At 37.5% G+C, this 248,725-nt stretch overlaps 1 protein-coding gene and 1 long non-coding RNA gene across 40 annotated transcripts; both read left to right on the plus strand.

Annotated features, from left to right (window-relative positions):
• The first annotated feature begins 418 nt into the window (after positions 1 to 418).
• On the plus strand, positions 419 to 238,114 carry NCOA1 (nuclear receptor coactivator 1). Of its 39 annotated transcripts, none has more exons than XM_082745013.1 (25): positions 419 to 816; positions 56,289 to 56,423; positions 98,998 to 99,180; positions 112,351 to 112,416; positions 133,759 to 133,913; positions 147,395 to 147,500; positions 153,390 to 153,556; positions 159,376 to 159,473; positions 168,804 to 168,981; positions 171,263 to 171,442; positions 172,390 to 172,485; positions 177,088 to 177,228; positions 184,531 to 184,678; positions 186,049 to 187,369; positions 190,446 to 190,626; positions 202,013 to 202,130; positions 203,575 to 203,743; positions 204,791 to 205,105; positions 211,977 to 212,078; positions 214,024 to 214,426; positions 221,883 to 222,057; positions 227,459 to 227,642; positions 231,745 to 231,834; positions 235,566 to 235,622; positions 235,708 to 238,114. In XM_082745013.1, exons 6-24 carry the CDS (start codon positions 147,412 to 147,414, stop codon positions 235,608 to 235,610), a joined length of 4,200 nt encoding a protein of 1,399 aa, XP_082601139.1. In that variant the 5' UTR covers positions 419 to 816; positions 56,289 to 56,423; positions 98,998 to 99,180; positions 112,351 to 112,416; positions 133,759 to 133,913; positions 147,395 to 147,411; the 3' UTR covers positions 235,611 to 235,622; positions 235,708 to 238,114. The 39 variants fall into 39 exon arrangements, with proteins under 39 accessions (XP_082601139.1, XP_082601151.1, XP_082601137.1 ...); XM_082745017.1 differs by lacking the exon at positions 419 to 816 and adding an exon at positions 32,638 to 32,791; XM_082745025.1 differs by lacking the exon at positions 112,351 to 112,416 and having other exon boundaries at positions 235,711 to 238,114.
• On the plus strand, positions 60,580 to 64,212 carry LOC309870699. Its single transcript, XR_014314749.1, has 2 exons — positions 60,580 to 61,779; positions 62,010 to 64,212. It is a non-coding gene; the product is annotated as an uncharacterized lncRNA (long non-coding RNA).
• Positions 238,115 to 248,725: the final 10,611 nt, after the last annotated feature.

Genomic DNA, 248,725 nt, shown 5'->3' on the forward strand with positions numbered 1-248,725 from the left:
CACCTTCTCCGCGAGATAAGCGCGGCGGGAGGCTGCAGGCCGGGCGGCCTAGCTGAGAGCACCCTGGGGCTCCAGGCGGCTTCCCGGCAGCAGTCGGAGGAACGCCCCGAGGGGAGGGGAAGAGTTGGGGCCTCCTTTCCCACACTTCGTTAGGACGCGGGCCGGGGCGGGACCCGGCTGCCCTCCCTGGGGCTGGCGGCCGGCAGAGGGCGCGGGGTGACTCTTCCCTCCGCGGCCGGGCGGGGAGCGCGCTGCCCGGGCGCGCCGTCGGAGGTTGTGGGTGCAGGGTCGCCGCGGCCCGGCGGGACCCGAGAGCGCAGGGGCAGCGCGGCGGGCGGGGCGGCGGGGAGCTAGGGAGTGGGGCGGGGCGGGGTGGGGCGGGGCGGGGGCGGGGCCGCGAGCGGGGGGCGGTGGCGGCGGCGGCGGCGGCGGCGGCGGCAGCGGCGGCGGCGGCGGCCGAGGAGGAGGAGAACATGGCGGCCGCGGAGAGCGGCTGAAATGCCTGTTCTTCAGGCCAGGCGAGCGGGAGTCTGACGCGATCCGCCGAGCCCTCCCCTCAGACGGCTGCACCGCGGCCTCGAGCGCCTCGGCCGTCCGGTTCCCTGCTGCTTCCTCAAGCGGAGCCTGCGCCCGGTTCTTTCTGCATCCCCCTGCGGGGGGACCCCTGCTCCGGAGGAGGGGGCCGGAGAGCCGCGGCAGCGGCGGCGGCGGCGGCGGGCTCCCGGCCCGGGGAGCGGCGGAGGCCGCGGCGGCGCCGCCTCGGTCCCGGCGAGCGCGGCGCCCGTCAGCGCGGCCCAGAGGCGGCGGCGACGGCAGGTGAGTGGCGGGCGGCGGGCGCCGAGCCTCCCGGTGGGTGCAGCTGTCACGAGCCGCGCGGCCGCCGAGGCCCTAGGGGGCGGGGAGCAGCTGGCGCCCCTCCGCCCCCCACTCTCCTTTCTCTCCGTTCCGTCCCCCTCCCACTTTCCCCGAGTTCTCCCTCGGCCTCGCACGGCTGGAGGGGGCGGAGGTCGCAGCTGTCACGGGCGCCAGCTGGGGGCTGCGCCCGCGAAGGAAATTGCTGCAGCAGCGACTTCGCGGCCCCTTTTCCCAGTTGCCCTAGTTAGCGCCGACTGGGCGAGCATCCGCGGAGGGTGCGCGAGGCTCGCGGCCGCCGGCCCGGCGTGGGGAGCGGCGCCCCCAGCCCGCCGGCGCTCCCCGCCGCCGCCGCTGCCGAGAGGGGGAGCCGGAAGTCGGCGCGGGCGCCCCTCGGCCCCGGCGCGCGCGGTGACCTTGGCAAGCCGGGCAACCTCTCCGAGTCTCGCTTGCCCGGACTGCGAAATGGGGATGACCATGGCGTGCCTTCCCGTAAGCGCAGCCTTCGACGGCGCTTCTGTTTACTCCGGGGCACTTGCGTTTTCCTTCTCCCGTCGAGGGCTTTCGGAGGTAGAAAGGGGATGGATCAGTGAGATTTTGCTGTGGGGCTAGGGTTTGGTCCCCTTCTTAGGAGTCGCTGGAAGGACCTAGGAGGGGAAGCCGGCGTGTTGACTGGACGACCGGGAGGTGGGACTGGTTAATGGTCAGCGGCAGAACTCGAGCCGCCCTCTGGTCTCTCGGAAGAGAAACGGAGAAACCGGACACCAGGGTCCCTAGTCCTAACTACCCAGCTGTGGGTTTGTTTTGTTTTGTTTTGTTCGTTCGTTTTGCTTCTTTTTAAAGCAGCCAACTCCCCACCCCCCATGGTCTAGACACTGACGATGTTAGAGGGAGATGGAAGGTTTGACAGTAAAGCCTGTGTGTGTGACAAGGACAGTCCACGGTGCTGTGGCTGCAGAGTTTGTTGGGGAGGAAAACTTTAAGCTGGAGGATCTTTTAGCCTTTCATGCTTGGTTCTCCTCGTTCACTGTAGAGACGTTGAAGAGGCAGGTGTCCTTGTGGAGAAGGTGACTTTTTTTTTTTTTTTTTCCTTTTGAGAGGGCGAATTTTTAATGTCGAGTATGGTGATGGTGAATGAAGGGTTCTTGAGTGAATTGCAGTCCCAGCACCCTCTGTTGATGCCAAGAATAATCTCTGTGGCGATGATTTGTGAGGGCTGAGGCTTACACTTCAGTGATTAAGAAATCTTCAAGTGTCTGTGTCAAACATTGCTGTGGTGGAGCTTGCTGTACTGCTGAAGGGATGGATATCAAGGGTTAAATTTGTTTGAGGTTTGTCTCTTCTGGAATTGGTTGGAGGTTAGGCTCCAAAAAAAAAAAAAAAAAAAAAAAAAAGTTGGCCAAAGGGGCCTCTCAGCTTGTTTCACAGAAGCTATGATGTAGTAGGAAGGGGGTCAGATTTCTTCATGTTGAGAATAATGTGAAAAGAAAGTATTTGCTTGGGTCTTTTGGCTCTTGAACGAGAAATAGTTTTGGGTGAAAGGTAGCAGTGGGGTTTGATTCAGCTTAATAAGTGGTCATTCCTTGAACTATTTGTCATAAACTAGATACCATTTGAGTGTGTTTCTATTTTGCCTCCTGTACTTTGTGGAAAGGTCTAATTTGGTTTTGGCCAAATTAGCCTCTGAAATGTTTTCCCTCCATTTCTTATTCAGACTTCTTGCTTTGGGAACAGTGGATCAAAAAGGGGGCCTGAATAGGGAAATACATGGTTTGGAGAGAAAATGGAGGGGTGTTGCTTATAAGAACAGGTGTTTGGTTTGGTTTTTGTAGACATTTTGCACTGCTTATTTATTACATTTATTTAACTCTCAAGGAAGTTTGAGTTTGAAGGTGCAAAACTTGAATTTGACATATTTGTAGTTAATCTCTTCCCCATTTCTGAGAAAATCTGTAGGATTGTGTCTATTAAATTGCTTTTTGTGTGGTTTAAGCCAAGGGAGTATTTTAGATCTGCATTTTTGGGTAAGTGGTTTTATTGAAAAAAAGTGCTTGATGGAACTAATGGTGATTGTTCCTCTTAAACTGGGATTATATAGACAATGCATTTTCCTCCCTCTTTCTGCCAACATTTGTTTTTCTTTCTCCCTCAATTCTAGGGTTTCATTTCTAGAAATCTGGGCTGGAAACAGAAGCAGCAGTTTGTATAATCCCAAGAATTTGCTTATGCCAGGAAGCTGTAAGGGTAGCATGAAGTGGGTGTGATATAAAGATACTGCTACTACTTAAGACATTTAACTGTTGAGGGAGTCTAGGGTCAAATTTAATTTTTGTTGAATATCCTGTTTTGTGTGTATGTGTTAATCTTTTGGTGGGCAGAGGATTGGGTTGCTATGGTGCTGACTGGTATATATTGTGAAAGTGTTGGCAACATTTCATGCTTTTACTCTATAGGGAAGGGTGGTAAACAGCCTAAATAATTTAAAGATGTTCTCAGGGTGGAATGTTCTCTCCATGTACTCTTGATCCTGCTAATCCAATGACTGGTCTTCACCAGGACTAAATGTTAAGTGATAAGGATGGTGTGGAGGTGCTGAAAGGTAGAGTGTGGGAGAGAGGATATTGGACATTCCATGAAAATCTTTCCTCTGTTGGATTACGTATCACAGTGTGATTTCTAATTGTTTTTCAAAGACTTTTAGCCCTCCTTTCTTTGTTGTCATCAATTTTATATACCTAATCTTAGAGAAATAACTACCTCTGTTCCTTACTTTAGTTTCTTTCTCTTTCTCTTTTTTTTTTTTTCTTCATCCTCCAAAGGTTCCACATTGTTTGAATGTTACGTGGCATATCTTTTGGAGTTAGTTGGCCTTAAACCCTATGGCCTAACATAGGTTTCATTTTAGGACAAGTACGGGAGGTCAGTATAAGCACATACTACCCGTGAGTCTTGGGGCGCAGGAGGAGAGCCCCAGGATGCTCATTATTATCTTAGTCATGTCTTTTGCCTTCTACATAGGACAATCACAAGAATTCCCAGAGGACGAGCAACCGCTTTCCTGGCAGAGGTTCATAACCACGTGGTGGGCTCCTTTCTAGCTTACCTGCAAATGTCAGGCACAGATGGAAGTGTGGGACTGGGTGAGAAAATTATGCCATCCAGGAATTGAACTGGGTCTGGGCTTCAGAGCTGCACAGATTTCTTCCTATGGTATACAGACTAGACTGTAGGAACTTTGTTGCTTCTTTCCTCAGTTAACCACTAGGTTAGGCTTTGGTCATTGGTCACTGAGAATGGGCCCTGTGGCCTCTGACCTTTTTTCTTACTATTTGAGATGAGGTCTAATCATTTCAAGCCTTTCCTTCTTCTCCCTTCTTTATAGTTTAGCCAGACTGTACTTTTCTCTCAACATGTGGGGTTAGAGGTCATAAAATGCCCTAGTGCCAACTGGGTACCATACTTGGTTGCTTAGTTTAAAGAGGTGCAGGAATTTTCCTATAGTTCTGGACAATGTTTCACAGGCGTCAGTATTTAGATTATAGGTAGTTGGAATATGGGAAAATTGATATTTTATATTTCCACAGGATATGTGGTTGAAGAAGAGAAATCATTACAAAACACTGACATCAACATATAAATCCAATTCGGAGGCGCAAGTGGAGTGGGTTGTTGTATCCATGCTTCCTCCCCCATACCCCCATCTGCAGCACAGTATTTTTGAGGCTCCTTGAAGTGACAGGCTTTTAGAAAAGCTTAGCATAGTTATCATATTTTCGAAGATAAATAGCTTATGCCGAAACAGAAGCTATAGTCACTTGAGTTTTGTAAGACTTGAAATTAATCACCCTCCAGTCACCCTCAATTTATATATATTTTGATCTAATCTCTCCCCATGGATGTTTTAGTGTGGAGAGCCGGGAAGTTTAGCTTTACTGAGACATCCTGGACCCGAGCATTGGGAACAGGCAGATGAGACTGATAACGGTAGGTGCAGGCATAGAGGCAAAATACACCTGTAAACAGGACCAGAATTCTAATAATACTGCGGTGTCCGCCGTTTCCAGAGTGATACTTTAACTTAGCTCTTCTAGCTTATACTTTTGAGGCAAGTTTTAGGTTTCTTTTGGAAATGGAGGTTTGACTTCAGAAAGGGATGATGTCCTGGCCCTTCCAGACACTTAGTAGAAGTAACCTTGGGCTAGTTATGTAACCACGCTAAACCCCAGGTTTTCATGTGTAAAATCGGAATAATGTACTTACCCTCACATTGTTATGATGTTCAAATTATTAAATAACAAAATAGATCATGCATAATGATTGGCACAAAGTAAGACTTTAATAATGTTTTCCTACACTAACAATCTAAACACATCACTATCTAATCCATCACTAAATTCGATTCTTTTCTCTGCCATTTGGATTGTCCCCTTTATTTCTGGTTCTTCAATCTGGTCCTCCTGTCATTTTGCACATGGAGTGAAGAGAGTCAATCGTTTCTGGGGGCCCGCCTTTCTTTATCATTAGATCAGCATATTGGACTGATTTCATATTTTTTCTTTCTATGATTTGTAGGTTTATAGCTGTTTTTGCCTACAAAGAAATGCTTAAAAATTCCTTTCCAAGATGGTTTTTCGTGTTATTGTTTGTAGCAGAGACTTTCTGTGCACAAATTTATCAAATGTAAATAATTTAAACAGTTCTTGTATCTCTTATTCCAGAAAATTTGCTGCAGATGGCATGTGCAGAAATGCTTTGTAAACTGTAAAGTACTACACAAGTGAAGAAGGTGTTATATCACCTGTTGATACCTTGCTCTGATTTTATATGTTTCATTTTCTTTATTTAAATTATTTCCTTTTCCTTTACCTCTTGACCTTCCAAAAACAGGGTCAAAGTTGGTGTGTTCTCTAGAAAGCTTGATTTTTATCACTCCCTCAGCATCGGCTGCTCAGTTTTTCAATATAATAGATTTTTTATTTCTTTTTTTCTTTTTCTTTCTTCTGGAAAGAAATCCTTTTTAAAAATTGTACATTGAATTGTTTTTCCTAATTGGGTTGGAACAGTCCTTGAGATGACGCGAACCACACCGTTTTTTAAAAAAAAATTTGCTTATAAATTTTTTAAAATTTAGATTCAAATGGAGTTAACATATACTGTATTATTAGTTTCAGGGATAGAATTTAGTGATTCATCAGTTCATCTTACACCCAGTGCTCATTATATCAAGTGCTCTTCTTAATGACCATCACCCAATTAGAACCAAACCATTCAGAGTGAAGGGGCCATAATGGTAATTTCGCACAGCCTCCTTAATATTACAGATGATAAGACTAAGGCCAGGCAAATACAGTAATTTTCACGAGTCACGTACTTAGTGGCATTACTTAGGCAGAAATCCAGGAATTTGTCTTCCAGGTTTCGTTTTGTTTCAGTATTTTAAAGTTATTACAAAGATTTTAAATCTTAAGAATTTTAGTAAGCTTTTAAGTAATGTGTAAGCGAGGAGGAGAGGAAATTTTTATTTTTTGGCCAAAATTGACTGTTAAATATTGCAGTAAATTAGTAAGCAGGGATTACTTAGGGCTGTTCTCTCAAAAACTACAAAAGTGCCTGGAGAGAAATGTCTGCTTTTCTTGTATGGCCCTCATTCAGAGTCGGCAAATATTTATTGAGCGCTGTCTCTGAGACACACTGTACTCAGGTACTGTGCTTATTCTGCATGTTACATTTTATAAACGAGGAAACAAGGCTCAGGGTGGTTAAGTGGTTGGTGTAAGATTGCACAGCTTGTAGGTATTAGGGATGCCATTTGAGTCCAGGGTCTTTACCTGAAATCACAGGCATCCCTTAATTTTATTTATTGAGAAGTATTTTAAATTAATTAGTTAGTTAATTAATTAATGTATAGCATGTGCATGGTTGGGTGTGGGGAGGAGGGGCAGGAAGACAGAGAATCTGAAACGGGCTGCTGAGTCTCGTGACCCTGAGATCACAATCTGAGCAGAAATCAAGAGTCTGAGGCTTGATCAATTTCGCCAGTCAGGTGTCCCTTCACAGGCATGCCTTTAAACCGACTTTTCTCCAGTTGTGTTTGCCACAGTTGGCCGCTTGTAGCACTTCTTTTTGGGCTTTCTCTCGTCCTTACATGTGCAGTGGAGACTCCTCTAATCTCCTTGCTTTCTGAGGATCCAGGAGCCCATATATATCAGTTTCTTAATGATAGTGTCACTTTAAGATTTTCCGTGCTGTTTCTGAACTCACCTTTGTACTTTAGTAATGTTGATTCTTTGGTGCTTCTGTCTAGGTAAGCTTATCTTAGAATGGTTGGTTTTGGATTCTTAGCAATAAAATTCTGCCTCTCAGGTTTCGTTAGCATTTAAATAGCTAAAGCTCAGGTGTTGTTTTTTTTTCCCCCAGCTGGAATAAATTGCTTGGTCATTCTCTGTGTTTCCACTTGTACTTTTTTTTTTTTTTTTTTTTAAATGTAGGCTACCCCCGCTGGGCGTGGAGCCCAGTGTGGGGCTTGAACTCACGCCCTGAGATCAAGATCTTAGGTGAGATCAAGAGTCAGACACTTACCTGACTGAACACCTCCACTTGTACTTTGAATGGTTGATCTCATTCTGATAGCTTTAATACGTTACATCTTAAATTTTTAGTTTGCCTATATGGTTAAAATATTTACATGCTTTCATTATCAAGCATAGATTTGATTGTTTAATGGAAGATATTCTGTGTGAGTGTACATAAAGATATCATACGGTATTTGACCAGATAGTTGAAGGATGAAATGTCCTTGCTTTTTGAAAGCACCTGTGTGTATAATACTGGCTTTACTTTGGTGAGTTTGTTTGGAGGAAACTGGGGGAAGAGTTGCTTGTTGTGCAAAGTCTCATACCTCCCTCTCTATTCCAGGTGGTACAGGAAGTCTGTAATTGAATTTCTAAGTAGCCGCTCAATCATTCATTCAAGACATAGTTATATAAGTACCTACTTTGTTCAAGGTGCTGTGTTGTTAAAAGATAGGGGAGTTAAAAGATAAGATACAGATCCTGTTCTTAAGGAGATTATGACCTAAGAGAGGTGATAAGACAAACACACAAATACCTGTAATACTGATTGAATGTGATGAGTGCTGTGAGAGAGGTATGAAAGAGTACTTTGAGGAGTCAGGAGCGGGGAGTATTACTCTCATTGGAGAGTGATCAGGGCGGGTTTCATGCAGGGCCTGGGGTGGACCAGAACACTGAAGGCAGGGGATGGTTTGTATGAGTGAGGGTGAGGGGAGCAGTATATTAAGGAAGATGAAATTCCAGAGATAAAAGGACAGAAAAGCTTGGGATTATTTAGGAGTAATGAAAGGGGAGAGTGCAAGGAGGAGGGTGGCACCAGCTGAAGGAGGAGGAGGGAACCAGATGCTGTGGGTGCAATGGCAAGACATTGCAGGATTTTAATGGAGGGAGGTGGTGGGGAACAGTGAAGTATGCAGATCTGGATGAGATCTATGAGAAATGTCAGTTTTCCAAATTTACATAGATTTTTTTTGGCAGGTTTTACACCCCAAATTTTATATTTTCATAGTTTTTGAAATGATTCCATATGTAAGGCTTACCACACTAGGAACTTATTCACTCATTTTTATGTATATTCGAGAACAGATTATGTGCTTTTTTTTTTTTTTTCTTGATAGGAGTTAGTACAAAATCTTTTTCACTGGCTTATACTTTTTTTTTCTTTTTTTTAAACAGTAGCTGTTTTTTTTTTTTTAAACAGCGTATTGTCATTTGGCATTTATGTAGCGGACTTGTTTTTTAAGTGTAAAAATGTCATCTCCTTGTATAAATATAAGTATTTCTCTGTATAAGTGAGGTTGGTCATGTAAGTTGAAAGTCCCTGGCTCTCAATATAGTTCATGATTTATTTTACTGATTTATTTATGCCCTGCCATGTTCCAAAAAGGATTTAAGGCAGGATATGTCATGAAGAGTCTTGGACCTTGTTCTAGCCCTATCTATTATTTGACTGAACTGCTAGCCAACATTACACTGAGGGAACAGTGTTAAAGACAACTGGTGTCACAGAATGTGCTGCAGTTGTGTCTTTTGCCAAACTGGTAGTAATTCAGAGATGCAGACAATATAATTAGAGTACCTTTAAAGATAACTCCTTTAAACTTTGCTAGCACGCGAGGGAAGTTGGTGGGAGGGTAACGAGAGATCGCTTTGACCCTTCAGGTCCCAGGCACAGTTAGAACCATGGTGTCCACAGTACAGTTTACTTTAAATTATCTGGGAAATGGGAGAAATATTAAATGGGAGAAATATTAGAGGTCTCTAAGGAAGTTGGTTTTTTTTTTTGTTTTTAAGTCTCTTGTGATGAGTTACAGTTTATAGGGGCCTGGGTAACTGGATTTTCAAGTTTGTTGGAATAGTCGACTCTTAACATACTTCGTCTTACAGTAGGAAGTCTCTCTGCAGATCTTTTGTGTAATACTTCACGGAAGTAAACTGGTCATCTTAAGGCAAAGGACTGAAAAATTGTCTAACTTAAAGGTGACTTACTCATTTTTCTTTCATGAAAACACAGATGTTCCAAATTTGCTGACATTTTCTGTGACAAGTGGCTGTGAGTAATGTGCTACCTAGCAGATAATTATGAAAAATAAACACACTTACTTTATCTGCCTCTTTGGGATGATGGTAAGTTCTTAACAGTGACTCAAAAAGTAACTACTTTTCAGAACAAAATCAAATTCAGTGTTATAGACAGAGGTTATTAAAAATGAGTATTTGGAACTGTTTCCATCATTATTGGATTTTATTGCTGAAAATGATGTATGTAACTTTGAGAATGTTTTTATACATACCTTTGAACCTGGAAACAAAATGTTCTATAAAAACCTTATAAAAATTAGTTGTTTTAATGATTTTGCACCTACCTGCCTAAGTTATAAGAAAGCAATACCTTTTGTTTCATTAGGAAGAACAACTGGTTGTCATCAAGAAATACGGAAAAGTGCTAACTGAACTTTAGCAAAAACATTTGCATAAATGGTCAGTGGGATTGAAAATTGAATAGAATATCATGTTTTATACAGTGCAGCAAATGATGCCGTTCTTTGATTTGGTTTTACCCATCTTGGTGAAATATATTTTTTGGCTGTGATAGCCGTTAAAACCAAATAAAATAGTTACTTACTATAAAAATGAACTGAAATTGAGAACCAGACCTCAAGTTGACATTTTACAAAATACAAAAGCAAAGTTGAAAAATAATAAACCGTATTCAATCACATTATTTTCACTAAAATAGGGGTGTTAATAATAGTGTTGGGAAAAGCACAAAACTGTGTCATCAGTAAGTAAGATAAATGCTTTAAAATTGTTTGTTTTATTATAAGAAATGGCATTCTGTTAAATTTCCATTTTTGTGTGTGCTTTACAAGGCACATAATTTATTGGTCTGGTGTACACTGTATATAAATTATAAATAAATATAAATATATGACTTCCTGTTCAAAACTTTTTAACTGTGAGGTATATAATGATAAATAGTTATCAGTGTTTTTTAGCAAGGGTTCTTAACTGAAAACCCTTGGAATTCATAGACTAACAGTTTCTAGATAGTCCTTAGAGGGTCTGTGAATACTCTGAAATTATATGCAAAATATTGTGAGCATTTCTCTGGGAAGAGGGTCTATAGCTTTTAATTTACCAAATTCCCAAAAGGGCTCATGACCTCCCCAAAGGTTAAGAACCTCTGTTGTTAAGGACCGGGACCTCAATAACTCCATTCATCTACTCTTACCCTCTTGCCAAGATTAATGGATATATCTGATGTCATTACTCAAGCCCGCAGTATGACTGGATTTGCAGTCCATTTTTCCATTTTGCAATAGATGTGATTACACTGTCTTTGGCTTTTACAGATGTTTGAGTTCTATTTGTTGCACAACTACCTGGCCTTCCTCATCTGACTGCTCTTATATTTTATTTCCCACCTCTGTCCCCCTAAACCCTAATAAAAAAGAGTGGACCTTTTGTAGGAGTGTGGAGATGGGAATGCATATATGTATGGCAGAGCCCGGTATCAGTTCAAGTGTAGGGAGACCCTGTTGGGTAGACTGGAATTCACAGTTGCTGTGCTTTTAAACTCTTTCTTTCTAGCATTTGAATCTCAGCTTTCTAGAGTCCTTAGGGTCTGATTAGACATATGCTAGAAACACTTTCCAAGTTTGATCAGCTGCTTAGATCTGTTCCTTTTCCTCCTGTCATCGTTCTGATTTAGGCCCAATTATTGTGGTGGTGTCCACGGTGGTCTCACTGTCCCCAATGAGTTCCTTTTTAAGTCTGTCCTAAATTTTGTTTAGGGGTGATCATCCTGATTTTTATTTCATTGTATTATTTGCTTAAAAGCCTTCAACGGTTCTTCATTATTGTCAGGATAAAATTGTTACTTAGCCTGGCATTTAAAGCTTTCCTGTGTCTGGCACCAACCTGCATTTCTGGTCTCATTTCCTACCATTCTCCCCTAGTAAACTGTTCGAAATAAATTGTCTGTTTACTGTCCCTTAAACATCCCTTCAGCTTCTCTGTTTCTACTGCTTTATGTAGTCCTTTCTCTGGAATGTTCTCCCTTATCCTACTCTGTGCCTCTTGAAATCTTTATCCTTTAAAGCTCAGCTGAGAGTCCACCTTGATATTAATTGCTCAGAATATGAAATTTGAAAGTAATCTCTTCCTTCTATGAACTCTTTTAATATTTATTTTCCATATTATTCATTTGACACTTTACTGCTTGTATTGTGTGGAATTTTTTGTTTTCATGTGTCCTAGCTCCCAAATTATGGTATGAGAATGGCAAAAGGGGATTATGTTTTATATTTTGTCCTATATATTTTTGCTATGTTTCACACATATAGGAAAATATTTGACAAATCACATTGATTAAATCAGTGCTACTTATTAATGTACTTAGGGAAACAGACCTTTTTAAAAAAAAAAAAAATGTGTGCCTGGACTACTTGTATGTATTATCTAGGGCTTCTTTTTACTGGTTTCAGGGTATTTGGGAAATTGAATTGGAAATCAGATATTGCCTGAAGAGCAGGTAGTCCCTACAGGATAAGAAGTTGGCTGTCATGGGCTATTTCAAAAGTCTGGGGAAGCCTGGTGAGTCATTGTTCTCCAGTGGAAAGTTCTACCTGCCACGGATAACAGAAAAACTTGTGTTCTTCCTCTCTCTCCATTGCTATGCTGGAGACACAAATTTGTAATGTCTTGGGGATTCCTATATTTCTGTTTTAAATTCTCAGCCCATTCTTCTCAATAAAAGCTATATATTTATTGAATACTTATTGTTTGGATGGTGTTATAGGAAGCCAGGATGTTATTATATCTTAAGGTTCCTACCCTTTAAAGAGATTGTAATCTCCATAAAGAAAGCCCATTTGCTTTAAATCATACATGAATTAGAAAATTGTAGAAAAAATGTCATATGGGTATATATAGTTACTTGCTAACTGAGATAGGTGGAAAGTCCTGTAGCACTTACTATTTTTAGTACTCAAAATTTATTTATTACCATGTATACTTATTTCTGTTTTTACATGTGTCCTGTTGCAGCAACCGCATTGTAAATTATAGAGGGTAGAACATTTGTTGTACTGCTTATATCTCAGTATCGCAGTGCTTTCACAGTGCTTTACCCGTTGTATACATACGTAGTGCTTTAATGATGATGCTGGGAGGCTGGCCTGGTCTGGGTAGCTGGGTAGGCTTCCTTGAGGAAGTGGAATTTGAATTAGATTTGTAGAATCCGGTATATTAACTGTACATAGTCTCCTGGAACATAAAAAAAGGGTTCTGTAGTTAAAATAATAATGTATGTTTGGTTCACTATCTGGAACATGGAACCTCTTTGATTACTGTGCCTTTGGCCCTGAAGTGACCCTCATCACTTCCTCTTACGTGATGCATTGGTCAGTAGTAGTCATGGAGCAACTACTTACAGGGCTAGGAAATGTGGGCAAGAAATACTGGGTGAGCAATAAATGTCTTACCATAGTAGAATTGGCTTTATTTAGAGAGGTGATTGAATGCCAGAATTGGTAGGACTTGCTTAAGAGGCACTGAAGTAAAGAGGAATTGTTTTGTGTTTCAGTCTAACTGGGATTTTTTGTTTGTTTTTGTAAGAAGAACTTGTAATGTTGAGTGGTAGACCTTGGGACTATTAAAATAGAAATTTTAACTATATCTCTACTTTAGGGGTAGGTAATATACATTGTTTTAGTTTAGATGGTTTGCTGCCATATTTACAGTATATATTTGAAACAGGTAGAAAGTGATTATTTGGTTTCAGTAAAACTGATCCTAAGCTTTTCTATATATGCTGTTTGGCTGGTGACATTGTAGGATGGGAAAAATGAGAGAGGGCATAAAGGGCTTTCTGACACTCCTGGAGACCTTTTGCTGTTTGAGGATTTCATAATATTTCTCCTTAGAGTCCTTGGAGGTCTTTTCCTTCCCTCTTATCAACATAATGCTAAGTAATTAAAATCTCTTCTCTCTGTTTTTCATATGTCTTTTATGCTTGGTTCAATAAGGATTATTGGATGGTTGTTAAAATGTTGGCCAATTATGCAGGACTAGGAAGCCCAGTTTCTTATTTATACATGACGCTTATGTTCCTCCTAGTTTTATTCTTAAAGTCATCAACCCTGAACTTTTTATTTTTATCTTTAAAAAAAAATATTTTATTTATTTATTTGACAGAGAGACACAGTGAGAGAGGGAACACAAGTGGGGGGGGGCAGTGGGAGAGGGAGAAGCAGGGTTCTGCTGAGCAGGGAGCCTGATGTGGGGATTGATCCATGATGCTGGGATAGTGCCCTGCTGAAGGCAGATGCTTAATGACTGAGCCACCCAGGCACCCCAACCCTGAACTTTTTACACCTTCGGCTTTCTTTATGACTACATCCCAATAGCATTCTCTTTTAAATGAAAAAATAAACCACATGTGTAAATCATGACTATATTCAAACAACAAATTCAAAGAAATGAAAATATAAAGTGAAAGTCTCTGTATATAATATATATACAGTATATAAAGTGAAAGTCTCTGTAGTGAATTACATGGCAGCTATTAATTTAGGTTCCCCTCTTCCCCCCATTTCAGGTCACAGTATCTTTCCTGGTGGCCAAGGGATGGACATGTGACCTAGGCTGGATATGTATGTATGTATGTATTTAAATTTTATTAAAAAAAAAAATAAGGCCCACACTCATTGTGGGACTTGAACTCATAACCCTGAGATCAAGACTGCTGTGCACTATTGACTGAGCCAGCCAGGTGCCCTGTCATAGTGTCTTTGGACACGGTGATTGCTGCAGAATAGCTCTGTGACAATACAGATTCAGAGCCTTGCCTTGAGATTGAAAAATAGATGTTGGACAAGGACAGGCTCATTCCATTGGAGTTACTAAACTGAGATGGAGTGCGCCTGGCCACATGGAGAAAGCCTGTCTGCCGTAGGAAAGAGTGAGACCAGCATACGGGTGAAGTGGAGTTGACTGAGAGAGACCGTCTCTCTCACACTCAGAAATGCACAATCACACACATTCTCACACTCTGTGAGCTTGGGGAGTCACTGGAGCCCCTGGATCCACTTTAACCTTAAATTAGATCCACCCTATAGTTTCCAGTTAAATGAGCTAATCAGTTGCCTGACTTGCTTGTGCTAGTTTGAATCAGGTTTTTGTCTCTTGGAACTGAAAGTTCTGACTAATTCAGACCCCTTTTGGCATCTACCCCTCCTTTCTTTCCTATCCTCCCCACCCCACCATAGGATCATATTTTTTGAACTGTTACAGACTTTCAAAACTTAATGTCATGGGAATTTTTTTTTTTTTTTACCTCAGAATATGAAGGAGCCATTTTATCTTTGCATAAAATGCTGTATAACATTACATTAGATGTATATTCTGTAATTTAGCTGTCTTTCTCCCTTTTGATGGGCATTTAGGTAGGGAGTTTTTTGTTTTTTTTGTTTTTTTTTTTTTTTTTCTGTTGTAAGCTATGTTTTGGGAGACATCCTAGTTTGTATTTTTGTGCGTATGTATGAGAACATACTTATGGAATTAATGGTTGTATGCACATCTGAAAAACTGATGTCCTTTCAAAATGTTACCCCCAAAGCTTTATCAGTTTACTCTTCTACCAACAGTATATGATAGTTGCTGCCATCCTCTACCTTTATCAACTCTGGGTATTATCAGTCATTTCTATTTGAGCCCTATTTGGCAGGTGAAAATGGTATAACAGCATTATTGTAAATTGTAGTTCCCTGACTATTGATAAAGTTGTTCATCTTATTAGATGTTTATTGTATGTTGGATTTTTTTCCCCCTTAAGGTTTTTTGATTCATATTGTTAACTTTCTTTTGGGGATGTTTGTCTTTTTATTTTTTTAATTGTTCTTACCCATAATGTGCTTATGATGTAGTTGTATTTACATTAATTAGGAATGGCCTTGTTAGGCAGCTGACCCTGCTACCTAGTTATTTCAGAAGGAAGAATTTGAGATATCTAGTTCAAAACCCACATCATTAGTTCAAAACCCACATCATATGTATATTTTACAGATGTCCCTGGACATTTAACTGGTTTATATCTAATGACTTTATATAACTGCCCAATTCATTTAGTTAGCTCAGGGATATATATATCTTAATTGGATGGATGTTCCATGGGTGCTTAATTGAGGTTAATTTTATGGTTGAGGTGAATGTTCGGAGACTCTTGTTAAAGAAATTTTCAAGTTCAAAATCATTGACAGTACAGTAGATGGTATAGAGCTTTCTGACTCAACAGACTGGTTTGTCCATTGGTGCAGAATCAGAACCACTTTCAGAGGAAAATTTTGGCCCTATAAGAAAATACTTTCTTGGCTCACCTCCATGGAGAGGTGGTTTGGCTGCTAGGTATCTTTAGTGGTTAGGCTCCTTAATTTTCATAAGAGGATATTAACCTGACTCTGGACTTGAGCATGAAAGTATTTAGTCCACCTGTAATTGGCAGTGTAGAATAGCTTCTCTCTAGCAAATATGTATCCACTTACTTTGCTGCCCAATTCTTATAAAAAAACCTACAAGTCAGAAACAGCACTCTCTGAGAATTGCTTAAATATATTCAATCCACCACTCTAGAAGCAGTTTTTATTTGGATCAAGCCAGAATACCAGAAAGCTAACTTTATAGATGCATTGTTTTAGACTGGGGTAGAATTACTTCACAGCATTGTTATTTGGTATAATGTAATCAACCTTTATTGAGGGCCATTAAAATAAACAGCTTATAAAATTTAGTATTCCTCTTATTATACTCTTATTATAGAATTCTTGTGAACCTTTTATCTCCTTTATCTTAGTGCCCTTATCGATGTTGTTAGCTCTGCTACTGCTATTACTATTAGCAGCTGTCCAGAAGACTAAGACTGAACACAGATGAGCTGTTTGGTGAATCCTCTTGCCCAGAAGGAGACACCATTCTGGTTGATGTAAGAGTATGGGCTCTTATATCTGGGTTATGTAAGAGTATGGGCTCTGGAGCCAGATTCCCCAGACTGGAAGCCTGGCTCTGCTGCTTCCTAGTTGTGTGCTGCTTAACCTCTTGGTGCTTTAGTTTTCTCATCTGTGAAGTAGGGTAATAATTGTACCTGCCTGCACAAGGTTGTCATGAGAATTACGTGAGTTTATAGGGGTAGGGAGTAGGAAGCTGGGGAATTGGATGAAGGTGGCCCAAGGTACAAACTTCTGGTTATAAGTACAAGTGATGTAATGTAATGTACAACATGATGGCTATAGTTAACACTGCTGTAAGATATATTTGAAAGTAAGAGAGTAGATCCTGAGTTCTCATCAGAAATGAAAGAAAAATCCCCCCCCCCTTTTTTTTGGTATCTATATGACATGATGGATGTTAATGGAACTTACTATGGTCATCACTTCACAGTATATGTAAGTTACATGGTTATATTGTATACCTTAAACTTACATAGTGCTGTTTGTCATGTCTCAATTAAACTGGGGGAAAAATTGGGGTGCCTGGGTGGCTCATTGGGTTAAAGCCTCTGCTTTCGGCTCAGGTCATGATCCCAGGGTTCTGAGATTGAGCCCCACATCGGGCTCTTTGCTCTCCTCCTCTCTCTCTGCCTGCTTCTCTGCCTGCTTGTGATCTCTGTCTGTCTGTCAAATGAATAAATAAAATCTTAAAAAAAAAACTGGGGGAAAAATTGAACTAAAATAAATATACAAGAGAAGAAGAAGAAGAAGAAAATTCTGTGAGTTTAGACATGTAAAATGCTTGGAACATGCTCAGCCCAGCACACATGCAATGAAAGAGAGCTGCTGCTGTTCCTCCCAGCTTTTTTTTTTTTTTTTTTTTTTTTTTTTGGTATAGTAAAATACAAATAATATACAATTTACCATCTTCACCATTTTTAAGTGTATAGTTCAAGCTGCTACATCACCATTATTTTTTGAACCCATGAAGTCACTTTTCGCCCAGGTCTTGGTACCAGGAAAAGCTGCCTTTCCCTTGACCAGCTGGTCTGCTTGTATTACATAGTCACAACTGCTGTGGCCCATGGTGTTTCCATGCAGGAGAGCTCAGTCAAATGGGCAGTCCTTCCCTTGCAGCTTTATAGAACCTTGTGGCATTTAGGTTTTGTGGTGAGCTACCCCTCACTTCATCTTATTTTCCTCCCTCACTTTCTCCTTGCCCCAGTGTCTCCACTTCCTTCTTTTTAATTCTAATGCTCCCTGTGAGCTCTCTCCATCTCTTTTAGAATACCAGGGACAGAAACAAGTAATCTGCATTACAGCAGTTGCCCATGTTGAAATTTCAGATTAATTTTCATTCAGTTTACCTTAACTGCCTGCTTCTTGATGACAGGGAGGTGCTGTAATTTTCATTAAGATATCTCAGATCTCATCATAGGATGGCTTACTTCGGGGAAGGTTCCTGTTGACAGCTAATCCTGTTCATGCTGTGGGTTTTCTTTTAAGCTTCAGTTACAAAAGTGTTCCTTCCTGACTTTTCTTGTTTGTTTTTTCCCTTGACCTTTGATCCAGCCATCTCTTGTAGATTGAGGGAGGAGTTTGGGGAGGATAATTTTAAGAACATATAAACTTGTAGTTTTGAAAAAATACACTTCAGAATAAAACTTTTACCATAATATAGCTCAGAAAGAGTAAAAGCTATGTGTATTGTTATTGCTTTTCTTTAAAAAACTAGAATGTTGATTTGTTGATTTACAAGGGGTAAAAAGAAATGTCCCAAAGCCTAAAATATTCCTGCATATTTCTGGTTATGTCTCTAGGGTTTTCTCCAGATAATACATGGGGCTGATGCTATGCCTTTTTGGTTGGGGGAAGAATCAAAGTTTTTTTGATATCAGGATTAATTGAAATATCTTTTAAGCCCTTTTTAATTTTGTAGGTTCCTTATTTCCTTTTTTCCCCCCCTTGAATTTATATGTTGAAGAACCTGGGTGATTTGTTCTTTAGAAGTTGTTACAGTCTAGATTTCTGTTTAGATTAGCATATTTCTCTACCCTCTATGTATCCTGTAAATTGGTAGTTTGACATAGAAGCTTGATTAAGGTTTAATTTTGTGTATGTGGGGGCAACACAACTTTATAGGTAGTATTATGAGACACATATAATGTCTGGTTGTCTTTTGGTGATGTTAGCAGCTGTTGGTATTGCTATTGGTTTTTGCTTCTTAAAATCCTAACGTGATCGCCATGGTGTCTAGATGAGAACAGGAAGTCATTGCCTGCAAATGGCAAAGTCTATGCTGTACAGTAGGACTCCCGGTTGACCATTTGAGAATGAAGCTGTGTGCTGTGCAATCAAAAAAGACCTAAGTTTCAGACTTGGCTCCCGTGTTTAAGAACTGTTTGATCTTGCCTAATTAACAGCAAGAGTAGTAGCAGCTACCATTTCTTTAGTGTTTATTTTACACCAGGCTCTGTACTAAGCGCTTTCTATATGTTGTGCAATCTAATCCTCATAACTATGCTGTGAGGCAGGCATTATCATCTTTATTTTGCAGTACACATTGCTGAGTAGTGAAGCAGGGATTCAAGCCCTGCTTCACTCCAATCTTGTGCTCTTAATAGCTCTGTTCTTCCATGTCTGCAAAAGAGGGGGTATAAATAGAGCTGCCTTATCTATCTTGTGGGGTTAATGAGATACCGTGTGTGAAAGTGCCTTGAAAAATATTATAGATGTTAAAATGAGAAGTGTGCTGTGCTGGCAATACACAGGAAGGGTGAAAGTGGAGGCCTTTGCCTTTGGCTAAGTGATAGTGAAAAGTGTGGGTGGAAAGAACCCTCTGGTCACTTTCTAACTTCTGTTTCCATTAGTACTGCTGTTGACATGTGGGAGAGTTTCCTTCTCTTGTTAAAATTGACAGTGATAGAGATTTTGTGTGTGGTGAATGTCATATGTCAGAGGTCGCTTAAGACTCCCTAGGTGAGTATTGATGTCTTGGTTTTACTCCATGAGCCACATACGTAGGCTCACTGTCGATATTTTTAACTGAGAGAGCAAGAGTGTAGTCAACAGTTCTTTTTCTAAAAGGATAAATATTTATTAAAAGTAGAGGAAGTGTTAACTGAATTTGTAATGTAATATTGCTTTAGCCAGATAGTGGGTATATCTGTTAAAATTATTTTCAATATTTTCTTCTGTGTCTGAAATAATATATAGTTAATAAAACTATTATTTAAAGTACTAACCACAATATTTGCATGTGTACCAGACAAGAGAAATGGGCATGAAGTTAGGACCTTCAGGTCTAACCTTCAGCAATTTGTTACCCATAATGATCATTAGATAACGAGTGCTTTGACAACGGTGTTGAGATCTGTTTTCAGCTCCAGCTCCAAGGTAGAGGGTATTGTGATGGATAAATCTCTCTGCCTGAGGCAGACATGCAGAGTATAGGAAAATGTGCTTTGTTTTTGCTAAATGTTGGTAATGTGTTTATCAGAAATCCCTGGGGCTTGACCTGGACACCTTTACTTGGTACTGTGCTTATTGTAGTTCTTTTGTTACTCTGGGAACCATACTGTCATTCTTGATTTACTATAGTGAAATATTTAGGGTTTGATTGTGATAGTCCCAAGAAAGATTTCCATTTATATATGTATGTATGTATGTATGCGCGTGTGGAGCGCAGTGTGGGGCTTGAACTCACAACCCTGAGTTAAGACTTGAGCTAAGATATGAGTTGGACACTTAACTGACTGAGCCACCCACGCACCCCTTCCTATTTATTTTTATTACTACTTTTTGAGATCTAATTCACATATCATAAAATTACCCTTTTATATTTTAAAGATTTTATTTATTTATTTGAGAGAGAGAGAGTGAGAGAGAGAGAAAGACAGCATGGGGCGGGGGGGGGGGGCTTCCGAGGAAGAAACAGATTCCCTGCTGAGCAAGGAACCTTGATCCCAGGACTCTGGGATCATGACCTGAGCTGAAAGCAATCACTTAACCTACTGAGCCACCCAGGCACTCCTAAAATTACCCTTTTAAAGTAGCTTTTAGTATACTCACAAAGTTATATAAGTGTTATGCTAAAATCAGACTATATCATCATCCCCAGAAGAAATCCCATGGAACCATACAGTATTTGATCTTTTGTGTCTCAATTCTTTTCACTTTGTATAATGTTTTCAAGGTTCATTCAGATTGTAGCATGTATCAGCTTTTCATTCCATCTTATGGCCAAAAAATAGTCCATTGTATGGATAGGCCACATTTTATTTATCTGTTCAACTATTGATGGACATTTGAGTTATTTCTATTCTTTTACTACTAGGAATAATGCTGCTGTCAACTTTCATGTCCAAGTTTTTACATGGACATGTGTTTCCTTTCTTTTATTAATACACTTAGGAGTGGAATTGCTGGGTCATATGGTAACTCTGTGTTTAACATTTTGAGGAATACAAACTTTTCCAAAGTGGCTGTACCATTTTACATTCCCACCAGCAGTGTATGAAGTTTCTGATTCTTCTACCTCCTGTTACATGACTCTGATTCCAGCCATCCTAGAAAGTGTAAAGAGGCATTGTAATTTGTACTTCCCTAATGACTAGGATGTGGAAGATGTGGAACATCTTTTCATATGCTTATTGTCCATGCATACATCTTTTTGAGAGAAATGTCTACTCAGATATTTTGCCTGTTTTAAAGTTTGGTTATTTGCCTTTTTATTATTGAATATTAAGTGTTCTTTATAGATTTTCGATATGAGTCCCATATCAAATACATGATTTGCAAGTACACCCTCCCATCATGTGGATAGTGTTTTCACTTTCTTGATGGTGTCCTCTGAGGCACAAAAGTTTTCAATTTTGATGAAGTCCAATTTATCTTTTGTTTTTTCCTTGTGCCTTTGGTGTCATAACTAAGAAACTCTCACCTAATCCAAGGTGATGAAAATTTATGCCTGTGTCTTTTTCTAAGAGTTTTATAGTTTTAGCACTTAATATAAGTCTTTGATATGAGATAAAGCTCATTATTTTTTAAATTTGCATGTCAGCAAGACCCTCTGATTCACCTCACTTGATAATATTTTAATCAGAATATGATTTCCTGCCACTTCATTAGTTCACCTCTGACTCCTTACTAATGAGTATTTTGTTGGTCTTAAGTGGAGTTTCTTTACCAAAGCCATGTTCACCTTTACACTTAAAAAAATGTGAGAATTAGGAGGAAGTTTATTGATCACACAGTCCAGCCTCTTACCAGAGTGGAAGCTTCAGCATCTGTTGCAGAAAAGCTTTCAACTTCTTTTTGGACACTTTCAGAGATGGTTAGCTCAATGCATTGTATTGCACTATAATGCAATAGTTACATTAAGAACTCTTACCTAGTCAAAAATCACATTATAAATAAGAAATGTTTCAGAGTGAAATGGTAGTTATTGAGCTTAGTAGTTTATCACAGGTTTAATTTTATTTTTCCTGTAGCGATATAAGTTAAAAGGAATTGGTTATTAATATCATGTCATGGATGGAAAGTTTGTATCACCCCCAAATTCATGTGTTGAAGCCCTAACCCCCCCTACCCCCAGTGTGCTGTTATCAGAAGGTGGGGCCTTTTGGTAGTAATTAGGGTTAGATGAGGTCATGAGGGTGGAGTCGTCACAGTGGGATTAATGTCCTCATAAGAGAATACCAAGCTTGCCCCCCCCAACCCCCCCCCCCATGGCTCCCTAGCCTGTGAGGATACTGCAAGAAGGCAGAGATTATCTATACACCAGGAAGAGGGCCCTTGCGAGGCAACAACTGTTGGCACCTTGATCTTGAACTTCCCAGGCTTCAGAACTGTGAGAAATAAATGGGTGTTGTCTAAGTCCAGTCTATGGTATTTTGATTAACTCCAGTCTATGATATTTTGTTACAATGGCTAGAACTGACCAAGACATATCATAATCCACAGTGTTTTATAATTAAATGAGAACATTATATCCACCAGCACAGTAGGAAAAATGCTTATATTCCTAGAGCAATTCAGCTCATTTTGAAAAAAGCCAATGGTTAGAACATCTATTCTTTTTTTCAGCTGGAATATTGCTGGTAACAAACTCTCCATTTTGTGAATGTCCTCTTAAAACTTGGCGTCTTCAAGTCAGTACTTCACGTATGCCCATAGTACAAAGTATGATTGGCTGATAGTTTTTGTTTGTTCTGTTTCTTTTTATATAACCTAGAATTAAGCTGTTTTTAGTAGCCATATCTTTGGAGCTCATATTGAACTTATAATCAAATGAAACCCCCTTTTCACCATGTACCGAACTGTGTGTCCCATTACTTTGAAACTCCTTTGAGTTGCTATGAATGTTGCTTTACCCCTACAAATTGTCTGGGCTCTTCTCTTGCTAATCAGCTGTATGACCTGAGCCAAGATACCAGATTTCTTTGACCTCATTTACCTGTGAGATAGGAATAATACGTCCATTTTCACACTGTTGTTGGGATTTAATTAGATGATTTGTGCCTATGTGTACATATGTCTCTAGCACTCCAAATGGAAATAGTTCTTGTGAAAACAGTCTTCTCTCACAGGTGCTTCTTTGCTGGCTTTACTTAGTCTTTGTCAGATATTATTTGTTAAATAGAATCCACCCAGTTCAGATCTCTGTATATCTTGAATTGATAGGAAATATTTCAAATATGCAGAAAAGAATAAACAGTAGTAGAAAAATGATTCCATGTACATTCCACCTAACTTAATTGGATCTTCACATTTTGCTGTATTTGCTTCAGATCTTTTTAAAAGATTTTATTGATTTATTAGAGAAATCGCGTGCAAGCAGGGGAGTGGCAGAGAAAGCGTGTGCAAGCAGGGGAGCGGCAGATAGAGGGAGAGGGAGAAGCAGACTACTTGCTGAGTGGGGGAGTGATGTCATGCTTCATCCTAGGACCCTGTGATCATGACCTGAGCCCAAGGCAGATCCTTCACCGACTGAGCCACCTAGGTCCCCCTGCTTCAAATTTTGTTTAAAAGAAGTGAAGCACTGTGGAGTTGAACCTTCTATGCACCATTCTCTCACTTTTCCTTCCTACCCATTTCCTAGAGGTAAACACTATCCTGAATGTATGTTTCCTTAAATAATCTAGCTGTTTTGCATGTTTTTAAAGTATAGGTATATACTATAATGCAATGTGCTCTTGAAATGTACATTTTCTTCCTCAACATTTTTCTATTGCGTGGTTACCATAATTTATTTACTCATTTGCCTTTCAGTCATTTTAGGTAGTTTCTAATTTTTTATTATTAGGTAATGTTGCAGTGACCATTCCTGAACATGCTTTTTATGAATGTATGTGAATTTCTGTAGAGAACATGTAGGGATATGTGTGTGTGTGTAGGATTGGAATCACTGGTTGAGGAGTATATGCCTCTTCAGTTTTGGAGAATAATTTGACATTACTTAATAAAAAGTACACCAATTTAGACAATTTTTGCCAGAGTGTGAGAGTTTTACTTTACCTACGTTTCCTCTACCAGGTTTTAGCATTATCTAAAATAATGACTTCATCAGGTTCTAGAAGGTGAGCAGTTACTACATTTAGCAGTTTCTCTGGCCAACTTTAGAAGCCCTTGGCGTGTATAAGGAAACATTTATACTATCAAATGAACAGGCTCCTGGAACTGTGTGGCTCCAGGTTTGTGTCTAACTTATTCTGGTATAACGCATAATTCGTTTGAGAAGTTTAGTTGAAAAATAGCAACTTTTAACTTCTGTTAGCTTTTAACTTTTTAACTTTTAACTTGTGGCAATAACACAATGCTATAAGCATTAGTAAAGTCTTCATTGCCCATATTTTATTTGGTTATGTTCTATGTAGAGCAAGTAAAGTAAGATTTTAGTTTCTAGCAATTGCGACTTAAATAGTATTAGCCAAGCAATAAAATTGGTATAGGATATACTTGGGTGATAAAATGTAAACCTAAATAGAAAGCTTAATTTTTATGGTTTAAGACTTTGACATTGAAAGACATTTGTGATCATTTATACAAAGTAAATATGGTTAAGTATAGTATAATTAGTGTTAGATGAATCTGTAGTATGGTTATGTTCTGATATATACTGACAGTTCGGAGACAAAGACCGTGTGTGTTTATTGGATTAAGAAGCAAATGTGTGAGCCAGAAATAAAGCTGCTTATCACATCTTGACCCTTGCTCAAACTCTAGGCATCAGAATAAGTTATAGCTGTTAAATCTAGTTTAGCATTAAGAAAGAGCTTATCTTTAATTTTTAAAAAATAGTATTAAAAACATATTTCTTCTGAAGTTCCTAAATTATTAAATGAGCATTTAGGAATAATTTATTTTGGGGACATTTACTTTGGCATCCATGTTAAACTTATTTCTCCTTTGGTATTTTGGAAGATTAAAGTTCATTCATGTTATATTACTTGGTTGAAAGCTGTCTTGCTGCGTTGCTTGCTTGCTTGTTTTTGACCCCCTTGTAAGGAAAAGAAAAATGCAGTATTGTGGAATATAGGGAAAAATATTTAAAAATAGAATAGAGCAAAACTTAGAGTGTAATTAGCCACATGTAGTCCTATCCCTAGACAAAAGCTGTTAATATTTTGGTGGATTTCTGAAAGTTACAGTATGGATTTATAATTTTATTCAGAATTTTTACTTTTCTTTTCCCCCCCAAAGCAAATAACTGTTCTTTAATTTTTTGGATCAGGAGTTGAAAACAAACAAAAACAAGAAACAGGAACCTTCAGTGAATTTCCTTCAAGAAAGAAGGTATTCTTAGTCTGTTAGGGAGGAACAGCCATAGCGGCTCTGCAGCAGTAGTCAGTCAACTCTGAGCTGCCTGAATGTGACCTCCTACGTGTGGGCTGCCTGCTGGTAAACAGGCTGAACTTTGCTCTGCAGACTATAATGGCACAAATGACATGGACCCTGACCTACAAAATATATTTTTTCTCTTTATGAATATGAATAGGTTTTTTCCTTTTTGAATTGAGGAGGAGCAAAGACAAAAGTTCACTAAGCTGTAAATGCAAATAACTATGTTATTGTTGATAAGTGAGCCTAATTAATGGCCACCTTTATGAAATGTTAGTAAGAATCTTATTAGTACAGTTTACATTTAAAAAAAATTTTGGCCTAACCCCCTTTAATTCTCAGTCTGGTATCTGGCCTTTTAGTTTCTTCTCCCATCTGTTAGGGCCATCTTTCTCCCTCTCTGGTACTCTCTCTGTTTCACCTCTTGATTTAAAAGTGTCTCTCTGGGACACATGGGTGGCTCAGTGGGTTAAATAAGCCTCTGCCTTTGGCTCAGTTCATGGTCTCAGGGTCCTGGGGTAGAGCCCTCCATCGGGCTCTCTCCTCAGCAGGGAGCCTGCTTCCCTCTCTCTCTCTCTCTGCCTATGTGTCATCTCTCTCTGTCAAATAAATAAATCAAATCTTTAAAAGAAAAAAAACTGCCTCTCTAGCTTTTTCTACAATGTACTCTACTCTCTATCCTGCTTTTTCCCATTTTGGATGTATCTTTAATATGTTAATATGCCAGTGTTTTTTCTCCACACACCCTGTAACCACATATGCACACTATTTTGTTTGTTCTGCACAGTGTTTAATATCTGTTGAATTTGGTGCTTTAGGGATATATTCTGTTCAGTCAGATATAGTCCACACACTTCTTCCTGTTGGGTTAAAGTTGCCCCATTTATACACTTTGTTACTTTGGCAATTGTAGGGATTTGAATTTATACTTTTTTTTTTTTTTTTTTTACTATATTATATTTTACATTCTCTGTTAAACTACAGGAATAGATCCATACACATATGTGAAATTGATTTTTGACAAAGGTACCAAAGCAGTTCAGTGGCAAAAGGGCACTCTTCAGCAAATGGTGCTGAAACAGTTGGATATCTACATGCAAAAAAATGGACTTTGATCCGTATTTTGTACTATAGTAAAAGAAAAAAATTAACTCCAAATGGATCATAGAACTAAATATAAAACCTAAAACTTTTTAGAAAAAGAATAGTATAAATCCTTTGTGACCATTGGTTAGGCAGAGATTTCTTAGGTTCAGCACAGAAGATGTGATCTAGAAAAGGAACTGATAAATTGGATATCATCAAGATTGAGAATTTCAGACCTTCGAAAGATATCATTAAGAGTGTGGGAAAAAATAGCCATTAGAGAAATGTAAACCAAAGCAGAAAGAGATACCACTTCACATCTAAAAAAGTAGATGATAACAAGTATTTATGAGAATGTGGAGAAATCAGAATCTTCAAACACTGGTGGGACTATAAAGTGGTGCAGTTACTTTGGAAAACATTCTGGCAGTTTCTTGGATGTACTGCTAAACTCCACAAGCCTTTGTTCAAATCTTGAGTCAAGGAGGGCTACTCAATACCATCCTGTTTAGTGTTATAATTTTCCCGTTTCCTTCCTCTTCATTCACAATCCCTTTCCCTGCTTTTTTTTTTTTTAAACCCCTTAATATATATCACTATATATATATTTTAATGTCATCTTACAAAGTACTGTATAATTTACTTATTTAATTGTGTTTATTGTTTGCCTCTTCACATTGGGATATAAATTCTGTGAGGCCAGGATAGAAAAGTGCCTGACTTAAAGTGGTTGCTCATTAAATGTTTGTTGAATGAATGCGTGAAACCTGGGCCTAACTCCAGATCTTGCGCCCTCAATCACAATGATACACACCCTCTCTAACAAAGATTACTGAGTCTTCATAATGACTTTATTTTTATAATGATTCAGTAACTATGTAATACTTCATCTAGTTGAGCTATGATTTATCAAGCTATTTCTTGTCACGTAGTTTATTTCTGAAGGATAGAGTCATCCATTCAGCATTTAGAAGGCTTTAGCATCAGGTTTGTGTGCCAGCCTCATAAAGATGAGGAAAACGTGCGCCTTGTTCTCCAGGACCTGTCAGACTATAGTGGAGGCACATACCGCAGCAGTTATTATAATGGTGCCTGAAGGGGAGACGGAGTAGAGGTGTTTTGAAGCTACAAAGAGATTATACCAGATTGGTGCCCAACTCTGTAGGAACTAGATGTTGGGTCCTGATTTGGGGTGGGGTAGAAATGGGAGGAGGAAGGACAGCTGAGCAAAAGGATGCAGTAATCAAAAAATGCATTGAGGGCTGTTTTGGCCAGATATTAAAATAGACAGGAAGAGGACTGACGATTGTGAAGGATGAAAAAAGTGAAGTTCAACTTTAATCATTAGCAATATCGTGTTTTCTAATAATTTGTAGTGTAACACATCATTGTAACCTGAGGAAGGTTCTTCCAAAAGCCTGAAAGAGGTAATACATTTAGTTTGTATTTATCTTAAATATGTGTTATTCATCACTTTTAGGAAAGAATAGGATTGAGTACTTAGAATTATTTAAACTATAAACAACAGGTGCTATAAACTAATAGTTATAGAAGTGAACACTTTTTGAGACTTTATTACATACCAGGCACTGTTCTAAACATTTTATGCATATAAATTCAGAATAATATATTTTACAGGGGCGCCTGGGTGGCTCAGTCAGTTAAGCATCCAACTCTTGTATTCGGCTCAGGTCATGATGTCAGGGTTGTGGGATTGTGGGTTCTAGCCTCAGTGGGCTCTGCACCCAGCGGGAGTCTGAGATTCTCTCTCTGCCCCTCCCTCCTACTCACATACTCTCTCTCTAAAACAAGTCAATCTTAAAATTAAAAAAAAAGAATACTATATTTTATGTTCAGTCAAGTCATGTTTATCTTTAGGTAGATTATTTATTTGTATTTGGATTGTCCATTCATTTCAATGTTGACTGTGTCCTTCTACCTTTCCCTCAGTATTCTCCCAGTTGGTTTTATTACACCTAACCAGCTCCCCCGACATCATCATTTATACCTATATTTAAAGCTGATAAATAGATTGTTTTTGTCTAACACATTTTTTGATGCTTTTGGGGGGAGCAGATGTCATGTAAGCCTAAGAAAAGTGTATAGACTCATTTTCCTCATTCTTAGAATTTTCCCAACTTATTAATGTTTTATTTATCCATTCAGGGTTTTTCTCTAATTACAGTTCATTTACATAAGTACCAATGGAAGCCATTTTTTCCCAGTCCTATTTATTATCAGACTCCCTCTGCCCATAACTCAGGGATACAGTTCTTTTTTTTAAATTAATTTTTTAAAAAAGATCTTATTTATTTATTTGTTTGACACGCAGAGAGAGAAATCACAAGTAGGCAGAGAGGCAGGCATAGAGAGAGGGGGAACCAGGCTCTCCGCTGAGCAGAGAGCCCGATGTGGGACTCGATCCCAGGACCCTGAGATCATGACCTGAGCCGAAGGTAGAGGCTTAACCCACTGAGCCACCCAAGCACCCCAGGGATACAGTTCTTAAAAACCATATACTTTTAGAGAAGTTGAAGGCTCAGAATTAGAGGAAAGGGAAAAGTTATGAAACAGAATTCACTTTTAGGAACTGATTTCAGACAGGCTTATGATGGACTTTACATAAAAATATCCTCACTGCCATGATGATTTCTTAAATTTTACTTTGTTATGTTGCTTGAAATTCTATTAAATGTTGATTTGGGTAGACAAATACCTGCTCCTAAGATACCTCTGGTTAAGGTAAGGGTTTATAATCTGTTCCAGTCAGATTGCCTCTCTACCCCTAGTTGTGATTAGAAGTGAGAAATGTAATATTGGAGTTTCTGTTTTTTTTTTTTTTTTTTTTTTTAAGATTTTACTTATTTATTCATGAGAGACAGGCAGAGGCAGAGGGAGAAGTAGGCTTTCCACAGAGCAGGGAGCCCAATGGGGGACTCAACCTGGGATCATGACCTGAGCTGAAGACACTTAACCAACTGAGCCACGGAGGCAACCGGAGATCGGGGTATCACGGTAAGTTGGGGCTGCCAGAGTAAGGTCAGAGTAGGGCCAGAGTAGGGCCAGAGTAGGGTTCTAAAGTGTAGGGGAATTTGAGGGTACTGAGATTAGGGAAGAAGGGCATGGAGAGTGCTGTGCAGAAATGTGGGATTCACAAAAGAAAAATTACTTTAGTAAAAAATTAATAGAGATGACACTTTAGGGAGAAATCACTTTAAGGGAAAAAGGACATTTTTTTTCCTTTAAGTCTGTCTTGTTCTGATGACCTCCTGCTCACATGCTCAGGACTTAGATTGGTTCTTCAATGTAGTTTCATTTTCCATGTTTGGGAGACTAGTATAGAGGTGAAGGTTAGGTTGAATTTGGGAAAGATAAAAGCAAATAAAATGTGACTCCACTCTAGTTAATATTATAGTACAGCTTTGTAAAATAAGTGTTTGTGGACTAGCCTGCCAATTGGACCATTATTTGTGACATTTCTTTCATAAGAATATGCATATAACACAATTTGTTTTAGAGAACAAAAACTTCATTTTAAAGATAAAGATTAGGGAAAAAGAATGCGAGATTTGTAAGGAACCTTTTGTTTTTTAAATTGAGGTATAATTGACATATTATTGATATTATATTAGTTTCAGTATACAGTATAATGATCTGATGTTTGTATACACTGAAATTATCAAATAATTCTAATTACCATCTGTCATCATGCAGAATTAAATTTTTTTTTGTTTTTCTGGTGATGAGAACTTTTAGGATTTATTTTCGCAGCAAGTTTCAAATATGCGCTACAATAATACTAACTGTAGTCACTGTGCTGCATGTTACATCCTCATGACTTACTTATTTTATAGCTGGAAGTTTGTATCTTTTGACCCCCTGGGACCTTTGTTTTTTTTAGTCCATCTCTCTTCTGTTTAACTTTAGTAATGATTGTGAGGCTGACTTTGCATTATCTACTTACTGGTCCTGGTTATACTCTCTGAAGTCATATAGAACACATCTCTGTCCATTTTGATATGTCGAGAGTTCAGATATTCGATGATGATTTCAATGTCTCTTTATGATGATAGCTATTCTGTCTTCCCATATGCTTCTCTTTTTCAGGCTAATTTCCATAGCCTATTGTTTCTTCTATGCCGTTGTTTTCAGACTTGGAAATCTTTCTTAGATAATCTCTAAGTTTAAGTCCTTTAAATCATGATATTCAAAGACCTCATCTAATGGTTTAAATGTGATCATGATCGACTGAGATTAGAAAGGGTCTATTTTGTCAGTGTGATCAAGATAGTCCAAGTTTGCTTTTTTTGGGGGGGGGTCTTTTAAATGACTATATCCTACATTTTGTTTCCATTAACTGCTTTGGTCATGTAAACCTATAGATGATTTTGTTTATGTATTTAACTATTTATATACCTGTGTATTTATTTTCATAATTGGCTATTAAGCCAGGTTTTCTTGTCATCATTTTAACCTTGGAGAAGAGAATGGTGTAGGAAATCAAGCCATGGATGTTAAGGGCAAAAAGATTTGGGTTTTGCCATTTATTAATAAAGTATCCTTGGATTGTTGATTTAGTTTTTGTTTTTATTTTTTATTTTTAAAAGATTTTATTTTTAAGTGACCTCTATACTCAGCATGGGGCTTGAACTTAAAACTCAGAGATCAAGAGGCACATGCTCTACTGACCAAGCAAGCCAGGTCTCTCTTGTTTTTGTTTTTAAATGAAATGAGGACAATAATGCCTCATTACTGCGATTGTTATGAGAAGTACATGAAATAACCTAGGGAAAGGACTTTATCTTAAAAGATTTTATTTATTGATTTGAGAGAGAGAGAGCGAGAGAACGAGAGAGCATGCAGGGGGAGGGGCAGAGGGAGAAGCAGATTTCCCACTGAGCAGGGAGCCTGCAGGGGGCTTGATCCCAAGGCCCCCCGAGATCATGATCTGAGCTAAAGGTAGACGCTTAACGGAATGAGACACCCAGGCATCCTGGGAAAGAACTTTCATATGCTTTATTCTAGTGATTTATAACATAAATGTTTGCTGTATAGTATTCTTTATTGGCTACATATTTTTTACATACTTTTTTCATCTATTAAATGTTTACAAAGAACATTTAAAAAATTAATAGCAAGTATATCACCTTTAATTTAGTTCTTCTTTGTTTTTAACGCAGTGGTCTATCCTTTAGATAATTTACCATTTAAAATTTTCATTTATTGCATTGTCTAGCCTATTCAGTGTTATGTTTTTAAGAGATCCAATGAATAGATTTTTGATTCTTGGAGCAAGTCATTGAAAAAAATATTTAACAGGGCAGCCTGAGGCTGAGCACTGAGGCCGGCCACCACAGGCTGCTCATGGTGGATATTGAGTGGTTAGTTAGCATTTTATAGGGCCAAGGTTTATGGACAGCTTTTCTGCCTGGAAGTGTCCTAACCACTTCCTTTCTACCATTTATTTCTCTGGGAGGATATCTGAGAGATCCGTGTACCATTTGTGTATTCTTTTTAGTATTGTCCTCATTTATCCACCTGATATTTTCTTCTGATGGTTATGCTGTAAAAACTGCTAATTTTATGACAAAATCAGCCACATTTAGCATAATGACATAACTTAAGCTCTTAGATAATTTAGCTACTGGTAAAATACACATATTTTTTAGTCATACATAGCATATTGCAGATTTTTAAAAATTAAATTTCTCAGATTATTTAAGTTCTCAGTGTAACATTCCCCAGGAACTAAGAAATTCTCAACCAATATTGGTTTCTCACTAAAAACTGCAAAGGACATGAGAGTTGCAACCAAAGATTTCCACTTTTAGAATTAACAATAACAAAAAATAACATTTTTTGTGCCATTTTTAATGGTCATTAGAATATTTGAAGAAGTGTAGAAATGTTTTCAATACAGTTTTGATTTAAACAACAAAACAAAAAAAGATCAGTTTGTTTATCATTAAAAGAGATGAATCCCTGTTTTAATAATTACATTCACTTTGCCATTTATTTATGTTATGACATTTTAGTGAGAGAATTTTTATTATGACTAACACTATGAAATTTCTGGGTAATCGGGTATTTATTTTGGGAAATAAAGACACATCTGTTTCTTATACTTTACTTTTGTAGTGGTATGGCCCTGGGTCTGTGTTTCAGATTTGGCTTTTGTTCTCTCAGGGGGCTTATTGATTTTTTTTGTTCCTAGTGAGGCCCAATATTCTTAATCTCGCTTTTGCTTTCGTATGGTTATTTCCCCTTAGTTTATCATGCCTATGCAGATTAAATATAATAACAGTCAAGGCATTGCCGTCTGTCTGTCTCAAGCTAAGTTAGTTTGCATTTTCCTTTTACTTTGTTCAGTACTTCCTTTAAAATGGCAAAGTCCAGAGTCCACATGTGTTCGGACTTGGATGTGTAGGACCTCTGCAGACCTCTTCTGTGCTGGTAAGGAGAGGAGGGACTGAGAAATGTCTTGAGATTGAAATGTAAGGTAAAGGAAATGTACTTATGAATATTTTAGATAGAAGATATCTCTTAAAAGAGGTTGATTGCTTTGGAGACAAAGTTTTGTGGGGATTTTTTTTATACTATCAGATTTCTTTATAGCCTCATCTTAGCAGCATTAAAGCCTCCTAACAAAAAATGATCTTACAGCTTCTCTAGTGTTGTACAGTAGCCATGATGGACTGCTCAGTTGACAGCTATGCTAACTTTTTGTTTCTAGGATGGGGTAAGGGAACAGCCCATTACCACAAGCAAACTGACAAAACCCCCTTTCTTTCCTTGTAAGCCCACAACTGTACAGGTGTGGGAAATTGATCTTACTTTGAATGTTAAGAGATGATTTTTTGTGTTTGTTGGCTTGTTTGCTTTTTAGGATGTCTGACAAAATTACAGAATAGATCCACAGAAAGCAAATCTTGTATCTGTGTTTGGTATTTGGTCACCTGGTAAAATCAGATCTATGGCATGAATGAATGCTTTTTAACCTTTCCTTCCCCAGTTTGAGCATGAGTAGCTGCCTCCAAGAGAAGTCTCATTCGAAGGCAAACCATGGCCAAATGTTGATAGACTAAAATTAGGTGATGATATACGTTGGGAAAACTTTCATTTTCAAGCAGTATTCAGCTGCTAAGGTGGTATTATCCTTCCCAAGCCTCATATGACACCAACTGTAGTAGGATAAGTCAGTAAAGTTGAATGAGCTTTGTAAAGGGAATTAGAAAATAGGGATTCGAATCCATGTTCTGTTCGGTGTTCTGAGCTTGAGCACATCATTTTACCTCCCTCTCTGGGATGCAGTTCTTTAATCTGTAACCTGAGGGCTTGCATGTGCTAATCTCTTAAAATCTTTTCCAATTTAAAACCATTGCGTAATTGTTACATTTTCCTCACTACCTCTAAATGTCTGTGTATACTTTCCCTTTTCTTTTTTCTTGGGGGAAAAGTTAAATGACTTTCCAAGATAAGTTTGTATGATTGTGAAACTGCCCATTGCTAATTCTCCCAGTTTTGTTGTTTATTCATTTATCCAGCAAACATTTATGATACATGTGCAGAATTTCAGGTTCTTTTGGGCTCTAGGAAGATCAAGAAGACATAGAACTCTGTCCTCAAGGAGATTATAGGTTGGTAGGGGAAGAAAAACATTTAATACAGTAGGACAAAAAAAGGGGTGTAACACGGCAGTGTGGTGGCACGAAGAGGAAGTAAAACTTTTTTGGCTAGTCAAGTAAGGGTTTACAGAGCGGGGTGCCCCTGACCAGACTTCTAAAATGAAAAAAACTTACTTTCTCCCTCAAAAAAAATAGTAGATTCTTTTTTCTTTTTAAAGATTTTATTTACTTGAGAGAAAGAAAGAGAGCAGGAGGAAGAGGGAGAGATAGTCCGAAGCAGACTATGCTGAGTGCCAAGCTCCACGCAGAGCTCAGTCCCATGACCTAAGGTCACCACCTGGCCCAAAACCAAGCGTGGGATGCTTAACTGACTGAACTGCTCAGGTGCCCCCAAAGTAGTAGATTCTTTTTTTTTTTTTTTTTTTTTTTTAAAGATTTTATTTATTTATTTGACAGAGAGAGATCACAAGTAGGCATAGAGGCAGGCAGAGAGAGAGAGAGAGAGAGGAGGAAGCAGGCTCCCTGCTGAGCAGAGAGCCCGATGCGGGACTCGATCCCAGGACCCTGAGATCATGACCTGAGCCGAAGGCAGTGGCTTAACCCACTGAGCCACCCAGGCGCCCAGTAGTAGATTCTTAATGTGAACAAAAAACTAGGAAATATGGATAAGCAAAACTTAGGAAAACAACCACTCCTAATACCTTGATAGGCATTTCTTCCTACCCTTTTGAAGCTGGGTTTTAAAGGATGCCTAGACAACTAAAAAGAGGCTGGAGGAGGAAGCATTAACGACAAAAGAAATGAGAAATACTAAGGTATGAAGGCCTTCAGGCATGAAAAAAAAGCATGTTGTATATGGCCAACTCTGAGTAGTTAGGTATGACTGGCCAAACCGCGTGAGGGGTATTGCATGGGGAATGGGAAGATGTTTGGAGTCATCTGCCATACTGTGGAGGACTTTGAATGTGATACTAAGGCATTTAGAATCTATCTGTAGAAGTTGAGAGCCCATAAAGGGTTTTAAGATAGGAAAGGGATAGACTTATGATGTGACAGCTTTTTTTGGGGGGGGGGGTCACAGTTTCAAGAAGACAGACTAAACACTTATACCTGTTTGCTTTCCTTCACCAAATCTGTAAAAATAACAGAAAAATGTATATGTAGTCATCTATAAAAATAAGAAGGGGAAATCTTTGTAAATCAGAAACTGTGAAGAATTTCTGAAAATAGGAGGTCCAGTGGGTAACACTCATATCCAGAGATGGGGGAAACTGGGAGCATGAAGGGTACTAGAGTGGTCAGTAAGGTGGTTACTGTAACATAAGCAGCTCCAACCTATGTATATTTTAACATCAATTTGGACCAAGTGAAAGGTCTGTTTCCATGCAAGAACTGTACGGAGGAGCCTGGGTCTGTGAGATGGTGAAGCACCATGGGTAACTGGCTGTACTCACATGTGGAAGACCAGGCCCTGAGACATCCTGTCTGCTCTTCCTCTGTTCTTCCTGAAAACAATATGAAAAGAGTATTGCTTCCTGAATAAGCAGTACCAACAGGAGCCAGCAGAATGTAACAGAATCCCAAATACAAGGATAAGAATCCCCAAATGTTTCAGGAAAGCAAATACTGTGCAAGAGAATCCACAAACAGAAGAACTCAGAGTCAAGTAAAAAGTCACTAGAACAGAGTTCTAAAATAAGTTTAGCTAATAATATTAAATAAGGAATTTATTATATTTTTAACAAAAGCAAGTGATTATAAAACAAGAGTAGGCATTTACTGGGAAGAGTCAGTTAGAGATCTGAGGAATGAGACATATGGTTGTTGAAATGTAACAATATTTGGTGCCAGGGGAGAATGGATTAGAACAGCGCATGATTGGTAGCAGAGAGAACTGGCTCTTGCTGGTGATCCAGTGATACAATGAGATCCTGAATGAAGATAGTAGTGGTAGAGATAGAGCTGAGGAAACAAATATAAGAGATGTTGTTAAAAATACAGAGTTAATAAGGCCCTTGGGTGTGGGAATGAGAGAAGAAGGAATCTTGAAAATTCCTAGGTTTCTTGATTGGTTAAGTGGAGAAGTAACATTGCCAGAAGCCAAACTAGCAAATTCAGGAGTAAAAGCAGTTTTTTGGGGGGTAGTGTTCTCTCACTTGGACATGTTGAGATTGAGGTGCCTGTGAGACAACTGGGTGAAGTGTTGTCTCTTAAACTAGTGGATATGTGGATTCAGAACTCCAGTGTTCAAGCTTAAGTGAGTTTTGGAAGTCCTATATTGGTGATAGTGGTGTGGGTTGTCATGCTCGTAGGTGAGTTTGCTCAGGAGCCATGCAGACTTTGAGACAGAAAGAGTGCTTCCATTTGAGAGGTCTGTGGATGAAGAAGAGCCAGCACATGCAGGGGAGGGTTGGAAGAGTAAGAGGTACACGAAGAGTAACGTCTTGGAAACCAGAGAAGTAAGGGAGTGGTCAACAATGTCAGATTACCAGAGGGTAAATGAAGGCTGAGTGGTGATTAGGCAGTTCAGGGAAGGTGGGGAGCAGCTTCTGTGGAGTGATGGGGCTAAAACCAGATTGAAGTGAGTTCAAGAATGTACGTTGGGGGCGCTTGGGTAGCTCAGTGTGTTAATTGTCTGCCTTCTGCTCAGGACATTATCTTGGGGTCCTGGGATCAAGCCTGGTGTCCGTGCCACGTGGGCCCTTCTCCACCAGTGCTCAGAGGAGAGTCTGCCTGTCCCTCTTCCTTTGCCCCCCAGCCCCCATCTTTATCTCAAATACATAAAATCTTAAAAGAGAAGAATGCATGGGAGGTAAGGTGGTAGAGGCTGTGAAAACAGATTCTGCAGACTTAGGTTTTCTAGAGGAACAAGGTCTGTGGGAGCAGGGAATAGAGGTGGGTGCAGGGTTGGAGGAGGGATGTTCTTCTGTTAGTCCTTTTTTCTTCTCCAGCTTCTCTTCTCTGCTAGTTTCTGACCTGTTTCTTAACAACCATTGTCAGGGGTGTTCTCTCATTCTCTCCTTTGACCTTCTCCCATTCCACCCTTGAAATTTTCTTCTAGCTCCACATTTCTGTGGCACTTATTTTTTTTCTTTTCTTTGTCTGGAAAGATTTATATATCTTTCCTTTTTTGTTCATTTATTTTTATGTTCTCTCTCCTCAGCTACTTGATACCACAAGTCTTTCAAGGTCTGTTTGTGTCTTTAACTTGAAAATTGAATTGAAGATGTTCAATTAAGAGTCATTGTAGAATCAATTGCATTCAGTTTCAAAACCCCATTTTGGAGTAGTTCTGGCCAAAAAAGTACATTTTATTTTATTTTTTAATTATTATTATTTTTAAGTAGGCTCCATGCTGGATGTAGAGCCCATTGTGGTGTTTGAATTTATGACTGCAAGATCAAGACCTGACCTGGGATCAAGAGTCAGATGCTTAACTTTCTGAGCCACTCAGGTGCCCCCAAGAAGCACATTTTAGATAATCAGAATTTTGATATGACTTTTGGGGAAATTTGGGCAACCTTAAAATATATTAATTGGGGTATTATGTTTTGATTACAGGAAGAGTTAAGTATCCTGCCCTGGTGAAATACATGTAACATCTGTTGTTTGACTTCATATCTAGAGGGATGTTGGTAGGGGCACCTGAGTGGCTCTAGTCTGTTCAGTGTCTGCCTTCAGCTCAGGTCATGATCCGAGGGTCCTGGAATCGAGTCCTGCATTGGGCTCCCTGCTGAATAGGAAGTCTGCTTCTCCCTCTCCCTCTCTCCCTCTACCCCCCCCACTCATGCTTTCTCTTTCTCTTACTCTCTCTCTCAGTCAAATAAATAATAAATAAAATCTTAAAAAGGGGAGAGAGAGAGGTGTTGGCAAACTAGAATCTTATTCTGGAGAGAGAGAAAAACGTTGGGATTGAGTGCTGGTTGCCAACCTAGTGTCTGTCCTCTCTTTCATTTTTAGTAACATTACTACTATAGTATGTACACATTATTAAGCCTAACTATAAAATATTTCCCAGCAGCTGTAAACAAAAGTCTTAGGGTAGCACTTCTAGGAAAGCTCTTTTAAAAGAGATGGTGTCATCTGGGAAGCCTCAGAAGGAGCTGTCGCCACTTCCTTCTTTCTTCTGTCTGGGACATGGATGTGATTTCTGGAGATGCCATGATCATTTTTTGACCATTAGATGACTTTGAGCATAGATGCCATGGGGTAAGGCAGAGCAAAAAGATAGAACAGGAGGGAATCGGTGGTGACTACTGAGCTGTCAGTGTATCGTGATGTTCCTACCTCCAGATGTCTTATGTAAGAGAAAAATAAACCTCTGTTCTGTCAGCCGTGGGTATTTGTTTGTGTGCACCTGAACCTCATCTGGACAAACACAGAGGGCCAGTCCACTAACTGCATTGAGGTTATTACTAAGGCCAGCCTTAGTAGTCAGAGAGCTTGTGGCCCCAGCTGGTTTTTGGGTTTCCAGACTTGACCTAAAGGGAAGATTTTCTGAAAAAGATTTTAACACTGATCTAAGTAATTCTTAAGAGAGCTTTTCTTACCTTGATTCTGAAAATATGTGGCCATCCTTGTAGGTATGAACAAACAGAAAAACATAGGAGACAAGATGGCAGTTCAAAAGAAGGAATTAAATTAATTAAATTAATTTTCATAGCAGATAACTCTCTGCAATGTAGTTAGGGCTCTGTGCCAGATGTTAAAAATCCGAATTCTTAGACTCAGCGAAATTTAAGAGGGGATTGTCATGAACAACGGGCATTCAGAAAACAGGAAAAAGTTTTTGGAAGACAAAATCATTAATTTTGAACTAAAATAAGTAATAATAGCGAAAAGTAATCGCATAACCAGGAAATCATATTAGCCGATTAGAACATTAGTTCAAATAATGTTCCAGAGTGGATCGTGACAAAAAAGAATAATAGACATAGTAGATAGATCCGAAAGATATGATATACAAAAATTGAGTGTTCTAGAAGGAAGAGACAGAGATGATGTATAAATAATCAAGAAATACTCAAGAGTATGTGTTGAAAATATTGCTAAACTGATGACTTGTATTTTAAAAGAACTCACCAAATGGCAAAGAAGCGTGATTATGCTAGTCACATTTCTGATGTTCAAGGATGAGAGAGAATTCCACAAGTATTCTTGGAGGAAAGCAAAATAATTTTCAAGGAAAAGATAACCAGATTGGAATCTAGTCTTATATTTAATGAAAATGCCAAACCAGAGAATTCTAGACCTTTGGATTTATGGGCCAATAAAATGCTGATAGAAAATTGAGTGATTAACATAAATTTTCAAACATTTTTTGACTAAATAAGGACATAAAGTATAAAGCAAACAATGGAATAATTTTTGTTTTAGTGTGAGCAACACTCACTTTTATTGATTTTGCTGAGTTGGGGAATAGTGAAAATTTCATCACCAAATAGTATTAGTTCTTGGTTTGGAGTTTGGTAACTACTGCAGTATTTAGACTGTGAGGGAAAAGGGTATGAACCCAGAGTTTCATAATTTACCATACTGTCATTTACATATAAAGGCAAATAGAGATTTCCAGACAGTTTTCAGAAATAATACTGGTTTTGTATCTTTTTTGAAAAAAAGTATCAATAATACAATTAGTAAACTTGATTTAACAGATTAATAATAAACTGTGTACCTTACAGAAGATATTTAATTCTTGTGAAAGAGTCATTACTTGTGAAAGAGTCATTAAAGCTAAGGCACAGAAATAGCAAAAACAGAAACTCAAGTATTTATTTTAAGCATTTATTGTGTTCCTACTCTGTACTAGGCAGAGAGCTAGGCTCTGAGGATACAGTAGACTCAACAAGGTCATATGAATTTTGCCCTGATGGAGCTTAGAGTCTAGCGAGTGATACAAGAACCGGGTAGGTACAGTGTAGTACAGTGGATGCTACAGTGGGTAGCCTGCAGGGTGGAACGTGAGCATAGACAGAGCAGAAGCTGGCTTTCTGAAGAAGAAATGTCTGTTTTGAAACAAGAAGACAGGAGAGAGAAGTTGAAAAGATTTCGGATTAGTAGATTGCATCAAGATTACAAAGTAGGAGAAAGGAACAGAAGACATCAGAGAGGTAATGAGGGACAGTATCGTGCAGAACCTTGAAAACAATGTTGAGGCCCTTGGGCATTATCTTGGGAGGAATGGGGAATTATTAAAAGATTTTAGTCATGAAAAAGTGATGTGATTTGGTTTGTTTTTAGGAAGATGACTCAAGCTATAGTGGGGAGAATATCAGATTAGAGCCCAGTAAAATTGAGGGTAGTAAGATCATTCAGAGCATTGTCTTACTTGTTTGTTCTAACAAATACTTCTGAGTCAGAGGTGATCCTGGGCTGCCTATGGTAGGATCATGGCATGGTGAGTAGTAGGTGGATTTGAGAAAGATTAGGCTTTCGTTGATATTGGGTAGATGTAGAGGGAAGACGACAGATCCGATCTTAGATTTTTGGCTTGTGAATAGGTACGTGATGGTGATGCCATTCATAGGGGAACCCCAGAGAAGATTAGAGAAGGATGATAAGTTCAGTTTGAGGTGCCATTCCAGAAGATGGATAAGTGGATTTGAAGTTTAGGAGAGGGATCTGGGCTAGAGATACTGATTTGGAAGGTAGCTGAAGTCATGGATTTGAAAGATCACCTGTGTAGAATGTGTAAAGAGGGAAGAGATGATTTAGGTGAAAGACCTTAGGAACATTTACTTAAAATGAGGATTCTTCTAATAAGACTTTCAGAAGGAATGACAAAATAGTAAGACAAAAATTCGGAAGAGTGTGGGCTAACAATTCTGAAACCATTGTATGTGTATACTGGTATTAAACAAACAAATAAATGAATGGTTGGTAAACTGTGGGAGCCAGGTTTCTCACTTTTGGAGAGTGAGATTACAGATAACCATGTGGTATTGGATTAGAGACATCAATACGAATTCTTGTTTAGCTCTCTTTTTTTTTTTTTTTTTTTTTTTAACATTTTATTAGGGTGCCTTGGTGGCTCATTTGTTAAGCATCTGCCTTTGGCACAGGTCATGATCCCAGGGTTTTGGGATTGAGCCCCGCATCAGGCTCCCTGCTCGGCAAGCCTGCTTCTCCTTCTCCCTCTGCCTGCTGCCCCCGGCCCCTGCTTTGCGCGCGCTCTCTCTCTCTCTGTCAAATAAATCTTTTTTTTTTTTTTAAAGATTTTATTTATCTGTTTGAGAGAGAGTCCACAAGCAGGGGAGAGGGACAGAGGGGGAGGGAGAAGCAGGTTCTGCGCTGAGCAGGGAGCCCGACACAGGTCTCAAACCCAGGACCCTGGCATCGTGACTTGAGCTGAAGGCAGATGCTTAACTGACTGAGCCACGCAGGCACCAGTCATGTTTAGCTTAATAGAAATAGAGAAATGATTATAGATATGTGTGTATAAATGGCATAGTATACGCATATATATTTCTTTGCTCTGTCTACTGAGAGGGCCTGAAAGCATTGGCACCCTGGTGCACACCCAGGATCCAGATCTAGGTCTCTAATACCATTCTCCAATAAAAAGAATTAGGCTACTTGGAAAATGGCTGATTCTAGGAGTGGGGCAGGAATATGCAACATATGCCTTGAACATTTTGTAGTGCTGAAAGTAAGAATATATTCAAAATCCCAAAATGTAGGGGCTTGGCAAAAAGATACAGGAACCAGCCAGAAAGAGTTTCCAGTGGCCTTAGCAGGAACAATGTGAACAACAAAATAAAGAACATAGTATTGGATTATAACCCAAAGTATAAATAAATATCCCTAAGTCCATACTGATTAAAAGAAGTGACTGAATATATGAGTGCCCCACTTATTTATTTATCCTGTACAGAAGAATTCAAAGTAATTTATGCAGATACTTCCCTTCTTTAAGGAGGTGGAACCTAATTCCCCATTCCTTGAGTGTGGGCTGCACTTAGTGACTAAAAGGGAATGCTTATTTGTGTGGAGGATGTTTAAGATTAAATAAGGCAGGGACCAAGGAATTTGGTGCAGGGGTGCAGCATTAAAGAAATTGGTGATCTCAGTGGGACCAGTTCTAGGGGGAAGGTAGATTGTTTTGGCTCTTAATGTATACTTCTCTAACTTTAACTAGTCTTATAGAGTATTTATTCTGTATGTTCTTACTGGAAGATTTAATCACAAACTGACAGCTACTGAGTGTCTATCAAAAACTCACTTAAATATCAAATCTGGGAAGATAGTATAATGAATATCTTAATGATGTATTCATCTGGTTTCTTGTATTAAGTTTTCATAGAACAAAAGTATCAGGACCATGTCATCTCATTTTTCCCAATACAAAAATGCCTGTACTGAATTCTGATTTAATGATATGCTCTTTGTCTGTATAGAATCGATCTGAAAGAAATATCATTTGAATGATGCACATCTTCTAAAATTATATTTGAAACTGTAGTCTGCTTGGTTCGTTATTCTTTATAGGAGTGCGTATGATTCAGGTACAAAATTTATGTTTTCTTCTTAATTAAAAATTAAAAACTTACAACCTGGAAAACATAGACCTAAATCCGATACTCAGTGTTTATATGCTGCTGATATCGTGAGCTAGATAGTGTCTGTTCAGTTGCCTACTGCCATATAACAAATTACTCCCAAAATTAGTGTCTTAAAACAATGTTGATTTGTTATTTTGACAGTTCTGTGGATCAGGAATTTGGGCAGTGCGAGGCTAGGGGATTCTTCTGTCTTATGTGACTTTCAGCTAGGATCTCTCACTCAGTTGGTGGCTGAGCAGGGCTGGATAGTCTAAGAAGGTTCTGTCACATGTCTGGCACTTAGACCTGTCTCCACATGGCTTCTCCATAGTATCATAGTTTCAGGGTAGTTGGATCTCTTATGTGGCTTCTAGCTTCTCAGGGAGAGAAAAGGGAAACTGCCAATTCTTATAGTTTCTAGAGCTTGAAAACATCACTTTTGCTACATCCTGTTGGTCAAAGCAAGTTACTAGGCCAACCAAGATTTAAGGAGCTGGGACATAAGCCCTGTCTCTCTAAGTTTTTTTTATTTAAGTAGTCTCTACACCCAACATGGGGCTTGCACTCACGACCCTGACTGAGACTAAAAGTCACCTGCTCTTCCGACTGATCGAGCCAGGCACGCCTGCCCTCCATGCCCTGTTCTTCGTCCCAATTCTTTTTTTTTTTTTTTAAGATTTTATTTATTTATTTTGACAGAGAGAGAGACAGCAAGAGAGGGAACACAAGCAGAGGGAATAGGAGAAGGAAAAGCAGATTTCCTGCTGAGCGGGGAGCCCGATGTGGGGCTTGATCCCAGGACTCCGGGATCATGACCTGAGCCAAAGGCAGATGCTTAACAACTGAGCCACCCAGGCGCCCCCAGCCCCAGCTCTTGATGGGTGACATGTGCATAAGGGGTGAGAAGGAATCAATGGCAGCCATTTTTTAGATGGTAGTCGGTGCCCATACCAACTGCTGCAGTGTCTAATGTTTCTATAGTTTTATTTATTTATTTACTTATTTTAAGATTTTATTTATTCATTTGACAGACAGAGATCACAAGTAGGCAGAGAGGCAGGCAGAGAGAGAGAGAGAGGAGGAAGCAGGCTCCCTGCCGAGCAGAGAGCCCGATGTGGGGCTCCATTCAAGGATCCTGGGATCATGACCTGAGCTGAAGGCAGAGGCTTTAACCCACTGAGCCACCCAGGTGCCCAGTTTTATTTATTTTTAAAAATTTATTTATATAGTTTTATTGTGATTAATCCTCTTTACCTTGTATTTTAACTTGTAACCAATCCAAGAAATTAGACAGGTTATAAATTTTAAATAAAAAGTATTACCTTGGGGTGCCTGGGTGGCTCAGTGGGTTGAAGCCTCTGCTTTCGGCCCAGGTCATGATCCCGGGAAATGATCTGTCAAATAAATAAAGTCTTAAAAAAAAAAAAAGTATTACCTTAATTTAATAGAAAATAGGGGGACCATGCTGGGCCTCACAGTTTTCATCGTGACTCAGTATATAAATTTATCTTGGATTAATAAGATACTCTTTTTAAAAAAAAATTTAAAAAATATTTTAGAAAGAGTATCTTGATTTTATTATTATTGTAAAGATTTTATTTATTTATTTGATAGGGATCACAAGTAGGCGGAGGGGCAGGCAGAGAGAGAGGAGGATGTGGGGCTCTATCCCAGGACCTTGGGATCATGACCTGAGCCAAAGGCAGAGGCTTAACCCACTGAGCCACCCAGGTTCTCCAAGTATCTTGATTTTAAATTACAACAGCCTCTGCTAGACTGTGCTCCACAAAGTTTACCGGGGCTTAAATGTAATATATATGGAAATATATCAGTAAATATTCCAGATCAGGGGAACTAAAATAAAACAGAAAATTCTCATAATACAGCCCTAAAGAAAGATGTTTTGAAGACCTTTAACTCTTAATAAGCCAAGATACTTATTAATCCAAGGTTGTGACTTGTCTTTATACTTTCATTACACTTTTGAAGAGCAGAATGTAAAGATTTGTTTTATTGTGATATATCAGTTTTTTCCTTTATGGTTTGTGCTTTTTGTGTCATACCTGAAAACTATTTACCTAACTTGGGTTGGCAAACTATACCTGATTCAGCCCACTGCTTGTTTTTGTAAATAAAGTGTTGTTGGAAAAGGACCATGCCCATTTATTTACCTGCTGTCTATGGCTGCTTTCATACTATAGTGACAGAGTTGAATATTTGTAATAGAGACTGAATAGCCCATAAAATTTAAAATATTGACTGTATAGTCTTTTGCGGAAAAAGTTTGACAGCCCCTGGGCTAACCTAGTGTTCCCAAATTTTCTCCTGTATTTTCCTCTAGAAGTTTTATAGGTTTGCATTTTTAAATATTTAGGTCTATTAATTTTTGTATAAGATGTGAGATATGAGTTGAGTTTCTTCTTTTCTTCCCCATATGGATTGTCGGTTGTCCCAGCAGCATTTGTTACAAAGGCAATTCTTTTTTTTTTTTTTTTAAAGATTTTATTTATTTATTAGACAGAGATCACAAGTAGGCAGAGAGGCAGGCAGAGAGAGAGGAGGAAGCAGGCTCCCTGCAGAGCAGAAAGCCCGATGCGGGGCTCGATTCCAGGACCCTGGGATCATGACCTGAGCCGAAGGCAGAGGCTTTAACCCACTGAGCCACCCAGGCACCCCAACAAAGGCAATTCTTTTTGCATTGAATTACCCTGGCACTTTTGTTGACCATCAGTTGACTGTGAATTTGTAGATATGTTTCTGGATTGTCTCTTTTGTTCCCTTGGTTTGTATGTTTATTTTTATGCCAGAATTCCAGTGTCTTGATAACTATCACTTTATAGAAAGTCTTGAAAACAGGTAGTGTAAGTTTTCTAACTTTGTTCTTTTTTGTTTTTCCAAAATTGTTTTGAATATTCTAGGTTCTTAGCATTTCCATGTAAATTTTAGACTCAGCTTATCAGTTTTTACAAAAAAAACCTGCTGGGATTTTAATTGGGACTTAAATCTATAAATTGCTATTTTAACAATATTGGTGGAGCTGTTCTTTGAAAACAGTATTTCTTCATTTATTGAGGTCTTTGATTTTTCACTCAGAGTTTTATATTTCTTATATAAATATTCCATTTATTTTGTTATATTTATTCTATTTTTTGATGTTAATATAATCGCTACTGTTTTGTTCATTTGTAATTATTCATTTCTGCCATATAGAAATATAGTTGAATTTTGTGTGTTGACTTTGTATTCTGCAATTTTGCTAAATTATTTCATTAGTTTTAGTAGTGGATTCTTTGGATTCTCTGTATAAACAATTCTGTCATTTGTGAAAAAGCATTTTGATTCTGTTTTTTTTTTTTTTTTCATCTCTAGGCTTTTATTTATTTTTTCTTATATTATTGTACTGGCAGTACAGTACAGTGAATAAGAGTGGTGAGAGCTGATGTTCTTGCCTTATTCCTGATCCTAGAGGGAAATAATTTAGTTTTTCATGATTATGTATATCAGCTGTAGGTTTATTGTAGATTCATGTCATACCTAGGCTGAGGACATTTCCTTCTGTTCCTAGTTTTCTGAGAGTTTTGAATCATGAATGACTGGGCTTTTTCTAATACTTTTTTTTCATCTATTAAGATGATCATTTATGTTTTAGTCCATTGTTAGGGTAAATTTCATTGATGGGTTTTTTCATATATTGAACTATTATTTATATTAAATTCCTGGGTTGAATTTTATTTGGTCATGATATATATCCCTTTTTATATATTGCTGGATTCATTTTTATAATATTTGGTTAAGATATTTTGTGTCTGTTGGGGCACTTGGGTGGCTCAGTCATTAGGTGTCTGCCTTCGGCTCTGGTCATGTTCCCGGGATCCTGGGATTGAGCCTCACATCAGGCTCCCTGATCATTGGGAAGCCTGCTTCTGCCTCTCCCACTCCCCCTGCTTGTGTTCCCACTCTCACTCTCTCTCTCTCTGTCAAATAAATAAACAAAATCTTAAAAAAAAAAAGGTATTTTGTGTCTGTTTATGAAAGGATGTTGTCTATAGTTTACTTTTCTTAAGATTTTTTTTTCTTTTGTCTGATTTTTATATCAGAGTCACGCTAAAATTTACGAGTAGTGCTTATAAAATGAATTGGGAAGTGTTTTCTTCTTACATATTTCTAGAAGAGCTTATGTAATATGGTATAACTTTCTTAGATGTTTGGCAGAATACACCAAAGTAGTCACTTGTCCTGGAGCTTTCTTCATGGGAAAGTTTTTTTTTAAAGCTTTTTTTTTTTTTTTTTTTAAGGCTTTATTTATTTCACACAGAGAGAGAGAGATCACAAGTAGGCAGAGAGGCAGGCAGAGAGAGAGGCAGAAGCAGGCTCCCCGCCCAGCAGATAGCCCGATGTGGGGCTCAATCCCAGGACCCGGAGATCATGACCTGAGCCGAAGACACAGGATTAACCCACTGAGCCACCCAGGCTCCCCCATGGGAAAGTTTTAAATTATGAATTAAATGTCCGTAGTATATTAAGAGCTATTCTTATTATCTAATTTCTTCATTTAGTGAACTTGGTAGTTTGTCTTCAAACTTTCAAGAAATTGGTACATTTTATGGAAGTTATAAAATTTATTGCCGTAAATTCTTCATAATATTCTCTTGTTATCCTTTTAATATCTATAAGCTCTCTAGTGGTATTCTCTTTTCATTCCTGATACACGTAATTTGTGGCTTCTCTCTTTTTGTCTTGATCATCCGGAAGTTTATTCAACTTTATCTAATGTTTCAAAGAACTAGGTTTCAGTTTCATAGATTTTCTCTATTTTTTTTTTCAATTTCATTTCTTCCTTCTAAATGCTTTGTGCTTAATTTACTCTTCATTTCCTGTTTCTCTAAAATGAAGGCCTATAGGATTGATTCATGCTTGTTCTCTAATATAAACATTCACTGCTCCAAGTTTCTAAGAAATGCTTTAGTGTTATCCTACAAATTTTGGTATGTTCTAATTTTCATTCAATTAAAAATATTTAAAAATTTCTCTTATTCTTTTACCCTTGGATATTTAGAAGTATGTTGTTTAATTTCTAACCCTTGGTGATTCTTTATCTTTCAGTTACTGATTCTGATTTAATTCTGTTTTTGCCAGAGAAAATATATTATTTGACTTTAATTCTTTTAAATATCTTGAGGTTCATTTTGTAGCTCAGAATATGGTCTTTCTTGGTGAATGTTCCATGTGCCCTTGAAAAGAATATGTATTCTGCTCTCATTGTGTAAAATGTTCTATAAATGTCCAATTAGGTCAAGTCAGTTGATAGTGTTTTTAAGTCTTCTTGACGTTAGTGATTTTCTTTTTCTTCTGTCAATTAATAACAGGGGAGTAGTAAGGTCTATAACTGTAATTGTGGATTTATCTAATCTCCTGTTTTATTAGTTTTTGTTTCATTTATTTTAAAGCTGTGTTATTAAGGGAAAACACATTTAGGATTGCTATGTCTTTGGTGAATTGATCCTTTATCCTTATGTAGTGTAAGTGTCTTGTGGATATAATTGGATCTTGTTTTTAAAATTTGATCTGATAATCTCCATCTTTTAATTGGGTGTTTAGGTAATTTTTATTTAATATAATCATTAATAAATCTGTCATCTTGCTAGCTTTCTATTTTTTTATGTTTTAAAAATTTTTTGAGTCCTTTTTTTTTTTTTTTTTCTAAGAGAGAAAGATTGATGGAGTGTGAGTGGCGAGGTGCAGGGAGGGACAGAGGGAGAGGGAGAATCCTAAGCAGGCTTCATGCCCAGTGCAGAGTTTGATGTGGGACCTGATCTCATGACCTTAAAATTATGACCTGAGCTAAAATCAAGAGTTAGACATTTAACCGACTGAGCTACCCTGGTACCCCAGCTAGTTTTCTATTTTTGGATATTTTAAATTTATTTTTTTCCTCTTTTACTGCCTCCTGTTGAATTAATCCCTTTTTCATAATTCCATTTTATATAATACTCTTGGCTAATTCTATATGTCTAGATACACATGTATATGTATACACACATATATACATGTATAATCATATACACATACATATGTATGTTTATATACCTATATGTGTGTGTATATACATATATATTTTAGCAGTTGCTCTAAGTCTTGGTTTCTCAAGCTTGGCACTGTTGGTATTTTCAGTTGGATAATTCTTTGTTATTGAGGACTGGAGGGGATATCCTATATGCAGTGTAGGATTTTCAGTAGCATCTCTGGTCTCTGTTGACTAGATGTTAGTAGCAGCCACTCCCCACCCCCACTGTGACAACCAAAAATGTTTCCAAGGGTACCTGGGTGGCTCAGCAGTTAAGTGGTGGACTCTTGGTTTCAGTTTAGGTCATAATCTCAGGATTATGAGATTGAGTCCTGTCTGGGGCTCCATGCTGGGTATGGAGCCTGCTTAATACTCTCTCTCTCCTTCTCCCTTTGCTCCCTACCCCATTGCTTATGCATATGTGCCCTGTCTCTCAAAAAAAAAAAAGTTTCTGGGCTTTGCTACATGTCACTGAGGGAGTATGAGAATCATTACTCTAGAGTTTAAAAAATCTAACTTTAACTTATGACAGTCTTTAATTACTTACTTATTTATTTTTAAAATGATTTTATTTATCTGAGAGAGGAGAGAGAGAGAGTGCGTGCACACATGGCAGGGAGGGGGAGAGGGAGAAGCCGACTCCCCACTGAGCAGAGAAACCAGAGAAACCTCCATCCCAAGACTTGGGGATCATGACCTGAGCTGAAGTCATTCGGCTCAGGTCATGATCCCCAAGTCCTGGGATCATGACCTGAGCTGAAGGCAGACATTTAGCCGACTGAGCCACCCAGGTGCTCCGACAATCTTTATTTAAATAACATTATACTATTTCATGTATCACATGATCACTTTTGACCATATACTTTAATTTCTACCTTCTCTATGTTGTTATGATTTTACCTGTATATATGTTATTAACCCCACAAGGCAGTACATTATTATTTTTTGTATTCTGGTATAATCTTCTAAAATGAATAAAAATATGAAAATAAAAAAACAGTCTTGGGATGCCTGGGTGGCTCAGTCAGTTAAGTGTCTGCCTTCGGCTCAGGTCATGATCCCAGGGTCCTAGGATTGAGTCCCCCCCCCCCCCATCGGGCTCCTTCCTCAGTGGGGAGCCTGCTTCTTCCTCTGCCTGCCACTCGCCTGTGCTTGTGCGTGTTCTCTCTGACAAATAAATAAGATCTTCCAAAAAAAGAAAGAAAACAAGAAAGAAACAGTCTTTTATATTTACCTTCTCTTTATAATCCTCATCATTTCTTTTTATAGATCTACATTTTCACCTGGTAATTTTCAGTCCTGCCTAAAGAACTTCCTTAAACATTTTTGGTGTCTGCAGGCAGTGCATTCTGTCAGGTTTTATTCGTCCAAAAATTCTTTTTTTATTCATTTTTGAAGAAATATTTTTCTGGTTATTGAATTCTGTGTGCTGCTTTTATCTTTCTACTCTATTGTCTTTTTGCTTGTATAATTTCCCAAAGAAAAGGAAATCTTGATCTTTGTTCTTTGTATGTAATTTTTTTCCCCCTCTGCCTTTGAGATTTTTATTTTTGTTTTTCTGCATTTTGGCTATGATGTATCCATGTATATTCGTTTGTGTGTGTACATTTTGGTATTTATCACAATTGGGATTCTGTAGGATTTTTTGCTCGCTGGTTTGTTGTCTTGGATTCAGTAGAGAAAATTCTTAGCCATCATCTCTTTACATATTTCTTGTATCTCATTTTGTTTGTTTGTTTCCTTTTCTTGGGGCTTCAATTGAATGGAATTTGAAGACATTTTGGTACAGTTCCACGATTCTTGGGTACCCTGACATGTATTTTTCCCTCACTTCTTTTTACACCATGGTTTCATTTTGAATTATTTCTATTTTCTTGTCTTTAAGTTCACTCATTCTTTCCTCCTCTGTGTCCTCCTCTGTGTTATTTCTATCTTTTATATTTTCCTTCCTTTGAAGTTTCCATCTCAGTGCTGAAAATGTCCATCTGTTTGTGCATGTTGTCCGTCATTCCTACTAGACCATTTAACATATTTGTAGTTATTTTTAAATGTCTGATAGTTTCAGTAGCAGAATAATTGCTGATTCTGTTGCTTGCTTTATCTTTTGACAAAGGGTTTTTTTTTCTTGCTTTTGTGTAATTTTTTATTTAATGCTCATCATTATGTACGAAAGAGTAGGAGAGATTGAAATGATTTTCTTCTTTCATTAGACTGTTTGTATTGGAAATTGAGTCAATCTAATCACAAATCCAGCTAGGTTTGGATTCTTTTGCCTTTATTACCTTGATTGTACCACACGCTTCAAATTTCTCCAACAGTGGCTGCTGTTTCCTTGTGTTTAAAGTGTGGTATGTAGTACTACATGGTTTTTCCGTGTTTCTATACCACCCTCATCTTTCAACAGTATTTGGATATCTGCATTGGAGAGATTTCTCTTTATGTTACTGTCCCTCTCCCAGTAATTATTGTTGCTTTATTACCCAGTGCTTTGCTTAAGGGGCAGGTTGAGGTTCTTTTGTTCTAGTCCAGACCCAATCCTGGTCAGGCCCTAAGTTTCTGAGTGTTGGTGAGATGGGGCTTTCTTAGCTTTTCTGCTCTTTCTCCTTTATGGCAGCCGACTTCTTTCATATATTTATAGTTGGTTATTGCCAGGAATATCCTTTCCCTCCTCTGTGGTAGTTGATCTCTTTTGGTATTGGTGTAGGATCCTTTGCCCAAGACTTTTTCCTGTTCCCCCTCCCCAGTAGTGGCAGAATTAATTTTTTTCTCTGCCTTTTTTCTAGCATCAGTGTATCTTTGCCGGTGCCTGGGGACTTGACACTATTTTCTCCCCCTCTGCCAGAGGCAGAGGCATTTTGCTTCTGTTCTCTGAAGCAGTGGATTTTTGCCTGGACCTTAGAGTGAGAGGGCTTTCTTTCCTTCCCCTAGTGGCTCTAGGCTTTTGCTCTGTGTTTAAAGAAAGGTTGGGGAATTAGGGCTTCAATCCAGTTCTTGTCACCTCCTGCACACTTGCCCCATTGATGAAGGGCTCTCTCTGATTTACCTTTAATTTTTCTTGTGAGCACCTGGTTGAGGCCTGTAGAAGAACTTACAATTGAATGTAAGCTCCCCTTGTGTCAGGGATCCCCAGCCATTCCTAAATGTTACACGAGTCTACACTTGGTCTTTAAGAATTTGTTAAAATCTTAGTTGATTTTTTTGGGGCGCCTGGGTGGTTCAGTTGGTTAAGCATCTGCCTTCAGTTCAGGTCATGATTCCAGGGTCCTGCATCAAGCCTGGCATTGGGCTCTTTGCTCAGCTCTGCTCTTCCCCCTGTTTGTGCTGTCTCTCTCTCTCAAATGAATAAAGTCTTAAAAAAAAAAAATCTTAGCTGATTTTTTTCTTACACACCTTTATGGTGGCCCCTTCTTTTTCTGTGACCTGCCAAAGGTAAAACAGATTATGTGTATGGTCTCTCCTTGGAGGAACTTGTCCCTCTTTGGAATTAAATTTACTTGATTGCCTTGTGACCTCAACTCTTTGTTAGGCTCAAGATAAGTTTTGATTTGATAGATCTTGCTTTTTCTTATGAGGGTGGTATTGACATTACTCAGGCTTTCTACATTCTAAGTGGAGTGGAACTAGAGTTCTTGACAAGGTATGCTATTTCAAACAGCTCTTTATTCTGATGCCTCCTTAATGCTTTCTCTTGCCTTCTTGTGCCCCTTGTGCATTTCTGCCACCTCTAGAGCATTTCTTCTTTTAGGATTGAACCTAAGGGACTGTGTCTGTTCCTCTGTGAAACCTCTCCTGGTTCCACTAAGTAGAGTGGAACATTTATTTGTACAACTGTCTTGACTCTTGTATAGCTGTATTTCATTTTTGCAGGCTCACTGAAGCTTAGTGAGGTTGGGCAGCTTTTAGAATCTGAGGCTTCTCGCTCTGAGAACTATCCTTTTTTTTTTTTAAAAAGATTTTATTTATTTATTTGACACAGAAAGCGAGCACACAAGCAGGCAGAGCTTCAGGCAGAGGGAGAGGGAGAAGCAGACTCCACACTGAGCAGGGAGCCTGATGCAGGGCTCAATTCCAGGACCCCAAGATCATGACCTGAGTCAAAGGCAGATGCTTAACCAACTGAGCCATCAAGTCGCCCCTAAGAACTATCCTCTACTTTCAGAGTTTATGACTAGAACAGTTGATAGATTTTAGATAGGCTCATGGAGTAAACTTGAGAGAAAAGGTAAAATGATATACAAGAGAACTTACATTTATCGGTAAAATATAAATTTGTGAAATTACACCGCATAGTCTATGCTGTTTGGTTTGTACAGTTGCTTCTCTTGAATTCTAAATTACTTTCAGAAATAAGACTTAAGTTTGCGGAATCTAATTTCTTAAAACTGTGGGCTTGGTTATACAAACTAGTATGATTCACGTAATAAAATGCCATAGAGCTTTAGAAACAATGAAGAAATACATCCTAACATGGAAAATCTTCAGGATGTTCTGAGTGAAAAAAAATAAGGTGCAAAACTGGACATTTTATTTAAGAAGATAGGAGGAATAAGACTATTTTCAGTTAAGTGTACTTGTGTAAAGAATTGCTGGAAGGATATAGAAGAGACTAATAAAAGTGGTGACCAGTAGCAATCAAGGGCATTGTAAGCGGCAGTTAGATGACATAGAAATGAGACTGTTTAATTACATGTTCCTTTTAACATCATTTTCAATTTTGATAAAATATTTTCAAGTCAATGTAGCATGTAAAAAATGTTAGCTAAAGGTGTGCTTGGGTAGATCAGTTGGTTAAACGTCTGCCATCAGCTCAGGTCATGATCTCAGGGTCCTGGAATTGTGCCCCTTGTTGGGCTCTGTGCTCAGTGGGGAGTTTGCTTCTCCCTTTCCCTCTGACCTTCTCCCTGTTTCTATGCGGGCACTTTCTCTTTCTCAAAAAAATAAATAAAACCTCTAAAAAAATGTAAACTAAAAATAATAAGCATAACTTTGTGGATCTTAAAAGATAGTAGGAAGATCTGAAAAATACTTCAGAGCTGATAAAAAATGTTGGCCTATGAAATAAAAATTGTGTGTGAGATACCTTTATTTTATGCAAATCGGATTTTACAAATGAAAAGATAAATGCAAAACATGGAAAATTACAAAGAATGAGGTTTAATGAAATGTGGCACCAGGTGAATAAATATATAAAAGTGCGGTTTTCTAGCATGATTAGAAAGGTTTTAATTCTAGACTCAGTAGTGGAATGCATGAGCCCTTAAAACAGAAAGGAGCAGTGTGTGTAGGCAACAACCATAACAGAAATACACAGTACTCAGAGTAGACTGGGTCACCATTTCTTACTCATGAAATCCCTTGGCATGTCCTCCGAAACAAATAAAATGTATCTAACTGTTGTCGGGAAGAAGAGAAGATGAGAATACCAAAGAATATTTTTATCACAAAGTAAAACATAAGGAAACATTACTTCCACAGAAATCAACCTTTTGTAGAAAAACAAATGAAATATGTGAAAAGAAAGCTTATTTAAAAAAAGAAACTTTATAAACCAAAGGATGGTGAGAATTAATTAGATGTTAGGAAAACTGGGCAATTCAGAAACAGTTTACAGTCAGATTTCATTCCATACATCTTTTGGAATGAAATATTGGAACAATTGGCCCACAGAAAGGCAAATATTAAGAATATTTATCTGCTATTATTGAAGGGGGAGAAATTTCTAAGCAGAGAAATAGTAAAAGAAATGGAGAAGGCAGTGATGGACAAATCTGGCTACCTGAATATAATGAATTTTTATATTAAAAGCCAGCAATTGAGAAAATGTTCCAAGTAAATGGAAGAAATAGTGTTTTCACAATATAAATAACCTGCACAACCAGTAAAGGAGAACATGAAGGAATCCCTCTCCCCACCCACCCCCTGGAGGACTGGAAGCGGAAGTGTGGCTCAAGTTTGAAAAGAAAGGCACTGTGTGTCATGGGGGAAGGAAGGACCTGATTAATGACATATAAAAGGCTCACTGGATAACATTGTAACTAACTGGAGAGATGAGACTAGATGGAGTGCATCTAAGGGATTAAATCCGGACCTAAGTTACAAAAGGTAGATGGGGTATTGCATGGCAAAGAGAAGAGAGCAGGATAGCCAGATGGCCTGAGCCTGAGCAAAGGAGTGGGTTTGCTTGTGACTTGGGGTCTAGAAATATCACTGTGAAGAAGGTTGATCCCTACTGCCTTAGCCTTCACTTTAGAGGGTTCTTCTCAAGAGACTGATTTAGCCCAGGGATTGAAAGAACTATTCATTGATAGGTTGAGGATGTGGAAGTGATTTGTTTCACTATGGTAAAAGAGGTTTCCAGAGGTTCCCCAGGGAAAAGGTTGGAAGGAAGGACAACAGTGGGGAAAAACATGGGGTGGATGAGAAAGCACAGAGAGCATTGTGGGCATGAAAATAGGGGAGAGGGTAGCTGGCCAGATAGGTTTGTATTTTGAGTAAAGCCCAAGGGTGATGGGTGGAAGCCATAGAATTGACTAGTAAGATTCCTGAATCGACCTGTGATAATAATGATTTCTCTGGACCTAATGCACTGTGTCTTTGTGATCTAAAGGCAATATTACATTTAATAAAAAGCTTAACCCTGGGTGGTAAAGCCTAAATTAATTAGGCTTTAAGTAATGAAAGCCAGTAGGTTTCACATTTCTTAAGCATTCTCTGCTGTCTGCCTAGTCCCCCCATTGTTAGGAGTTTTAATTTATTTAACTATTTATTTATTTATATTTTTTATTTTATTGTTAGAGAGAGAGAGAGAGAGCAGGAGAGCAAATGAGTGAGCACGAGCTGGGGGAGGGGTAGAGGGAGAGGGAAGCGGACTCTGATGAGCTCAATCCCAGGACCCCGGGATCATGATCTGAGCTGAAGGCAGACACTTAACCGTCTGAGCCACCCAGGGACCCCTAGGAGTTAGCTTTGAGATAAAAGTGGGAAAAGAATACGACCATTAGTTTTAAAAAAGTTTGACCTATCGCACTGTCAATGACCCAGTAATGAATGCTAGCCATTACACTGGGGTGTCTTCTGCTAGGAATCCCATTTCCTCCTACTGTTCCACTTTACCTGAAACAGGTTACTGAGGCGCCTGCTGTTGGGGTGACCTCAGCAACTCTGATGATTAAGCTGATAGTTGAGGGTCCTGATCTCCTTGGAATACCAATGCAAAACCCAACTTGCTCTGTATAGCTGCATTGGGATATGAACCTTTTAAAGTGAGTAACTAATGATCTCTTATAAATTTAATTTTTTATTTAGCCATTAATCTTTAATTTCAACTTTTAAAGTCTGTAGTGGAACAAAAATGAGAATTGGCATTTCTTTTTTTTTTATTTTTTCTTTTTTAAAAATATTTTATTTATTTATTTGACAGAGAGAGACACAGCAAGAGAGAGAACACAAACAGGCAGTGGGAGAGGGAGAAGCAGTCCTCCCGCCAAGCAGGGAGCCTGACATGGTGCTTGATCCCAGGATCTGGGAATCATGACCTGAGTGGAAGGCAGATGCTTAATGACTGAGCCACCCAGGTGCCCCGAGAATTGTCATTTCTTGAAATAAAGCATCCATATAAGATTCTTTGCATGCTTACAGGGAAACAGTGATATGTAGTAGAATCTAAAGTCTGTAATGTTTTCAGTAGACTAAATGAATGTATCTTCTTTTTCTTACTTTAGATCTGTGCATATTAGTGGAAATGTAACTGGAACTGACTCTGATGATAAAATCAAGGACCATCAGCAAGAACATGCAATAGGAAATTTTGGTCCCAAATGAAGACATCAACATTTAGAATTTCTGCTTTCTCTGAGGTATTTGAAGCACAAATTTACTTTAATCTGACTCCTTGGAATTCATTTTATAATGTTGTTTTCTATATATAGATTTCATAAGTTTAAAAGTTTTTATGTTAGAATGGTTAGCTTTTATTTATTTTTTTAAAGATTTATTTATTTTAGAGAGAGCATGTGAGAGCTTGGTGGGGAGGGGCAGAGGGAGAGAGAGTCTTAAGCAGAGTGTGCGCTCAGCGTGGAGCGCGAGGCAGGGCTCAGTCTCATGACTCTGAGATCAGGACCTGAGCTGAAACCAAGAGTCAGTCAGGTGCTTAACTGACTGAGCCAATCAGCGGCCCCGAGAACAGTTAGCTTTTAGAGAAGAGTTCATTCAACCTTCCCTACCCACTTCCCCCTAAAACTAGTTGAGAAAAAAATCCAGATTTTAAAGGGAGATAGTCTTTATAATTAGTAAAGCGTGTTCAATTATAAGAAATCTACTGGGTGCAGATTAAGATTGAGTAAACTATGTTAGAAGAACTGGAATAAATAAGTGTCAATTTAGTAATTATTTTATGTCATGACCCTCTGGGATGAGCAGCTGAATTCAGCCCTGTAACCAAGTCAGCTCACATGATACATGAAATCTTAGCGATTGTCCTTTAGTTTGATTTGGAAACCTTTTGTTCCTCTTCTAAATTTATTATTAAGTGTTTTCTATTCACCAAGAAGTGTCACTTTTACTCCTCATAGACTGTTCATGTAAGACCTTTGGGATCTGTTGGGTTAGTTTCACTTGGACCAGACAGGGAGATAAGTAATTAAAGAACCAAGTGACACTTCCAAATCGTGGGATGGATCCCCACCTTAAAGACTACATACGACAGTTGAAAATAATCAAAGGAAATGTAGTGTCAACAGAAAACAAACATAGTACTCTATTTCTAAATACACATATATTCCAAATAGGATATATACTTGGTCAGGTGTTTATTTAAAAACAAATTATTTTTTCTTTTAATTATGTTTTTTCCAAATAAGAAAGAAGTATGGAAAATAATTATTTTTTAAAAGATTTTATTCATTTATTTGGCAGATATCACAAGTTGGCAGAGGCAGGCAGAGAGAGAGGGGGAAACGGGCTCCCTACTGAGCAGAGAGCCCGACTCGAGGCTCCATCCCAGGACCCTGGGATCATGACCTGCGACAAAGGCAGAGGCTTCAACCACTGAGCCACCAGGGGCCCCTGGAAAATAATTATTTTAAGGGGAAGGTCAAAGTTGGTTGGTTCTCTGTATTCATTGTAGAGGTTTGTAGATTAATCTTGCTAGAATGCAAAGAAGAAAACTGAGAATAATGTATCACTTACATTAATCACTTAATTATTAAATTAATAATTTAATAAATTATTAATTTATTAATTTCATTTTGTTCTGTTTTGGAAGAAGAATATATAAAGCAATAAATTCTAAGATAATAAATAATTCCATGATATTAGAAAATCTTTAGACTGCTTTAGTTATATGGCTGCCTTCTAAAGGGGTTGGTATAACTGAGCAATGTTTGTGAGAGAAAAGTTACCTTGAATCAAATAGCAGGTGAAAAAGAATTAGGTTGCTTTGATAATAAGTTTTAAAACTGTTCTTGGTGCCTAGTAGATATATTGTACTTCTCTAAAAATTTTGTGGTGTCATTTTGAATCAAAAAATAATGATAAATATATAAATGTCTTGTTATCAGAACCACTTTAAAGATACCTTTTTTTGTTTCTTTCCAATAATATTTAATAACATTCATTGACTGTCCAAGCTTTGCAAAGAACAATTCTAGATATGGGGAAGAATGTAAATGATTCTGTAACTTCATGTTTCTAGATATGGGGAAGAATAGAAATTATTCTATATCTTTATTATAAATGGAGTTGAAGAAATCTTTCACTTCAGATGTTTACTTTTGGGGCTAGGGAAGCTGAATACAGTCGTCTGAAAACCATTTAACAACAATCCTAAAACGAGCTCATAAGGTCAAAATTTGGAAGCTCTTTCTAAGTAATATAGTACTATGTTCAGATCTCAACAGAAGTTAAGATTAGGGAATAGGAAGTTCTGATCAATTTGCTGACTACTTGGTTTTGGCTGTTAACTATTTATGGTTCTACTTGTGAAAGTGCTATATAGGCTATATTTATTTGCTTAATTCCTTAAATGAGGATATCTCTAATTCATCAATTTCTTATATCTCCCCACTCATTTATAAGCATTTGCACATGATATCTTTCTTTAATATTTTTCATTTTCCCCTTTGAAAATGAAAAGAAGTGGAAATTTCACAAACATTTGCTCAGAAGTTATATATGATACATTTTGACAGTATTTTCTTATAATTTTTTTTGAGGGGACTTTAGATTTTGAGATTGTGAGATTTGGGGTTTTTTTGAGGAGGAGCCAAACAAAATAAAACCAGTACCTGAATTATGGCCGTAGAACATGTATAAGGTTCTATCTTAGATTACAGTTTACATTAAGTTAAAGTGGCACCTTAAAAAAATACTTTATTTGAACTCAAAACATTTGAAAACAAATGTCTACAGGGCATATTAAGGGAATCGTATTCCCTTGATACAGTTTTCTCTGTGGCATGATGGAAAGGGCACAAGCTCTGCTCTACTTCCATGCCACCCTGGGGAAATGAACTAGTATTTCTGTCTTAGAAATATTACTTTTTAGACTTGTGATGAAAAGTGAAATATGTATAAATTATATAAAATAATGCTTCTCAGTGTGAGATTAATGAATGTTGTTGCTAAAGACAGAGGAAAAGTATCATTCATGGTTATTCTTCTCATAGCAAAAAACAGGTCAACTCACACTACTAGTGAGAAGCTTGTAAAACCAGTTTCAAAGTTAATGGCAAATATTATGCTTGGAGAGAAAGTAAAATGAGCTTTTGGCAAAAATCCCTTATCAAAGGCATACCATCTGGAAAAGCAATTACTGTCATGTGTGCACGCTAGCAGAATTTTTGTTTTTCAGTTGGATGAAAGCACTGATGTTCAGAGAACATACCAGCACTTCATAGAGATGTGTTACTGTTTATCACTGAGAAAGCCTTACTGCAGCAGAGGAGTCTTTGTTGTTATTTTGTTTTGTTGTTTTTGTTGTTCGTGGTGTTTGGTGGCCTTTGTTTAAAGCCGGTGTTGCCTGAGGAAGTTGCATTGGCTCCTGTGATCAAAGCCTCACAAGGTTAGCTGCAGGAAGGGGTTCACTTAATCTGTGAGGAAAAGAAATTGTACCAGGTTATCAGTTCATGCCTGCTTTTTGCAGGGAGAATTATATTCAGTGATACGATTTTTTTTAAAGATTTTATTTATTTGTTTGTTTGTTTGTTTGTTTGCTTATTTATTTATTTAGAGAGGGCAGGAGCAAGGGGCAAAGGGAGGGGCAAAGGGAGAGGGATTTCTGTGTAAAGCCTGCTGTGGGGCTAGATCTTAGGCCCCTGAGATTATGACCAGAGTTGAAATCAAGAGTTGATGCCCAACCGAGTGAGCCACACAGGCACCCCTTCAATAATGTGATTTCTGATTGTGCTTTAATATCAAAATGGTAAAAAACTGTGGATGCAAGCAGTTCTTGACCACTAAAGCCATGTCTTTTCAGTGTTTTGTGAAGAAATGGTCAGGAAGTATAGGATCCTGCTTTTTCACAGTGATGCATGCTAGCTAGCTCTGTAGTGTGACAGAGCTTTAAATGTTTAATTAGTTTTTTAGTAAAATAAGATAAAAATTTCTTTAATACTGATAATGCCATTTCTATGATTTCAAGGGGACACAGCATAGTAAATATATTTGGTATTTTAAATAGAACTTATAAGTTCATATTTACAGTTATGAATTTTAAAGAGGAGGTATGAGGATTTTATAGAAGTCTAAATTATGGTACAAAATAATTCAGCCTTTAAGAGTTTGACCATTTCCCATACTTGATGATTTTATCAATTTATCAAAGAAAAAAACAGTGGATTTTTATTATGCATTTTTAAAAACCATCCCTGAATTTTGGAATAGAGCATGAAAAAACACTTTCCAGAGCCAAAATGACAGCAGAGAATAGATTAGGAATCTTTCTGTTCCAGTCTTTCAAATTGAAGCATTTAAAATCTAGTTTTGAGTGGTGTATGATGCCTTTTTTCTTTCTTTCTTTCTTTCTTTTTTTTTTTTTTTTTTTTTTTTTTTTGCATTCAGTGGAATGCTGAAAGTAGACTTCAGTGAAAAATAGTGTTAAAATTTCTGGGTCCATGTTCAGCTATAATATCCAGAGTATATAACACAGCTGATTTATCATTGAGAACTAGTGATTTTTAATTTAGTAAGAATACAGAATAAGAAAGAAACTACTTGAATATGGAAAGTGGCTTATGGCTAATGATGATTCCAGATATGGGGACTTGAAATCTTTGCAAGGTGGTTATCAAACACTAACAGCATGTGTCAAGACAACAGAGGTGCTTAATTGAATGGGGTCTGACTGGCCAAAGATGAGGCATTTTGAATATCAGTTAAGTATAACTGCAATATAATCAATAATATCAAATATATTTAAATCTATGAGTTCATAATGATAGTTAAAAAAAAAAAAATAGCTCTCATTAGGTTTCTTGGGAGTAGGCTAAAGAGTCGGCTGTACCTGAGTGTAACCAGTAGATGAAGAGAGGAAGTTTCTTTTCTGGGGAGTATTCTGGTTGATAAATGAAAAAGGAGTGATAAATAGAATGTTACCATTTTGTAGTGAATTCCTGGGCCTAAGTAAAGATTATTGGTGGCTGCTAACATCACACACACAGAGAAGACATTAGATGGCTCTCAATAAAAAGTCACAGTATAACCTAGTAAGTTGAACTTGATCTGAATCTCATCAAGCTGCTAGCTCCAACCACCAGTTTACAGGAAACCTAGAAATCAGGGAAACAAATAAAATGATACCATAGAGAAGCAGTTAGCAAAATCCTAGGCTTTGGGGAAGTCTTTGAGACACATAGCTGGTTTTTTTTAGCAAACAAATTGTAGGGAACAAAAAAAGAAAAATGAGAAGGAAACCTGAGATTAATAGCAATGATTGGACTTTATCTAGGTCCAGACTTTGATATGTAAATGTTTATGAAATAATCAGGGAAATTTTAACTGCATATTTGATACTAAGAAATTATTGGTAGTTTTTAGGTATAATCGTATGTAGTTATATTTAAAAATGAGTCATTACCTTTTAGAGCTATGTATTTAAATGATAGTAGATGCGAGGATATATCTGGGACCTATTTCATTATTATCCAGAGTAGAGGGGAAACTGGATGGGGATAAAACCAGATTTGGCTCAGTTGATGTGGTCATTGTTTAAAGTAGGCACTTTAGGGGCGCCTGGGTGGCTCAGTGGGTTAAGCCGCTGCCTTCGGCTCAGGTCATGATCTCAGGGTCCTGGGATCGAGTCCCGCATCGGGCTCTCTGCTCAGCAGGGAGCCTGCTTCCTCCTCTCTCTCTGCCTGCCTCTGCCTACTTGTGATCTCTGACTGTCAAATAAATAAATAAAATCTTTAACAACAACAACAAAAAATAACAAAAAAAAAATAAAGTAGGCACTTTAAAAAGCAGTTTCCCAAGGCTTACAATTTAAAAGAACAATATTTCTCAGCACTGTCATTGATGTTGATAGGATTTCAAAGTTATGCCCTTGATGAAAAGCAGCACCCTGTTTGTCCTTTTTAAAATCTCCCTTTGATCCTTTTTTTTATTTAAGAAGAGACCACTAAATTCAGATTCATGTCCCCAGATCGATCGATCGATCTCTCTCTCTCTCTCTCTCTCTCACACACACAGTAGGCACTTCTGGTATTGGGGGTGGTAGTGGTATAATTCTTGGTACTATTCTCTAAGATTTTTTGAACATTTCCATCAGAAAAAGGTCCAGAAATCTACTTCTCTGTTGGCTTATAAGAGAGCAATTGAATTATGTGTAGTTAGCAAGCTGCTGAATTCTTATTTCTGATCATTTCTTGAGTCTTGGGTTTCTGTATAGAAAATCATATTGCTTACAAAGGACAGTTTTACTATATAGTGCTTACTATTTACCAGGCTTTTATTCTAAGCACTACACATATTAACCCGTTTGATCCTTATAAGAGCTCTAATGAAGTAGTCGTTAACTTGTCCAACATTATGAGCTGAGATTCAAATCCAGACCTTCTACCCTAGAATCTGTGCTTTCCTAGGTTTTTGTATCTATCCATCTCTGCTCTAATCCTTATACCTTTTATTTTTGTTTGTTTTAGTGTGCTGGCTAGACTTTAACTTTTAAATAGCAGTTTTCACTTGTAATTTTGATTTTGGAAGTTGTCTTTATACTGAAGGAATTCAGAGTCCAATTGAGTTTTCTTCTTTACAAATATCAGGTACTCACTACTAGTCTTAAGAATTAGTGTGTAGCAAGAAACAGAATAAAGTGTATTGTAACTGCTTGTAGTGTTTTGTTTCTTTTTTAAAATTTACCTCCTGGTCTGTAAGCAGCCTATTCATGGCTTATTTTACTTTCAATTAATTGTTGATTTCATTGGTCCTATTTGCTGAATTTCTTGAATCTTAGATAAAATTATTCCTTCCATCTCCCAACCCTCACACCTGTTATATGATTACTTCCCACCTAACTTTACAAAATTACATAAGATAAACTTAGGCAAAGCACTTAGTATATGGTTTAGCATATAATATGTATCTAGTAAACGTATGCCTTCTGATTGAAAAGGTAACTTCTTTACAATTTTGTTTAAAAATTGTTTCTTTTCTTTAATCTTTAAAATGGGAAAGGGTGAATATGGCTTGGTTATTTTAAGACAAGTCCTAGGCCTGGGACAGGTGGCAAAAACTTGATAATGTGTTATGGTGGTTTAATGAGTAATCTCTGTGTTCTCTGTAAGGAACTTTTAAAATAATTGTTTCTGAGTTTGAGAAAGATTACTGAGAGTTGGTCGTCAAAAGAATACTTGCCTATTAGAGGTTGGGGTGGGAACAATTTAGGGTGAAATGTGACTTGTCCCAACTCCATGGGTTTTAGGATAGCTAAGTTTCATTTAAGGAGGCATATACTTTTCTTACTAGAAGGACTGTTTTTGGTTTCACCCTCAAGAAAAAGAGATGAATCACAGTTACAGCCTTTTCCTAAAAGTTATAGAAGGTAGCTATCCAAAGACCTGGTATAGCTAGTTAAAAGCTGTACTATTTTTCTGTACCACACTCCTTCTTCTAACTCAGGTGCACCCGTGATTTTGTATAGCAATCAACTTCAGCAACCTAATGTATCTTTAGTGGTATTTTTGAAAATGGTATTAAGCTATTTGGAAACTGAAGATGGTAAAGTACAAGATTCCATTTTTCAAATGAAAGCTATAATTATTGAGTGGCATAGCTATTGAAATTGAACAATCGGTCACTTGACTACTAAAGTAGAGATTTTGTTGTTATGGGTTATAGTTTACTGGTTAGAGACAAAAGATACTTTTTGAAGACTAAAATAAATAATGAATATGTATGATAGAAGCTCATTCTCTGGTCATGAAAGCTTTCAGTGGAAAGATGAAATACTTTCTAAACTACACTGGATACTTTGGAAACAAAAAGATAGTAGTTAAGCATAGTTGAGAGGTTACTCACTTTAGTATCTGTTTTCAGTTAGTTAATAAAGGCATTGAGATGTTTATTGTTCCATATATGATCTTAAATGAGGAGACATAGCTAATGTGGCCATTTACAGAGTTTGGGATTAGTAAATTAAAAAAAAAAAAGAAAGCTGACATGAGGAAAACAAAAATATAATAATAATAGTTAATATTTAATGTTCACCATGAGCCAGGCACTGTGACACTTTATATGTATTATTAGATTCTATCCCTGTAACTGTGAGATGTAAACTATTATTGCATCTATTTTATGTATAAGAAATGGAGTCTTAATAAGGTTTACTTTTCCATATTTTAAGTGGGCTCCAGGCCCAGTGGTGGGGCTTGAACTCATAATCCTGAGATCAAGAGTCATGTGTTCTACCAACTGAGCCATCCAGGCGTCTCAGTAAGGCTTACTTTAAAGTTAATTCGCAGTAGAGTCAGGATTCATCCATCTCTTTCTCTTGGAGGAAAACCAAAAGTTTGACTTTAGAAAATAACTATTTTTTTTTAAAGATTTTATTTATTTATTTGAGAGAGAGAGCAAGAACAGGGGAAGGGGCAGAAGGAGAAGCAGATCCCCTGCTGAGCAGGGAGCCCAATGCGTGACTCCATCCAGGGACTCCACGATCATGACCTGAGCTGAAGGCATTTGCTTAACCTACTGAGCCACCAGGGTACCCCCAGAAACTAACTTTTAATCAGGATTAGAAAAGAAAGTGTATTCTGGTTCAAACTGCAGAAGCATAGATTTTGCAAAACCAGTGATGTAGCTAGTTCAGTATAAATTTCTGATATGATAGAGCTCCTTAAAAGTTACTGTAATCAAAGATGTATTAGTTGGATTATAGTATCTTTGGGGTATAGTATCTTATACAAGAAAGATCATAATTCTAACTTGCTACTCACTAGTCAGATCACATTTTACCATTTTAGAGAAGAAGGAGGGATGATTTTTTTTTTTTCAGAAAATGGTGTTTGACATAGATGATGTACCAATATTTTATTACTTTAATTTCCTCAATTAAAGATGAATATGGAAGTGTTTAACATGGAAATGAATTTAAAAAGCTATTGAAACTTTCAAGAACTTTTAGACATTCGTTTAAGTTAGAAATTCCTTACATTAAACTCTTTTTATCTATTACGCATCTAGCAATGTAAACATTAAAATTAGGTTAGGTGCAAAACTGAGAACCTCTGTCCTTACTCTTAGTATATGGATGCATTTAATGCTAGTTAAAAGTAAAAGATTGACTGTAGTGCAAAACCTACATTGCTTTCATAATGGTGCTTATTTAGTCAATTCTAAAGCTTTTGCTTAAATTTGGCGTTAAGAATACTTTTCCAGTTGACCATGCAACAGCAACAATAAAATGACCCCCATAAATTTTAGGTTAAACCACAAAGGAAAAACCTCAGTAAATTACAGAAAAGCTGAGACTTTTTGTGTCCATTTTATTCCTACAACAGAAGTTTAAAATGTACTACTCCAACCACTTGGAAAAACCAGACAGAAACTGTTCTTAAATATTGAGTGAAAGAGGAGATCAAATATACAATAATTGATTATTCAGCTAGCTGAAATGAGACTTAGGCTAAGATTAATACCAACCTTAGAAGTAAACTGATTAAAAAAATAAATGAACTCAACTGTGGAATTCAGTATAACAAATAAAACCAACAAAATAAATGCTTAGGGGAAAGAAAGGGTATAAATAAGATAAAAGCAGAAACAGATACATTAAAAAACAGAAACTATAGACCTGAAAAATCTAAGAGCTGTTTCTTAGGATTAAAAAACAAATAAATCTAATCTTATCAAGGAAAATAGAAAACCAAAGTATGAAGGAATAAACAGAATATATATGGATAAGAGGGTTTTTTTTTTTGGAAAGATAGAAAAGAGACAGCTTTATTTAACTGTAAGCCAGTTGATTTGAAATCTCTTTGAAATGAATTGTTAAACACTCAAACTACGTTAAGGAGAAAATCTGGGTAAACCAAGAACTATGGAAGAAAGTTTAAGGAATTTCCTCTAGAAATTGGTTCTGGGGCCAGATCGTTTTGCCAGTGAGTTTTTTCTAACTTTCAAGGAACATACACTTCCTATGGTGAGAAACTATTCTAGAGATTATAAAAAGATGGAAATATGCCCAACTAATGTTATGAAATCTGTATGAATATCTTAATGGTTATTTCATGAGAGTGAGACTTTTTTTTTTTTTTCATGAGAATGAGATTCTTTTGGGGGAGTTACTTACATTTCTGCTGTAAGTAGAGATTTTTACTGAAATTAAGATAATTGGGAGAAAACAAGCCAGAAATTAAAAACCTAGACAAAGATGTCTTTTGTATGTATTAATATATTTACTATTACCAGTGCTCTTTATTCCTTCCTGTGGATCCAAGTTTTGACTTGATGCTCTTTTCCTTTTGCCTAGAGAGCATCTAAGTGCATTGCATATCTTGTAATGGATTTTTCTCAACCTTTGTCTGAAAACATTACCACTTTCATTTTGAAATATGTTTTAACCAGATACAGAATTTTACGTTGACAGTGTCTTTCTTCTAATACTTAGTACTGTTAAACCATTGACTTCTCATTTGCATAGGTTCTGATGAGAAGTGTTTGTTTTTCTGTACATAATCTGGCACCTTTTTTCATTTTTCCTTAATCACTGGTTTTCAGAAGTTTGATTATAAGTGTGTTTTGCTTTGTTTTTCCTTTTTGGATTTTATTGAGCCTCATGGATATGTGGGTTTATGGTTTGAAAAATGTTGCCCATCATTTCTCCAAATATTTTTTCTATCACCTTCTTCCCTCTAGTTTTAGGACCCCAATTACATGTACATTAAATTGTTTGATATATTACTATACATCATTTGTCTCTTTCTGTTTTTCCTTTATTATTCTCGGTATTTTTTTTCTCTTTGTGCTTCATTCTGGATATTTTTCTGTTGCTGTGTTTTGAAGTTAAGTGTCGAATCTGCTGTTAATCCCATCCCAGTGTATATTTTTCATTTCAGATACTCTATTTTTCATTTCTAGAATTTCCATTTCAGGCTTAAAAAAATCTTTCACTTATCCCTCAACACTTCCATGTGTTTCTCTACCTTCTTGAGCATATTGAGCATATTTATAGTAGCTCTTTTAACATCTTTGTCTGCCAAGTTCTGTGTCTCTGTCAGTTCTGCATCTGTTTCTATTGATTTGTCATTCTCCTGGTTATAGGTCATATTTCCCTTTTAATTTATATGCCTGGTAATTTTTCATTGGACGCCATACATTGTGAATTTTATGTTGCTGGGTGCTGGATTTTGTTGTATTCCTTTCAATGATGTTAGTTTAAGTTTTGGCATGCAGTTGAATTTTTTGAAATCTCTTTGATGCTTTTTTGAGACTTGCTTTGTTTTGAGGAATATTTGTTAGGGTGGGTCTAGAGGATCCTGTTTTCCTAGAACTAATTTAGAGTTGACACCTTCTGAAGACTTAATGTCTCATGTATTATGAGGTCTTTTCATTCAACTTCTTGGGAATACTAACTATTCTTAATCTTGTATGAGTTTTAAGAATTCTTTGGCCTATTTATTTTTCAGTGGTCCTTTCACCAACCTTAAGTAGTTTCCTCTCATACAGGACAGGTCACTACCTGTCAAAGCCTTGAAGGGGATGCCTCTGCAGATCTCTGGAGCTCTGTCTTTCTGTGCAGTCCCTTTTCTCTGGTATGCTTTTCCACAAATTCTGGGTGCCTTGGCCTCCCTGAGTATCATTCTCTGTCTCCTCAACCCTCTGAGATTTCCAGGCTCATTGAAATACACACTATGCTGCATCCTAGAAACTGCTTCAAGGGTGTGAGGTGGGGCATTTATAGGATTCACCTCATTGTCCTTTCCCACTTTCTCAAGAATCCCACTCCTGCTCTGACTGTTGTTCAATATCTGAAAATTTTTGTTTTATTAAACCATTTTATCAAGTTTTCTGGTTATATAAGGCAAGAGGATTAATTGGATTCCTGTTAGTCCATCATGGCTGTTTGTGGAAATAGTTGCTGGATTATTTTTTCCTTCTTCCTTTCTATGGGTTAATATGTGGGCCTGTGGGGGCGCCTGGGTGCCTCAGTGGGTTAAAGCCTCTGCCTTCTATTTAACCCACTGAGCCACCCAGGACCCTGGGATCCAACCCGGCATCAGGCTCTCTGCTCAGCAGGGAGCCTGCTTTCCTTCCTCTCTCTCTCTGTCTGCCTTTCTACCTACCTGTGATCTCTCTGTCTCTGTCAAATAAATAAATAAAAATCTTTAAATTTAATCCCCACCTCTTTACAAGTAAAAGGGGGTAGGGAGGATAGGGGAATGGATGTTGGGGGAGGACTGTTGTAACTAGAAAAGTCAGAGAAGGCTTCTCTGAGGAGATATTTGTGCTGAGGTCACCCAGGTCTGGGTGAACTGAGGAAGTGAGACACAGAGAAATCTGGAGAATGAATCCTGGTAGAAGGAATGACAGAAGCAAAAGTCTGAGATGGGAGCAAAGTTGGTATGTTCAGAAAACAAAAAAGAGGGTGCCTGGTGGCTCAGTGGGTTAAAGTCTCTGCCTTTGGCTCAGGTCATGATCCTAGGGTCCTGGGATCAAGCCCCGCATTGGACTCTCTGCTCAGCGGGGAGCCTGCTTTCCTTCCTCTCTGTGCCTGCCTCTCAGCCTACTTGTGATCTCTGTTTGTCAAATAAATAAAATATTTAAAAAAAAAAAAGATGTGGACCTATGTATAAAAGAAGCCAAAAAACCCAGTTGGCTTGTTCTCAGTGTTCCATGTGTTAGACTGACCTGTAACTGAGGTGGAAGATTCCCTAGTTGCTTGTTGTCCAAACCCTTGAATAAATAGGCAGTTTTGCCTGGTGCATCCTTTCTCATTTTCACTCTCTGGAACCTTCTGCGGTGGTAGGGTGGTTGATCAAGAATTATGGTATTTGAGGAATGTTGAAAAAGAAAACCAAAGTTGGCGGCATCACAATTCCAGACTTCAAGCTCTATTACAAAGCTGTAATCATTAAGACAGTATGGTACTGGCACAAAAACAGGCACATATTTCAAGGGAACAGAATAGAGAGCCCAGAAATGGACCTTCAACTCTATGGTCAACTAATCTTCGACAAAGTAGGAAAGAATGTACAATGGAAATAAGACAGTCTCTTCCACAAATGGTGTAGGGAAAATTGGACAGCCACATGCAGAAGAAGGAAACTGGACCATTTCCTTATGCCACATACAAAAATAGACTCAAAATGGATGAAAGACCTCAATGTGAGACCAGAATCCATCAAAATCCTTGAGGAGAACACAGGCAGCAACCTCTTTGACTTCAGCCGCACAACTTCTTCCCAGAAATATTGCCAAAAACAAGGGAAGCAAGGGCAAAAATGAACTATGGGACTTCATCAAGATCAAAAGCTTTTGCACAGCAAAGGAAACAGACAACAAAACCAAAAGACAACTGACAGAATGGGAGAAGGTATTTGCAAATGACATAGCAATAAAGGGCTAGTATTCAAAATCTATAAAGAATGTACCAAACCCAACACCTAAAGAACAAATAATCCAATCACGAAATGGGCAGAAGACATGAACAGATATTTCTGCAAAGAAGACATCGAAATGGCCAATAGACACATGAAAAGTGCTCCACATCACTCAGCATCAGGGAAATACAAATCAAAACCACAGTGAGATACCACCTCACACTAGTCAGGCTAAAATTAAGAAGTCAGGAAACGACAGATGTTGGCAGGGTTGTGGAAAGAGGGGAACCCTCCTACTCTTTTGGCAGGAATGCAAGCTGGTGCAGCCACTCTGGAAAACAGCATGGAGGTTTCTCAAAAAGTTGAAAATAGAGCTACCCTATGACCCAGCAGTTGCACTACTGGGTATTTACCCTAAAGATACAAATGTAGTGATCCGAAGGGACATGTGCACCTGAAAGTTTATAGCAGCAGTGTCCACAATAGCCAAACTGTGGAGAGAACCTGGATGTTCATCAACAGATGAATGGATAAAGAAGAGGTGATATATATATATATGATTGAATATTATGCAGCCATCAAAAAAGGGAAATCCTGCCATTTGCAATGCTGGTTGGAACTAGACGGTATTATGCTGAGTGAAATAAGTTAATAGAGAAGGACAATTATCATAGGATCTTTTTGATATGAAGAATTGGAGAGGCAGGACAGGGGGTCATAGAGGATAGGGAGGGAAAAAATGAAACAAGATGGGACAGGGAAGGAGACAAACCATAAGAGACTCTTAATCTCAGGAAACAAACTGATGGTTGTTTGGGGATGGGGACATAGAGATAGGGTGGCTGGGTGATGGACATTGGGGAAGGTATGCGCTATGGTGAGTGCTGTGATTTATGTAAGAATGATAATTCACAGACTTGTGCCCCAGAAGCAAGTAATACATTATATGTTAATAATAATAATAATAAAAAGAATTATGGTATCCTAGGGCTGTCTAGGTAGCTCAGTCAGTAAAGCATCTGCCTTCAGCTCAAGTCACGACCCCAGGGTCCTGGGATGGAGCCCCACATCCAGTTCTCTGCTCAGTGGGGAGCCTGCTTCTCCCTGTCCCTCTGCCTGCTACTCCCTCGTGCTTGTGCTCTCTCTCTGTGTCAAATAAATGAATAAAATCTTTAAGAAAAAGTATTCTGGTAGTCTATCATGATGTTCTATATGTTCTATATGTTGGCTAATTGAATTTAAATAAAAATTTAAAAAAGGAATTATGGTATTCTGAATATTGTTCAGATACCACATAGCTTTAATAAGTTCTTAATACTCTAAGCTGAATTAAGACCCATTTCTATTTACTTTTTCTCAACTGTTTCTGTTTGCTATTACTTACCTTTAATTTTATCAGATTTTTTTGGTTGTTGTTAGCTAGTTATCTACCTGGTTGTCATTTTCCCCCTGGGTTGTGTTTACTTCAGTCATCAAGTATTTTTCTGCATCACAGTAACCATTAAGAGCTTGAAAGGGTTTGATCTTTAATGCATTTTATCTTTAGTGTTGTTCCTACTTCTCTGTTCTTGCCCTTCCCTACTCAGAAATGAATGAGCAAATAATAGATTTAGAGAAATATATGCATGTGTACATATACACAGTGCATTTTCAACATTCTAAGACTATTAATTGTTATATATAGTATTGATTTAATAAATTTCAAGGAAAAAACATTAAATTTATTTTTTTAAATTCTTAGAAATTAACTGACAGAAGCATACATTTATCCATATAATTTCTGTACCATCTTTTTTGGAATCATAAAATCAAATCTAACCCTTTTTCACAGTCTGACATGCTGATTTTCCTTACCTGTGCTTGCTTTTTTTCTTCACACATTATGATGGTATAGTTTTGAGTCATATAGGAAATGTTTCGATTTAACTGCTTTTCTTTTTTGGCTAAACTCATAGTTTCGGTTTTTCTACAGCTAAACTGTGAATTAAATAACTTCCTTTTTGATATACCTGGAAACTTTTGACAGATGAATATCTAGCTGTTGGGTGTTAGTACCTTGTAAAATGTAAATTGGTCACACCAGTGTCTCTCTTCCAACTCTGATAACTCGGTGATCTATTTTGAGAGATTGGGCAATTTCTGCTGGCTTTAATTGGCTTTACTTGTGCTGCAGTGGACAACTTTTATCCCATAGTAGCTTTTTATTGCAGAGCTTCATCATAGTTCAGTCTTTCTGAAAATATTTTCAAGCAGCAGTTGGGCTTTCAGATTTAACTTAAAGTTCAACTGTGTATGAGTTAACCTATGCAGTTAACTCAGCTGTGGTCGTAGTTGAATAAACAGATATCTTCTTAGAAAAGGTTATTCCCCCTAGATTTACACATGGGTGAGCAGTGACATACAGCTTACTCATTTGCTTGGCTAGTGATAGGTTTTTGGACATTAATTCTGATACTTCCTATAGTTTCAGAAACCTAAAAATACTATTTTTTAAGAAAAACGAATATCTTTAGTATTGAAAAAGTATGATTTAGAAATTTAATATACAGTGAGCAAGTATAACATCCGTCAAGTGGTAGAATTATTGAATAAATTTTGCGGTGAACAAATAGAAGTTAGAAAAATTAGTGTTGAACATGTCTGTATGCAAATGTATAGTTAACTTTTATGAAATTGAAAAGCTATTAAACTGCAAAGAATAAGAAGGTTAAAAAATTGATCATAGGGCGCCTGGGTGGCTCAGTGGGTTAAGCCGCTGCCTTCGGCTCAGGTCATGATCTCAGAGTCCTGGGATCGAGTCCCGCATCGGGCTCTCTGCTCAGCAGAGAGCCTGCTTCCCTCTCTCTCTCTCTCTGCCTGCCTCTCCATCTACTTGTGATTTCTCTCTGTCAAATAAATAAATGAAATCTTAAAAAAAAAATTGATCATAAAACATTGAGCACATCTATATAAATAAAACTAACACAAAATTAAAAAGAAAAAGAAAATATTTACAACTGAGATCTTAAATATTATCTAACATACTATGAATATTAAAAAAAATATTTACAGTAATAAGATCAAGCAAGTTATGTCCATTAGATCATAAGGGGACATTGAGTAAACAAAAATAAGGAGAAGAGTCTGACTTCCTGGGAATTCAAACAGTACTGAATAACCTTTCATACTTATTGAGTAAGTATAATAAAGTCATCCACAGGCAATCCAGTACTTATGCACTGCTTTTGGAATTGGTACACTTTATTTAGATAATAGTATGGTAGTATATATCATAAAAGCCATAAACATATCTGTGACCATTGATTCAGTAATTCTACTCGTGGGAATTAACCCTGAGTAAATAATTAAAGGAATAAAAGAACTGTGTGAGAGCTATAGTTAACAATAATATTACTTATAATAGTAAAAACTGAGGACAACGTTGTTGGCCAACAGTGGGAAATTTGATGTATTATGATCAATTAGTATCCAAATACTTCATATCCACTGCATATAAGTGTATAAGGGTAAGCACCATGACAACAAGCACTGTATCACTTTTGTTCTTAGTGTAACAGCAGTGCCTAGAATAGCTTCTCTTGTAAGTACTTAAAAATTGTTATTATTGAAATGAACAAATCAGTGGAATAATGTTAAATTAAATTGAAATAAACACATACAGAACCTGTTTGTAGGTACCTTAGTGAGGAAGGGAGATGGGGAACATGTTGGCTGTTGAGGAATTTTTTGGATAAGTTTGAACTGGAGTGTGAAAGTTCAGTAAGATATGGATCTCTCTTGTGAGCCAGGAGTTGGGGAAGGTGCTCCAGAAGAGGGCCAGTCTGAGGAAAGGCCTGATGGTAGCAATTGACTAGAAGATTAGGAAGTACCTGGGGGCATAGGTTAAGGCAGTGTTCTGAGTGCACTTGTAGGGAAATAAAGCTAACTAGATGAGACTTTATTCTGTAGTATGGGAAGTCATTGATGATTTTTCAACAGAAGTTGACTTTAGAAGAGTTATTTAATTCAAGAAGTTTAATCTGGCATGAGTATCCAGGACAGGTGCAGGCAGGGAGATCAGTTTAAACTCTGTTGGAAATGCAGTGAAGCTTCATGTGAAAAGTCCAGTTACAGTAATTGTAAAGCTATTTTGTTTTTCATCTTGAACTATGGATAGGAATGATTGTTCCTTTGTGCTAATGTTATTTTTATTAATTTTAAGGGTTAAACTTGGTTCTGTAAAAGGACAGTGCTATTAGAAGAATAAATAAAAACTTAAATATACAGGAATTTTTTTTTTTACTGAAATCTTAACATTTAAAATGATTCAAAAAATGCTCAGAGTCAAAATAACACTGTCTTAGGAAGCCTCCATTGAACCGTGCCACACAAATATGTAATTCTTTCAGCTTTACTTTCATTTTTGTATCTCTCTCCTTCTTCCTTGAAGATGGAAGAAAACTGTGTCAACTCTCATTGTTCTGTCAAAAATATTGCTAGAACTTTTAAAAAATTATAATCTAGTGAAGGATCAGACTTTAAAAATTATGAATTGAAGGCCTACTTTGCCATCTAGGGCTTTATGAAAAAGTAGATTCCTCCCCACCTAATTTTTAACATTTTAGTGATACTGGGGTAGCGAAAATTGACATTTATGAAGTAGTTCATTGTGCTGAATATTAGGGTCATGAAATTTATTTGGAATAAACTAAGAAGAGATCTTTAAAGAAAAACCAGTGTGTTTCCAGTAGTTGTGCAACACTAAAATCTGCATTGTTTACAAAATAGAGAAATGTCTTAAATTAAATTATCTTAGATAAACATGTGCAGATTCTTAAAAAAAAAAAAATAGCAAGCATTTTATCAAGCCATTGGCCAGTATTTTTGTGTGTTAATGTTTAACATTCAGAATTGAAAATGTAAATGAAAGCTTTAGATGACCATCTGATGAATTTTTAATTGAATTGACAATTCAGTTGAATTAATTGAGTAGTGGGTTAGAGGAATATACCCATGTGCATAATTAAATAATTTTATATTTTTAGGGTTAGAGATTGAGTTGGAAAAGGACTTTGCCGAGTAGGTGATGTTTTACCTGAATCTTATGATTGTTTATTGAGTATGTACTCTCTGCTCTGCACGCCAGATACTGGGTTTTCTACATATGCACAATACATGATTCCTTCTTTAATGGGCTAACAATTGTTTATAAACTGTAACAAATATTGAGATAAGGGTGGTAATGATGTGCTGTGGGAACACAGGGATTAATCTGGAGAAGGGACAGGAGTAGAGGAGACTTAGAGCTTTACAGAGAAGGTGGCATGAGTTGGGACTTGAATAATAGACCCACGCACCCTGGAGAAGAGGGAAAGGTATGTTCTTAGATGTAGGGCGTGTAGCATGAAGGGATGTATTCTTTCTTCTCACTAAATATAAATAAGCATTTAGATCCTTTAATTGGTGGCTATAGAAAAAAGTTCTGTTAACATGTCAAACCATTTGTCATAGAATTCATTTAGGATACCTTTATTAAAGTAAAAATTGTCTGGACTGCAAAGAGTTATAAAGATACATTTTGGGGGAGCGGAAGTGTTCTGAATCTTGATTGTGGTAGTTCTTTTGTTAAGACTTATTCCTCTGTCCATTTAAATTAGACATGTCTTATTGCATACATATTTTATCTCACTAATGTTGATAAAAAATTGCCTGTGAAATCACATTTTTTCCCAAATTTATGCCCCTTATTTAAATATTGCATTTCTAAAAAAGGTTTTCAGCTCTCCATTTTCAAACTAAATGTCCAGCACAAGAAACAAGCACATGAATCTTATAGCTTTGAGGGGAATAAAAGTCTGTGCTTTCATGGAACTTACATTTTAGTGAAGGAAGGAGAGATAATAAAGAAGAAAACAGAGAGCACACGGGGCACCTGGGTGGCTCCATGGGTTAAGCCTCTGCCTTTGGCTCAGGTCATGATCTCTGGGTCCTGGGATCCAGCCCCGCATCAGGCTCTCTGCTCAGTGGGGAGCCTGCTTCTCCCTCTCTCTGCCTGCCTCTCTGCCTCCTTGTGATCTCTCCCTCTCTGTCAAATAAATAAATAAAATCTTAAAAAAAAAAAAAAAACAGAGAGCACAGAATTAGTTTCAGGTGATAAGTGCTGTGACAAAAGTTAAATAGGGGAGTGGTGGGGAAGAGTTTTCATTTTAGGTAGAGGGCCAAATAAAACCGAAATGGGGAATCAGCCGTAGTTCTAGCTTATTGGTTTTATTCTTTAAATATGACAAACACTGAACTCACTTAAGATTAGAACTAAGACTGTGGATACCTGTGGAAATTGCATATGTAATTATAATGTGTAATTGATTATACAATTATAAGGTAGAATGTAAATGTTGAAACTTGAACAAAAAATAAATTGAGGTGTAGGAATTAGAGTTATGAGTATACTCTTTAAAATTTTTGTAGCAGAAATTCAGTAAATACTATTTAAAATTAAAATGTAAGGGAAAAGCATGCACCATATTGGCTCTTGATAATCTTTTATGGTAAAGGAATTCTTCTGACCGCTTCTGATGAGAAGCTCGTTGTCATCCTAATTTTGTTCTCCCATATGCAAATGCACTGTTTTTCCTCTGGCTGCTTGCAAAATTTTTTTCTTTGTGTTCAGTTTTCAGAAATGTTATTATGTACCTGTGTTTGGATGTCTTTATGTTCAACCTGTTTGCAGTTTGCTCTGCTTCTTAGATTTGTTAGTTCATGATTTTCACCACATTTGAAAAATAGCCGTGTATCTTCAAATAATTTTGCAGTGCACACTCTTTCTCTTTCTGGGATTTCGATGACATGAATGTTAAATCTTATGTAGTTGTTCCACAGGTCCCTGATGCTTCATTTATTTTTTTTCAACCTGTTAACTTTCTTTGTTCAGATGGATAAATTCTGTTGATCAATCTTTCTTCTGTTAGTCTACTATCAAGTCCATCCAGTGAGGTTAATTTTGGCTATTGTATTTTTCAGTTCTTAAATTTCCATTTTGTTCTTCTTTTCATCTTCTGTTTCTTTGCTGAAACTTTCTGTTTTTCCATTTGTTCCAGTACAGTTCATATTTGCTTATTGATTCATTCTACTGATAGCTGCTTTAAAATCCTTATTAGACAATTCTTTGTCATCTCAGTACTTGTGTCTATTAATTGTCTTTTTTTAAGTTGAAGTTTTTCATTTATTTATTTCTTTCAGAATGAGTATAATTATAAAAACATTAGGGGAATAAAGATAAAGAGGAAATGGAACCAATCTTGGCTGTATAAGCTCAATTTCTTTTTCTAGTAGAAATGAGAATGAGAATGTCTACCTTGTAGACTTTTGGGAAAGACTGCATGAGAACATATATGTAAAGTATCCAACACTGTCCCTGGCTTATAAAAAATGCTCAGAAATATTAGTTAACTTTGGTTAAGAATGAACTGAGGGTTGATGGAGGGATGTGAGAGGGGGTTGGGCTTGATAGGTGATGGGCTAGATAGGTGATGGGTATTAAAGAGGGCAATTGTGATGAGCCCTGAGTGTTGTATGTAAGTGATGAATCACTGAGTTTTACTCATGAAACCAATATTGCAATGTATGTTAACGAACTAAAATTTAAATATAAATTTAAAAAAGAAAATATTAGCTTGGAGCTGTTGCTGCTTCTTCTTTTTCTTCTTCTTCTTCTTTTTGATTATAGTATTTTGAAATCATTACTGTCAACTACATAACATTTTAAGGGAAGAGGCTCTTTAAAAGAAGTCTTAACTCCTCCCCCACCCACCAGTTCTTTAAATTGTGGTTACTTCATACGAAGATCAGCCTGTTTCTTAATACTGCCTTTTTTTTTTTTTTTTTTTTTTTGTTGGGGATAGACCTTTTTGTTGTTAAACTAGATGCGTTTCCTCCTTGTGCTAGGCCCTAGGAAGTTCATCCACTTGCTTCTCTTCCTTAGAGAATCTACTTTCTCCAGGACCTATTCAGGGCAGGAGTGAAATTATGTATTGTTGGCAGCTCCCCTCTTCTTGCCACCAGGATGACAAATACACTTTTCCTTATTTGCTTTTAGGATTTTACAGCTAATCATAGGGGAAAGGTAGAAGGAGGAAGAGGTGCAGAATGGATGGAAAACCACAGAGCTTAGGAAATCCAAATAGCTTTTAAGGCCATTGATAGTCCTTGATTCTTGCTGAATTTATAATTGGAAGCCCTTTTGAACTGGTATGTTTTGATTTTTTTCCTTTGGTCATGAAACCTCTTTGACCATCGTGATGGGAAGTTTTTTCTGAGAACGTGACATTTATGCCGGATTCTGAAGGATGAGTTAGAAGTAACTAGGTGGGAGAAGAGAATGTGCAGGCAGACAGAACCAGAATAATCTAAAGGTCTTTAAGGAAGGAGCATATAGCATATTGAAGGTACTCAAAGATGTCGGTGTGGAAATAAAGATGGTGTGATATAGTAAAGGGATAGACACATAGATCATTGGAACAGAAGCAGACAATCCAGAAATAGGACACATGCAAGTATGGCCAATTGATTTTTGACAAAGGTGGAAAAGCAATTCAGGAAAGAAAGCATAACTTTTTTTAATAAATGGCTTTGCGTTCATATGCAAAAAAACCCCGAACAAACAAAAAACCCTTGATTTATACTTTACATCTTATATAACAAATAACTCAAAATGCATTGCAGTGAGCGCCTAGGTGGCTCAGTCCTTAAGCATCTGCCTTCCCCTCCGGTCATGATACCCCGGTCCTGGTATTGAGCTCTGCTCTGGGTCTGGCTCCCTGCTCGGTGGGAAGCCTACTTCTCCCTTTCCCACGCCCCCTGCTTGTGTTCCCTCTCTCGCTGTGTCTCTTTCTGTCAAATAAATAAATAAATAAATAAATAAAATCTTTAAAAAAAATGCATTTCAGACCTAAATGTAAAATGAGAAATTATAAAGCTTTTGGAAAAGGCATAAGGGAAAATCTTGTGACTTGAGGTTAAGCAAAGAATTCTCAGAAATGATACCAAATGCATAATCCATTAAAGAAAAAAAATGATAAATTGTATTTAATAGAAATTAGAGGCTTTTGCTCTGTGAAAGCCACTGTTTGTTTGTTTGTTTGTTTGTTTATTATTAACATATAATGTGTTATTTTCCCAGGGTCTGTGAATCATCAGGCGTACATATTTCACAGCACTCACCATAGCACATACGCTTCCTGTGAAAGCCACTGTTAAAGAGATTAAGAATACAAGCCACAGACTGAGAGTATTTGCATATCACATATGCAATAAAAGGCTTATCTCAAGAATATATAAGGAACTATCAAAGCTCAACAGTGAGAAAGAAATGCCTCCATTTAAAAATGGGCAAAAGGCGGACATTTCATTAAAGAGGCTATAAGGTTGGTAAATAACTCATGAAAAGATTTCCAAAATCATTAGCCATTAGGGAAATGCAAATTAAAACCACAGGGAGAGAATCTGGAACTACTGTGCATTTCTAGGGACAATATAAAATGGTACATATGGGGCACCTGGGTGGCTCAGTGGTTAAAGCCTCTGCCTTCCGCTCAGGTCCTGATCTCAGGGTCCCCAGATTGAGTCCCGCATGGCATAGGGCTCTCTGCTCAGCAGGGAGCCTGCTTCATCCTGTCTCTCTGCCTGCTTCTCTGCCTACTTGTGATCTCTGTCTGTCAAATAAGTAAATAAAAAATCATTAGAAAAATGGTACATATTTTTCTTCAAAAAAAAAAACCCTTCGGAATGAATTTATAAAGATTTACAGAAAAAATTGCCAAGATAATACAGGATGCCCATGTACCTCAGTTTCCTATAATGTTAACACCTTATAAAAAACCATGGTTTATATTTTAAAACAGAGAAACCAACATGGGCATATTACTTTTAACTAAACTCTGGATTTTATTCATATTTTACCAGTCTTTCTGTTTCTAATGTAATCAGAATCCTGTATTTTATTTAACTATCATGTTTCCTTAATCTCCTCTGGTTTGTGACAGTTTGGTAGATTTTACTTCTTTTTGATAGCTTTGACATTTTCAGTAGTATTGGTCAGATATCTTGTGGAATGTCCCTCCATTGGGTTTGTCTGATCTTTTTCTCATGATTAGACTTAGTCTATGGTGTTTTGGGAAGAACAGTGCAGGAAATGAGGTTCCCATTTCTTTATATTGTATCACAGAGTACAGTTTCAACATGACTGTCAATGTTGAGGTTAACATTACTGATTTTTTTTTTTAAATACTCTGGAAACTAATTTGTTTTTTAATATAGTTAAACATATATTACCATATACCCAACAGTCATCCTCTGGGTGTTTACCTTAGAGGAGAAAAACTTAATTTGACATAAAAATCTGTATATAGATGTTTATAGCAACTTTATTCATAATCACCAAAAACTGGAAACAACTTGAATGTTATCCTGTTGGGTGAGTAGATTAAAAATGTGGTATATCCCTACAGTGGATTACTACTCAAGAATAAAAAGTAAATTAATACATGTAACAACTTGGATGAATGTGGAGACATTGTGTTAGGTGAAAAAGGCAAGTCTCAACAGATTATCTATTGTATAGTATGACATTTTACAGGACATTCTCTTATATGACAAGATGACAAAGTCATTCTGATTAGAACCAATTAGGGTTTAGGTGTGGTAGGAGGGTGTGACTGTCAGCATGAGGGAGGTGTTTTTTTTTTTGCAGGAAATGAGGCTCCGTCTTCCACTTGTGTGGGTGGTTGCATTATTCGATATATATGTTAAAATTCATAGACCTGTATACACAAAAAAGTCAATTTACTATACAATAGTTCACAAACTATAATTTTTAAAAAGTGAAGCTAAAGTTAAAAAAAAAAAAGACTGCACCACTAGGACACAGCGAGTACTAGCAAAAATGGTAAGAGGTATGAAGAAATAGAGAGGAACTGCATCATTTGGTCTTCATAGGACTTCATGGATTTTAAGTAGAGGAATGACCTGATTAAGTAATTTTTGAAGAGAGGTTTATGAAATGTTTTTAATCCTCAGTGTGGAGAATGAATTCATGGGGGATAGACTGAAGATCTAAGAGAAAGAGAAAGTAAGACCATTTCTTGCATCTTTCCCACAAATATTTGTAAAGTCCCACTTCCTGAAGTCTGTTTATGGGGTTAGGATTGTTGTGACGATAAGAATAATAATTACAAGTAGTCCTTTGTTCCTGTACTTTTGGCTTTTTTATACAGCCTGTATTTTTGCACATTATACTCTGCTTTTTTTTTAATGAATAAACAAGCTTTTGTAATCAACTAACATGATAATTGTCTAGTTCTGTCTGTCCAATATTTTTATTTCAAAAGTGTTGCCATCTTTAAAAAAATTATTTGGATAGTCCTTGGGATAAATACTTGTTCTTATTTGTAAAAATGAGTAGAAAATTAAAGAAATTCAGTTAATAGTGATAATTTTAAGTATGCTTATAAACTGAAAAGTTAAGACCAAGATTAAAATTACAAGTTTTTGGGGGCGCCTGGGTGGCTCAGCCTTCGGCTCAGGTCATGATCTCAGGGTCCTGGGATAGGGTCCCGCATCGAGCTCTCTGCTCAGCAGGGAGCTTGCTTCCCTCTCTCTCTCTCTCTCTGGCTGCCTCTCTGTCTACTTGTGATTTCTCTCTGTCAAATAAATAAAAATCTTTAAAAAAAAAAATTACAAGTTTTTGGCTTTAGTCAGATGCTTATCAGATGGAAAGTATGTTAATGCAATATTGTGTGTAAGTAAGAGGACAGAATTTGAAGAAAATGTAGAAATGCTGTAGTTATATTGTTGGTAACTGGTCTGGTGAAATTAGGGGCATACGTGGTTTTTAACCCTTTAACAGCAACTCATTTTATTTTTTTCACACATTTATCTTTCGTACAAGTTTTCGGGAATATGTTATATATATTCTATATTATAGAATTTCCTGCAATAATAGTATTGCTATTAGAAAAATCTCTTATGTCAAACCTCATGAAATTTTTAAAGGCAAAAAAAACTATAGAATATTGGCAGCTTTCACCTTTAAACCTAGTATTTTTTTTCCCCAGATTGATGCATTCTTGTCTGTAAGTTCTTTATTTTTATTATAGAGAAGAATATTTTGTATAGTTAATTTTCTACGAGATACATCTCAGTCCTGTTTCTGTACAGAAGTCAAAAAAAGATTCACTGATTTGCAAAGAGATAGCAATAGTGTGGATTAGTGTTCTGTTTTAAAAATAAATTATACCTACAGAACTAATTCTCATTTTTGAAACACTGGCAAGACAGATAAAACTGAAGCCCCTGAAGTCCATCGTGAGCATTCCTGCAGTCCTGGTTCTCTCTCATTCTCTTCATTAGTAACTGTTGTTAAACATTTGTTGTCTTATCTTTTCAAATATTTTTACTCCATTTATATTTATGTAGATACAAAAATATATACACATAAACTCTGATTTAAATACACCTATATATAGGGCGCCTGGGTGGCTCAGTGGGTTAAGCCGCTGCCTTCGGCTCAGGCCATGATCTCAGGGTCCTGGGATCGAGTCCCGCATCGGGCTCTCTGCTCAGCAGGGAGCCTGCTTCCTCCTCTCTCTCTCTCTGCCTGCCTCTATGCCTACTTGTGATCTCTCTCTGTCAAGTAAATAAATAAAATCTTTTACAAAATAAATAAATAAATACACCTATATATATACCCACATAGCTTAGGAAATATATGGTATTATGTGGATTATTTTTCATAAATGAAATATTTATATAGTTTGGCATTATGATTTTTGCAGTCTACAATATGTTTAGATCTGTGTTTTGTCATCTTTTTTTCAGTTTCTACATTATTTTTTGTATTATGGCTATATAGTAGTTTTATTTGGACCCTCAAGGTTTTTAGTGCAGATTGTTTATAGTTTTTTAAAACTACTAACAATGAAGACAGAACTATCCTTGTATATGCTTTCTCATGCGCCTACATGAGAGTTCCTTCAAGATAAAGAGAGTGGAATTGCTGAGTCATATGGTGTATGCATTTTTAAAATGTGTTATTTGGAAAATTTCAAACATATGCCAAAGTAGACAAATAGAATAATGAATTCCTACTCACTTTCAACAGTTATCAGTCCTTGACCTATCTTGTTTATCTGTACTCTTTAATCACTTTCTCCCCTCGTATTCTGAAAGAAATCTAGTTATCATGTCATTTGATCTATAAGTATTTCATATATTTCTGAAAAAGATAAGTGCTTCCTTTTTTAAAGAAAAACATAATCACAACACCATTATCATACTTCAGAATAATAATTCTTTGACATTAAATATTCAGTGTTCATTTTTCAAATGTCTTAATGTCAATAACATTTTGTTCTGTATTTTTATTGTTTTACCTGTTTGAATTAGGATTCGAATAAGGATCGCAATGATTAGTTGATATGTGATTATTTTTGTTAAAGTCTCTTTTAATGTTTGTTTTTTTCTTTTGCTCCCTCTCTCCATCTCTTTATCTTCTCCTTCTCCCCAACCCTCTTTTTTTTTCTCCTGTCCCCATTTTTTTTTTTCTCTGTTTTTAAAATTCTTGCAGTATATTGGTTGGAGTGACTGGGCTGTTTGTCTTGAAGATTTTTCCACACTCTGGCTCTTGCTTATTGCATCCCATGACACTGTTTAACTTGTTTTTTGTCCTCTGTATTTCCTATAAATTTTTAATTGGGTGTGGATGCTTGATGAGATTCAGATTTGATTTGTCAAGACTGTTTTATAGACAGTGTTGTCATCTACTGTAAGGAGGCACATAGTGATGATATATGCATTTTAACTTGGAAGATATGCCAGGTTATCTTCCAGAACTGTTGTTTCAATCTATACCTCCATCATTAATATGTAAAGCATTGTTTCACACTTGTGAACTGTTATTATCAGGCTTTCAGCATTTTTTGAATTGACTAGCAGAAAATGTCTTCTCAGTCTTTTTTTTTTTAAAGATTTTATTTATTTATTTGACAGAGAGAGATCACAAGTAGGCAGAGAGGCAGAGAGAGAGAGAGGAGGGAGCAGGCTCCCTGCTGAGCAGAGAGCCCGATGCGGGACTCGAGCCCGATGCGGGACTCGATCCCAGGACCCTGAGATCATGACCTGAGCCGAAGGCAGCAGCTTAACCCACTGAGCCACCCAGGCGCCCCTGTCTTCTCAGTCTTAAGTATTTCCCTAATAGTATTACTAGTGAGGTTGCTTGTTTTCTTTATTTTTTAGGATCATTTGTATTTTCTCTAATGGGAATTGCATGTTCAAAATATGCTTTGTCTTTTCCTGTTGGATGTTGAACATTTTTCTTACTGATTTGACTTTCTTTGGCTCTTTTAATTACTCATCCTCTTTTTCTGTTATATAATGCCAAATTTTTTCTTAGGTTATTGTTAATCTTTCATTTTGATTATATTGTCCTTTAATATACAAAAATTGTACAAAAAATTATCACATTTATCCATCTTTTCCTTTATGGTTTATGTGTACTTTTTAGTTTGAGAACTGTTTCTTTCCTCAGACATAAAATATTCACTTAACACTTTTTTAATTGTAAAAAACACATAACATAACATTTACATCTTAACTGTTTTTAAATGTACAGTTCAGTAGTGGTAAATATATTCTCATTGTTGTGCAACTAATCTCCAGAACTTTTTCATTTTGCCAAACTGAAACTTTTTTTAAAGATTTATTTAAATTCCAGTTAGTTAACACTCATTGTAATATTAGTTTCAAGTGTACACAAAACTGAAACTTTATATCCATTAAACAACCCCCCATTCTCCCCTCCCCTCAGCTTTTTTTCTAATAACTTGAGATTTAATTTTCACATTTAGCTATTTTATTTCTCTCTCTCTCCTTTTTTAACTTTTTGATGATATGGAATATACATCTTACTTTTATTTAAAAGTTATTTAAAAAGACTTTATTTAAATAGTTTGCCATTTGTCTTAGCAACAAGTATTGAATACTTAGTATTATACTTAGTATTGAATAGTCTGCCTTCCTGCTACTACCACATTTGTATATACTAATATCCCATATTTACAGGTGCTGTTTCTATAGTTTATATTGTTTCCTTGATCTATTTTTGTACTTATATGCCATTACTTCCAATTACTGTGTTGTTAAAAGTTTTTGATAACTAGTAGGACACGTAATACTGCTTTGTTCTTTTTCATAATGGTCTTTGTTATGTATATCTGTGTGTGTATGTGTGTCTTTTCTCTGTATTTTGAATCTGCTTCATAAGAGGCATGAAAAATTTTGCTAGCATATTATTTGGATTTATGTATCAATTTGGAGAAAATTAACGTTTCTAAAATGTATATTGACTGTTCTCTATGCTTGAAGGTTTTGTTCTTTTGGAACTGTTAGCTTTCTGCTTGAAGACCTTATACATATATCATAGTTTTTTTTATTCCTAGGTGATTTTTATTTTTGATTCTTCTGGAATAAGTGATTCTATTTTATTTTGTTTTTTTAATTGTAGTCTACCTGTTCCAGTTCTGATTTCCCCGTATCCTACTTTATATTACATTTTCATAGCATTTATCACTTTGTAACAGAGTTGATTATTTATTTTGTTTGTTGTTGTTACCTGTTTCCTTTACCCTCTCCCCAGACCTAGAATGTAATTTCTGCAATGCCAGGGATCCATCTTTTATTTTTTGACATCATGTTGAGCACTGTCATGAATTCCAGTAGTGATTCACCCTATTCTCTTTAAATTTTATAAGGGTAGGTATTCGTAGTTTATGCAGATAACAGTGTTTTTGGAGTCTTTTCCTTTCCAGAATGAATATATTTTGTTTTCTTTTTCTTGATTTATTGCATTAGCTAAGTCTTATAATACTGTGTTGAATAGTACATGTGATTTCCCTCATTATCTTGTTCTTAGCATCCATGAGAATACATCTATTATTTTATTCCTAAGTATAATGTTTACAGTTGGTTTCTAATAGGTTTTAACAAAGTGGGGGGTTGTTTTGTTGTTATTGTAACTAACTTTAACAAAGCTAGGGAAGTTTTTCTTTTGTTCTGAACTTGCTAAGGATTTTTATTTTAGGATTTTGAATTTTATCAATGGGAAAAAGAACATAAATTATCTCTAGAGGGGTTTTCACTATTTTGTAGATGACCCCACGGTGAGACAGGAAAGCTGAACATATAGTGGTTGCTAAGAAACTGAAATTAAGGAGCGCTTTTGGCAGTCTTAACATGGGTGGAGAGAGTTGGAGTTCAGGGTTACCAAGACATCTGTAACTTGAGTGACCAAGACCATGAAGAGAATATAAGCATAGGGAAGTGAGCCCAAAAGTCTAACCCATGTTGCCTCTAGAAATTTGTTGCAGATTAGTAAGCACAAGCTAATAGGCAGAAACATTGAGCAGAAAGCAGCTGCTAAGAGGTTGAGAAGCTAAGCAGAATTTTCAGCAGTCTAATGGTACTGTAGAGATAGAGGAGTCCTGGTAAATGCCCTCGGCTTTCAGATGAGATCTGTGAATAACTATATCCTAGCAATAAGGGGGAACTAGAGGAAATAGACAAGGTCTTAATGTGCTTGAAAACTAGCTTCAAGTTAGCTGATTGGATTGGCTCCTGTTGCCAATCAGAAACTAAAGAAAATCTTCTCTTGAGAAAGAGGAGCATTCACAGCCTCTACAGTTTTTATTACACAATATCTGACATTCAATCCCTAGATTCCAGGCATGCCAAGAGTCATGAACAAGAGAGAAACAGATATAGAAACACAGATGATCAGGTGTGGACTTCAGTGAAAAATGTTGTGCCACTTTCTTTATCTCTTCTTTGTTTCAGATGAGAAATCTATCATTTGAATTGTCTTTTCCTATAAAACATCATTTTTAGGTAAAGCATCATTTTTTTCTCTCTCACAGTTTTCATTACATTCTCTTTGTCTTTAGTTTTCAGAAGTTTAACTATGATGTGTCTTGTTTGTGTTTGCTTTGGGCTTATCCTATTCAGAATTCACTTAGCTTCTTAAATTCCTAAATTTATGTGTTTGGCCAAGCTTAGAAGTTATCAGCTTTTACTTTTCAAGAGTACTTTCAGCCCTGCCCTCTTTCTTCTTTTTGGGAGTCTGATGACATGAAAGATAAATCTTTTGTTATATTCCACAGGTCCCCAATGTTCTGTTAATTTGTTTTCATTATATTCTCCCTGTTGTTAAGATTGGGTAGGTTTTTTTTTTTTTTCTTTTTTTTTCTGTCTTCCAGTTCAGTGATTCTTCCCTCTGTCCTTTCCATTCTGTCATATTCATCCTGGATCTTTTTTAAGATTTTTTTTTTTTTAATTTATTTGACAGACAGCGATCACAAGCAGGCAGAGAGGCAGGCAGAGAGAGAGGAAGAGAAGCAGGCTCCCCGCTGAGCAGAGAGCCTGATGCGGGGCTCAATCCCAGGACCCTGGGATCATGACCTGAGCTGAAGGCAGAGGCTTAACCCACTGAGCTACCCAGGCGCCCCTCATCTTGGAATCTTTTATATCAATTACTGTATTTACTGTTCTGAAATTTTCATTTGGTTCTTCCTTATATTTTTCTTTCCTTGGTGAGATTTCTATTTTTTTCATTGTTTGTTTTAGGCATGCGTGTAACTTGAGACATTTTTGTGATTGCTGCTGAAAACCCTTTTCAGTTATCTTAACATCTCCGTCATCATGGTATTGACATCTGTGGGTCATCTTTTTGTATTCATTTTGAGATATTCCTGGTTCTTGGTATGATGAATGATGTTAATTTGATACCTGGACATTTTGAGTATTATGTTCTGAGACTCTGGATTTTATCTAAACAGTCTGGTTTAGATGGTTTCCTCTGGCACGGCTCCAGCATGAGTAGTGGCATGCTTTGCTGCGACATTACTGCCTGCTGCAGATAGAAGCCCAGGTAGCTCATTCTGCCTCCTTTAACTCTCAGTTTGTTAGGAAATTTGTCATTACTGTTGGTCAGGGATGGGAGTTTTGGCTTCCCCTGACTTTTCCCTGGTTAGGTGGGTCAGGAGTGCCTTAGTACTGCCTTCCACATGGCCTCCATGGGGAGGGCTAGTTTCTGTTGGGCAGTGGTGAAAGGCATGACTTCACTAGGCCTCTTTTGATACAAGCCTATTGTAGGGAGGGAGAGGGGCACCTTGTTAGGTGCCAGGTGAATGTCCAAGTTCTTCATGTGGTCTTGGCTGATACCAAGCCTCACAGCTGGCTTTTTGTGACATGACTATGGTTGATAGCGTGGGGTTCCCTGTTACAGCTTGGCAAGGGTGGAAGTCTAGGGTCCCCACTTGACCTTTGTTGGTCGGGGGTGGGTCCACAGCTTTTAAAATTTTTTTTTGTGATGTTTGTCTGGGTATAACAGCTTTTGTCTAGACTGTCCCTTTTCTGATCTTTTGCTAAGGAGAACAGGATTTTGTTTTATTTGTTTGTTTTGAGGAGTCTGCTTCCATTGGTATTTTCAGTTTGCCAGCTTCTTTAACTCCTAGATGAGATATTTAAGGCACAAAAGAAAACCTGTAGAACTTACTCCTATGTCATTTTCTTTGGACCCTGAGGTCTGTACCAGGTCTGCCTTCTCTCTCTCTACCTTTAGAGTGTTCTTTGTTTGTTACATATGATGTACAGGACTTTTATTTTTGTGAGAGGAATAGGGAAAAAAATGCATCTATTCTACTTCCCCAGAAGTGGAAATCTTCATGTACTTTTAATTCTTAATTGTTTAGTTTTCATTATAGTTAAAATTCCCTTTTAGTCTGTTTGCCATATGCTTGAGTGGGTAGAATTTTATCACTGTGGCTTACATTTAGGGCTTTAAAATTTTTTTTAATAAAAGTGGTTCATCATCTAGAAATGGAAGTTTTAGAATTAATCTCTTAGTCTTAGTTATTTTAGAGAAAATTATAATTTTTTATATCCCATTTTATTAAAAAATATACATAAAATCTCTAGTATTTGTTTGCTTCAGGAGAAATGTCTCTGTATGGTTTATGTATTAATTGTGCATCTCTCAATAAGTTAATTAAGATGCATAATTATCTTATTACATTTAAAATATATTAATTTACTGCCCCATTTTCTAAAGTAGCTTGCATTACTTTCATGTGATTGATTCACAGAGATATAACTGACTGTCATGTTTTCCTAACTTAAGGTTCTTCTTACAGCTACATCAGAATGAATTACCACACTAAGATATAAGGGCAATAGTTTGGTTCAGTCAGTTAAACATCTTACACTTGGTTTTCTGCTAAGGTCATGATCTCAGGGTCATGAGAATGAGCCCTGTGTTGGGTTCCATACTGAGCACAAAGTTTGCTTGAGGGTTTCTTCCTTCCCTTTGCCCCTTCTACCCCCCGACACTCTCTCTCAAAATGAATGAATGAATAAATAAATAAAATCTAAAAAATATGCTAAGAAATCACTAAATACTACTCTGAGGGCTTTAGAGATAAATAAAGTTAGGTTTAATACCATCTTAAATACAGCCTGGATTTTTATAGTGAATTCTTGATTTTAGGCCTAAAATGTGTCAGGTATCAAGCTGGACACTGGGAAGAATATCTTCACTTTGATTTTGACCTTTGCTTGTAGTGGTTTTCAATTTTCTTTTGGATCAGGAACCCACTGGAGGGTCTGCTTAAAGCTGTATGCAGTCCCTTTTCACAAACGTTTACACAGGTTCAATCAGGGTGTTTTAAGGATCTTCTAAAGTCCCCTAGAGTTCACAGATTTGGCCTCAGCCCTCTGCTCTGTAGTTTTGAAGATATTTTTACATGCTGTGATACTTTTTAAAATATCACAACAACAACTTTGAGCATTAGTGGTTTGTGTTCATATTTTATGATGAAGAAACTGCTGCTCAAAGTGGTGTGTGCCTTCCCTCGTATCACACAGCTGTCAAATGTTTGTCTAGAATTGAAGACACTCCTAACTTGTAGTAATTTGAGAGAGCATCAACATTTTCTAAGGTTCTTGCTCCTTAATGTCAAGTTACTGCCTAATAAGATCCTGTCACCTTTTCCTCACTGTCCACAAACGAGTATGCCTGTCGCTAGTGTTTGGTGAATTGATAGATGCACGATGATATTTGTTTCTTTGTATTTAGGGTCCTCTATCCACTTATCTCTGAGTCTTACAGATTTTTAGATCATTGTGTGTAAGTTTTTAATATGTTAAGAATATTTGTCATATTTTTTGCAAATACTTTTGATGAAGTTTTAGGACATTTGTAAGCCAAGGGAGACTCCTGTCTAGCAGGATTGTGAGCTCTGCAAGTTAACTATTTGCTTATTGTTCATGGCAGTCAGGGCTGCCTGAGGGATGCTACACTTATGGAGGGGAAAGGGTGAAGAGGGGGTGCAAGGCGCCAGCTTTTGCTTTGTCCTCAGCCAGCCTCCTGCTCCCTCATCACTTTTACCTTTTTATTTGCCTTTAATTTCGTGATTTATTTTTATGGATAGAAGTTTTGAAATAAGCATTCAGAGCTCCTCTAATAAGGATTTGAAGGATTTTGATTAGAATTGGATCAAGTTAAGGATATATTGGAGAAAAATTGGTATCGCTGTATTTTATCTTTATGGTCAGTCGGTTAGATCATTGTTCAGTCCCTCCAGCCTTCGCTATACTTCATGCTGCTTCTATATGTACATACCTTAGGGGAATCAGGAATCTTCTTTGTCCCTGTACTTTTGGGGACTTTCCTTATATTCTTTGGCTCCCAGGAGTTTTTTCCTGGCCTTCTCACTAGAAAGCTGAGGTTTCCTTCTTTGAGTCTTAGCGCTTCCCCTATATTGTTACACAGTTGTACCCCCTTGGGGCCCTCCTGGGTTGAAGTAGTAAGGGAAAAAGAGAAATACATCATGAGGATTTCCCCCATACTCTTCATTGTATCCTGGCTCCTTTTTCTCGTTCCTGAGGACAGATGGACAGGTTTTCTCTTAGTCTTTTAGGTGTCCTGTCTCTGATTTATAGCTTTGTGATTTGGGCTGGCTTCAGGGCAGAGAGAGAGAGAATAAAAAAAAAAGGAACTGGGAACTACCCCCAACCCAACATACATACACTTACCAGCTCACAGATGCCCCTTTTACTCTAGCTAGAAAGGGGGTTTCCCTTGGAGTTTTTGCTGTGTGTGCCTGTGGCATAATTCTGGGACTTTGCCCATCCTCGTGTCAAAGTGGTAGATGAAGGCTTTTTAAAAAAGAGTAAACTCATCACCATATCTATTGTTTGTTTAAGTTTTGACTTCCCTCCTCAGTGCTCCTGCCATTGTTTGCTTTTCAGAGTCTTGAGGTGGTTGGTTTTAGTTTGTTTCCAGAGCTTTTAGTTGTATTCAGTGGGAGAGACTGCTGTAGTGGGTGGGCTTACTCTTTCTTGGCCTTCACTGAAAGTTAAGCTATTTCATCTTGAAAATAATTTTTGTTTTTGTTTTCTAAAAATTCTTTCTTATTCTTTGATTACTGCATTTTATGAACAGATTTTTCTTGTTTTATGAATATATTCACTTCTTGAATCTCTCTAAAGAGAGCAGTCAAAATTAAGGACATTTTACTTCTCTTTGTTACCTTTCTTTCTTTGGGTCAGTGTGCCCTTGCTTTTCAACTTAGTGCCTCTCTTAGCTTTTATTAAATAGCTGCTAAGTCTTAGCTGTTCTTCTTTACAGTATTTTCAAATGAAGGTATGAATCAGTGGTTATCAACCTGAATATATATCATAGTCCCTTGGGGACCCAGTTTAAATACAAATTCCTGGCCTCAAAAACTCTGATTCAGTAAGTCTGGGAGGGGCACCTAAACCTTTACGTGATTCTGATGCTGTTAACATCTTGGTAATTGGTGTAATTCTAAAAAGGTCAGTATTCTCCTTTACAAAGCATTATCTTCTTCACCGAATATCATCACTGACCACAGGACTCTGCAGGTTGGCTTTCTATTGCTCTGGCGAATGGGTGGTGGAGTTCCTTTTTTCTTTATCAGGCACTTGCAGAGACAAGGCTAACAAGCTGGGACCTATCCCTGTCTCAGTTTCAGGTATAGGGAAAGAATTTATATGCAGATTAATTCTGAGTTGTGGTTCCACGCCCCCCCCCCCTAGAGATTGTCCATAGCCTATTACCTCCATCTCAAAGTTCACACTATTAGTCCTCTGACAAAGACTTTAGACTTTAGACCAGCGTTACTAACCATCAGAGTTGTACTGGTCATCTCTGGTGGTTTTTCACTCAGCTGTTCTGTGGTCTGCTTACACTTGCAGGCTCTCCTGACATGAGGTATTTAAGACAGGGAAGAGGTAGATAAATGGGCTCAGGCTGCCATCTTGAACCAGAACGCTACTGTTAGTTTTAAAGTGGTGTTGGTGTGTAATGTGTCAAGAGGTATTTTGAATCTCACATAAAATAAACGTCATAAAATCTGTAGCAGGATTGCTACTTCCTCATACTCAGGAGTGCAAAGAAAAATGTAGCTTCTTTATAACTCATCTTTTTCATTTTGATGGGCGTTGGTCACTGGGTAAGTAGAGGAAGAGTAACAGTCTTACTTCAGTCTGGTAAACTCAGTCTTATCCCGTAATTTAAATTAATCTCTTTGGATATTTCAGTCTCTGTTTGGATACGAGTCATTCAGATATCGTCTCTTATCTCATACCTTCCTGCAGTGGAATCTAGACTTGCAGGTTGTATGTCTATGACTTGTGTGACCTTGTAGTGGTAGAAGGGTGTCAAGGACCTGTGGTCCATGTGTTGTCTCCCCTGGTTACTCTCGTGTCCCCTTCAGTGTCAGTGGTTGTGCTATTCCCTGTAATTATGACTACTTTGGTGCTACCAGACCTATCCTTGGGTGTACTTCAGATGTCTGGCTGAAGTTTACAACTGATGTTACTTGAGGTCTGTTCTCTTGGTTCCCAGGATGCATTGGCCACCTTCCCAGGTATCACAGATAACCCGAGGTCGGCTTGCGCTTGCGTTGGCCCCCTACCCAGGTGGTCTCTTTTCCAGGCCTCTGCTGTGGCGTTACTTTGCTCCTAATCACAGTGACCTCTTCCAGTAAACTCACTGTCCAACATCTTTAATTACCTTTCCTGTACTACTTCAGAGCCCTCCGGAATTTCCCAGTGCCTTCCATGATGCATAGAAAAGGGAGACTCCAGAACTGATCTCATACTCTTCCTCAATCTGATCATGCTTCTCTGCATATTTTTTGATGGTAATCTCCAGCTTGTACAGAGTGTGTATAGAGGGGAGGTGAGACTTCAGTGGTATGTGTGGTGGAGGGATGCTCCCGGAAGGCAGACACTTGGCACAGTCTCAACAGGAAGGAGAGCAGAAGCCATTCTGACTCCCCGATTTCTTTATTACATCAAACATTTTTTCCTTTTGCAGCCTCTGCCTGCAGAGAGCAGTGGAAATATTGGTCTACTCACTTTCCTGTCTCTGTCTCAATTTTTTATGCTACAATCCTCTGGCCAGAATTAGGAATTTGAGGCCTTAATTCACACTTTCTTTAGGTTTGATCCTCCTTCTACCCTAGGTAACTAACAAGCCTTACCTTGTAGCCATCATGAGCAAAGGAATATCTGCTCTATAATGAAGATAAAACTATAATCTGAGTCTTTCAGTTTTGGTTAGAAGATACTAATGTCAATTTTTTTTTTCCTTTGGGAAAACTAGAATTTCAAGGCTTTTATTGTAAAATCCTTTTTAAAATTTTGGTGAATATTAACTATTTATTTCTTTTCATATTCCTAAATTTCTCCAACCACATGGATGCTATTATAGAATAGTAGGGAAGTCAGCAGAAGGAAATGCAAATGGGAAAAGTATTTTAATAACTGTTTTCATAATCGTTAGTATATATCTGCCCTCATTACTCTTCTTTAAAAATTTCTTTGTTTGTTCTTACACATTTATCCTCTTACCCTTTTAATTATAGTATAGATTCTTATGATGATGTTTCTGAAAAATATTTTTGTTTTTATTTGATTTGTATTAAACCTGTAATTTGTAGATCATTTTGTGTCTTCATAATAATTTTCCCAAACAGGAAAATAGTCTGTGTCTCTATTTCTTTTGTATCTTCTTTAAATATTTATCAGTAAGGTTTTATGAAATTTTGGAATGTGGCTTTAAAATATAGGTCTCATATTCTTTTTTCTATGGTTCTTTTTCTTTTTTGTTGTTGTATGTGTTTGTATGTGTTTCAAAGATCACGATTCAGCTTGCAGTTCAGTTCCTTCTGCCTTATGGCCCTATCCTATGTGTTTCCATAGTACCTTGTTTATTGGTCTTTTCTTGAATTCCTCATATTTATGTTTACTCGAGTGTGGTCAGCTTAAGGGCAAGGACTCAGGTACTGTTTGACTTGATTTGCCTTAGTGACTGATATATTCCTGCTCATAATAGGTCGGGGGGGAATCAGCAAACTCCTTCCTTGGTTTATTTTCTTCCATAGTACTTTCCATATATTTTAAAAAATATATATATTTATTTTATTTTAGAGATGGGGGAGGGGCAGAGAGAGAGAGAGAGTTCCAAGTAGATTCCACTCTGAGCATGGAGCCTGATGGGGACTCAGTCAATCCCACCACCCTGTGATCATTACCAGAACCAAAACCCAGAGTAGGACACCCAACCGACTGTGCCACCCTGGTGCCCCTTACCATATCCTAATGTACTATATTGTTTACTTCTTTGTTTTATGTGTTGTCTCTCTCCGCCCTGCTAAGTTCTAAGTGCCACAAAGATAGAGATTTTTAACTGTTTTATTTACTACTGTATTTCTAATACCTAGAAGAGTACCTGGCACAAAGCTGACCAGTGATTGTAGAATGATTAATTAATGAGTTGTTCAGATTTAGTTAATTGCCTAAATTATTCCATATGCTCTACCAAATATGATAGGTATAAACTGTCATGGAAAAAAAATTAGTAATATAGTCATAAAGGATAGAGTTTAAAAGCTAGGAATATCTTAATATCATCTCAGTAATTGTTGAGATGGAACAAGAATTTAGAATTCTTGAGTAAAACTTAATAACTAGAAGTGGCATCTGGATATGTGGTAGGAAGACTTTGTGATTGCAGTTAAGGAAAAGCATAGTTTCTGGAATCAGATGTAGGCACGTTACCTGATCTTTTGTACATCAGAGTCCTCCTCTGCGAACTAGGAATAATTGTACCCTTCTTAAGGATTGTTCTGGGACCCATATGAGACAAAGCACATTAACTCTTAACACACTGCCTGGCATTTAGTGGAGGCTCAGTAAAGGTACCTTCCATTACTACTATTTGGAATATTTTTCGTCTGCAGCTTGTGGATGTGAAAGGTTTTTTGTTTGTTTGTTTGTTTTTTTAAGATTTTATGTATTTTTTTCATGAGAGACTGGGAGAGAGAGAGAGAAAGAGGAAGAGAGACAGAGGGAGAAGCAGGCTCCCCAAGGAGCAGAGAGATCCCTGATGTGGGACTTGATCCCAGGACCCCAGGATCATGACCTGAGCTGAAGGCTGATGCCTAACCAAGTGAGCCACCAGGTGTCTTTGGATGTGAAAGATCTTTAGCTGGTGTTGAGGCTTTAATCTCTGTAGTGTGCCAGGCTCCCAGGTTCTCTCGATTAAGGTGTATCTTCTTCCTTCGACCCAGAGAACACTCTTCTCTGGCAGCTTTTACCTGTTTATTACCTCCTTATCTTTCAGGTCTCTTATATCTTGCATTTTTAAATTTCGATTTTGAGACTTTTAAGCATATATGAAAGTAGAGAGCATGAGGAATCCCTGTGCGTCCATTACCCAGCATCAATAGCTGTCAATGTTCAGTATGTTTATATATCAAAGAAGCTGTTCTTGAGACCCTAGTAAAAATGCTTTAGGTTTTTTTCCTTCATAGCACGGTTAACACAACTTTTCATCGTGTATCTAATGTTTCACTTCTCCATTAGACTGTAAACCCCACAAAGGCATGAGTTTTATCTATTTTCTTTATTGTGATGTACCCAGTATTTTTTACAGTGCCTGAAACATGGGTGGGATTGTATATGAATGAATTCTTAAATAACTGAGAAAGTTGCTAAGGGATTTCAAAAGAGGAACATTTGTTGGAAGCCTTTTGACTAGCAAAGATTGAGAAGCATTACTTGGGCAGCTTTATATGAAAACCATAGGTAGCTTCTTGGGCTCGGATTCATATACTTCTAAGCAACCTTGCCCTCTTTTTTTTTTTTTTCCCAAGTAAGCTTCTGCTGCAAGGCAAATTCAAGAATATCAGTTGAGGGGCGCCTGGGTGGCTCAGTGGGTTAAAGCCTCTGCTTTTGGCTCAGGTCATGATCCCGGGGTCCTGGGATCAAGCCCCACATCGGGCTCTCTGCTCAGCGGGGAGCCTGCTTCCTCCTCTCTCTCTGTCTGCCTCTCTGCCTACTTGTGATCTCTGTCTGTCAAATAAATAAATAAATCTTAAAAAAAAAAAGCATATCAGTTGAGTTTATACAGTATTATTCATTGTAAATGATGAAGTTGGCTTTTGGGGATCACCCTTGGGTAAGGTAAAATGACCCATTGAGGTTCTAGACCTGTAAGGCTGAGGGATCAAATACCTCAGCAGCTCTGTGGAGAGGTGAGAGTCTTGGGGCCCTTGCCCAGCCATCAGCCTGTCTCTCGTTATTATAGCTTCATTTGATGAAAATCAAGAAAACTGTTTTTCTCTTCAAATTGCTATCCCCTCCTACTTTTTTTGGTGCTGTTTTGAAGTAGTAACCATGGTTACTAGTAGAGGCTCTTTAGAGCTTTAAAAACCTCAGTTTCACAGCTGGAGGCAGAATGATCTAGATAAAAGCATAAGAATAAAGCTTACTGTGGTTCCTCCACCCGCCCCCCCTCTTAGAACTGAGTTCTTTCATTAGGGAGCACTTTGCATAAAGTGAAATGTTCTTTGTTCTCACTAGAGTAGACAACATTTTTATTTAAAATAACAGTAGCCCCTGGCTCCTTCTTAGAGTCACGAAAGAGAGGTAATCCCACCACTCCCTTGTCTTCCTGCCAGAATCTACCCTCTCTCTATCCTCTTCTTTCTGTTCTCTTTTTCTTTACCACCTTCCCTGGCCCAATAGTGAGTAATTAGTAATACTGAGATTTAAGGCTCAGATGGAAAAGATTGTGAAGTTGCAGGTTTAGGTTAATGGGGTGAAAAGGGAATGAAGGAGCGCTAAAACCTTGATACAATGGTACCAGGAGCATGTTTGCCAGGATCTAGAAGAATCAAGGACCAGCTTTTATCCAAGGTCCAGCATAAGTGATTTCTAGAAGGATGGCTAGGCAGCAAATACTATCTTGAGGAATGACACTGTTGAGAAGGGAGAGGAAATCTCTATTTATTAATCATCTAATAAGTATTTAATACCTGCATAGGTAGTTGCTACTCTATCATGCTCTAATACTAAGCTGAAGGGATTCTTTAAAATTTTAAAATGACTCTGGGGTGCCTGGGTGGCTCAGTGGGTTAAGCCGCTGCCTTCGGCTCAGGTCATGATCTCAGGGTCCTGGGATCGAGTCCCGCATTGGGCTCTCTGCTCAGCAGGGAGCCTGCTTCCCTCTCTCTCTCTCTCTGCCTGCCTCTCTGTCTACTTGTGATTTCTCTCTATCAAATAAATAAATAAAATCTTTTAAAAAAAACCTTATAAAATGACTCAGTTGTTTTCTTTGTAGTGATTTTCTATTCTGAAACTATGTCACCTTCACTTATAGCTGGTTTATACCATCTGGTTTCTTGATGTGATCTAGACCAGATGTTGGCAAACTACAGCCAGTGGGCTAAATCTGGCCTGCAGCCTGTTTTTTGTAAATAAAGTTTTATTAGAACACAGCCACCATACTCATTAGTTTGTATAGTCAGTGGCTGCATTTCTACTCTGAAGGCAAGTTGAGTAGTTGCTAGGGAGACCATATAGCCTGCAAAACCTAAAATATTTACTAACTGGCTCTTCACAGAGCAGTTTACCAACCCCTCTAGGTATCCATTCATCTTGGACCCGATGTGGGAATGGTCAAAATGGGAGGAAAGCACACTATTAGGTTATACTATTTGTGGATATTAGGATAGTGGCAGCATGAAAAGAGGCTTTGGGGGATTTGCATGAATGTGACTTTCTGGGCCCTTTTTAATCGTTAGCCCCAAACTAAACTTTGAAAGGAAACCTTAAGTGTGAATATTGTGGCCCTTTTCTTTTTTAATACACTTATTTGCCATTTTTTATTCCTACATATATACCTATGATCATAGTCTTGTATGGATTTATTCTAATTTTGTTATTCATTTGTATACTCACATAAATGTAGATTTACATAAGTATCTTAATTGGAAGTGGCCTTGAAGATCATCTGCTCTAACATACTTGTTTTACACATGGCAGAAACTGAGTTTCTGAGAAGTTGTCCTATATACCAGATGTCACAAAAGCAGGTTAGTGGCAAATCTGAGGGGTAAAACCCTGATGTTTTGACTAATTCCTGCTGTCATGCATTCACCCATGAAGCCTCCTCTGTAAGACCTTGCCCAGTGTATCTTTAAGGAGGACTTAAAAAACTAAAGCTGAAGAGGAGAGAAACATTAATTCTAGATTCTTATTTAATTCTGCTGCTGATTGATATCTTTGCAAATTTTTAGTAAGTATATCATTCTTTGATAGAAGTAAAAATCTAGAATGTAAATTAGGCTTATAAAGATGATTACAGACTAAGTTCTAGATATTTGCTTCATTTCCAGGTAAATGTGCAATTATTCAAGTAGACACAGCCACTATTTACAGTTCTCGAGTAATTTAATTTATAAGTGGAACATTGGAGAATCCAGAATCTGTGTTCTAAGTAGGTTACATAAATGTGTTTAGATGTTTTTCACTTGTGAACTGAATAAACTATATTTTGTAATTTGTAATAAAAAGACTTTATGGGGCTCCAGGGTGGCTCATTTGGTAAAGTGACTGCCTTCGGCTCAGGTCATGATTTCAGGGTCCTGGGATTGAGCCCCACATTAGGCTCCCTGCTTGTCTCCTTCTCCCTCTCCCTCTCTGTCTGCTCCTCCTCCTACTTGTGCTATCTCCGTCAAATAAATAAAAAAAATTTTAAAAGACTTAATTTATGATTTCATGACTTGATGAAAAGATCCCTTAAAAAGATATGCTTTATCTAAAAAGACAAAAGAAATATACCAGAAATTATAGCCATTTTATTTTTATATTCCTGATAGGGATATTCCCATCACAATTGGGGCAGAGTCATTATTTTCCTTAAAAAGCCTCTCCCTTTATTGCATCAGAAAATAATCATAGAATTTCTTCTTGCTGGTTCTCTGGGGACCTGTTTTAGATGAGAAGAATCCTAAGAGAAGCTCACACAAGGTCTACGTTGGAAACCGTACTAAAAGAGCAGATATTCGCATGCTTTTGGCATATTCTGAGGATGATTTAAAAAAAACCTCGACACCATTATTTGCCTATGTTTAATGAATCTCTGCAGAGTTGTGTAATTGCTCCTTTTTTCCTGTATGTGGTAAGTCAGGCCCCTCTACTTCCTTTCCTTTTACATTGAAAAGTGTTTAAAAATTTTTCCTTAACTTTCCTTTCTTTTGTAGTATAATGAACAAATTGATATAGCTCAATAAATTTAACAAAAAAAAATTTTTTTTAAGATTTCATGTATTTATTTGACAGAGAGAGAGATCACAAGTAGGCAGAGAGGCAGGCAGAGAGAGGGGAAAGCAGGCTCCCTGGCTGGGCTCCATCCCAGGATCCTGAGATCATGACCTGAGCCGAAGGCAGGGACTTAACCCACTGAGCCACCCAGGTGCCCCAAATTTAACCAATCTTAATTATAAATTAGTTATGTTCAACTTTTACAGTATACGATTGCTATGTAATCTTTCAGAAATTAAAGCCATTTTAACAAGTCAATATTTATATTTAGTTTTATATTTTTATTGAAGGCCTATGTCCGAATGGGTGTCTACAGAAAGAGAATCAAATGGAACATATGTTTGTTTAAATTTGGAATCCTAAATCAATGCTGTAATAAATTACACCTGGTTCATTGGAATTGAGACTGATATATAATCATAATGGTTTGGATATCACTTATCTGGAATTCTGATTTGCAAACATAGTTTAATGTTCTAAGCTAGTAGCTGGGAGTTCTTTGAAACCATGTTTCGCCTTGATAGTTACAAAAATAATTGATTACTCTTACTGTTGTTTGAAATTTAAAATTTAATTTGTTAATAAAAAAGAACCAGGTGCAAAGTGCTGCTTTGTTTTCAAACTTATTAACATGTCTCCAGTTTATTGAATTCTATTTAAATTTATAAGACATAAGTGTCTAACATGAGTTCCATGAACCCCTTCAGAGGATCATTAAACTCTACTGATATTTTATTAAAATTTTTTTTTTCCGTGTGGGAATTGTTTTGTGATGATTAGTGTCTGTAGCATTTTGGAAGGCAGCTATGCTCACCACTATACCACCAACGCACATTTTGTAGTCTCAAAGCTGTCCATCAACCAAACAAGGTTAAAAACCACTTTTATAGGACTTCTGAAGCATTGTACTCTCCAAAGGAATATTGAAGGTAAATTTGCTTTGCGTCCTAGAATTACTTAATCATAGAATTTTGGAGTGACCAACTTGAAGCCCCCAGAAGTTACCCAAGGATTAGCAGAGAAGGCGGTGGGGCTCTTGTGGTATCCTGATTGATAACTTAAGGCCTTTTCAGCCTTCGAGCCTCAGCACAGAGGGTGTGGAGCTTCAAATTGATAGCAAGGTATTTGTATTTGAATAGAAAGCTTTTGTGGGCCCAGTAGAAATCTTGAATAATTTGTTCCAGTAGTTTCATGAAGTATTAGAGTGATGCTAGTTTATGTAGTTTCTTAGAGGATGGATAAATGGAGGTCCCTGTAGTCTCAAAGGAGAATCTCTTAATCTTCACAAAAAAATTATACCTTTGTCAGTGTCCATGATGAATAAAATTTAGGCACATTACATTCATTCTGTTAGCAAATATTTATTGTGTGCCTACTATGTGGATGTAGGTTTCACCAGCTGATAAAGAGTAATTGTGGAAAATTAATGAGATTGTGTTAATTTAATAATATCTATCAGCAGTTTAATGTTGAAAAATGTTTTCTTTTTTTTTTTTAAGATTAATTTATTTTAAGAGAGAGAGAGCATGAGCAGGAGGGGTAGAGGGAAGGGAGAGAGAATCTCAAGCAGGCTCTGTGCTTACCCCACAGCCCTACGTGGGGCTCAGTCTCTGGACCCCGAGATTGCAACCTGAGCTGAAACTAAGAGTCAGACTCTTAATTTACTATGCCACCCACGTACCCTGGAAGATGTTTTTCTTTCCAGTCACAAGCCCAGAGAAGAAAATGTCATATAATAATACTGATAGGAGTTATTGTATGATAGTCTTTAGTATGCAGGTTGACAGAGTTATGAAATATTACAAATTCTCAGACTACTGGGAATTAAAGAAATTGCCTTATTTAAATAAGGACCAAAGCTAAAAATCCAAGATTTTCATTTTATTTATCACTCTTCACTATCTGATTGAGATTTAACTATTGTTCTTAAGTTAATGATCTTTTATTGTTTAAATTTGTGGTCACATTTCTCACTGGGAACATAGAACCTGAATTTTCATATTATTTGGTAATATTAGTAGCATAGTTACAAGTAGCTAAAGCTATAGCAAATTAATTTGAAGTAATCTTTTTAAAATTTATTTTAATTTTTTTATTTTAAAAAATATTTTATTTATTTATTTGATAGAGAGAGGGAGCATGAGCGGGGGGAGAAACAAGGAGAGAGGGAGAAGCAGACTCATTGCTGAGCAGGGAGCTCACTGTGGGATTTGATCCCAGGACCATAGGATCATGACCTGAGCTGAAGGCAGACACTTAACAGACTGAGCCACCCAGTTGCCCAATTTGAAGTATTCTTTTTTTTTAAAATTTGAAGTATTCTTTTTTTTTTTTTTTTTTTTTAAAGATTTTATTTTTTTATTTGACAGAGAGAGATCACAAGTAGGCAGAGAGGCAGGCAGAGAGAGAGAGGAGGAAGCAGGCTCCCTGTGGAGCAGAGAGCCTGATGTGGGACTCGATCCCAGGACCCTGAGATCATGACCTGAGCCGAAGGCAGTGGCTTAACCCACTGAGCCACCCAGGCGCCCCTAAAATTTGAAGTATTCTTAAATGAACATAGAGTCAAATGAATTTAAGATTACACATGATTGTAATCACTTTTCATATATGCTTAAGATGCTTTCAAAGTAAGGACTTTATGATTTAATATCTAATTACATTTCAAAGAATTAAAGACTAATCCCATTTTACAATATTCATTTTACATGGTATGCTCGAGATTTATGAACTGTGAGATTTTGTGCATATCTTTACAGTGCCAGTTAATCAGTTTGGCTTTTAAAACTGGAACAAGATTCTTCAACATTCTGACTCCTATTTTAAGATTCCTTACTCAGTTCAGCTTATTAAAAAAAAAAAAAAAAAAACTCCAATGACATACTAACAATGTCGTATTTCTGTTGTGTTTGTTTTCAACAAAACAAATTCTATATCTATATTCTATATCTATATTTCTATGTATCTATATATCATTCCATATCTTTTAAAATGTATTTATTTTAAAATTTAAACATGTAAGGTATATAATTGGTTTTCAGGGGTGAATTTATGATGAAGTATTTTGATTACAGGCAGTAAGATTCAATTGATGCAGGAACCTCAGTTGTGTCCTGCCCCTCCCTCCATTCTGTGCTCCCATGATTAGTATCCTGAGCTTATAACCTTATATTTATTATATTCTAATTTATTGCATATTTATTGTATTGTATCTTTCCTCAACTAAACTCCCCCTATTCCCAAGTCCTTGAGGACAAGGCTCTAGATCAACTCTGAATCTTCAGAATGTAGCACACAGCAGATACTCATATATTTCTTAAATGAATGGACTGATTGAGGGACATGAGGGACTTATCTTTGGGTTTTCTATACTCACCAAACAAGATTTTAAACTCTGGGGTACTCTATAATGGTTTTCCAGAGCCTATATGTCTCCAGAGAGATTGATTGATTGATTGATTGATTTTAATTGGTGTACATAATTGTAGGGGCTGGCAAATCTGAAATCTGCAGAACAGGCTGGCAGGCTGTACCCAGGAAAAGGTTGATGATGCAGCTCAAGTCTGAAGATGTCTACAGGCAGAATTACCTCTTCCTTGGGGAACTTCAGTCTTTTTTTCCTCTTAAGGTCTTCAACTGATTGGATGAAGCCCACCTATATTATGGAGAATAGTCTGCTTTATTCAGAATCTCCTGACTTAAATGTTAATTTATCTTCAACCAAATCCAGAGTCAGAATGTCTACAAGGGAAGAAGGAAGAACTATTGCAAAAAGTGAAAGAAGTTTAAGAGACATATATCCCAATGCTGAGGACTTCATTTGGATCCTGATTAGATCAAACCAGTTGTAAAAAAATGGATTTTGTTAGGCGAACAGAAAAAATTTAAAATGGAGTAGGTATTAGATGATAGGAAGGAGTTGTAATTGTACTGGATATAATAATTGGTATTGTTCCATTTTAAGAATGAGAAAAAAGAGAACTCTCTATAGACTGAAGTTTTTATGGGTCAAACAAATAGAATATCTGGGATGGCTTTAAAATACTCTTTCTCTCCATGCCTATAGTAGGTAGAACAAGATCAGCAGAACATTAGTAATTGCTAAAGTTGGGTAATGGTTATAAAGGGATTTATTGTATTATTTCTGTGTATAAAAGGTTCTATAAAATTTTTTTTAAATGAGTAATACTATAATAAAAACAGAGCTTGTCACATAGTAAAAAAAAAGGAAGTTGGGCACCTGGGTGGCTCAGTTGGTTAAGCGACTGCCTTCAGCTCAGGTCATGATGCCGGAATCCCAGGATCCAGTCCCGCATCAGGCTCCCAGCTCCAAGGGGAGTCTGCGTCTCTCTCTGACCTTCTCCTCACTCATGCTCTGTCTCATTGTTTCTCTCTCAAACAAATAAATAAAATCTTTAAAAAAAAAAAAAGAAGTTAATTCATCTTAAAAAAAAATAGCCTTCATATAAGCATCTGGATTGGTGTTTGACCATGTATCTGGGTACTGTGGCTTCACCAAGTTGACATGTAAAAGTAACCGTCATAGGTACCGAGTAAGTGATTAATTTCAGTGGGAAAAAGATTTCTAAGGGGCACCTGGGTGGCTCAGCTCAGGTCACAATCCCAGAGTCCTGTGATGGAGTCCCACATCGGGGCTCCCTACTCAGCAAGGAGTCTGCTTCCCCCTCTGCCTCTCCCCTCACTCTCTCACACTCTTTCACTCTCTCTCCCTCAAATAAATAAATAAATAAAAATATAAAAAAGAAGGGAAAAGATTCCTCAGCATTTTCATAAAGAAATCAGCTATGGAAAAATTGAAATTTGTATAAAGAATACTAGTAAGTTAAAAAAGAAACATGCATGAGTAGCTATGGCCAAGACTGTATTTATATATTAGAATCTTATTTTTGTTTTACTTTATTTTTTATATTAACATATAATGTATTATTTGCTTCAGGGGTACAGGTCTGTGAATCATCAGTCTTACACAATTCACAGCACTCACCATAGCACATACCCTCCCTAATGTGCGTATCCCGCTACACTGTCCCTCCCTCCACCTCTCACCACGCCAGCAACCCTCAGTTTGTTTCCTGAGATTAAAAGTCTCTTATGGTTTTGTCTCCCTCCTCATCCCTTCTTGTTTCATATCAGAATCTTATTGAAGTGCAACATAGGAAACAATTGAAGCATATGAACAAATACTACATACTGTATAAGTTAGGAAATTTTCGGGGATCAGTGATCAGAATGGGATAGATTTAAGAAAATATTTTTCAAAAATATGCATTTTGATCTGATTTTGCAGAATGTGTACATGCTATGTATACATATGTGGAGTTGGGAAATAATCTCAGTAAGTACGATACCAAAGGCCTTTGAGAGTCTCTGGGAGGGAAAGACGGGGGAAAACTGAAAGAGGGCCTTGAGTATACATTTTACATCTGTTAAGCTAGACAACTAAAACAACAACAACTTCTTGAAAGTTAATTAGGAGGGAAGTGATTAATTAAAACATTCCTTGCAGATACTGTCCTGCATATATAGTGGACTAGAGTGGTTTCTAAGCCCCCAACCACAGGAGATGAGAGCGTGGACAGAGATTTATAAATAGAAAGATAATCCAAGTCTCATAGAGGTTGCTGTAGAACTTTGTGATTTCATGTTACAGACAAAGACGAGAGAGGATGGATATACTAAGTTTGCCTAAACTGGCAGTCTGACACTTAAAAGAGTGATGTTAATTTTGATAGCGATGTGGAAATCGAGAGTGGGCAGGTAGAATACGGTGCATGATGTACTTGAATGACTTAGTAGATACTCCATGAGGTAAAACATATTGTAGTGTATTCTATTATTCCCAGCATTCCACTCTGAGGCATAAAATGCTCCTTTTAAGGGATTTAAAAAAAAAGGTTTATTTATGTATTTGAGAGAGTGAGAGCGCACAAAAGTACAGTGGGGAGAGGCAGAGGGAGAGGGCATCTCAAGCAAACTCTGTGCTGAGTGCCCAGCGCAGAGCCCGGAGCCCACGCAAGCCTCCGTCCCACCACCCTGAGATCATGACCTGAGCCAAAACCAAGAGACCAGTGCTTACCAAATTGTGCCACCCAGGCGCCCCTTAAGGAATTTTATCCTACTTGGTGAGGTCAGCAGACTTTGGTTACAAAATTTATAGTATAGAATCTAATATTTGAAGATATCAAACTACTGATAAATCATCTCTGTCAATTGTGTAGTTAGTATCTGCTGTGATGAAGACAAAAAAACTATAGAAGTTCAAAATGGGAGGGTATTTACCACTATTTTCTGGGAAGAATTTATGAAGGATGTCAGATTTAAGCTCTCATAAAATAGCATTTGGAGCATCTTACATAGTAGAGCTAATGGGGCAAGTGGAAAGCCTCACAAGTGGGAGGCTTAGCTATGACTGAAATATACTACATGTTTTAAAAGAAAGCTCTGTTAATTTGGATTATCTTTTAATTTATACAGAGCCCTTCTGCCTGCTTATTGTGTCTGGTGAGTCATTTTTATAGGCCTCAGCCTTAGCCCTACTGTTTACATGGAGCCCTGGCGACCTGAAACTGTAGCCTCAGTCAGTTATTTTTACCTTTTTCTCTCACTCCCCTTCTCTTTAGCCTGTCAGTCTCAAAAAATCATGAGTGTATCGGTCACTTCTTGAAAGTAACACTGAGATTATCTGTTATTTCCCACCTGTTGTTCTTTACTTTGTCATCACACTGTGTGTGCTTTTGTTTTCATTACTTTGCTTTGCCCATAGTCCTAACAGTGGGGATATTCCTTGGTCCGGTCACATAGTCCTACCATTGTCATTGTGCTGTGGCCTGCCTCCTCTTGCTTTCTTTCCAGATAGGAGCTTTTTTCAATGGTAGTATTTCTTTCTGTGCGTGCGTCTCAGGCCCAACTCTGATTTGTTTTCCAAACCTTTTTACCTCCTACTGTTTCAGTTCCATGGTAAATCTTTTCTTTGGATTACATTTATAGCAGTTTTTATGATATGCACAGAATTTGAATTACTGAAATAAAACTGCATTTATTTTCTGTATCCTAGTTAATATTCTTTGCCTCAGTTTTTATCAAGTCAACTGATTTCTTTCCAAGTAGTCTATATCTTCAAGGTTTCAGTACATATTATCATCTTGCAATAAAAAATAGTTGGTATTGTTGAGGCTTGTCACTTTTATAAGTTTAAAATATTAATGCAGTTTACATGGAAAACTTTCTACAATTCTGTAGCTTCAATATTATTTTTAAAATAATACTGTATACTTATAATCAGTGAAACTACATTTTTAACAGTCCTGGGAAAAGAGGATTTAAGAGCTCCTGAGCATTTAATCCCACTCCTTTCTGTGACAGTTTTATTAATTGGGATTCCTCTGGAGATTGTTCTTTGGAAAAAAAGCCCCACCTTCTTCCCACCTTTTTCCAAGAGGTTAGAATACAAGTATTCCTTTCCTCGCATGTACTTTAAACTTAGTTAGAATTATTATGTCTCCTCCCCTCCACCTTCATTGTTCATTTTTACTACTTCTGTAGTTTCAAAAAATACTCACTCTAATTAAAATTCAGGATGGCCACTGAGACTTCAATGTAGCTTTCATTTGTTATATTAGGTATAATTTGCTAAATGGTCGCGTGGTTGGGAAAGACTACCAACAAGTAATTGGATGGTCAGCTGGTAAACTATTTTTTTCATAAATGTTAAATTCTTTTAAACATCTATGTAATAACTGGTATTTTTCTTAAATATTTTTCTTTAGGTAATCAGTATATTTGTGTTAATAAATAAGAGCATAAGTAGAGCTATTTAAAATATTTATATTGTTAGTTGTCATAAAATACTATTCTATAATCTCCTTAATTTATTGAATAAAAAATTGTTGTCCTCCATCAAAAAGTATATTAGTGTGACCCAAGCAGTAGTATGTATACCCAACCTAAGAGATGACATTTTACCAGTACAATGGAAACTCCCTTTGTGTTTGTCTTAACTCATCCCTCTTCCTACCTCCCCACAAGTGTAAATACTATACTACATTTTGTGATTTTTAAAAAATTTTTAAAAGATTTTATTTATTTTAGAGTAGGGAAGGGGGAGAGTGCCAGTATGAGTGGGGAGAGGGGCAGAGGGAGAGAATCTTCAAGCTGACTCCCCACCGAGTATGCAGCCTGAGCCAGGGCTTGACCTTACTGAGCTCAGCAGTGTTCAACCCACTGGGCCAGCCACATGCCCTTTTAATTTTTATTCTTTTTAATTTTTAAAAAAATTACTAGAGTGAGCGAGCGAGCGAGCGAGAGAGAGAGCATAGTCAGGGGGAGGAGCAGAGGAAGAGGGAGAAACAGACTCGCCACTGAGCAGGGAGCTTGACGCCTGCTAGATCCTGGGACTCTGGGATCATGACCTGAGCTGAAGGCAGACGCTTAACGGACCGAGCCACACAGACACTCCTGCCACCTCTTTTAATTTTTTGAAAATAAGTCTTGCTGCATATATATCTATGCTAAACAGAATAGTATTGATTTATTTATTTCTGAACTTTATAATAAATGGCATATTGTGTGTTTCTTTTTAAGATCTTCTTGTAAGTCTCTAAGATTCATTTACATTGCTCTCTAGATTTTTCTCATGGCTAGTTGTAAATACGCAATAATATTATTTTATTGTTGATTGATACACTCGTTCTTGTTTTTTCTATTATTATTATGTGGTATTATGAACAATATCACAATGAGTATTCTCATACACATCTTGTGGTATACATGTGTAAACACACCTGTACCTAGGAATAGAATTGCTGGACCATATGGTATATGCATTTTTAGTTTCAGATAATAGTAAATTATTTTCCAGTTCAATTTGTGGCACAGAGTGGCTAGATGTACACTAAAAATTTCCTGTTCTTCCTGGGCACAGATTAGGTTGTCCTTTCCATCTTTTTTTGCATTAGGAATGTCTACTTAGATGAGATCTATTATGTAGAATATGAGTAGAAGTAATGTATGCCTCTTATAGGCTTGGCCCACAGAAATCTGCCATGTGTGATCATCCAGTTTCTTTTTTTCCATCATTTGGCCAAGTTGTGTTTCTCCCATACCAATTCTTGCATTTTTCCCTCCCCCTGTTAGGTACACTGTGCCAGTTATACCTGTATAGATAAAATAGAGGTGGTGGTCAGTGACTCTCTCTGCCTTATTTCTGTTTTTAAAGTCAATACTCCAAATAATTCACAATTATCTACAATATCTTCTATGTTCTCTTGATACCCTTTATTAAGTAAGGATATTCTCTTTAAGATTTTTCTAAAAATGTTACCAGGAATGTTGAATTTCATTAAATGTTTTACCAGTTACTATGGAAATGATCATTTGAGTTTTCTCCCTTGATCTATTAATTTTGTGAATAATATTTATATTTTTGTAATGTTAAATCACACTTGTATCCCTAGCATAAACTCATATGGACAAATCTTTTTCATCAGTACATGCAGTTTGCTAATACAAGTATCTTTCAGTAAGAACATTTTTTTAGATTCTTAGTTTGGATAGTAAGGGATGCTCTGTAAAGTGCCTGTTTCAGAAATTCCCAAACTTCCCCAGTTCATGGTGCCCTTAGAAAGACCAAACAAAAGAAATACCTAAAAGCTATATTTATTAAGCAGTTGGGTTCAAACGACTTCATATTTATGTCCTAATAGCTTAGTAGCTGTTTGAAAAAGTACATAGATAAATTCAAAGAAAAAGCTATATTTTCATTTTATTTTTAAATAACTGCAATTATAGTCAGCCTTGAACAATGCAGGGATTAGGAGCACTGATCCTCTGCACAATCAAAAAGCCTCCAAACTTAACTACTTAATAGTCTACTCTTGACTGGAAGCCTTACTGATAATACAAACAGTCAATTGATACATAGTTTGTATTTTTACAATGAAGTAAGCCAGAGAAAAAGAAATGCTTTTAAAATTATGAGGAAAAGAAAATAGAATATTGTACAGCACAGTTCAAACCCATGCTGTTGGAGTCAACTGTACTTACTAGTGGGATGTGTGTGCTTGAAATTATTGCATAACTTCTCAAATCTTGGAATGAGATTGGGCACTGCCACGCTCATTTCCTGTTCCATGTTGATTTTCACATGGTGATTGCTTTTTTATTGCAGCAACTACCATAAACTCAGATTCACAAAGAGGTCATCAAAAGGAATGCAGTGTGATTTAATGTTGAAACTATGAAAGAAAGCATGTGATATTTGACAGATGTTGTATATTGCTGTTTCCTTCAAATTGAAAACATCCCTTGATTCCACTGGTGGGTTCACGGTGGCACCTCAGGGTGACTTGGACCGTAGTTTGGAAGCTATAGAACTAGGTAGGTCCTGAGTTTTGGAGAAAGGATAGTGAATGACAATGTGGACATTAAAGAATACTGCATTTTCCCCCCATTTGATACACCTTATAAAGTATTGAGGTGATTGGAATAACAAAGGATATCAGCCCCACTTTTAATAAAATGTGCTTTATAAATTCATTTTTTGTGATGAGGCCTCGATTGTGAGGGATACCTGTATTTTATTTAGAGTTTCACACCTGTGTTTAAGAGTAAGATCGACATATTTCCTTTACTAATACTGTTTGGTTTTAGTATTAAAGTTATACTGGCCTCATAGGATAAATTGGGGAATATTTCCATTTCTGGGAAAGTTTTTGGTAAAATTCAACTGCTTTGTGAGAAGATTTTTTAAAAAATTGTTACGATTGGGTTTTCTTTTTTTTCATTTGCTTGTCTATATTTTCTTATTTTCTATAATGCCATGTAATATACCTTTAAGAACAAGCAGTCTTATATCAAGACACAAAAGAAAATCTGTATATGGAGTTAATTCTTAGTTTGATCACTCAGTTCAAATCCTGTACTGTTAAGGCTAATTGACTCATGATTTGGGAGAAAATTTTTTAAACTATTGATTTAGTTTTCTTGAGACCAGTAGGATTATTAAGTCTTTCTGTATCTTCCTGGTTAGTTAGCTTTTTTTTTTTTAAATTAAGGGAAACTTTTTTTTGAATAACTTTAGATTTATAGAAAAGTACAAAAATAGTATATTAAGTTCTAGTATGCCCTTCATCAACCCTACCCCATTCTTGACATCTTCCATTACCATGATACATATGTTAAAACTAGGACAGCGATGTTGACTAAACTTCAGACTTTATTAGGATTTGAATAGTTTTTATTTTATTTTATTTTATTTTATTTTTTAATTGATATCCTCTTTCTGTCTGGGGCCAACCCAGAGTATCCCTTTGTTTTTGGTGGTCATGTCTCTCCAATCTCCTAAGTCTATGACACTTTCTTAGTTTTTCCTTATTTTTTTTTTTTTTAAAGATTTTATTTATTTATTTGACAGAGAGAAATCACAAGTAGTCAGAGAGGCAGGCAGAGAGAGAGAGAGGGAAGCAGGCTCCCTGCTGAGCAGAGAGCCCGATGCGGGACTCGATCCCAGGACCCTGAGATCATGACCTGAGCCGAAGGCAGTGGCTTAACCCACTGAGCCACCCAGGCGCCCCTTCCTTATTTTTTTGACCTTGACTCTTGAGGTGTGCTAACCAGCTGTGCTATAGAATATCTCCCTATCTGGGTTTATCTCGTGTTTTTCTCATGGTCAGACTGAGGTTATGAGAAGAATACCACCAAAAGGAAGTGCTGTTCTCATCACATCATTTTAGGGGGTAGGTGATATCCACCACGTCACTGATGATGGTGAATTAACCTTCCTCACATGGCTGAGGTAGTGTTGGCAGGTTTTCCCATCATGAAGTTATTGCTCTTCTCTTTCCCCACTTAATTCTTTGGTAACGAGTTCCTAAACCACTAAGTCTAGAGATTAAGCACCATCTCTTAGAAGGAGGGGTAGGGCCATATATTTTTTGGAATTCTTCTCTTTACTTATTTGTTCCGTCATATGTTTATATTAGTGTGCCCTAGGTTAGTTTTAATGGGTTTTGTTTTAAGAAATTACCTATTTCATTTAAGTTTTCAAATCTGTTCGTGGAAATGTTTTCATAATATCCTATTTGTTTAATCTTTGGTTTATTTATAGTTAGGTTCTCCTTCATTTTTAATAATTAACTTGTATCTTTTTTTTCTTGACCTCATCAAGGGTATTTTGTTATTGATTTCAAAGAACCAGCTTTTGGTTTTATCATTCTCTTTATTGTGTTGTTTTCCATTTCATTGATTTATACTTTTATATTTCTTGCTCTTTATTTTTTTTAAGGTGAGGTTATTTGTTGAAATAACTTTATAGTTAGACATTTAGCCCATTAGTTTTCAACCATTCTTCTTTCCTAATATTAAAATAAAACTTTCAACCATTTCTTCTTTCCTAATATTTATGGGAATACATTCTCCTCTGAATGTTGCTTTTGCTGCATTTTATAGTTTTGAAATGTAGCATTTTCATTATTGTTTCGTTCTTAGTTTTACAGTTTTTTCTCTTAAGAAATAATTGTTTTCTGGTATTATTTCTTGAATTATGAATTATTTAGAGGTGGAGTTTTAAATTTCCAATTGCTTGGCAGTTTTGTGTTTAGTTTCTTTCTGACTTTTTTTTCATTGTGTTGTGATCAGAGAATATAGTCCTGGTGGTAGTGATTATTCTGTTCTTTCCTGCATGTTTCTTAACCTCTCTTTCATAATTTCCTTTCTAGTGACCGTGTAGGCTACTGTAAATTTGTCATAGCTGGAAATTTTTACGACAAATTTTTAAATTTTTACTGATATTTTATAATAGTGCTGTATTTACTTGTGTGTTTTGTGATTTTCTTCTTGAATTCTGAACTCCTTTTCTTTGGAATCCTGTGTAAGTATGAAAACTCTTTGGTTTAAGTTCAGGATATATTCTTCTAGAGTGGATTTTTATTTCCTTCTACTATATGCTTGGAGTTGGGGGGCTTGGTCTGTCAACCTGGATTTTAACTTAAAATTCTTACTCTTGGTTTTTTAGGAGCATCCACATGGTGTAGATGATTCAGGCATCAAATTCTCATGATGTGTTTGCTAAAACAAAGAGGTAAATTTTCATTGATGTTTGCCTTTGAGGTATTTTTGATGTTTGAGTTCATCCTTTTCCTGGGTTATTGTCCATTTGGGTCCCGGCTTTGTCTGATGGCATGAGACCTCAGGAGGCCTGAGCCTTTTTCCTTGATCTCTCTTACTCTTAGTTTATGCCCCCTGTGTTGCCTGGCAGCTTTGCTGCTTGCTTTTCCATCTTTTTTCTTGATTTGTTTCCATTGCTGATGTTGGTGGTTTTCCCTTGCATTCTTTATGGGGTATCCATCACTGAAAACGGTAATTTTTATATTTTATTGAGCAGTTTCAGATGCTATGTAGCAGAAATTTTTAAGACCTCTAGTATATTTCAGAGAATGGAAATCCTGTTGGAAATTCTTCAAAAGAATAATTTCTAGAAACCAGTCCAGACCCACAGACTAGAATCTGCAGAATGCAGGTCCTGTGGGTATTTTTAAAAACTTCTTAGATAATTTGGATACACTATAAGTTTTGATAACCACTGGCATAGAAAATGTTAAAGACTTTTTGTGTAAGCTTAAATAATTAAACATTCATAGCTAATGTTTACTGAAGGTAAGTTAACATACATAGTAGGCATGCAATAATCCTGGCTGTTAGTAGTAGTATTACATGCTGGGCTCTATTCTAAATCCTTCACACATCTTGTAATCTGTTCCTCACAACAGTGCTATAGCTACTACTCCTATTCTCATTTTATAAATGAGAAATTGAAGCACAGCAATATTAAAAACTTACTCAATAATACATAGCTAACAGATAGCACAATTGGTACTTGAATCCAGATAGTTAATATAATTCCAGAGCATATAAACTTAACCTCTAGTCCCTATGGTCTTCCAGATAACTAGCATCTTATTGATTCCCAGAGGGAATCTAACGTTGTAGAATATAGCAAGAAAAATATATTTGAATTATTATATATTCATGTCACTTCAGTATAGGTATAAGGGAAGCAGAATAGTATAGTAGAAACATCTTTGATTTACAGGAAGACAGGCATGAATCTTTTCCTCAATTGCTTACTGTATAGCTATGAGAAAGCAGTTTATCTTTTCTGAGTTTTTACTTTTCTTATTGGTAAAAGAGGATAATTATTTTTACTTCGTGGAGATTTTGAAGAAATAAATAGAACCTGTAATGTGTTGCTTAACCATATGCAAAGTGGAAGATCAGTATCAGGATTTATGGTATCCCCTAAGAAAACTGTGTTGATTCCCGTTCAGGAGATTATAATAAGCCTTAGTCTAGGAGCAGAGCAGTTGGATGGTACTGGATAATGGTGCTGGTGGGGGCCACATCGACTCTGTCGAGAATATATTTGGTGACACACACTGCCCTAGATTCTGGAGATACAGAAGTGAGTAAGACATAGCCTTCCTGTTCTCAACGAGTTGACAGTCTGCTTGCGCGCATCCAGACAGATATGTAGGCAAATACTTTGCTAGCTGCTACAGTGTGGTAAACACAGAGTGTTACGGGGACACATAGGAGAGATACTCAACCAAACCTTAGTGAATGAAGAATGGCTTCCCAGAAGGAGAATGATGATGTGGGGGATTAGAATCATAAATCTAGAGAGGAGGCAAAGCTAAGGCTGGTAGAAATTGTCATTGCACTAAAAGTGTCCCATTCACTAACAAAATCTTCCACATTAATGAAAATATCAGAGATGTTAAGAAAGTTTATCAGGGAAGGGCTTTACTAAAGCAGTTTTTAAAGGTAAAATAAAAGTAAAACATAATATTGAAATATCTATTAAAGAGATTTCTGAGGTATTGTGCTTTCTGAGGCCTATGTGCTTGTTATTCAGTACTAGTGTCATATGAAGTTATGCTTCTCGGGAGGAGAGAGGGAGAAACAATGATCCTGAGAGGATGGAATGATAATTTGAACTGGGGTGAATATCGCCAGGTACTGTTTACACATTTCCTTTTCTCTCATCCTTGTTCACATGCGATGAAAAAAATATTTGTTTCAGTGACTCATTTATAGTTCATAGTTTTAATTTGGTATAGTACATTGCTCTGGTATAGATTTCCTATTGATCAATAAAATTGTATGTATAGGAGTTGAGATTTCTTTTGATCTTTTTCTAGTGCCCCTTCCCAATAAAGTAACATACTAAAAATATGCAAGGGAAAGACCACTCCTTTGGCCAAACTGGGATATGAAAAAGGGAATGAATAAAGAAATTCTTAGAAGGGGAGGAAGGTGGGACTGGAAGAAAGAAGAGGATATTGAAATGGGCAGTTGTAATGGCTAGAATGGAATCCGTGATTATAGGAATAATGAGAGGTTGGTCTTTAAAAATAACCCCAGGGCAAGCAGTATCTCTGCATGTTCTGGCAGCCAGATGATTGTGACTTGATGTAAGAGTATACTTTGATCTGCAACTCAACTTGTATATCCATATGAGGCCCACCAAGTACTGTGGTGTTTTGCAAGAGTAGTCCCTGACTGAAGCTGGGGAAAGTGGAGCAATTGGAAAGTTTAGAACCCAGTTGTAGGAGGACTAAAGCCCTTAATCCTCAGGTTAAAGCAAAGGGTAGAAAGAGGAAGGGGAAAATGAAATCAAGTTTGTAAAAATTAATTCTGGAAAAGATATTTTGGAAAGCTTGTAAAATGAGTTTGAAATTGTAAACGTGTTTTCTATAATAATAAATCTTAGCACACTAGGAGTAGCCAAAATCTTGAAGGGAGAAAAACAATTTTAGGCCACCCCCCCCAAAAAAAAATTCTCTATAATGCTATACCACAAATTTACCTAGAATTCTTCCTTATTTGGACTTTTTATGGCATGAAGTTGGGTGAAGTTGACAGACACATTGAGCATAAAAGAGTGTAGGTTCGGTGCTTATGGTTGTATTAGGATATATTGAATTCCTAGTATCTTTGGGACATTTGTGTCTCATTGGGGTTTATTTTAGCAAGAACTCTTGACTCTGGGCACTTTTCTAAGAGTTTGTTGCGTTTTAAAGGATTGTGATTCTTTGGGAAGGTTGAAAATAATTCTTGAAACTGGGCATTACTGATCGCTGTGCCTTCAACTTCTGCTAGTTTTCCTCTTATCTTTATTCATTTTCTCTCTCTCTCTCTCTCTCTTTTTTTTTTTTTTTGTTTGCTCTTTCAGCTTTAACTGCTGCCCTGACCCCAAATATTGGGGTGTTTCCATAGTAATTCATTCTCCTCTCTCTACAGTTTTCCTTGGTCATCTCATGTACTCACTATCATCAATATGTCAGAGATTCCAGAACCTTTATATACCACTTGTTTGGAAGTCATCTGGATTTATCTGCTTGTATGTCATATTCATAATTAATGTAGACATAACTGAATTCATTAGCCTCTCCATCAAACATCTGTTATCTCCTGTAAACTCATTCTTGGCTTAGTGGCATTAATATATACCCAGTCTCCTGTGCCAGGAAACATGGTGTTTGTAGGAGCTTATTCAGAGAACATAATCCTGAATGTAAACAAAATTTTAGCCAGAAAGATGCCTTATCATAACATTGTGTTTTAATATTTTATTAATGTATTGATTTATTTTTTAAAGTAGGTTCCATGCCCAATGTGGGGCTTGAACTCATGACGCTGAGAAAAAGAGTCTCATGCTCTACCAACTGAGCCAGATAGATGCCCTGTAGTATTGTTTTTAATAGCAAAAAATTAGAACCAATCTCAAGTCCTGCACCACTGCTTTGATTAAAAACTGTGTCACAGAGAGAGCGAGGAGTGTTTCTCAGATAATACAAATCTTTTTAGAAGAATACTTAATAGCATGAGAAGTTATATACATAAATTTAGTGAAAAAAGATGCTTTGAAGCAAAATGTGCACTGTGAATCCATAATCATTAAAACAAAACCATATCTGGATCTATGTTTATAGAAGAGTAAATATACAGCTGTTTCCATTATTCTAGTTGGAACACTTACGGGTTATTTTTATATTTTATTCTTTTTACTTACCTGTATTTTCTGGATTTGAATAGTAAACCTGAACTATATTTATAATTCAGATGTGTGGACAATGTGACCTCTCTTGTTCACCCCCAACTCTTGTTAATTTAGTCCAGTGCCTCATTCACCTCATTTGCTGCCATCAGTCCAGTCGCTCATCACATTGGAATTAGATTGCTACAACAACCCTCTTGCCTCCATTGCTCAGCTACCAGAGCCGTCTTCCTAAAGATCTTAGCCAGTTGGGTTCATTCTTTGCTTAATCCCTCCAGTTTAAGTAGTTAAATGTTAAATCCCCAAAACCGTCAAGTAGAATACATTTTGCATATTTTCCCTTGTTACGATTTGGTCTGAAGACCTGCAGCCAACTGGAATTTGGCCAGCTCGAGACTTAATGTAGCATTTTCTCCTAACCCTAACAAAGTCACTTTTGACCAGATAGCTGTGGCAGGTTTGGGGGGTAGGGGACCAGAGGAAGAGAGGGAGAGAGAAAATATAAATAGAACTCAGGCTTTGCCAGATCTTTATTCTTTGTCCCTCTGCAACCCATCACATTTTGCCCTTGCTGGGTATTTGTTTGTTTCTATTCAAGGGACAATTTATTGGTTTTCTTGAGTGTTTAGTTAGTAAGAACAAATAGCCGAATAATGAAAATCCATCAGTTTTAGTGCCAATTATTATATCAGCAGATCCTATTAGGAGTATTTATTGAAGCATGTCATGCTAATAGTCCCAGAGTGTAATTATACTTGCAGATTTTTCTTGCTTTCAGGGAGTTTGTAACATGTTCCAGATGGTTAAATAGGAAAGAGTAGACATTTTGTACTGTCTTTTCAATTATGATTAAGAATTTGATGTTACATATTACTTATGTTATCATTCTTGCTTTTGTTAGATTTAAACATGAGAGGAATTTAAACAAAATGTGTTGGGTTTTTTTCTTTTCTTTTTTTAAAATTTCTTAACCATGGTCAACAATGAACAGGACCCTTCATAGACACTTTTCCCCTGTTAAGTTGTTTAATTGCTTTTAATTTAAGCATCATTAAAATCAGATAATTGCATTTTAAGGAGTAATTCTTTTATGAATGTAGTCCTTAATTTATTCTTGGAAAGTATTTACTTGGGTTTGTTTTAGACTTAAAATTACATGGTGAACCTTCTTGAAAATACTTACACAAGACTGAAATAGAATAATTTTCTAAACCGTTGATGGTTCTTTAACCTTTTTCCACAGAGTGGTGTGACCTTAGATTCAGCATTAGTGGGACATGCAATTTAAATTTGCCAGTGATAAGTGATGACTTTTCATTCATCTTTTCATGTTCTCCTGTCTACCCTTTACTGACCATCCAGCTACTTTCATTTGAAAGGATGTTTACCGAAGATTAGGCATATAACGTGTGAATGCAGAATAGAATAGTTTGTGGGTCATGGTTATCCAGACCCATAAACTGTGGCTTCTTATGACCTTGTATTAACCAGTTTGCTAACTGGTTAGTTGACTTGGAGAAATATGTTATTTTTCAATGAGCAATAGACTACTCTGTACTTCAATTTAACCACCTGTATATTTTTACAATGTAAATTTTGTGTGGTTGGGGGACAAATTGGTCTTGACCCTTTGACTACCATTCTCTGTCCTTGAAGCTCTCTTCAGGATTTCTTGCATACAAGAAAACAAGGGAAAAAATACAAAAATATAATGCCAAAGTTATATTTTTGGTTATGAATACTGTATAGACTATTCCTGAAAGATTTTGTAGGAATAAAGCGATGATGCATTCTGTATCATCCAGCAAGACTTACTTCCTGTAATTTGCCTTTAAATATCTTTGCTAGTTCTCAGATTTTCCTGTTCCTTACTAAGATGCCACCTTTCTACCTTTTCTTGACCTTTTCTCCCCCAAACACCCTGCCTTCTCAGCCTCTGCACACTCTTTCAGTCTTCCTCATGCCCACTCTACAAATTCTTTACAGTTTTTCCAGGTAAAATTCTTATCCTTTCTATAAAATTCTTTAAATTCCTTCCCAGCAAGATAGCCTAACTGAGTAGCCTAAACTGAGACTTAAGAAGAGCATGTCTTTGGGTAGATTCTGTTCATCTTGCTATAATAAACTGGTATTAAATTGGGATTTCTATTTTCATGGCTATTGCCAAGTTTTATATAGTTTGGTGTGTTTAGCATGTATGACAACTGTCATGATAAAGTTATTATTAACTGTCTGGGAATCTGGGAATATGGAAAGCAGTATGGGCATATTTGAATTCTTATTTGTGTGTTTATGTGTGTGCTTTAAAGGTTTATTTATATATTTGAGAGAGAGGGAACATGGGTGCGGGCATGGGGGAATGGGCAGAGGGAGAGAATCTTCAAGTAGACCCCTCGCTTAGTGGGGAGCACAGGTGAGGATCTGACTCGTGACCCATGAGATCATGGCCTGAGCTAAAACCAAGAGTCAGATGTTTAACTGACTGAGCCACCCATGCACCCCATGTGTGTTTTTAAAATGTTTTATATATTCACTGTCCCATATGTAAAACTTTGATTTTCTACAAAAGAGATGTTTAGGTAGGAATAATTTTTAGTATATGTGCTGCCGAAGCGAGCACAGTAGGAATAATTTTTAAAAGAATAATTTGGGAGCACCTGGGTGGCTCAGGCAGTTGAGCATCAGACTCTTGATTTTGGCTCAGGTCATGATCTCAGGGTCCTGAGATGGAGCTCTTTGCTCAGCAGGGAGTCTGCTTATAGTTTTTTTTCCTCTCTCTCTCCCTATGTCCCTTCTCCCCTCTGCTTGCATTCTCTCTCTCTCAACCAAATAAATCTTTAAAAAAATAATAAAAGAATGGTTCACAGTAGGATTTCATTGAATGAGATATTTTAGCTTTGCTATAAAGAATGAGATTTGATCTATGAATTTAGTATATGCAAGACCTTTCCAGGCATATCTATATGAGTTAGACGTATGTGATGAAATTTAGGCTAATTGGGGAAAATATCTCTCTTGCAAGTGGAAAGAGATGATAACAGGATATTTGAAAAGCAATTCTATTTTGAATTCCTGATACTGTCTTTCATCTGGTTAACTAAGCTAGGAATTTTCCTTACCTCTTCTTTGCAGTATCTCAGCCCCTATCACTTCTATCCACTGCACTTTCCTCATTAGGCGAAAGGGGGTTGTGACTGTAACTCCCATATTCATGAGGTCCCTGAGGGTTTACTTACCCATTAACCCCATGCCTAGAATATGACATTTGAAACATCCAGAAAATTGTAACAAGGGTACTTCAGTTCTCATCGTTCCTGAGGTTTCCTTTGTCCCCTAACTATGTATCTGATATATTTAAAATCACTTTACTTTTCTGTTTTCCCTTTGAATAATTTAACTACCATAGCCCTGAACGTGGGTCCTGTCTGGATTCAGATTTTATTTTTTGGTATGTGTTCAGGCAAGTTTCTAAGCAGAGCTCATGAATTTGCATTCCCCATGGGCCCAATTTGTTACAGATCTCTGTATTTATTCATGTATCCTAGGAGGCTCTGTTAGGAATTAGCACACACCTTTGTCTCATTCCCCCAGACCTAATGTTTGACCTTACTCTGTTTTCTGACTATCAAGTTCAGTTCACAGAATGATAGGCATGTGGTAGTACTTGTGACACCTCTAATCCCCATGTATTTTGACCCATTAACTGTGTGAGAGGAAGATGCTCAGCCATTTCTAGGAAGTCAGGCTGAATCAATTTATATGTAGGAGAAGGGGAGCCATATAGCAGTTGGACCTTTTAGTGCACATTATCCACACCTGCTAGTTACATAGCTAGTTAGTATACTAGAGTTTGACGTAAAGAAGACTTAATTTTCTTCCCTTCTGGGGAGGAGGTAGGGTAGCTAGAGTGGTAAAAAGTTCCTGAAGCCAGCCTTTCTAAGCCTCAGAACGATTGACATGTGGGTCATATAATTCTTTGTTGTGGGGTCTGATCTGTACATCATGGGATTTTCAGAAGCATCTCGGGGCTCTACCCACTAGATACCAGTAGCATTCCCTACTCCAAGTTGTGACAAGCAAAAATGTCTCCAAACGTTGCTAAATGTTCCCTGGAGGAAGCTGAAGGTCCCAGCTGAGAGTGGCTGCCCTACAATTAATGCACTTCTGATTATATGATGAAGACAAGTTCTTTGAAGGTGGATTGCTTTTTATGTACATTTTAATTATTTTGGTAATTCCAGAAAGGCAGTACCAATTTACATTCCTTTTTTTTATTTTTTTTTAAGATTTTATTTATTTATTTGAGAGAGAAAGAGAGAGCAAGCATGAGAGGAGGGCAGGGAAAAGGAGAAGCAGGCTCCTCGCTGAGCAGGGAGCCTGATGTGGGGCTCCATCCCAGGACCCCAGACCATGACCCGAGTTGAAAGCAGGTGCTTAACCCACTGAGCCATCCAAGCCCTCACCAATTTACATTCCTAATAATGATGTGGGACACTGCATAATTCCCTAGATCCTCACTAATGCTGGATTTTGTCAGTCTTTTAGCTTTACCAGCCTAGTAGATGAGAAATTACTTTTCCTTATTTTTAATTTAATCCAAACAGTTATTAATTAGGTTGGATATATTCTCATTTTTGTTGTCCAATTATATATCATCTAATGTGCATTACTTTTTTAATTCTTTGCCCATTTTTCTAGGATTAATTTAGTCCCTTGTGGGTTTATAAAATTATTTTCATTGTTAAGAATTTTTTGGTTTCTTGCTTAAATTTATAACTAGCTTTATGCACATATGTTTCTCAGTATTGAAGTTATTGAAATGTCATCCATAAGATACTTAATATATTTTTAAATTAAATTCAGTGTAGAAGAACACTGGTATTTATCTAAGGAAAGAGAGAATGTGCGCACGTGTGTGTTCATGTGTGAATGAATGTGTGTGTGTGTTCCTGTATGTTTACACTGGTATTGAAGAAAAGAGGGCTACAGACTGAGGACATTTACCAAACATTGGGAAGATATTGGGAACTGAGGTCAATCAGGAGAGTGTAGTTTCTTATGATGTGCCTGAATGCTCAAAAAGAATATTGACTTTAGGACAGACAGAAGGTTCACCTCAAATCTCCCTAACCAAATTCTGTAAGGTCAAATAAGTGATGATGGTTCAAAGGGTTAAAAGGAGTTAGAGGTGACGATTCAGAGAAGTGATATAGTAAGAAGGATATAGGAGGCTTGAACTTCAGAGTCTAAGTAACATGGGATTTGGGAAATCTAGATGTGGATTGGTGGGAGAGCCCATTTATATGGATTATCTATTGTACTTTATAATTTTTTCCATTTTTATTGGGAAATTTCTATTCTTTAGTATTCCTGGTTATCATTTTATTTTCCTTTCCCAGACTGCAGGTGGCCATCTTTTTCTTTGAACACACCTTTGCCCTCTTCCTTAAGAACAGTAAAAGAGATAGTAAGTATATACCTAGAGCCCAAATTCTCAAAATAAGATCTGCAGATTCCTGGGGGTCTGCATTAGTCTGCTTAGGCTGCCATAATAGAATACCACAGACTTGTTGGCTTAAACAACACAACGTATTTTCTCAATATTCTGGGCACCAGAAGTTTAATATTAAAGTGCTGGTAGTGTTGGTTTCTGGTGAAACCTTTCTGGTTTGCAAAGGACCACCTTTTCTCTGTGTCTTCCCATGGACTTTCCTCTGTGAGTATACTCCTAGTGTCTCTTCCTTTTCCCATAAGGACATTAATCCTGTTGGATTAAGACCCCGTCCTTACGATGTTAATTAACCTTAATTATCACCTTAAAGGCTCTATCTCTACATACAGTCACATTGGAGGGCTAGGGTGTCAACATACAAATTTTAGGGAGACAAAATTCAATCCATAACAGGGTCCCAAGATCTTTTCATGGGGTCTACAACATCTAAAAAAATTTTTTTTAAAGATTTTGTTTATTTATCAGAGAGAGAGCGAACGCACAAGCAGGGGGAGCAGCAGGCAGAGGGAGAAGCAGGTTTCCTGCTGAGCAAGTATCCTGATCCAAGATTCCATCCCAGGACCTTGGTATCATGACCTGAGCTGAAGGCAGATGCTTAATCAGCTGAGCCACCCAGGTGTCCCTACAACATCTAAATGGTTTTATGAATAATACTAAGATGTTACTTGCCTTTTCTAATGCGTAGACATTTTCATTGAGGGTACAGAAATAATGGAAAGTAAATCTGGTAGCTTACCACAAATCAGGGCAGTGATTTATATAACTATAACTATAACTATATTTGTGATCTTTACCTTCTTCAGTGCTACATATTTGCAGTAAAGAAAAAATAGGTTATTAAAGGGCTTAAATATTTTATTTATTGTATTATAAATTAAAACTAAGCAAATTTTAGAAAATTTGCTTAGAATTTAGAATATAATTTATAATTTATAAATACAATAAATACAATATTTATTGTAAAATACAAATAAAATAAATAAATATACATTTATTTATATAAATAAAATCGATTGGATTATAACCTATATAAATTAAATCTCTTTTCAGTCCTCTATAATTTTTTTTATTTCTTTTTCTTGTCTGATTGCTGTGACTAGGACTTCTAGGACGTATAGTACTAGGGCTTCTAGTCACTATGGACTAGGTGACTAGGACTTCTAGTACTATGTTGAATAAAAGTGGTGAGAGAGGACATCTTTGTCTTGTTCCTGATCTTAGGGGAAAAGCTGTCGGGTTTTCAGCATTGAGTATGATGTTAGCTATCGGCTTTTCATATATGGCCTATATTATGTTGAGGTATGTTTCCTCTAAACCTACCTTGTTGAGAGTTTTTATCATGAATGGATGTTGAACTTTGTCAGATGCTTTTCTGAATCTGTTGAGATGATCATGTGGTTTTTATCCTTTCTCTTGTTAATGTGTTGTATTGTGGTGAATTTTTTTTTAATGTATTGTTGAATTTGGTTTGGAGTCCTCAATAATTTTGAAAAATGTAAAGAGAGGTGACAATTCAGGGAAGTGACATAGTATATATATTTATATATATATATATATAGAGAGAGAGAGAGAGTATGGGGGGGAGGAGCAGAGGGAGAGGAACAAGTAGACTCCTTGCCAAGCACAGAGCCCAACTCAGGGCTTGATCCTCTGACCCTGAGATTTTGACCTGAGCTGAAATCAAGGGCTGGAATGATTAACTGACTGAGCCACCCAGGTGCTGCAGAGCAGAGGTTCTTTGTGCTGAGTTTTTCACACATACTATGACATCATTCATTTCTGAAATCATTTTGGGATGAAGTTTTTACTATGCGCAGTCTTGGCTCAAACATTACCCTCACATATAAACTGGCCTTAATCATTCTGTCTAATGTGTAAAAGTAGCTCCCCTAGTGACTACCTCAAATTACTCAGTTTTATTTACTGATCTTTTCCTCTCACTGGAGTGTGAGCTTTGAAGTGTGGGAACTTCATCTCTGGTTCACTGCCATACCCAAGCACCTGCTATAGTGCTTACCACACATTGAGCTCTTAAATATGAGAGGATTGAATCACTCTGCCTGTTACACAAGAAATGATGTGTACTGAGTAAAATAAATAATAAAAAGAAGATATTTTATAATCTGATTTTAAAATACCGTGTAATTATTACCTGTTTTGTTATTATCTGCCCCCCCATACCTGAAGACACTGTGCATGTCACCTTATGGAAAGTGAAAGTTAAATATAACTGTAGATTAGCACACCTCATTATGAGATATGGAATCACTTATTAAAACCTCTAAGCACGTGTGCAGGTCGTTTCTCTATTTTAAAAGGTAATCTGTAATTTAGAAATGTTACAAAAAGAAACAGAAATATCTAGATACAAGCATTTTTATCCATTAACTTTAGTGAGTATCTATTCTTTGCTACCCTTGAGAGGTACAGAGAGGTAGTAAGACTGTCTGTTGGTTGACCATGTGTGGAGTAAACTGAGCCTGTACATTGAAAAACGTGTAATGCAAACACTCATCTGATAAAGTATATGCCAATTTTAACTGTTACCTAAAGTGATCTAATCTGTATTTTGTAAAATACCATCTTAGTACAATGCCATCTTCTAACACATATAAAACCTGTATTGGGAATTAAAATCCTGTCTGAGCATCCCACCATAGTGTTTTGGAGATTTAGAACAGCTTAGTTTTGATAGTCCTCAACAGCTGCCTTCCGATTCAGTAAAGTTGCTCTTTAAGAAAGAACTAAACACTTGTAGTCTAGGTGTTATATTTCATTTTTAGCTCTTTGAATGTGGACTCTCTCCAACATCCTGGTGTTTTCTCTTGCCTTATAGCAAAAACAGAGAGATAAATTATATTGCAGAATGATGCCACAGAAATGGGCTTTCTCCAGTTAGTAAAGACTAACCCAGCAGGTTTACGGCTTTCAGCTTTCTCTTCTCCATGTGTTTTCACTGTCATACCTGTGCCTAATCCCTTCTATTAACAACGCACCCCCATGCCAGTGATACTTCTCTTAGATTTGTTTAGAAGGATGTAATGTCCTTTGACCAGTTTAATGATCCACGTTCTCTTTAAGTTTTTAACTGTGTTACCATTGTTGAATTGGAATAGGTTCAGTAGTAACATAATTTAACCTTTTAAAATGTTGCGTACCTACTCTGTGCAAGTCGAAAAACATTCCTCTAGGAGCTTAAAGTCTAATGAGAGCAATAGGCAATAAGCACATAATCACACAAATAGGTAAATATAAATTTTGAAAAATGCTGAGAAGGAGAAGTAGAAAATACTATTAAAGTATAAGAAAGAGCTGATTTAGATTACTATGGTAAGAGTAGCAGAGTTTTAGCTGAAGCTTGAATAGTGAATAGGAATTGGGCAGGTGAAGAAAATAAGAGATTATTTGCAACAGAGAGTATTATTATAGTGAAGGTCGTGGAGGGGTGAAGAAAGACGGGAATAGGTAGGAGCTCAGGAAGGACCATTGCTGCAAAAACATAGCATCGTATGGGAAAAGTGGCTATGTCATGAGTTTGGGATCTTATTATAAGTGAGATAAAACCTCATGGCAGGGGTTTAAACAGAAATAGGATATCAGATTTGTATGTATGTGGATGATGACTTATTTTTGCAATAGGTTAGATGGGGCTTGGTGAATGAGTACAATATAGGAAGTGACAGTGGAAAAGTTTTCAAAGGTGATATCTGGGTTTCTGTGGTAGCATTCGGGTGAGTGTGAAGGTACCTTCTTTTTTTTTTCTTTTTCTTTTTCTTTTTCTGGGTAGGGAATAGCCAAGGAACAGGAATATAGAGGAGTTTAGTTTGGAACTTCTAATAAATAGGCAGATACTTATAGGTGTGGAGCTTAAAATAGAGCATAAAAATAGTAGGAGCATTCTTTTGCAAATAACTTGTATCCAAAATAGAGGTGTTTATATGGCACCAGAATTAGTAGTTTTGAAATCCAGTAGTCTGGGCTTTTCAGTGTTTATCCCTTTAATGTAAATGTAATAGAGAATGTAAGAATCATTAATATTTTAGATTTAGTAGTTGATATGCAGGCAGTTAAACAGTTTTGGTTTTAAGGTTATAATCTGCCTTTTTTTAAAAAGAGGGGAACAAAAAATAGAAATCGTGACTCAACAAAGTACTTTGAATTGACGGTTTACTGTATTATTTAAATTCCATTTTATCTTTTTTTTTTTTTAAGATTATTTATTTATTTAATTGTCAGAGAGAGAGGAGGGGAGAGAGCACAAGCAGAGGGAGCAGCAGGCAGAGGGAGAAGCAGACTCCTTGCTGAGCAAAGGTCCTGATGCGGGACTTAGTCCCAGGACCCTGGGATCATGATCTGAGCTGAAGGCAGACACTCAACTGACTGAGCCACCCAAGTGTCCCTAAATTTCAAAACTTTGAATTTAAGCATCAGTATTTCCCTGGAAGCCAAATGAGAATTAAAAACAAAAAGCCATATGAAGGTACGTAAAATTTCCTGAATATATATTACTGAAACAAATAATTAAAGAAATGCATGATACCCAAGTCTGAAAAAACCAAGGGAAAATGTGATGGCTGCCATCATTTATGAGATAAGTGGCTGCTAAGCAGAAGAGATATTAAACTTAGTTGACTATGGTCTTTTAATCACTTTGCAGTGTTTACCATGTGCCAGGCATCATTTTTATTTACTCTCCTAACAACTTTGGAATAGGTACAAGTATTAGTCTGCTTTTTTAAACAGCAGGAAACTAAGGCATGTAGAGGTTAAGGTCAGAAAGTTAGTGATGATGGAGTTAAGCTCTGGAATCCATACTTGTAACCGTAATGCAATATGCCTCAGTTATAAGAAAGGAATATGGTCGCGTATAGGCAGATATGGATAGCTAAAGCTCAATTAATTTCACTGGTGTGAGGTTTTATTCTATTGGTATGCTAGAGTTTGCTAATCTGTTCTATTATTTATGAGCATTTGGGTTCTTACCATTTTTTACTTTCATAAATAATGCTGGCATGAACATCTTTCTTCATATGTCTTATCCACATACACAAAGAATTTTCTTGGGGTCACAGTTTTCTTTAATGTTGGTCCGCTCAGAATTCTTGCCACGTACCAAGATTTATTTTTCAGCTGGAGTCCCCTTGGAGCTCATACTTTTACCATGGTTTCATATCTTTCCAACATAATATAATTTCTTCTACCAATACCCATGAATTTACCCAGATTTTTTAAGACCTCCGAAAATTGTATGAAGAGGTGATTTTTTTCCCTGGAGATTACCAGGTTTTCATAAAAGCAGTTTATAATCATAAGAGCAATGAAATCAGCCTTTTAAAAATCAAAGATTAAGAAGGAAAACAAGTAAATATTGCCATTCTATTAAAGAAATAAACAATTTCATCTTTAAAATCTTTCTTTAGGCCTCCTCTTCATAGTGTTAGTAAGAAAAAACAAATAGATGCTATAGAGAAGTTAAAAACAAACTTTACATACATTTTAAAATTATTTTTTTAACAATATCACTGGTTGATTTCAAATTTTATTTAAATTATTTTTGCCTTTGATTTGGAGAGCATGACTCCTGCATGATAAGTAGGAGGAGGATTGGTAGCATCATTGTTTGTTCTGTGAAAACCTCATAGTCTCTCTTAAGGAAAAAAACCCATTTTGCACAAAGTTTTAGGTGCCACCTTCTTTCTTAAGTTTTATTTTGGGTAGAATTAGTAAGAACAGAGAATTCACTATGGAATCTCAACTCCATGTAAACCAAAGTAATTTCTGACCATCACTAGTATTAATGGCTTATTTATAATGACCCACTACAAGACGACTGCAGAGCTAACCTAAGCCAGTCCCATCACACCCAGATTTTGGCTAACATTATCCCTTTCTTTCCTCATCAATAAGCACATTGTAAAGAAGAAGAGTTAAAGTCCTGTTGTAATTATGATAGCCTTGAATCTGCACTAATTTGATTAAAGTAATGAATGTATAAACATTGTAGTTTTAAGTGTTACTAGTAACAGGTTACTTTATTCACACATATGGTATGTGGGCTGGGGGAGAGAATCTACTGCCCTTAGAGATTTGAAGGTTTCTTTTACTTCTTCATAGAGAAAAGGACAGTAGACCACAGCTCGTTTTGATACCCATCTCATAAGGTGACAGTTAATAATTGAAGGTGTGTTTTTTTCTGCTTTCCCAAAGTCAGAATCCATGGTATCAGCTAATGTGTATGAAGAGACATTCCCTTGATCTAAAACTGATCCTTTTTAAAACTTTCCTGACTAACTGTTTTGTAGACCTTACTGCCTGTTCTTAGTTCTCTTTCTGTCATCGTTCATTATGTTGTTGAGCAATTTCAATAGCTGTTGGTTCTTGAGAGTGTCAAGATGGTGGATTTTAAAATTGTCAGAAAGATTAAGGGGTAAATAACATACATGAAGCAAAACTTTAAAAAGATAATGAAATAACAGGAAGATTGAAAATAAATAAAATATTACCAATAATAACATAGTATTTGATTCCAGGTAAAGGTGGTACGTTGAGCACACAGTTAATATTATTCCCTCCCCAAACTACAGTTAAGGTAAACAACAAAAATATAGTTAATAAGGATTGTTCAGTCATAAATCCAGAGATGTGGGAGAATTGGAGAAATACAGGGCAAAATTTTCAAGGCTGGAGAACAGCTAGAGGAGTGGTAACAATCTTGTTAAACCTAGGAAAGCTGAGTTTTACAAGGAGAAAACTAAGGACTAATGGAATTTGTACGGTGAATCCCCAAAGGGCTCAGGCAGTGGTAGTATTGTGTAACTTTGAAGTGGAAGGTGAGGGGCGCCTGGAGGGCTCAGTCGTTAAGCATCTCCCTTTAGCTCAGGGCATGATCCCAGGGTTCTGGGATGGAGCCCAACATTGGGCTCTTTGCTCCACTGGAAGCCTACTTCTCCCTCTCCCAGTCCCTCTGCTTGTATTCCCTCTCTCGTTGTCTCTCTCTCTGTCAGATAAATAAAATCTTTTTAAAAAGTGGAAGGTGAAAAAGGATAAGGAAAAATAAGGAGGATTGTTTAAAAGATGTTTAAGAAATAGTTAAATGAGGGCACCTCGGTGGCTCAGTCAGTTGGGCATCCTACTCTTGATTTCAGTCAGGTCATGATGTCAGGGTCATGAGATCAAGCCTGCTTGAGATTCTCTCCCTCTCCCCTGACCCCTCCTCCCCCTAAAAAAGAAGAAGAAATATCTAGATGCCTGGATTTTCTACCCTCTTTGCCACTGTTCTAATGAACTGCTTCTGTCTTGGCAGGTGGGCCATTGAAGTATATTTTCTGGATGAAAACAGGACAGGGGTGCCTGGGTGGCTCAGTGGGTTAAAGCCCCTGCCTTCAGCTCGGGTCATGATCCCAGGGTCAGAGGATCAAGCCCTGCATCCAGTTCTCTGCTCAGCATGGAGCCTGCTTCCTCCTCTCTCTGCCTGCCTCTCTGCCTACTTGTGATCTCTGTCTGTCAAATAAATAAAAAAAAAAAGTAAGAAAAGAAAACAGAGGACAGCTGGGCTACTAGACAACAGGCATGTTGAAGGTGGAGAGGATTAAGTGAGCATTGGCATTTTGAATAAAAAAAGCCCCTGCCCTCTTCTCCATCACTGGCTTCCCATACTGAGGTCTTTATCCTCCAGGCAGGAAGCAGGAAGAATCTTCTGCAAAGAATATGACGAGCCCATTAATAAAAAACTAAAGGCAGAAAGAACCGTACATAAATATTGTACTGTATTTGGTCAGTTTGTTTCTTATAGGGGTGTAAATTAACAGTTCTGAAACTACTTTATATGTGTACAGGTGAACAAATAAGTAAGTAAGTGGTAGAGAAGGGGAACCAGGTTTCTGACAGCACTAGCTGTACTCTAACAAAGAGCCTGCCCGGGTTGCCCTGTAGTGAAGGTCATAGTCAATAGCCCCACATAGTTAATTAGAGCTTTAAAAAAACTTTTTATCTCCTAAATATGAAGCATCTCAGGAAAGCACCTACTATGAATAACAGAAACCAAAATAAATAACTCAAAAATCAAAACAACTTGCTGAAAACAGACTATACAACTAAGACAATATTATGTATATGTATATACATACACACACATACATCCAGCCATATATAGATAAATATACACATACATACACACACACACATACATATATACATATACCATATGTGTGTATAAAATATCTTCAGCAAGATGGGATGCTACATCTGTAAAGCAAGAATAAGATATTTTAAAAAGAACATTCAGAAAACAAAGAATTCTTATAAATTAAGAATTTGTAGCAGAAAAAACTCAATAGCAGTATTGGACAGTGAATTGTGGAAAAATGTTTAGAAAGTAGAGTAAAAAGGCAAAGAAATGATAAACAGAAGATTGAGGAAAATAAAAACATGAATCTAGGAGGGTCAACTTACCAGTATTAGGAGTTCCAAAAAGAGAGAAGGATAAATGAAGGGAAAGAAAATTAAATTAGTATAAATCAAGAAAATTCCCCAGAACTAAAAGTGCCTCTTGGGTGCCCAGCATAAGGGAAGAAAAGAGACCAAATACTAGTTCAAATAATAGGATATCCACATAGTCAGCTAAGATGCTCAGTCTCTGTAATAGTCAAGGAAATTCAAGTTGAAGGGAAATCCCATTTTCATCCATTAGACTGTTGAAAAAATAAAGTCTGATAATATCAGGTGTTGGGAGGAATGTGGGGGAAATGGCTCTTATCCATTGCTAATGGGAGTATGAAATAACCATTTTGGCAAGCAGTTTGACACATGGTGAGTAGAGTGGGAGATACGTAGCTTCTGTAACTCAGAAATACACTTCCGGGTATTGCCATTAGAAATTCTTGCACTTGTGCATATGAAAATATGAACAAGAAGCCATGTACAAGAACACTCATTGAGGTTTTATTTGTAAAAATAAAAAATGTACAGACCACTTAAATACAGGAATGGCTAAGACCAGGTATATTCACATATATGTATGAATGAAACCCACATGCATGCACACTTCAGCGAGGATAGAGCCCCAAAACATAATGGATGAAATGAACAAAATGCAGAATTTATGTGTAGTATATACAGTTTAAATGCATATATTTTAAAACCCAGAACTTTAGTTTATACTGTTTATGGATACACATACACAGATATATTCAGAAAGAGATGTACCAAATTCACGATGATGGTTTTTCTATCAAAGGGAGGTGGAATGAGCAGATTGGGCTCTGTGTCAGTATGGGGACCTCCGATTTATTGGTAGTGCTTCATTTCCTAAGAAAGAAAAAATATAAAAAGTGTTTACTGTTTTAATCTGAGGGTAAACCCATAGATACTTATTTGTTCTATTTCTCTACATATTCTTAATTTCTGGCTCTGTACCTCTTCCTAACTCCAAAATAACGAAGGAAGACAGTTTAATAGATTTCCTTTTTACTCTTTCTATGTGGTAGGTGCACGATAGGTGCTCTTCTTTCCACTGGCTTCCTCATTTGGTCTTTAAATCAGATGGAATTTAAGAAATTAAATTTATAATTAAATTAAGGATATTGAGGTGCTGCATTAACCAGAACTTGTTCCAGAATCCAGCATTGGAAGCAGATAATGAAGATAGAAAGGCCTTATGCAGGAGGGGAGAAATGGAACCAATGATTCAAAGCCTTCAGGCATGTTCAGTAATCATGGCGGTCTAGTAGGAATTTGTACTATCCATTTCAGATCTCCTACTCTGGATTCCTTGGGATCAGGGGAGGGGTGGTGAGGAAAGACTTAAAATGCTGAGCTGTTGATAGCACAGATAATTACATAGCAATCACTGGCATATAGAATATTTGAATCACTATATTGTACACCTGAAACTAATATAAGACTATGTTAAATATACTGGAATTAAAATTCAATTAAATGAAAAAAATCATTGGATTAAAATCATATTTTATTTTTTAATTAAAAAAAACTTATTTCTTTGAGAGAGAGAACATGTGGGGAGGGGCAGAGGGTGAGAGAGAAACTGACTCCCTGCAGCCCCACCAGGGGCTGGATCCTAGGACCCTAAGATCATGAATCATGGGGCCTGAGCTAAAGGTAGCCCCTTAACTGATTGAGGCCCCCTTGTCCCCCAGGGAGAGATACATTTTAAGAGAGCTCACTGATTTCCCAGTACTAATTAAACATCAGATTATCAGAACTGTCTTTTTCTCAGTATTTCTTCATATTCCTCTTGTCTTCCTATGTTCTCTGTGTCACCTATCTCCTGGTTCCATATTTCTTACTACTTATTGTGTACATACCTTTTTGGAAGATGGATTTAGCGGTGCTTTTCCATCTTCATGCAGTTTCTAAATGACTGTGCTCAGCCTCCCCCTTAGCATTGCTTTCACCTTGCCTCTCATATGGTTGACCATGAATCCATCAGGACCCTAAATCATTAGCAGGATCCATCTGGCTTCAGTTACTACTTGGTTTTGAAGAAGTACCCATAAAAACTCTCGGTTTTATAGAAGAGAGTGGCATTCTGTGGCAGAGATTCTACCTGCGGGATGAAGTATGCAAGTGATTATGGGGGTTGCGCTTCCTTGGTAGCCAAATAATGACAGAACCTAGGTTTATGGATGACTAGATGAACAGTGCCATCTTTGCACTAGTCAGTTGCTATTTACCAATTCCGATACAGATTTGCTTCGGAAAAATTCAAAGATAAAGTGCTTCACAAATGAAAGAACACACAAAATAGTATCAGGAGGATTGAAATGAATTGTTTCAAGAAATTATTTATTACAAATGCAAATGCAAATATACTGGACATATAAAGTGAGAAAACTTCAAATAGACTGTAAATTGGGCTAATCTAACTGTAAGTCCTTTAATAGTTTTTAACTGTAAGTCAGTACGAAAAACTAGTTCATTTCTTTGAGTTTTTGAATTGTGGATTTAAATCAAGAGGAGAAAAATCTTGAAAATATAAGAAAATCAAGAAAATATAAAAATCTTGAAAATATAAACTAACTTAGTTTATGAGAGACTAGAAGGGGTAAGCACTTTTGGATCTAGGTAATGAGATCACCCAGTTTTCTAGTATTAAACATTTTATTTTAACTTGGAATTCAGCATTGGGGGAAATCATGACTTGGAGAAAATGTGTTTTTATATAAAAAGAAAAAATCCAAAACAAGCATTTTAAAAAAAAACCTATTACAAATGTAAAACAGGAGAAAAATAGATTTGTATTTATTGATAGTATAATGTACTAGATATACATAAAGTAAGCCACTGATTTTATTTTTGAATATATGAATTTGGGGGGAGAATTGAATCTTGGTGAACCCATGGAAATACTTAATCCCCTTTTTTTTAAGATTTTATTTATTTATTTGACAGATCACAAGTAAGCAGAGAGGCAGGCAGGTGGGGGGGAGCAGTCTACCTACTAAGCAGAGAGGCTGATTCGGGGCTCCATCCCAGGGCCCTGGGATCATGACCTGAGCCGAAGGCAGAGGCCCTAGCCCACTGAGCCACCCAGGCACACCTGCCATAAAAAATTTTTAAAAGACACATAAATGGCTCTTTCAGAAGATTAAGGGCAGAATGTAATTATGTATTACCTAAATAGCAGTCTTAAATAGGAATACGGATCTAATCACCTCAGGACTTCACCTGTAAAATCATATCTTAGTCCATTGTCTGTTGGAAGTGTTTTTCCGTATGGTATTAAAAGTTGTAATTTTTTTTTCTTCATGCAGCATTTCTGACCTTTGTCATTTCTTAGAGAATAAAGTGGCAATCTTATATTCCTTCTGCTTTTATTTTTTTTCTCCTTTTAGTTGTTTGCGTAATTGGCCTTAAATGAGGTGAGAGTGAAGAAACTAGAACCATCTCTGGAAACCTCGCTACCCCATCCCCTGGAAGCTACCCTCCGGAGTACTAGATTTGACCATATCTGTTTTGAGGACTCATTATGAACAAAGAAGTCTCCCAGGTGGGAATTGTAGCTCTGTTTTTAAAGAACTTTGTCTCTACAAAAAGTATGGAGAGAAAATGATTACCTGCTGACTCTTTTTGTTAATGGAAATAATGTTTGATTTGAGAGTTTCAGGGTATTTATAAAACATGTGCTGACATTTCTAAAGGGAAATGTTAGAGAAGTTCTAGATTACATTTTATGAACCACTTTAATGCATGCTGAAATGAATATGGGGCTCATATCAATATTTTACGAGACCCTCATTATTGAATTAAAAATGGCAAGCAGAAAAACTATACTGAACTATCCCTCAATTTGATCTGTATATATCTAACATGTATGCAGTCAATAAATTTATATTTGGTGCCCCCCCCTTTTTTTAATATTTGGGCATTTTTTATGTAGTTGTTTTCTAAGAGTTTGTGAGCTGAGGGAATAGTATTTTGTGAATCCATGAACATGATGAACATGCAGCAAGCCAGGACAGTAGGTAAAAAGCTGAAGATAAATCAGAAACTGATAAATCAGTTAAGTGGAAGACTTCCAGCAGGAAGTTTTTTAAATTAGTAGGTTATACAATATACAGATAAAAGTTACAAATTTTAAATGTAGAACTCTTGAGTTCCCATGTACCAAACATATTTGTTAAACAGGTTAAGAAGTAGAATATCAGCACCCCAGAAAGCCCTCTCATCCCTGCCCCAGCAGCACACCCACCCACTCACTTTAAAGGACAAGGCTGTCACCATCGAGAGGTAGCTGTCAACTTGAAGAGTGGGGTTTAACAATCATAGAAGTTAAAGGCAGTTAAATTTAGTTGGCTAACAAGCAACACCTATGTTTGGAATAAACAGTGAATTTGGGAGATGAAAGCAAGACTATTTGTAGGCAGAGAGCTTTAAAGCAGGGACTGGAGGTGCAAAATGATTTGAGGAGATATGCATTTTATCCTGCTACTTCTCACGTTAAAATCCCATTGGTTTCTAGAACACACTCCTGATTTCTGGCCTTTATAAACTGGTGATATTTATTAACTTACATTTTCTGTTATTTGAAATCAGACTTGATTCTCAATAAAGAAAGAGAGGTGAATTAATAAAGCGTTTTGAATATTAAAAAGCCATTTTGCAGAGTAGGGTGTATTATAATTCAGAGAAATTTTAATCACATAGGAGAGCCCTCTCTTATTTAAGAGTTTTCAGGAGGAGAATGTTAGTACCATGACTTTATGAAAGAGAAAGAGAAAGAAAACAGAATGATCTAATGATTGATCTCTAGTGTGGGTGTCTTTTCCTGTAACTCATTGTTCATTGAGTGACTGAGAAAATCTTTTTTCTTCGTATCACAATGAAAACTTTGGTCGTTTCTGTTTCCCCTTAATGTTTATCAAAAACAATTTTACAACTGTTACATAGTTGCCAGCTTCGTATGCCCTGTATGTCCATTGCCCACTTTCACCAGTTGTAAACTTTTTGTTACATTTACTTTATCTCTCTCTGTATTTACTATTATTTTTGCTTCTCCTCTCCCACCACCACTATGATGACCATGAATCATTTGAGAACAAGTTGTAGACATTTATATTTTCCATTCTTAAGTATTCAGTGTGTTTCTCCTACTTAATCGCAACATAATAATGAAATTCAGGAAACAACATTTTCATTATTGTTGTTATTTCATTTATATTTATATTCCTATTAGAATTTTATCAGTCATCTGATCCACAATCACACACTGTGAGTTGTTACAGCTATTTGGTTTCTTAACCTGGAATTCGCTATCAGCTTTTCTTTGTCTTCCATAAAACTGACATTTTGGAAGAGTACAGGTCAGCTGTTTGGTACAGTAGTACTCATTTTGAGCTTGATATCTCTTTTCATCTATGTTCCTTTCTAAAGAGACTATAATGTGGGACTTTAGAGAGTCATGGATTTGTTAACTGAGAACTTGTCTGGTAGAACAAAGCCTGTAAAGATTTTTTTCAGGAGAAAGTCTGTTAAAACATGGTAAGAGTCCAGAATCCCAAAAGGGTGATTCCTAAAGATGATTTGGGTGTTATTGAAAAGAATTTTATGTATGTATGTTTGTATACATATCTTAAAATCCAGCAATATTTATTAATTTTTGGACAAAAAACAGGGTTTGTAATGGCAAAATTTTTTATCTTAACGAAATAGCGCATTTACGTTTTAAAGTGGATTACATCTTACAGGAAATAATTGTTTTATCTTGTAATGGCAAGAGAAGAAGTCAGGATTAGATACATGATCAATTTTATTTATTTCTGTCTGATGTTTGGACTAAGAATTGAGAAGACTCTGTTTGTGTGTTTGAGATTCTTGTAAATACTACCCAGGTTTCTCGAAGTGGCATAATTTAACGTCAGCTTTTCTGGGAAAACAAATGAACAAGCAAGCATTCTAGTGTAGAAGCAAAAGCAAAAGTGGGAATCTATCGTTAGCTTTTCTGTTTATCAGTTATGTGACTGTAGTTTAATTGTATAAGTTAAAACATAGCCAGAATCTGGAATCAACTACCCACGAATGATTTTTACCTCTGCCACTTGACAAAGTTGAGCAGATTAAATAATGTTTCTGAGCCTGTGTTACCTCATTTCTAAAATGTATTATAGTATTACCTCTCATATTTTATGAGTGAATGAATTAGTAAGGTTTGATTGGCATGTAGTAAATCCTACGTGTTGGTCATCTCATTTTCATCATTATCATTGTCAGATAGTAGTTTCTTTATCAATAAGATAAAACTGTTGAACTCAGTCCACGATTCTGTAAATAGAAATAATAATTATACTTCATAGAGCAGTTGGAGGAATAGATGAGTTAATACATATAAAATACATAAACACTCTCTATATATTATTAATTTGTCATAGCCTTTAAATGCATGTTAATAGGCCTCCTTTTTTGTGAACCTTTTTATTATTTTGTTCCTTTCAAATTCTTTATTACTGACTTTATACTGTGCAAGTGAAAACAGGCAAGATAGGCATTTCATATATTCTTAAGTGGCCTATATAGTTAAAAAGTTAAGCAGTGCACTAGATGGCAATTGCTAGGGTCCCTCTGATTCTGAAAGCTTGTATTATTTTCCATTGCTTCTGAAATATAGGCTTTATTTTCATAGTTGTTATTCTGTTGAGAACACTGGAAAGTGAAATTTGAATTTCACTTGTGTAGAGTTCTTCCTTCATTGGACATTGCACTGGAAGGAATATAGTTAGTTCGGTTAGTATGATCATTGAGGAAATGTTAATGCTATTTAACCAGCTAGTCACCTGAAATGCTTGGGGATTTTTTTTTTTTCCATTTCCCAGTGGGTATTAAGGTTTTTGCCAAAAATAAGTGAATCAAGTGAGATGACTTAAACTTTAAGCTAGGCTTTAAAAAGTACATATTCTTCTATAAATTTGGGCAGTGAAAATTATATGTACATTTATATTGTGATTTTCTTCATGTTCCTTCTGTTCTAGTTGGGGGATGACCCTGAAATTAACTGGAGGTTTACCTGACTTGATCATTTTCTAGTGCCCTCAGAATATGATTCCATTGTTTTGCCAAGTAATTGATATGCAGCTCTATTACTTTGGTACTTCTGCTACCTTATAACTGTAAGGATCAAATTTTAGTATATTTATTTTTCTTTGATTGGTTTATATATGTACATTTAACCATACTGTATTCTGAAATTAGTTTCTGAAATATTTGAGGAAAATTGAACAACTTCTGATCGGGGGCTTAATCGTTTATTTTAGATACTGGAATATTTTTTAAAGATTTACTTATTTATTTTAGAGAGAGAGAGCAGGGTGCACATGCATGCTAGCACGGGAAGGGGCAAAGGGAGAGGGAGAGAAGCAGATTCCCCACTGAGCACAAGGCGTGATACAGGGCTTGATCTCAAGACCCTGAGATCATGACCTGAGCCAAAAGCAAGAGTCAGATGCTTAACTGACTGAGCCACCAAGGTCCCCCTCGATATTGGAATAATTTTATGTAGTAAATGTGATTTTGGTTTTGGATAATCATCTGTGAATTATCTGTGTCTAATGCTGATATTCATTCTCTTCTGGCGACAGCTTCTAGCTGATTTTGTGCTCATTAGTATTCGAATCTGAAAGAGGGTGGAATTGATGGGAAGAGAGAGACAATGAAATTTTTATCACTTAGTTTTGTCTCTCTAATCACCATTTTCTTTTTTTAAGGCTGTTACTTCTTTGCTAAACTATTATAAACTTTTCTGCTGTGCACATGCAAGTAAATAACACTTTGTTGTTTACACAGTTAAAGAGAGCTATGGTCAGGAAGACTGATTTTAATCTCTTTTTTATACTTATTTTAAGAAATACCAACACATTTTCCATAAGGTAGAATGATATAGAACTAATTTTTTGGAAGACATGTACAGTGTATCTACAATTACCCAATGTTGTACAATAACCGGGAATCATCTAGTACCATGGATTTGCAAGGAAATGTTGAGGGTTGTTTCTGCCCAGTTGTCTTAATAAGATAGCATTCCACAGATTTGTATTTCATATGCTGACTGTCTATCCTTAGGCACAAATTCACACAACAGGAGTATTTTAGCAAGGTGAATGCATATGTTTATTTTTTTAATCTTGAAAAATTAAATTTTAAATAAAGTCATTGTGAGGAATTTAAAATATTAGGTTTTAAAACTAATTTGATTTTTCTCTTTTTCCTATAATTTTGTTAATAGAAAACAAAAAATAAACTTTTATAGCTTTTCCAAACTTACTCTTTCCATTTAGAAAAAAAAAATACAAAGAAAGAAAGCATTCTCTTAATCTGTAGGATGAACTTTTAATGGTAAACATAAAATGTATTAAATGCAGTTTTTCAAACATTACATAGTTTTAGAATTTAAGTTATCAAGTCCTTGATAATGTCTTTATTATTAACATAATATCAATAAGATTTTGCACAGGATTTTCTTTTAAGAAAAATCTGATGTTTTATAGAATCAATTAGATTTGAGATAAAAATGATGTCTTTATTTTTAAGAATTCATTGCTTTGATCCATTTATTTCCCTTTTTTTTTATTCCTGGCCATAAGAGTTCAGCTACTGTGGAATACTATGCAGCCATCAAAAGAAATGAAAGCTTGCCATTTGCAACAATGTGGATAGAACTAGAGGGTATCATGCTAAGTGAAATAAGTTAATCAGAGAAAGACAATTATCATATGATCTGACTGACACAAGGAATTTGAGAGGCTGAGCTAGGGTCATAGGGAATAGGGAGGGAAAAAATGAAATAAGATGGGATCAGGAGGGAGACAAACCATAAGAGACTGTTAATCTCACGAAACAAACTAAGGATTGCAGGGTGGTGGTTGGGGGTAGGATTAGGGTGGCTGGGTTATGGACATTAGGGAAGGTATGTGCTATGGTGAGTGCTATGAAAAGCCTGATGATTCACATACCAGTACCTCTGGTGCAAATAGTACATTATGTATTTTTTAAAAAAAAGTTCAGATACTGGCAGGCCACTTATGGCAGAGATTATGGCAGGAGTTCTTCTCTGGGCCAGGGAGAGAGCCATCATCTGAGTTCTGGTCTCTGGCTTTGTGGATTCAGAGAGACTTTTTGTTTCCAGGCATTTAAGGAAATCTTTGTTTAGGCATTAGCTTCAAAATACCTGTTTTTTTTTTTTAACAAAAAATTAGGAATCATTCAGAGAAACAGGAAAGTAAGGCATATAGAGAGGAAAAATAGCAATTAATAGAAACTGTCTTTAAGGAAGTCTAGGAATTGCTCTTACTCCAGTAAGGAAAAGTAGATAAATTGGATTTCATCAAAATTAAAGACTTTGTTCATAAAACAAAATGTTTAATCATGTATCTGGTAGAGGTGAGGTACCCTAATATAAAGAACTCTCATAGGGTGTCAGGATGGCCGAGTGGTCTAAGGCGCCAGAATCACAATGAACTCTCAAAAATAAAAAGACAAATAACCCAATTTTAAAATGGGCAAAGTGACATTCTCCAAAGAATATATAAAAATGGCCAATAAGCACATGAAAAAGCACAGTAGGGAAATAAATGCAAATCAAAACTGTAATGAGATACCATTTCACAAACCCTAGCATGGCCAGAGTTAAGATAACATTACAAAACACAAAATAACAAATTTCGTGAGGATGTGGAGAAATTGGAACAATTGTACATTTCTGGTAAAAAATTAAGGTGGTATAGCCACTGTGGAAGACAGTTTGGCAGTTCCTCCAAAAGCTAAAGAGAGTTACAGTATGATGCAGTAGTTCCAGTCCAAGAATACTAAGAGAATTGAAGACATTGATGCATATAAATGTTCACGGAATCATTATTGATAAATAGCCCCTGAAATGGAAAAACCTAATGTATATCAACTGATGAATAAACAAAATGTAGATATTTGAAAAATGGAAAATTACTCAACCATAACAAGTACGGTGAAAATCCCCAAAGTCCCCACACTTTATCACATGAGAAAGATTTCAATTGACAAGGGATTAAAACGACAGGAAAACTGAAAACTTCTTTTAGAGAACCTTAGGTGTCTGAGAATGCTAGTCTGAGAAATATTTCTATATGGCAGCTGCTCAGTGCAGGAGCTTTGTTTATCATGATTTTCCTATGTGATTCTTTTCTTACAGCTGTCAGCTTGGAGAGGTTTAGCTCGCAGAATGCCCCCTCATCATGTCTATGCTGTTTTGTGCTAATTGCCTGCTAAGCATTTTAATGTGTAAGAGTTGTTTACTAACATATTGTTACTTACTTTTCAAATTGTATGGTTCTCAGCTAAGTCTGGAGGATGAGTGACAAATGTCTTATGTTCTAGAAATTTATAATTCAACTGAAATGTAAAACACTGACCTATTTCTTCAGCCCCACCTGTTTGGTTTTGTCTGGTCTATTTGAGATAGATGTGGTTTCTAATTCCTAAAATGGTTCTCTGCAGATTGCTTGAGGTTGTTTGGGTACAACTTAGCAAGTCTTCAAATCAACAGGGAACTTTTACTCAGAAACCTTACCTCTTTTTAAAAGGTGATACGCAAATTGGTTTCCTGAAACCCACATTTCTTTTCTTAATGAACCTTATTTAAGTACCCTTACTGCCAAACGTAAAGCCATTCCACAAATAGAAGAGCTGTAATAGTTCTTACTCATCAGAGGTTTTGCATTCCATTATCTGTATATTGTGTTTTGTAAATAGAAAGCAGTTAATACCAGAATCATATCATCAGCACATTGTTGGTGACTCTCTCATAGCTTCTTATTGTTGGCTCTTCTTTTGGTAGGCCAGCCTGTCTGGCTGCTGTTGAATTATTGTCTAATGTCTCCTTAGCCTCAGAATCTCAGATAAATGTAGGAGATATCAATCTCTAGCCAGTAGTCTGAAGGGTGCACAGTCTGGGGAATCTTGTTTTAAGTCTAGCTCAGAATTATCCAGTCTGTGAGACTGTATTAGTTATGTTTACAGTTGTATGACTGTAATGTGACTTCATGTCTCTACAGTACTATAGAATATTGTGGGGGATTCCCCCCAAATAGTAGATTTTTACCTTTTCAAAATTAGAAGAGATATTCTCCAATTTCTAGATCAAGAAGACAGGTTTTTGGGGGTTTTTTTCCCCATTGAAAACAGGGTAACAAGGATTTCAAGCAAGCGTAGTTTCTCAGTTATAGGAAAGAATTCCAAAGCTTTATGAAAGATTCCAGAAAATATTTAACTATAAAATATCTTAAATATCCTTTAAACTTTCAAATGTTATATTACTTAAGGAGCTTTATCACTTTTAATTCATCGCCTATTTTAGCTTTTACATCTTTTAGACATTATGTTGGATACTGGATATATAATAAAAAGATCTAATAACTGTCTTTGAGTTCATAATCTAGAAGGGGAGACACACAGGAGAATTATAATTTATAGCATAGTGTAATAAGAAGTGTATGGCCCTTTGAATTTTGAGAGCTAGTAGAATTTCAGATGGGTATAACCTAATGTCTTTGGAGGCAAAAAAGATGGGCAGATAAGAAGGTAAGTAGTCTCTGAGCAGGAGGTGTAGGGAGTTAGCTGGTTTCCTTTCTTTCAGTTGAGCAAACTCTAAAGTCTTCTCTTTCATTTTCTTCCCCTCTTCATTTTCTGTCTACTTCTATTGAAAAGTTCAGAGTTAATGTTCCTTCATTATTATAAAATTTGTTGCAGAATTTCATTTTTTCTATTAATACATTTAAAAATATTGCACTTTATTTCTATGTGAATATAAAATGAAGTGGCTTCTTCTGTGATATTTGGTTAACCTCATTTATGCTTCTATGAATACATTACTTAGATGATTATTGTTATTTTGGGTTTGGGTTTCAGAATAGATGCTAAAAACATGCCTGATCTTTTGACATCTTTTTTGTTGTGGTGGTAGTTGTTACAAGGCTTGCATATTTGCCTTTGCATTGAGGCTGTCCACCTTAAACTGTAATTATTTTCCTTTTCGTGGGTCCTTTCTCTCTCCCCACCACAGGAGATTTAACAAGTATTTTTTATGATGACATCAATTGACAATGCAGCTCATCTCATTTATTTATCATTAATGGAAGTCTGGATCTTAAAAGTCCAGCATATTTTATACATGTTGAGTTTGAGGTGACAGTGAGCTATTCCAATGAAAAAGGTCATTTAGCAATTGGAAACTTAAATACCGAATTACTGAGATGAGAAAGATTGTACTCCCCTTCATAGCAGGAGTCTTAGAATGAACATTAGGTCTTGTCATTCCTCTGTTCTTTACCTTCCACTGATTGCCTAATTCAGTCAGAAAAAAGCTCAAGTCTTTAAAATGGTTTTTTCTGGCCTTACACAGTGTAGCCTCCTGTGATCTTTCAGAGCTTATCACCGTCCTCACTCCCCGGTTTTGGCTACACTAATCTTTCATGTTTCTCAAAAAGCATAGTTATGTGCTGGCCTTGAGGCCTTAAAGCTCGTCCCTCTGCCTCACCTCCTTCAAGTCTTTGCTTATATTCACACCTTCTCAGTGAGACCTTTTCTAACTACTTAAAATTCTATTTAAAATTCTACTTAAAATTGCTATCCCTTCCCTTCCACACAGTCTCTATTTTCACCTGGTCTTTCTCTTCAACACTTATCACCTTCTAATAACTCCATAACTTACTTTTAAATTTTATGTATTGTCTCTCTCCCTCGCAATAGAATGAAACTCTGTGAGGACAGTGTTATTTTAAGATTTTGTCAGAGAGAGAGAGTGCACACAAGCAGGGAGAGCAGCAGGCAGAGGGAGAAGCAGGCTCCCACTGAGCAGGGAGCACGATGTGGGACTCAAACCCAGGACCCTGGGATCATGACCTGAGCCGAAGGCAGACACTTAACTGACTGAGCCACCCAGGCATCCCAAGGACAGTGATTTTTATAAATTTTATTCACAGCTGTCTCCCCAGTACCTAAAACAGAGGCTGGCATATACTAGGAGATTGACAAATACTTATTGCTAAGTTAAGTTAGGGTTACCCACATTGAGATTTAAAGTTTTCTGACTAAAGTTACAAATTTTATTTTATCTTTTTATCTTTCGACACCCCCACCCCCCCACGTCGAGCTCTCTGCTCAGCGGGGAGTCTGCTCCCTCGGCCTCTCCCCCTGCTCATGCTCTGTCTGAAATAAGCAGATAAAATCTTTTTAAAAAATATAATCTATAAATACTTTTTTAAAAGATTTTATTTATGTATTTGACAGAGATTACAAATGCAGAGAGGCAGGTGTTGGGGTGGGGGGAGGGGAAGCAGGCTCCCTGCTGAGCAGAGAGCCAATGTGAGGCTTGATCCCAGGACCCTGAGATCATGATCTGAGCTGAAAGCAGAGGCTTAACCCACTGAGCCACCCAAGGCCCCCATAATCTATAAATACTTGATTGAACAGAAGTTTAGTCACTTATTCACCAAGTTCTGTAATAGACACACAACAGGTGAGAGCTGATGGAAACTTTGTATATTATGTAAAGGAGGTTAAATGTCCTGTTTGCAGTGAGGATTTAGTGAAGGGTTTTAAGCAAAGATTGAGATGATTACATTTTTGATAGCCTACACTGGTGGCTCAGGGAGACCATCTGGAAAGTTATTTTAATAGTCCAGCAGGAGACAGTGAGAGGAGAATTTGAGAAAGGGATGGATTTTGGAAACAATTGGGAAATAAAAATTGACAAATTTTGGTGTCTGCTTGCATGCGGAGAAGAAGCTAGAATGATTCCAACATACTGAGAGAAGAAATTGATGAGGTGATATTAAGTTCATTTTTGGAAAGTTAAATTTGAAGTGCCTATGTGACATCTCGATAGAGATTCGTGGTGAAGAATTGGATTCAGGGCCTGAGACCCAGGAGGTCTGAGCTAGAGATAGAGTTTCAGGGATAATCAGTACAGAGATGTGTTTTGAAATCATGTTGAGTGAGTGGTTTTACCCCAGGATAATATATGTAGTCTGAGGGAAAAAGAGATTTAGAACGTTAAGACCATAAGGAATTCTGACTCCGAATAATTGGGCAAAAAGTACTAAGAATGAAGTAAGAAGAAAATGACGCTAATTGCAATCCCTCAGGTCATGACTTAAACATCACCTCTTCAGAGAAGGCTCGGGTGATCCCCCAATTAAAATTAGGTTTCCTCTGTTGCTTCTCTCTATGAACCCTATTCTTTTTCTTTGTAACTTTTATCACAATTTAAAAGTATATGTTGGGGCACCTGGGTGGCTCAGTCAGTTAAACGTCTACCTTTGGCTCAGGTCATGATCCCAGGGTCATGAGATCCAGCCTCACGTTGGGCTCCCTGCTCAATGGGGAGCCTGCTTCTCCCTCCCCCTGCTTGTGTGCACTCGCATGCACTTGCTTGCTCTCTCCCTCTCAAATGAATAAGTCTTCTAAAAAAGAAAAAGAATATATACAATGGACTACTATGCAGCCGTAAAAAACCCCCAAATCTTGCTATGTTAAATTTGCAATGATGTGGAAGGAACTAGAGGGTATTATGGAAGCGAAGTAAGTCAGTCAGAGATCATATGATCTTTCTGACACGAGGAATTTGAGAGGCAGAGCTGGGGATCGTGTGGGGAAGGGAAGAAAAAAATGAAACAAGATGGGACCAAACCATAAGAGACTCTTAATCTCAGGAAATAAACTGAAGGTTGCTGGAGGGAAGGGGGTTGGGAGGGATGGGGACGATGGGAGATGGACTTTGGAGAGGGTATGTGCTATGGTGATTACTGTGAAGTGTGTAAGACTGATGACTCACAGAGCTGTACCCCTGAAACAAATAATACATTATATGTTTATTAAAAAAAAAAAAGAAAAAAATCAACAAAATTATACGTTATTTTTGTGTCTCATCAAGTTTATGTTTTGTACTCCATGAAGACAGGAACCTCTCTTTTGCTGTCCATTATTTCCTCAGTTTTTAGCACAGTGCCTGATGCGTGATAGACATACAGATTCATTTATTTTCTAAGTGTTTGTTAAGGTGTGGGATCACAGAAGCCAGTGGATGACAATGTTTTAGAACATAACTATTTTAAATGCTGCTCCGAGTAATCCAATAAAATAATAATAATATAAGTTAGCAGATATTGAGCAGTAAGAAATGAAGGAATGAGAAGTGCCCATTGTATTTATTGATGAGGAGGTTTGGAATGAGTTATCCCCTGAGTGAACACTGCCCCTGGAGCTGTTACCAGTAGCCATCTTCTCCGGAACTACAGTGTGCTCTTTACACACACTATTCAGTCCTCACGACAGATCTGAAGGTAGGTGAAGGTAATTATTATCCCTGTGTTACAGATGAGGAATTAGGTTTAAGGAGATTACACACTTTGCCCAAGAATAAGCAGGTAGTGGTTAATCCAGGACTTAAATAAACTTAAGGCCTTTCTGACCCCAAAGCCCATCTTTAATCACCATACTCCAGTGGGGGACCCAGTTGATTCCTCATCAGGGAACTGATACCTTGAAAATGACATTTGAGCAGGAATGGTTTAGGTGCTGTTTATAGGACAGATTAGAAGTGAGAGTGACTGGAATTGAGAAACCAGATACATGGATCTTGCATCAATCCAGAATGAGGCATTTGGTTCCAACTGGAATTATAACTATGTCTGAGAATAAAGAAGGAGGGGAGAATCTAAGATCTCTTATTAAGGAAAAATTGACAGGACATAGATACCAGTTAGGAATAAGGAGTAAAAGGGACAAGTAAAAAGTAATTATGACTGCAATCCTAGGCAGTGGAGATTTCTGTGAACGCCACTTCAAATACGGGAAAAATTCAAATTGTGCCCTTTTGTTGCATGAAATAATAAATTTGTGATTAGAATTTTAGGTACTATTTATACACTGAGAAGGGAAATGACAGTCTTTGGTATTGAGAAAGGGCTAGTAACAGAGTAAATTTTCGAACTAGAGGAAAAAGATGTACTCCGATGTATTAATTAAAACCATGTGAGTGATTCTTACGGATCTCAGCATTTTTTATAAGATACTTTATAAGCACAGCTGCCATTTCTGTGGTTTAATGATTTTATAATTTAAGGCAAAACTAAAAGTTTTTCACATTTAACAAGAATTTTCTTTCCTTTTATAAGGGTAGATGGAGTGAAAGAGAACGGAGGAGGTGTATTGTTTGGCACTAATTAAACACAAAAGGTAGTGATAAATATAAGGCCAGGAATAGGATTCTGAGGGCCATTAGGGATTCTGCAGAGACTAGTGGTTGATAGGGACAGGTCAGAAGGGATCTGTAAGTGCAGTCACTAACTGGCACAACATGTGAGAGAGAGAGACCTGGCTGACATGCTCAGGGAAATGACTTTGTGTTCTCTGGCATCTATACCAAGATCCTAACATAGACTAAACATTTGATCTTTGTCTCCTGACTACATAGACACGAGGTTAAGAGTATAGAATTCAAAGTTGGTAAGTATCAAATCTAGTTCATTGCTTTAATTGTATATGTATTATTTATTTTCCTAACAATAAAAAGTCCCAAACCTTATGAATAAAAGTCATTTAAAGTTCTTTTCAAAGTATAACCCAAAATAAATGTAAAAAAAATAATTTCTCTGACTCCCAAATTATTCATTGTTTTTACACTTACATCTGAAAGTGATTTTTTTCCTCTGAATAAAATTTCAGTATCTACTTCATTATTCGAACAATATTTTCATCCTGATTGACCTTTATAATTTCATAGGGGCTTATTAATTTTGTTTCACAGATACAGAAAAGAAATGTAGAAATAATAACTAGCTGATGATTCTGTGCTTTTCTGTAGATGTGGTTGTTTTATGATGACTGTAATTAGCTATTCATTGAGAGAAAACTGTGTTTAGATATCTTCTAATGTAAAGGAGCTTCTTCCTCCCCTATGGTTAGAAAGTTGACCAGGGTGGATTTCTTACTGTTGTCCTTCCTTTTTAGGTGTGAAGTTTTTCAACATGAGTGGCCTCGGAGACAGTTCATCCGACCCTGCTAACCCAGACTCACATAAGAGGAAAGGATCGCCATGTGACACACTGGCATCAAGGTAGGAACACTCTTTTCCTAGTCTATATCTGGGAGAGCGTCTTTATCATTTTCATTGACACTTTGGAGCCCTTGTTTCATCTACTCCAAGTTTCCTGGTCTTGAGTCCCTTAGACTTACCATGTTCTCTCGCTTCCCCAGGGCCTTTGCATATGCTGCTCCCTTACTCCAGCTTGCTCCCTCTAGATTTATAGTCAACGTATAATCAACACCTATACGTTTTCCAGATGCCAGCTTAGACATTACCACCTTAAAAGAAACGTCCTCTTATTTCCATAACTATTATTTTAAATCTCCCTCATTCATGTATCTGTCTCACATGTATATTTATAGCTCTGCTCCATAATTTCAAGTTTTTACTGATTCTTGTGATCATTTTATGAATCCCTGGCTTCTCCATAGCACACTTAGGCTGCCATTTGGTAAGGACCTTGTCTGTTCTTACCATGTTATCCCTGGTTCGTAGCATAGTATTTGTGAGTATAGTAAGTATAGTAAGGACACAGTAAATATTTTTCAAGTGTATGAATAAATCCATTGTACATCTTTAATTGCTGTTTTAGAACATTATGGTCTTAGTAGAACAAAGAAATATATTGTTATAATATTAGGATTTTTAAAGAATGCCTATTTGTGAAATTAGATATTTGTATATTATAAGGGATATGATCACCTTAAATAGGCTAAAAGAAAGTAATTGCTAAGAAGATACTAACAAACACCAGATAGAAAAGGGACCTTAATCACATCAAAAGAGCAGCTTCCCACCTGAGGGGAGAAGAGTGGGGATCCATTCACCTTCTAGGATCTCGAGCAAGCTTTCTCGGCCTTTCACTATTTCCGATAATAGTGATAATTCTTTGTTGTAGATGCCATCCTGTATATTGTACAATGTTTAGCAATATCCCTGGCTTTCACACACTAGAGGCCAGTAGCATCTTTATGTCAGTTCTGATAACCAAAATGTCACCGCAAGTTGCGATTACCAAAAATTTCTTCAAACATTATCAAATATTTTCAGTATTTCCCAAGGATGGGGAAAGCAATATGGCTCCAGTTGATAATCACTGACCTTGAGAGTGAAGTAGCAGAAGACTCTTTTGTCACTGGATTACATGCTTCTTTCTTCCGGGGCTCAGGAGGAGAAAAGGATTTTAATAGGAGAGTGAGTGCCAGGGCTCCAGGCTGGAGAGAGAAGTTAATCAGTTCAGAGACCTCTTGTAGAGAGATCATAATCTAAGCACTCATAACCACAGGTAAGTCCAGGTGCTCAAGAGGAATGTTGATATCAAGATACAATGGAGCTCTGTGTTATCAGAGTTAATGTGCTTATGTAAAGTCAGTCCTTTTCAAAGGAAAACTTACGAATAAATAAAACTTTTTTAGATTTAATTTTTTGTTTGGGGGAATTTTTTTAATCTACAAAAGTAGAGAGACTAAGAGACTATTTATAGATATCACATAATTGTTCATATTTTACAGTATTATTAGTATTATGTTAATATTTGCTTGAATAAAGGCAGTAAAATGATTAATGATTAAATTATCTGTCTGCAACTAAATTCTCCATTTTTAATAATCATATAGATAAGGATTGGTAATAATGAATGTTTATAAATATATATTGTACCATACTGTATACTATATATACATATGCTATAATATAATGTACTCTTTTCAGCATGTATCTTGAGCTATAAATACATATAGATTCAGTCCTGTCACTTTTTGATGAAATAGTGTATTATAGGAATGTACCCCGTTTGAAAAATCTATTTCTCTACGGAGAGACATTCCCTATAGATAAATAACCTTTTTGTTAGAAATTTTCGTCCTTACCGCTAGCACTGCAGCAAACATCCTCATACACATCTCCTACTTTACATGTAAGAGTTCTGTTAGGATCTGTATACATTTTTATGTTAACTAGGTCACTACCACATTGCTCTTCAAAAAACAAGCATTGAGAGTTCTTTTTTCTCACATCCTTACCCACACTATTCTCTCCTCACTTTAACTCTTTGCCAATCTGATGAATGTGGGGTTACAGTTTTATGTATATTTAACCAACCACTAGTTAAATTGATCATGATTTTTCTTTTCCTCTTCTGTGAATTTCCTGGTTGTATCTTTTGCCCATATTCCTGCTAGGGTATTTATCCTTTTCCTTTTCATCTATAAGAGTTATTTTTAGGGGCACCTGGGTGGCTCAGTGGGTTAAAGCCTCTGCCTTCAGCTCGGGTCATATCTCGGGGTCTTGCAGGCTCTCTGCCCAGCAAGGAGCCTGCTTCCCTCTCCCTCTCTGCCTGCCTCTCTACCTCCTTGTGATCTCTGCCTGTCAAATAAATAAATAAAATCTTTTTTTTTTAAAAGAGTTATTTTTAATTTTCTAGTGACTACTTTGTTTTGCTTATATTTGATGCAAGTATCTTCTCCCAGTCTGTTTAACTCTGTTTTTGAAATCTGTTGATGTATCTTGGAACCTTCAGTTTTCATGTGTCAAGCTCTTGGGGGATCTTGTTAAAGAATTTTTTCCCCTCTGCCTTAGGCCTTAACTGTATTTTTATGTATTTTCCCCTAAAACATATTTAGAGTTTTCATTAAACTGGAATTTATTTTTGTGTGTGATAGATACAATTTTATTTTTTCCCATGTAGCTCATAAGTAATTATGACCCTATCCTTTCGATGCTTTTGTGCTGTTACCTTTATCATAGATCAAGTTCCCGAATAGATAGGGATCTGGTTCTGAACTTTCTTAAGACAATCACCTTGATCTCTGAAGGGGCAAGTCACTCTTCCTTTTCATTTTTCAGTATTGTTTTCCCTCTTCTTATCCCTTTAACTTTCAATTCAGATGTTTCTTCTGGAAAAAAATACTCCTGGGATTTGGATTAGAATTTCATTTACTTTTATAGATTAAGTTGGGGGAGAAATGACATTTTTATTTTCTAGACTCCAGATTCTAGAGTGTTCTTATTTATATATAAAGGCTGTTCACTTATTCAAGTCTTCCCTGTTCTTCAATAACAGCTTATAATTTTCCCTTTTGAAAACCTACCTCATCTTTAGTTAGATGTATCCCAGTGTACTACCAAATTTTTATTGTTTTTAGAAATGGTTTTGTCTATTATACTTTCTAGTTGGCAGTTTTTAATACCGAGGAATACTAATGATTTGGGATTATTGGTCTCGTGTGCATGTGCATCCAGTGTTCTGAACTTTCCTATTTGTTTAATGGTTTATCTGTAGGTCTTTGTTTTTTGTACATGTATAATCATGTTATTAAAAATATTAAAAATTTAATATATTTTTCTCTTAGATGTTTTGAAGACAATCCTTATATGTTTGTAAGAACAATCCTTACATTTGTATGTTTGCTTTCAAAATACTTGAAAACATTCCCTCCTTCAGTTTTATAAATGTGGGCCTTAGTTTCAATTGCTATTTTTGGTATGGTAAACCAAAACTTTGTGATTTTGAAACTGATTGAGTTTGCCCATGAATACCACCTTGTCACGTTTCTTTTGGTTTTGTTATCACCTACTGACTCTTCATTAATCGTGAAGAGCATATGTTAGACTTCAGGTATTGCCAGCCCTGTCCACAGGAGCCCTGATAGAGTTTCTTAGTTGTTTGGTGGGGTGAGATGTCTCGTATCGCCTCCTATTACCTCTTCTCCATTCCTTAACTCCACTGGAGAATGGAGATTAAAATGCTGGTCTCAGAATGGCAGGTAGCAGTGCCTTGTGCTTGTGTAACATTTCTAATTTAGCTCAACAGGTCTTTATTAAGTGCCTGCTATTCAGCCAGCATGGTGTGCATGTTATTACGGATGTTAAGTGAAGTGAGACAGGTTTTCTATCTTCAGGGAGCTTACAAATCTGGTCATGCCACGCATTCCTCTTCTGAAACCCTTCTAGGCTTCCTTTTACCCTGAAAATAAGTGTTCATAGCCAAAATGGTGATGATAGATAACATTTATTGAACTAATAGCCAGGAACTCTGCCAAGCATTTTACATGTATCATCTTTTTTAATCCTCACACAATTCTGGGAGATAATTAATGTCATCATCCTTGTTTTGCGGATAAAGAAATTGAAGCTTAGAGAAGTTAAATTGCTTCTGAGTAACTTGCCCAGCATTACACAGCTAATAAATGACCAAGGAGGTTTGAACTTGTGCTTTTAAGCAACGCACTGTGCATACTCTTTATCTTGGTGTATGCGAGAGACCTCATGATCTAGCCTGGACCTCATCTCTTGCCCTTTTGTTTCTTACTTATAGTTCAAGCATACTGAACTACCTATAGGTCCTTTAACTTGACATTTCCATTCCCAGTTTATAACTTTGAAAAAGCTCTGGGTGGGTTTATCTGCCTCCCCAACCCTGAAACCAATCCCTCTCTACCACTAGGTTTGGACTCGTCTTTCTCTAGGGTTAGGTGCTTTTTCTGTGAGCTTCTATAATGAAAGGTTTTTAAAGATAAAGACAATACGATTGTTGTAGTTTTAAAATTTGATTTTGTTTTGGGATGTGTACTATTTTGTAGCATTTTGTTTTACATAGTTAAATACAGTTGATTGTCAACTTATTATGTTGTTATGGAAATGTTATTGCTTTTATAGTTTTTTTTATTATGAAAAGTAAGAGATATTTTAATTGTTGCCAATTATGAGGTTTTTAAAAAGCAACTGGTCTTTCCCTCTTTTCACCTCTTTTTTTCTGCCACTTTTCTACCATTATACCAGATGATTTTGATTGCTGCTTATAAAACAAAGAGCTATTTGTGTCCAGTCTTTCTTATTATGTTAATTTGATAATGGAAAAATTCATTTCAAAGTAATACTTCACTATCTTTGTATGTATTACATGAAGCAAGTTGCCTGATGATTTGGCTAATTAACCCAGAAGTAAAGACTGGAAAACAAAAGTGAACAATATTCATTCAGTACATTGGAATGAATATAAAGTGCTAGCTTTTTGCACTATTATCCTTTGTTCTCATTATTCCAAATTGATTTTATTTATTACATTTATGAGAACTTATAAATAGATGTTCTTTCTATTTTTAGAACAAAGTTTATACAAAAGACCTTGTTCTCTGTACCTTTGTCTCTCTATTGATTTTTTATTCTTCTTCTTTTACTTTTTGGATGGAAACTCTTTTTTTTTTTTTTAATTTAAAGATTTTATTTATTTATTTGACAGACAGAGATCACAAGTAGGCAGAGAGGCAGACAGAGAGAGAGAGAGAGAGGGAAGCACGCTTCCTGAGGAGCAGGGAGCCCGATGCGGGGCTCGATCCCAGGACCCTGAGATCATGACCCGAGCCGAAGGCAGCAGCCCAAACCACTGAGCCACCCAGGCGCCCCTGGATGGAAACTCTTTTTGATAGGACCAACTAATGGTCAAATCATTATAAAAATCAAGAGTTCATCAGATTTCTTTCAGTAGCAAGAAAATTAAGACAGTTTATCAGATTTCCAAGTATAACTTATTTGAATCGTAGTATAGTCTCCACTGCTTAATTTATAATATTTAGAATGTAAAATAAATTCCAAATGCAACTTGTATATGTACCATCTGCTTCCTTTTAACATCTAACATTCATTCGCTATTTGAAATAATTGATGTATTTATATCATTGAGGAAATAACTTCTGTGATGGCAGTCATTCTTTTTACGTACTTTGGCCAGAATTGTTTTCTGTACTTCAGTATTTCGTAGTATCTGTTTTTCAGATGTGAATTTAGATTGTTTTCAAAATCTGACTTTATATTCCGGATAAGATTACAGATCTCTATAAGTATGTAAATATTAAGTACTTGAAGAGAGAAGGAAGTACGGTGGTAGAAATGTACACTGACTGGTTTTTCTTTGTGTAACAGCACTGAAAAGAGGCGCAGGGAGCAAGAAAATAAATATTTAGAAGAGCTAGCTGAGTTACTGTCTGCCAACATCAGTGACATTGACAGTTTGAGTGTAAAGCCAGACAAATGCAAGATTTTGAAGAAGACAGTCGATCAGATACAGCTAATGAAGAGAATGGAACAAGGTAAACAAAACCAAACCCATAGCTGTGTGCTTTGTTATGAAGACCTTTATAATATACAATTTTATTTTTTTATTATAAAGAAATTGCATTGAATTTCATAATCTTATTAAAGCATGTTTGTTTAGATGGTCTTTATTTTAGAAAGTGAATCTGAGAGGCTTCTTGTTATAACAACAAGGCTTATTAATTTAACATGAACACTTGTTGCCTTGGTTGGTTATGGAACCTGGTATCCTAGGGAATTGAGTTAAGACACATAAGTTGTGATATCAGACGGGATGCTCTGGCATGGTGTTAAAAGACAATAGCTCACTTGTAGGAAAATCCCTCCATCTGAATAATAAGCCTGGGCTCTGAGTGTGGGAAACAGTGTCCTATGAGAACACCCTGATTTTTTTTATGATTTGTATTTGTACTTACTCATATTTACTCAGCACCCATACCACAAAACCCCTTACAAAGAACTAAAGTAGATACAAAAGCAGAGTACTTTGGAGTGAAATTCCCACACCTGGCCCCAAGGCATTCCCAAAGAACAAGTGATTTAATGCTAAAAATTTATGTAACATATGAGGAAGTAATCTACAGTAAGTAGGAACACATACAACAAATGGAATAGACCCAAAAGAACTTCAGATGAAAAGCAATGTCAAAAGAGTATAAACAAATATATTTATGATGATTAAAGTGATAGGATTTTAAGATTTTATAAGTTGGAAAGTAGATCATCTAGTGACAGCTGATTGAGCAGAGAGGAGAAGCTGGTATTTTTAAGTCTGCAAAGGAGAGAGCCAGTAAGAGGCTACATGTCTCCTTGCTGCTTGGTCTCAAACCCTGACAGCCTGACTCATACTCCCTAAATCAGAGGTGGGAGGACTCTTCTGGGGACACTGAGCAGTCCAAAGGAAGAGACGTATAGACACTGATCATTGGGAATGATCCGCACATGACCAAATCAGTTCTCTGCCTTGCCCCCTCTATTCACAGAGCTGCCAGTCAGCATTTTAGTACCTCACTTTTTAATATGAATAAAAATCCAGATATTTGAGGAAAGGCTGTAATCAAACAAAGAGAAAAAGAAGAGGCACAAATCAAGCCAGTAGAAAAAACGGGAACTTAGAGAAAGCAGAGACAATGCAGGGAGCAGAAAAAAACTTAAAACCATCCAACAGTCCCTCAGAGACAAAAAGGAAAATATTTCATGTATGAAATAATAATAAGATGCTATAAAATAAAACATTCACAACATCAAATAACCTTTGGTACTTAAAATCAGGATAGCCGAAATAAACTTTATCTCTTTACCTTGTTTTCTACTCTTTGCCTACTCACACCCTCTGCCTGATCATTTTGTGCACTCTCTGCCTCAAGTATTTGCACTTTCTGTTACTTTTGTCTGGAATGTTCTTTCCCATACATATATACTCTCTTTCCCAGATATATACTTTCTCAGATATGTACATTCTCTCACCCCTTATATGTCTGTGTTCAAACATTTCTTCTCAATGAACTTGTCCGTAACTATCCTGTCTAATACATACACACCTCTACAGCTTCCTTGACTTATTTTCCCTCAGTGTTTTTTGCACCTAACATGTTACATGTGCTACGTGTTCATTGTCCGCCTACTCCCGCTAGAGCTTCATGAGGGCAGGGATTTTTGCTTGTTCATCACTTGTGTCATCAATACCTAAAGCAGTTCCTGGCTACATAGTAGACTTTCAGTGAGTATCTGTTGAAAAATAGATGAAGGGTTGAAAAAGAATGTGAATAAATCCCTTAGAAAGTAAAATAAAAAGATAAGCAGTGGAAAACCAAGAGAAAGATGAAAATGTATGGGATTAGTTCAGGAGATATAACATATGATTAATTCCAGAGAAAGAGAACAAATCAAATAGAAGGGAGGAAATTATAAGCATAGTAGTACAAAAGCAAAACAGCACACTTCTCAGAATTAGAGAGATGTGGGTTTCCAGATTGAAAGTACTCATATGGTGCCCAGCATAGTGAATAAAAAAGAGAAGGAAAAAAAAAACAACTCACATCACTGCACAATTTTCAGACACGAGAGAGAAAAGAAATGAGAGAGAAAAAAATAGACAACACACTAGACTCAGAATGTGTCCAAATTTCTGAATAACAGTACTAAAAAATGAGAATTCTAAACCTGGAATTCTATGTGCATCCAAATGAAGTATGAGTGCAAAATAAAGACATTCTCAGACCTTCAGAGCCTGAATATTCAGCCAACATTTCAGAATTGAAAAGTTGGTTTTTGTTTGTTTTGTTTTTTCAGAAATACCTAGTAAAACCAAGGTAGTAAACCAAGAAAGAAAGGCAATAGGATCTTAATCCAGGGAAACCATGGAATCTTAACAGAAGAAAGGTAAAAGAAGACCCAGGATTACAGTTGTGCATCAGCCTAAAAACATAGCCAGTCCCAGTTGGAGCAGGTGGATGAGGGACTTAAGGAGGAATACTTCCATAGGAAAAAAAAAAGGGGTGGGGGGACAGAATATATGATGACTGACCAAACTGAGAGGAATTTTTCAACTCTTGGGGATAGTTTAGAGATGAGTTGTTCTAAAAAAGAAAAAAAAAAACAAAACACAAAATATAAGAAACATAAATTATAGCACACATCTGGCTCATTTGTGAAGTATATTTATATAGCCATAGTAACATAGATGTTAAATACTGATTGTTCTAAAAATTGTTGTAACTGTATTGGGAGGATGGAAGGACAGAGAAGTATGTATGTAGAAGGTGGGTGTAAGTAAGCTCAAGTCTTACTTTTCATGATAGCAGGTCAGTAATGTCTGTCGAGGACATAATCCAAGATACAGCAAATAAACATATTATTGAGAAATACAGAATGTATTAGTTAGGATATAGGCTAGGCTACTGTAACAAGAGACCAAAGTACAGTGGCTTTAACAAGATAATCTAGGTATGTGTCAGAGGTTGTAATTCCTTCCGTCTTTTCTGCTGTGCCCTTCCTAGTGTATTGCCATCACCTCTGTGGTCACACATGGCTCATCTGTCTATATCCCTGCTGACAGGAAGGGGGAAGAAGAAAATGGGAAGACACACTTCTTTCCTTTTAAGGATAAAACCTGTCATTTCTGTCCACATTCCTTAAGCCAGAAAGTTGGTCCTGCAGCCACTCCTGCCTTAGGATTTACCTAAAACTTTAGATGTTTTGTTTTTCACACATAGTTATTTAATTTACTTGAACTTGATAGTTTATGTTTTTCAGCAAACTAATGTTTAAAAACAAAAACATGTCTTAGTGTCATAAACATATAAATTAATGAAGTATATCTTAGAACTAAATGAGAAATTTTTATACCTTAATATTAAAAAGATAAATAATCCAATTTAAAAATGGGCAAAGGCTCTGAATAGACTTTTCTCCAAAGACCTATAAATGACGAACATGTTCAATATCATTAGCCATCAGAGAAACGCAAATCAAAACCACAATAAGATACTAGATGGCTATGATCAAAGAAACAGATTAACAGGTGTTGGTAAGGATGGGAGAAATTGGAACCCCCATACGCTGCTTTTAAGAATGTAAAATAAAATTGTGGAGCCACTTTGGGGAACAGTCCAGTAGTCCCACAAAATGTTAAACATAGAGTTACCATATCGCTCAGCAATTCCATTTGTAGGTATAAACCTGAGACAAATGAAAACATATGTCTACATGAAAACTTGCACACAGATGTTCATAACATCATTATTCATAAAGAGCTGAAAAGTAGGAACAACTCCTATCTATCAGCTGATCAATGGATAAGTAAAGGGAGGTATACTTATGTAATGGAATATCATTTGGCAACAAAAAGGAATCAAGCAAAACATGCTAAGCAAAAGAAGCCAGTCACAAAGAACCACACATTGTATGATTCCATTTATATAAAATGATCAGAATAGGCAAATCCATAGAAACAAAGTAGATTGGTGGTTGCCTAGGGCTTGGGAGTATCGGGAAAATGGAGAGTGAGTACTACAGGGCACGAGGCTTCCTTTTTGGGTGATGAATATGTCCTAAAATTTATTGTGATGATAGTTGCTCAACTCTGTGAATATACTAAAAACCATTGAATTTTATGCTTTAAATACATGAATGGTATGCTATGTGAATTGTAGCTCAGTAAAGCTGTTATTATAAATACTATAAGAGATGACATTTTATACCTATTAGAGTCACAAAACTAAAAAAAAAAAAAAAAAAAGTGCCATCAGTTGCCAGTGAAGGTGCAGAAAAACAAAAAACAAAAACCCTTGAACGTTACTAGAGATACATTCTCTTTAGAGAGTACTCTGTCAGACTTAGCCCTTTAAAAAAAAAAAAAAAGATATTGTTTATTTGAGAGAGAGTTAAATGCAAGAAAGCACAAGTGGTTGGGAAAACAGAGGGAGAGGGAGAAGCAGGCTCCCCACTGAACGAGGAACCCAGTGCTGGCTGGCTCGATCCCAGGACCCTGGGATCATGACCTGAGCTGAAGGCAGACACTTAACCAACCGAGCCACCCAGGTGGCCCAAGCTTAATGATGTCAAAAATGCACAGACCCTATATGATCCAGCAACTTCACTTTTATTTACCTTAAAGAAGCTGCCACACATGTAGAAAAAAGGAAATACTGAAAATAGTTTATTATGGCACTGTATGTGGTGGTCAAAGGACTGTCAGGGGTGGACTAGGAAGTCTAACTGTGAGTTGTTCATATGGTATAATACCATATCCCAGTTCAAATGAATGGATTAAATCTTCATCAGTGTGCTTAAATCTCAAACATAATAGTGAATGGCAAAAGTAAGTAGGAAAAGTATATTTATGTAAACTTTAAAACACAAAACTAATATATTATTCAGGAATTCATACATGTGTACTTAAGTAATAAAAACAGGCTTAGAAATTATTACTCTGACCTGAGAATACAGATTAGTTCTGAAAAGGGATAAAAGAGGAGTGGTGGCAGAACGTTAGTTCTATGTGCAGCATTTTATTTTTTTAAAAAGGAAGGACCTGAAGCAAATGTTAACATCTGTGAAAAACGAACGGTGGATATGTGAACGTATGCTATGTCATTTTCTGTATTTTTTGGAATATATGAAATAGTTCATATTTTAAAGTGAAAAAATGAGTCTCTATATTCAATAATACCACATTTGGTTTTTGGCTGACTAACTAACTAGTTTGACAGATTGGAAACTTATTTAAGGATGGTGCTGCTTTAAGATGATGGATGGCTTTTTCAACATCACTGCACAAAAGAATTTCAGATCATTTAGCAGTTACGGATTTATCAATCAGATCACCATGACATGAATGTGAAAGGTTAGCTAATTCATGCAGGCTCACTAAAGAAAAAAGCATTTGTTCACTCTTTATTCAGTGGCAATTGATCAAATCAGAAAAGGATGAAGAAAAATGGAGAAAACCGTCATTCTACTACAATTTAGCATTTCTTAAAAACTTTAAGTGTAGACTTTCTAAACAGGCTATATATTTATACCATTTTTCTCATTGTTGGAATACTGGACTTAATAGGTTGGAATTCAAATTCTCCTACTGCCACTTTAATAGTTACATGATTTGCGACACGTTACTCAGCCTTTATGACCCTCAATTTTGTCATCCATAAAATGAGTATAATTAAGATTAAATAATACTCTTAATAAATATCACATAGGTAATAGACAAATGTTATTTGAATCTTAAACCAGGTGAATCTATGTCTTCACAGACTTGCCATCATGGAAATGCACCTTTTTGGATTTGTGACTTTTTGTTTCTTTATTGTAGAGAAATCCACAACTGATGATGAAGTGCAGAAGTCAGACATCTCGTCCAGCAGTCAGGGAGTGATAGAAAAGGAATCCCTGGGACCTCTTCTGTTGGAGGTAGCTGTTCTCACAAAGTGGTCAGAGTCTTTGGTCTAAGCCAGTTTGGCTTTTTCTTTATCTTTTATGTCTTACTTCCAATTAATAAATTAGAAAACAAAGTAAGTTTTTAAAAACCTTTAATAATTACTTTATTTTGTAACCTATTTTGACAGTTGTGGCTATTTCAGGATAAATGTGAATGATGAATATGAGGACTTTCATGAAGGCCTTCCATGTAGTCAGATGGAAAACTGAAGTCTAGGGGATGGCTTTGCCATTTGTTTCTGGGGTGGTTGGACTCGTCGGTATAAAACATAGAGTCATTTAGCTCGTGAGTGCTATTTGCATGTCTACAAGAGAATTTCACTTTTGAGTAAGGTATGCCTCACTTTATTGCAGTAGGCATTTTCCAGAAAAGTTTCCTGACTAAAATTTTTAATTGTTTATGTAAACACTGTGAGAAAACTTACTATTTTAACAATCCTTACCAAACTTTTAAAGTGAAGAACTTTTAAACTTGAATTATTTTGTAATTACTGTGTAATTTTCTTCTCAGCTTTCCCTACCTAATCCTCACTCCCTCTGTTCTCAAGGCAGATGTTTTGTTTCCAGGCAGGCTCATCACCTTAAGTGCTCCCTCTCATACATGAATGTTTAAGGACATATGTGTATGGACACACTCGTTCCCCACAGCGTATGCCTTTCTGTCTGTAGGCCTAGTTTCCTTTGTACACCTATATATAGGTGTGTATGTGTATAAATCATATATAAATAAATGTGAATATATATATACACATATACACATATATTTTTTTTTAATTTTTTATTTTTTATAAACATATATTTTTATCCCCAGGAGTACAGGTCTATGAATCACCAGGTTTACACACTTCACTGCACTCACCAAAGCACATACCCTCCCCAATGTCCATAACCCCTTCTCCCAACCCCTCTCCCCCCAGCAACCCTCAGTTTGTTTTGTGAGATTAAGAGTTGGGAGGGAGACAAACCATAAGTGACTCTTAATCTTACACATATATTTTTAATCTATTTTGTGTATGCAGTAAATTTTCCTTTTCTTGTCCTACTTGAAGGCCCCCCTTTCTGGTGAAGTCTTTCTTACAATTCAGACTTACACAGATCTCTTTGTTTTCTAGCTCCCTGATGCATTTTTCTCTATTATCCCGACTAAATCCTCTTTTTTTTAAACATCCATAATTCCCTCTGCCAACACTGCTAATGTGAGAATATTCTGAGAATTCAGTTCTTGCTTTTCTACCCCCAGAAATTTCTTGTTTCTTGCTCTTTGCTTTACCTTTCATCTCTGTGGATATGAGACCTAAATACATACCTCTTGGTCTAACCTCTTCACATACTCTGTTCCTATATCTTTAACAGGCTACTGAATATTTTTTGCTCTCCTAATAGCAGTTCCCCCTCAAAATCTAAATTGTTCATTTTCCCTCCGTGTGACACAAGCACTGTATTACTTACAGTATTGGTCTTAATGATTTTTTTTTTTTTAGGGAATGGGCTCATATTTTGTAGAACTGTAACATATAAAAGACATAGGCCATTGAAACTGGATAGAAATAACTACCACCTGAGTACGTGCATGCACATATAACTGGGAGAGGGGAGCTAGCCACATGTGAGAGCATGTGATAGTTTTTATTCTGTTCTTTTCATAACTTACTAAGTCGATTGCATGACACATGACCTTATTTTGGAAACAGTATTGTAACAAGTATAGTAAAAATGTTTATGGTAGAATCTAGATGGTCAACATTACAGATGTTCACTACAGAATTCTTTCAACTGCTGTGTTTTAAAATTTTAAAATATAATCTCTTAGAGGAAAATATGTTAAGGAAAGAAAAACACTTTTGGTTCATTTTCAACTTCCATCTCTTTGCCCTGCTGGGTACCTGTAACTGGCCCACTGCTTGGTTACCCTTGGCCTTTCTAGAGAACCTGATTTGTCAGCATTTACTGCCTATCTTCTCTCTCCTACAGGATGTTGGTAGGCTAGACTTTTAAAAACTTCTAGTTTTCCTGTGTGGGTTCTGCCTTCTCAGTGCCCTAAAATTTAAAACTAGCCTCGGGACTCCTTTCAATTCATTAAATATTATATTATTTTCTACATATAATGCCTTTTGAGATACTAATAAGTATAAAGTGTACAGGTTCTTGAGATTTCTGGGCTTCCTGTAGGAAAATGGCGATTATTTAAATCCTAGCTTCATCCCAGGTTCTTGAGAAACCACAGAGATCAACATGGACAGCAAGCAGGTTATCAACAGCCCGAACACAGCACGACTAGAGACAGAGCATATTACTGCCGCTACTTTACTTTATATAAACATTCGTTATTGCTGTGTGAGCAAAATCTACAACACTTTAGCACGAAGAGAAAATGACAGGAAAATGTCCACTCAAAGCTACTATAAAAAGAAAATAAAGTAGGAATTATTTCTTTTAGCTGATGAAATTATTACCCTGAAAACCACTGTGGGGGCACCTGGGTGGCTCAGTGGGTTAAAGCCTCTGCCTTCAGCTCAGGTCATGATCCCAGGGTCCTGGGATTGAGCCCCACATTGTGGTCTCTGCTAGATAGGGAGCCTGCTTCCCTTCCTCTCTCTGCCTCTCTCTGCCTACTTGTGATCTCTCTCTCTGTCAAATAAATAAATAAAATCTTAAACAAACAAACAAACAAACAAAGCACTGTGAATCCAAGGAAAGCTGTGGCTCAGAGTTGCACATGAGTTAGGTATCATGGGACAAGCAGTTTCAAATAGGAAAAGGCACATCAAATTAGAAATTCTAAAACCTCAGAATAGAAATGTATTTAGGTTCTTGACTTCAGGGAGCTAATAGTATTTTTATTAATGAGCCACAGATATGTGAAACAGATGCAAAATAGAATTACTAACTTTTACAGACTTCATTGCCTCCATCAGCACCTTTTTCTGTGCTGCCTTCTGTGCCCCCAATCTCATCTTCATGGCCTTAAACTTTGTATAGAGTCTAACCCAGGGCAGCCAGGAGAGGTGGTGAAAAGCCACCGTGACTCTCCTTGGGTTCATTCAGACTGCAGTCTAGAGCTGCACCGTTCAGTAAAATAGCCACTAGGCCAAGACACTTGGCTGTTCAAAGTTAAATAAAATGAGAAATTCAGTGCTTCAGCCTCGCCAGCCACATTTAACCTGCTCAGTGCCCACATGTGGTTGGTGACTACTGTACTGGACACACAGATGTAGAACTTTCTGCAATGACAGGAAGTTCTCTTTGGCAGCATTGGTCTAGAGGGACTTGCTTAGATGGGAGATGTGCTCATCTAAAAAGTAACCAAATACGAACCATTCTCTGAGAAATTCTCGCCAGCCAGTTTTCCAGTTATTCTTTCCCCTCCCCTTTTAAACATAAAGTAGCATGAGTTAAGAATGAAGATATTGGAGGTAATGTCCTCACATTTAAAGGAAGAGTAGAATTAGACTTGATTTATTCAACAAGTATTTGTTGCTTGACACATAGTAAGTACTCATGCACTTTTTTTTATTGTCCTGATTGTTGCTCTCTGCTGTCTAAAGTCTTTGCCTCTTCTTCAGAGCTCTGCATTATCTGACTCTAGCTCCTTATCTCCTATTGCTTCCCAAGAAAGATTCTGTTTAGTCATAGTGTCTCGTGCTCGTGCATTCAGGCCTCCTTACCTCACTTTGTTCCACTCCTTAACATTGCTATGTGCCTCTTGACACCATTTACCACTCAATCCCCCTGCCTTCCTTCATTTTAATTATTTTTATTAACATATAATGTATTATTTGCCCCAGGGGTACAGGTCTGTGAATCACCAGGTTTATACACTTCACAGCACTCACCACAGCACATACGCTCCCCAATGTCTATAACCCAACGACCCTCTCCCTACCCCCCACCCCCCAGCAACCCTTGGTTTGTGAGATTAAGAGTTTCTTATGGTTTGTCTCCCTCCCGATTCCTTCTTGTTTCATTTTTACCTTCCTTAGCCCCGCCCTGCCTCTCAAATTCCTCATATCAGAAACATCATATGACAATTGTCTTTCTCTGTCAATCCCTCTTTCTTAAAACTCTCTTGCCTCCTTGCCAGAACTCTCTCCTCTCTGGCTACTCCTCAGCCTCTACCTCATATTTCTTTCATCAACTGCCTCTTAAATGTTAGTATCCTTCAGGGTTCTGGCCTTGGCTTCTTTCCTTTTTGTTATTCTGTGCACATTTCCTGGGCAGTTTCATCTACATCTATGTGTCCTCTGATATATTCATGTATGCATGTGCACATGTAAGTATATGTAAATTATCAATTAGGGTTCTTGGTTTTCAGGCAACACCAATGCTGACTAAATTTAGCGCATGTGAATTTATTGGAGTGCTGTTTGGATAGCACAGAACAATGCTTGGAAAAAAGATGAAACCAAGGCATCTTAAGGAGGCTAGGAAGCAGGTACAATACAAATGGTCTCTTAGACGCATTTGGGCAGTGCCCTGCTATTAGAATGAATGCATTCCAGCTCTGTTCATTCTCTCTGCATTTCTCCTCAAGGTTCCCAGTTAGGCTGGAAGTCTCCCAATGGCCTGATTAAGAATCTCATGAGACCTTATTTAATGGGGAAGAAGTAACTCCCCAAAGGAAATCAGATATTCTTTGGAAGGGGAAAAGATGATTGTAGTTAAGAACAAATAAAAAAACAAATGGTATCATATGTACCTGTAAATTGCAAATGTCTATCTTTAGCCCAGATCTCCCTTCAGTTTCTCTTTCACTATGTCTTGCTGCCTTCTGAACATCTCCATCTAAATGTTGCTTAGTCATTTCAAATATAACATCTTTTTTTTTTTTTTTTTAAGAGAAAGAAAGAGAGTGCGGGGGCAGGAGGGGCAGAGAGAGAAAGAGAGAATCTTAAGCAAACTCCATGCCCATTGTGAACCCAATGTGGGGCTCAGGACGCTGAGATCATGACCTGAGCCGAAATCAAGAGTCGGATGCTTCGCCCACTGAGCCACCCAGGCACCCCTCAAATACATTTCTAAAACTAAATTTGTAATCTGTCCTCTTACCTCCTGCTTAAAAATGGGGAAAAAAAGGTAAAATAATTAAGAGTAGATTTCTTTACTCCTTGATCCCCTTTCTGAGGGAAAGACACTTATCTACCAGAAACCTTACATCATTAATGAAAGATGACCCCAAATCTTCATTCTCAGAGCTGCTAGAGGTCACCAAATACTGTTTGTTCTGCCTATGTCAAATTCTCTCCTATCACTTCCACTGCTGTTGCCTCAATTCAGGCTTTCATTGGAACTGGAGTATCACAATAGCTTTGCAACTGTAATTGCTTCCAGTCTGCTTGCCAGAGCTACTGCCAGAAGGATCTTTGTAAAAGCAGATCATGTCATTCTTGTGCTTAAAAACATGGCCTTCAAGAAAATGCCCATTGCCTTTAGAATAAACTCCTTATTTTTTTGCTTTTCTTGAAGATTTAAAAAAAAAACACATTTTACTGGTATATATGACAAAAATATAACAAGTGCATACAAGGAGATTTTGTTTTTAACCTCTGAGCTGCTTCCTCTGTCTTGAATGCCCTTTCTAACCCTCATCCACCTGAGTTACGACTCAGTGTCCTTCAAGACTTGGCTCGGGCATAGTGTGTTTTCCTCCCAGGAGTCTGTACCAGTGACAGTCACTCCTTTGCCCATTTCGAGTGTTTCACTCTGTGCATAAGCTTTTGAATTCCCCTTCGTACTGTATAACTCTGTGTACTGTGTGTACCTTTTTTTCCCCTTTAGAGACTATGGAATTGTTGAGGATTGTGTTTTATCTCCAGGATTTTTGCCTGTTAACTGGCACATAGGTGATAGTGAACCTCGTGGGGTCATGTAAGACCAAGGCCCTGTGAGAAGTCTTGGCCAGTGTGGACCCCTGCTGTGAGACACTTGGGGGGGGTCAGGAGAGAACCCCCCTCAGATTGCTGATGTTGTGCTGAATGAATGGACGCTTATTGTCTGTACATAGCTCAGTGGAAGACTGGATGCCAGGGCATGGAGAAACAAGAAGATTCCTTCCCAGAAGCACACTTGGAAGTTAATTATACGCACAACATATGAGGGAAAGTTGTAGAATAAGAGCGAGTATGAGCAGATTATATTAGTCAGTCATACTTGAAGAAATTAGAGATGTTTGTATATTCATAGAAATAGTCTTAAAGAATATCCCCTGAAATGTTACCAGTTTCTTGGGGGTGAGATTCCAGCAGATCTTGTACTATTTCATTTTCATACTTAAGCAATTTTTTAAGTACATATGTAAATTGTAATTAAAAAACAAAAACAAAAAAAAGACATTTCCAGCAAGAGACAGGCTGTCTGCATCCCAGGCGTAGGGTCAGCAGGACAACTCTGCAACCACGAGGGAGCCTTTGTGGACCTGTTTTCCCAGTCAGCCTTTTCTGGGGAAGCTCAAAAGAAACATGATGCCCCAGACTTCACAGAGGAAACGGCAAGTCTATGTAACTGAGGCCAGATAGAAACCTGGTGAAAGTTCTGCTCTCCTTGTAAGGCTGATCAGCTGCATATTCCAGAGGCCAGTTACTAGAATAACTTCCCAGCCTGGCAGTGAAGTCAGGTACAGTCAATGGGAAGAGAACTTGGAGAAGCCCCAGTAGGTCTGTGGAAAGGATACTACAGGGATTCCAGCCCTACTACAATGAAGGAGAGCTTTTAAGTCCCTTGGATTTTAAAAATGCAGCAAATAGTCTGGGTGAATCCGAAGGTCTTTCTGGTGCTGGATGCTGAGCCCACCGTTGGCTAATCTTCAGACTGGACAGAAATGACCCCAGGATTGGGTCTTGTTCTCTCCCCTTCCCTCTGCAGGTAACAGGCAACTTCCAGAGATACCAGAGACAGACATGGAAAGTGAAGAAAGCAAGGGAGAGAGTAGCTGTGGCTTTGAGGATAAACAGGGTCACTGGGGAGGCAGAGAGGGAGGAACCAAGAAGGATGCCCTGAAAAGGGAGAAGGTAGGGTGCCTGGGTGATTCAGTGGCTTAAAGCCTCTGCCTTCGGCTCAGGTCATGATCCCAGGGCCCTGGGATTGAGTTCCGCATCAGGCTCTCTGCTCAGCAGGGAGCCTGCTTCCTCCTCTCTCTCTGCCTGCCTCTCTGCCCACTTGTGATTTCTGTCAAATAAATAAATAAAATCTTTTAAAAAAAAGGGGGGTGGGTGGGGAGAAGGTAGTGCCAAAGAGGCTGAGTAGTGTGGTCTTTGCCATAGGTTCTCCATGGAACAACCAGGTTTTGCTTGCTGGTCTTTGATGTCAATATCAATACTGTTTCTTGCTCTAAACTATGACACTTAGTTATACCTGCACTGTTCTTTATTAAACTCCTTTAAGAGACCAAAAATAAAATAAATTAAGTGAAATTGTATTTATGCTGCTTCAGTTAATAGCTAAGAACAATTTAAATAATTTTCAGGTCTACTTTTTAAAAATTGATATATCTGTATTTCCATTGTTCTATTTTCACATAAACTGCAAAGCAAATGATGTATTGATCACCTGCTATGAAATTTATAGCTAATCTGACTTATAGAAACAGAAAAACAGCCAGTTAGAAATGAGGGTGCTTTTCTGTGCTCTTCTAAACATGAAATAGGTCAGCAAAGGGTTTATCTAGGAGTGAGGTTTTTTAGATCATTAATCACATCCCTAGGTTTTTATTGAAATTCCATCTTCCTTGATCTCAAGCAGTGATTCTTCCAAAGTAATCAAAAGGTGTTGCATTTTCACATTTAAAAAAAAAAAAATGAGTTTAAACCCTACTGAAACTGGAAGATTTTTGAGTAGGTAAAAAGTCCTGTTTTAAAATTTTTAAACTGAGAAGAGAATTCTTACAAATAATTTTTATCATTTTGGTGACAAAATCGCAACTACAGTAACATTTCAAAACTTGCATTTTCACCTGCTGTCTCTGTAGTGTAAATGTCTTCTTGAAAGGAAATCTACTTCTTACTCACTGTTTAAATGTTATCTTGACCCTGGAGGGACAAAATTAAGTGTGTTTGTTATTTGGAAAACATCTGCTAGGTAACTTACTATCACAACCACTCATTGTCATAGAATAGGTTAGCAAATTTGGGACACTTGCCTTTTTTAAAAAGAAAAATGAATAGCCAATGACACTGTTAGCTCTTTTAAGAATTTTGCCGCAGATAACTAGCACACTTATGTGTGTGATACAGAGGATTTTCATGGTCATTTTACATCTTTTATAGAATCCTGTACATGTTCTACTTTCTAAAGATTTTGTCTTTACTGCTTATACGTATCCTATAGCAAGTAAATTGCAATATGTTACAATAAGTGGAACTATTACAAATAAGCCACGTGCCACTGTCAGCCACTGAATTCTGGATCTTCTCTCCGGATTCCCTGGTTTGTGATATGTGACTGTCTGGACTGAGTTGAGGTATCAGGGTGTCAGTATGGTTTATTAAGCTTAACTTCTTTATATTTTTAGATTACACTATAAACAGAGATTCTGACTTTTTCCCTCCATCTCTAGGATTTAATGCTCTCCTTAGGGCATACTATATTTCATTTTTGAGACCCCCTAGCTCTGTATCAGAGCATAGGAGGCCCTCAGATTTGACTCTTACCTACCTCTCCAAACTTATTTCTTGGCATGAGCCTGTCTGTCTTGTACCATGTACTCCAGCCAACTCCAAACTGCTTTTTTTGTTCCTTAATGTGCTACGTTGTCCCCTCTGCCTAGAATGTTATTCTCTTATTCCTCTTCCGCTCCTCCACTATGTTCTGTAGAACTCAGGGGTCTGTAAAGAGCCTCTCTTTGTCTCTCAACCCAGCCTCAAGTTAGGTATCTTTCTTTGTGCTCATCGAGTATTTGGTGTATGACTCTGACGCTGCATTACTGGTATTTTATTATATTTATGTCTCTCTACCACCATACCCCAAGTTCTTTGAGGGTAGAGACCAGGTCTTAACCTATAGTTTAGAGATGTTTATGACTATGTTAATACCAGTTACTTGCTTCACATCTGGTACCATAAAGTTTCTCTCTGAGAGAGAGGGTTGATACATTCACTCATGCCTGTGAAGATTACTGTATAGTCTGTTTTAAAATCCTGCCCCTTTTACAGAAAACATGCAATATTAAATCTTCTATTCAGGCTCCCTTTTTCTTTTAACTTGATATATATTTCTGATCTCTTTTTCAATAGAGATATGTATATGTTTATTTTTCTTTTATTTTATTAACCTCCTAATCTTTTTTTTTTTTTTTTTTTTTTGGCTTTGCAGGCTTTGGATGGATTTTTCTTTGTTGTGAACTGTGAAGGGAGAATTGTGTTTGTGTCAGAGAATGTGACCAGCTACTTGGGTTACAATCAGGAGGAATTAATGAATACCAGTGTCTACAGCATACTGCATGTGGGGGATCATGCGGAATTTGTGAAGAATCTGCTCCCCAAATCACTAGGTATAAAACAATGTTTTTTGAAAAGAATATGAATTCTCTGTAGCTTTCTTTTCCATTATGCAATTATTATATTTGTAGTACATAGTATTATTCTAGAATATGTTATAACATATTAAAAATATTTAAATTTCATTTCAGCCTGATATGTAAATATGAAGAGAGAGTATCCTCAAATAGTTGATAGAGAGCACTCCTTTTATCCTCCTCCTCTTGCTATGCCCTAGTCATATGACAGTAGGAAGAAGCAGAGCAGTCAGCTGCCTTGCCACGAGAAGCTCCTGCTTGAAATTACCTTTGTTTTCAATTTTGATTATGTCCAAGAAAGAGACAAATGTATATCCTTCCCACCACCCTGCTCCAAAGATAAAAAGGAGGGAGGGAGGAAGGGAGGGGAAAATATTCTGTCATATTATGTATGGATTAAAATGAACATTTTTGGATATAAGTGGTTTCAACTCAGAAGTTTCCAGTATGGTTGGACAGATTGTTTGCTGACAAAGGAGCCCAGCAGAGAGGACGGATGGGGTCTGATTTCCAACCTCTGTTCCATTTGCTAAACCCTGTGCCTGTTGCTTAGCCTGTGCGTGTGCTAAAGTAAGGGGAGGGCCTTGAGTAGAAATTCTGTATAACTAAACTACACATGCAAATAAAATGTTGTCTGTAGCTCTTTATTTTCTATACTGTTCACTCAATAGAATGGAAGTTTTATTTCTTCTTTGAAAAAGAGTAGTGTTTATGGTACCTGAGGGCCTGAAATGATTATTTCTATTAAAATCACTAGTTTGATATTTGAATTATCAAGGGGTCTTCTGTGTTTTGTTGCAGAATTTTAGAGCATGAATGACTTGAGAGATAATATAGCAGATCCCTTTATTTTAAAGATGGTACAAAGATAAAGTAATTAACCTAAACCTCACCGCTTGCTCATAACAAAACCAAGACTCCTTCCTCCAGTATAGGTTTGTTTCCATAATTTTCTCTAACAGTTACAGGCTGATGAGATACTAAAAAGGAAGGAGGTTCAGTGCAGAGGATAAAGTAAGAAAACTGTCGCAAATAGCAAGAGAAGAGCCTTAAAAACCCTCTTACTGCCACCATGGTTTGAATATAACATTGTTAACTGGGCAGTAGTGACCCAACACACAGTGATGATCACATGAAATATACAGACATCTTTTCTATAACTGAATTCAGTTTTTTTATACCAAATCAGGCAACATTTATGTTTTAACAATCATTTTTATATAATAATTTACTTTTTTAATTATTTAGAGAGGGAGGAAGTGAGGCAGAGGGGTACAGAGAGAGAGCGGAAATCTTTTTTTTTTTTTCCAAAGATTTTATTTGTTTATTTGACAGAAATCACAAGTAGGCAGAGAGGCAGGCAGAGAGAGGAAGGGAAGCAGGCCTCCGGCTGAGCAGAGAGCCCGATGCAGGGCTCAATCCCAGGATCCCAGGATCATGACCTGAGCCGACTGCAGAGGCTTTAACCACTGAGCCACCCAGGCACCCTGAGAGAGCAAGAGTCTTAAGCAGGTTCCATGCCCAGTGAGGAGCCTGACACTGGACTTGATCTCACGACCCTGAGATCATGACCTGAACTGAAATCAAAAGCTTAACCAACTGAGCCAACCAGGCATCCCAATTTTTATGTAATAACTTATTGACTACCCACTATATTTGCGGGTGAGAAGAATGGTTTGTGAAAAGAATGGTCATTAAGAAGCCAAGGTTGGTCTCTGTCTAGTTTAAATATTTTTTTGAGTCACAGTCTCCTTTGAGAAACTTTGAATCCTCTCCCCAAAAAGGTGCACATTTTGACAAGCCCATCCTTAAGAATACATACCTGCCAGGTTAAAACTCCTGCTTCACAATGGGTCTCTGGTTTCCAATCATTTTTTCATTTCCAGGGTGTAACAGAAACAAATGGAAAAGTGCATTAATTAACTGCTATAAAAAATCTGAGTAAAAGAGTGTGAGCTATTATTTTTTGTCTTTAACTTTTTTTAAAGACTGCTAAAGAATTAGGAATACGTTAGGTCTTATTTTTGAGGGGGGGACATCCTATACAATCTCCTAGAAATTTTGCACTTTTTGTAATTGGTAGACATTAAGATTTGCTAAGGAAGATAAGTATCCTGTTGCCTCAGGATAATGATAAATGCGAAGAGATCTGTCTTTAATCTGAATATCTAATAAAGCAGATGGCTAAATGTATGTCTTTGTATCCTCATAGTTCTTCACCCTATTCGCAGACATATAATCAGTTTTTCTTCCACAGTAAATGGAGTTCCGTGGCCTCAGGAGGCAACACGACGAAACAGCCATACCTTTAACTGCAGGATGCTAATTCACCCTCCGGATGAGCCAGGCACCGAGAACCAAGAAGCGTGCCAGCGCTATGAAGTCATGCAGTGCTTCACTGTGTCACAGCCAAAATCAATTCAAGAGGATGGAGAAGGTAAAACAAAGGGTGATTTTAAGGGCTTTGCTCGCTTTTTCCATGGCTTTAAAGATTAGGGAGGTAATTGATTATAAACAGCCTTTTTCAGATAATAATTTTGGCTACTATATTATGCATCATAGTGGTGATTCAGCTTACTGTGTTATTTCCCAATACTTAAGAAGAAAGTTGCCAACATCTAGAATCACCCCTTTAAAATGCCCCACGCTCTCGGTTTTAAGCTGGCATTCCCACTAAAATGTCAAATTCAAACCAACTTGCTGCCTAGAAATAAGAGACGTAGCTAACTGCTGCCAGTTGGAAATGTACCAGATGCAGCAGGCTGTTGAACAGCTCTGATTTTTAGAAAGTTTCAAGTTTAGAGTGTGGGGAACATTGGAGAATAGAGTTAGCATTTTTGAGGCCATACAAGGTAATTTACAAGAAGAAAGCGTATGAGCAGAAGAAAACACAGCTGAAGCTCTAATACGAACATGGTATCAACATGGCATTCATCAAGTATATGATAGAGGATGAGTTCTGCACGTGAGCCAGTCTGAGCTAAGTAAAGAGCACCACAAACTGGAAACTGGAGTAAGGACTGGGGAAGGTAGAAGAGGAGAAATTAATCAGATACAAAAGGCAATGCATGTAGCAGGTTTCACCTGCAAATGGATGCCACAGTCAACTGAGGATTTTTTACAAAATACACATGCCAGTGCCAGTCTGTCTGATATGATCAAAGTTCATGTTCAGCTGTGTAGCACTCAAAAATATTGGAAATGGGACTTCGAAAAAATTTGGTTACCAGCAATTTTATCTCTAGTATTATATTATTAGATCAGAGTGACTCCAGTAGTGGGTCCTATAACATGTGTTGTTTTATGGAAACCATTAATGGAAAATGATGGATGTGAACTGTTTTCTGCCCTCTCTTCTTCAACTTCCCTTTCTTGTTTTGGCAGATTTCCAGTCATGTTTGATTTGTATTGCACGGCGATTACCTCGGCCTCCAGCTATTACAGGTGTAGAATCCTTTATGACCAAGCAAGATACTACAGGTATTTACTGCAGAATTCAGAATTTACATCCAAAATTTTGTGTCCTTCTGTTGTCTGCTATTCAGCTTCTGGTCACTCGTCTTAAACAGAATACATTTTAAATGATGGTCTTGATCCTGGGCACTTTATATTTCATTGTATTAATTTTTTTTTTTTAAGATTCTACTTTTAAGTAATCTCCATTCAGCATCAGACTCAGCCTCACAACTCCAAGATCAAGAGTCACATGCTCCCCCAACCAAGCCAGCCAGGCACCCCATTTATCTTGTGCATTCTAGATGTTGTAATCATTGTCATGGGCAGGGCGCTGGGGAGAACATTATAACTATTCACATACTGTTTTGGTTATAAATTATTTTTCATAATCATGGAATAAGATTCTTAAAGAAATTTGGCAAGGTAGATGTACATATAATTATTTTTAAATGGTGCTTTTAAAATTATGCTTCAGTGGATCTGGCTATTTCTTTTTCCTCTCCTCTTTTTCTTTAAATGTATTCAGCACATACTGATTAAGTGCCTGGAAGTTCCTGTCACTGGGTGTGAGATGGGAAAAGGCAAACCAATAGGGAGAACCTGTTTTTAAATTAGCTGGTGAACCAGTGCCTATCCGAGGAGCTGATATTGAGCCCTAAGCTCCAAAAGATGAGGAGGAGCCAACTCACAAAGTGTGGAAGGGGCGGCAAGGAGGGTCACGGTGCAGCCTGAGAGCTCCTGATTGAGGAAGGAGAGCTAGCTGCAGAGGCCTGTGGGAAAACAGACAAGTGCATGAGAGGAACCGAAAGAAGGGCAGCAGTGCCCAAAAGTGAGTGCCAGGAAGGAAGGCCCTCTTTATAAAGGCCTGCTTCATATTTGATTTTTAGCCAAAACAAATTGTTATTGTCCTTTACAATTTTCTATAGTATTTTTCATATGTTATATAATCCTATCTTCACTTTAACACATCAAGTTTCATACTTTCACATCAGAGTTACTTAGGTATCAACTACTTCTCTCTTTTTAAAATAAGGATAGATATCTCAGAGATATTTTTTAGCAGATCAAGATTTTAAAAATAATTTCTACTGGATTTTATTCTTCGTGAAAGTTTAGGTTTAAAATACTTTTTGACCCTTACCATTATTTATAACATTTATTAATATTTGTTGCAATATTTACTAGTTTTTTAGTCCCAGAAACTTAATATTCCTATTGTGTACTTTTATTCTTGTGTTTTTAAAGATAAGCTCCCAGCTGCTCTTACTGAAGAGTAGGTGGGGATAAATTAGCATGAATAATAGAGTATAGTAAAGAGAATGTCTAGGACTTGGAGATACAGCATCTGCGCATGGTAATTATCCTTTACCATAACTTTCTTCCTTCCCTTTTGAGTCTACCATCTACATGTCCTTTTCCATTTCCCACCCATGTACAGCTCTGGAAAAACTGAATAATCTTTATTAAAAACCAAAAATACTAATGCATGGGGAAGAATAGGGTTTACTGAAAAATATAACTGGTCTTTTGCGTCCATAAAACCAAGTAAGGGCTTGTGAGCAGAATGAAAGCTTGCTGGAAAGAGTGGAAGTCAGGTCACTGAATAAATGTGGGAGATGAAGGAGGCCTGAAATTTATGAGGATAATTTAGGAACAGTGTATTTCAGCTTCTCCTCATATTGCATTTCTATACATTGAATCTTAAATTGGATTTTTTTTAAATTTATTTGAGAGAGAGAGAGCATTACAAGCAAGGCGAGAGGCAGAGGGAGAGGGAGAGAAGCAGACTCTGCTTCTGCTTCATGACCAGAACTTCTGCTTCATGACCAGAATTAAAATCAAAAGTCAGACCCTTAACTGACTGAGCCACTCAGGTGCCCCGTGAATTGGATTATTTTAAAGAAGACTATATTTTCCCATAGGAATAATGTTATTACTGGTAGTTTTGTTCCTGACCAAGGACCCAGCATTAAAATCTTAGATGTACCTGATTTTAAAGTAGATATGTATAAATTTAAAAATTAAGCTCTGAATCAAAGAATAATTATAAATCTAGAGAGAACCTCAGAGATCATGGACTCTAGCCCACTCATTTACAAAGGATAGAATGGTGCCTTTCCAAAACCATACAGCTAATTGGTGAGAACAGACATCGATAGGCCCTAATATATAGCTCTTCCTTTATATTGCATTGCCTTCTACCAAAGCACTATTACAAGGACATCACTGTACTGTACACACTTATTACATAGAAGATACCAGAGGAAATGTAAAATATAAAAAAAATAGAAAGGTGGCAAAGAAATATAAAGTGTTCTTAAAATGTAAATAACATTTTATTGTATCATCAAAATATATCATTGATTTAGATAAAAAAATAATAAACCAGTTGCAATAAGTATTAGATATTTAATTCCTTAAATTTTAGTAGTACTTTTAACTCTCCATAGAGTTACATCACTTTTAAAAGTGGTTCCCATCCCTTAAAAAAAAAAATCATCTGCCAAGAAATGTTGAACAGTGGCTTACTAGTTGGATTGGTTAGTTAAACTTTTCTCTAGCAAGCAGAGGACTCGAAATCAACCCATTCATGATCCTCTTCTAAGATAGTCACTGCGTTACCTAGTCATTTGTTACCATTGCTGATAATTTAATCACTTTCTCTCCTCTGATCATGCAGTTCTAGGCTCTTGCTTTCTTGTGGTTAGTACTGACATGAACACCTACCCCTCCCTTTGTCATTGCATCTGAGGAGCATAGTTGTGTGTGAAGACCCTGTGACAATCAATTCTCAGCTATAACCAACTCTTGACCTCTGATGTAATAAGAGACAAAGATTAAATAATTATAATTCTTAGAAAACCCAGAATTGTCTGTAATTACAGCCAAGTGTTCACCAGGCTTTTCCCAAACCATTCTTAAATAACAAAATTCCTTTAAGTTTAAACTTTTTTTCTTTCTACCATTTACATTTACGCCAAGACTTGGGCAACAGCCTTATCAGACTGATTCATATATATCAGATTCAAGACCCTGAGTTAAAGAAGCCTAATAAATTCCAGGCAAGCCAAGTGTAATACATAAAGAAGGAATTAGTTAAAATGAGGATGCACAAATAGTACAACAGATTTGAGTCTGTTGTGAGAAGAGGGAAGATAAGGAAAAAAATCAGCGATTCACTGAAGAGGAAAAAATGAAAAATTCTCAACCTCATTCATTGGAAAGTACAAATTTAGATCATAAACATTTTCCAGCTACTAATTGTAAAAAATAAAGAAGCCTGACAATACCCCAAGTGATGGAGAGGATGTTGGATTAAGAGTAGCTCTTATATAAGTTTCTGGGGAACAGTTTAATGTTATAAAGTTGAATATTCACATAACCTATGACTCAACAGTTCTGTCCTATGTCTGTACGCTAGAGAAGCTCTCACACACATGCACCATGGAAAATGTAGATAGTGTTCACAGCAGCATTCATTGTAATATCAAAAAACGGGATATAATTTAGATGTTTCTTGACGGGAGAATGTAAAAACAGAGGGATGTGACATGTGAGGAGTACACACATAATGGAATGGAATAGGTAATATTCCAGTTCTGAAGTTGGTTGGTGGGTTTGCAAGTTTTCATTTATTAATCTAACTCTATACATGTATATATCTTGCCTATATTATTTTGTGTTAATATAAGATTGCATAAAAAAATCTGGATAATCCCAAACTGGATTAATTGGCCCCTGGTTAACTAAGGAATAATTTACCTGAATTCTTCCATAGCCATCTAGGAAATTTGTTGAAGTACGGTAATAATAGCAAGTCACTACTACGGTTTATGAAGCATATATTCTGTGTGTAGAATATCTAGCCAATCTTAATGCTGTTATGTTTTTCTGATTTAACTTTGATTGCCTTCAGTCTTTGTTAAATGAAGTGTTATCTACAGCCCAAGAAGAGGTAGAAAAGGAAAGTTTTGCTTACTTTCTTATATTCTCTTCACTTAGTTACTGGAAATTAATTTAAACCAAAATGATGTATTTCATCTCTGTCTCTCCTTTCCCAATAAATTATCTAGTCATTAGTAGACAGAGAGTAGAATCCAGAGAGCAAACCAGAGGAGTTCAATTTGCATTAGTCTCTGCAGCTTCAGGTCCTTATGGCATGACTTTAATACTTGACTGGGATTGAATTTTAGAATATGAGATGCTAATACACACTCCAAGGCCAAAACAGTTTTTTATTATCATGTAAGTGATACACTCTGTTACCATATGTAATAAAAAAATTTTTTTAAGATTTTATTTATTTATTTGACAGAGATCACAAGTAGGCAGAGAGGCAGGAGAGGGAGAGAGGAGGAAGCAGGCTCCCCGCTGAGCAGAGAGCCCGATGCGGGGCTCCATCCCATGACCCTGAGATCATGACCTGAGCCGAAGGAAGAGGCTTTAACCCACTGAGCCACCAGGCGCCCCACCATATGTAATAAAAATTAATAGTGTTTATTAATGCTTCTGTCCATAAGCATTTAGGGGCAGAAACAAATTTCTTAGATGTAGTTGTCGATTTTGAAATATGGGTGACTTATATGAAGAGGCTATCACAAATGGAAACTTTCATTCTTCATGTAGGTAAAATCATCTCTATTGATACTAGTTCCCTGAGAGCTGCTGGCAGAACTGGCTGGGAAGATTTAGTGAGGAAATGCATCTATGCTTTTTTCCAACCTCAGGGCAGAGAACCATCTTACGCCAGACAACTATTTCAAGAAGGTAAAGTTTTCTTCTCATAATTATTTTCATTAACCTTGCTTTTTATTAATACTGAAGTAATTTACATAGAACTTATGGCTTGATAAGTATTTTCTCCAAATTACAGTTTGCAATAATCGGTTTTAGGAAAGGAAGAAATGGGTAAGCAAAGTAATTCATGAGTGGATCCTGAATTTGGGATGCACATTTTAAAGAACAGGGTATCATGTGGTGGTCACTCACTCACTCACTCACTCATTCGTTCATTCATTCATTCAGCAGACATGTATCAAGTTCCTCACATACATAGAACACTATGTCAGGTGGCAGGGATATAGTGATGACTAAGAAGCAGGGTTTTGCCCTCAAGGAGCTCAAAATATATTAGGACAATATATAACTTTAAAGATTAGTGTGATATGGGCTTATACCCAGAGGTGTAACCAAAGAAGAAAAAAATTACTTCTGACTTGGAGGATCAGGGATGGCTTCAGAAAGGAAGTGATAATTTCATCTGATTTTTGAAGGTCATTCCCAGGAGGGACAGGCATGTGAAAGGGCTTCTAGATAATACAGAAATCTGTATCACACAGGTTTACTTTATTACTGTTATGGTACCTGTATCACCTGACTCAGGTTGAAGTTTCAAGTTAAAAATATGTCATATGAGATTAATAATTGTATAGATGCTATATGGTACTGTGGGAGATAAATATACTCTCTGCCCTTAAGGAACTTAACAGTATTACAGGAAACAGGGAAAATTATTTGAGAAAGTTCATAGAGTTTCGAGGTGAGGGTTTTGATATACTTTAAAAATATTGTCACGTAATTATGTTAGCCTAATTCTCCATTCCCTCTATAATTTATTCTCTATTCACTAACAGTTTCTTTGTGAAAGACTCTTTGTGTGATTCTTCCTGAAAAATAATTTTAAAATGTTTTTCATTATTCCATCATCCTTCTTAATATTAATATTTTCCTGTAACATTAGGTTTCCTAACTTGACAGATGATTTTCCGTTCGTTACATTTTAACATCCAGGTGGTATGTGGATAGGAAGCAGCTTGATTTTTTTTTTTTCCAAGAAGCCATCTATATGAGTCTCACTAATCTGGTTATTCGTGGGACAACTTCCTATAGACTAATAGTTCTCCAGTGGGCCTCTTGCTAGACTGATACTTTCCCCAAAGATGGTATTTCAGAGGATAGGACCAAGAACCTACATTTTTTAAGTTTCCAGGCAACCCTGAAGTACATCAGGTTTGGAAACCATCACAACAACCAGCTAATGCCATTTACTGGTTGCAGACTTTGTGAGTCCCTCTTGCTAATAATGGCACTTGACTTTTACTTAAGTTTGAGACTCAGAGCACTCTCTCCATTTATTGCTAAAAATGCTGAAGTATATGATGCTCTTTGGTTTTTACCTTAACTTTATAAGTTGGTCCTTCCAAGACTGTACGTGAAAGACTTTTAGTTTTATTTGCCTGTAATTTCCATATACTTGCACCAAGGCAAAGCAGATCTAGATTATTGTCTTACTGTCTGACTAGGTTCCCTGTAGATGTGACTGAACCACAGTTGATGTGTTTCTAAACCATTAGAATTCTCTATAAAACAGGTTGGTTAGAGTTAGAACAAGTAACTATCATTAACATATGAAGTAAAACAATTTAGAGTAGAATGTAAAGAAATATAATTCAATACCTTTTCCCCATTAGTCATTTCTTCATGTCCTTTTCTTCCACTTCTTTGGGGGAAGAAAACATTTCTCAATAGACATAACTTGTATTTTTCTCAACACTGTTGTGCAGAGTTCACGTGACTCTGATTATATAGTTTTGTGGATTCAGGGCCATTTGCCTAACAGTGTTCATGGACTTGGACTAAATACGTCTTTTTCTGATATTTCATGCTCAGCAGTGTCTAACCTGGTAAGAAAACGGTGGTCCATGAAACACTCTTATGGGGATCATCTGTTAAAGATGTTGCCTGCTGAATTCAAATCTCCTGTGAGGGCCCAGGTATCTGAACTTCCAAAGGCAGTGCTTAAGTACATTGAGTGTGAGATCCATTGGGTCCTCTCAGAGTTGGGGGAGGTGTAAAACTCTGTAGTGATGGAGTCTGTCTTTTTTTTATTTCCCTGCCCATTAAATTACTCTTTGAAGACAGTGACTGGTAGAAAATTCTAAAATGCATTAACCTTTAAGTTAGTTCTTAGCTTAACTTTTCAGCTGCTTTTGACAGAGACAGCTTTTAAAGGAAGTTTACCATTTTATTTCTGGGATCAAATTTGAAGAAAAACAAAAACAAAAAAGAACCTCACATTTCAGCCAAAAAATATGTGGGCATTCAGCATGAACTAGAATACAACTGTGGTTCTCCAGTGAGATTAGGGGGAAATGGGTATCAGAATCACCTGAGCAACTTTTTAACTAGAGGAGGTCTGTGTAGGTGTATACAGTTTGAAAAAGTTTCCCAGATTCAGTTCAATTGAGAGCCATTCCTTTAAGAAGGGTTTAGGTTAAATACTTCCCCAGGGTCCTTGATAACATTCATCTAGGCAGTTGTTAAACCAGATTTCTGGACTCCACCCCCACAACTAAATCAGAGTCTATAAGCTAAGGTGCTTTCTTACAGAGAAGTTTGGAAAACATCAACTTACATTCCACAAGATATTAATAGCTGTAACTAAGGAATGTTTCATGCTGAATTAAGTTTGGGGAATGTTTCAGTCTCCCATTCTTGAGAATTCATAAGACATATAAAGGATTTAAGTTTCTGGGAGGTTCTACCATGAAGGTACCTGTTTGACTTTGTTATCTAGACTTATTTTTCCGCAGAGTACTTATTCCTGTAGGACATCTATCAGCATTTAGGGAGAGTAGCAGAAATGGGAATATTGTTCTATATAGCCTAGGAAAGTTTTATGAAAGTTTTGCTCACCTATTATCAGTGACATAATGGATCATCATTGTTTTGTCTTTGAGAGATGTCCATGATATTTTGTTATATTGGAAAATAGTCTCCAAAAGCCCAGCGGATATAGTACCATCTCACTCTTGGATGTTTGTTTATCCAGTTCTAGAGGATTCACAAAATATGCACAGTGGTTATCTCCAAATGATGGTATTACAAATGGCTTTATCATACTCTTTGTTCATTTTTCTGTTATCTTAACGTTATAATCACAAAATAAAGTTATTTTAATTAAGAAGATGGCAAGACGGTTGGAAGGAGTTTATAGTATCAAGAAGTTTGGGAGCATTGCGATAAAACATAAATACCCATTTATACCCATATGAATGATTAACCAGAATGTTCTTTGAGACTTGTGTAATGTGGTTAATTCCATGGTCCATATTAACAGAGTTAACTGAAAATCTTTTTTTTTTTTTTTTTGGTCAGTCTTGTTGAAAATATTTAAAATATGAATTTATTTTTCTTTTTGAGAAATTTTGATATATTGAATAGGGTTTACTTATTAGTAATTGAAAATCTTAGAGCATCTAAGGGTAATTCTTTTTCTTTACCTTAATTAATAACTTTTTAAGTTGTATTCTTTCTGCATATATTTAGGGAAATACAAAAGGAAAAAGAAATCTCTACGGGCATTGCCGTGTAGTACCCTACCACACATTTTATACCTGCCCATTTAGTTAACATCAGTAAAAACATCAGTAAAAAGCATACTTGTTGAGGTTATCTTGGCAGCAAATTAGGTGGAGTCAGAAACCCAAATAGCTCTACTCTAGAGCTGCTATAACCGGAGAAAATGGTGTCCTTTGCTTCATAGCTCTTTTGAGGCCTATTCTGGAGGGGAAAGCAAAACAAAAAAGTTGTTATTTTAAAAGTTTCCCAGAAGAGTTTCTGGGGTGTCAGTAATACCACATCAATACCATCCCTCCCCACTAAGTGTTCTAAAAATTTTAGAAATGGACACAGGAATCAGGGATCACAATACTAGCTAGCTATATACCTGACAAAACTAGTTTGCAAAACAAGGCCAGGACCTGTGAACAACAACATTCCCATAAACCTTGAAATCCACTTGTAGGGAATATTTGGTGTGTGGAACAAATGTTTATCCAGCCATCTTATAAAGAACTGTGGCTTCCTTATTCATGTCTTAATTCAAAATATCAATGATTGCTATACAGGATTGAAGCTATTGGTGTGAATACTATCTAGGGATTGGCTGAATATGTGTATGACTCGGGACATAGGTACTTTGCTTTTTCTTTACTTGGATTTTTCTTTGGTGTTTATTCAGGAAATATTCATTCAGTACCTGCTATATACTAGGCTACATACTAGATATTACCTCACAACATTATTGGCTCAGTTTTAGTGATGCTGGGTGAAGGTTAATTTGCATTACAAAGTCCTGAAGTTGTAAATGACAAAGTCAGAGTTCAAGCCTGACTCTGACTTCTGGGCGCTTTTTTTTTTTTTAATTGATCCATGCTACCTTCCTGTTTACCTTTCCATCTGAAAATTAAGCACCAAAAAGAATTTTAATTAGCTGGATAGTCTTTTTTTTTTTTTTTAAGGATTTTATTTATTTATTAGAAAGAGAGTGAGTGCACACAAGTGCGAGTGCCCCGGGGAAGAGGCAGAGGGAGAGGGAGAAGCAGACTCCTAGGGGACCAGGGAGTCCCACATGGGCTCAATCCCAGGATCCTGGGATCATAACCTGAGCCAAAAGCAGATGTCTTAAATGACTGAGCCACCCTTGTGCTCCTAGTTAACTGGATAGTCTTAATTAAGTTCTAATAATTAAAGTTTTACTATAGTTTATCTTACCTTTTTTCCTTCTCAAAGGAAAAGGAGTGTATGAATTATGACTTATGGTTATAATTATGAATTATGACTGTATGAATTATGATGTGTGCTAAGTCACACATTATCATCCAAAATAAATAATCTAACTTCAAAACTTAGAGTGTAGTAATTTCCTTATATAAGTTAATAGGGGTTCTTTATTTTGGAATTTTTACTAGTTGAGATAGATAGAGTCCCAAGTTAAGACAGCATGGTTACCAAAGGGTCAAGTATATTAATGTTCCCATGCAAGTCTGAGTTTCTAGTTCTTTCTCACTTTATAGGGCTTATCAACAAATCAAGAAATTTCTTTCCATTAATTTTCATTACAAAAGTTGAGTCCAAATTTCTATGAGAACAAGAACATAAATTGAGATATAAGAACACAGCTAAGATCTAAAATCTGTCCTTTAAAGAAATGTTATGGTAGTTGATCACAAGTCAATATTAATCTATTTACATGAGATTCAAGTTGAGGGTCCGTCAGCAAGTACTTACTAGGTGACGTTATATGCAAAGCATCATACAAGATTCAAGGAGAGTGGAAAACAAGAATGGGACACAGTATTAGCCCTTATGTTTATTTTAGCTGATGAAGAAGAAGTGTGTAAAGTTATCTACCTCTTATTTAAAGTGACACAGAGGAAATGTTTAGGAAGCAATGAAAAATGAGATTGGAAATGTAAGTTGAAGCCAGATTGTATGTATGTATACCAAACTGTCCAGTATGGGAGACATCAGCCACCTGTCGCTATTGAGTAGTTGAAATTTGATGTGGCTGAGAAACTGAATTTAAAATTTTATTTAATTTTAAATTTAAATAGCCCCATGTGGCTGGTGACCATGTAGCTCAAAAGTGAAGAGCCAGTATTTTCCAGCAGGATGGGGAGACCCTAAAGAGCATTAAGAAATGAGGAAGGAAGAGACAAAATGGCATAAGCAAAATAACGTGAAAAATATTGTATCTTGCCTGGCCCTTTATATAATATAGCTTTATCATTATCCCAGGTTAATAACTTATCTTGAAATTCTACTTTTTTGCTGTAGATGTATCTTCCAAAATATACTATTAAAAACATTTAACAGTTTGGAATCATTAAATTTTTTAGGGTTTTGCTATAGCAAACATTTATTTATATCCTTATATAAAAATTATCCATTTCATTTAAGACTCTCTTTCATCAATAATTATTTCATTAGGTACTAAATTTCTCCATGTGTTATATTTGGTAAATGTGCCAGTGATCTGGCTGAAATTGCCATATGGGTAAGGAATGTGGTTGGTTGGACATCAATCTTAATCCTTTCCATTAAGCTTATATCCTAATTTTGGTACCTAGTCTGATTTATAGATTTATAACAGATTATGCTCTCTTCAGTATATAAGGTATACCCAAAGCAGTAAAAGAGAGTATGTCTTCTCTTAAAGTAATACGTAGTTTCAAAAAAATATTTATTAATTGGTCATTTTAAGTCTTTTTAACATGTCTTTAAAATGTAATAGAAAGGCTTTCTGAAATGTCTTTGAAAAACAGTACTAACATTCATTACAGGCTAAATCATAATAGTCATTTGTGCTAGTAATTCTTGTGTTTCTGTGAATGTGATTTTTAACCTTGTTATAGCTGAATCCACCTATTAAATCTTTAATAAAATAGAACTTTATTACATGGCTAAAACATCAGTGACATTTTCTTACTTAGTAGTCTGGTATAACCTTTATATATCTAATAAATACTTACCAGTATGGTTAGATTTTTGTCTGCTATTAATAAATCTTTAAGACAAAAGTAAATTATGTTGTTTATATAGTGATTTGACTGCCTTAACCTAGTTTTTGTTTTTTATATTAATCATGATCGGCTTTATCTTAATTTTCTTTCTACACTAAATTCAAACATAAAAAATAATATGTGAATACACTAATTTGACAGACCTCAGTGGTTCACATTCCTGAGTGAAAAATTAAATGTGAATTTCAGTTATGTGACTCCACAAACTAATAAAAAAAATGGAGGGTGAATTTTATATTATATGAATTATATCTCAGTAAAGCTGTTGAAAAATCAGCCAGCGAAAGGACCAAAAAAAACAACTTCTTAGAGATAATTCTGAAAGGGAGAAGGTTACTTCCTGGTATTTTTAATGGACACTTAATAAAATTTGAAGAACTGTCCCATTATGGGGAAAGATTAAGGTTGATTTTTTTTCCTGGTTTGAAGTTTCTTCGTCATTTTAACTTATATGAGGAGGCACTCATTCAAGTAGTACTGAATTAAAACTTGTCATCAAGTGGTCTATTTTAACCAGAATCATTTCCCCTCACCCATCAGATACCTGCTTTGTCTGAACTATTCTTTATTTGGAGTCTGAGCAAGCAGCTGTTAGGAGGGCATTTAAAATGAGGTTCAAGGTAGAAATAAGGCTTGGTAACTCTCCTCTGCCCAAAGTACAAGTGTCAGAATTTTAACTAGGTTTTTCTTTTGTTTGAAACAGTGATGACTCGTGGCACTGCCTCCAGCCCATCCTATAGATTCATATTGAATGATGGGACAATGCTTAGCGCCCACACCAAGTGTAAACTTTGCTACCCTCAAAGTCCAGACATGCAACCTTTCATCATGGGAATTCATATCATCGACAGGTACTACTTATTTGGAGAGCTTCATATGAAATAAGTCAGTTCACATATCTCTTCTTAGAAAAAAATTTTTAATACTCTTGATGGCTAGAAAGCAGAAATTCTAAATTAGGCATTAAGCTAGTGTGATGAGTATATAATCACTATATCCATACTGGGTTCTATAGTTTTTTTGTCTAACAATAATAGCCTTATTGTATAAAAAAAAAAAAAAAAAAGAAGAAGAAGAAAAAGAAGAGGAAAGAAAAAGGAACACAGGAAAGGTTAGGCTGAAAATATGTGTTTCAGGGGTAAAAAACCAAAAAAATGGCTAAAAATAGCCAGCTGTCCATATGTGAACTTTGCTCTTATAAAAAATTTCAGTTTGTTAATATTGTTATTTTTATTTTTAAAAGTGCTATATTCTCATTAGGGCAAACTCTATGGCTCCTGAGTTCAAGTTGACAGTTTCTCAAACTACAAGTCATTAAACTATCAACTTGAGATTTTTGAATGTCATTGCCTCTAATTTGTTCTCCTCTCTAAATACATTTTACATTGGTATATATGGTAAATTCATGGAACCATTCTTTTATCTTATGAATTATTCAAAACCCTACATTTGCAACTATTTAAAATGTAGCATTAAACAAAAACAAAGACATTTCCCCTCACTTCATCTTTTCCTCATCTGATATATTTGCTTATTGGAACATGGTAATACCAGTCACAAATCTGTTGTCATAATTATGGATTTGAGTAAAGAGCTCGATGAAAATCTGAATTCAGTATTCTGTTTTTTTTCTAATTTTAGTTTAATTTATGCTTGTGAGTGGAATTAGCACAGTTCTTTTTTTCATATTGTGATTTCTCTTTCAAAACATCTGCTATGTCTGCATATCACCCTTTTTAATTTTTACATCAGTGACACAGTATTTTCCTTACCCAGTCTTCCTCTTTGGAGTTGAAATACTTAAAAGCTGTAACAAGGGAGTCATGAATAAAAGACTTGTAAACAGAGGTGTGGGAAGTTTCTCTTTCAACCAAAAGAATTACTGTAATGTTAAATATTTGTACTAAATTTTGTAAAGTTTAAAAGTACATATATTGGATTTTTTTCTAAGGCCAAGAAGGATTTCTTTCCCATATAACTGAAACCATTATCCAATTTATGGTACCATGAGCACTGTTTCCTATTAAGCAGTGCTAATATTTCACAGTAGCACTAACAGTCCATTGTTTTTCCTTAATTTAAAGTCATACAGAAGCTCTTTACTTGATGGCTTACAATATTAATGAGGTTAATGGTCTTGGCTTATAATATGCATCATAAAAATATTTTAATGGAAACCAGTGAAGATGTTTGAATAATAATGTCTTTTTCCCCCCCCTAGGGAACACAGTGGTCTTTCTCCTCAAGATGACACTAATTCTGGAATATCAATTCCCCGAGTAAACCCCTCCGTCAATTCTAGTATCTCGCCAGCCCATGGTGTGGCCCGTTCGTCCACATTGCCACCATCCAGCAACAACATGGTATCCCCCAGAGTAAACCGCCAACAGAGCTCAGACCTCCATAGCAGCAGTCATAGTAATTCTAGCAACAGCCAAGGGAGTTTTGGATGCTCACCTGGAAATCAGATTGTAGCCAGTGTTGCCTTAAACCAGGGACAGGCCAGTTCCCAGAGCACTAACCCCTCTTTAAACCTCAATAATTCTCCTATGGAAGGTACAGGAATATCTCTCGCACAGTTCATGTCTCCGAGGAGACAAGTTAGTTCTGGAATGGCACCAAGGCCCAGGATGCCAAATAATTCGTTCCCTCCTAATATTCCAACATTAAGCTCCCCTGTTGGCATGACAGGTACTGCCTGTAATAATAGTAACCGATCTTATTCAAACATCCCAGTAACATCCTTACAGAGCATGAATGAAGGACCCAATAACTCCGTTGGCTTCTCTGCCAGTTCTCCAGTCCTCAGGCAGATGGGCTCACAGAATTCACCTAGCAGATTAAATATACAACCAGCAAAAGCTGAGTCCAAAGATAACAAAGAGATTGCATCCATTTTGAATGAAATGATTCAGTCTGACAACAGCTCCAGTGATGGCAAACCTCTGGATTCGGGGCTTCTGCATAACAATGACAGACTCTCAGATGGAGACAATAAATACTCCCAAACCAGTCACAAACTGGTGCAGCTTTTGACAACGACTGCAGAGCAGCAGTTACGCCATGCTGATATAGACACAAGTTGCAAAGAGGTCCTGTCCTGCTCAGGCTCTTCAAGCTCTGCCTCTGCTAACTCTTCAAGTGGTTCGTGCCCCTCCTCTCATAGCTCGCTGACAGAGAGGCACAAGATTTTGCACCGGCTCCTCCAGGAGGGTAGCCCCTCGGACATCACCACTCTGTCTGTTGAGCCTGATAAAAAGGACAGTGCATCGACTTCTGTGTCAGTGACTGGACAGGTACAAGGGAGCTCGAGTGTAAAACTAGAACTGGATGCGTCGAAGAAAAAGGAATCAAAAGACCATCAGCTCCTACGATACCTTTTAGATAAAGACGAGAAAGATTTACGATCAACTCCGAACCTGAGCCTGGATGATGTCAAGGTGAAAGTGGAAAAGAAAGAACAGATGGATCCTTGTAACACAAACCCAACCCCAATGACCAAACCGGCTCCTGAGGAAATTAAACTGGAGTCCCAGAGCCAGGTAGGTAATCCCTCACTGCATGATGAACATTCACAGTTATTTGTTCCTTTTCATGTATTTTATGCCAACTGTAAACCAGATTTGGATTCAGGCTATGTTTTGTCCTACCCTTTGGGCACGTGTTAAAAGGTTAGTAAAGGTTAGTATCGTGGTTGAAGCATCAAGGGATGCCCTCAGACAAAGTGATTGAGAAATCACAGAGCGCCCTCTTTGCAACTTTGGAGGGCTGCAGTTTCAACGTGGCATTCTAAGCCAAGTGGAGATTTGCTTCTTTCTATAAAATCAGTTCACGACTTTGGAGATTTTTAAACATACCTCTTCTGCCACCCTCCTCCCAACCCCACCTGTTAAGTCCAGCTCTCAGAAATAGGACCCAGAAATTTGTATTTTTACAAAGCTCCCCAGGGAACTCTGATGGGTAGCTAAGTTGGGGAACCTCTGATGTAAGTGAAATGGGACAGAAGTGTGAGGAGGTGGGCAGGACAGCCTAGTCTGGCTTTCTTTGCTATTTAGTTTCCCTTGAAGCAGTTTTCTAAGGCTGTTTCTCTTTGCATCAGATTCTAATTACCTTTAACCTTTATCAGAATAGGGACTTTGAGATTCTGGGACTTTGAGTATTCTGAAATAGAAGTAAACATAAATAAACCTTTGCATAACTTGTTACAGATTAGGAACCTCTGTGTTCAGGCTGAGGTGGGGGTAGGGTGAAATTAACAGGCACCTTCATTTATTGAATAATTGCTCTGGACCCTGGAGGAATTTAAGAAAAAAAGAAATTATAGTCTCTCCCCGCTAGGAGCTTACAAATTATTTGGAAAGAATGTAGACAAGTATGAAATAGCTGAAAATGTATGTACAAAGCAACTTGTCAATGAGTTGTGAAACAGGGTTCACACTTAGTGTGCGTTGGTCCTTCATTTCTTGAGCCAGCTTTATGTTCTGTCCTCCGGCATACTGCATTCTAGACATGTGGAAGTCCTTGCCATTCCTGGGATAAGCCATGTCTCTCCTAAGCATCTTCTGCCTTGCTCTCCTTTCTGTGTCTGCTGAACGTCTCATCCTTCACAAACCAGTTCAGACATCATCCCTCTAAAGCCTTCCCGACTGGTCCTCGTTAGACATTTCTTTCCTCTCTGCACTCCTAGTGCTCCATATTGTCTCTATGTACTATTTGTAATAACACTATTTTGGTTACTTCTGTATGTGTGTGAGCTTTGAGGATAAGGCTATCTCTCAAGTTTCTTGGTACAGGTAAACTAATACTATGTTTTTAAGCTGAAAAACAGCTTTGAATAATAAGTACATTGAAACTCTCACTCTTTAAAATTAACTTAAGGGGCACCTGGGAGGCTCAGTGGGTTAAGCCTCTGCCTTCGGCTCAGGTCATGATCTTAGGGTCCTGGGATTGAGCCCCACATCGGACGCTCTGCTCAGCGAGGAGCCTGCTTCCTCCTCTCTCTTTGCCTGCCTCTCTGCCTACTTGTGATCTCTGTCTGTCAAATAAATAAATAAAATCTTAAAAAAATAAATAAAATTAACTTAAAAAGTCACAGCTATATAAAATAATGCCATTGTGTGCAATCCTGGTACATCTGTTTTAGCTTACATGGACATACATTTCTACTGAGTTTATGCCTATGAGTGGAATTGCAAGATCGTAGGACATGTGTATGTTCATCTTGAGTTGATAACACCGGTTTTCCTAGTGTGTACAAAGAATGCCCTCTAGTTGTTCCATGTTGTTGCTAATATTTGGTATTGTCAGTCTTTTAATTTTAGCTATTCTGGGATCTGTGTAGTGATACTTAATAGTTTTAATTTACATTTCCCTAATAAATGTCTTTTTGATTATTTGGATATCTTCTTTTTTGAACTTTGTATTCAGGTGTCTTGCCCATTTTCCCAATACGTTGTCTTTTTCTTATTGACTTGTAAGAGTTTTTTATGTATTTTGGATGAGTCCTTTATTGGTTATTTATTTACAGACATCTTCTCTAGGCTGTGCCTTGCCTTTTCTTTCTTTCAGTGGTACTTGTGATGAAGTGAAGTTCCTTATTGTAATTGTAATGTAGTCCAATTTGTCAGTTTTTTCCTTTAAGATTAGTACTTTTTTGCACACATATAACAAAAGATGTGTTCAAAGATGTTCATAGTACCTTTGTTTATATTAGCCCCAAACTGGAAACACCCCCAAATCCAACACAGTAGAATGGATAAATATACTGTGGTATGTTCATACAGTGGGTTGCTATTTGAAAACAAATTAACTACTGCTACCTGTGACAAGATTCAGAACTTCAGAATGCAATGCTAAGTGAAAGGAGTCAGACATTTAGAAATATACATATAAATATATTTTTAAAAAATATAGATATATATTTCTGTTTAGACAGTCTAGAAGCATAAATTTTAGTTCAATTAAATATGAAACCCAAGCAGGAAGATATTTTATGTTAATGAACAATCTCAAAGTAATCATTCATTAGTAGAATAATGTTGTGAAATAAAAGCCAATTTTCTCCTATGCATAACCTCAGACAAATGTAGGGATATCCTATCTAGTCTAGAAGGTAGGTTTCTTATTTTGTTAAATCCTCAAGTAGAAAGTAACCTTCCTGGGATCTTTGAAGCTGATATACTGTTTATAAAAAAATTTCTCAAAGCTTTTTCAAATTATAAAGTTATATCAGTGTAAATTTATTTTTTATCCTATCCTAAAGTAAAATTTCAAAAGATTTTTAAAAATTTGACAAAGAAAATCATCCACGATCAGCATAGCACAATATTCTTGACACTTCTTGCCAGTCTAATCTTTCTCCAATGCATAAATTTTATGCTAAAATATAGTGGACGGATGATATTGCGTATTATCTTATATCCTCCGGAATAGTAATATCAAAAGCTTCCAAACCGTTTTCCAGTAGCTCAGGTAATTTTACTGATCTTTAATTACTTCTTCTTTCTTCACTTTCTCATAGTCACACATAACTCATAGAGTATAAAGGAACAACTTTTTCTGCATTTATTCTAGTAAAGTATAGACTATATTTCCTCTAACTTTGGTTTCTGTTCTTAGTTTACAGCTGACCTTGACCAGTTTGATCAGTTACTACCTACACTGGAGAAGGCAGCCCAGTTGCCAGGCTTATGCGAGCCCGAGAGGATGGATGGTGCGGTCACCAACGTAACCATCAAATCGGAGACCCTGCCAACTTCACTTCAGTCTACCACTGCCAGACCCACTTCCAGGCTGAATAGTATGTGTTGGAAGAAAACCTCATTGTAAATGTCTAATGATAATGTGCACTAGTGCTTTGTTTCTCAGCATTACTTCACAGATCATTTATTTGTTGAGAGTGAACTATTTTTGCATTAATGCCACTGTAAATAATGCACAGTTACTTTTATACAGATGAACTTCACTCATCATGAATATCTTAAGTTATAGTATAACTTCCATCTTTTTTTTTTAAGATTTTGTTTATTTATTTATTTGACAGAGAGAGAGAGAGAGATCACAAATAGCCAGATAGGCAGGCAGAGAGGGCGGGGGGGGGGGGAGCAGGCTCCCTGCTGAGCAGAGAGCCCAATGAGGGGCTTGATCCCAGGACCCTGAGATCATGACCTGAGCCAAAGGCAAAGGCTTAACCCACTGAGCCACCCAGGTGCCCCAACTTCTATCTTTCTGTAATTAATGTTGAAGTAAAGAGTTGATGTTAAGGAGAGCAGTTTTGTGTGTTTTTACGCAAAACGTTCCATGCAGGACTCTCAAAAATATAATATTAGTCATATTATATTATCCAAAGTGTCTCCCTTGAATGGAAAAAGGGATTTTGTGCTAAAATCCTGTGGGCAAATGCTGCATGGCACATATACCATTCTCCTATTAAAATTCCATGGTGCATATTAAAGGTTTTAAAAAGTCCTATGTTAAAGGTATCTGCTTTGATTTCTGTAATCCTGCATTTACCATACTTTCTTCATTATGGAATTCCTTTTCTCAAGTCATGTTACCCCCCTGGAGTACCATTTAGGAGGACTGTGTCGAGATGGATCACTGCTGCTCTAGCCTAAAGAGACACTTTAAAGTGTAAAGACTGGGCTGTCAGGTTTTTTTCATCTGCCAAATTTTTAAGTTGAAGATAATAGTGGTAATTCCATTGTATAACCTTGAAGCCAAAGGAAACTAAGCAGCTCACTTTCAAAATTTGCCCGTGTTCCCAATCTAAGTCTTGTCCCACTTCTGACAAGATCAGATGTGAGACTCATTTATTTCAGTCTTACTGCAGCTTTTAGCTGTCATGACACAATTCCTGCAAGTTTGCCAAGATTTCCAGGAAGCTGGAAAAAAAAGTCTTGAGTCATTTGTGACAGTTTTGGAAGCAGTCTTTCAGCTGACCAGAGCACTAGGTGTGAGCAGGAACCCAGGTTCAAGTCTTACATTCTCTGTTTATTAACAGTGTTACTTTGGGCACATGACTTTCTGGAGCTTTATTCTTTTTATCTTCAAAAGGAGAATGAGATGAAATTACTCCAAAAGTCTCTTCTAATTGGAACTAGAATTCCAATTCTAGTTCCAACTAGAGGCTCCAGATTCTGGGATACCAGACAGAGTTGGGGAAACAAGAAGGTGTAGGGCTAACAGGCAAAAAAATAGAATCTGAATATCAAATGGTTTGATCCTGGATCCCCATCCAATATGGGAGCCTGGGGGATTTATCTCAGGAGAACTAAATGGCCAGAATGAAGATGTCTAGATATGAGTATGTACAGGAAGCTCCCTAAAGTGCAAAGGTCACCCTGCCATCTAATCATCTAACACAAGCCTCACACTCAGCTCTCACACTGAACAGACACAGAGATCACCAGGACATTGAGGGAAGTCGAGTCCCGCATCGGGCTCTCTGCTCAGCAGCGAGCCTGCTTCTCTCTCTCTCTCTCTCTCTCTCTCTGCCTGCCTCTCCATCTACTTGTGATCTCTCTCTGTCAAAAAAATAAATAAAATCTTTAAAAAAAAAAAAAAAGAAACAAAAAGAGGTTGCAGTAAAGCTATATATCAAGTGCCTGGGTGGCTCAGTTGGTTAAGCGACGGCCTTCAGCTCAGGTCATGATCCTGGAGTCCCAGGATTGGGTCCCCACATCAGGCTCCCTGCTTGGCAGGGAGTCTGCTTCTGCCTCTGACCCTTCCTCTTCTCATGCTCTCTCTCTCTTATTCTCTCAAATAAATAAAATCTTTAGGAAAAAAAATTACACCTATTAAAAATAATAATAAACAAACAAAAAAAAACACAAAATTTTTGAAAAGATATTTTATCCGTATGGGAAGAAAAAGGGGGGCAAAAAATAAGAAAATTTTTTTTTTAAATCTTTGGAAACTAGATATTCAGCATTTTAAAATTTTAAGAGAAATCGTAGAAGAAAAAACTGAGGAAAACTTTCAGAAAGACCAAAAAGACCAAAAAAAAAAAGAAAAAGAAAAAAAGAAAAGAAAAAGAAATAGAAAGTTGGGAAGAAGAATATTAAGATTGACCGAGGAGGGCCAATAATGATTGATAAGAATCAATCAAACAAGCAGTGAGAAGAGGAAAAAAAGGGAAGAGATGAGGTTTTCAAACAAAAAAATTGAGAATGTTCTAAAACCAAAGGACATAATTCTTCAGATTGCAGTGGCTGAACAGGTATCCAACACATAACATATGAAAAAGACCTATACCAAAACTTATCATGATGTAATTATGGAACATACCAGAGAGAAAGATTCTAAAAGCTTTCAGAGAAAAGATGTGAATTGCATGCAATGAGTCATAATTACCCAAACTTGGAAGCTTTCAAGCCATGAAAAGACAGGGAGAAACTTTAAGTGCATATTGCTGAGTGAAAGAAGCCAATCTGAAAAGCCTATGTACTGTGATTCCAACTATAAAGCATTCTGGAAAAGGCAAAACTATGGGGACAATAAAAAGATCAGTGATTGACAGGGATTTGTTGTTCGTGGTTACCAGGGGGAGGGATGAAGGGGTAGAGCATGAGGGATTTTTAGAGCAGTAAAATTGTTCTGTATGATACTGTAATGATGGGTACATGTTGTCATACATTTGTCAAAACGCGTAGAATGTACAACATGAAAAGTGAACCCTGTAAGCTATACGTTTTAGTTAATGAACATGTGTCACTATTAGCTCTGGAATTCTAACAAATGTAGTACGTTAGTGCAGAATGCTAATAATAGAAGAAACAGCCCAGTCTAAAAAAATAAGCAAAGGATTTTAAAAGACACCTCATAAATGAAGATTGAAAATAGCCAATAAGTGCATGAAAAGATGACCAATATCATTTAATCATCAAGGAAATGCATATTAAAACTATAATGCAGTTCTACTATACATGCATTAAAATACCTCGGATTTTCAGAATTGACAGTAGCAAACCATGATGTCAAAGGTGTGAAGCACCTTGAACTTTGGCATTGCTTTTCAATATGTAGAAAATGGTAAAATTGTTCAGCAGTTTCTCATCAAATGAAACATATATTACCATGTGACCCAACAATCCATCTCATAGGTGTTTAACAACAGAGAAATGAAAGTATGTGCTCATCAAAAGAACTTGACCACAAATGTCCCTAAAGCTTTATTCATGATAGCCTCAAACTGGAAATAGTCTAAATGTCCATCAACAAAGAAATGGTACATTTATAAAATGAGATATTGCTCAGCAGTGAAAAGGAAGAAACTAGTGGTACATGGCATGAATTATTTTCAAAAACAAGCTGAGTGAGAAAAGTCTGGATCGTTGGTTGACAGTGTTGGGTTGAGGCAGAGAAAATCAACAGCAAAGGAGCTTGAAGAACTTTTAGACATGACAGAAATACTCTATTTTCTTTACTGAGATGGAAGGTTATGGGTTCATATCTTTGTCAAAATTTATTAAACTGTACACTTAAAATGGGTGCATAATATTATATATAAATTTGGGACACCTGGGTGGCTCAGTGGGTTAGGCCTCTGCCTTCAGCTCAGGTCATGATCTCAGGGTCCTGGGATTGAGCCCCGCATTGGGCTCTCTGCTCGGCGAGGAGCATTCTTCCCCCTCTCTCTCTGCCTGGCTCTCTGCCTGCTTGTGATCTCTCTCTCTCTCTCTCTGTCAAATAAATAAATAAAAATCTTTAAAAAAAAATGAAAAGGGGCGCCTGGGTGGCTCAGTGGGTTAAGCCACTGCCTTCGGCTCAGGTCATGATCTCAGGGTCCTGGGATCGAGTCCCGCATCGGGCTCTCTGCTCGGCAGGGAGCCTGCTTCCTTCTCTCTCTCTCTCTCTCTCTCTGCCTGCCTCTCAGTGTACTTGTGGTTTCTCTCTGTCAAATAAATAAATAAAATCTTTAAAAAAAAATCTTATCAAAAATGAAAAAATTATATATAAATTAGACCTCAGTCAAATTTATTTTAGAAATATCTGAGGTTAGAGTAATTTCTAACCTATAATTATACATAATTATATATATATATTATATATATATATAATTAGCCATCCAAATTTCCAGTAGTTGTGAAGATGGAAAAAACCATTTTCAGATCTAAAATGGCTCAGATATTTGTATGGTATAGTCACCTTTTCTAGTGAAGGCCCTTAGGAAATGTACGTCAACAAAAGAGGGAGAAAACCAAAAAAGAGAAAGATATAAGGTCCAGGGGAAAGGATCTGAAAGGAAGTCCAGGAATGATAGCTGATCAATAAGATTGGGGAACAACCAATACAGATTGGAATCTGAATCTTCTGGAAAGAAAGTTCTAGGGGAGAAATGAGATATATCTCTTTTGAGTTTATTGAAAAGATTACTGATAGGTTTATGTCAACAATGTTGAAGCATCTGAAAGATTCCCCTAGAAAATCAAGCAGATGAAAAAAATAAGACATTTGTTAATTCCAGATAAAGAAAGCATAGTACAAGAGAGGAGGTTTGAACATAGTGCACAGTGTAATTTTGCAATGAGTAATATTTGCATAATCATAAGAAACTAAGTATTAACTTTTTATGTTATAAAAAAAACTGTGATATCTGTTAGGGAATTGGAAACATGGGAGGTGGTAGGTATGGGAGAATTAAGACCTCATCTATCACAACGGGAAGTCAGTAATCTGAAATTGAGACATCAAGGAATAGCAGCATATGTGTATTTAGAAATAAATAGGCAAATGCCAAAAAAAACCCAGCTATACAAGTTGAGAATGGCTGCCTCTGTTAAAACGGAAGTAACCAAAAGATTAGAAGAGTTAAGGCTTAAATCTGCTTTTATTCCTAATGGACCTTTTGGCCTTGACTTTAAAAATTATGTACATATATTAACTTGATAAAAAGTAAACGTAATAAAAGAAGAAAGTGTTTTCTGGCTGCACAGGTCTGTGAAAACAGAGTGTTTTTCCTTCATAGTCTGTCCTAAGGCAAATAGCTCTTTCTTCTCTCTGAGATTTCCTCCCCTGAATATAGCTCCATGTATAAAGGTATATAAATAGGCCAGAATCTGTTAAACCTTGTGCTATAGTGTTGGCAAAGGCCAAAAGCATAGAAGGGGAAGATCCTGAGATAAAGGAGGGCGAGGATGATAGATGCAGACAGTATGGAATTCCATATAGATGAGGGGGAAAAAATAAGATTTCAGGAGGTATAAGGCTAAGGAAGTAAGTTGGGCAGAATAAAGGAAAAGAGCATAAAGGATTAGAGGAGGGAAAAGAATCTGGGGACAAAAATACGATAACCTATCCAGTAAAGAAGAGAGTAGCCTCTAATTCCCTGGCTCCTCTATCTAGCTTGCCATCACTACCTTTTCCTAGAACCAGAGTCCTTCGCTGGGTGGCTGATTCATATCTTAACCTTGTGCCCACCTGGGAAAATCAGACATCTTTCTTTAGTCTTCAGTCTTAAGCTGAACCATATCAAGTGCAAATGCCTAGAGTAGAACAGAGTTTAGTCACCATCCTATTTCACCACCTGAGGTACACCAGTTAGAACTTCTGGGTCTTTCTGCCATGGCACTCATCTTTTCTCTTGCCTTTTCTTTTCCTTTTGCCCTTTTGCACTATATTTCAAGAGAATCTCTGGGCCACATTTTCCAGATCAAAACTGAATCTTTAGCCATATTCATTCTGCTTTTCAGTTCCATCTGTTGAGTTCTTTTAATTGTAGCTATCATGTTTCTAATATCTAGAAATTATTTTTCTTCTCATAGGAATCCATTACCTTCTATGGGTATGATAAACCTTGTAATCTGTGTGGCAGTAAATTTATTATACCTACTCTAGGCCTTGTCCATTTTCTCTAAGAATATTTTTTTCCTCCAAAGTTACTTTCTTTGTTAAATTTGCTCTCTCCTTTTCCTATCATTGACTTTCCTTGTGTGTTTGGTGGATTTGTGCTGTCTGTCCATATACACTGACCAAGGCCCAGAATGAACAATCTTCACAGCTAGAGTGTGTCTTTAGCTAAAGTGAGAAAGCCTTCTGCTCTGGCAGCAGATGTATGTTCTGATGTATAGAAGGCCTGTTTCTATGTTGCTGTTGTGAGAGAGTGGGGCTTGGTGGTGGGGAAATCCTCATCAGCCTAAGCACACACTGGGAGATTCCCTGGGCAGAACTCCCACTTCACGTCATGCTCCTACTCCTTAATTCCCAGGGGCAGAAGCCAGAGTCCTCCGCTCTTGGGGCGGGGCTGGCTGCAGCTGTCCTTGGACCCGCTCCAGTGACCACTGAGCTTCGAGTTCTGGGCTTCTTTTGGGGAAACTCCCCTTCTTGGAGAATCTTCTTTTTGTCTTGTGGATTTTTTAGTTTTGTTGAAGTTTTACCATTCGTTTGTGCCCTTTGTTTCATCATTCAGAAACTCTTCATCGTTTGAGTCAGCTACCATAATACTTCTTTTGCCTTTCCTTCAGATGGAGATTTATTTTTCCCTTTTTATTTCTGTTGTTCTTTCAGAGGTTATTTAGAGGTAAAATAAAATAGAAGGGATAAATCTGCCACATTGAGCCAGAAAATTCCCTTACATATGAGAAAATGAAGGACCAGAGAATGAAAAGAAAAAAAAATACACACAAAAATTTGCCTGAAGTTTTCCACTTAGTACGTGCAGAATCAGGATTTAAATCTCAGTCTGCCTAGTTTCAAAACATCCTGTTGATACGCATACCACACACCCATGTAGTGTGACCACGTGATTTAAATAATTTTTTTTAGAAATGTACCACCAGAGCCCATCAAGAGACAATAGGAGGGTGTTGTTGATCAAAATATGTATAGTGTACCTCTGTGGCAGTAGTACCTTCAAAACCTGTGCTGTCTTTTTGACAGTCTTCAAATCCTTATCCTCTGAGGGCGGATTTGACTTCTGATACTTTTCTACGGTTATTTGGAGTCAAATTTGTTGATCCAAAAAGAATAATGCTTCTTTTTTTAAATCCAGACCTAAATTAGATCTTAACTTTGAGAAGATATATTTTCTTGAGGGACCTGTATACTGTTCTAGATAGATCTAGAATTCCAAAAATATTTGAACTTTGAGAATATCACTGGAGTAGGTGAATGATCTTGTGAAGGGGATGATTTTATGTTTGGGGAACATACACAGCCTGAGCTGATTATTTTTAAAATCTCAATCTCATTTATTTGTAGGCCATTAAAATAGTTGCATAACTCTAAAAATAATGAGGTTCACATAAAGCATTTTCAATACTTAAAAAATCCATTTTAATCTCTATTTTTAGTGGGTTGTGCCTCTTGGTAGGTATCTTTTGCTACTATAGAGCTGTGATGATTACCTATATGTAGAGATAACTTATCACATATGAAAATATATCTGAAATAAAAGTTCTAAATAGAATTGCTTGGTCAAAGGATAGATGGATTTTGCCAAATGGCCTTCTTAGATATAGTGCCACTTTACACTCAAATGGATAATGTTCTTCTACACATCCTTTCTAAGACATTGAATTATATTCTTTCTTATCTTTGCCAACCTGATGGTTTGGGGTTTTTTAAGTTTTAATCTGTGAGGTTTTTTTTTTTTTAATTAGGTAGATCATTTTTCAGTGATTGCATGTGACTCATTCATATTCTCTAACCATTTATCTGTTGGGTTTTTCCTTTTGTGTCTTGTGATTTATAGGAGGTTTTTTTTTTTCATTCAATAAGTTCATTCTTTGTCTATATCATGTTTAGAAAAATAAAACACTAACTGCTGAGCATTGCATTTGCATTTGCATTTGCATACAGCCAAAGGTAACACAAAACTGAGCCAGAAACCTCTTAACCAACACCTGAAGAAAGTAGCTGAACATCAGAATCACTAGGTAGTGAATTGTCTGTTAGTAGAGTAGAATGTGCAAAAGCCACTCTAATGGTTAGACAGTGCTTTCTACTGTGTGTAGAAATGGTTGGATTTTTTAGTAATGTAACTTTGTTTTGGCTAATGGAGATATAAAGTTTTCCTTTTAGCCAGATTTTTAAAAAGACTTATTTATTTATTTGAGAGAGAGAGAGAGAGAGAGCACGCACAGGGGAGGGGCAGAGGAGAGGGAGAGAGAATCTCAAGCAGACTCCGTGCTGAATGCAGAGCCCACAGGGGGCTCCATCTCATGACCCTGAAATCATCATGACCTGCGCCGGAATCTAGATGCCAGCTGTGCCCCCCAGGAGCCCCTAAGCAGATTTTAAATGGAGAAAATACGACGTTGAGCCCTTTGCAAAGATGATAAGAAACATTAATAGCTTGATTAGGGATCCCTAAGCACTTGTTTTCTACTCACTTCAGCTTCCCTTCTCCTTCACAGGGACTGGGAGAGACATCAGTGCTTCCCTTTACAAATTATCATGCCTGTCTTGTGTTGCATATATACATACTTACTTTTGAGATAGGGCACAAACATGGCCAAATATCGTCGGTTTATTCCCCTAAGAGAAGATAATGTGTATTTCTTAGAACATTCCAATAAATCCTTGAATTTTTTGTAGAAATAAATTTCTAAAAGAAATCTTAAAAGGCTGGCCTGACTTTTAGAATAAAAACTAACTTCTCTGGGGGCACCTGGGTGGCTCAGTCATTAAATGTGCATCTTGGGCTTGGGTCAGAGCCCCGCATCTGGCTCCCTACTCGACAGGAAGCCTGCTTCTCCCTCTCCAACCTTCTTCTGCTTATGTTTCCTCTACCGCTATGTCTCTCTCTGTCAAATAAATAAATAAAATCTTTTTAAAAAATAGAATAAAAACTAACTTCTTTTTGTCCAATTTTGTCCAACGTATTTTCTTAATATTTTCCCCTAGTAAAATGAGATACTGTATCCTGTTACGGAGTCAAATAAGATATCATATAGTCAGTATTAATGGTAGACAGCCTTATAAATTTGCTTTAACTCTTAAATATAATTAATTTTGACTAGGTTAGATTTCTGAAATAGAATAGGACTAAAGAATTAATGTTTGGAGTAGAGCAATGGGTCAACTTATTTGACCAACTTCCTGTTTTAAATAATGATAGGAATTAAGTGATTATTTTCCCATCATCATTTGTGGTTAGTGTTGTTTGTTGGGTTTTGTTTGCTCTGTTTTGGGAATCTACAGAGTTTGATTTTTCTATCATTTGTCACGACAGAGAAGACAAATTTAACCAAAAGCTCTAATTATTTGGATTTAGAAATGAATGTGCTTACTTAGAATCCTATACTTCACTGATAATAAATGTTGAGGATATTTCACATAAAAGTGAGCCTAACATGTTCTCTGTAGTTAATAATGATCAATATCTATCATTAAACACATTTTTTCTCAGGCATTCCTAAATCTACTTATTCTCCATTCATTAGAAAGAAAACATAACTCCAAGGTGGGGCATCTGGGTGGCTGAGTCAGTTAAATGTCCTACTCTTGGTTTCAGCTCAGGTCATGATCTCAGAGTCATGGAATCAAGCCCCATGTCAGGTTCTGTGGTGGGTACAGAACCTGCTTAAGATTCTCTCTCTTTCCCTTTCCTTCTCTGCCCTCTGTGCTCACTTGCACGCTCTCTCTCTCTCTCTCTCAATAAAATAAATAAATAAATAAATAAATAAATAAATAAATAAAAATTCCAAGCCATTTTTAGTTGTTTTTTTAAGAATTACATTAGTTTGCGGAGACTGCCATTATAAATACCACAGACCAGGTGGTTTAAACAACAGAAATTCATTTTCTCATAGTTCTGGAAGCTAGAAGTCCAAGCTGAAGGGGTTGGCAGGTTTGGTTTCTTCTGAAGCCTCTCACGGTCTTGTGGATGGCCATCTCCTTACTGTGGCATCATGGTCAGCCCTTTGTCTTTGTTGTCTGTGTCCTAATCCCCTGTTCTTATAAGAACACCAGTCCTGTTGAATCAGAGCGCACCTTAATGGCCCTATTTTAACTTAATCACATCTCTGAACACCCTGTCTCCAAATACAGTCCCATTCTGTGCTACTCAGAGTTAGAGCTTTAACATATGAATTTTGGGGGAATACATTTCAGCCCATAACAATAATTAATTAATATATATCCATTTTCAGAAATTACAGATAACCATTATAAGCATTAAAAAAGGTCAAAGTCAAAAAAAAGAAAAGTCATCCTAATCTTACAATCAAAAAGCAACCAAAGATATACATACCCTTTCATAACTTTTTCCTACTAATACACACAAAATAATTTATAAAACTAGAATTATTCTGAACATAATATCTTGGCTTATGGACTTTTTTTCTTTTTCATTTAATGGCACATTATAAATATCTATACCATGGTTCCTTAATCAGTCCCTACATTTCTGGAATTTAGGTTATTCACAATTTTTTCTAGTCTAAAAGTATAGAAATAATCGGGTTTCCCAAAAAAATGCCTAAACAAAAACCTTCTAGAATGCATATAGTATTTTCTTCCATTATAAAACATAACTAAATCTGTCCCTTCATTTGTCATCATCGTAATCATGGGTTTTTACACTGTTATATAGCCAGGTTCTCAGTTAACAGTTGCAAAGCTTTGTCCATTTTCAGAATGGCCCCAGACTGCTGTGCCCTTTAGTTTCTGTTCCTGCCTGATACAGAACAAAAGAATTTTATCTTGTATTTGCTGCTCTTGTGTCATGATAACATCTCTATCCCCACCTGTAGCAGATCCTAATGTCCTCTAGACTGAAAAAGCAGTAGCCAAAATTGTTATAATTATCTTTAAAAAGAAATAATTTCGGGAGGCGCCTGGCTGGCTCCACTGGTGGAACATGCACCGCTTGATCTCAGGGTTATGAGTTCAAACCTCACATTGGGTATAGAGATTACTTAAAAATAAGATCTAAAACATAAAATTTTTTAAAAAAATTCTCACAAAGTTCTGAGTGAGTCTCCCTATGATAACATCAACTTATGTGCGAACTTTTTTTTACATCAGATTTTCTTTGGTTCAGAGAACTTTTTCTTACTTTCTCACTGGTTATTATGTGGCCACATTCTAGACAGTTTAAGTTTCTGAAAAAGGGGCCAGTGTACCACTGAAATAATATTTTATAGGGGATATCTCATTCTTCCATACAATATATTGTTTCTGAAAAATACTGTTTATGTATTTTTGTGATACTGACTTCTTACCTTTTCTTCTGTAATCAGGGTTACCAGAGCTGGAATTGGAAGCAATTGATAACCAGTTTGGACAGCCAGGAACAGGTGACCAGATTCCATGGGCAAATAATACAGTGACTCCTGTAAATCAGAATAAGCCAGAAGAGTGAGTAATACATTTCCTACCTTATAAAATATCAGATACCAACTTCTACAACAAAGAACTATTTCCCAGACTGGATTCCAGTCTTCATTTTATTTTGTGAGATAGTAGTAGACAAAAGAAAGGGGGATAGATGGGTGCCTGGGCGGCTCAGTCGGTTAAGCAACTGCCTTCAGCTTAGGTCCTGGTCCCGGTGTCCTGGGATAGAGTCCCGCATCAGGCTCCCAGCTTCACAGGGAGTCTGCTTCTCCCTCTGACCCTCTCCCCTCTCATGCTCTCTCTTTCTCAAATAAATAAATAAAATCTTTTTTTTTTTTTAAAAAAAAGAGGGGGGTATAGAGGAAGACCCCACGTTAAACAGATTTATTTACTGTGTGACTGCAAGGCTAGTATGTATTATAATTACTGAAAGATTGATATAGTATCCAGCAGTTGTTTTCTTTTCATCTCTTGCTTTGCTTTGATTGATTACTGTAAAATTTCTGAGATCTGTAGATGAATTGAGCTCAGTGTAACAATTATTATAAAAGCTTTTGAGCTTTTAGTTGTATAATTATTTTGTCCGGTGTTTCTCTTTGGAGCAAGATGATATTAAGAAAGGAAAGTACTTTTTGCATCTACTCAGTGTCCCATCTTGATTAGAATTTAATTTCTTAATTGACATGAGTAGCTCCATTCCAAAACATTAGAGTACATCTCATGCATAGCAACCAAAGGGTGACTAGACAGTGTTGAGTGTGGTTTAGAGCTTTAACTATGAACTGTATTCCCATTTACCTTCCCCAGAGAGGATTCCTTATAATTATGTTTGTACTATTAGTATTATTTTCCATATATTTCTGAATTTTTTGCATCTGTTGGTATCAGGAGGATTAGACTGTGTATTTCCTCCATGTAATCAACAGGTTTTTTTGTTGCTTAACACTGAGAATGTTTCATTTTCCTAGTTTGATTTCTTTTGTAAATGGTAATCATGTTATTTTATGATTAAATCAATATAATTTGATCGTCTTTGAAACTTAAGTATAAATAGAATAAATCTTGCTGTAGGCTAGATGATTTTTTTTCCCTGAGATTTTTATTGATTTTTATTTTCGACTTTCATGAAGAATTCTTTTCCCTTTCTTAACTATGTTTAGTTAATTTTTCAAGCTATTTCTATAAGCAAAGAACAAGAATATGGAAGCAAATTTCAGTGACTGACAAAACAGTGAGAATATATTCAAGCTTCATACAGAACATTTATAAATTTCTACACATAAGTATAGAATATTTCATTGTGTGATAATTGGTTGAAAAAGCGTCTCCACAGAATTTTCTAGAACAAGATTTGCATATTTGTGTGTATCTCATGCATATATATGTATATATCTATATTTATGTTATTGAGATTGAATACTTATTTGCTATGTGAGTCTTAAACTCTTTTATCTTTTGATTCTATTAGCCAGTGTATTAGTTCACAATTAGATGAGCTGCTCTGTCCACCAACAACAGTAGAAGGAAGAAATGATGAGAAGGCTCTCCTTGAACAGCTCGTGTCCTTCCTCAGCGGCAAAGATGAAACTGAGCTAGCTGAACTAGATAGAGCTCTGGGAATTGACAAACTCGTCCAGGTATTCATTAAAACTGGCATTATTTAAACAATACAATCCTGAGAAGCTAGAAAATTATTTTTAAGCAAGATTTGTCAATATTAGTCTCACTGTGTTTAAGTAGTTTTATAACTTATACTTGTGAAAGTTATCAAAATATACCTAAATAATGAGGTTTTTAAAACAAAAAAAGTCATAATAATTAGAAATAGTTAGAATCAGAAAGTCTTAGCCTTTCACTATGGACCAGAATCTTAGAGGCTCCCCCTAGAAGAGAATCCAGATTTATATAATGACTTCTTATCCTAGGACTTAATTTATCCTTTATTCTTGCTAGACATCAACCTGCACATCCCATGATAGTCCACCTTTGGGCATTTTTCACATGGTGAGGTTGAAAAATCAACTTAGTGTTTCATGACCAACATTTTTAAAGTAGTAGAATATAAGAAAAAGTGGAAGTTGTATTTCATAAAACTTTCCTTTCAGTTACATACACATGTGTGCACGTGCACACACACACACACTCAAGCACACCAGGCCATAATTTAAATTATATTTTTTACAATGAATAATAGTTATCAATTTTAAAAGCCATAGTTATGGCATTCTTTTAGGCCAGCTATGAATTTTTTTTTCAACTAAGAGGAAAGAAAGCATGAATTCTCTATTTGGGATAGAAAAATGCCTAAGTTAATCCCTCCTATAATAATACTTCTCATGGTAAGCTACTAAATGTAATGTTTGTTGACTCTTAGGCTTTGCAGTGTGATTCTTTTCAAACCTTTTGGCTTCATTCCATTGGTTTTAGCCTGTGTTTTAACCATGTTTTTGTCTCTTTTTTGAGATTTTTAAACATCTCAGTTGATCTGTTATTCCATTTCAGAAGGAAATTTCATAAGTGATTCCCTTAGATAGCAAACTCCTAGAGACCTTCATGAATTCAGCATAATATTTTATAATAAAACTTTCTAGAGATAACGTATTCTCAGATCCAAGATTATATAGAGAAGCATGTCATATAGGCAGTAATTTATTTGTGAAATGTTCTGGCTTATTTTCCAACAGGGAGGTGGATTAGATGTCTTATCAGAGAGATTTCCACCACAACAAGCAACACCACCTTTGATGATGGAAGAAAGACCTAACCTTTATTCCCAGCCTTATTCATCTCCTTCACCTACTGCCAATCTCTCTACCCCTTTCCAAGGCATGGTCAGGCAAAAACCTTCGCTGGGGACTATGCCTGTCCAAGTGACGCCTCCCCGAGGCGCCTTCTCACCCGGCATGGGCATGCAGCCCCGGCAGCCACTGAACAGACCTCCGGCCGCGCCCAACCAACTGCGGCTCCAGCTTCAGCAGCGCCTGCAGGGCCAACAGCAGGTGAGTCGTCTGGGTCTGCAGGGAGCACTCTGAGAAGGCTTCTGGTAACTCGTGCTGCATTGACACTGCCCTCGGGCTAGAATAAAGGTATCAGGTCGGAAGTGTTCCCACAACCTTTGTGAAAAACTCAAAACACCATCCTTGGTCGGCAAGGATAAGGTAAAGGAGACTTTCTTTCAGTTAAAGACAGCTGGCTCATAACAAAGTACTCTTGAAACTCACTATTTAAAAGCAATTTGCTTCTATTTTTTGTGGTAAGAAATATTTAGGATGAACATCATATATTATTAAATTAATAAAGAGAAATAGGTAGCTTAATTTATAAAGTAGAGCATCAAGAGATACTGTTATGATTATTGAAACAGAAAATGAAATTTATGTTGTTTGAAGTTGGAGTGATTGAAGCTTACTGATGTTATTGCATTAGGAGAATGGAGGAAAGGATAATTTGGGGATCCTGGGGAGCTGGGTGCCTTCAGTCTTCTCTCTCCTTACAGGTGATGAGTGGGTATAGTGCCATAAATATTTAAGATTGTCTAAGCAGCAAATACAGAGATAAGTAAGCATCAAGAACCAAAAAAGCAAATAGTTAAAAGTATTGTCTCCAGGGCAGGGGGTGTGCCTGGATGGCTCAGTCAGTTAAGTATCCTACTCTTAATCTCAGCTCAAGTCTTGATCTCACGGTCATGAGTTCAAACCCTGTGTTGGGCTGCATACTGGGTGTGGAACCCACTTAAAAAAAAAAAAAAAGTATTGTCTTTGAGAAGCAGGACCAGGGCTATAGATTGTTGCTTTTTCTTTTTAACCTTTTTGTATTTTCTTAATCATCTGTGTATATTGCTTTGGATTTTCTTTAAAGTATTTATTTATTTACTTACTTACTTGACAGAGAGAGATCACAAGTAGGCAGAGAGGCAGGCAGAGAGAGGGGGGAAGCAAGCTCTTCCCACTGCTCAGAGAGCCCAGGGCTCAATCCCAGGACCCTTAGGTCACGACCTGAGCCTAAGACAGAGGCCCAACCCACTGAGCCACCCAGGTGCCCTCTTTAAAGTATTTAAAGCAATTTCCTAGAATGTTACAAATTCAGGAAAGAAGAGAAATAAGGAACTAAATTATATTAGAAAGGCAATATTTTATAATGTTATAAGATCTCTAATTTCAAGTCCTAGTTCTAACTTAGGTGGCTTGACAAATTATTTACCCTTTTAAAGCCTCTGATTTCTGATTATATCCATAAAAGAAATACAGTAAATAATTTGTCTACCTCGTAGGTGGTCTGTGGATTGAATGAGTGAGATAGTAAATATAATAAAGATCTTAGCACAGTGTCAGTAAGATGAGATGGCCTGTATAATAAATGCTAATACATTGCACTGTCCTTGAGGAGAAAAAATTATATTCCTTAATCTCATACCATACATAAAAATAAATTCTAGGTATTTTAATGATCTAAATGTGAATATGAGATTTATGTGGCCCCTAAAAGGCATAAGGGAAAAGTTTGATGTTTGCGTTACAATTTAAAACTTGTAAGATAAAAGACACCATAAACAAGGTTAAATGTAGGCTCAGGGAAGATATTTTCAACACTGTATAAGTGACAAAGAATTAGTGTCCAGAATACATCAGATTCATAACATGGTGTTCATGATATACCCACCTCGCTAGACTAATACCATCTCTTTACTCGCTGTTCATGTTCTCTCATTCCCCCTTCCCTCTAACCAAACACAGGCCATATAAAGCATCTCATAGGAATTTAGGACAGTGCCTGATGATCTGAAAAAAGAAAGGTACAAACTCAGGACTACATCATAGTTTCTTTCTTTTAATGGATTTTTAAGATCAGTTTAAAAACATATTTCTTGACTATAAGTATATCTCATTGACGGGAATGTGGTACACAAGGAGTAAAAAGAGTCTACAATTTTACATTTGATTATACAGTTTTGAATAATCCCCAGTTGGGGGAGAGGGGAAGGAAAAACACCCTAGGAAACTAGTAGAGATTCATTGGCTGAAATTTTAAGGAACAGCAAAAATGAAGGAGGGAGCTAGTGATTAGGAATACAAAGTTGTAATGAAGCCTTTAGATATAGTGTCTTCTCACATGTCAAATAAGCCAAGTCTCAAGAAATATATCCATGATAACAATAAAGAATTCTTAAAGTTCTATTTTGAGAAAAGGATAACAGCAAAAATGGGTAGACCTGCTGCTTGTAGAAAATTATGTAAGATTGGCTCATAAAAGATGTGATTATTCTGTTCTAGTTTTCTATTCTTCTTCTCCAGCCAGGGTCTTCATACTCTCAAGAAAAGAATACTGTGAAAAGGGAGTAACATTGGAGACACATAAAGAAATGTGATATACTTAGCCATCTCAAACAAGTCAAGTCCACATGTGTTATGTGTTAGAGTATTGGAGAAAATGTATGGATCTGGTAGAAGAACCACTATTGATTATTTTTTATATATTAGAGAAAATAGAAGTGACCAGAAAGACCAAAGGGCTGAAAGTAGAGGGAAGCTAATTTCATCTCTAGAATTCTGGCCATGAAAACTGCCTGATAGAAGAATAGCTTCTTCTTCTTTTTTTTTAAAGAGCTAATTTATTTATTTGACAGAGATCACAAGTAGGCAGAGAGGCAGGTAGAGAGAGGCGGGGGGGGGAAGCAGGCTCCCTGCTGACCAGAGAGCCAGATGTGGGGCTCGATTCCAGAACCCTGGGATCATGACCTGAGCCGAGGGCAGAGGCTTAACCCACTGAGCCACCCAGGCACCCCAAGAATAGCTTCTTCAAAAGAAACCCCCTATTGGGGCACCTGGGTGGCTCAGTCAGTTAAGCGTTGGATCTTGGTTTGGCTCAGGTCATGATCTTGCGGTCATGGGATCAAGCCCTGCTGGGGCTCTGCACTCAGCACAAAGTTTGCTTCACATTCTCTCACCCTCTCTCTCCACGCATGTTGCTTCTCTAATAAATAAATAAATAAATAAATCTTAAAAAATAAAAAACCCTTGTCAAGAATTTACATGTGGCTAAATCAGGGTTTTCATTCTTGGCACTATTGACATTTTAGGGCAGATAATTCTAGTTTGGGGGGCTTTCCTGTTCATTTAAGAATGTCTGACAGCAAAAAAAATAAATAAATAAAATAAAAATAAAAATAAAAAAAAGAATGTCTAAGAGCATCCCTGACCTTCACCTTAGATACCAATAGCAACCTTTCCCCAAGTTGTGTAGCTAAAAGTGTCTTCAGACATTGCTAAATTTCTCTTGTGGGGCAGAATTATCCCTGTTTGAGACCGTCTAGGCTAGATAATCATCTTTTAGGTTTCCTATAGAAGGATTTCTTGATAAGGCATTGAATAAAAGAAATCCATTCAGACAGACAAAATGTCAGCCAGCCTGAACTCTGAATGTGTGTGTGTAGGGGTGTGGGAGGTGTGTGTGTGTGTGTGTGTGTGTGTGTTTTGCGTGTAGGCTGAGTTTGTACTGTTCCACTGGCCGCAAACTCCCCATTTCCTTTTATAATACAAGCCTTTTGACCTGGCCTTTATAGACTTCTGAATATATGTCCCAAGCTCTGAGGACTCCTGACCTCTCTCCTCCCACCAGCCAAAAGTGAAGATTTCCGAGGAGTTAAAGGATATGGTGATCATTTTGGGAAGACTTCCTAGAAAGAATAGAACTTGACCTGCTTGCTAGATAATGAGTAGCATTTTAGTAATCAGAGGGAAGAGGAAGGTCAGAGTGAAACAACTGTATACAGCATTAGGTTGTATGTAGAGAGAGGGGAGGGGCAGAAATAGATAAATTTCTCTTTAACAGAATGTGCTTTAGAATAATTTCTTCCTCTGCTAAAAATAGACTATTTATTTTCTAAGGTTGTAATTTATTTCCTCGTTGAAATTTTCTCGTTTTTACTACTTCTCAAGCATCTTTCCTCCCTCCCCACCCATTTCATGCTCTCATTATCTCACAATTCAAAGAATATATAAAGCTGTAAGTTTGGAAACCCAACTCCCACTCCCCTGGCAGTGTTACCTCTCTTCATTGCTAAGATTAATGTATTTCCCCCTATCCTCATGGCCTTGTCTTCTGTTTCCAGAGTTGCCGTACTTTCTGCCTTAAGTTAACTCGACCATCCTTCTTGCCACCTCACATTCTCATCTTTCAAGGTCCTATTGCGCGCTCAAGCTCTTGGTCCCGGCCTTCCTTCTCTCCTCTAAGCTTGAGCACCTTGTAGGTGTCTCTGGGTATGCAAGTGTTGCACTTGTAGGTGGCACCCTTCTGTATTGGCCTCTGCCACTCGACAGAATTCCCAGAGGACAGAGATCTGCTCACCTCTGTAGCCTTCAAACTTTATATATTATCTTGCATACACTTAATTTTTTTGCTAAATCTTTGTAAAATTAATGGTTTATTTAAACTTATGTCTGGGGTCTGTAGAATTTAAAGAAGTATGTAGAGTTTTGTACTTAAGAATCCCTTTGACGGGCGCCTGGGTGGCTCAGTGGGTTAAGCCGCTGCCTTCGGCTCAGGTCATGATCTCAGGGTCCTGGGATCGAGTCCCGCATCGGGCTCTCTGCTCAGCAGGGAGCCTGCTTCCCTCTCTCTCTCTCTGCCTGCCTCTCTGCTTACTTGTGATTTCTCTCTGTCAAATAAATAAATAAAATCTTTAAAAAAAAAAAAAAAGAATCCCTTTGACTTTTATCTTTTTTTTTTTTTAAGATTTTATTTATTTGAGAGATAGAGAGAGGGTGTGTGAGCAGGAGTAGGGGGAGGAGCAGAGGGTCCATCCCAGTACCCTGGGATCTGCAGTGCCAGTCCTCTGGTATTGCTCAGGTGTCCCCAGTCTGTAGGGTTTGTGTTCCAGGCCTTAGCCAACTGAGCCATCTAGGCACCCCAAGAGTCCCTTTGACTTTTAAAACCATAATGTTCGTATCTTTAATTTTTAAACGATTCTGAATGTTCTATCCTATTCCATAAAAGCCTGGAAGCTTTAATTTTTACATTTATATTAAATGAGATTTTCCCCCAAACATTTTGTTTTCTGATCTAATGGTAATCAAAAAAATTAATGAAACCAGAATTAAGAATTGAGCTGTTTGGAGATGGGAGATTTAATCACTGTTCACAGCAATTTGGATTCTCTTACAAAATCTCCAGTCTTTCTAGTTTGCATCTCATATATTAAAATATATTAAATGTATTAAAATATTAAATATATTAAAATATGAGTGTTAATATCTTTATTAGTAATTTATGTTATAAAGCATCATATACACACAAAATAGTATTGATACTTATATTATCCCTCTGAAGAGTTTATTCACCTCAAATGATTGAGCAAGAAATTCTTTAAGCTATAGATTGTTTATCAGGAAATATCAATTCCCAGGGTGCTTGTTTTGTTACCTGATGAAGTTAAGACATGCCTATGACCTGGAATTCTAAGCCTGATACGACAGCATCTTCAAACTAGTGTTCCATACAAAATTATTCTAGGAGATAAATGTTAATGGCAGATTCACAGTGTGCTTTGGCCAGTTAAAGGCTCATAGAATTACTGCAGTAAAGAAATCTGTTTCACCTTGTGTAACCCATCATTTCCAATACTTAATACAGCACAGCATGCTATTTTCCTGGCACATCTATTAATATCTGCAGAACAGTGTTCTTTAGAACACCAATTTGGGAAATGCTGGTCTAAAGTAATTACTTCTTCTAGTTAAATAAATAGTCTATTTTCTCAAACCATTTGTTTCTTACATAATTCTCCCCAGCAATGAAATCACGTTGGATTTCCCCAAATATGTACCCATCTGACCGTCAGCCTCCAAGTGAGAAAGAAGTACCTCAACTTTTCCATTAATCTTCTAGACTTTTGTAAAATGTGCCCTATTATATACTTACTTTTATACTGTAGTTTAAGATGTAGGGCTGATATTTCTTTTCTCTCCATTATTGTACTTATCTGAAATAACTGAGTAGTAGCATGATTTTGAAAGTATGATATATGGGGGCACCTGGGTGGCTCTGTCATTTAAGCATCTGACTCTTGATCTCAGCTCAGGTCTTTATCTCAGGGTTGTGGGTTCAAGCCCCACATTGGGGTCCATGCTAGGTATGGAGCCTACTTTAAAAAAATAAAAAATAGGGACACCTGGGTGGCTCAGTTGGTTGAACAGCTACCTTCAGCTCAGGTCATGATCCCAGGGTCCTGGGATTGAGTCCTGCATCGGGCTCCTTGCTCAGCGTAGAGCCTCCTTCTCCCTCTGCCTGCTACTTCCCCTGCTGGTACTCTGACTTTCTCTCTCTCTAACAAATAAATAAAAATCTTTAAAAAATAAATAAAAATTTAAAAAATAAAAAAATAAAGGTAAGCTATATGTATGTATATGTGTATATACCTATGTGCATATGTGCACATGTATGTGGATTCTGCTTTTATTTTTTTTTTAAAGATTTTATTTATTTATTTGACAGGCAGAGATCACAAGTAGGCAGAGAAGCAGGCAGAGAGAGAAGAGGAAGCAGGAGCAGAGAGCCTGATGCGGGGCTCGATCCCAGGACCCTGGGATCATGACCTGAGCCGAAGGCAGAGGCTTTAACCCACTGAGCCACCCAGGCGCCCCTGGATTCTGCTTTTAAATGCTCTGTCCTATTTAGTGTTCTGTAGGTGGGAACTATTTGATAAAATGTTTGGAATTGCCAGCCTTTTGGCAAATAAACATGGGAAATAATCTTACTAAACTTGTAATACTGAAACTTGTTAGTAATCAATAAAAAGTTTCTGTTACCCTAAAAGGGCCAAAGTATGTATTTGTATGTAAAAATATGATATCTCATTGTTATATTTTTTTCTAGTTGATCCACCAAAATCGACAAGCTATCTTGAACCAGTTTGCAGCGAACGCTCCTGTTGGCATCAATATGAGGTCAGGCATGCAGCAGCAAATTACACCTCAGGTAATGTGAGAAAAGCAGACATTGTTAGCAATTCTCTACCCCAAGTTGTTTCTTAAAGTGTCGACTTGAGTGTCCGAGATGATCTTTTAAGGTAGTAGTGCAACTTTCTTCTAGAATGAATTGATAATCAACTTGTGATACCCCTTACTGATATTTAATCTAAAGCAAGAGTCCTTTGTTTGGTTTTGGTGGTGGTGTTGTCATTGCTATTAGATACCAGATGAATCAGTAGAACACTCTTACTGGTATCCTGAATAGGGCCAGTTATAAGACCCCTAGATAAGAAACTGTGTGGATGGTACCGGAAGCCTGATCAAAACCCAGTCACATTGCTGAGTTATATTAACTACCCTTTTGTGTCCTCTGCTCAATCTGAGCATCTGCATTTTCTGTTTTTTTATTTATTTTAGCAAGCCTTGTACATGAACCCAGGGCCACTGGAACTTTAAACATAAAAAGAACTGGGTTGCCTTCTACGTCTTATCCTGTACTCAACTCCCTACTTAACTTCGTAGTACTTCTGCTTCAACCGCTTCGTGCTTTCTTAACCAAGGTGACACAAAAATTGGAGAGATGAGGAATTTTAGACAGGATGCACACAAAACTTCTTTCCTCCATAAGGTGTACCTAGATGGATTCAGGGCAAAAACAGGAAGACAACTGTAATCAAAAGGGTTACAGACAGAAACTAATGTTCATGGGTCACCTGGGTGGCTTAGTCAGTTAACCATATAGCTCTTGGTTTCAGCTTAGGTCATGATCTTGGGTTCTTGGGCTCGAGCCCCCCCGTTGGCTCCATGGTCAGCATGGAGAAGGGTTCTCTCTCCCTCTCCCGTGCTCTTCCCCTGCTTGCTCTCTCTCTAAAGAAAAGAAAAGAAAAAAAAGAAAACTAATGTTAAGCAGCAGATATTGGCATCTTCATGGATCCATACTTGGGTTTCCCTGTCTTAAAAAGCTCACTAATTAGCTCATGCAAGGGTAGTTAGGTTATAAGGAAGGAAGACCCTACTTTTGGAATTCACATAAGGATGATTTCTGTTAGAAAGTCATATGTCACAGTTTCTTCTAGATTGGACTATATCTGTTTACAAGTTTAATTTTAGAGGAGCTATCTGCCTTGATCAGATCCTCAGTCTTCTGAGGAAGGCTTTATTGAAATTCCATGTTGCTTTAATGAGTTAGACCCAAAAAAGTGATTTTAACCCTAATTTTACTGTTGGTTTTGTCATTCCTAGTATTATAGCTATTAAAACACATACTCTGATGCCTGGAGCAGTCTTTTTTACAACAGTGTTATAAAATAGCTTGTTCTGGCCCCTGGGTAGCTCAGTTGGTTAAGCATCCAACTCAGGTCATGATCTCAGGGTTGTGGGATCGAGGCTTGTGTCTGGCCCTGTCTGGAGTCTGCTTCTCTCCCTTTCCCTCTGCCCCTTCCCCTACTCATGCTCTTTCTCTAAAATAAATCTTAAAAAAAAAAAAAAAAAAAAAAAAAGCTAGTTCTGTTTATTTTATTTCTAATTATTCTTTTTAAGTAACAATTTGTTTGGCATTGGATCCTAGATTTCTGATTCTTCCTTTTTAAATGGTATTCTTAGGTTTTTCCAATTGTAAAGATAATGCATGCTCATTATAAATAATTTGGAAAATACAGGAAAGTGTAATGAAGAAAATTAAAATCAACTCTAATCACATTTTATTCATTTAAGTAAAGTGGAATAAATGATCTCAGTGAGAAAAGAGAAGAACTAAGAAACAGAAAATTTGGGGGGAAAGGAAAAGAAAAAAAAGCCTCCTAACCACATCACCTCAGACATGTTTGAAGTCATAGTGATAATTGCTGCGTGTTTTGTTGCCCCAAGCTACTAGGCTTTATCCTGTAAGCTTCCCAAAGTAGGGGATGGTGATAACAGTATTCATAAATGAGGATTGGTTTTCTCTTTTGCAGCCCCCACTGAATGCCCAGATGTTGGCGCAGCGCCAGCGGGAGTTGTACAGCCAGCAGCACCGGCAGAGGCAGCTAATACAGCAGCAAAGAGCCATGCTCATGAGGCAACAAAGCTTTGGGAACAACCTCCCTCCCTCATCTGGACTGCCAGTTCAAATGGGGAACCCCCGTCTTCCTCAGGGTGCTCCGCAGCAATTTCCCTACCCACCCAACTACGGTACAAATCCAGGAACCCCACCTGCTTCAACCAGCCCGTTTTCACAACTGGCCACAAATCCCGAGTCAGCCTTGGCCAACCGCAACAGCATGGTCAACAGAGGCATGACGGGAAACATGGGAGGACAGTTTGGCACTGGAATCAATCCTCAGATGCAGCAGAACGTCTTCCAGTACCCAGGATCAGGTATGAGGACTGCTCCTCTGCGCTGCTTCCCACGTATCCGATGGCGCAGGTGTTCCCCTGCGCTCACGGCGGGGCAGTGCGCCCAAGGGGAAGGTGCTGCCGTGGGAGTCAGGGGACCCGGGCTCCAGACTCATCTCTTGCCACTAGTGGTTAAATAGTTGGAGGCTTATCACTCCCTGACAGCTAATATGATTAATCAGAGGATCCAGAAGGACCTGATTCTAAAATTTTTTGAATTTTGTCTGCAGGGTACATTCTCTTAACGTTCTTACTTTCTGTCGTGGATCCCTGTAAGAATCTTATGAGAGTCCTCTTCAGACGATGGGTTGAAGTACATGAACTCAAAATGGGCAAACAGTTTTTTCATTATTTTGGAGACTTTGATTTTGATAGTTTATATAGGGAAAACCCTCTTTGCAAAGCCTCTCAGGCTTCTTATTGGTGTCAGCACTCCTAGCTACTTAAGTTGGAAGCTCTTCTTCTGCAGTCTGAGGAACTTCCTAGCTTCCAGTTTTTTCCTTTTTAACCTTTTGTTTGCATTGTCTCTCTTCCGTTCTCTTTGTCCTAGGTGATGATGTCCTTTTAAATTTTACTTCTTTCACTTTCAGACTCTAATGGGTAGTGGTAATAAAACACATTTGATTAATCCACGATACTTAATCAAACTTTGATGCAAAATTAATGGCAGATTCCTGGGGAAAAATTGAAATAAATCCCTTCATTTTATAAATGAAAGAAAAAGTAAATTATAAGTCTGCCTAAAAATGAATTTCCATGAGAAGACTGCTATTTGACTTGAATAAAATGTTGAGGTTACATAGAGATTTTTTTTTTTAACATAGCAATATGCTTATCAACTTTGACAGCCAAATCAATTTAGACTTTCATTCTCATGGCAACAAGTGCTAAAATCCTTTGACTATTAAATTATCTAGGGAGACTGTGTCAGACAGCACCAGAATTCTCAAAGATCTTTTACTCAAAATTATGTCACATCAGTTCCTTTGTCCTCAAGACAATGAAGTCATCTTTGGCTGGTTTACATCGCTGACACTATCTGTATGGGCAAGAAAAGGATTATAAATCTATATTTTAATAATAATATTGTCTGAACCTTTTGAAGGCCACTTTCATGTGTCTTAAGATTTCTGTATGCAGAGAACTTGACAAGGCTTTTTCACTTTATTCTGGCCTGCAGAAGTACTTCCTCCAGCATTAGAAGACCTGTGTCATTACCTGGTTCTCCACTTCTCTTCCAAAATGGCAGCTTAGCCCACGCAGCAAATAGACTCTTAGTAGCATTCAGAATATTGATTACAGAGCCTTAAATCAAAAGATTTGTCTCATTCATTGGCAAAATAAGAAATAACTATGAGTAACCCAAACATTAGTAAATTCCCCAAGGATTCTTTTCTCTTAAGAAACAGAGAAATAAAAACAGTACTTATGCCCATTTTCAGTTATGTTCCTCAGCACCTCTTCTCTGGAAGGCCAAGAAAGAATTTCGTATCCTTCTTCTGTTTCTTGACAAAGCCACCTAGAAAGGCAGTTCTTCAGAACCCCATTTCCAATGAAGTTGACAAGCTTTCTTTCAAAGTTGTGTTCTCCTCTTTGAGCTACTGCCATGTCAGTGTGTACACAGTGGTTGAGATCATGAGTGGTGGGGCTTACTTCTCTAGGCAACAGAACTGGATATGTTGCTTCCCATCATAAGCGCTCTATCTGGTACCTGATTTTTCTTCTAGTCCAAATTTAGATTGACAGAAAATGCTTTTCACAACATAAGAATTCATCGTTGATCAAATCAGCATTCCTACTACAAACAAAACCCAGACGCTGGGTGCGGGTGCGATAGAGAATAGTTGTTTCATCCAGTTGCAAATTGAAATAAAATGACAGAGCCTGAAGTTCTTCCATGAACTACTTCAAAATAATGGGGCGGGGGAAGTGGTCAGGTTTTCTGGAGAACAAAAGAACATTTAAAGAGGCAGTGTTTTTAAATGTCTTCCATTGTGCTAAGTTATAAATTCATTCCAACATTATCAATAACCTGGTAAAAAGCTTCATGACCAGGTTTTGTGTGAGTACAAATTCAAGTTCTGGAAAAGTTTCAACCTTTGCAAATGAAGACTTCTTTTGGAAGAAAAAAAAAACCACCACATGTTTTTTAAATAAAATCTTACTGTAACACAGTCCTCCTCTTTAGTTTATGTGTGATAATACATAATGTGGTTGGCTTCACACGCAGAGTTGAACTGTACCAGGAACCTTATGACCTGCAAAACCAAAAATATTTCCTATCTGGTCCTTTGCAGAAAAAGTTTTTGTGTTAATTGATATTAGTAAGACTAAAGGTTGAATTCATTAACTTAGCTTTAGTCCTTTGCTTTGGCATCTTTTAGCTTAGTAGGGGCCCAGAGTAAATGAAGGAATATGTGAATAATAGTAATGACAGAGTATGCTCTCTTTTATTTCTGAAAACCAAAAATATTTCTAGACTATCAAGCCATAATGATGAGTGCACAAGAACAGAATTAGACATTTACAATTTATTTAGGGGCCCCTGCGTGGCTCGGTCGGTTAACCGCCTACCTTTGGCTCTTGTCGTGATCTCAGGGTCCTGTGGACCAGTCCCCACATTGGGTTCCCTGCTCAGCAAGGAGTCTGCTTCTCCCTCTGCCTCTTCTCCCCATCTCTCCCATTCATGCTCTCTCTCAAATAAATAGGTAAAATCTTAAAAACAAAACAAAACACACACACACAAAGACCCTGCATTTTTTAAAAAAAATAAAATTTATTTTATACCAAGGTGACATTTAAAGGAAATATGATGGAAATTTTTAGAAAATTTTGTACCCACTCCATGAATTCCTTGAAGCTAATCCATAGCTCCTTCTGTGAACTACAGTAATGCTACTCCACCCATTCCTCCTCAGTGATCTCATCCACTCCTGTGGCTTCAGTGACCTCTTCATGCTGATGACTCTCTTCTGTATCTCTAACCAGATCTCTCAGCTCTTGTGTACATTTGCCTGATGACAGACATCCTTGAATTTTCTCTCCACTAACACCCCAAACTCAGCTTGTCCAAAGTTAGACTCATCAGTTCTGCTTCCCTTCTCTCCATATCTCAGTGTTCCAGCTGTTCTAACAAATTTCTCAAGATCCAAGAAAGAATGTATACCTTGCTCTCTTTTCATACTAGGCCTTGTAATCCTATATCTGCTGTTTCAAACCAGTGTCCTTCACTCACCGGCCTCATTCTTGTTCCTCCCTTCTCTCAGAACTGTCTCCTCTGGGAAGCCTTCCCTGACCACTCCCAATCATAGGCACTCACCACCCTGTCTTACACTCACTTGTTCACCTAGCTGCCTTGCTTTTTAAATAGCAAGTTTCTTGACTGAGCAAAGTGTGATCTTTTTACTTTCTCAGTTGCCTAGCACAGAGGTCTGGCAGGGAGAGTAGGTGCTCAATGAACCTTCATGAAGTAAATGAATGGAAGGATGAATCCTGGTTCTGGTTGCTGCTGCCAATGGCTGTGGTGCTATTTATGGTCCAGCAGGGAGGCTTAGCATAGTTTAGGTGAAGACAGAATTATCGTAATTTTGGAAGGAACTAGATTGTCTAGTCCAAGGAATCCAAGGTCCAGTGTGGTGGCAGAACCTGAACCAGAACTCTGTCTACCCCTCCAGTTCCTTATTTACAAGCTGGTTCTCTCTACTAAAACTAGGTCAGCTGATAAGGAACAATTAGAATGTGAAATGAGTCCAGAAAGAAATGTCAAAAAGTATGCTGATATACTTGCAATCTCTTATTTATTGTTTAACTTTGATTCTACAGAATAATGTCCAGAATATGAGAAGTATCTCTTCTGCCCTCACATACATATTTTTCTGAAAGAAACTATTTCCTCATTAACAAGATTATAAATGCATTAAGAACAGACAAGTATTTTTTCAAAGATCACAACCAAAATAGTTAAATTATAGAGTTTATGTAGAGATAGTCTGCATAATTCTATATGCATAACATAGAAATGAAGAAGATGGGGGGAAAACACCCATCTTCTAGAGTCATAAATGAAAAATTAACTTCTCCATATATTCTTAGTCAAAATTATTAAGAGATTAAATTACAGATGGAGGAAGCAACAGAGAGAAAATATATAGCTTTATTTATAATAGTCTTTACCAAGAAAAATAAACATTTGATGAAAGAAAAAAACTATAGAAAGTTTACAGTTGGCTCAATTTTCACAGAAAATTTAAAATATTTTTAAAATTGTAGCCTACAAAAAACCAAAAGGAATAAATTAACTACATCTCTGGCCATATTAAACAAACAAAAGGAGAAAAGTTATAATAATGGTGGCAAAACATAGAATATACGATTATATTTATAGAGAAACATTAAGGACATAGAGACATGCTTATGATATAATCATAAGGGAAAGAAGCAGGTCACAAAAATGTGTTAGATTTTTTAAATGAAGATTTGAATGAATTATACTAAATTATGGATAATCAGATTATGACATTCTTCTCTGCACTTTTAAAACTTTCTGTATCTCAAAAGTATTTAACTATGAAATGTATTTTGTCAGGAAAAAAATACAAAGTGCTAGCATAACAGAAATCATTTTTAAAAATCCATTTTTACCTTTTAAACTGTTAGGACTTCCACTTTGGGCTAAGTTGGAGTAACAGGAGCCAGATTTATTCCCCCATCTGAAACAAACAAAAAAATCAAAGTACATCGAACTATAGTTTTTTATATTATCCAGACTATGCTGCATGGAGAGGGAGTCCAAAAGGAACCAGTAGTCTCCCTGAGTTGAGCCCATGGAGCTGGGAGTCTAGGAAGGCCAAGGCAACTCGAGGTCTCAGGGCACAGAACCAGAGAAGAGAGAGCCACAGGGAACTGCAAGGATGTACACAGGGTCCCACTCAGATTTTGTGTGTGTGTTTGTGTGTGCTCGCACAACAAACCAAGGCCAGGGAAAACCACCTGGAAAGATTAAAGGGAACAATCTACAAAGTTTGCACAGGGCCAACTTCTCTTCCCACCAGCCAGAATAGAAAACCTCATGATTCATGGGGTGTCAAGTAAGATACTCAGAAGGGTTTTGTCTCAGTAGCAGACAAAATAAGCCCTAACCTTTGCTTTTGTCTCTTGACACACAAGACCCAAAAGGATTAAACTGTCTCCATGTAACCTAACTACAACCCAGATAAAGGTTGAAAATACTTAAAGGGCATTTAGGGGTACCTGAGTGGCTCAGTTGTTTAAGCATCCAACTCTTGATTCCAGCTCAACTCATGATCTCAGGATCATGAGATCGAGCCCTGCTTCAAGCTCCTTTGTCAGGCTCCACTCTGGACATGGGGCCTGCTTAAGACTCTCTCTCTCCCTTTTCCTCTGCCCTGCCACCCCCTTTCACATGCACCCACTCTTTTTTCCTCCTTCTTAAAAAAAAATCCAGCACCTAACAAGGTGGAATTCACAAGGTCTGGGATCTAGTCTTTTTTGTTACCAGGCATGCAGAGATGCAGTATAATAAAACCAATAACGAGGAATAAAATCTGTCATCGAAACCAACACAGAAACACACAAATGATAAAATGAGTAGACAAGACATTGAGACAATTAAAAAGTATACATTTATTCTATATGTTCAAAAAGCTAGAGGAAAGCTTGAACATATTAAGTAAAGTCAAGGACAATATAAATAAAATCAAAATCAACTTCTGGAAACAGAAACTACAGTGTCTGTGATGAAAAATATACTAGATGGGATAACAGAGATATTAGACATTACAAAAGAAAAAATTAGTGAACTTGAAGACATAACAATGGACACTGTCAAAATGAAATCACAAAAAAACTGAAACGATAGTAGGTTTACTCCAAATTGACCTTACACAAAGCAAATCAAAATGTCAATATGCTTTTTGGAGAATTGACAAGCTTCTCCTAAAATTTATATGGAAATACAAAGGATCCAGTGTAGCCAAGACAGTTTTGAAAAAGAGAGCCAACTTGGATGACTGTCATTTCAAAAATTACCATAAAGTCACATCAGTCAAGGGGTGCCTGGGTGGCTCAGTGGGTTAAAGGCTCTGCCTTCAGCTCGGGTCATGATCCCAGGGTCCTGGGATCAAGCCCCACACCGGGCTCTCTGCTCAGCGGGGAACCTGCTTCCTCCTCTCTGCCTGCCTCTCTGCCTATTTGTGATCTCTGTCAAATAAATGAATAAAATCTAATTTAAAAAAATTTTTTTAGAAGATTTAGAAAAAGTCACATCAGTCAAGACCATATAGCATTCATACAAGTATGGACATAGAGACCACAGCAACAACCTAAAAATTCAGAAGTAAATTGTTAATATTACGGCCAGCTGATGTTTTTAAAACGATTGTATCAATAGCAGCTAATAAACATCATCCTGCCCAGGAAGGAACAAACTACCAATAAATGCTGCGGAATGGTCAAACCTCAGAAACATTATCTAAGTGAAAGAGGCCAGACCCAAAAGATCTCATGTGATTACATTTATATGAAATTGCCCCCAAAATGCATGCCTGTCAAGACAGAAAGCAGATGCATGGTTGCCTGAGGCTGGGGTAGGAGAGGGGAATGACTGCTGACAGGTGTAGGGGGGACATGAGGGGAACGAAAATGTCCATACCCGACTGTACTGGTGCTTGCACAGCTCCACAAACGGACTACAAGTCACTGAGTTGTGCAGTTCGGTGGGTAAATTTGAGGTGGCATAGGTGATACCTCAGTAAAGCTTAAAGAAAAAGGACAGGGAAAGAAGAGCCCACAGAGATGACTGAGGCATGGACAACAAAGCTCTTCTCATTTTTCATTTCACACGTGTTTGTTTTGCCTTTTTCCCTTCCTAACTTATTTTTATTACACAAGTAATCTGTCATATATATTCATGTACATGTTTGCACTTAAAAACTCATGTAAGGGGCACCTGGGTGGCTCAGTGGGTTAAAGCCGCTGCCTTCGGCTTAGGTCATGATCTCAGAGTCCTGGGATCGAGCCCTGCATCAGGCCCTCTGCTCAGCGGGGAGCCTGCTTCCCCCCTCTCTGCCTGCCTCTCTGCCTACTTGTGATCTCTCTCCCTCTGTCAAACAAATAAATAAAATCTTTTTTTAAAAATCCATGTAAGCAAAAAGAATAGAAAAAAAAATTATACATAATCCTGGAACCCAAATCAATATGTTAGTGATGCATTCTTGCAGACTTATTTTATGTTTACTTCTCTGTTTATACTCTTAATTTCTTGCCTTATTTTGAAGAGACTGAAATGTTTTCCCTGCTCTATTGAATAGGCTGTTTCTAATTATATCATGACAGATCCTTGTGGGAGTGGGGGGTTCTCTTTTATAGGGTTAATACATTTATAGTATAGTCACATAAATTAACTTATGTCAATTTGCAGGAATGGTTCCCCAAGGTGAGGCAAACTTCGCTCCATCTCTGAGCCCCGGGAGCTCCATGGTGCCCATGCCGATCCCTCCTCCTCAGAGCTCTCTGCTCCAGCCAACTCCGCCCTCGTCTGGGTACCAGTCACCAGACATGAAGGCCTGGCAGCAAGGTGCAATGGGAAACAACAAGTAAGTAAGTTTTTGAATATGAGCATCCCTGGTCTCCGCAGCACATAAGAACAGTTGTGCCGTGACGATCGGAATAGAAGAGGGCTGGCTGCTTCCAGTTGCAAGCTCACGGAACTGAATTTTACATGATAGCAAAGAGAAATAACTTCTGAATCCTCTAAGTTTCAAGTCATTTTTAAGGTAAATGTGTGTGTTTACAGTGCAGAAAAGTGGTCTAGTGGCCCCCAATCCCCCATCTCACTGTCAGCGCACCTGAAGAACTTGATCATGTATGAAACGGAGCTTCCCTGGGACAGAGGTAGAAATGGGTACTTTAAAAAAAAAAAAAAGTGTTATTTATAAAAACACTTTAAAAATTCTAAAAATCTAAAGTAAGAATGGCTAAATATCAGAATTCACTAGAGCCTAAAGCGTGGGCACGCAGGCTTTACCCCTCTCGGCATGTTTCAAAGATCTCGTGGCAACAGTAGAGGTTTTGTGGCTTCTCAGGCTGTTCTGCCTCAGCCAGCTCTTTGAATCTCTAGATTTTCAGTGGCCTCATCTTGCCCATTCTGCTTAGAATTATCTCACTAATGTCATTTTCCCCCCAATCCTGGCTGCTGAACTTTTCACACTTCACTTGAGTTTTATAAGGCTTTTAATTAGGTTGTGTCTTGGTTCTAATGACAGGGAAACCGTTTGATCTGACAACATAATAAGTGAGGCAGTTAAAGTTGAAAACTTAAGACCATATTCTCCTAAAGTTCACTGAAAGGTGAGAGGAAGTCTTCCCGTTAGAGAACTGTGGAGCTCTCAGTGAGGACTGTGTATAAATTAGGTAGAAATGAAACTGCCTATATAACATGCAAGAAGAATTTAGACTCCTAATATGTTCTAATCCCAGCTTACTAAATTCACTTTAGATTCCACGGTCCATGAGTATCGTGATTCCTTTACAGACACTCTCCACTCCCTTGGCCAGCTCTCCCTCTGCTGCACTTGGCCGTGCTAGCAAGATGCTTCCTAATGAAATCCAGCTAAACTCTAGCTCCATGCCCACATCTAAGCATTTAAATGTGTCTTGGAAAAAACACAGTCCCGCTGACAGTTCTGCTCCCTTTTACAGTTAAATACCCTAAAAGACTCTCAGCACTTCTCCTTTCCTTGCTGACCAGTCGGGCTTTCATCCCCACCGCTCTAGCACCAGTACTCTTGTCCAGGTTGGCAGTGTCCTCCACAGTGACAGGTGCGGTGACTGCTGGTAGCATTTGCATTTATTCTTTCTTGATGCTCCTCCTTCATTTAGTTTCTGGAACAGCTTTCTCTCTTGAGAAAGGTCACTCTCACCCTGTTTCTCAGTGTACTCTGCTGGATCTTCCTCATCTCCCCAAGCTCCATTTGAGGGCCTCAGAGCTCATTCTGTCCACTTGCTCCCTTGGTTATGCTGTCCAATACGATTACACATCCCTATCTCAGTGTCTATGACTCCCCAGTTTAAATCTCCAGCCCAGGGACACCTGGGTGGCTCAGTCAGTTAAGCGTCTGCCTTCAGCTCAGGTCACGGTTCCAGGGTTCTGGGATTGAGCCCTGCCTTGGGCTTCTTGTTCAGCAGGGAGCCTGCTTCTCCCTCTGCCTGCCACTCCCCCTGCTTGTGTGTGCTCTCTCTCTAACAAATAAAATCTTTTAAAAGACAAAGTCTCTAAATCCCAGCCCAGGCTTCTCCCTGAACACCATACTGTATGTATAACCACCTAATCTCTATCCCCCTCAGAAGTCTAATAGGCTCTCTGGCTCACCGTGACAAAATCTGAAGGGGTGTCGTCCCCCCGCCAAAACCTGCTCCTCTCCTACTGTTCCCCGTCTCAGTGAACAACAACTTTATTCTCCCAGTTATGCAGAGAAAACCTCTTCTCTCATATCTCACATCAGACAGCCCGTCAGCAAATCATGTCAGCTTCTTAGCTCTCCCTTCTTCCCTGTCCCATGTGCAAGCCACCACTGTCTTTTTTCCAGACTGTCGAAGGAGTCTCCTGTCTCCTGTCTTCGACCCTTGCTCCCTGGCAGTGTAATCACGTGGTAGCCTGCGTGATGCTCTTCAGACATGAGCAGCATGGCAGTCCTCTCCTCAAAACTCACCAACTTACTCAGAGTGCAGAATGGGGCCCGGGAAGCCCACATAATCCTGTTCCTGGGTCCCTTTCTGACCTCAGCTGCTATTCCCATCACTCAGTCTGCATACTGGTGTCTGTTTATTCTTCTGTTCCTCACATGTGCCAAGTACATTGCAAACTCAGGGCCTTTGCGTTTTTAAATCCCTCTGTCGGAATGTTCTTCTCACAGTGGCCACATGGTTTGCTCTCTCACACTTCAAGTCTCTCCTTAAATGTCAGCTAATTAGACATAGATATTAAATGTCACCATATTAAAGCTCCCTGATCATCATTTCTAAAACAACAGCGGTTTCCACCCCCTCGTCCCTTTTTTCCCTTCTATATTTCTCTTTATAGTACTTAACACCCGACATATTGTGTGTTGGTCCTTTTGTTTATGGTCTGTCTCCTCCAACTAGAATATAATCATCCTAAACACAGGACTTTGTTTTTGTTTACTTGTGTATGTCCATCCTTTAGAACAGGTGAGCACTTACTATACATTTATTGAGTGAACAAGGACAAAAATTCTCTGTCCTGCCTCAATCACTTCTTGAGTTCAGATTCAAATGTGGGCTTGAATTTTTGTTGTACTTTAACAGTTTTTGTGAACTTTGACTTTACCAAATCATTTGGGAAAAAAAAAAAAAGTTGTCACGAAGTCTCTAAGCATTCACATTTGCTTATTTGCTTCATGTGTAAAGGCTTATTAGTGGACACAGGTAGCATGGATTTGTGACCCCTCGCTGTTTCTCTTGAACAGTGCAGGGTGCCACAAGGAACAGGGGAAACTGCCCTTGCTGTGAACTTACCAAGAGTCCAGTGGGTGACGGCAGTAAAGGGACAAAAGTAATACATGAAACAAAGAATCACTTAGTAGAATGATGTAATAGAGTTCAGAGACTGTGTAATGTGATTCTTTTTCATGATCTCTCCAGTCAAGAAAAATAAAGGGTTAAACCAAGCCTCTTTGTCCTGGAACAGTGCAGGTTTGTGTGTAACACTAGTCGCTAGGGAGAGTCTGAGCACTTATTAGCATTTTAAAGGCTAGGAAGGCCTGTTGTTTAACCCTTTGTTTTTAGACTTCTAGGACCTGGAGCACCTCCATGCTTGTTAACAATACCTCCAATACCTATGGCAGCCATTGTGGCTGAAGTCTTCATCCTTACTTTCCCCCACACCGTGATTTAGGGGCTTCCAAATTACTGGTGCTAGCCGAAAAAACTGTACTAACTGACATGGGGCTGACCGAGAAAGCAGAGGGAGGGAGGTGAACCCCACCCCCCTGTCATTTCTGAGACCTAGAGCAGTGACTGGTGCTGCAGAGGGCTTGGTCTTCTTCCCGTAGTGGAAGAAACTGAAATGGAACTGTTGGCAAGAGCAGTTTGAATGAACTTAAGCTAATATAAGTCCCAAGTATAAATGTGAAAAGAAATTAAATCTTAAACTTTTTTTCACTAAGTATGACATCATTGCAGTCCTTGAAGCTTCTGCATGCATTAACTTACAGAGCCCTGAGCTGAGCCTCCGCAGGGCTGATTTATGGATCAGTTGACAAATGAGCATTGTCTGGGGTAGAAATGTTCTCATTAGGAAATGGGCAGCGAACTAATGGGTTTTTCCTCACCTTTAGTTGTGGGGGCACTGCCTCACAAGCATACACACTGTAGAGACGTTAATGGTTCAAAGATGTATTACTGACCATTTCCTAGGCATAGAATTTTCTTTGAGCATTTGTGTTTTATAATTACTTGGGGAAAATTTGCTGCTTTTCTTCAGACATGATGAATAGGCTGTTTCTCAGTATGTTAATTTTAGTGTGATTACCTTAATCTACCGGAAACGATAAATGTCAGTACATCCTGTTTACCTCCCAGGAGGGAGCAAGGAATATAGGAATAGATAAGCCATTGATGGGGTAAATAATATTTAGAAATCAAATTCTCCAGAATTAACCTTAAAATGGGTGGGATTTTACTAGCAGTTTATTATTTAACAACTGATAATCATAAAACATTTGGTGTTTTGTAGAACTTATAAAAGACACAATTCATATCATTTTCCTTTAGATGTGTATATATATGTATCATTTAGAATTTCAGAGTTCAAATATAAAGTTTCAAGTTGTATTTACTTGCTGTTTATTTCATACTGTTCTACCTCCTAAGAGAAACAGGCCAGACTATACCAATAGTCCAGAACGAGGCCATAAAGAAGGCGATCAGTAAAATAAGCCCTCTGGAAACCATAACTGCAGTTTGCTTCTGGAAAAGACATAAAGCCATGTTCTAGCCTGAGAAGACCTTTGGGATCTTTAAAAACATTACATTTGCCAAATAGAAATATCTGGTTATATTCCTCTTAGTTTATAGCATAGTGAAAACAACCAGAAGCTGAATCCTTGAGAAGCAACAGCGTCTCTAGAACATTGAATAAAGGCCCTTGAGTCTTAATGTGCATGAAAAGTTAGAAATGTGACTGTCTGTGCCCACCCTCAGAAACTGATTCATTAGGGCTGGAGTAAGGCCTGGGAGTCCCAGTTCTCAGAGTCTGAGGAAATTCTCTTCAGATGGTGTTTTTCTATAAATAAGAAGCAGTCCATACCTCATCGGTTGACAGCACTGAGTAATAATAACCCATGTTCATAATTCACTCATCACCAGATATTTACTGAGTGCTTGCCATGTGTCACTTATTACTAGAGACAAGGAATGAGTGGAACAAGATAGTAGTGTTTGCCTGAAGTGTTAGTCCAAGAAGATATATAAGCAATCACAATATAAAACTCCATCATTGAATCATTGATTCCTTTGTTCATTCATTCGTTGGGCAGTTATTAAACATACATATCCCAGGCATTTTGCTTAAATAGAGTATTCTTGGTTTAGGAAGATAAAATGATATAAAAAATTTCAGAATGATTTTGATTGTTAAATGAGTGCATTTCAGTTATCTGGAAGACTTACTTATGTGGAAAACTTTTTTTTCTTAATTATTCACCTAATTGGAATTTCACAACTCTGATATGAAGCCAGATGATTGTAACTTAAAATGAGCTCTTTGTAGCTATTAAATCCTTTGGGCAGAGTTCAAAATTCATCTCAATTACGCTCAATTTCTATATATTGTAATAAGATGAAGTCTTATATGTAATTTAAGAATGTAATGTCTTTTCTGTGGAGTTTTATCTAATACTTAAGAAACAGAGTCCAGTACGCTACGCCCATGTTCACGATCCGTGGATGTAATTGGGCTTGTTTTTGAGTTAACAGTGTGTTCAGTCAAGCTGTCCAGAACCAGCCCACGCCTGCGCAGCCAGGAGTGTACAACAATATGAGCATCACCGTGTCCATGGCAGGTGGAAACACAAATGTTCAGAACATGAACCCAATGATGGGCCAGATGCAGATGAGCTCTTTGCAGATGCCGGGAATGAACGCTGTGTGCCCTGAGCAGGTAAGTGGCGCAGCTGGCACACTCGCCACACACACATATTCCCCCCCTCCAGACCATACCACAGGTCATTCCTCCAGGGAAAATCAGGTATGTTCAGTTACTCGTCAAAAATGACTGTACTTGGTGGAGAGGTGTGTCAGTTATTTCTTAGTAGCACTAGAGGGAAAGACACACTTCTTTGACTTCCCACCATCTTTTGATAGCTACTACCTCCTAAGATATACAATGGAAATTTTGACAGACCTTATAAGATTTTACTCTCAAAAGAGATTGTGTTGTTTTTGATTTATTGTAAAATGATACAGGGGCATCTGGGTGACTCAGTTGGTTAAGCATCCAACTCTTGATCTCCACTCGGGTCTGGATCTCAAGGTCATAAATTCAGGCCCTGTGCTGGGCTCCACGCTGGGCATGGAGCCTACTTAAAAATAAATAAAATAAAATAAAATAAAATGATACATATAATACATTGACTTGGAACTTACCCCTTTACATTCGGAACACATTTTCTTCACTTTTTCCTTTCATTTCAACAAACATTTATTCCATACTTACTATATACAAAGATAGCTCTGTGGGAGGTAATATTAACAAGTTGGGGAGACACAACATAAACAAAGATCAGTTGAATAATAGGACAAAACCGCTGCGTTAAGAGACAGACCTCCATAGGACCGTAAATATTTGTGTCATATTAGGGATATGTGCAATTAACTACTGAGGGTTTAAAGGAAAAGCCGCATGATTAGGAAAGCCTTCTGGGAAGGTTTGCCTAAGAAAGAGAATAGAAAAAAACATTCAAGACTTGTCACAGCATAACCTTAGCAAGGGATAGAAATTGAAAAGTCTCATGAACGTTAAGGGAACATTGATATTATATTTAAAGCAGAATTTATGTGGTAAGCTTTTTAGACATGCTGTAAGCCATCTAAATGTTTTAGAGTTTACCCCGAGACTCCTGAAGATTTTTAAGGATAGAATGACTGAATGACTAAATTCAAAATGATATTTAAGAAGATCATTGGGGTACCTCCCTGTAGTTACTGTTCTCATTTTCAGCAACCACAAAGTAGACTGTGACCATGTAGCCATAATTTGTAGCAAGTCTTAAAAACATGTAAACCCTGATTACCTTTTCTATAGAATCCCTTTTTGATGTGAATTTTATTTAGAAAACTTTCTGTTCCCCAGATACTCTATAGTAAGTCCCTAAGGAGTTTAACAAGGAAAAAGAACAACTTAGTGATTCATTTCTTGTGCAAAATAGAAGACCTAAATAGTATTGTATCTTGTCCTTGTTCTTATTGTTTAGTTATTAGAATTTTTCGCCATCTCCAGCAGATTAAAATAATGAAAAATATAATGAATCAGGTAAAAAAATATTATACTTAAAGCATATTTCTTATTTAGTTGGGTCTTGCTTTCTCAGTTCGACAGTCCGCAGCTTTTATTGGAGTGGTTAGCCCATTGACATGTAATGTGATTATTGATGTTGTTGAATTTAAATGTCTCACAATTTGGGGGGTTTTGTCTCATCTTTTTTTTTTTTTGTTCCATCTCTTGCCTTTCTTTGGTTTAATTGAACATTGTAATTCATGTTATCTCCTTTGATGGCTTATTAGCTATATATAACTCCATTTTGTTATTTTAGTGGTTGCTTCCAAGCTTAGAGCATGCATCTCTCACGTAGCATCATGTCCTTTCCGACGCTATGAGAACCACCTGGTGTATAAAAACCACACAGCTCTCAACTTCCATTTCTCCCCTCCTGCACTGTCGTTACCATACATATCGTGTCTACATCTGGCATATACCCCACATGCTTTTACTTTAAACAGTTACATTTTTTTTTTAATTTAAAGAAGCACTTTTATACTTACCTGTGTAGTGATTTACAGCAGTCTTCATTCCTTTGTGGCGACCCCAGTTTCCAGCTTGGTATCGTTTTCCTTCTGCATGAAGGTCTACTCTTAGCATTTCTTACAGTCGGCCGCCGCTGAATTCTTTCAGCTGAGACGGACTGAGAAAGTTTTTGTTTCACCTTCATCTTTTTTTTTTCACCTTCATCTTTGAAAGGTTTATCTCCCCCGAATTTTAGGTTGATTTTAGTTTTAGCTTCAGTACTTTAGAGATGTTGCTTCACTACAGTATTTCTGATGCCTTATCCCCTGGCATTTTCTCTTTGTTCCTCTGTACGGGATTGATTTTTCTCCCGCTCTGGTTGCTTTCAAAAAAGGTTATTCTCTTTGTCACTGGTTTTAACCAATTTGATTACAATATGCCTTAGTGATTGTTTTCATGGTTCTTGTGCTTGGAATTCATTGAGCTTCTTGATTTATGGATATATAATTTTCATCAAATTTGGAAAACTATTGACCATTGTTTCTTCAGATACTTTTTCTGTCACCACCCACCTCCTTTCCATCAGAGACTCTTAATTACACACAGACACACATTATATTAGATTATATTATATTCATATATACATATTATGTACATATATACATATACATAAAAGTTGGCCACTTGAACTTGTCCCACAGCTCACTGATTCCCTGGGTTTGGGGACCATGTGGGGAGGGGAACAAGGTCAATTGTTTTTTTCTCTGTGTCTTTTATTTTAGATACCTTCTATCGCTGTAGGTTTAAGTTCATTAATCTTTTTCTTTCTTTCTTTCTTCCTTTCTTTCTTTCTTTCTTTTTTTCTTTCTTTCTTTCTTTTTCAACGTCTGATCTGTTCATTTCATCTGTTGTATTTTTCATCTCAGGTATTCTGCTTTCTTCTCCAGAAAGAGAGGAAAGTCAGTTTGGACTTCTTTTATATCTTCTGTATCTCTAACATATTTAACCTTTCCGCTCCTTGAACATCTGGAAAACAGTTATTATAATAACTGTCTTAATATTCTCGTGTTCTATCATCTGTATCATTTTGGGGTTGGTTTCAGTTGACTGACTTTTCATTATGGATCATATTTTTCTGAAAATTAACATGGTTTAGTAATTTTTTATTAGGTGCCAAACATGTGAATTTTACCTTGTTGAGCTTTATTCTGGGAAATGGGTCAGTTACTTGAAACAGTTTGATCATTTCAGGTCTTGCTTTTTTTGATTAGTGGGACCAGAGCAGTGTTCAGTATATTAGGCACAGTTTACTTTGCTACTGAGGCAAAGCCTTTCTAATATACTGCTTGATACTCTATGAGTTATGTTCTTCACTCTAGCTGGCCGGATCAGGACCTATTCTCAACTCTGTGTGATCTTTGGGAATTATTCCATCAACAGTTTTGGGGACTCTTTCCTCTGCTTTGGGTAGTTCCCTAAAATCCATTAGCGGATCAGTTCTAACTTGGAGACTCAAGGGGATCCCTCTGCGGGTCTTTGGAGCTTTCTCTCTGCGTGGTTCCCTCTCCTCTGACATTTCTGCACTGTGAATTCCAGCTGCCTTGGGCATCTCAGACTTCCCGCTGCATCATCTCAACTCAGGGAGCCTGCAGGGCTCTGCCTGGGTTTCCTGTCTTCACGCTGGCTGCAGCCTGGAAATTCTCTGTACTATGGGCTGAAGCAATTGTAGGACTCACCTCAGTTAATTTCCTAGCTCTTAGGGATCACTCTCCTTCACTGGGTTTGTCTAATGTCTTGAGTGCCTCTGTTTCATATAACTTATGCAATTTCTTCATTGATTCAGGCAGAGGATAAATCTACTTCCTATTACTGAATCTTGACAAGAAATAAAAGCCTTTTGCTGATTAACTTTTGTGTGTATGATTTTAACTTTTTATTGAAGTATCATGTAAGAATATATAGAAAAATATACAACTCAATTAATTTTCCCAAACTGAACACACCTTTAAAGCTACCATTCAGATCAAGAAACAAAACATTATCAGCAATACCCCAAAGATTCTCTTCATGCTCCCTTCTACATCCCTCTTCACCCTGCAAAAGGAACCACTATCCTGACTTAGGACAACACAGTAAATTGCTAAGCTTTTTATTTCCGCTACACCCTATTTTCTGTCCGTGAGATTATTTTTCATGGAAGAATTTGGTCTTCATCTTAAACAACTAGCTTGTAATTTGGTCTTGTACTTATCTTTAATAGATAAATGATCCAGCACTGAGACACACAGGCCTCTACTGCAACCAGCTCTCATCCACTGACCTTCTCAAAACAGAAACAGATGGAACCCAGGTCAGTAAGAAAATTCTAAAGCCAGAGCTGCCAAATGTACTCTAGATACACAGGAAACTTTCTTTAGCATCATTTTGATTGATTAAGAGCCTGACCTTGGGAGTCAGACCTGGGTGTGAGTCCTGGTTCTAGTCTTCTTAGCTCTGTCCTCCTGGGCATGTTAGGGAGCTTCCCTGAGCTGCTACCTAACCAACAGAACTAACAAGATACCTGCTAATAGGATTGTTGAGAGGGTTAAGTGAGATAATGTTTCAAAAGGTTTAATCTGGTGGTAAAATAGGATAAAGGGATCACGAACAGTGGCCACTAGTTGTTATATGGTAAATAAGCACAATTCTCAAACTCATGTGTAATCAAAGTACCCCAAAAGATGTCAGTAAACTCAGACAAAACAGAGTGCCTGCTGTGTACTCTGCCTCCTTTTAGAAGTTTGTTTCAAAACAGTACAGATAGCAAGGCGGGCTACTGTCCTATATTAACCTAAATTTAGAGATTTGGGATGTTTTAGCTCACTTCAGTAACTTTGATTTAGTCTTTAGTCCCTTAATAAATACATATTTTTAAGATATTCTGCAGGCATTATGGTAAGGTGGAGATACAAGGAAACATGAGACATGTTTGCCCTTTAGGTGAACTATGGGGAGAAGTGAGGAAGGAAAGTTTCATTTGTGAAATGCTTTTAATTTGCCTGGCACTGTGCTAAGCACTGTCTGCTTTATCTCATCTGAGCCTCATTATGACCCTACGAAGGAAGCGGTATTCCTTTTGTTCACAGATGAAGAAAGAGAACCAGAGGAGATTTAACTACATGCACAATTCACAAAGCTAGAAATGGCAGAGCTGATGTTCAACCCCGGTATTTCTAACACTGAAGTTCATGCTCTTTCTACCATACCACTTAGGGCCTGTTGAAAGATAGAACATGTGACATTAATTGTCACATTAAGAAGGCAAACTCAAATTTATAAGTTTCAAGAGCCATAGTGTTCAAAGAAAGGGGCAAATGCTGTGAGGGTCAAAAGAGCATTTCCACAGTTGCTGAACTGGGCCTTGATGAGCACAGTTGGCAAGACAAGGTGAAGGAGAAAGTGTCTGAGGCTGGAGGAGGGAGTGAGCTTGCAAGTCTAGGGGACTGGAAGTAGACAGCCCGGAGACAGGGAAACAGTAATGTCCTAGCGTGGTCGTAGGAAACCAAATCCACTGAAGGTAAAGGGTTCGTAATCAAATTTTGTAGGACTTAAAATTGGTAAAATAGAATGGGGCAGGTTTCTGGGAGCCTTGAATGCTAAACTCGGGGTTTTAGATTGAGTCCTACAGATGAAGCGTTACCCTCAGGAGGAACAGTGATACAAGCACCGGTTCAGGCTTCATCTTGAGGGGGTAGAGGGACAAGAGGAGCAGTGGACAGTCTCCTCAGGATCAGACAGACCAGCTGGGAGCCATGTCTCGAACCGGAGCCACAGGAAATAGGATCTGAGTCCTGTGAGGGTGAAGAGGGGATTTTTGTGATGGGGAAAATAAAGTCTTCATTAGAAAGTTTCCAGAGCCTCGCTCCTGCAGGGACATATACTGGGCAGCTCAACAAATTAATTAAAACTAAACAACTGAGTTTTAAAGTTCTTGAGCTCTAAGATAGCATTTAAATTAATGTGAAAACTCTGCTAGAAAATCTTATGAGTTTGGGACTCCACTCACACCACTCTTCTCCCCTGGCAAATTGTAGGATTTGTGTATGTCTTGCTTTTGCCTGTCTGTGAAGGTGTGGCAGTATGTGAAGTCCTTTGAGGTCTGGCTTAAGGCATCCTGTTTTTAAGGAGCAGTTCAAATGGCTGAAGATTGGTTTGATCGTTTCCATTTTTTTTTTTTTTTTTTAATTTCAAAACAGACGATCTTCAAAACATTCTTTTTAAAGAAGCAAAATTTTCTCTCTAGTTTGTTTGCTCATGCCTTTCTTAAGAATGTTTTTAAGTGTTGGGGACAGAAACACCTTATGCTCTGCCCCAGTATTTCCTATGTTGAAACACATAAACGTGAAATTTTACATGCTATTATTTTTTTAATCAGTTGGTGCCTAAAAGCCCTATAGCTTGTGTTCATGCCAAATTTCAGTGGCAGAATCTTCTTTCTGTTGTAGCCCATCATGCAATCTCTATTTGCTCTAGTGCTTTTCCACTTGCCAAACAGAAGCTTGGGAGTGAGTTTAATAGACATACAGAGACAGGCATACAGGAAAGGAGAAGGAACAGAACCAAGAGAGGAGGGTCTGAAGAGGATTGTATTTGGAGAGCAGAGAACCAGGAAAGAAGAGAATGTAGAGACCAGGAAAAGAAGACTTAGTAGGGGGATAGTTGACCTGGAGAGGAGAGGAGAGTCAGGGGTGGAGCTCCGGACAGAAAAGAGTAGGAAAGAGAAATTAGGAACAGAGGGGAGGGGGAGGACACAGAGATGTCGAGTGACTAGACTCGGAGAGTTGGTATATGTTAGTTGCACAAAAAAAGAGCCCAAAGAAAGAAGAAAACAAATGAGAACCTGTGGGATCCAGAAGCAAAACTTGGGAAATCAGGCAAAGGAGAGGATTAGGAGAAAAAACGATGCTAATCTAACCAAGGTTTAATCCACCAGGTTTAGAAGACTCAGCTCAGAGGCTGTCTGTCTTTCTGAGGGAGCGCAGAGTGGAGGTGTAGGCGGATCAAAAGGAAGGACACTGGGGGCTGGACTGATACAGTAGTTAGAGGTCAGGATATTTGACATGTGGCCAATGAAGGTTGATGAAAACAACCTTTTATTCAATTACAATAGAAAAGTTTTCAGAAAAGCTGAGTGTAATTGACATAAATTAGTGATGAATGACCCCAAAAATGCATTGCTAAAATGCTTCACGTACCTATTGAACATGAAGCATACATTTGCCAAAGGGTTGAGACACTAACAGATGTATTTGGATGCCTTGGAAGGCATCTCAGTTCTTGGTCTGGAACATTCGCAAGTATGATACTGGCTTTAATCAGTTCTGCAAATGACTTTTTAATAAGGATGGTTGTAAAAACTAACTTCTGGTTTTGTTTTCCCAATAGAAAATGCTAGAACTATGCAACTTTAGACATTTTTAAGGTATATGTGTATTATTATTGAGAGTAGCTAAAGGGAAAATTCACACTGTTCTCAGCTAGTAATTGACTGTTATTTTTAGCTTATATGTTTAAATGAATTGTCTATCAGGAAAAATAAGTTAAATATAAAATTGTTCTACTAATATTTTGCTGTAATTCTAAAGGCAATATGTAAAAGAGCTATGTAATAGTATATTTAGATACTATGCAAATCTTCTGGACATTAACTCTAGTAATGCTGATGTCCTATTACTGAGTTGTGGTGGTTTTTATTTTGCTAATACTGGGTTAAAGCCCTTAATTTTCTAACATCATAAAGTTTTTTTTTTATTCTACTAAAGTCGTCCGTAGAATGCTTTTGTAACCAGTTTCCAAATAATATATATGTGTGTATATATATATATATATATTTTTTTTTTTTCTTTTTTTAAACCCACCACTGAACACCCAGACTCTGACACTGGGCTTTTCCCAATCTTGGCAATATTAGCAGTGATACTCCTTTTCATTATTGATGGCAACCCTGTAGGAGGCTTGACCATTCCAATTTTGATTTTATTTTTAAAGTGTGAACTTTCCAGAACCCTGAGCAAAATGAGTGCAGCGATTTTCTTTTTGTAGGACAAGAAGACAGAAGAGTTCTTCTCTGTGGTGACTACAGACTAGAGGAATGCTCTAGTGAGTTTCCACTTCAAGTAGTACCCACTCATAAGCCGGGGGGGCAGACCCTTCTGTCTAAACACATCTTTTATTTGTGTTCCAGCAGGTGCAACAGGTTCAGGTGTTTGCTGACGTCCAGTGTACAGTGAATCTGGTAGGCGGGGACCCTTACCTGAACCAGCCTGGTCCACTGGGAACTCAAAAACCCACGGCAGGACCACAGACCCCCCAGGCCCAGCAGAAGAGCCTCCTTCAGCAGCTACTGACTGAATAACCACTTTTAAAGGAATGTGAAATTTAAATAATAGACATACAGAGATATACAAATATATTATATATTTTTCTGAGATTTTTGATATCTCAATCTGCAGCCATTCTTCAGGTCGTAGCATTTGGAGCAAAAAAAAAAAAAAAAAAAAAAAAAGGAATTCACTTTTGTTGGAAGATTGAGAGGTGTTTTTGTTTCTTTCTTTGTAAAGGCCTTGGATATTGAAAAAAATAACAAGGCAGAACAGTTGGACAATCTTTCTTGAGCCAAATTTAATTATTCTTATTTTTGTAATCAGTCATTGGCTTCTTATCTGGATGAAGACTTTTGGAGGAGAACCAAAATGACAAGTTCCAAGGGGAAGATGAAGCCCGGCCTCTGCTGGCTCAGTCCTGACCTTGACAAAGAAGAAGGGCCCAGTGGGGCTTTGCCTGTGCCCGTCCACCGAAGGCTGTCACGCGTGTCTAAATCAACAGCCCTCCCCTTCCCGACCCCAGGCAGCTTGTGTGTACAATCAGCTTCTTCTAGCAACTCTATATCTGTTGGCTTCAAGAGAATATTTTGCCTCCCATATGTACCCCTTCTCCTTTTTTTAAAGATGGATTTAAACCAAGATGCCTCCAGGAACGGGGACGAAATGAGTATATTCACAGAGGAATCCAAAAAATACAGTTTGGGGGAAAATGCAATAATTTTTGATGAGATGGGTGAAGGACAAGAAGCGAGTTCTGTCAATTATTGTAGATATAATTTTTCTGATTAAATCTGGGGGAAAAAAGGCAGCCTGTTCTTTCTGCTTTTATTGTATTAACAGCTAAGGTAGCTAAAGTTATTTAAAATAAAATTAAATTTATGATCCAAGTAGCTTATTTTTCCCTTTAAATCTCACTGTAAATATATTTGATTTCTTGTAGAAATTGATTTCCTTCTGTTTAATTTTATGGTTTTATTATCATACTCTTGATTTTTCTAAACTTGTGTGTGAATATATCATTGATTGAATTGCAGTTCCATTTGGCTAGTGATATTTCATTATTTTACTAACTGTGATGCCATGTATGGATTTACTTTGCGGTTCAGATCGAAATGCCACTGCCAGAAAGAGCTGTTGGAGATGAGCTGGAGCACACCGCCCTAGAATGTCCCTGGGATCACCTACCTTGAGACGGTGTGAGGAGTTAACATCGGAAGTGCAACAGGCTACTTGTACAGAGAAAAATTAGTACTCAAAGAAAATTTTCATGTGTTTTAGATTGACTTTGGGGATTTGAATTGTCATCAGTGCAAATATAAATTTATCTATCCTACTCTGAGGCTAATTGGTACCATATTTTCCCTTTGTGTCTTGTCACTCTGCCACGTCTTGTCTCATCCTGGCCTCTGAGTCAAGGACCCAGTGAACTGCCTCTAGTTCTAGAAGTTCCACTGCAAGGCCAGGCAAGCTTGAGAAGGGTACTGTGGACGAAGCAAAGGTAGACCCCCATCACTCGCCTTTACCTGCACCCGGACCTGTGAATGATGACTGCATCTTGACATCGTGCACCAGCTCCCTCTGCTTCCACGGCAGAGCAAAGGCCATAAGAACTAACGGCGGACGAGGAGCACGGACTCAGACACCAAGGAAGAAGCCATTTCCCCAGGTCCTCCTTTGTGCATCTCACCACCCCTACTTACAGATAACTCCATTGAACAGCATCTACTCAGAAACTATACCGAATAAAAAGATTGCTGGAAGGGCTCACATGGGTAGCAACTATGAAACAGAAATAGGACACTCAGTTACAAACATTATCTCTTTTAGTTTTTCAGAAAATGCATCCCTGATTTCATTCATTCCCAGCTTGAACGCCCAGCCATATTACTCTAGTCCTTACCAAACTGCTCTAGGAGGTCATTTCTGTTTTGTTTGTGATACTTAGATGTGCAGACTTCAGGAAGTTCACCTTTAACTTCAGCATTCCAGATGAAGTTTCCTGACTCAGTGCTTTTGCATAAGGAACTAGTTTTAAAAAGTGGTAAGGAAAATTGGAGATGCTAATAACATCCTCCCCATCCCAGCTGCACCTTAAAGTATGCATGTCACCTTCAAGGTTTTATAATTGCACTGTTTGTTTTATGTATGTACAGATTAAAATTATTGCTACATTTGAGGAAAATAAAATTGCTTGCTTCTATGTAATTCCTGTCATTCCACAGGAAATTCACTTTTCCAGCTACTGAATAGAATTTGTTTAACAATGTCCTGGATTGCCTCTTCATTTACAGGGAAGAAATGAAAGCTACATCCTACAGGAATCGCCCAACCCCCAGGGACTAATGAGTCATTAAAGGATCACGAAAGGAAGGATCCCCGAAGCCAAAGATCCTCGAAGGCACCCTCATATGAACCAGTGAAGATTGGAAAGGGTCAAAGTAAAGTTGTGAGAGTGGGCCATGAGGAAATCGTAGCTTTGGCCATTTGCCCGATGATTCAACACGCTGGTCCTGCTGTTTCTGGACGCAGGAGATGGAGTCAGGGCAGCCCTTTGTAGCTACAAGACACTATCTCTCCCCATCATGGGTTTTTATATACTAACACTTACTATCAGTATGTAGATTACAGAGATGTTGAATCTTACGTAAGGAGGCTCCCTCATTTTGCCCTCACATTTCGTAAAATGTCTCTTATTCAATACACATGTTTTTAAAGCAGCATAAATCTGCCAACACTTGGCTAAGTAGGCCAGGGTAAGAAGGGTAAGCAAATATGATTCTAGAAGGCATTCCGGCCTACGTATAAATACACACAGATTTGGTGGCTGCTCTCTGAAGTCATGCTTATGGGAGAAGAAAACCTTTTCCAGTGTTGGAGTAAGGTACAAATGATACTTCTCTTAGATGACCCCAGGTATCTGTTGAAATTTATGCTAAGGGAGGGGTGGGAAGGCCGCTAGAAAAACCGAAACAGTTGAGGGAAAAGTGAGGTTGATATAGAAGAACTTCCATCTTCTTTATGGTTTGGCCAAGACAGGTTCGTACCTAGAAACTGTAGCCTGGGCCCTGACAGTCAAAGAAAAAGAAAGGACCGTTGTCTATTCACAAAGGAAGCCGTGCTGATTTCCTCCTTGAAACGAACTCCTCCTCCCAGGAGAGCAGCTCCACTTGAAAAAAGTGAATGTTTCAGAACCAGTTTGATCCTTGGCCATTCCTGTACCTCTGAAAAAGATCTTGATGATTTAATTAAGCCCATAAATTCTTTTTATTGGAGAAAACTGCCAAAGGAAGCATTCCTCCATCCAGAACCTTTTCTGCCGGCACTAAATTAGTTTTCTTTAGATATTTTATTTTCATTGCCACAAGAGCTCTTAACAAGATTAAAGAAACCCAAAGCTCTGGCCTCATTCAACATGTTTTATTGTCTTTATCCAAGGCGCTAAGATGTGGAAGAACCCAGAGACACAAACCCTGCTCTCCCGGAGCTTTTTTTTTTTTTTTTTTTTTTTTTTTTAAGATTTTATTTATACATTTTTGAGAGAGAGAGGGCACATATGAGAGCATGAGGAGTTGGGGCAGCTGGAGAAGCAGATCCCCGCTGAGCAGAGAGCCTGATGCGGGACTCAGTCTGGAGACTCCAGGTTCATGACCTGACCGGAAGGTAGAGACTTAACTGGCCACGCCACCCAGGCGCCCCCTGCCAGAGCTGATATTCACACTGGGGATTCAACTTCCATAGTTGCAGTCACAGTTGGACTAAGTGGTGTCGAGGAGAGTTAGAAGTTGCTTTGGGAGTGAAACCTCATCTGGTCAAGGAAGGTTTCCTCAAGGGAAGAAACGGCATTTGAGGTATGGTTTGTAGGATAAAGAGGAGGGAGCTCAGAGAAGGGCAGGGTGAGAATTCTGCCGAACTGCCCGTGGTAGAGACAGGAAAGAACCTCAGAGAGCTGCTTTTTTTTTTTTTTTTTTAATTATTAACTAGTTTGAATTCTCATAAACATCTTATTAAAATTATGTCAGCTAGTCAACTGGAAAGTAATTGAAACCAGCCTTTGGCTCCAGGAGAAACATGAACCAGGCTCTGGGACCCTCACAGGGAAACTGTGCCAGCCTGTAGCTAAGGTCTCTTCCATAACTAGCCCTGTCCAGCCAGAAGCACAGGCTTTTACATTATTTTCTGCCAGATGGGCCACAATACTCTGTTGTAGCATTCAGAGGAAACATTGGTGCTATAACCATTTCTAAGGTGCTTTTAGGCTCGTCTCATTCATTCCCTGCAGTCCTTTGAGAGAGATGTTGTAAAGAGAAAACAAACTGAAAGCTTATGACACAAACATGGTTTATCCGGGGAATTGGAACCTGAAGCCAAGTCTTCTGATTCCAAATTCTGGATTCCCCTTCCTGGACTACAGGCTAGAGGACTGCTTCAGAGTCTGCAGGCGGTAATCTCACTGTGTGGCCTTAAGCAAGGCTTTCTTCTCTGAAATACCTTTTTTTTTTTTTTTTTAAGATTTTCATTTTTTATTTGAGAGAGAACAAGCAAGGGAGAGGAGCAGAGGTAGAGACAGGAGCAGGCTGAGCAGAAGCCTGATGCGGGGTTCGATCCCAGGACCCTGAGATCATGACCTGAGCCGAAGACAGACGCTTTGCCGACTGAGCCACCCAGGCGCCTCTGAAATAACTTTTAATAAAAACAGGCCTTGAAAACTGGGGTGGGGTGAGGTGGGAGCCGAAGGGCTGAGGAGAGAGGACCTGGCCCTTCTCCAGAGGCCATCCGAGCCTGCCCTTCAGGGCCTAACTGGGGCTGAGCTTCGGCATCCTATCGGGAAGATGTCCCCCCACGGTCTGGGGAGAGGCATTAGAGGCATAATCTGAACAGGAACTGGGGAAGGGGCTCTGGGAAACTGCAGCGTCACTCCCTCAGCTTGAAAGAATTTTGGAAAATGTAGGCTCCTTATGCAGGAGGTATAAATGAGTGACCAAGGACCACTTTTGGGTGGCAGAGCCCTACAATTCCTCCTAGAAAATTTGGTTTCTTGGATCGGCTCATGGAGGCTCTGGCTCTGGACCCTTCTGCAAACAAAGAATCTTTTTGCTCTGCTGGAATTTGGCTCTGGTCTAATCATTTGTGTTTGTCTCAGAACTTTGGTCGTTTATGCAACCGGCAGAACCAATCAATGTCCACAGGTATCTGTAGCAAACCCGAGACATTGGCTTGAGAAAAGAACAAAAATGTTTACAGGAATAGTTTCTTTTCCTCCTTTTTTTTTTTCTGTAAAGTAAGTTAGCTTTTTTTTTTTTTCTTTTTTTTTTTTTAAGTAATCTCTATACCCAGCGTGGGGCTTGAACTCATGACCCCAAGATCAAGAACCACATGCTGTATCTACTGAGCCAGGTAGGCACACCGTAAAGGAATCATTTCTATTCCTTCAGGTTTTCTTGCCACTCCAATGCCCACAGGTCCTAAGGTGCAGAATAAAAAAAAACCTGACACCAAGGTTTATATATTCCATTTCTGATGACCAGACCTGTTTCCCTATAGACAACCGTGATAGGCAGTTCTCTGGGAACTACAGAGATAGTTGCCTAAAGCTGATTCCTTCCTAATAATGGAGATTCTGCATCCATTAAAAAATACATCTCATTTCTACTCTGCCGGCGATGTTCTAGACTGACATTCTTGTGCCAATGTCTTCTTAGTTTGTACAGCACTTTCACATACCATATGTCTTGATCTTCAAAATCCTATGAAGCAATTAAAATCTGAAGCTCAGATTTATGGTCAGGTGGCTGGGAAGTTCTGGACACAAGAGTCAATCCTTGGGTTTTGTGATGAGACCTGCCATTCTTCCCACCGCACAATACAACTGTTAGAGACGACAGAACCTAGAGAGTGACACCTAAAAAGTGGGAATCCTGATGCGTTAACAGTTGTTCTTAGAAGCTTGTAAGGGTTTCCATTTTGAAAATAAAACTGGGCTCTAATTTTGAGTTTGTTAAATTACTGATTTTTTTTTTTTTTCATATTTTAAATTTGTGTGAGGGTGACCGTTCTCAAGCAAGTCCCTGTGCTCTTCCGGAGCAACTTCGTCTTTTTCTTTGATCTCAGCACCACTTACGCTGATAGCGCATCTTAAATCCAGCCACCATCGCCCTCGAGATCCAGGCCTGAACTTCCCGCTGGCGAACATTACCACGTACACGGATCCCACCACCCCAGCCCAGCGCCTCAAAACTCAATCGCACACCAAATCACTTCCCCACAAACACATTCTTGTGTCCCTTATCTGGATTCATTCATCACCATCCTGTTAGTGGTCATTTTCAACAACTTCCTCCCACTCATCTCACCAAATTGCTAACAGATGCCTTTGCAGTGTCATACAGCTATCTTCTCCTTTCTAGCCCCCTTAATCACAGACTGAATTCATGACTTAATTATCTTTCTTTGGATGATTACAGTAACCACCTCCACGCCTTTTACCTTCAACTCTCACATGGTCTATCAGAGAAGTCTTTCTGAACACAACCTTCAGAGTCTTAATGACTCTTTCCTGCCTATAGTTGGTTTGAAATCAACCTGCCTTTAATTTATTTCTTTTTATTAAGATTTTTATTTATTTATTTGACAGAGGGAGGACACAAGTAGGCAGAGAGACAGGCAGAGAGAGAGGAGGAAGCAGGCTCCCCGCTGAGCAGAGAGCCCGATGCGGGGCTTGATCCCAGGACCCCAGGATCATGACCCAAGCCAAAGGTAGAGGCTTAACCCACTGAGCCACACAGGCACCCCTCAACCTGCCTTTTAAGTTTCATTATGCTCTATGTCACACTGATCTGGTCTTCATCTTTGAACATTTTTTTTTAAGATTTTATTTATTTATTTGTAAGAGAGAGAGAGAGAGAGTGAGAGCGAGCACAGGCAGGCAGAGTGGAAGGCAGAGTCAGAGGGAGAAGCAGGCTCCCTGCAGAGCAAGGAGCCCGATGTGGGACTTGATCCCAGGACGCTGGGATCATGACCTGAGCCGAAGGCAGCTGCTTAACCAACTGAGCCACCCAGGCGTCCCTGGTCTTCATCTTTGAATTGACAACATTTGTTCTCACTTACATTACCATATTCATCCCTTTTCCTCAGCCTTTAATGCTCCTTCTTTCTCCTCCCTCCTTGTCCCTTCACATCTTCAATTTGGATCCTTTCTAAGACGCCCTCGCTGGTCCACACTTTTAAATTAACCCCTTTCTTCTCTACTGTCTTTCTGCAGTGTTTGGGTTTGCATTGGCAGTTGGTTATATGTAAATTGGTTTCTCTCCACCAAATTATAAGATTTTTATTTTTATTTTTAAATTGTAAGCTTTTCAAAGAAGAGGCTCGTTTTTCTTTCCCCTCCACCTCCCACCTCCGAGCCTTCCACATAGTAACCTCTAAACAGCTGACTGAAGAAATAGATTCAGAAGCAATATTTTAAATCAGGGAAAGGAGCTGATGGACAGAGCAGGCTCTGAGTTGTCGTTCTAGAGTACGGATTTTTGAGCTAAGGAAAAGTTGCAAAGTGTCCAAGAGTTCAAGATGAGGTCCCAATTCTACCCTGATGATTATTCCCTTTTTGTCATGAAATGTGAGCCCCACATATTTGGGGAATTTGAAGAACATCAGTAGTTACCTTTAATACTTCCACCTCTATGGTGTTTTTATAAAGTTAATGTACATGTAAGTTACTCAAAAGTAATACTTTTATCATGCTCTCAAGCTTTGTATTTATAGATGACATAACATGCTTCTATTAAACCCTTTACTTTTCTCAGAAATTAATTCCTCACTGAAAATCAGCTGATTGGTTAACTACAGTCTTAACTGAAAAAAATAGAAAAGGCAGATCAGGGGAGACAATTCCTTCCAGTTTTTTCTCCCCAAATGAGTACAGATCTCCCTTGACTATGATAGGGTTATGTCCCAATAAATCTGTTATAAGCTGAAAGTAACATTACTGGAAAATGCATTTAATACAGATAATCTGTTAAACATCCGAGCTTACCCTAGCCTACCTCAGGTGTGCTCAGAACACTTACATTAGCCTACAGCTGAGCACAATCATCTAGCACAAAACCTATTTTATAATAAAATGTCAAGTATCTCATGTAAGTTACTGACTACTGAAAGTGGAAAACAGAATGGTTGTATGGGTACAGAAGGGTGGTCGGTGTGCTGTCCATTCTCCTGATCGCATGGCTGATAGGTGTACGTTACTGTCCAGCGTCACGTCACGAGAGAGTGTTGTACTTTCCTATCACGAGCCTGGGAAAATAACCGATTCAAAATTCAAAGTGCAGTTTCTACTGAGTGCATATTGCTTTTGCAGCATTATAAAGTTGAAGATTTTTAAGTCCAACTGTCGTTAATCCAACCATAATAAATCAGGGACTATCTGTAGAATGCCCTGCTATCTCTTTCACTTAGAATAGAAGAATCAGTCTACGGCCATACCACCCTGAATGCGCCCGATCTCGTCTGATCTCGGAAGCTAAGCAGGGTCGGGCCTGGTTAGTACTTGGATGGGAGAATAGAAGAATCACTCTGAGAAGTGATTCATGGTAAAATTAAATACGAGTAAGAAGGCTCTTCGTGAAATAGCTTTTCGACTGGCCTTTAAAACCAGTGCCTCTGGAAGGCGAGTGACTTCATCAATTTGAAAAGCAGACAGATGGAACAGGTCGATGAACAGGAAGACCTTTCTTTAACAGAACAAATGTCTTACCTGGAATTCCTTTCCTCATACCCGAAGAGTCAGTCCTGCTCAGTTTTGCTTTGTTTTCAAATCTAAAGTAATTTATTATATACCTGCCTGTACTAAATTTTAGGCTGAATTCTTTTTTAACTTGCAAACTTCCACAAAATAATCATTAATTTTAAAATTAGCTTCCCACTTAATGTGTTGATGTTAGTAATTGCATTTTAAATGAGAATTAACTAGTAAGCTAGACTTTTAAAGTTCAACCAAAACCAGCTGGGAAAAAGGATCTACCATAGAACATACTTTATTTAAAGACTCATGAACATCTAAGCTTAGACTAAAATTTCATCCTACCTTCTCTTGAAAGCTTTTTCAAAGTCTTTTATTAAGGACATTTTCAAATGCATATAAAGTAGAAAACATGGTGTAATGAACCAGTTCCAGGTTTTAAAATCTGTCTTTGATATGTGATTTTTATAACCCCAAATAAAGAGATGACTTCAGTCACTCTATCAATTTCCAGTTTAAAATGAAGCTGTGGTTAGCTTTGGGAACCTTTAGACTTAAGAGTTTGTTTTTTAAAGCATTGCATGATAACTGCTTTAAAGAACTACTTTACTACTACTATTTACTACTTTAAATATTCTTTTAAGAATATTTTAAAAGATTTTTTTGGTTTTTAATTAACATATAATGTATTGTTAGCCCCAGGGGTACAGGTCTGTGAATCGCCAGGTTTACACACTTCCCAGCACTCATCATAGCACATACCTTCCCCAATGTCCATAACCCCATCACCCTCACCCTCACCCTTCCCCCAAGCAACCCTCAGTTTGTTCTGTGAGATTAAGAGTTTTTTATGGTTTGTCACCCTCCTGATCCCATTTTGTTTCATTTATTCCTTTCCTACCCTCCAAGCCCCCCCACGTTGCCTCTCAAATTCTTCATATCAGGGAAATCATATGATAATTGTCTTTCTCTGATTGACTTATTTCACTCAGCATAATACCCTCTAGTTCCATCCACATCGTCGCAAATGGCAAGATTTCATTTCTTCTGATGGCTGCATAGTATTCCATTGTATACATATATACCACATCTTTATCCATTCATCTGTGGATAGACATCTAGGTTCTTTCCATAGTTTGGCTATTGTGGACATTGCTGCTATGAACATTTGGGTGCACGTGTCCCTTCGGATCACTACATTTGTATCTTTAGGGTAAATACCCAGTAGTGCAATTGCTGGGTCATAGGGTAGCTCTATTTTCAACTTTTTGAGGAACCTCCATGCTGTTTTCCAGAGTGGCTGCACCAACTTGCATTCCCACCAACAGTGTAGGAGGGCTCCCCTTTCTCCGCATCCTCGCCAGCCTCTGTCATTCCCTAACTTGTCAATTTTAGCCAAAGAATGAATATTTTAAAGAAGTTGTAATATATATTTTCAGTCAATAGATATTAATTTCTTGCCTACCATTGACTATTTGTCAATTACTATTTCAGGCACTGGCGCTACATTAATGAGGAAGATAAAAATCCCTGTTCTCACGGAGCTTGCATTCTAATAAAGGTTGGTTGACAAATGAGCAAAATACACAGTGTGTCAGGTGCTAAGTGCTGTGAAAAAAATTAAGTAGGGAAGGAAGAGCAGAGAGTGTTTCTGGAAGAGAGTGGTGACCATTTAAAACGGGAAGGACAGAACAGGTCTTCAGAGAAGGTAATGTTTGAGTGGACCTAAGAAGGTGAGAGAGTGAGCCATGGGAATCAGGAGAAAAAGCTCTCTAAGAGAGTTGTGAAGTCTTCAGGCTAGAGCAGAATGAATGAGAATAGCAGAAGATGAAGTCAAACAGGTAGCAAGGGCCAGTATGGTGAAGGGTCTTGTAGACCAATGCAAGAACTTTGGCTTTTGTTCTGACATGGGGAGCCATTGGAGCATCTTAAGCAAAGGAGTGACGTGATCTTACTTGGGTTTTTAAAGAATCGCTTGGGATTTTGTGTTGAGAATAGTTGTAAAGAAAGCAACTACAGGAACAAGTAGACCTGTAGGAGGCTACAGCAATAGTCCAGGCAAGAGATGATGACTTGGACCAGGATCATAGCAGTGGAAATTGGGGGAGGTGGTCAGATTCCAGATGTATTTTGAAAGTAGGAACAACAACATTTGCAGACACTATTAGATGTGGAGTGTGAGGGAAGAATCAAAAGAAACTCCAAGGTTTTTGGCCTGAGCCAAACTGGAAGGATGGGACTTCCATCAACAGAGATGGGGAAAAGAAGTAGGTTTAATCAGTTTTCTATCATGATCAGTTTGATATTCCTGTTAGACGTACTGGAGGCAGAGATATCAAATCAGCTGTTAGATATAGATGGGTTTAAAATTTAGGGGGTAGTTGGAGCTGCAGACACAAATTTGGAAGTTGTTGGCTTATATTAAAACCAGGAGGCTAAAAGATGAATGGAACCCAGCTCTCTCTCTCTTTTTTTCTAAAGATTTTATTTATTTATCTATTTATTTATTTAAGAGAGTGCACAGGCACACACAAGTACACACAAGCAGGGGAGGGACGGAAGGAGAGGGGTAGAGAGGGAAGCAGACTCCCAACTAAGCGGGGAACCCAACACGGGGCTTGATCCCAGGACCTTGGGATCATGACCTGAGCCAAAGGCAGACGCTTAATTGACTGAGATGCTTAATTGACCGATCCAGGCGCCCTGGAACCCAGGTCTCTTAACTAGGCCACTTCTCTCACATTACATAATCATTCTGAAGTAAGGTTTATACAGGAACTAGATGGTTCAGTATCTGAAGTCTTGCAATGCGATTTCGCACAGTAACAATAGAGAAAAACTACATGATTATCTCAGCAAATACAGAAAATGTACTTGCTCTTTTAAAAAAAAAAAATCCCATAAATGACTTTTTTTTAATTAGCAGGCCTGTGGCAGAGGGGAATCTTCCTTGATCTGATATAAAGTATTTGCTGAGACTCTCAACAAATAATGTACCAAACAGCGAAGGTTTAAAAAATTCCCATTATGTTCAACAGCAAGTCAAGGATAGGAGTTCACACTGCCATTTCTGGGCTACAGGTCCTCACCCGTGGGAGGACCAGTTGGACGTCTCCATAAGGCAATAAGATGAGACAAAAAAGTAAGCAAGCATCATGATTGCATTGAAAGAGACAAAATTGTCTACGTGATGATAGTTCTATAGCATATGCTTAGATGGTATTTTTTAAATCCTTAAATTTGAGTTGATTGTTTAAATAATTCTTGTCAGGAATTATTCACAGGTGAGGTAAAATTACGTAGCGATTAGGTAACAAAGTTCAGCCTGAACCAGGTCTTCTGAGGTAGTCACTTGCCTGGCCTTTGTCATTTGTACCATAAGGAAGTAAGATCCTGTTTCTTAGAGTTCAATTTTCATTTTGCAGCCATGTCGTCACAGTCATGCCTTGATATTTCCACGAGTCTCCTTACTGATGCCCCAAAGTTTCTCTCCACTCATAGCAAATACATCCTGTACATGTTGTCAAATCAGTCTTCCTCTTGGATCACTGGCACTTCTCTGGAGTTCCTTACATCGAACGCTGGGGAGGAGGCAGAATCCTTATGTCCACTTATGCCTTTATTGGGTGAATTAAGGAACATAGAGCTCCTGGTTCCTTCACCCCTTACTCTCTTCCTCGTGTGGGTTGAATGAATAACCCACTTGCTGGATGATTGCCTGTGGTCCATGTTTCTCAATTGGGTGGAACTAATCTCTTGAAGTTTAATAGATTGAATGTGGGGGATTTGTTCTCTTCGTACTCTGCAACTTCAGTGAAACCTCCTCTGTCTGCTTGCTTTCCTTAGGACAGGAAATTATCAAGCCCATTTAGGCTATCAGATTAAGCTGTATCTTCTCACCCATTGATAATAGAAGTTCAAGTGTTTCTCCATCCATTTTTTACTCATTTTTATCAAGAATCTATGTTCAGAACTTGGGTGCTACCTATTCGGCCCTTGCAAAACCCCCACAGCTAAAAGCCAGACCTAGGCCAGCATTCAAGACCTACCAAACCTGGATCTTGAAGGAGAGGAGAAATTGGGTTTGTTGTGTTAAGCTTAACATCAGACAGCAGCTAAAACTGCCGAGGGCTGTGGTTCTCAGC

Source organism: Mustela nivalis (assembly GCF_964662115.1).
Source record: "Mustela nivalis genome assembly, chromosome: 8".
NCBI lineage: Eukaryota > Metazoa > Chordata > Mammalia > Carnivora > Mustelidae > Mustela > Mustela nivalis.

Coding starts and splice junctions, on each gene's coding strand:
- NCOA1 (XM_082744994.1), top strand. CDS start 112,392: ATGATGTGTTTGCTAAAACAAAGAG. Junction 205,106..211,976: donor GCCTGCAGGGCCAACAGCAG/GTGAGTCGTCTG, acceptor ATTTTTTTCTAG/TTGATCCACCAAAATCGACA. Junction 231,835..235,707: donor CAGAAACAGATGGAACCCAG/GTCAGTAAGAAA, acceptor TTTGTGTTCCAG/CAGGTGCAACAGGTTCAGGT.